At 43.9% G+C, this 284325-nt stretch overlaps 3 protein-coding genes and 2 non-coding genes across 8 annotated transcripts; 2 read left to right on the plus strand and 3 right to left on the minus strand.

The window, feature by feature from the left end:
• Nucleotides 1–397: 397 nt before the first annotated feature.
• On the minus strand, nt 398–50017 carry LOC132353888 (uncharacterized). The gene is made up of 10 exons (XM_059905382.1): nt 49775–50017; nt 46906–47032; nt 42696–42791; nt 29516–31142; nt 19477–19634; nt 19290–19423; nt 16735–16861; nt 8592–8687; nt 4644–4787; nt 398–4104 (listed from the first exon to the last, which is right to left on the minus strand). Exons 1-10 carry the CDS (start codon nt 49805–49807, stop codon nt 2138–2140), a joined length of 4509 nt encoding a protein of 1502 aa, XP_059761365.1. The 5' UTR covers nt 49808–50017; the 3' UTR covers nt 398–2137.
• Nucleotides 50018–51912: 1895 nt separating this feature from the next.
• On the minus strand, nt 51913–92362 carry AURKC (aurora kinase C). Of its 4 annotated transcripts, XM_059904474.1 has the most exons (8): nt 91982–92339; nt 90230–90356; nt 55220–55259; nt 54787–54978; nt 54238–54376; nt 53671–53819; nt 52377–52551; nt 51913–52210 (listed from the first exon to the last, which is right to left on the minus strand). In XM_059904474.1, exons 1-8 carry the CDS (start codon nt 92201–92203, stop codon nt 52040–52042), a joined length of 1215 nt encoding a protein of 404 aa, XP_059760457.1. In that variant the 5' UTR covers nt 92204–92339; the 3' UTR covers nt 51913–52039. The 4 variants fall into 4 exon arrangements, with proteins under 4 accessions (XP_059760457.1, XP_059760459.1, XP_059760458.1 ...); XM_059904476.1 differs by lacking the exons at nt 90230–90356; nt 91982–92339 and adding an exon at nt 55376–55634 and having other exon boundaries at nt 55220–55256; XM_059904475.1 differs by lacking the exons at nt 90230–90356; nt 91982–92339 and adding an exon at nt 55376–55634.
• A 10621-nt stretch (nt 92363–102983) lies between these two features.
• Nucleotides 102984–108997, plus strand: DUXA (double homeobox A). Its single transcript, XM_059905383.1, is given in 6 exon segments — nt 102984–103008; nt 105756–105910; nt 107008–107110; nt 107517–107662; nt 108581–108695; nt 108987–108997. Coding segments are annotated over 6 exon segments (555 nt in total).
• Nucleotides 108998–113236: 4239 nt separating this feature from the next.
• TRNAR-UCU (transfer RNA arginine (anticodon UCU)) lies at nt 113237–113309 on the plus strand. The gene has a single exon. It is a non-coding gene; the product is annotated as a tRNA-Arg (tRNA).
• A 13401-nt stretch (nt 113310–126710) lies between these two features.
• Nucleotides 126711–126783, minus strand: TRNAA-UGC (transfer RNA alanine (anticodon UGC)). Its single transcript has one exon. It is a non-coding gene; the product is annotated as a tRNA-Ala (tRNA).
• Nucleotides 126784–284325: the final 157542 nt, after the last annotated feature.

A 284325-nucleotide genomic window follows, 5' to 3' on the forward strand; every position in this document is an offset into this window, starting at 1 on the left:
GAAGAAAATCCTGATGAATCTACCAAAAAAAAAAAAAAAAAAAAAACCGGCTAGAACTAATAACTGAGTCCAGCAAGGGCACAGGATACAAGGTCAACATATAAAAATTAATTATATTTCCCTATAACAGTAATGATAATGAGCAAACTGAAATGAAAAACTCAATACCACATATAATGACTCCAAGAAAAGGTGCATGGATAAAGATCTAACAAAATATGTTCAGGATCTGTAAGGTGAAAATTATAAAACACTAATGAAATAAGTCAAAGAACCTAAATAAATGGAGAGACATACCACGTTCATGGAATGGAAGACTCAACATAATAAAGATGCCAAATCTCACCAAAATGATCCACAGATTAATGTAACATCCATAAAAAATCCCACAAGATGTTTTTAAAATATAGACAAGCACATGATAAAATTTATACAGAAAACCAAAGGAAAAATTGACATGGAAAACTAAATCAATTTTTAAAAATAAAGAAGATGGAATCACTTTACCCAATTTTAAGATTTAATGATAGCTACAGTATTCAAGATAATGTGGTATTAGCAGAGGTTTAAATACCCAGATCAACAGGATAATATAAAGAACTCAGAAATAGACCAAAATGAATATGCCCAACTGATTCTTTACTAAGTTCATTTCAATAGAGGCAGGACAGTCTTTTCCACAAATGGTACCAGAACAACTAAACATCCTGAGGCAAAAAACACAACCTAAACTTCACATGGTAATACAAAAATTAACTCAACATGAACTAGAGATTTAAATATAAAAGGTAAAACTATAAGACTTTTAGGAGAAAATATTCAGGACCTAGAGCTTGCTGAAGACTTCTTAGACAAGACATGAAAAGCAGGAAGAAGGGGCCTTCACAATAATGCCATGGATTAACGTAACAAAAATGACTTGGCCTACAATGGGAATACAAAACTAGACATGCGGTCATTTGAAAGGCCCTCAGGAGGGTTCAGAGTGAATACATGATTATTTTTATGTCTTTCTGTACAGTATATTTCTTAACATGAAGGAATACTATCACATGTTGCTCAAAAAAAAAACCAAAAAACAAAAAATAAACCAAAACTGCAAAGAAGGAATTTCAAAATACCCTGACAAAAGATACTAGTCATTAGTCATTATACTGGGACTAAGCCAATGGCAACAACTGTGGAACACACATGTACCTGCACCCACACATGCTCATTTCATCTGTTAAAATTCTAGTCACTTTACTTGACAGTGACTCTTCACACAATCTTTTGTAAGATTAAAAATGAGATTACCTCTCTGCATGTATCGTTATCCTTTAGCTTAATTTAGCTATGTGTTTCATTTTGTTCTGGCTCTAATTCGACCTCTAGAAAGTCACTGAGGTGGACCTGAAGAAGCCTCTCTAAGGAGGAATCAGAAGGAAGAACTGGGATTCATCTGGGAAGGTCGCACAGCTACACTGTCATTGTCACCCCACAGAAAAAAAAAAGAATAAATAAACAAGTAGATTAAGTATGAGTGTTAGGTGGTTAAAGACACACGACGCAGTATGTTTTCAAAAAATCAGTCTTAAATATGCAGTAAAATGGGCCCATTCATACATACATCTTTATCTCCTTAAATATGAAAGTATTTCATAAGTCAAGCCTTCATATTTCTCAAAAAAACATATGCTACTCAAGGATAGAGACAATGTTGTAGAACAAAGTTGGCTTTCAGTAAATGTTTTCAGACATACCCTCAACTGTCTAACTCTCCTGACATTGGACAGCAGCGCATGTATATTCAAGACAAATAAAAGGAACAAGGCCCTCTGATCCCTGCAACAACACTCCCCTTACCTCAAATAAACTAAGGAAGGGATGACAAATTGCCACAGGCTCATCACGGAAATCTGAAAGCTGTGTTTGCATTTCTCTCTTTTCTCGTCTCCTCCTCTTTTATTTAAATATCCCTGATATAATTTTGTAGTGTAAACTAAGGAGAAAGATGTGGCTGAGGGTTTTGCTAAGTGCACAATAAAGATTGGATCACTCTCCTGTGTGAATTTTCAGATACAGAATAAGATTCTAGGCTGAGGCCATTTCTAACATGACTCTTTAGATGACAACTGATATCCTGCAATAGCTTTTCTCATGGGGAAGAAAAATGAGAGGTTTCTCTTTGGTATGAATGATCAGATTCTGAGTAAGATGTCTCCTCTGGCAAAAGATTTTCCTCAGTCGTTACATGCAAAAAGTCTTTCCCCAATAGGAGTTCTTGAAGACTGACTGAGGATTGCCCACTTGTGAAGGTTCTTCCCACATCTGTCACACTGACAGGGTTTCTCCCAGTATGAACCCTCTGATGCTGAGTGAGGGATGAGCTGCGACTGAAGGCCTTTCCACACTCACTGCACTCATAGGGCTTCTCTCCAGTGTGGATGACAGAATGTCGAATGAGGCTTGTGCTCCAGCAGAAGGTTTTCCCACACTCCATGCATTCATAGGGCTTCTCTCCACTGTGAATCCGCTGGTGCCTGGTGAGGCCTGACCTGCGGTTAAAGGCCTTCCCACACTCCATGCACTCGTAGGGCTTCTCTCCAGCATGGATGCTGATGTGTCGAATGAGGTCTTTCCTAGTGCTAAAAGCTTTCCCACATTCTTTGCACTCAAAAGGTTTTTCTCCAATATGGGCCCTTTTATGCAAGATGAAAGTATAGCAGTAGGTAAAGGCCTTTCCACATTCAGTGCACACATAGGGCTTCTCTCCAGTGTGGATGACGGCATGTCGAATGAGGTTTGCCCTTTGGCAAAAGGCTTTGCCACATTCCATGCATTCATAGGGCTTCTCTCCACTGTGAATCCGCTGGTGTCTGGTGAGGTATGACCTACGGTTAAAGGCTTTCCCACACTCCATGCACTCATAAGGCTTCTCTTCAGTGTGGATGCTGAAGTGTCGAATGAGGTCTGACCGATTGCTAAAGGCTTTCCCACATTCTTTGCATTCATAGGGTTTTTCTCCAGTGTGGGCTCTTTTATGTAAGATAAAAGTGGAGCAGTGGGTAAAGGCCTTTCCACATTCACCGCACACATAGGGCTTCTCCCCGGTGTGACTCCGCTGGTGCTGCTTGAGGTGTGACCTGCGGTAGAAGGCCTTCCCGCACTCAAGGCACTTGTATGGCTTCTCTCCGGTGTGGATGACATAGTGTTGGATGAGGTCTGTGCTGTCACAAAAGCCTTTCCCACATTCATTGCATTCAAAGGGTCTCACTCCACTATGAATCTGCTGGTGCCAGGTGAGATGTGATCTGCGGTTGAAGGATTTTCCACACTCCACACACTCAAAGGGCTTCTCTCCCGTGTGGATGATGTAGTGTCTAAGGAAACCTGTCTTATCTCGAAAGGCTTTCCCACATTCTTTGCACACAAAGGGTTTTTCCCCAGTGTGGCTTCTGTTATGTAAGACTAAATTGGAGCGGTGGGTGAAGGCCTTTCCACACTCACTGCACTTGTAAGGCTTCTCTCCAGTGTGAATCCGCTGGTGCCTTGTGAGGTGTGACCTGCGGTTGAAGGCCTTCCCGCACTCTGTGCACTCATAGGGCCTCTCCCCGGTGTGGATCATGTGGTGCTGGAGGAGGTGTGTGCTCTTAATAAAGGTTTTCCCACACTCTGTGCACTCATAGGGCTTCACGCCAGAGTGAATCTGCTCATGTCGAATAAGGAAGCAATTCTTGTTAAAAACTTTCCCGCATTCCTCACACTTATAGAGGTGTTTCCCTTCATGTATCAAGGGTCCTTTCACTGGTCCATGTGAGTCACATTCATAAAGAATATCTCCTGGAAAGACTCGCTGCTGAACAATCCTTGAGTGACAACCATCATGTGTCCCTAAACCACCATGTTCAGGGCTCATTTGCCCAGAGAGCTTCTCCCTCTGGGGGTCCATCCCTGGTCTCAAGTGGCCTTCATGCATTTCCAGTGGCCCATCCTGATCCTTGGTTTGTCCCAACAGGGAGTCCCCTGAGGCTCGCTGAGTCGGTTGTTCCTGGGGTGAGACTTCCTCAGACAAGGCCAGGTGAGAAGGGGCAGGCTCTGTAGTGTCAGGTTTTGTGTCGTCATCTGAAGGGAGTACAATACACAAAAAGGCATATAAGTGATGGCAACATAGAAGAAACTAAATCACCATGTCAGTGAGAAGAAGATGAAAATAGTGGGTCTGTACCTGCTGTCTTTTCAAATCTCTGAAACCCAGGTGTGCAATTTCTTTCTTTTTGGTTCTTAGATTCTTGAAAATTTTAGAGGGAAAACCCAAAGGGACAGCACGGGCATGGGACAGAATGTCTGGAGACGAGGGGCAGGTAGACAGAGGAATGATGACACTGCGTGTGGTGAGTTTGCTCGAAGCCAGAACATCTCAAGGTGCTACAGGAAGCCAGCAAAGGGGCACCTAGTGCAGTAGGTGGGAGACAGGAAGAGGTCATGCAGGCTTCCCAGATGCGGCCAGACCTACTGACATATAGAGAAAATGGGAAGGCCCTGTCAGCCTTTGGAAATAGAACGAACAAAGGCACAGAGTCTTCCAGAATCAGGGAACTGCAGTGCATGAGAGGATAAGGTTGGTGAGAGTGGAGCTCCCAAGATGGGATTAGTGTCCTTACCAGAAAAGATACTAAGGAGCTTGCTTCTTTTCTCTGCCATGTGAGGACAGAATGAGAAGGCTGCCATCTGCACACCAAGGAGCAGGTCCTCATCAGACGCCAGATCTGCCAGCATCTTGATCCTGGATTTCCCAGACTCCCGAACTGTGAGAAATAAACGTTACTTGAGTTGCCCACTCCGTGGCATTCTTGTTACAGCAGCCAGACTAAGACAGGAGGGTATGAGTAATGTTCTCATTCTGGAGTTTGGTGATGTTAAGAATATTATTTTCAAAAAGAAACAAATGAGCAAATAATTTAATTAATACATCAATTAATCAAGGTCATTGATGAATCAGTGATGACAATGTCCCCATAAAACCAAGGTTTATGATTAACTGAAACCTGCACCTGAGATCCACTACACAAAAGTTAGAGGTCACATGAGTATTATGGTTAAGAACATGGTCTCTGACCACAAAAACCCTAGGCCCAAATTCCAAAAGAACGCAATATTAGCTTTGTGGTGTCTGGTAAGGCACTCAAAATTCCATAGGCCTTCATTTTCCTCTTCTGAAAAATAAAGCTAAAAATAGAGCCCACCTTGTAGGACTGCTACAAGGATGAAGTGAAACACTGCATATACCATGTTCAGCAGGGTGCCAGACACAGGGCAAAAAGTCAATCAATTAGCTTTAATTTTTTATTATGGGTTAGTCCAATAATGTACACCTGGGACCTAACTAGGCAGCATGTAAATTGGAGGTATGAGAATGAGAATGTGTGGATTAACCTTGGAGAGCATTTAAGAGTAAAGAGAATGAGCCATGAGATGCCCCATGAGCCAACATTCAAGTGATGATCAGAGAGGGAGAATGAAGGTCCAGTGAGAAGAGGGGCAAAGAATCCAAGATGGTCAAATGCTCAAACACGACACAGTCTGAAAAGTCTGTGCTGCGTCCTGAGCTCATATGGCGTGGCGGTCAAGAGTGCTGGCTCTGGAGCAGAACAACTCGACTCAAATTCTGCCTGTACCCAGCCAGCTAATGTTGGACAAATTCTTAGCTGTTTCCTGTCTAAGCTTCCTTGTCTGAAAAACTGAGAGGCTCTCAGTTTCTGCCTCATAGGCTGCTGTGAAGGCTAAATGAGAAAATGTCTGTAAAGCACTGGGCACAGTGCCAGGTGTGTTCAGTAAATTGTGGCCCATCGCTCATGATTGTTTATGGTTGTGCTGTATTTGAAGATTAGGAGCAAAGCAGTGACCGTGTAAGGAAGAGTTTCAGCGCTGTGGTGCAAAGGAACCTCCCTCAGACCTCAAAGAGCAAAGGGAACATTACCAAGAGCTGCCAAGGATAGGGACAGATGGAGTCTTTCATAGATGAATGGTGGGGATGTTAAAGGGGGCGGACACTCTGCAGAACTGTCTGGAGTTTCTATCAAAGCTGAACATACAGCTACTCCAGGACCTGACCTGCACACATACCAGAATGTATTCCTAATGGAAATCAGTGCTTACATGCACCAAAAAACATAACATGAATATTCTCAGCAGCATTAAGCTGAAAACAACAGGAGTGCCCATCAGAAGGGGAATGGATCAATGAAGGGCAATTTTTCATGCAATGAGATATTACCCCATATTAAGAGTAAACAAATTCTAACCACAGGCAACCACATGAAAAGAATCTCAGACATGATGATCAAAAGAAGACATATATGACAAAGAGCATGCTATGGGGTTCAACAGTCCAAACTAATTGATGCCGACAGTCTAAATAGGGGTTACCGAGCACAAGGGGCTATCGAGGGCGTGAGATCCCAATGAGATGCTGGAAATATTCTACATATTGACTGAGGTGGTGCTTACGTGGGTTAAACATACGCAAGCATTCATGAAGTTATTAACCTCTTAAGATTTTTACACAACACAGGGTGTGAGTTACACCTCATTCAAAAAGTGCAAGAAAATTTTAGTAAATGAGATGGACGGAACTCAAGCATAGACATCTCTTGCAAGAATGAGACAGCTTCTCCAAAAAGATGGATTTTACAGGGAAAGTAGAGTCAATGTCAGTGTGAAGCCATTAGAGAGACAGAAGCATTTTCTATTTACTTTCCCCGAGTGTGAGGCAACTGAGCATATCTTTATGTTACAAAAGAGGCAGAAAAGGTGAGAAGCAGCAGTTCCCTGAAAAGGTTTGGCCTAGACTGTGGTACATGAATTGGCCTTGGTCAGGGCTGAGATCTCTAGGGAGGTGAGGAAGGAAGTTACACATATGAGAGAATTAGATGAATGTGTAAGGGTTTAAGGATCAAGCAACACAAGGATATAGGCTCTATTTTCTTTTTTTCTTTTTTAAGATTTTTTTGACATGGACCATTTTTAAAGTCTTCATTGAATGTGTTACAATATCGCTTCTGCTTTATGTTTTGGTTTTTTGGCTGCGAGGCATGCAGGATTTTAGCTCCCCGACCAGGGATCGAACCTGCACCCTCTGCATTGGTAGACGAAGTCCCAACCACTGGACCGCCAGGGAAGTCCCACAGGCTCTACCTTCGACATGAAAACGTGCTGAGGGCTCAGTGGATGGGGTAGTGCTGAAGGTTGGGAACAAGATCTTGGTGGCTGCGGGGGCCACCGTGGGAGACAGGGCTGACTAGAGGCACAGAGGAGATGTGGGGAGACCAGCCAGGAGTGTGCTGGCATCACCCAGGCAAAAGCTGAAAACTTGGACCGAGGGTGTGGGGGGGGCATCTTGTACTGTTGGTGGAGGTGACAGACTCAGGAAGCGTGCATGCAAAACGGACAGCATTTGGAGGGCTTGGTGGAGATGGGGGTGTTGAGGAGTTGTCTGAGGCTGCACCCAGCCTTCTAACATGCACGGGAGGTGGGAGAAACGGGCAAGGTCAAAAGCCCCCTCTTAGGCATGTTGAGCATGAGGTGCCTTGAGGTTAAGCAAACAGGAGGGATAGGAAAACTAGGGCAGGGGAGTGCTTCTGGGTGTCTGACTGACACTCAGAGTGTGGGTGGATGGAGAAGGTGGGAAAGGGTGAGATACAGAGCATAGTTGGAAAGGCCCTGTTTACTTGTAGTTCAGAAGGAAATGTGAGATACTATCATTACTCACTAGCACTAATCCCACGATGTGAATAATACTAATAGGTTACTTTTGCTGAGCCACTCACTATGGGTCAGGCCCAGTGTGAAGCAGTTTCATACATAATCTATTACATCCTCCAACCACCCAACGAGACAGAAACGATTATGACTACAATTTCTCAGGAACAGACTGAGTGTAACTGACCACACTGATCAAACCATTTCATTCCTTTCCTTGAAAACACTTAGCCTCATTTCCCAGCTCCAGGAACCAAATGACAAAGTCGAGTATCTTGTCAGTGGAATGTGAGTGGAAACAATGTGTTGGAAGTGGGTGTGACATTTTCCCTTCTCTGTTTTCCCTCTGCCAGCTGGAGGATGACAGGAACCCTGAAGGTCTCACGCTGATGACAGAAGGTAGCTGAGTCACTGAATAACTGTGTGGTCAGAGCTCCCTACTGATCCACATCGCCCTTGGTTCAAGAAAAACACTTTTCATGTGCTGAGCCATGGAGATTTTGGAATACACCTGTTAGAACAGCTAGATTTACCTTGGCCAAACTTATATACAAAGGCACAACGGGATCATGGAACTTCCCCAGGGCCACAAGTCTGTGTGGTGTGTCACACCTAGTTTTTAAGCCCAAGTACATGGAGCCAAGAGCCTGAACTTACCTGATACGCCCCACACCTCCCCAGGAGCAGTGGAGAGTGTTATGGGGTAGAGGGACCACAGGTTAAAAGGTTCCACAGATCCCACGCCTCCAGAGAGGCCACGACAAGAAAATTCTCACAAATTTTATAGTTAATGGTCCTCTTGCTGTCTGCAACCTGCTGTGATGCCCGCTTGGCCAGCTGTTGGCACTCACCTGGGCAGGAGCTCGGGGAGTGGCCTCTCTTCAACGTCTGTAACTCTGGGCTGTGCTCCAGTGGGTGGATCAGCTCTGGCTTGGGCAAAGGACACCCTGTTCACAGAGAAAAAAAGAGAACATGGGGATTTTGGTGAGAAGAAAGAAACCTCTCAACCCAGACTGGGACTGCAGGATTTGCAAGAGACCTCGGAATGTAGCTGCTCCCATCCATGCAAACAAAATGCTGCAACTGGGAAACAAACTGTAAAAACACCATCCTTTGTCCCCGAAGACTGTAGACATTAGTGCTGGTTGCATAGACAGCACCAACTCCCTTTGATCTCCATCCCACAGAAGCCAGCACCGTTCAGACGTACCTCCTGAAGACGTTTTCTAATTCATTCAAGTCAGGGACCTCAACCTCCTGTGCATCAGCAACACCTGGGGTGCCCAGCTACCACCACACAGCAGTTCAAACAAAATCTCTGGGAAGGGCCTGGGCATCAGATTTTAAACGCTCTCCAGGCAATAGTAGCCAACCTGGCAGGCTAAGAAGCCCTGGTCTCCATCATCCCACAAATGGCATCATCGGTATCTGAGGTAGGCAGGTTACCTACGACAGCCGCTCTGAATAAAAAGAAAGCTTTATTTCAGGAAGGGCTGAGTGACGCCCTCACAGCTCCTGCCATCCAGAAGCATCTTGCGACTCCTGTGAGGGAACCAGCCTGAGCATCAGAACCAATGAAGCAAAGAAACAGATACCTGGGTTGGCACCCCCAACCTGGAAGCCAGCATCACCTCTGAGCTGCTTCTTAGATAATAAATTTCCTTCAGGGTGTAGACTGTTTGAGCTGGTCTGTCATGTATACCCAAACATATATCAACCAATGTGGGGGTAAAGACTGTAGATAAATCAATGGCAGAGGTACCAGGACCCGCACAGAAAGCGCATCTGCAGATCCTGAACCAAAGCTCAGGATTCGTTAGTCATCACTAAGCAAATGTTCACTCCTGTCTGCTACATGCTCAGCACGGGGCTCAGGGACAGGGCAGTGGAAAGTGAAGGAGTCTTTCTTCAGCTGTCAGGAGTCACACTCTCTGCGACTGCAGGGCCTTTGCACGTGCTGTCCCTTCTAACTGGAAGGCTGTTTTTTTCCCTACTTTGCTCGTTCTACATTACTCTAATTCTTTGGGTCTCAGCTCAAATGTCACTTCCTGAGAAGATTTCACTGAACTGTGGCTCCTGAGCCCAGGTGCTTCATCAATCTGCCATGTTGCCATGCAATTTTTAAATCCTAACAGTTAAGTCAAAACTAATATTTAGTCGACTTCTTGTTTCCAGTTCTGCCTGTAAGGAGCTTCCAAGTCGCCACTCCATCCTAACAACAAGTGGCAAGCTGAACAGACTGAAAAATCAACAAGTCGTCTTGGATCAATAACAGAGGGGAGGAAACAAGGTAAACTGCTATCCCCAGGATTGGAGACACAGGGAATACAGTCAGTCACAGCTTACAAGAGCAGAGACTCATGAGCAGAAACTGCCACAGGAACCAGCGCCAGGATAGGAAACCTGAACGGTAATGAATGGATTGGTGGAGGTTCAGTGCAGACAACTCTGAGAGTAAAAAAAACTCCAGGGGACGCAGTCACAGGCAGGCCCTCACAGTATTATGAGATTTCTCTCCAGAAGCTCAATCAAGTTCCCACAAAAAATAGAAGAGAAAAATCCCCTTGGGCTTCTGGCAGGGGGGAAGGAAAAAGAACCAATTCTGAAATATACCAGAGCACTCTGTCTTTAACCAGGCCTGTCCTCAGAAGAAACTAGTTAACCAGAGCCTAAACTGCTGGGGTTTTATCAGAGCCTAAATGGCCTGGAAGAAGGGAAATACCCAACTCCAGTCAACTTTGGCCATCCTGTCCTACCTTAGTGGAGGAGATAAACACTTGTGACATTCACAGTCCAGAGGGATAGGCCCACTAAAAGACTGAGACCAAATCATAGAACTATAGAACACTCTTTCCCTCCTGCCCTGCCACTACATTTCTTTTTTTTTTTTTTTTAAATTTATTTTATTTTTGGCTACATTGGGTCTTTGTTGCTGCATGTGGGCTTTCTCTAGTTGTGGTGAGCAGGGGCTACTCTTTGTTGTGGTGCGCAGGCTTCTCATTGTGGTGGCTTCTCTTGTTGTGGAGCATGGGCTCTAGGTGCACAGGCTTCAGTAGTTGTGGCTTGCAGGTTCTAGAGCACAGGCTCAGTAGTTGTGGCACACGGGCTCAGCAGTTGTGGCTCGTGGGCTCTAGAGCACAGGCTCAGTAGTTGTGGTGCATGGGTTTAGTTGCTCCGCGGCATGTGGGATCTTCCCGGACCAGGGCTCGAACTCGTGTCCCCTGCATTGGCAGGCGGATTCTTAACCGCTGCACCACCAGGGAAGTCCCGTCCACCACATTTCTAAAGGCCTATTTACAGCAGTTACTTTTGCCCAGTATATCATATGCAGCTATCAAAAAAAATTATAAGTCACGCTAAAAGTCAAAGAACACAATTTGAAGAGACAGAGCAAGCATCAGAACCTGACATGTAAGGGATGCTGGAATTATCAGATCAGGGATTTTAAATGACACTGATTAATATGCGAAGGGCTTTAATAAACAAAAGTAGACAGCGTGCAAAAACAGATGGGCATTGTAAGCAGATAGAAGGAAATCCTAATTAAGAACCAAAAAAAATGCTACAGATCAAATAACACTGAAGAATGCCTCTGGTGGACTTATCAGTAGACTGGACACAGCTAAAGAAAGAATCTCTGAGTTTGAGGATATATCAATAGAAACCTTCAAAACTGAAAAGCAAAGAGGACAAAGACTGAAAAAAACAGAACATCCAAGGACCATAGAACTATAAAAGGTGTAATATACAAGTAATGCAAATTTAAAAAGGGGAAAAAATGAGAAAAAGAAACAGAAGAAATACATGAAACAACAATGACTGGGAATTTCCCAAAATTAATGTCAAACACCAAACCACAGATCCAGGAAGCCAAGAGAACACCAAGCATGATAAATGCTCACTACCCCCACCCCTGTCCCCCAGCAAAAACAAACAAACAACCACACCTAGGCATACCATTTAAAAACTACAGAAAATTGAAGCTAAAGAAAAAATCCAGAGAGAAGCCGGAGGTCAAAACAAAACATCTTACCTATACAGGAACAAAGACAAGAATTACATATGATTTCTCCTCAGAAATCACATAAGAAGAGAGTGGAAAGATTTAAAGTGTTCAGAGAAAAACCTCACCAATCTTGAATTCCATACCCTGTGAAATTATCCTTCAAAACTGAAAGAGAAATAAAGAATTTCTCAAAGAAACAAAAATTGAGGGAATCTGTTGCCAGTAGACCTATCTTACAAGAAATGTTAAAATAACTTCTGTAGAGAGAAGGAAAATGATGTAGGTCAGAAACTCAGATCTAAATACAGAAAGGAGGAATACTGCAAGAGGAATAAAAGAAGGTAAAGTTAAAACTTTTAGTTGTCTTAACCAATCTAACAAGTAACAGTCTGTTCAGAATAATAACAGTAATAATGTATTCAATTATGCTTATGTACATAGCTTACACACGCTTATATATATATACATACATACATATAAATGCTTATTTTTATATATGTATAAAATATATGTACCCATTATATATGCACTTACATAGTGAAACAAATGGCAGCAATGATATGAAGGATGGGAGGACAGAATTAAGATTATTTTGTTATAAGGTCTCATGTTACCAGTGAAGTGATATAGTGTTATTTGAAAGCAGACTTAGATTAGTTGCCCTTTGTCACATTATCATTTACATTAGCACTCCTACAAAATGAAATACTTAGGTATAAATCTAAGAAAATATGTACAAGATTTATATGAGGAACTCCACAAAACTCTGATGAATGAAATCAAAGAACAAAATAAATGGAGAGAGATTTTATGTTCATGGATAAGAAGATTCAGTACTGTCAAGATGTCAGTTCTTCCCAATTTGATCTATAGATTCAATGCAATACCAATCAAAATCCCAGCAAATCATTTTGTGGATATCCAAAACTGATTAAGTTTATATTGAGAGGCAAAAGACCCAAAACAGCCAACACAATATTGAAGAAGAACGAAGTGGGAGGACTGATGCTACCCAACCTCAAGACTTACAATAAAGTTACAGTAATGAAGACAGTGTGATGTTGGTGAAAGATCAATGGAACAGAATTGAAAGCCCAGAAATAGACCCACATAATACAGTCAACTAATCTTTGACAAAGATGCAAAAGCAATATAATAGTTAGCAAAGCTAGTCTTTTTAACAAATGGTGCTGGAACAGGACATCCACATATAAAAACAATTACCTAGACAGACCTTATACCCTTCACAAAACTTTACTCAAAATGAATCACAGATCTAAATGTAAAACACAAAACCATAAAATTCCTAGAAGATATTATAGGAGAAAACCTAGATGACTATGGGTATGTGATAACTTTCTAGATACAACACCAAAGGCATAATCCATGAAAGAAATGATTGATAAGCTGGACTTCATAAAAATTAAAAACTTCTGCTCTGCCAAAAGAATGAGAAGACAGGACTTCCCTGGTGGCACAGTGGATAAGAATCCGCCTGCCAATGCAGGGGATGAGGGTTTGAGCCCTGGTCCAGGAAGATTCCACATGCCGCGGAGCAACTAAGCACGTGCACCACAACTACTGAGCCCGCGTGCCACAACTACTGAAGCCCGCGCGCCTACAGCCCGTGCTCCACAACAAAGAGAAGCCACCGCAACGAGAAGCCCGCGCACCGCAATGAAGAGTAGCCCCCGCTCACCGCAGCTAGAGAAAGCTCGCACACGGCAAAGAAGACCCAACACAGACAAAAAAAATAAAATAAATTAAAAAAAAAAAAAAAAAGAATGAGAAGACAAGCCACACAGTAGGAGAAAATATTTGCAAAAGACATATCTGATAAAGGACAGTTATCCAAAATACACAAATATCTCTTAAAATTAGAACGTAAGAAAACAAAAATGACCCAATTTTAAAACGAGCCAAATACCTTAACAGACACCTCACCAAAGACAAGAACAAGGACCTTAAAACACATCTCACCAAAGACAATATACACACAGCAAATAAGCATATGAAAAGATGCTCCACAGAATATATCATCAGGGAAATGCAAATTAAAACAAGATACCACTACACAACTATTAGAATGGTCACGGGACTTCCCTGGTGGCGCAATGGTGAAGAATCCACCTGCCAATGCAGGGGACACTGGTTCGAGCCCTGGTCTGGGAAGATCCCACATGCCGCAGAGCAACTAAGCCCGTGAGCCACAACTACTGAGCCTGCACTCTAGAGCCCGCATGCCACAACTACTGAGCCTGAGTGTCACAGCGACTGAAGCCTGCGGGCCTAGAGCCCATGCTCCGCAACAGGAGAAGCCACCGCAATGAGAAGCCCGCACACCACAACGAGGAGTAACCCACGCACTGCAACAAAGAGGAGCCCTTGCTCGCCGCAACTAGAGACAGCCCAGACGCAGCAACGAAGACTCAAGGCAGCCATAAATAAATAGGAAGGAAGGAAGGTCAAAACGTGGAACACTGACAACACCAAACGCTAGCGAGGATGCAGAGCAGCAGGAACTCTCATTCAATGCTGGTGGGAATGCAAAATGATACCACCGTTGTGAAGACAGTTTGGTGGGTTCTTAAAAAACTAAATATACCTTCACCATAGGATCCATCAACCACAGTTCTCGCTATTTACCCAAAGGTGCTGAAAACTTATGTCCACATAAAAACCTGCACATGGATGTTTACAGCAGCTTTATTCATAATTGCCAAAACTTGGAAGCAACTGAGATGTTCTTCAGTGGGTAAATGGATAAAGGATGGTAAATCTAGACAGTAAAATATTATTCAGCACTAAAAAGAAACATGCTATCAAGCCATGAAACGAGAAACAAATGCATATTACTAAGTGAAAGAAGCCAATCTAAAAAGGTTACATACTCTATGATTCCAGCTATATGACATTCTGGAAAACACAAATGGAGACAGTAAAAAAGATCAGTGGTTGGTGAGGGGGCAGGGATGAATAGAGAGGACTCTTAGGGCAACAAAAAAATTTTGTATGATACTATGATGGATACACGTCATTATACATTTGTCCAAACCCATGGAATGTACAACACCAAGAGTGAACCCTAATGTCAACTATGGACTTTGGGTGATTATGATGTGTCAGTGTAGATGCATCAACTATAACAAATGTACCATTCTGGTGAGAATATTGAGAACGAGGGAGGGTATGCTCGTGTGGGGGGAGGGGGTGTATGGGAAATCTCTATACTTACCTCTCAATTTTGCTGTGAACCTAAAACTGCTCGAAAAAGACAAGTCTTAAAAAAACAATAACTATTTATAGATGTAACCATATTCTAAGGACTGTGCCAAGCAATTTAAATGCATTTAAAAAAACTGAATTAAGTTTATGAACTAATTTAGAAATGAAATGACATAAATATTTAAAATATTGAGTCTTTTCATTCAGGAACAAGGTAAATGTCTTCATGGATCTAAGTCTTTTTTAGGTCCTAAGCAAAGCGTTATATTGACCTTCTTGTGGGCCTTGCATGAAAAATTCTATTTTAGGATTTCCTTATAGCACCCACATGAAGTACATACTGCAATAAGCACCATTTTATAGATGAAGAAACAGAGGCTCAGGCAGATAAAATGATTTGCTGAAACCACGGACATGATGAATGGCTGAGCCAAGATGAAAACCAAAGTCTAGTCATCTCTGGCATCTGGCATCTGTATTTAACTACAAAGCTACACAACACTGTTCCAGAAAATGCTGAGTCCAAGTGTAGGGTGATGACCATGACAACAAGGACGACGATGATATCATTAATAGTAGCGACAGCAGCAGGGGTCACAACTGCTAACCCCGAACACAGCCAGGCGTCAGCACGCACTGTTCTGAGCCACTCACCCTCACGACACACGTGTGAAGTAGGTACTGTATTACTTCATGAGATACTACCTATGAGATGATTGACATACAGAAGCGTTCAGTAGCCTGCCCAGGAACACACAGCTCATAAGCAGCAGAGCAGGGATTAGACACCAGGGGTCTGGCACCAGACCCTGGTCTCCCAAGTGCTACACGAAGAAGGAAGCAGCAAACACTTCCCCGTGGGAGTCAGCAGCCTCAGACCAAGTGGGCTGTGGTGGTGAGAGGGGGGCATGAGCAGAGGAGTCAATCCTCAGGAAACAGGGCCAGAGGAAGGAGCAGACGTGGAGACGCCAGAATTCAGCATTTCATGAACTACTAAAAATAAAAACTTGGGTTCGGAATCCCACACAGTGATTTGGTCAAATAGAGACATTTGCACGAACATCATATATCATTTATTCTTATCAACATTTCACAAAAGGACAGACAAAAAATGCAAAGGAGAGCTGCTGACAACCAAGATGTGCCTTTTAAGTTGGATGGATTAAGCTTTAGGAGGGACTCACAACAACGGCCCTATTTTCCTTACTTGCTGAGGACAGCGTGCTGGGAGAACTAAATGAGTAGAGCATGAACAGAGAAATAAGATAAACATACAGCAAGAAATAGAGATGAGGAGGGAGTGGGCCTCAGAGAGCAAGGACTTGCTGACTACCTCCTTCTGCAAAATAGCTGCAGCAGAAAAAAACCACTGTGAAAACAAAGTGACACGAGCAGGCCCACGAGAGAAGGCAGAACAAGAGACCCAGAAGCCAGGGCATAATCATGCTTCTCTAAGTCGCTATATCAGTCCCTCAAGGAGCCCAGCAGGAATTCCTACCTTTGGGTTCTGTGAGACACCCCCATTTCCTCCCAACACATCCTTCTCCTTTGGTTGTGACCAAAGGCAAACTATGTTTCTTGTCCAACCCTCCCTAAGTGAGATACAAGGAGACCAGGCAGCAAGAGTGAGTCCAGAAAATAACTGAAGCTGTGGGGAGGAGGGTAGATGGGCTACAGAGGGCTTCCCAACCACCAGGCCTGGAGCCAGAGGGCGGAATGAAGCAAGTGACAGGTCCCACATGGGGAAGTTGGGAAGGCCTTACCCAGAGAGACCAGGAGCCCGCAGGTCTCCAGCATCACCTCCTGGTACAGGGTCCTCTGGGCGGGGTCCAGCTGCCCCCACTCCTCCCGGGTAAAAGTCACGGCCACATCCTCATAAGTAACAAGCATCTGGAAAGTCAAGCAGAGGCAGTTGTGTTGGTCTTGGGGCTACTGATGGAATCAGAGCCCATCTCTCTCCATGGCAAAGATGCAGAGACCAAACAGCCCCTGAAGGCTGAGCTCTGTGCTGGACTCCAGGAGGCAGACACTGCTCTAGACTGATCACAGCAGCGTAGCCCACAGAAGCCTCCTAGGCAGGAGCCGACGGAGAATGACACGAGGTCAGGAGCCTCCCACACAGACTGTGAGGCACGGAATGGTGAGGGTGCTGAGATGTCAGACAAATGGGAAAGAATAACAATGACGACAAAAACAATACCAATAATAATTACAGCAACAGCACCCCAGACTCACTGGTCCTCACTGTGTGCCTGCCTCGTGCTGAGGCATTTACATGTCTTGTTAAAGTGTCTGAAAGTCCCCAGCTCTTAAGTCCCACCCACTCCTGAGGTTTGAATCCGAAGTCCTAAAGTCAGCACTTGCCTGCTGTGTGAACTTGGGGGCCTCGCTTAATTCCTCTGAACGTTGATTTCTGAATCAATACAATGATTCTCACCGATAATAGTTATGAGAATTAAAGAAAAAAGAAACACGGGGTGACTGGCCACAGCCGGTGAGGTCAATGCCGTTATCATCTTCATGTCAGTCAGGAGACCTGAGGCCCAGGGAGCTCTACCAGTTCACCCAAAGTTTACATGTGTTGTGATCAGAGGCAGGATTTAAAAGCAGGTTCCTCTGGTCTGAGGTCTAACAGCATAACCATGACCCACTGGCAAAGTAAAACCACAGTTAATGAAGATGTGAAGCATTTTAAATAAATTTCCCAGTTACATTCATTTCAGCCGCCGCTGAAAATAATTCTGCAGACGTGGGCAGAGGCGCAGATTCATCATCACCCACCTCACAGGAGAGTCACCTGAGGTGGTGGTACCTGCTTGGGAAGTGGCAGGGCCTGGACCAGCTCCTGCTGCCATGTGAACCTTGGAGACTCCCAGGGAGAATCCACAACGAGTCATCACTTCTTTTTTCTACCTGAGGCCTCACAGCATGTATCCCGGAGGAAAGAATACTCCAGGGACCAGGGAATAGGAACTGCTGAGGACACTGGAGGCTGTAGCCAGGAGAACAACAGCCTTTGATTGGCCATGATGTCTGTCCTGGCTGAGCAGGATGGAACATTCAGCCAACGGCCACACCGTCTGGCCCTCCCAGGACACGTCTCAGCAGATGGGGGAGTGGGGAGGATTCTGGCAATCGCAAAGACCCTCTGGGGGTTCCTTAAACAACCAATATACCTTTTTTTTGGTCCACACTCTTCCGCCTGCTGAAATGCCATGTCCCTGGTTCATGCCAAGACTGCCTACCGGAAGGAAGCCTGCATGGCTTGCAAAGTTTACTTTAGGTGTCACCTCCAGGCATCCCTCTCCACCGTTCGTAGAGAAGAGGGTAAAAATACAGGCTGTGGCGGCGACATACTGGTTGTTAGTTTCTGCTACTTAAGAACTGCAGTGAACTTGGGCAGGAAACTGAACTTCTCTGAGTCTCAAGTTGTTCTTGTACAAAACAGTGATAATAACAGAACTTAGCTCTGAAAAGGTGAGGATTACATGAGGTGATATATTATGCCTGTCTACCTGCTAACAGCAAAGACTCAATGGAGGCCGGCTGGCTATTATGGTTCTTTTCTCATTGTTTTCTCTTTGCTCCCACAGCATCCTGGACAAATTCAACCAGGAATTTTGCCAGGTTCCCTACACAAAAATGCCAGAACACAGGCAACAGGAAGGGGCCACTTTAAGCTAACTGCTAGAAAAGCCCTCTTCAAATAGGAGACATCTGCGCAGAGGCCAGAAGGATGTGAGAGGGAAGTTCTGCAAAGATAGAGGAACAGTGGGACTTCCTTGGCGGTCCAGTGGTTAGGGCTCCATGCTTCCACTGCAGGGGGCACAGGTTCGATCCCTGGTTGGGGAACTAAGATCCCCCAAGCCCTGCAACACAGCCAAAAAAAAAAAAAAAGATACAGGAACAGTACTCCAGGCAAAGGCCAGTGCAAATATAAAGACTGGGGGCGGGGTGGGGCGGGGCGGGGCGACAGAGAACTTATCATGGTCAGGTTGGTGTGTCTGCAGAACAGTGAGCCAGGGAAGAACGGAAGGTCAGAGGAGGTCGGCCGGGAGGATGGGGAAGCTGGAATTCTAGATTTTAAGTGTGACGGGAAGGAAGGAAGCATCATTCATCCTTCACGCACTGATGAAACACCTGTCGGAGACCCAAATCTGTGGTAAGACCGCGGATAAAATAACGAGTCAGCGCCACTTGTTGTAAGTAAACGACGAGGACAAAGAGAAACCCAATGGCTTACTTAGCCTCCAGCCTGCCCAGGAGCCCTCTCCGAACCAGCGGAGAAGCAGCAATGCCAGCAATATGGTCCACTCACCCGCGCCGGGTCCAACCACGCCGCCGCCATCACGGGACCGTGAGGAGAGAGCGGGGCCGCAGAGGCGGCTCCAGGATTCAGCCGCCCGCCTCCTGCCCAGAGCGGGGGGATGAGGGGGTTGGGGGGGGGGTCACCTCAGCCGACGGTCACACTCCGAGCCTCAGTTTCCCCGGCGCAAAATGCGCACGAGGCCCAGGCCGTCGCGTCAGAGCCGCGGGGACGGGGTCGGGGCCCCGGCGGGCGCTCACGGGACACTCCCGTACGGAGGACCCGGGGCGGGTGTTGGGCTCGTACACCGACGCAGAGGTAAGACACACCCTCCTCACAGGCCTGCCCAGCTCGGGGCTGGGAAACGCACCCGGCCCACCGCCACAGTCCCCACAGCCCCGGAGGACCCAGCCGGCGCAGACAGATGACGCGGCTCTCCAAATGGTCGGACGTCCCGCCCCCGCCGGCGCGGGCCGCATGAAACCCCCCCACCCCGTCCTGGGCCGTCACTGGCCCAGCATCGGCGCAAACACGCGGCGCTCAGCCTTCTGGGTAACGTAGTATTTTCCCCCTGCAAACAACCAGGTGTGTGGAGCAATTTGCCTCAGAGCATCAGTGAAAGCAGTATTTCTGGACTGTCTCCTCAAACACCATGAATGGTCTCTATCGGTGGAAAAAGACTCCCAGACTCCCAGATATTTTCTGGCAAGGAATGTGAAAAATGGGTCCTGACCCTGGAATTCTGTCACCTGCTCCTTCCTGTTCATCCCTAGTGTCACTTTAAAGCTCACTGTGTAGAGCCCTGTAGGCCACTGTAAAGAAGTCGTAATATGTTCCCTGTGTGTTCTAGAATATACCCAGGAATTGTTTAATTTGGTATGTTAATATACACAGAAATGGGAATGATTGTCATGAAGGAAGAAGTTTATGCTCACACATTCCTAGAAACAGGAGACAGGGCACATCACAAAGGGCCACGAGGGGAGACCAGGATGGGTCAGGAGGTAAGAGAGGTGAAGAAAGCATGGTCCAGAGCTTTTATTTTGTTTTCAACAGGAAAGACAAGGCAGGGTAGGATAAACAGTTTGGTATTGGCTGGTTTGAATACTGTCAACAGGCTTTGGAGCATACGGGCTGACCTTATTTGCCCAGCACAGGCCCTTAGATGATGAGAAATATAGTCTCCTAAGTGTAAGAGTCAGAAAGAGGAGGGGTTCCAATTAGGGGCTTTGGGTTGTTTAATTTACACATGAAAGAAATAGCCCCTAAGAGTAGTTTGTTACCTCTAAGAATTGGCTAGTCCTGAAAGGGGCAGTCTCGGGAATTTCCTGGCAGTCCAGTGGTTAGGACTCCATGATCTCACTGCCGAGGGCCCAGGTTCAATCCCTGGTTGGGAAACTAAGAGCCCACAAGCCACGCTGTGTATTTGGGGACCTCAATTAGTTGTCCTTCGCCATTTTCAGAGGTGTGGGTCTATGAGACGGGCATGTGGAACAATCTCTCTAAAATACCAATCCCACGGGAGATAACTGGGACCTTACTAACACCATCATCCCTTGAATACCTGCCTTCTACTTGCTCACCTGGACAGCCCCTCCTTGGAATTGCTCCTTGCTCTGTCCATGACTTTCTACCTTGTTGCAACTTAAAGATCACATCTGGCTTGATGCACTGACACCCTGTTCTTTGGAAGTGACATAAAAATGGCCCATTTGGGGCTTCCCTGATGGCGCAGTGGTTAAGAATCCGCCTGCCAATGCAGGGGACACGGGTTCGAGCCCTGATCCGGGAAGATCCAACATGCCGCGGAGCAACTAAGCCCGTGCGCCACAACTACTGAGCTTGCACTGTAGAGCCCTCGTGCTGCAACTACTGAGCCCGAGTGCCACAACTACTGAAGCGCGTGTGCCTAGAGCCCGTGCTCTGCAACAGAGAAGCCACCGCAATGAGAAGCCCGTGCACCTCAACGAAGAGTAGCCCCCGCTCGCTGCAACTAGAGAGAAAGCCCACGTGCAGCAATGAGGACCCAAAGCAGCCAAAAATAAATAAATAAATTTATAAAAAAAAAAGAAGAGGAAAAAAAAGACTAAAAAGGGGCGTGGGGCACAACAACAACAAAAAATATATGCTTAATACACGGATCTCCAAATTAAAAATCACAGCAGGAACTGAATGAATAAGCATTTCCAGAACTCTAATGAAAAACTGATGAACTCATAAAAGTGCTAACAAAAGATCAAGATGAAAAAAAATTAATTACATGGGACTGAGTGAACTGATGAGGATGAGTATAATTTTTGTGACTTTCTGTTTGAATTAAAAAAAAATCCCACAAGGACTCAGAGGCAAAGAATATACAAATCAATTTTCACTGCAAAGTAAAGGAGCTGCTACAGTGGAGGATTACTGGACTGAATGTCAATATTATGACATAGTATGAGTGTGTTTCATGTTTGGTAACTGCAATCATTGTTGCTTTTGTTGTGGTCATCCATGTACAATGCTTGATGTCAGTCTATTTATCTCTTGTAAAAATAAAATACAGTGTGTGTGTGAAAAAAAAAAAAATCACAGCAGACAGAAATTTCCTTCAAGTCATCCAGCTGGTTAGAACAAGGCCAGGAAGTGTAACCAGGTGGTCTGACTAGAGGGTCCATGCTCTTGACACTGCTCCAAGGAAGGGAAAATAGTGCCCATTTACAATTTAGCTTAGACCATTCAATTGTCAGGTGTGTAACATACCTGTGAACAGATTACAAATCTTTAACCCTCAAAACTCAAGGATGACGTCTTTGAGCATTCCAGAGGCACCTCAGCATCCGATAACTAAGACAGGAAAGGCAGTCTGCGGGCCAGAGTATGAGTACAAAGGGGCGAGGCAAATACTCCCAGAGATCAGATTCCTAGAGATCTCCAGCATCACGTCTCTGTAGAGGGCCCTCCCGGCTGGACCAAATGCTCCCATACCATCTCAGTAAAACTCACAAGACAGGTCCATGAACTTAACTAAGCCTGCAACAACACACCCTTTAATCTCCAGTTATGCACATTTAATGATGTAGGAATTATTATGACCCCATGTTCTTTAATTTTCTCTTTGTTGAAGTCAAAGGCTACAAGTTTCAACAGTGGGAACAAAAAGTAAATGAGAAACTGTTGACATATGTGCAATGGAAATACACAGCATTGACCTGGTCTTTACATCTTTGTACAAATAAAGGGAATATTTGCAAGTCAAACCACTGACGACATATCTAAATAGACACAGATTTATTGAGAGGCAAGATTCTTTCTCACCAGACATTCTCTATATTTTGTCATCACTAAATTAAATCTTGACGACTATGTAAGAATTTCCACTCTGACATAACTGATTGTTTTCGTTACAGTGATTTACATGTATATAAGCCTTCACCTCAAAGCTATGACTTATTTCTTGTTGTAGCAAACTGTATTTAGTATTTGTTAAAGAAATTTGAACTTCCTCAACATTTAGGTATCATTTAAGTCACTGTGAAGAAGAGTTAATATAGCATGCTATCCTTTGAGCTTCGAAGTTTGCCCTTGGCTAAAGTTTGGGGACTTAGATTTCAGGAGGCTTCCTATCATTCTCAGAAATGATGAATGGCTCAGTGCACCTATTGTTTGTGTAAACACGGTGGCTTATGCTGCTAACCTGCTATGCTTCTGGAGGTCTAGAATTTTGTTATGCTCTAGACAGAGTGCCCAATAAAAATCATAGGCACTGAGGTTCTAATAAGTTTCCCTAGTAGACATTTCACACATGCAGTCAAAATTCATTGACAGAACTTAAATTAAGCACTCAGATTTCCTAAAGCTTGTCCCTGGCTTCCTGTGGACTCCAGTCCTTGTATCTTTTCCCTTAACTGAGATTGCTTTGTATTCTTGTGCTGTCATAAACCATCGATGTTGAGTATAATATGCTGAGTCCTTTGATGCTTGCTAGTAAGTCATAAACCTGGGTAGTCTTGAGGACTTTCAACACAGTCATTCATTATGACTTTTAAAGTCTTATAGATCTGTCCATAAAAGCCCATATAGTTTCTCTTTGTGGTCAACATATGTCATATACTGTGCCAACTATACACACAGTTTTGTGTAAACACTGTGAGGGAGGCAAACATAAAAATACACTACTGTGTGTGGCCATTCACTAACACACACATATACTGTCTACTGAGGAAAATAAAAACGTAAAATGAACAGAATCAGACAGTGGCTGGATGTGAGGATGATGAAAGAAAAATGGCTGTGAGGTGTCTGGCTTGGTCAACAAGACAGAAGATAGTGGAATTCACTGAGACTGTTTTTTCAGGCACCTCAAACACAACGTCTAAAACCAAATGCCAACCTTAGCCCTTTTCTACTTCCCTGCTTCCTCAAACTCAGAGATTATCTATATTTCCTACAAAGTTACAAGAGATGATGCGACCATTGAAGACTGAGTTTGGTTTCTCACTCAAACTGAAAGGATGGCCAAGATGTACTATAAAATGAGAAAGATCAAATGAGTATTATTTGATCCGTTTTAGTAAAAATGAATAGTGACCAGGAAAACAAAGATTCATACTACAAGAAGGAATCTAGGAAAGTGATAAGGGCATGGACTCTGCAGCCAGCCTAAATGGCCTCCAATCCCTAATCTCATACTTTGTAACAACTGTACAATTTTGGGCAAACTCCTTAATCTTTCTGTTCCTCAGTTTTCTGATTTGTAAAATGAGGATAATATTACCTACCACATAGTCTTGTTGCAAAGGTTAAGAGTTGATGTGTTAAAACATTCAAAACAATGGCTGATATACAGTAATACCACGTGTTTGCTTGCTCTTAGAATTATTATGGGTGCATCCTCATGGTGATGGTCTTGGCCAAATGACACATGCATTAACTCAGTGTATATGAATACACAGAAGGTGTGGAAGTATGAACAAAGGGTAACAGACATGAGAAACATTCAACCTGGAGACACAGATTTGGGGGAACTCTGTAGATCACTGAGTATAAAATGCATTGAGTGGGAATTAACTCACTCATGGAACACATCACAAGTGAGACAGCAATGGCCTTGGATGGACCCTGGGAAGCACATTGTTTAATACATGGGCTGAAGACACAGACTCTCTGAAGAAGGGTAAGAACTCACAGAAACCAGGAAAGGACCTTCAAGTCAGAGAGGTGGGCAGCAGTCCAACAGTGGTGGGAGGGCGGGAGGAGGAGAGAGGACAAAAGGGAACTTTGTGAGACCTGCTTAAGTCAGGCAACCGTGGTGGAGGTCATTCTTTAGTTGTCAGTGGAGCGAAAGGGACATGAGGGGGTGAGGACAGGCAGTGGACAGAACAGTCACACAGGGTGTATCTGTGAGAGAAAAGAGAAGGGCAGAGCTCAATGCGCATGTAGGGCAGAAAGTGCCTGGGGGTGAGGAACACAGGTATAGATTGTGAGGACAGAAGGGGATTCAGAGGGAGAAGTTAAAGACCAAGAAGTAGAGGCACAAAAGAAAGACACAGGCCCTATACAAGTTGGGGAATATGGGAGAATGTGTTCAACAACAAAGAGGAAGACTGAACTTGGAAGAGGAGTAGCCCATTCTCCTTTGAGGCTATAACAAGCCTTAGAGAGCTCGGAAATTTTACACACAAATCTTCCCTGGAGAACACAACTCTGAACAATCTGCAGGTTGCCCAGTTTTATTTTCTTGAGAAATATTTGTGGATAACAACACAGAAGACGGCAGGTCTTCCATTCCTCCAGATACTTTTGGATTTCTATTCCAGTATCAAGATAAACCACCAGAGAACCACTGACTTTGGACTACACAGTTTTGCTTGTTTTCTCAGAGTCCTTCTTTGGCATCATAAACTAGGCAAAAGAACCAAACGGAAATCAGACAATTGAAAAATTCAAAAACCAAAACGAAAATTCACTGGATGAGCTCAATAGTAGATTATGTATGAGAGAGAAGGAATCAGTGAGCTCAAAGAGAAATCAATGGAAATTAATCAACGTGAGCAACAGAGAAAAACAGACTGGGGGGAACAAAAAGATGGGAGCCTGAGAATCCTATGGAACAACAACAAGAGAACAAAGGGCTGAAAAAACTATTTGAAGAATAACTAAAAATTTCCCAAATTTGCCAAATGGCATACACCACAAAATTTGAAAAGCTGAGCAAACACCAAACAGGATAAGCCCCCCAAATTTTATGGCAGGTTACATCATAATCAAACTTCTGAACTCTATATACAAGGAAAAAACACTTTCAAAGCACTTGACATAAAGGATACATTACAGATAGGGAAATAATGAGTCAAATGGCGGCAGATTTCTCAACTGAAACAGATCAGATTTCCCATCTGGAAGACAGAAGGAAATGACTTACTTGCCTTTCAAGTACTAAAAGAAAAGAACTGCTGACCCTGAATCCTATATCCCACAAAAATATCCTTTGGGAATGAAGGAAACATAAAGACATTTTTAGAAGAAGGAAAACAAAAACATTTGTTACCAGAAAATCTGCAACAAAAGACAGGCTATAGATGTTCATGGGGCAAAAAATTTAAAAAGAAACTGTTAATGGAAGAAACTTGAGATTTCAAGAAGGAAGAAAGAACAATGTAATGAGTAAAAGTAGAAGTAAACAGACTGTGCTTCTTCTGAGTTTTGTAAAAATTGTTTGACAGTTGAAGCAAAAAGAACATCATTCAATATGGTGTTCAGTATATGAAAAGGAAATACTTAAGACAATTATATTAAAAGAATGGGGAATGTAAAGGTACCCAATGGAAGTACGGTTTCTATGTGTCAAAGTGCTAAAGTGTTGATACCGTAGGCTGTGATAAGTTATGTATGTACAATACCTAGAGTAACCACTAAAATACAAGAGATATACTCAAAAACATCACAGATATATCAAGTGGAGCTCCTAACATTAAAGGAACCCATAAGAAGGCAAAACAAACAACAAAAAGTACCCCCTCAAAACCAAACAACAGAGCAACAAAAACATCATAAAATGGTAGTTGTAAGCCCTAAAAATATCAATAATTATTTTAAATTTAAATGGCCTAAATATACCAATTTTAAAACAGAAATCAGTAAGATGGATATAAGAAAATGAGCCAAGTATATGCTATTCACAATATTCACATATTACATTATTTCAAATGTAACAATATAGATAAGGTTGAAAATAAAATTACAGAAAAATATAAACCATGCAAACATTAACCAAAAAACTCAATAGTAGCTATATTAATATCACATAAAGTATACTTCAAAGCAAAAAATTTTAGAGGAGCAAAAAGAAAGCATAATGATAAAAGGGTTATTACACCAAGATGACATAGCAATCCTAAATGTGTATGCACCAAACAACAGAGCTTTGAAATACATGAAGTGAACATTGACAGAACTAAAGGAGGAAGAGACAATTCTAGAATTAAACTGCAGGACTTCAACACCCCTTTCTCAGCTGTTGATAAAAATACGAGGCAGGAAATCAGCAGATATAGAAAATCTGAAAAACACCATCAACGAACAGTATCTGGTACATACATATACAAACTCCACCCAATGACAGTAGGATACACACTCTTTTCAAGCAGCCTTACTGAACATTCATCAAATATCCTGGGTCATAAAACAAACCTCAAAAAATTTAAATAGCCAAATCAAATGTAAAAGAAATTAAAAGAAAGCACAAAATACTCCAAACACTGGGAAATTGAACAACATACTTCTAAATAATCCATGGGTTAGACAGTCTCGAATAAAGAAATATTTAGAACTGAATGAAATGTAATTAGAATGTAAGACAAGAAGCTAAAACAGTACTGTGAGGGAAATTTATAGAACTTAATGCTTACATTAGTAAAGTGGAAAAAAAAAAACCCTCAAATCAATAACCTAAGCACCCACCTCAAGAAACTGCAAAGGAAAATACTATCAAAGCAAGTAGAAGAAAGGATATAAAAAAGACCAGAAAAAAAAATTCAGTGAAATTAGGAAAAGATAGAGGAAAAAATTATATAAAGTGCTGGTTCCTTGAAATAAAAAAATTGATAAATGTCTAAGAAGACTGACAAAGATAAAAGAGAGTTAACACATTTCCAATAATAGGAATAAAACAGAGGCTATAAGTACAGATTCTGCTGCCGTCAAAAGGATAATAAAGGAATACTTTAAACAAATAAGAAAATTTAGATGAAATGGGAAAATTCCTAGAAAAAGATAAACTATAAAAACTTATCCAATATGAAATAGATACTCTGAATAGTTCTATACATATTAAATAAAATAAATACATAATTAAAAAGCATCCAAAAGAAAAATCTCCAGGACTAAATGGTTCACTGGAGAATGCCACCAAACATTAAAAGAACAAATAAAACCAATTCTATACAACACACTGTCTTCCGAATAATAGAACACCTGTTAACACATGTTAGGAGGCCAGAATCACCTAGACACCAAAACCAGAAAATGACAATAGAAAAATATATATATATAGAAAGAAAACTACCTATCATTGTCACTCATGAAATTAGAGGAAAACTTCCTCAACAAAATACTAGCATATTTAGTACTGTAATATAATATATAAAAATAATTATACTCCATGACCAAGTGGGGCTTATTGCAAGGATACAAGGCTGGTTCAACATTCAAATCTCAAATGAATGTAATACATCATATCAACAGGCTACAGAAGAAAAAACACAGGATTCTATCAACTGATAACAAAAAAAGCATTTGACAAAGTTCAACACTCATTCACAATAACAAAAAAAACTCAGTAAATTAGGAATATGGGAAACTTTCTAAACTTGATAAAGAAAACTCTATGAAGAAAACTTTACAACTAACACCATAGTTAATGAAGAAAATTTGAATGTTTTTCCCCTAATATCAGGACCCAGGCAAGAACATGTTTTCTCACTACTAGTATTTAATGTCATATTGGAAATCTTAGCTAGTGTAGTAGGACAAGAAAAGGAAATAACAGGTATACAGATGGGAAGAAGTAAAACTGTCTCTAATTGCAGATGATACTTCTATGTAGAAAATCCCAAGCATTCTATCAAAAGAAACAGCAAGGTTGCAGGATACCAAAATAACATGAAAAATATACATATTTCTGTATACTACCAAAGATTGTATGGAAATTGAAAGTTTAAAAATCAATGCCATTTATAATTACTCAAAAAAAACAATACCTATATATAAATCTTATAAAAATTGTACAGGACCTATTACTGAGACTTATAAAATAGTAATGAAGTAAATCAAGCCATATCAAATAAATGTACAGACATAATGTTTTCATGGATTGGAAGACTCAAAACAGCAAAGATGCCAACTCTCAACAAATAAATCTGCCAATTTAACTCAATTTCTATCAAAATTCAATACAGTTTTTTTCTGGTAAAAACAGAAGCTTATCCAAAACGTTACATGGAAATTCAAAGTAACGAGGAGTGTTAATCAGTTTTAAATAAGAAGACTGAAGACAGAGGACTCACTTTACCTGATTAAAAGATTTACCACATAACTAGAGCAATTAGTAAACCAATAATAGTACAGGACCAAGAAAAAGTCTGAGTATTAGGTCTTTAAAACCACATGAAGAAAAGGTTTGTCTTCAAAGAATCAAAGCCTAAATAGTCTAAAATGGTGCAACAGAACGTGCCCATTCATATGTGTATTCTTATCTCCTTAAATATAAAGGTATTTGATGATTTGGCTCAAATCAAAAAATTAAGGTCCTTAAGAATAGAGACAATGTTTTAGACCAAAGGAGATGTTCAATGAAAGTTTTCAGACCTGTCTAACTCTCTTTAAACTGGATAGCAATGAATGTATATACAAGACACATAGAGTCTAGGTTCTTTACCATGGAAACAAAACTATCCTCCTGCCAATTAACTAAGGAATCAATGACAAAGTGCCATAGCTTGGCAAGGAAGTCTGAAAGAAACATTTTGTAGTTCATTTTCTATTTTAAGTCTCTCCCTTCTTTTTAAAAAAAATTCCTGAGATAACACTGAAGTGTAAACTAAGAAGAAAGATGTAGCTGAAGGTTTTCCTAAGTGCATAATAACCACTGGGTCTCTCTCCTTGATGAATTCTCAGATGTAGAATAAGGCTCTAGGTTGGGTCAATTTCCAATATGACTCTTTAGATGACAACTGATATCCTGCAATAGGTATTCTCACAGGGAAGAAAATTGTGGGGTTTCTCTTTGGTATGAATGATCAGATTCTGAGTAAGATGTTTCCTCTGGCAAAAGATTTTCCTCAGTCGTTACATGCAGAAAGTCTTTCCCCAATAGGAGTTCTTGAAGATTGACTGAGGATTGCCCACTTGTGAAGGTTCTTCCCACATCTGTCACACTGACAGGGTTTCTCCCAGTATGAACCCTCTGATGCTGAGTGAGGGATGAGCTGCGACTGAAAGCCTTTCCACACTCACTGCACTCATAGGGCTTCTCTCCAGTGTGGATGATGGAGTGTCGAATGAGGTTTGTGCTCCAGCAGAAGGTTTTCCCACACTCGAGGCATTCATAGGGCTTCTCTCCACTGTGAATCCGCTGGTGCCTGGTGAGGCCTGACCTGCGGTTGAAGGCCTTCCCACACTCCATGCACTCGTAGGGCTTCTCTCCAGTGTGGATGCTGAAGTGCCGAATGAGGTCTGCCCGATTGCTAAATGCTTTCCCACATTCTTTGCACTCAAAAGGTTTCTCTCCAGTGTGGGCCCGTTTATGCAAGATAAAAGTGGAGCAGTGGGTGAAGGCCTTTCCACATTCAGTGCACACGTAGGGCTTCTCCCCAGTGTGAATCCGCTGGTGCCTCTTGAGGTATGACCTGTGGTTGAAGGCCTTCCCGCACTCGAGGCACTCAAAGGGCTTCTCCCCAGTGTGGATGACATAGTGGTGAATGAGGGCTGCGCTCTCACAGAAGGCTTTCCCACATTCACTGCATTCGTAGGGCTTCTCCCCAGTGTGAGTCTGCTGGTGCCACATGAGGTATGACCTGTGTTTAAAGACCTTGCCACATTCAAAGCACTCATACGGATTCTCACCACTGTGGATGATGTAGTGTCGAATGAAACCTGGCCTATCTCGGAATGCTTTTCCACATTCTTTGCACACAAAGGGTTTTTCTCCAGTGTGGCTCCTGTTATGCAAAACAAAAGTGGAGCGGTGGGTGAAGGCCTTTCCACATTCATTGCATTTATAAGGCTTTTCTCCACTGTGAATCCGCTGGTGTTGTGTAAGGTGTGACTTGCGGTTGAAGGCCTTGCCACACTCCATGCACTTATAGGGCTTCTCCCCGGTGTGGACCATGTGGTGTTGAAGGAGATAAGTGCTCTTACTAAAGGTTTTCCCACACTCTGTGCATTCATAGGGCTTCACTCCAGAGTGAATCCTCTCATGTCGAGCAAGGAGGCGTTTCTTATTAAAAATTTTCCCACATTCGTTGCATTTAAAGATACTTTCCTCTTCCTGAATCATGAGATCATTACCAGATCCACATGAGTTATGGTCATGGACTGCACCTCCTGGAGGGACCGGCTCCTCTACAATCCTTGAACACACACCACCAGGTGTCCCTAAGCTGCCATATTCAGAGCTTGGTTTCCCAGGGAGCTTCCCCTTCTGGGGTTCTATCTCTGGTCTCAAGTGTCCTTCTTGCATTTCCAATGACCGTTCCTTATCGTTGATTTGGCCCAACTGGGAGTCCTCTGAAACTCTTTGTATTAGTTGTTTCTGGAGTGAGACTCCCTCAGACAGGGCTGGCTCACAAGTGGTAGGTTCTGTGGTCTTGGGCTTTCCTTTGTCACCTGAAAGAAATTCAATACACAAAAAGACCTGTTAATAATGCCAACGTGGAAGAAAGAAAATCAATATTTCAGTGAAAGAAATGAAGATGAAAATAGTGTCTCTGTGTCTGCCATGTTTCCTGACCTCTGAATCCCACGATAACAATTTCTTTCTTTCCTGATCCTTGGACTGTTGACACCTTGAAAGGGAGACCCAGAGAACTAGCTGGGTGACGGGACAGGGTGCTGGAAAAAGACACGGTCAATTCCAGACTGGATAGTTATGCAAATAAGTAACTCATCTGGGCTCACAGAGAGTTCATGGTGAAGAGATGACTCAGTGCAAAGCCTGAAAGACCAACTATGTGATCAGAAGGTTGGGGTTTTAAGCCATAAGATAACAACTAGACCTCCAGAAACAGAAGGAGGGCAGGAGACTGAGTCATACAGGCACTAATTTAATCAGTTGTGCTTATATAATGAGACTCGGTGAAATTCTTAGGTTGGCAATATTTCATGCATATATTGCCATACATCAATGCCAGGAGGCTAACGAGTCTGAGAACATAGTAGCTTACGTTTGGAACCGCTCCAAAATCTGTTCCTAAAAAACATCTGATGCAAACCTATTGGACAAAGACTTTACAACAACCATCTTAAAAAAGCTCAAGGAGCTAAAGGAAGATACAGAGAAAGTCAAGAAAACTAGGTAAAAACAAAATAGAACCATCAATACAAAAAAAGAAAACCTAAAAAGAAATGAAAAACAGGGAATTCCCTGGCGGTCCAGTGGTTAGGGCTCCATGCTCTCACTGCAGGGGGCCCAGGTTTGATCCCTGGTCAGGGAATTAAGATCCCGCAAGCCATGTGGCACGGCAAACAAAAAAAAAAAGAAATGAAAAAGAAATTCAGGAGCGACAAGTTCAGTAACTAAAATGAAAAACTCACTAGAGGGATTCAAAAAAATTTTGAGCAGGAAGAAGAAATAATCTGCAAACTTGAAGATAGGACAGTGGAAAATATTGAGTCTGAGGAACAGAAAAAAAGAAAAGATTGAAAAATAGTGAGTAGAGCCCAAGGGACCTGTGATACACCCAATGAATCAACATACTCATTAGGGAAGTCCCAGAAAGAGGAGAGAGAAAGGGTCAGAGAGAATATTTGAAGAAATAGTGGAAAACTTCCCAAATTTGACGAAACATCCAAGAAGCTCAATGAATTCCAAGAAAAATAAAGAGACTCACACTGAGAAAATTACAATCAAATTTTTGAAAGCCAAAGATAGATAAGAGTATAGCAAGTATGAAGCAACTTGTTACATACAAGGGGCACTCAATAAGATTATCAGCAGATTTCCCATCAGAAACTTGGGAGGTCAGAAAGCAGTGGTTCAATATATTCAAGTGTAAAACAAACAAACAAAAAGTGTCAAGTAAGAATCCTGTATCTGGCAAAACTGTCCTTCAAGAGGGAGGAAGAGGGACTTCCCTGGTGGTCAAGTGGTTAAGACTCCATGCTTCCAAGGCAGGGGGTGCAGGTTTGATCCCTTGTCAGGGAACTAAGATCTCACATGCAGGGGGTGCAGGTTTGATCCCTTGTCAGGGAACTAAGATCTCACATGCAGCTCAGCACAGCCAAAAAAAAAAGTGAGGAAGAAATTAAGACATTCCCATATATGAAAGCTAAAGGAGTTTGTTACCACTAGATCTGCTCTGTAAGAAATTCTTAAGGGAAAATTCTTCCAGGGTGAAATGTAAAGACACTAGACAGTAATTCAAAGCTATACCAAGAAATAGAGATCTTGATAAAGGCAAATACACGGGCAATTATAAAAGCTAGTATTACTTTGTAACTCCACTTTTATATATATATATATATATATATATATATATATATATATATATATATATATATGTATGTATATATTTATTTATGGCTGTGTTGGGTCTTTGTTGCTGCACACGGGCTTTCTCTAGTTGTGGCGAGGGGGGGCTACTCTTTGTTGCGGTGCACGGGCTTCTCATTTTAGTGGCTCCTCTTGTTGTAGAGCACGGGCTCTAGGCACGCAGGCTTCAGTAGTTGTGGCACGCGGGCTCAGTAGTTGTGGTGCATGGGCTTAGTGGCTCCGCAGCATGTGGGATCCTCCCAGACCAGGGCTCGAACCCGTGTCCCCTGCATTGGCAGGTGGATTCTTAACCACTGTGCCACCAGGGAAGTCCCGTGTAACTCCACTTTTTGTTTTTACATGATTTAGAAGACTTTTTTAAATTGTTAATCTAAAGGCTACTATTATTGTAACTTTAGTTTATAACTCCATGTGTAGTTTCCTACATAATTTAAGAGACTAATGCATTTAAAAGAATTAGTAGTTTAAGTTTCTAGGCATACAATATATAAAGATGTAACTTTGTGACATGAACAATTGAAAGAAGAGATGACAGCTGTAAAGGATTTTTGTTTGTTACTGAAGTTAAGCTGGTATAAAATCAAATTAGTGTTAAAACTTTAATATGTTAGATGTCATTCCCATGGTAACCACAAATAGCTATAGAATATATGCAAAAGGAAATGAAAAAGGAATTTAAACGTTTCACTACAAAATATCGACTAAACACAAGACTATAACACAGAAAATGAGAAAAAAAAAGCTATAATGCATATAGAAATCAAATATCAAAATGACAGAAGTCTCTCCATATCAGCAATTACTTTAAATGTAAATGGATTAAACTCTTCAATTAAAAGACAGAGATTAGCAGAATTGATAAAAACACATGATCCAGAGACTTCCCTGGTGATCCAGTGGTTAAGAATCTGCCTTCCACCGCGATAGAGAGAGGCCCGCGCACCGCGATGAAGAGCGGCCCCCGCTTGCCGCAACTAGAGAAAGCCCTTGCATAGAAACGAAGACCCAACACAGCTAAAAATAAATAAATAATAAAAATAAAAGAATTCCTTTAAAAAAAAAAAAAAGAATCTGCCTTCCAATGCAGGCGACACGGGTTCGATCCTTGGTCGGGGAACTAAGATCCCACATGCCTTGGGGCAACTAAGCCCTGGCACCGCAACTACTGAGCCTGCACGCCAGAACTAGAGAGCCCACATGCCGCAACTACACAGCCCACGCACTCTGGAGCCCACGCGCTCAACTACAGAGCCCATGTGCTACAACTACTGAGCCCACGAGCTCTGGAACCCATGTACCACAACTAGAGAGAAGCCCACGCATTGCAACAAAGAGCCCACGTGCTGCAGCAAAAGATCCCATGTGCCACAACTAAGACCCCACGCAGCCAAAAATAAATAAATAAATATTTAAAAAAAAAACCCACATGATCCAACTCTATGCTTTCCACAAGAGACTCACTTTAGATCCAAAGACACAAACAGATTGAAAGTCAGAGGATGGAAAATGATACTCCATGCAAATACTAACCAAAAGAGAGCAGAGGTTTCTATATTAAAATCAGACAAAATAGGCTTTAAATCAAAAATGATTACAAGTGACAATGAAGGACATTATATAAATAAAAGGTATAATACAGCAAGAAGATATTACAATTGTAAACATTTACATAATGACAGAAGGTCAAAATACATGAAGCAAAGAATGACAGAATGGAAGGGAGAAAGAGCACTACAACAACAGATGGAGACTTCAACGTCCCATTCTCAATAATGGAGAGAACAACCAGGCAAAAGATAAGTAAAGAAATAGAGGACTTAAATAACATAATAAACCAACTAGATCTAACAGATACATACAGAATATTTTACCCAACAACAATAGCATACACATTCTTCTCAAGTGTACATGGGACATTTTCCAGGGCAGACCATAGGTTAGGCCGCAAATTAAGTCTCAACAGATTTAAAAAGATATCATACAAAGTATGATTTGTGTCTAATGAAAACAAAAACTTAACATACCAAAACTTACAGGATGCAGTGAAAGCAGTGTTAAGAGGAAGAATTGTAGCTATAGATGCTTCCAGTAAAAAAAAAAAAGACCTCAAATCAACAACCTAACAACATAATTAAGTAGGAAAAGAAAAGCAAACTAAACCCATACCTAGCAGTAGGGAATATGAAAGATTAAAGATAAATAATATAGGGGACTTCCCTGGCAGTCCAGTGGTTAAGACTCTGCGCCCCCAATGCAAGGGGCACGGGTTTGATCCCTGGTCAGGGAACTAAGATCCTGCATTCCGTGGCCAAACAGTTAAATAAACAAACAAACAAATAAATAAATATTTTTAAAAAGGTAAATAGTACAGAGAATAAAAAAAGAGAGAGGGCTTCCCTGGTGGCGCAGTGGTTAAGAATCTGCCTGCCAATGCAGGGGACGCGGGTTCGAGCCCTAGTCTGGGAAGATCCCACATGCCGCGGAGCAACTAGGCCCGTGAGCCACAACTACTGAGTCTGCGCGTCTGGAGCCTGTGCTCTGCAACAAGAGAGGCCGCGATAGTGAGAGGCCCGCGCACCGCGATGAAGAGTGGCCCCCACTTGCCGCAACTAGAGAAAGCCCTCGCACAGAAAGGAAGACCCAACACAGCCAAAAATAAATTAATTAATTTAAAAAGAAAAATCAATGAAACAAAAAGTTAGTTATTTGAAAAGATCAACAAAATTGACAAACCTTTAGCTAGATGAACCAAGAAAAAAAAAATATTCAAAATACTAAAATCTGAGATGAAAGTGGGGATATTACTTTTGATTCTATAGAAATCAAAACAGAGTATAAGAGAATACTGTGAAGAACTATACACCAACAAATTGGAAAACCTAGGTGAAATGAACATATTCCTAGAAACACAAAACCTGTGAAGACTAAATCATGGAGAAATAGAAAATCCGAATAGACCTATAACTAGAAAGGGATTGAATTAGTAATCAAAATCTCCCAACAAAGAAAAATCTTGGACTTGATGGCTTCACTGGTGAATTCTAACCAAACATTTTTTAAGAAGAACTAAGACCAATCCTCAAACTCTTCCAGAAAACTAAAGTGGACAAAACACTTTTAAACTCATTCTGAGACAAGCATTACCCTAATAGCAAAGCCAAGTACACTACAAGAAAACTACAGAGCAATATCCTTTATGAACACTGATGCAAAAATCCTGAATAAAATATTAACAAAACGAATTCAGCAACATATCGAAAGGAATATACACCATGACCAAATGCAGTTTATTCCTGTAACGTAAGGACAGTTCAACATATGAAAATTGATCAGCGTAACACATCACATTAACAGAATGAAGGAAAAAGCCCACATGATCATCTCAAATGATGCAGTAACAGCCTTTGACAAAATTCATGATTAAAAAAAAAAACCCACAAACTAGGAATAGAAAGAAACTACCTGAACATAATAAAAGCCATATATGATAAACCACAACAAACATCATACTTAATGATGAAAGTCTGAAAGCTTTTCCTCTAAGATCCAGAACAAGTTAAGGACGTCCATTTTCACCACTTCTATTCAACGTAATACTGGAAGTTCTAGACAGAGCAATTGGCAAGAAAGAGAAATCAAAAGCATCCAAATTGGAAAGGAAGAGGTAAAATTATCTTTGCTTGCAGATGGTAGTTTATTACATGTAAAAACCACAAAAACGTCACAAAATAACTGCTGAATAAATGAGTTCAGCAAAGTAGCAGGATACAAAGTCAACACACAAAAATCAGTTGCATTTATATACATGAATAATGAACAATCTGAAAATGAAATTACAAAACAGTTCTATTTACAATAGCATGAGAAAGAATACTTAGGAATTAATCAACGAAGCGAAACACCTGCAAAATGAAAACTACAAAACATTGCTAAAAGAGTTAAAGATGATGTAAATAAACGGAAACACATACCATGTTCCCAATTTGGAAACCTGACATTGTTAAGATATCAATACCACCCAAAGTGATCTACAGATTCAATGCAATCCCTATCAAAATCCCAACAACATTTTTTTTTTAATCTTTTGGCTGCGCCGCATGGCACGGGGGATCTTAGTTCCCCGACGACTGGGGATCAAACCCGCGCCCCCTGCATTGGAAGCCCAGAGTCTTAACCACTGGACCGCCAGGGAAGTCCTCCAGCAAAATTTTTTGCAGAAATAAAAAAAATCCACCCTAAAATCTATAGTGCACCTGAAGAGACCCTGAATAGCCAAAACACTCTTGCAAAAGAAGAACAAAGCTGGGCTTCCCTGGTGGCGCAGTGGTTGAGAATCTGCCTGCCAATGCAGGGGACACAGTTTCGAGCCCTGGTCTGGGAAGATCCCACATGCCGCGGAGCAACTGGGCCCGTGAGCCACAATTACTGAGCCTGCACGTCTGGAGCCTGTGCTCCGCAACGAGAGAGGCCGCGATAGTGAGAGGCCCGCGCACCGCGATGAAGAGTGGCCCCCGCTTGCCGCAACTAGAGAAAGCCCTCGCACAGAAACGAAGACCCAACACGGCCTAAATAAATAAATAAATACTTTAAAGAAAAAAAAATTATAAAAAATAATAATAATAATAAAGAACTTAATTAAAAAAAAAAAAAAAGAAGAAGAACAAAACTGAAGAACAGAAAATTCCCGATTTCAAAACTTACTACAAAACTACAATAATCAAATACAGTGTGCTACTGGCATAAAATGAGACAAACACACCAAGGGAATAGAATCGAGAGCCCAGAAATAAACCCCCACATATATCATGAAATGATTTTTGACAAGGGCGCCAAAACCATTCAACGGGGGAAAGGACAGTGTTTACAACAAATGGTGCCGGGAAAACTGAATATCTACATGCAAAAGAATGAAATTGGACCCTTATCTAACATCATATACAAAAATTAACTCAAAATGGAGAGAAGGGACTTCCCTGGTGGCACAGTGGTTGGGAGTCCGCCTGCCAGTGCAGGGGACACAGGTTCGAGCCCTGGTCCGGGACGATCCCACATGATGCGGAGCGGCTGGGCTCGTGCACCACAACTGCTGAGCCTGCGTTCTAGAGCCCGTGAGACACAACTACTGAGCCCGCATGCCTAGAGCCCGTGCTCCGCAACGAGGAGTAGCCCCCGCTCACCGCAACTAGAGAAAAGCCCATGCACAGCAACAAAGACCCAACACAGCCAAAAATAAAATAAATAAATTTATTTTTTAAAAAAATGGAGAGAAGAAAACATAGGGCAAATGTGGCATGGCACTGGATTTGGCAAAAATTTCTCAGATATGACACCAAAGGCACAGGCAACAAAAGAAAAAATAGAAAAATTGTAGTTCATGAAAATTAGGAAAATTTGTGCATCAAGACACTATCAATGGAGTAAAAAGATAATCCAAAGGATGTGACAAAATATTTGCAAATCATATATCTGAAAAGGGATTAATAACCAGAATATGCAGAGAACTCAAACTTAACAAATAAAAAAATAGCCTGATACAAAAATGGGCAAAGGACTTGAATAGACATTTCTTCAAAGATATACAAATGGCTAATAAGCACAAGAAAAGATGTTCAACATCACTAATCATTAGGGAAATGAAAATCAAAACTATAATGAGATACCGTCTCACAACCACTAGGACAGCTACTAGCGGAAAAAACAGAGAATAACAAATGTTGGTGAAGATGTGGAGAAACTGAAACTCTTGTACACTGTTGGTAGGAATGCAAATTGGCACAGACTGTGGAAAACAGTATGGCAGTTCCTCAAAAAATTAAAAATGGAAATATTGATACTACATGATCCAGTAATTTCATTTCTTGTTATATGCCCAAAAGAATTGAAATCATGGTCTCAAAGACATTTGTACACCCATGTTCACAGCAGCATCATTCACAATAGCTAAAACATGGAAGCAACCCAAGTTTCCACCAAGGGATGAATGGATAAGCAAAACGTGACACACACACACAAACAAGAATATTACCGAGCCTTAAAAGGGAATGACATTCTAACACATGCTACAACATGGATAAACCTTGAGGACGTTATGTTGAGTGAAATAAGCCAGTCACACAAACAAAATAGTGTGTGACTCTATTTATATGAGGTACTTAGAGTAGTCAAAAATCACAGACACTGAAAGATTGTGGTTGCCAGGGGCAGGGCATGGTAGGGACATAGGGGGGTTATTGTATAATGGGTACAGAGTTTCAAATGATGAAGAGTTATAGAGAAGGCTGGTGGTGATGGCTACACGACATTATGACTCTATTTAATACCATTCAATGTATACTTAAAAATGGCTAAGATGATAAATTTTACACTATCACTATTTTACCACACCCACAAAAAAAGATAACATGAGTAACGCACAAAGAATCCCTACAAATCAAAAAGAAAATGCGGGACTTCCCTGGTGGTGCAGCGGTTAAGAATCCACCTGCCAATGCAGGGAACATGGGTTCAATCCCTGGTCTGGGAAGATCCCACATGCCGTGGAGCAACTCAGCCTGTGTGCCACAACTACTGAGCCTGCGTGCCACAACTACTGAAGCTCACACGCCTAGAGCCCACACTCCACAACAAGAGAAGCCACTGCAATGAGGAGCATGTGCACTGCAACAAAGAGTAGCCCCTGTTCGCCGCAACTAGAGAAAGCCCATGTGCAGCAACGAAAACCCAATGCAGCCAAAAAAATAAAATAAATAAATAAATAAATAAAATTTATAAAAAAAAAAAAAAAAGAAAATGCAGGGCTTCCCTGGTGGCGCAGTGGTTAAGAATCTGCCTGCCGACGCAGGGAACACGGGTTCGAGCCCTGGTCCGGGAAGATCCCACATGCTGCGTAGCCACTAAGCCCGTGTGCCACAACTACTGAGCCTGCACTCTAGAGCCCGCGAGCCGTAACTACTGAGCCCGCGTGCCTCAACTACTGAAGCCCGTGCACCTAGATCCTGTGCTCCACAACAAGAGAAGCCACTGCAATGAGAAGCCCACATACCACAACAAAGAGTAGCCCCTGCTCGCCGCAACTAAAGAAAGCCTGCGCGCAGCAACAAAGACCCAACGCAGCCAAAAACAAATAAATAAATAAATTTATTAAGAAACAAGAAAATGCAAACAAGTCAATAGAATAAAATAGACGTTTATCATGAAACGACATTTCAAAGAAGAAAACTTAATTCATAGATTGACCCACAATCATACGATAAGGTGCTAAAGTTCCTTATGAACGAAGGAAAAGCAAATCAAAGCCATGTGGGATACAATTCTGTATTCATTTGATTGTCAAAAATTGAGGAGACTTATAATACCAGGTATTGGTCAAGGTATGGGTTGAAGAAACCTCCACTCTTTCCTGGTGTAAGTGTAATTGGTATAGACCCTTTAGAACACAACAGGAATTATCTTGTAAAGTTGAGAATTTGCACAGCCTATAATCCAACAATTTCACTCTAAGAAACATTAAAAGACAGCCCTAAACATGAGCAAGATGACTAATATATACAAATGTTCTTGGCAGCACTGTGAGAGTGAAAAAATGTGAACAATTAAATGCTACAGACAATGGATGAATACAGTGTGAGACAGGAACATTTTTAATTTATTTTCTTCACTGTAAGGAACTTCAGCATATTTTTACTTTGAGCAGAGAAAAGGATAAAGTTATAAAACAAGCAGAATATAAGTGATGAAGGCACTTTCATGAAAAGCTGTTTTCTAGATTCTGATGTCGGAACTGGCCATGCCCAGGGGCAAGACCTCTTCAACTAGGTGAAAAGAGAAGCTACAGATATGAGAGTCCAAATGAGTGTGGAAGGGCTGAAGATCAAGCAATGTGAGGAGGCAGACTTTACTTTCAACATGAAAACTTGCTGACACATTAGTGGTCACATGCTGAGACATCTGTGGCTACACCTGGTGTAGCTCATGCAGGACACAGAGCTGACCAGAGGCACAAGGCAGATGTAGAGACCAGTTAGGGGAACTACTAGCATCCCGCAAGGAAAAGATGATGAGAGCTTGGACTCAGAATGCAGGGACAGATCTGATGGGAGGTGGCAGAAGTGACAGATTCAGGAGATGTACACGATGTAAAATGGACGGGATGTGGGAGGTGGCCAGATGTAGGGGCCGCTGGAGGTGGAGGGGTGAGGAAGTCTCTGGGGCTGTATCCAGTTTCCGACCTGCTTGGACGGCAGGACCATGCGCTCTAACTTGGGAGGGGAAGGAGTGAGCATCGTGACGGGTTCCTCGCCAGGCATGTTGACTGGGTGCCTCTGAGATACTCAGGTGGAGAAGGGCAGAGAGCAGCGGGCAGAGGCTCGGAACTGCCCCTCTGAGGGGCTGTCGACGGGCTGCACACAGACACTCGCAGGCTGGTGGGGCCGCCCAAGGGACTAGGAGGGAAAGAGCACGACTCTGCAGGGGCCCCATCACCACACACAGCGGCCCCAGTGCCCTCAGCAGCCCAGATGTGGGGCACAGCAGGACAAATGTCACCGTCAGGTTTTACCAAACAGGAGGAGTAGGGAGACGTGCAACAAGGGAAGGCTTCTTGAGTGTCTGGACAGACAGGGTGGGAAAGGGGAGGCAGAGGAGAGCTGGAGAGGAGCTGGGAGAGGAAGGAAGGCCTTTTTCCTCAGAGGTCAGAGGGAAACGTGAGATGCATTACTCACTACAATACAGGGACATGAATGACACCAACGGCTTACTTCCCACGAGCCACTGACTGCGGCGCAGATGCTGTGCTAAGCGGTGTCATGCTTTAACGTGTTATGTGACCACGTCCCCAACAACCCGGGGACAGAGCAACTATCACGAACAGACTGAGCGCAGCAGACCACACTCGCCAAACCAGCTGCTCTTCTCCTTGGACACACGGCTCAGCCCCATCTCCCAGCCCCGTCCCCCGAGTGTGGCCAAGTGCCTAGTGCCTGTCGGCGGAAGCGCGGGGCTGGTGTTTGTGGGAGTTGGGGTGGCATGTTCCTTGCCCTCTCACTCTCCTCTGCCAGCTGCAGGAGGTCAGGACAACCTTCAAGCCACACACTGACGGCAGAGCGGACCCGGGTCCCTGAACAGCTGTGTGCTGCACAGTCACACGGACCGGGTGTGACTCGGAAAAAGTGCTTCCAGGGACATCCCTGGCGGTCCAGTGGTTAAGACTCCAAGCTTCCACTGCAGGGGTCACGGGTTCGACCCCTGGTCAGGGAACTAAGATCCTGCATGCTGCAAGGCGTGGCAAAAGAAAGAAAGAAAGAAATACAAAAAAAGAACAAGTGCTTCCATATGCTGAGCACCAAGATGCTGGAGTCTGTCTGACATGGCAGCTAAGATTTAACTTGGTCAAACTTATATATACAAAGACACAACGAGATCCCGAAGTTCACTAGGGCCACAGAGCTGGTGATCGGTCAGCACCCAGGCTTGAAGCCCAGGCAGCTGGAGCCCAGGACACATCTCAGCTCATGCACCTCTATCCTCCAGGAGGACAGAGGGACCTGGGGTCAAAGGGCTCCGTGGCTTCCAGACCACCACAGAGGCCCGAACAAGACGCTTCCCCAGGGAACCAGGGCCAGCGGCCTCCCCCTGCAGGGTCTCCCAGCTGCCCACACCTTGGCTCCTACCTGGACAGGTGCTTTGGGAGAGGTCTTTCTTCACCGTCCACAGCTCCTGCCCCTGCTCCAGCTGGTAGATCAGCTCAGGTCTGGGAACAGGACACCCTGTTCATGGAGAAAGGAAGAAGACACTAGGATTTCTGTGAAAACAAAGAAAACCTCTCGATCTAGTGTGGGACTTCAGGATGTGGACAAGACCTCAGAATGAAGCTGCGCCCATGCATATACAAAATGCTGAATTGTGAACTGGAAACCAAAGACATGCCACACTGCCATGGAGTTTTTATTCCTAGGTCAAAAACTAACATATAGTGTATAATCGTAGTAAAAGGACTGTGTTCAAGCAACTTAAATGCATTACATCATTTCAAAATTGAAATAAATTTATGGAGTAATTTAAACAACTAACATATTTAAAATATTGACTCTTGGGAATTCCCTGGCGGTCCTGTGATTAGGACTCTGTGCTTCCACTGCAGGGGGCAATGGGTTCAATCCCTGCTGGGGAACTAAGATCCCGCAAGCTGCATGGTGCAGCCAAAAAAAAAAAAAAAAAAAAAGAAAATTGACTCTTTCCATTCAAAACAAGTTATGTGTCTTCATTGATCTAGTTCTTTCTTTAGAACCCAAGCAAAGTTTTGTATTGTTCTTCCTATAGGCCACAGAGGATTCTATCCTAGGACTTCCTCACAGCATTCCCAGCAAGTACATATTGTGATCAGCACCATTTTTTTAAAAATTATAGTTCATTTACAACGTCATATTAGTTTCAGGTGTACAGCAAAGTGATTCAGTTATATATATGTGTGTGTGTGTGTGTGTGTGTGTGTGTATATTTATATATACACACACACACACACATACATATACATATTCTTTTTCAGATTCTTTTCCATTATAGGTTATTATAACATATTGAATATATATAGTTCCTTGTGCTATACGGTAGAACCTTGTTGTTTATCTATTTTATATATGGTAGTGTGTATCTGTTGATCCCAAACTCCTAATTTATCCCTCACACCCCACCCCCCAACTTTGGTTACCATAAGTTTGTGTTCTATGTCTGTGAGTAGCCCTATTTTATAGATAAAAACCATACAGAAACCAACGCTCAGGCAGATAATGTGATTTGCCAGAGAGGCCAGAATTGGTGAATGGCTGAGCCAATATGGAGGCCAGGTCTGGCCAGCTCTGCTCTGTGCGCTGTTTTACCACAAAGCTACACAACACTGTTCCAGAAGGTGCTGGACCCAGGCACGGGGACGATGTGACTCCTGAGGAGTAACAGCGGTAGTGGCGGCAGCGAGCTTCTCAACCGCTAACCTGCACGTAACCTGGCCACACGAGGCACAGTTCTGACCCCTTCCCGTAAGTTAGCCATGGACCCCTGCTACGGCCCCGGCAAGCAGGTACCATCTTACCCCATGTTACCAACGAGCACCCCCAGGCACAGACAGCTTCAGTAATTTGCCCAGGACCACAAGGTTTTACGGAGCAGAGTGGGGACTGGACGTCTGGCTCCGGACCCTGGGCTCCCCAACACTGCACTAAGGAGGAAACAGCAAACACCCCTGAGTGAGGCCAGCATCCTGAGACCAAGCGCAGGGCAGCTGTGAGGCAGGGGTGTGAGCATGAAGACTCACCCGCTGGGAACAGGGGCCGGGGGAGGGGCAGACTCAGTGACTCTAGACTTCAGCGTTTCATGAACTACTAGAAAATAATAAAATTGAGAATCCTACACAGTGGTGTATGGTCACATTGGACATTTATAGAAACATCAAATAACATCTACTTTCATCAATATTTCATAGAAGGACTGTTGCTTAAAATAAACCCACAGAGGACAGCTTCATCAATGAAGGTGTATGTTCTTTACTGTGTAAGTTCAGCTGTATGAGACTCAGTGCAGTGGCTGAGTTTTCCTGACTTTGCTAAGGCCCAGGAGAGCATGAGAATCAAATGGGTGCCTGGAACAGGCCTGATACGCAGTCAGTCCCCCAATGACCAGAGTGAGCTGTGACTAGTATTAACATTAACATTTTTCTTAAAAGTGACCCACTTTTTATTTTTCTTACATTCGTTCAAAAAGGGAATCCTGTTTAGCTCTGGTAAATGGGAAACAGAAACCCAGAGTCACTTGAGTCGATGGCAGGTCAACCTGAAAAGGCAGCAATAAAATCCGAAGGGTGAGGTTAAGTGCCAGCGAGCTCATGCTGCTGCTCAGGGACGGGGCTCCCTCTGCTGAAAATGGGAAATTAGCAACAGTGGGGGTGGGGGGAGGTGTTCAGTACTGAACCCAGATTTTCACTACATAATCAGGAGGCAGGAAAGACACAGAATAAAGGAATGGCTTCCTCAGGGTGTCTCTCAGTGCCCCTGGTGAAGTGTCCGTGAGCCTTCAGAAACAGGGTCTCTCAGCCTCTGTTCAACTGACATTCAGATCCAGGAAATTCTTTGTTGAGGAGAAGGGGAGGGAGTGTGTGTGTCCTGTGCAGCATAAGGATGTGTAGAAGCGTTCCAGGTCTCCACTCAATAGATGCCTGTAGCATCTACATCCCAGTTGGGACAACCCAAATGTCTCCAGACGTTGTCATGTGTCCCCTGGGGGACAACATCATCCTTGGATGAGAACCACTGGCTTACAAGGATATAAATAGGGTGATAGGGAAAAGCGACTGTGACAGGGGAGGGGCCTCCAAGAGATTTCGTGATCAGGAAACAGCTGGTGAGGAGGTGGTGACTGTGCTGAGAAGGGGCAGCCATGTGAGAGGCCCAAGCACACCCACACCCACCAGGCACAGAGAAGAGCAACTGCAGAGGCCCGAGGCAAGTATGTTAAGTATGTGCACAGGAAATAGCAAGACACCAGCATGCTCAGAGCAGACCGAGCTCGGGGAAAGCATGCGGAGGAGAGTGAAGGGGTCAGCAGGGCCAGATAGTGGACCTTTTTATTTTTAAAATTTTGTTATAAAATATCTAAATATGTCAAACGTTTCCTAATTTTGTGTAACACAGAACACAATCCCAATTCTCTAAAAACAGGCATGTCTTACCCTAAGCCCTGGATTTACAGCTCTCCTTTCCCTCAAACTGCGAGGTCGAAGGTGATTATCCTCAGGCTGCTGTCTCTCCACCTTGGCTCTCTTGCCCTTGTGGGCGGGATCATCCTGTGTTGAATGGGGCTGTCTTGTCCAGCCTCAGGCACTAAGCAACATCTCTGGATTCTAACCTGCTAGATGCCGGGACCACCCACACCCCAGGTGTGACAGTCACATGTGGCTGCAGACTTCCAAGTGTCTCCTGGGGACAAAACCACCAAGTACTGAGAAGCACTACTCTCTCAGCTTCTCTCTCTTGGACTAGCAGAGGATCTTGGCCAGGACTCAGGAAATGAGAGACGATCATGAAGGCACAGGAGAACAGAAAAGCCCTATAACCGAGATCCTGTGGTTTACAACAATACCTGTTGGCACTGAAGGCAAAGACCCGAGGCCCCACCTGCCTCACCCTCTTCCTGGAGACCCTCCCATCACTCACAGCCCTGTGGACTGGCTTGCAGGGGACACTTGAGCCACCAGTCCCACCCAGTCAGCTCCCGGTCTGGAATGTGAAATAAGAACCTCAGACAGAGGCCAGTCTGTGCTGGGCACTGGGGTAGAGGCTCAGGGAAGTATGGGCTCAGGTGGCCACTCCTGCCTCAGGGACAACCCCCTAGAGCCCAGCAGTAGAGAAAGAAAAAGAAACAATGTTAAGTATGCAAAGAAGTAAAAACAAGGCATCTGGGGGCTACAGAGAGCAGGGACTGGGGTGGCCACTCCTGCCACAAACTTGCTGAGACACAAAAGCCATTTTGAAAAGACAGAGACGTGAACAAAGCCAGAGGGAAAACCAGGACAGGAGATCCAGAAGTCAGGGCATAATCCTGGTGGTTCCCATTTCCTACATCAGCCCATCATACGGCCCAACAAGAAATTCTGCCTTTGGGTTCTGCAAAACACCCCTGTTTCCTTCCATCATTTTCTAGGAGCCAAAAAGGAACTTTATTCAAAGAGACACAGGGATAGCAGGCAGGAAGAGATGAATCTCAAACATGACTGAAGCTGTGAGGAAGGGGAAGGGAGGGCTCCCAAGGCCTTCTTGACCAGCCAAGACGGAGCCAGAGTTTGGGATAAAGGAGGTGGCAGGTCCTCTGCATGGCAGAGTCGCAAGGCCTTACCCAGAGACACCAGAAGCCCGCAGTTTTCCAGCATCACCTCCTGGTACAGGGTCCTCTGAGCCGGGTCCAGCTGCCCCCACTCCTCCCGGGTAAAAGTCACGGCCACATCATCGAAGGTCACAGACACCTGGAATGTCAAACAGAGATAGTAGCATTAGCCTTGGGATGGCTGGATGGGATCAGAGCCCGTCTCTGCATCGTTGGTAAAGGTGCAGCAAGATCAAGGCCCTCATCACTGGGCACTTCCTCTGCACTGGGCTGAAGCGGAGGTGGACGATGCTTTGGACATAATACGATACAGCCATACTTTGGAGATACTGGGGGTTTGGTTCCGGACCACTGCAATAAAGCCAGTCACAGGATTTTTTTGGTCTCCAGGAGCATATAAAAGTTATGTTTACACTATACTGCAGTCTATTAAGTGTGCGATAGCATTACGTCTAAAAAAATAATGTAGACACCTTAATTAAAAATTACTTTAGGGACTTCCCTGGTGGCGCAGTGGTTAAGAATCCACCTGCCAGGGGCTTCCCTGGTGGCGCAGTGGTTGAGAATCTGCCTGCCAATGCAGGGGACATGGGTTCGAGCCCTGGTCTGGGAAGATCCCACATGCCGCGGAGCAACTGGGCCTCTGAGCCACAACTACTGAGCCTGAGCGTCTGGAGCCTCTGCTCCGCAACAAGAGAGGCCGCGATAGTGAGAGGCCCGCGCACCGCGATGAAGAGTGGCCCCCACTTGCCGCAACTGGAGAAAGCCCTCACACAGAAACGAAGACCCAACACAGCCAAAAATAAACATAATAAATAAATAATAAAATAAAAATTAAAAAAAAAAAAAAAAAGAATCCACCTGCCAAAGCAGGGCACGCAGGTTTGATCCCTGGTCTGGGAAGATCCCACATGCCGCGGAGCAACTAAGCCCGTGTGCCACAACTACTGAGCCTGCGCTCTAGAGCCTGAGAGCCACAACTACTGAAGCCCGCGCGCCTAGAGCCCGTGCTCCGCAACAAGAGAAGCCACCGCAGTGAGAAGCCCGCGCACTGAAACGAAGAGAAGCCCCCGCTCGCTCTGCAACTAGAGAAAGCCCGTGCGCAGCATCGAAGACCCAACGCAGTCAAAAAATTAAAAATTAAAAAAAAAAAAGTACTTTATTGCCACCTACTGTATAGCACAGGGAACTCTACTCAATGCTCTGTGGTGACCTAAATGAGAAGGAAATCCAAAAAAGAGGGGATATATGTATACGTATAGCTGAATCACTTTGCTGTACAGTATAAACTAACACAATACTGTAAAGCAACTATACTCCAATAAAAATAAAATTTAAAAAAAGGAATAAACTGAAAAGCAAGAAGGAAAAAAAATTTTTTTTAAAAGTACTTTATTGCTAAAAAATGCTACCCATCATCTTCAGCCTTCAATGTGCTGTAATCTTTTTGCGGGTGGAGGGTCTGAACTATTGTGAGAACTACCAAAATGTGACACAGAGACACGAGGTAAGTGAAAGCTGAAACGCTTGCTGGACGCAGGGTTGCCACAAAACTTCAATCCGTAAAAACACAGTATCTATGCAGCACAATAAAGCGAGGTATGCCTACAGTGTAAGAGAGAGGAGCGTCCTATGCAGGAGCCATTGGAAAATGACACAAATCAATGGATATGACATTGGAACTGTGAGATGCAGACAGAAAGGACGCTAGGATGTCAGACGATTGAGTAAGTCATATTAATAATAATATCAATATCGTTAACAACAGCAGTACCTGAGCTTCACTGGTCCTACTACCTGCTGGTCTACTACCAGCTGAGTGCTTTATATTATGTCTAAAAGCAACTAAGTCCCTAGCTCTTAAGCCATCGTTTTCACCAGTATCTCCTGACTAAACACACTCCATATAGAGTTTTCCTTGTTAATGTTACTTCCACCACCATATTCTATACATTCTCCTCAATGTGAAATGTCCAGCAGATGCAGGACCACATCCCTATGTGACCAGAACCACTAACTAAATATAAAAACTCCAGCCACTCCACTCTCAGGTGAACAGCCCCACCAATGCAGAGCTATCATTTAAATGCTCCAAGACATCGCCTCATGGTTTTTCACCTGCACGTTCACTGCTCACATCTCTCTGCTTTCTAGCTTCATCCTATCAGCTTTCTTGAGTTAGTATTTCAATTAAAGACCTGGAAATTCCTAATAAATTGACTGATTCATACATAGGAACCCTGCAATATTACTCATTTCTGGTACTGGATAAACTCATATTACTAGGCACATTTTGGGCAGGTAGATAAGGATAGAAAAATTAACTAGGGCTTCAACATTGACTACCAGATGATATACGTTTAATTAATTAAAACTCCCCGGCAGGTAATCCTACAGCATCCTCTATGATGGTTTAAGGGCGCACATATGGATGGCTTTCTCTGGTTGGTTTTAAGTTGGAAGTGGGGACAAGGATTAGGGAAAGGGTCAATTATTAATCAAGTCCTGGCCATTTGGGGCCGATGTTACAGAAGTCACTGTTTCTCTTCCTGGACTGTCTCTAGAGATAGGAATTTGGCTTCTGGCAAGTCTGACTTAGACCGGGCTGGACTCCTGGGTTGTTGATTGTAGATAAGGGACTGGATTCCGGGGCAGGTTGTTTGTCAAAGTTCTATTTTTATACGCGGTCTATTTTCCATTTGTATATTCGGTCTCGCATGTTCTAAGACTGGAGATAAAGTCAGTGACGAGCCAGCTCCACTGGTCGTACACAAACACAACTGCAAAGAGTAATCTAGCGCCTCTCTTGACTTCCACCCTGCTCAGGAGCCCTCTCCGAACCAGCACAGAAGCAGCAAGGCCAGAAACATGGTCCACTCACCCGCGTCGGGTCCATCCACGCCGCCGCCATCATGGGACCCTGAGGAGAGAGCGGGGCCCGGAGAGGCGGCGACAGAGGCGGGTACCGCGGGCTCAGCCGACCGCCACCCGTTCCCTGCCCTGGGCTGGGTGGCCGATCGCGCGGAGGCTCACCGCTCGCTCAAATGCGCGGAGGGGAGCCCTAGCCTCCTTTCTGCTCATTTGCGAAGAGCCGCACTACAAGCGGCCACAGAACAGCTATCCCCTCCCCACAGCTGGCGTGGACGGAGCAGTCGCGCGCAAATGACATCTGCAGCCAATGGGGTCGGAAGTCCCGCCCCCGCGCAGGAAATGCCCCCGCCCTGGGCCGTCATTGGTCCAGCGCCTACAACAGACGCGCGGTGCACAGCCTTCTGGGTAATGTAGTTTTTTCTTAACAAATAACCGGCCGCGGAGCGCGTTCCAGAGCCGCTATTCCTCCATGTAAACGACTTAGGAGGCCCAGGGGTACTTCCCTGGCGGTCCAGTGATTAGGACTCCGCGCTTCCACTGCCCGGGACCTGGGTTCGATCCCTGGTGGGGGAATTAATATCCCACAAGCTGCAAGGCACGGCAAAAAAAAAAAAAAGACTGGGCTTCCCTGGTGGCGCAGTGGTTGAGAATCTGCCTGCCAATGCAGGGGACGCGGGTTCGAGCCCTGGTCTGGGAAGATCCCACATACCACGGAGCAACTGGGCCCGTGAGCCACAATAACTGAGCCTGCGCGTCTGGAGCCTGTGCTCCGCGACAAGAGAGGCCACGATAGTGAGAGGCCCGCGCACCGCGAATGAAGAGTGGCCCCAACTTGCCACAACTAGAGAAAGCCCTGGCACAGAAACGAAGACCCAACACAGCCATACATACATACATACATACATAAATAAAAAGAATGTAAGCAGACAAGAATAGAATTTAAAAAAAAAAAAAAAAAGACTTAGGAGACCCAGAGCCCCGAATCAGACCCGCCTCTTCACAGGGAACACAACTTGGGGGAACCAAGGAGCACTGACGGTGCAGGTGAAAAAACTATGAGCCAATGTCTTGGAGCATTTTTTTTTTTTTTTTTTTTGGCTGCACACAGTGAAAGCGCGGAGTTTCAACCACTGGCCCGCCAGGGAATTCCCTTGGAGCATTTAAATGATAGATCTGCAATGGTAGGGCTGTTCATCTGAGAGTAGAGTGGCTGAATAGCTTGTATTTACTTAGTGGTTCTGGTCATATAGGAATGTGGTCCTGCATCTGCTGGACATTTCACATGGAGGAGAATGTATAGAATATGGTGGTGGAAGTAACATTAACAGGGTAAACTCTATATGGAGTGTTTTTAGTCAGGAGACACAAAGGTGAAAAAGATGCCCGAAATGATCAGAAAACATGTTTGAGCTCCTCGCTGAGTAGTCTGGATGTTTACTCTGGTGCAGTCAAGCTTATTGTAAATGAAGGGAGCAGCTGCCACATAAAACTGCAACAGAAGGATGTAGGGGAATGTTGGAAGAAAACTCCCAAAATTGCTGCAAGCAGAGCGCATGATTTCAGAAGAGGTTGAAGATACATTTATTATCAGGGATGATTTATCCTGATGCAATAATATGACACACCGCGTAAGTGCTAGTGAATTCATTTGAGAATTGGATGGCATTGATGTGCAGTGAAACATTTTATCTTGAAGATGGCACCATGTTGGATGTCAGTATAAAGAGAATGGACCTCTGGATGGATTAGTGTCCTGTTTTACAAATGACATACTCCTGAAAACATGGGGAAAGTGAGTTGAGTCTAGGAGCCACTGGGATAGGTGGTAGGTTATGCACCACCAGCGTGGTTATTTGCATAAAGTAGTAACTTGTTTTCAAGAAGTGTCGTTAAGTCACAATACCTGCGGCCCAGGAAGGGCATCATTTTGGGCTGCTCGCATGGGAAACAGTTTCTACAAGAAATAAAGATTCTATGGACTTCCCTGGTAAGACTCTGTGCTGCCACTGCAGGGGGCGTGGGTTCAATCCCTCGTCGGGGAACTAAGATCCCACATGCTGTGTGGTGCGACCAAAAATAAATAAATAAATAAATAAAATAAAGATTCTACTCAATCACACACCAACTCATGCAACTATAAAGACCAGGTACAAACTGATTCAGCTTTTATTAATTAGCAAGATGCATCTTAAAAGAGAAGAAACAAAAGACAGAGTAGCTACCAGAGCCAGGGGTGCTCCATGAGCAATCACAAAGGATTAGGGGTATACAGGGCTCAGGAAACCATTTGAGCAGATGGGGGCAGCACCCTCCGAGAGTGGGCCCGGACCCATGGGTGCTCCAAGATCTGGACCAAGGGCAACCGCTCCGAGGGCTGGTATCTGAGAAGCTTGGAGATCAAGTCCTGAGCCCCCAAAGGCATTGATGGGGGAAACCTTACATCTACCTGATGAGGCCAGAGAAGAAAGGGAAGTATGGTTAATTTCCTTGGTCCATTCAAGGCACTGTTCGGGATCTTAGCAGACAATCTTTGTGTGTGCCCTGGGCTCCGCAGGCCCACCAGCCCCCACTGACTAGCGCTCGCATGAATGCCCAGAGTGTGGCCTTCCCACCTTGAGGATGCGTCTGTAGGTCTCATTATGGGAGGGGCTCTCAAAGGGCGGATTTCCCACCAGCAGCTCGTAGCAGAGCACCCCAATGCACCATAGATCCACCTTCTCATTGTATGTTCTCCCCTCAATCATTTCTGGGGGCAAGTAGTCCAGTGTCCCACACATTGTCCTTCTCCTAGAGGGCAGAGAAAGGAGCACTAAGCAGAGGATCAGTACAAGGGAAACTCCTTCCCCAGCTTTCAATGAGACAGGAGACCCTAGGAAGTCCTGGCAGCTCTCTCCCAGGCACAGGAATTTGGAAACACCAAATTTTAATACAGATCAAGCTTTGAAGAAGGCAAGTACTGGGATCCACCAACTCCATATTTTAGAACTTTTTTTTTTTTTTTGGAGGTGCTGCACGTCATGCCAGATCTTAGTTCCCCAACCAGGGATCAAACCCGTGCCCCCTGCAGTGGAAGCACAGAGTCTTAACCACTGGACCACCGGGAAGTCCCTCCATATTTTAGAATTCTTCATACAATTATTTAGCTCACGATCCAGGATATTTTCACAAGGAAGATTTGGAACAAACTGATGGTACAACAAGAGGGACGAAGTAAATTAATTATGGTTTATTCATACAGTAAAATTCCTGGAATTATGGAGCAATGGTTCTTAATTTATTTACATGGAAAGTTATTGGTAAAGTTATATGTTAACAGAGATTAATCTCTGTTAAATGGTTGAACCACATTCTTTCAGTCTACAAATACACATTAAATATAGGCATTTGAAAAAAAGGTAGTATTTAAATACAAACCTAGGCTTGTATCTGGATCTTACGTGTGAAATAAATCAAACTGGGGCTTCCCTGGTGGCGCAGTGGTTGGGAGTCTGCCTGCCAATGCAGGGCATACGGGTTCGAGCCCTGGTCCGGGAAGATCCCACATGCCGCAGAGCAGCTGGGCCCATGAGCCACAATTACTGAGCCTGCGCGTCTGGAGCCTGTGCTCCGCAACAAGAGAGGCTGCGATAGTGAGAGGCCCGTGCACCGCGATGAAGAGTGGCCCCCGCTTGCCGCAACTAGAGAAAGCCCTCGCACAGAAACGAAGACCCAACACAGCCATAAATAAATAAATAAATAAAATTTAAAAGAATAAGGCTTTAAAAAAAAAAAAAAAGAGTAAAAAAAAAAAAAAAGTAAATACCTTGTCACTTAAAAAAATAAATAAATAAATAAATAAATAAATAAATAAATAAATCAAACTGGATCATTCTTAACTGGCACCCAGGGTGCCACCACCTGACCTACCTTAGAGAGGGGGTGTGCACAGACCAGCCAAAGTCTGCAATCTTCACCTCACCCCTGAACCCCAGCAGCAGGTTCTCTGGCTTAATATCCCTATGAATCACCTTCTTTTCATGGCAGTAGGTCAGAGCATCTGCCAACTCCTCCATTACCTGTGTGAGCAAAGAAAAAGCAGTCTGGAAATGGAGCTGGCCATGGGATGATTATTGCTGTGATTTCCCATCTGGAGCCCCCCAAAAATCTCTTGCTTCCTATTTCTAAGTCAGTTCCACTCATTTATTCAGTGAACTCCCGTAGAGCCTTTCATGTTTCTTTCCACTTAGCGCACTTAGATTCTGTTGCTTACAACCAAAGAATCCAAACTTACACACACAATTTATTAATATTCTGGGGGTAATTAGGGTATCCAAATGTGAAGTTGCAGGGTATAAGAGTCATTATATAAAATTTATAGATTGAAATTCAGAAATAAAGAAAAAAGCAATCTGGATATTCATGACCGCCACAAGCAGTGACCCCCATCAGTCCATAGTAAACTCATGAACCCGAGCCCTCAGCCTCCCACCTCACCGTGGCTGTACGCTGTTCGTCTAATGTGTGGCTCTTTTGCAGCTCCTTGTAGAGCTCACCCCTTGGAGCATATTCTAGAATCAGGTACATCCGGCGTGCATCATGGAAGTAGTTGTACAGGCGTAGGATATTGGGGTGTCTGCGCAACAGAAGGAGGAAGTGTCAGGACTCCTCCCTGAGGCCCAATTCATGATGCTATTACAAGTGACTGGTCACACAAGGGGCAAATTGTGCTGGGACCAGAATAGTAACAGCATGATCTGGAAGTTTGTGAGGGGAAAATGAAACAGGCATCAAGAGTCTGATGTCTGACACAGGGAGCTTTACATGGTGTAACTGGAATGAACTGCAGAGAAAAAAAATCTTCGTAAAGCAATTATACTCCAATAAGGATGTTTTAAAAAAAAATCTTCGAGGTGAGAGCAAAGGGCTTATTTGGGGGTAGTATTGGGGGAAATGCTGAGTTCAGATGTCGGAGATGGAAGAGGAAACAGGAACAAGAGAAAAAAAGAACTGGTAACAGGAATCTCATACAGAGACTGTCCTTACTGTAGATGTGCCTGGATTTCAATTTCTCTGCGCAGCTGGTGTTCCAGTCCTTCCTTCTCTATCTGGGACTTGAAGAGGACTTTCAGGGCCACAATGAAATGGCTTTCCTTGAGCCGAGCCAGGTACACATTCCCAAATTTTCCCTTGCCGAGAGGACGCCCGATTTCAAAGTCATCAATTGTGAGGCGCCGCCTGATAGGAGAGAAGGAAAAGAGCCTCCGTTTCGGAGGTGGGTGGAGAGTCAGAGAAACTTCATGCTCGCCTTCCTCTTTCACTTTACCCTCCCTGGGCCCCTTTCCCTTCTCAAGGGCCCTGTCAGAGTGTTTGGTCAATAACTGTCAGTCCCACGAGGCAACCTTCACACGTGGAGCTTGCTCTTCATCCCTCGGTCCCACTCCCCTTCCTTTTTCAGATACAAAACAAAGGCGCTCACATGGTTGGGACGCTGGGCATCGTTTGACCTGCTACAGCTACTGAAAAAAGAAAAGAGACGTCAATACTTTCTTCTGTGCACACCCACCCCCAACAACTGACACCAGGCCTTTCTTCTAAACCCTCTTTCCCTGGTCCTGGTACTTATCCCTTTCACCTGCGGGCTGAACACCGCCCGACTTCATCTCAGCTTTCGGGTGGCTCACTAGACGAGATGGTGGTGAGGAGGACGCCTTCCTGAGCCCTGCGGAGCTGGGTGTCCAGGAAGGAGGTAGCCCTCAGGCTGGGGCTCTTCCAGTCCCGACCTGCTCCCACGCAGCCTCGGGGCAGTCACTGGGCGGACGCCGCCTGCGGGTTGCGCTGAGGCTCACCTGCGCTCGTACCCACCACTGAATTAGAGAAGATCCTGAACAACGCGAGCCAGGCCCTTTATACTAAGTGCTCTGGCCCCATTGGCTGAGTGGGTAGTTCCTGGTTGACTCCCACTGGTTGAAATGTCTGAGGCTTAGGCAGCGTGCCCAATAGAAGAGATAGGAATGAGAGCTTCCGCCCGTGGTTGGGGGGCGGGACTGAAGGCGCTGGGCCAATGAGAGGGCAGGGCGCGGAGACAGGAAGGCGGGAGCCGGGGCAGAAAGACACGAGAGGAGGGAGCGCCAGAAACCGGAAGGGGAGAGAGGGTGGAGGGGTGAGGAGAGCCTGTAATGCAAAAAGCCTGAATGAGTGAGCAAACATATAAATCCGTGACTGAGTGACTGCTTTAACGAACTCAGTGACGTGACGCAGGTGTGACTGAATATAAACCAACCGCAGGAAGCTGCCGGGGTACGTTGTGCAGTTGGCAAACTCCAGAACCACGTGCAGCCCAACTGGCCCCAGCTTGAAGGGCGTGTCCTATTCAGGCCGCTCCCCAGGGTCCTCCTCAGTCACTCGCTTATGTGAGGGTCACCACTGTGGAGCTCCCCGAAATTTGTGCCTCTGTCCCCCAATATCCTGTGGCTTGTGTGCCCTCCCCCAATACACCTGCCTCCCCCAGCCCAGGACTGCCCGGGCCATTTGGAGTGGTGGCACGGACCACAGCTGCATTCCGCCCTCCTGTCTCAGGTACTTACTACAGCACAGCTGATCCTTGAACAAGGGGGCTGGGGGGGGGGTTGGTATTTAAGGGCGCTGACCTTCAGCATATAGCTTATGGTTGGCCCTCAGTGTTACCACCAGGGTTCTTGGACTCCCTAATCAATAGAAATTGATAAGAGGCCTGAGGAGAAATTCAGGTAAGGCTTTATTGGGACTCCTGCAGCAGGAGGGAGAAAACAAGTAGCAGGTTCCCTGGCTCGCTCCCTGAAGGGAGGCAGGCTGGGCCCGTAAATGCGGTGAGCCCAGGGGTGGGGCTGGAGGGGTGGCTTAGGTAATCTGCCCACCCCCTTGGTGGTGCTGTGTGCAGGGGGCATGCACAGTACCCTGTTTTTGCTCCCAGTACCCTGTTTTTGCTCCTGGTACCCTGCTTCTGTTCCCAGCTCCTCAGAAGTGGCAGTTGGGTTTTTGGTCTTTTTGTATCTTGTTGCTCATAATTTGCCCCAAATGCACATGCATGCAGTTATTTTTAGTCCCTTATAGTTTGTATTTTGTTACTGGAGGAGATGTTTGTCCAGGTGCAAGCACTGCAGCAAAGGGTCCCACGTCCCAGCCTGTCTTATCAGTATTTGAGATTCCTCCATATCTGTGGGTCTGCATCCAGGGAGGGGTTCAACCAACCCCAAATGATGCAGTGCTATAGCATTTACTATTGAAAAAAACCTGCCTTAAGTGGACCTAGGCAGTTCAACCCCTGTTGTTCAAGGGTCAAGTGTATTTGTTGGACCCAGTAATCAGTTTGCATTTTGGGTCTCAAATAGTAAAATCATCCCCCATATTTATTTGTTTGGCATACACAGAAATTTCAAAAACATTTGCAATTGAATTCTTTTAGACAGGTAATAGGGTGAATTGGTGGGGAAATTTAAAAAGGAAAAAATCTCCTCCCAACCCAGAAAAACCTCTCCAAAAAGATAGTAGAGAAATAAAATAGTTTAATATTGTATAAGCATTAAACCAGAATGTGATGCACAGCACAGTTGCTAAGAGATTGCAAAGAATAAAACTCACCCTTTCATATAGCCAAACAGACACAACCCATTACATACATTTTCAAACAAACAATAATTAGTTCTCAAGTACTGACAGCACCATTTGTTACACATAGTTCATCCTAAATTTACCTGGTAATTGGGGTGACTATCTGCTGTTACATTGGCTTTCTAGAAGGGAAAACTAACTTCTCAATTCTTTATGACAGGGGAAGTTTTGCTACTTGGAGCAAGGTGCCTGTCAAAGTTAGGCTCCTACCCTCCCACAGAAGCTGGGATGTAGGGATGCTATCTCCTTTGATGTCTTCATTTCAAAGAGATGGATTCCTAGGTCTTTGAGAAAGACATTCCTGGGTTCGGAGTGTATTGGGGTGTTTGTGGAAAAGCAAGGCTAGTGTGGCTAAGAGCTGCATCTTCAGGGGTTAGAGTGGTACGAGGTAAGTTGGAGAGATAAAGGGAGGCAAATTGTGTAGAACTTTGTCAGCCATAGTAATGAGGTTCTAATATGCACCTGAACGTGTTCTAAAATGTACCTGTGGGGGACTTCCCTGGTGGTCCAGTGGTTAGGACTCTGCGCTTTCATTGCTGAGGGCCTGGGTTCAATCCCTGGCTGGGGAACTAAGATCCCACAAGCCATGCAGTGTGGCAAAAAGAAAGAAAAAAATAAGGACTTGCCCTTGACCAGCTCCAGGAAGACCACTTCTGAGTCCTTGGAATATCTTGACTAGTGAGAGTGATTTTTATGCTTACACCTGTAGGTCCCACTGTATTATTATGACCAGATAATTCATGCTAACAATGTGACTCATGATGAAGGGTGGGCTTTGTATTGCCTGAGGCAGCACTACATCTTTGCCTTCTGTGGATCCTGAGTATCCATGGTAGGTCACTTAGGCGCTGCGAGCCTCAGTAAAGGAATCTGTGGACTCTGAAGCTTGGGTGACCTTCCCTTGTTGGCGATAACTGAACATGTTGTCCCACATCTTTGCTGAAAAGTTGAGTCCCTGTGAACTGCACAGGGAGGGATCACCTGGAAGGGGTGCTTGGTTTCTCCCGGACTTTATTACACGTGCCTTTTCCCTTTGGTGATCTTGGTCTGTGTCTTTTTGTTGTAATAAACTGTCATCATGAGTATCACAGCTCTTCTGAGTCTAGTGAATTCTCCTAGCAAACCACCCAGCCTGAAGGTGGTCTTGGGCAGCGAAGAACCATGAAAGTTTCCCTGAAAAAGAAAAGTTATGACCTAGATGGGTATTCTGGTAAAGGCTTCCCTAGGGAAGTGCTATTTGAGGTGAGATGTGAAGGATAAGCACTCACTCACTAGCCAAAGTGGGTAAGGAAGAGCCCTACAGCAGGTGGGGAAATGAAAAGAAACGGAAACAGGAAGTGAAGAGAGAAGAGCAGTCAGACATGTGCAAGAGAAAAGGCAGTAAATTAGGCACATCCCTTACCAGGTAAGGCCCCATGGACGGGCTATGTTAAGGATTCGGTTTTTATCCCAAGAGTTAAGGGAAGTCATGAAACACTTTAAGGGTGTGTGTGTTGGGCAGGTAGCAGGGAGTGAAATGCATCATCTAATCTGAGTTGCATCTCTGGTTTCACTGTGGAGAATGGATTGGAGAGGAAACATGGGTAAAACAAGACCTAATTACTAAACAGAATTAGAGGTGATAGATGATGGTATTATGGTCTAGGAAGGAAGTGGTGGATTACAGAGAAGAGAATAGACTTGAGAGGCATTAAAGAGGCAAAACTGGCAGCTTTGCATGTGGGGGATGAGGAAAACAGAGGTAACCAGGCTGAGTAAGGGAGGTTTTTTTCTTGGCCATGCTGCATGGCATGTGGAATCTTAGTTCCTCAACCAGGGATCAAACCTGTGCCCTCTGCAGTGGAAACCTGGAGTCTTAACCACTGGCCCGCCAGGGAAGTCCCCTGGGATTTCTATCCTCGGTAACCAAACAGTGCCATGTAGTGTAGAGGCAAGACTAAAAGTGGATCAGGAGCTTCCCTGGTGACGCAGTGGTTAAGAATCCGCTTGCCAATGCAGGGGACACGGGTTCGAGCCCTGGTCCGGGAAGATCCCACATGCCACCGAGCAACTAAGCCCGTGTGCCACAACTACTGAGCCTGCGCTCTAGAGCCCGCAAGCCACAACTACTGAAGCCCGCATGCCTAGAGCCTGTGTTCCACAGGAAGAGAAGCCACCGCAATGAGAAGCCCACGCACCGCAACGAAGAGTAGCCCCCGCTCGCTGCAACTAGAGCAAGCCCACGCGCAGCAACAAAGACCCAACGCAGCCAAAAATAAATTTTAAAACTTAATATTTGATAAAAAATTTTAAAAAAGACATGGCCTTATCTCATTCTTTAAAATAAAAGTGGATCAGAATCAGGGAGAAGTGGGAGCCATTTTAGGAATCTTTAAAAAGTGGAGAATGAGACATCTTTGAAACATCCAAGTGGGGACAGTAAGAAGACAATCAGGGGTTCAGGTCTAGAGCTCCAATAAGTCAGGACTGGGAAAATAAATTTCAATTTGTTCAAAGTAAAGAAGATAACTGAAGCCAAGGGTGCAGATGAAGCCTTGGAAGAGACCACAGAGTGAGAAAAAGGCCTGTGAAAAGTATTTAGAAATTTCAAAACTGAACGGGTGACTAGAAGTGGATGAGTTAGCAAGTTAGAAAAAAAGAAAGAGGGAGAGAGAAACCCAGGAGAGTGATGTTACAGAACCAAAGAAAAAGAGTATTTCAAGAATGGAGTGGTCAACGGGGTCAAGTTCGGTCTCAAGAAAGACAAGGGCTTAAATTTTATAAACATGGGAGTCACCACCGACCTTGGCCAGAGTGGGGTAGAGGGTGGGACTGTAGCAAGGAGGTTCACAAGGTAGGGAGGCTTGGGAAGTGGAGAAAAATAGAGGAAGAGGTAATGGTGAAGTGCAATAATCGCAAGGAAAGGAAAATAGGTCCAAGGGGACTCCTCAGTTAAAGGGAGAGGGAGGAATAAAGAAGTGAGATGTGGGACAGAGAGTGGTGCCTGACACTCAAGGCAATGTGTGAGGACAAATCAGAAAGGGTGAAGGACAAAAGAACAGGCAGATGAGAAACAGGCTTTAGGCAGCTGAGATCACAGGCACGGCAAACGTTGGGCAGACTCTATGATGGGGAAAATGTTGACGATTGCTTAAGTGTGATTCCAGGTTTCAAGGAGAGAGAAAGTGAGAAGAGAGCACATCAAATGTGTACGAAGATTTATACCTAAAACCAAGAGCATGAAATGGAACTAGAATGAGCAATAATAAGCAGAGAGGTTGAAAGATGACGTGGCTACAGATGCCATAAGGGACAAGGGAGGAAAGTGGTGAGGATGCCTATTAACCAGAAGGTGATCAAGAAAACAAATGACGTAGCAGGACTCGGGAGACAGCACACAGAAAGGCGTTTCTTCCTCCACGTCTCAGCAAGTTGGAGAAATCATACAGGGAGACTATCTGAATTTGTCATTAATGAATTTGTGGCCCTCAGTTAGTCACGCTTGGTCATTGTCTGAAGTGTGTGACTTTGAGAAGGGAATCTGGAACCATCTTTCTAAAAGACAAACACCAGGGGGGGAGGTAAGTGGCATCTTACTAACACCTTGGCCTGTCGAATACCTGCTTTCTACTTGCTCACCTGGGCAGCCTCTCCTTGGCGTTGTTCTTTCCTCTGTCCATGACTCTCCACACCGTTCCAATTTAAAGACTGCATCCGGCTGGGTGCACTGACACCCTGCTTTCTGGAAATGCCTGATTTGCTTTTATTCCTAGTATTTATCCTCTCATTAACGCTTTCAGGCATTGTTTTAAAATGTAGGATTTAGTATCCTGATATGAGGCCAACAGATGATTACCGTTGAAGAAATACAGTTCTGTAAGATGAGGTCACGCCATGCTCCACAGGGTCACATGGGGATGCACTAGAGTGGAGTCAGAGGCAAAAGGATGGAGGCGGAAGTGTAGGCAAAGATTGTGTTGTCATTTTCACTGGGAGCATTGGGCCAGGTGAAGCCAGCAGGCTAAGTAGGTTTAGGATTAGCTAGTTGGGATAATTTCAGCACAGTTCAGAGTGCAGGGGCTGTCCTTAGTTTCCTGGGATCTAGGGAAGGGTCTTGAAGCATGAGAACTTGATAAAGGCAGTAGTTGTGGGGTCTGGGCTCTGGAATGGTTGGTTTGTATTTGAAAGGCACACCCAGTGGGGAAAATTATCTGGAGGAATCAGCTAGCTCTAGGAGGCAGTCTCTACAGGATCAGCAAGGTCCCAAATGTTAGAACTTCAGAATAAAAGCACATACTTTAACACATGGATATCCGAAACAAAGGGAAGGAGAGTGGCCAGGAATTTTCTAAAAAGTCTTCCAGCAGTTAAGAACCAGGTCAGGAAGTACGAACAAGAAGTCAGACCACAGGGCCCATGGCACTGATACTGCTCTGAGGGAGGCAAAGTTGCCCATTTACCATTTAGACCTTTAACTGTGAGGTGTGTAACCTACCTGTGAGCAGATTACAAATCTTTAACCCTAAACTCTTAAGGATGACGTCATTGAGCACTCCAGAGCCGCTCCCCCCCCACCCCCACCCCATCCCACAACTGAGACAGGAAAGGTCATCTGCAGGCCAGAGTGTGAGTACAAAGGGGAGAGGCACATACTCCCAGAGACCAGATTCCTGTAGGGGTCCAGCAAGGGCCCTCCCCGCTGGAGCCACCGGCTCCCACTCTCCCCAAGTGAAACTCACACATAGATCATGAACGCGACTAAGCCTGAAACGAAGTCTTTAATTAAATCTTGTCAGGTGCATTGAATGATGCACATATTCCTTATTTCTTTGTTGAAGACAGAGGCAAACAGCATCAATAGTAGGAACAGAGAGAGAAGAAATTGACTTACGTGATATAGGAACACACAGCATTGATCTGGCATTTACATCTTTATAGATAAGGGTAAGCAAGCAGTGGGTGTATTTGCAAGTCAGACCACTTGAAGCCATGTATCTGTATATATATATATACACACAGAAATACATATATATTAGGTCTATACACATTTATATACATATATATGGCCTCAAGTGGTGTACATACATACACACACATATACATACATATATTAATATTGGGAAGAGATAAGGTCCTTTGTCACCATACTGCCTCTGTACTTTGTCATCACTAAATTAAATCCTGGCTAGTTTGTTAAGTTCTACTTTGGCTGATTTTTTTTTTTTTTTTTTTTTTAACAATTTCACCTCAGAGTTGACTCACTTTTTGTTGTAGGAAACTGTATTTGCTTAATGTTCGTTACAGAAGTCTGAATTAATCGGCATCTTAGTACCATTTAAGTCACTATGAAGACATAACACAGCAGGCCTGAGACTGCTCGTCTCTTGAGCTTGCAAGGTTCACCTCTGCAAGGGCTGGGGTTTGGGACCTTCGATTTCGGGAGATTTCCCATTATTCCCACAAATGACGAGTGGCTCAGTGTGCCCAAGTTTTTTTGTTTACCTGTGTGGCTTAATGCCGAAGATCGATCTATCCTTCTAGAGGTCTAGAATTTGGTATGTGCTAGAGTGTCCCCAAGAAACCCTGGGCACTGGGTCTCTAAGTAGCTTCCCCAGTAGACATTTCAATCTATTGCTGTTAACTCCTTGATGGAGCTTAAATTAGGCCCATCCTGTTGTGACTTCCCTGAGACAGGACCATTGCAGATTGTCCCTGGTTTCCTCTGGACTTCAGTCCTTGTGCCTTTTCCCTTGGCTGAGTTTGCTTTGCACCGTTTTGGTGTAATAAAGAACAGCTGCTGAGCGTAACAATATGCTGAGTACTGTGAGTCAGCAAATCACTGAAACTGAGGGTGGTCTTTGATGACCCAAAACAATCATTCATCATGACTACGATCTGGCCATAAAAGCTTGTGTAGATTTTCTTCAAGGTCAACGTATGTTCTATACGGTGCCAACTATATACACAGCTTTGTGTAAACACTGTGAGAGAGCCAAACATTATAAATTCCCTGCTGCATGTAGCCATTCACTAGAACACACATATACTGAGTGTCTACTAGGAAAAAAAGAACAGAATGGGACAGTGGCTGCATGTGGGTGATGATGAAAAAATGGCTGCAAAGTGTGTCTGGCTTGGGCAACAAGGCAGAAGACAGTAGGATTCACGGAGAATCCAGGCACCTTAAACACAACTCTGAACAATCTACAGGTCTCAGCTGTAAGATCTGTTCTCAGAAATTCTTGTGGATACCAGGCTTTTCATTTCTCCAGTTAATTTAGGATTTCTATCCCAACATCAAGATAAACCACCAGAGAACCATGACTTTGGACTATACAGTTTGGCCTGTTTTCTCAGAGTCCTTCTTTGGCATTATAAGTTAGGCAAAAATACAGAAGATGTATAAAAGAACCAAATGGAAATCAAACAACTGGAAAATTCAAAAACCAAAATGAAAACTCACTGGGTGAGCTCAATAGTAGATTATATACGAGACAGAAAGAAACCAGTGAGCTCAAAGAGACATCAATGGAAATTAATCAATGTGAGAAACAGAGAAAAACAGACTGGTGGAAACAAAATGATGGGAGCCTGAGGGTCCTATGGAACAAGAATGTGAGAATTATCATTCACGTTACTGGAGTCCCTGAGAGGAGAAAAAGCGTGGGGTTGAAAAAATATTTGAAAAATAACTAAAAATCTCCCAAATTTGGCAAAGGGCATACACCACATGATTCAAAAAGCTGAGAAAACACCAAACAGGATAAACCCTAAAAATTCTATGCCAGGACACATCATAAACTGCTGAATATTATAATAAAAAACACTTTGAAAGCACTTGACGGAAAGGATGCCTTTCAAATAGAGGAACAATGGGTTGAAAGGCAGCTTTCTCATCTGAAACCATGCTGGAAAAAAGGAGATGGACAGAAGAAAAAACAGACATGTTTTCTTTTGTCCTAAAAGAACTGTGGACCCCAAGTCTTATGTCCCACAAAAATATCCTTCAGGAATGGAAGTGAACATGAAGACATTTCTAGATGAAGAAAGAAAAAACATTTGTTAACAGCAGACATACCCTAGAAAAAAGGCCACAGGAAATTTGCCAAACAGAATGGAAATGTTAACAGAAGACTTGGGACTTCAAGAATGGAGAAACGGGCTTCCCTAGTGGCGCAGTGGTTAAGAATCTGCCTGCCAATGCAGGGCACACCGGTTCGAGCCCTGGTCTGGGAAGATCCCACATGCCGCGGAGCAATTAAGCCCGTGAGCCACAGCTACTGAGCCTGCGCGTCTGGAGCCTGTGCTCCGCAACAAGAGAGGCCGCGACGGCGAGAGGCCCGCGCACCGCGATGAGGAGTGGCCCCCGCTTGCCGCAACTGGAGAAAGCCCTCGCACAGAAACGAAGACCCAACACAGCCAAAAATAAATAAATAAATTTATAAAAAAAAAAGAATGGAGAAACAACAATGGAATGGTAAAAGTAGAGGTAAACAGACTATGCTTCTCATGAATTTTGTGGGAAAAAAAAAAAAAACCAACACTTAGTTGAGGCAAAAATTACAATATCCAATATAGTTCTCAGTATACAATGAGAAAATACTTACAACAATTATATTAAGAGTAGGGAATGTAGGTGAACCTAATGGAATCAAGGTTTCTATACATCAAAGTGCTAAAATGCTGGTAACAGTCTGTGATAAGTTATGTATACATAATACGTAAAGAAAATTAAGATATATACTCAAAAACATTACAGACGTATCAAATAGAATTCTAAAAAATGTTAAAATAACCCACAGGAAACAGGGTGGGGGGAACCCAAATAATAAAAACTGGAAAACAAGAGGAATAATACAAAGGGAACACAAAAAAAAGATTAATAAAATGGTACAGTTAAGCTCTAACATATCAATAATTATTTTAAATTTAGATGATCTAAACCTACTAATTAGAAGTGGCAAAATGGATAAAAAAAAAGTATGACCCCAACTACATGCTGTCACAAGAAACTTACATCAAATATAATGATGTAGATGTTAAAAATAAAATTATGGAAAAATATAAACTACAAACATTAATAAAAGAATGCAGTAGTGACTATACTACTATCAGATAAAGTATGCTTCAAAGGCAAGAAAATGAACCCTTTTATTATGATTAAAGGGTCAATACACCAAGATGACATAGCAATCCTATATGTGTATGCACCAAACAACAGAACTTTGAAATACATGAAGCAGAAACTTATAGAACTTGTAAGGAATAGACAATTTCTCAATTATACTTCAGGACTTCATCATCCCTCTCTCTGCAACTGACAGAAATACTACACAGAAAGTCAGCAAGGATGTAAAAAATCTAAGCAATAACCGCAACCAAGGGGATTGTGCAGACATTTATAGAAAGTTCACCTAGTGACAGCAGAATACGCATTCGTTTTGAGAAGCCTTACAGAACAAGATATACCACACCCTGGGTCATAAAACAAACTTCAACAAATTTAAACAGTCAAACCAAACATGAAACAAATAAGAAATCAGTAACAAAAAGATACCAGAAAATGCTCCAAACAGTAGGAAATGAAACAATATACTTCTAAATAATACATGGGTGACAGAGGAAGTCTCTAAGGGAATCAAGGGATATTTAGAACTGAATAAATTGTAATGAAAACTTGTGGGATAAAGCTGGAACAGTCTTGAAGGAACTTTAAAATACTTAATGATCCGTTAGAAAAGAAAAAAAAAGTTTCAGATCAATAATCTCAGCACCCCTCAAAAAATAAAAAGAGCACAATACAACCAAAGCAAAGTAGAAGATACGGTATCATAAAGATCCGAAATCAGTGAAATTAAGAACAGAAAGGTAAAGGGACTTCCCTGGCAGGCCAGTGGTTAAGACTCTGTGCTCTCAATGCAGGGGGCAAAGGTTCAATCCCTGGTCGGGGAACTAAGATCCTACATGCTGCATGGTGCGACCAAAAAAAAAAACCCAACAAACAAAAAAACACCCAGAAAGGCAATAGAGAAAAATCAATAAAGTGCTGGTTCTTCAAAATGATCAGTAAAACTGGTAAATGTCTAAGATTGACAATGATTAAAAAGAGAGGTGACATATTTCCAAAATCAGGAATAAAATGGGATATAAGTACAGACCCTGTTGCCATTAAAAAGATAGTAAGGGAATACTCCCAACAAGTCTCCAAATAAGAAAAGTTAGATAAAACGAAACATTTCCTTGAAGAGGACCAACTATCCAATTTATCCAATATGAAAACAGATACTCTGAATAGTTCCATACTTATCAAATAAAATAATATGTAACTAAAAAGTATCCAGAAAATCTCCAGGCTCAAATGGTTCACTGGAGGATGTTATGAAACATTAAAACAACAATTAAAAACAATTACACAGGGGATTCCCTGGAGGCGCAGTGGTTGAGAATCTGCCTGCTAATGCAGGGGACACAGATTCAAGCCCTGGTCTGGGAAGATCCCACATGCCGCAGAGCAACTGGGCCCGTGAGCCACAGCTAGTGAGCCTGCGCGTCTGGAGCCTGTGCCCTGCAACGGGAGGGGCCACGATAGTGAAAGGCCCGCGCACCGCGATGAAGAGTGGCCCCTGCTTGCCGCAACTAGAGAAAGCCCTCGCACGAAACGAAGACCCAACACAGCCAAAAATAAATAAATAAATAAATAAAGTAGCTATTAAAAAAAAAGGTCAAGCTCTATACATTTTAAACAAAAAAAATCAATTACACACTGTCTTCCTAAAAAATAGAACTTGGGAAGCCACTACCACCTCAACACCAAAACCAGACAATGGCAGTAATTAAAAACAAGCAAACAAAGAATGACAACTACATATCATCAATCAAGAGATTATAGGAAAACCTGCTCAAAAAAATATAATCAAATGGAATGTTTCAATATATATTAAAAAATTTATACTCCACAACCAAGTGGGGTTTATTCCAAAGATGCAAGGCTGGTTCAATATTCAAAACTCAATGTAATACACTATACCAATAGGCTAAAGAAGAAAAACCAGATGATCACATTAACTGATGGAGCTAAAGCATCTGACAAAATCCAACACTCATTCATGACAACAAAAATCTCAGCAAATTAACAGAGGGAAACTTTCTAGACTTGATAGGAAAACTCTATGGAAAAAAAAAACTTACAACTAACATTGTACTTGATGAAAAACTGACCGTTTTCCCCCTAATATCAGAAACCAGTCAAGGATGTCCTCTCTTACTACTCTTACTCAACATCATACTGGGAGTCCTAGCTAAGTGCATAAGAAAAGGAAATAATACGTATACAAATAGGAAGAAAGAAAACTATTTGCAGGGGCTTCCCTGGTGGCGCAGTGGTTCAGAGTCTGCCTGCCAATGCAGGGGACGTGGGTTCGAGCCCTGGTCCGGGAAGATCCCACATGCCACGGAGCAATTGGGCCCGTGAGCCACAACTACTGAGCCTGCGTGTCTGGAGCCTGTGCTCCGCAACAAGAGAGGCCCGCGCACCGCGATGAAGAGTGGCCCCCGCTCGCCGCAACTGGAGAAAGCCCTCGCACAGAAACGAAGACCCAACACAGCCAAAAATAAATAATTAAAAAATTAAAAAAAAAAAAAAAAAAAACTATTTGCAGTTGACAGTTCTATGCAGAAAATACCAAGGATTCTATCCAAAGAAATGTCTAGAAATAACTGAGTTCAGCCAAGGCTGCAAGGTACTAAACTACCACCCCCCAGAACAATTATCTTTCTGTATACTACTAAAGATCATGTGGAAATGAAAGTTTAAAACAATGCCAATAGGGAATTCCCTGGCAGTCCAGTGGTCAGGACTCCTCGCTTTCACTGTAGGGGGCCTGGGTTTGATCCCTGGTGGGAGAACTAAGATCCCACAAGCCCTGAGGCCAAAAAAAAAAAGCCATTTACAAATCACTAAAAAAAAAAAAAAAAACAACAACCTAGACATAAATCCTAACAAAAATGTACAGAACCTATATTGTTCAATATTATAAAATGGTAATGAAATATCAAGAATTACTTAGATACATGAAATGCCATACCATGTACTGTGTTCATGGTGTTGCTTTTAAACAAACTGCTCTACAGGTTTAAATCAATTTCTATAAATACATGAGCAAGGTTTTTTTGCATCCTAAGATTTATATGGAAAGTCCAAGGAACTAGGAAAGCTAAGTTAATTTAAATAATGAAAGAAAGTATTCACTTTACCCAATTTTAAGATTTACCATATAGCTACAGAAATTAAGTAAACAGATTGAATCAATAAAAAGTCTGAACGTCTGGTGTTCAAAACCACCAAAAGAACCATTTGTTTTTTTTAAAAAACCAAAGCCTGAAACAGTCTTAACTGGTGCAATAAAACGTGCCCGTGTGTCATGTGTATCTTTATCTATTTAAATACCTGTCCTCAAGTGTCTAACTCTCCCAATACTGGACAGCAATGAATGTATATATAAGACACATAAAGGGTCAAGGCCCTTTGCCTGTGAAATAACATTCCCCTCACCCCAAGTAAACTAAGGGATCCATGACAAAGTGCCATAACCTTGACAGAGAAGTCTCAAAGAAACTGTGTTTGCATTTCATTTTTTCATCTAAGTTTCCACCTTCTTTTTATAAAAATTCCTGAGATAACACTGCAGTGTAAACTAAGGGAAAAACGTAGCTAAAGTTTTCCTTAGTGCACAATAAACACTGGTCTCTCCCTCACAGATGAACTCTCAGATGTAGAGTAAGGCTCTAGGCTGGGTCAATTTCTACAATGCGTCTTTACACAACTACTGATGATCCGTGACAGGTTTTCTCACAGAGAAGATACTTGTGGGGTTTCTCTTTGGTATGTACGATCAGATGTTATGGTAGGTGTTTTCTCCTGCAAAAGATTTTCCTCGGTGTTTACATTCAAAAAGTCTTTCCCCAACAGGAGTTCTCGGAGGGTGACTGAGGTTTGCCCACTGGTGAAGGTTCTTCCCACATCTGTCACACTGACAGGGTTTCTCCCAGTATGAATCCTTTGATGCTGAGTGAGGGATGAGCTACGACTGAAGGCCTTTCCACATTCACTGCACTTATAAGGCTTCTCTCCAGTGTGGATGATGGCATGTCGAATGAGGTTTGTGCTCCAGCAAAAGGACTTCCCACACTCCAAGCATTCATAGGGCTTCTCTCCACTGTGAATCCGCTGGTGCCTCGTGAGGCCTGACCTGCGGTTGAAGGCCTTCCCACACTCTGTGCACTCAAAGGGCTTCTCCCCAGTGTGGATGCTGAAGTGCCGAATGAGGTCTTTCCTAGTGCTAAAAGCTTTCCCACATTCTTTGCACTCAAAAGGTTTCTCTCCAGTGTGGGCCCGTTTATGCAAGATAAAAGTGGAGCAGTGGGTGAAGGCCCTTCCACATTCAGTGCACACAAAAGGCTTCTCCCCAGTGTGAATCCGCTGGTGCCTCTTGAGGTATGACCTGTGGTTGAAGGCCTTCCCGCACTCGAGGCATTCAAAGGGCTTCTCCCCAGTGTGGATGACGTAGTGGTGAATGAGGGCTGCGCTCTCACAGAAGGCTTTCCCACATTCACTGCACTCATAGGGCTTCTCCCCAGTGTGAGTCTGCTGGTGCCACACGAGGTATGACTTGTGTTTAAAGACCTTGCCACATTCAAAGCACTCATACGGATTCTCACCACTGTGGACAATGTGATGTCGAAGGAATCCTGGCCTATGTCGGAAGACTTGCCCACATTCTTTGCACACGAAGGGTTTTTCCCCAGTGTGTCTCCTCTTATGTAAGACAAAATTGGAGCGGTGGGTGAAGGCCTTTCCACATTCACTGCACTTGTAAGGCTTCTCCCCAGTGTGAATCCGCTGGTGTTGTGTAAGGTATGACCTGCGGTTGAAGGCCTTCCCGCACTCTGTGCACTCATAGGGCCTCTCCCCGGTGTGGATCATGTGGTGCTGGAGGAGGTGTGTGCTCTTAATAAAGGTTTTCCCACACTCTGTGCATTCATAGGGCTTCACGCCAGAGTGAATCTTTTCATGTCCAGCAAGAAGGTGTTTCTTGTTAAAAACTTTCCCACATTCGTTGCATTTAAAGATACTTTCCTCTTCTTGAATAATGGGATCATTACCAGATCCACATGAGTCATGGTCATAGACAGCACCTCCTGGAGGGACCAGCTCCTCTACAATTCTTGAACACACACCACCAGCTGTCCCCAAACTGCCATGTTCAGGACTCATTTTCTCAGGAAGCTTCTCCCTCTGGGGGTCCATCCCTGGTCCCAAGTGTCCTTCCTGCATTTCCAACGGCCCATCCTGATCCTTGGTTTGTCCCAACTGGAAGTCCGCTGGGCCTCCTTGTATTAGTTCCTGGATAGAGGCTCCCTCAAAGAGGGTTGGCTCACAAGTGGTAGGTTCTGTGGTCTTGGGTTTTCCTTTGTCAACTGAAAGAAACCCAATAAACAAGGCCCATTAGTAATACCAACAAGGATGAAACAAAATTAGCATTTCAGTGAAAAAGATAAAGATGAAAACAGTGCCTCTGTGTCTGTTTTGCTACCTCTGAATCTCAAGATCGTAACTTCTTTCTTTCTTGGTCATTAGACTGCCGACACCTTGCAAGCCAGACCCAGTAAGAGAGTCTGCAATGGACATAACACCACAATTTCACAGGCTTGGCTGGACAGAGTAATAATGCCTCTGTGGGCTTTCAGTTTCCTTTAATCAAAGACATCCCACGTTGCTGTAAGAACACTAGGAAAAGGGAATTCCATAATGGTACAGTGGTTAGGACTCCGTGCTTTCACTGCCAGGCCCAGGTTCAATCCCTGGTAGGGGAACTACAATCCCGCAAACCAAGTGGCACGGCCCAAAAAAAAAAAGAACACTAGGAAAAGGCATCTAATGCAGCCCTGGTAAAAGACAGGAAGTGTATTAACGCAAATTCAACTATCTCCAAAGAGAAGTATGGTCCTTGCCCCAGCTCTAAGGAAGTAACCTGTAAACTGGGTATCTCCAGAGAGACAGGTGTGTCTTTGTTGTTCATGGTGAGTCCCTAGGGATGCACATGATACTTTATGACAACACATGACTCACTATGGGCCCCTAGATAGTTTATGCTAAAGAGATGACATTAGGTCTGGGTAAGGTCTGGCCACAGCAGAAAGACCAAACATGTAATTAGAAAGCTGGGGCTTTGAAACACGAGTTATCAGCTGGATCTCTGGAAAGGGAAGAAGGGTGGAGACTGAGTCCCATGTACAATGACTCAATCAATCATGCTTCTATAATGAAGACTCAATAAAAATCTGGATACCGAGGCTCTGGTGAGTTTCCTGGGTTGGTAACACTCCGTGCACATACTGCCAAATATCAATTCCAGGAGGTAACAAGACGCTGAAGACACGGAAGCTTCGTGTCTGTAACACCTCCGGCTCCTCTTCTAATCTGTATCTTTTCCCTGTAACAAACATGATTTGTGAGCATAACAGGTTTTAGGGAGTTTTGTGAGTCTTCCTAGCAAATCACTGAACCTGAGGGTGGACTGGGAAACCCCTCGACATGCAGATGGTTCACAAGACCTGGGCAGACTTGGCAGTCCTGGAGTTCTGTATTTCTAACCTTGAGTTTGGCTAACTGTGTGCAGGAAGAGACCAGGGGAGTCCTACTGGCACCGCTGGTGTTGCCACAGAGAGGAGGTGGGAAGGACACTATAGCCTTGGGACACAGAATGTACAAAGGTCCCCCAGACCATAAGAACGGTATTGACAAGAATCCAGGGAAGCTGATTCCCATGGTTTTGACTTGGGTTACAGTGAGGACTCCCAGGACAGGGCTCATAAGGCAGGAGGTGAGCAGGACTGGGATGGAAACATTGGGTCTGTTATGCCCGAACAGTGTGGCGAAAAGACTAGCAAAATACACATGACCTAGATGGAGAAAATGTTAATAGTTTACTTGAAGACATTAAAGAGAACCTATACCAATGAAGAATTTAACGTGGGGGGAGGTGAAATTGGAGAACGATGGTCAAAAGGTACAAAATTCCAGTTGTAAGATAAACAAGTCCTAGGGATGCAGTGTACAACTCGATAACTGTAGCTAACACTGCTGTATGCTATAAAGAAGCACTGTTAAGACAGTAATCCTAAGAATCCTCATCACAAGGAGAACATTTTTTTCCTTTTGTCTTTTCTTTATTTTTTATTCTATTTATATGGGTGTCAGCTGAACCTACTGTGGTAATCATTTCACAATATATGTAAGTCAAACCATCACGCTGTATGACTTAAAACTTATACAGAGGGGCTTCCCTGGTGGCGCAGTGGTTGAGAGTCTGCTTGCCAATGCAGGGGACACGGGTTCGGGCCCTGGTCTGGGAGGATCCCACGTGCCGTGGAGCGACTGGGCCTGTGAGCCACAATTACTGAGCCTGCGCGTCTGGAGCCTGTGCTCTGCAGCAGGAGAGGCCGCGATAGTGAGAAACCCGCACACTGCGATGAAGGGTGGCCCCTGCTTGCCACAGCTAGAGAAAGCCCTCGCACAGAAACGAAGACCTAACAAAGCCATAAAATAAAAAAATAAATAAAATAAAAATTAAAAAAAAAAAAAGATTAGAGGTGCTTTCATTTAAAAAAAAACAAACAACAACAACAACAAAAAAACTTATACAGAGGACTTCCCTGGTGGCACAGTGGTTAAGAATCCACCTGTGAATGCAGGGGACATGGGTTCGATCCCTGGTCCAGGAAAATCCCACATGCTGTGGAGCAACTAAGCCCATGCGCCACAACTACTGAGCCCATGTGCCACAACTACTGAAGCCCGCGTACCTAGAGCCCGTGCTCTGCAACGAGAAGCCACCGCAATGAGAAACCCGCACACTGCAACAAAGAGTAGCCCCCCACTCGTCACAACTAGAGAAAGCCCATGCGCAGCCAAAAATAAATAAATAAATTTATTTTAAAAAATTAGTAAATAAAGTAAATGGAGCTAGAAAAATGGGAGACGTGCTGGGAATAAAAATACTGTATTCCGGGCTTCCCTCATGGTGCAGTGGTTAAGAATCTGCCTGCCAATGCAGGGGACAAGGGTTCGAGCCCTGGTCCAGGAAGATCCCACATGCCGCAGAGCAACTAAGTCCATGCGCCACAACTACTGAGCCCGTGTGCTGCAACTACTGAAGCCCACGTGCTGCAACAACTGAAGGCATGCATCTAGAGCCTGTGCTCCACAACAAGAGAGGCCACTGCAATGAGAAGCCTGCACACCACAACGAAGAGCAGCCTCTGCTCGCCACAACTAGAGAAAACCCGCACGCAGCAACAAAGACCCAACACAGTCAAAAAAATAAAATAAACAAAAATAAATAAATTAGACAAGCCTCTTAGATATAGCCTCATCCACCAGAGGGCAGACAGCAGAAGCAAGAACTACAATCCTGCAGCCTGTGGAGCAAAAACCACATTCACAGAAAGATAGACAAGATGAAAAGGCAGAGGGCTATGTACCAGATGAAGGAACAAGATAAAACCCCAGAAAAACAACAAAATGAAGTGGAGATAGGCAACCTTCCAGAAAAAGAATTCGGAATACTGACAGTGAAGATAATCCAGGACCTTGGAAAAAGAATGGAGGCAAAGATCGAGAAGATGCAAGAAATGTTTAACAAAGACCTAGAGAATTAAAGAACAAACAAACAGAGATGAACAATACAGTAACTGAAATGAAAACTCCACTAGAAGGAATCAACAGCAGAATAACTGAGGCAGAAGAAAGGGTAAGTGACCTGGAAGACAAAATGGTGGAATTCACTAATGCGAAACAGAATAAAAGAAAAAGAATGAAAAGAAATGATCGCTTCTTGGCCTCTTGGCTAAGATCAAGTGTAGAATGAAAAGAAATAAACACAGCCTAAGAGACCTCTGGGACAACATTAAACGCAACAACATTTGCATTATAGCGGTCCCAGAAGGAGACGAGAGAGAAAAAAGACCCGAGAAAATATCTCAATAGATTATAGTCGAAAACTTCCCTAACATGGGAAAGGAAATAGCCACCCAAGTCCAGGAAGCGCAGAGAGTCCCATACAGGATAAACCCAAGGAGAACCACGCCAAGACACATAGTAATCAAATTGGCAAAAATTAAAGACAAAAAAAATTACTGAAAGCAGCAAGGGAAAAACGACAAATAACATACAAGGGAACTCCCATAAGGTTAACAGCTGATTTCTCAGCAGAAACTCTGCAAGCCAGAAGGGAGTGGCATGATATACTTAAAGTGATGAAAGGGAAGAACCTACAACTAAGATTACTCTACCTGGCAAGGATCTCATTCAGATTCGATGGAGAAATCAAAAGCTTTACAGACAAGCAAAGGCTAAGAAAATTCAGCACCACCAAACCAGCTCTACAACAAATGCTAAAGGAACTTCTCTAAGTAGGAAACACAAGAGAAGAAAAGGAACTACAAAAACAAACCCAAAACAATTAACAAAATGGTCATAGGAACATACATATCAATAATTACCTTAAACGTGAATGGATTAAATGCTCCAACCAAAAAACACAAGCTTGCTGAATGGATACAAAAACACGACCCATATATATGCTGTCTACAAGAGACCCACTTTAGACCTAGGGACACATACAGACTGAAAGTGAGGGGATGGAAAAAGATATTCCATGCAAATGGAAATCAAAAGAAAGCTGGAGTAGCTATACTCATATCAGATAAAATAGACTTTAAAATAAAGAATGTTACAAGAGACAAGGAAGGACACTACATAATGATCAAGGGATCAATCCAAGAAGAAGATATGACAATTAGAAATACATATGCACCCAACATAGGAGCACTTCAATACATAAGGCAACTGCTAACAGCTATAAAAGAAGAAACTGACAGTAACACAGTAATAGTGGGGGACTTTAACACCTCACTTACACCAATGGACAGATCATCCAAAATGAAAATAAATAAGGAAACAGAAGCTTTAAATGACACAATAGAACAGATAGATTTAATTGATATTTATAGGACATTCCATCCAAAAATAGCAAATTACACTTTCTTCTCAAGTGCACATGGAACATTCTCCAGGATAGATCACATCTTGGGTCACAAATCAAGCCTCAGTAAATTCAAGAAAACTGAAATCATATCAAGCATCTTTTCTGACCACAATGCTATGAGATTAGAAATCAGTTACAGAGAAAAAAACGTAAAAAACACGAACACATGGAGGCTTAACAGTATGTTACTAGATAACCAAGAGATCACTGAAGAAATCAAAGAGAAAATCAAAAAATACCTAGAGACAAATGACAATGAAAACACGAAGATCCAAAACCTATGGGATGCAGCAAAAGCAGTAAACTTCCCTTCTAAGAGGGAAGTTTATAGCAATACAAGCCTACCTCAAGAAACAAGAAAAATCTCAAATAAACAATCTAACCTTACACCTAAAGGAACTAGAGAAAGAAGAACAAACAAAACCCAAAGTTAGCAGAAGGAAAAAAATCATAAAGATCAGAGCAGAAATAATGAAATAGAAACAAAGAAAACAATAGCAAAGATCAATGAAACTAAAAGCTGGTTCTTTGAGAAGATAAACAAAATTGATTAGCCATTAGTCAGACTCATCAAAAAGAGGGAAGAGGGGCTTCCCTGGTGGCGCAGTGGTTGAGAATCTGCCTGCTAATGCAGGGGACACGGGTTCGAGCCCTGGTCTGGGAAGATCCCACATGCCGCGGAGCGGCTGGGCCCGTGAGACACAACTGCTGAGCCTGCGCGTCTGGAGCCTGTGCCCCGCAACGGGAGGGGCCGCGATGGTGAAAGGCCCGCGCAACGCGATGAAGAGCGGTCCCCGCACCGCGATGAAGAGCAGTCCCCGCACCGTGATGAAGAGCGGTCCCTGCACCGCGATGAAGAGTGGCCCCCACTTGCCGTAACTGGAGAAAGCCCTCGCACGAACCGAAGACCCAACACAGCCAAAAATAAATAAATAAATAAATAAAGTAGCTATAAAATTAAAAAAAAAAAAAAAAAAGCACAATGTGAGAGTTGCAAGTTTAAAAAAAAAAAAAAAGAGGGAAGAGGACTCAAATCAATAAAATTAGAAATGAAAAAGAAGTTAAAACAGACACCGCAGAAATACAAAGCATCCTAAGAGACTACCTACAAGCAACTGTATGCCAATAAAATGGAACAACCTGGAAGAAATGGACAAACTCTTAGAAAGTTATAACCTTCCAAGACTGAACCAAGAAGAAATAGAAAATATGAACAGACCAATCACAAGTAATGAAATAGAAACTGTGATTTAAAATCTTCCAACGAACAAAAGTCCAGGACCACATGGCTTCACAGGTGAATTCTATCAAACATTTAGAGAATAGCTAACACCCATCCTTCTCAAACTCTGCCAAAAAATTGCAGAGGAAGGAACACTCCCAAACTCATTCTACGAGGCCACCATCACCCTGCTACCAAAACCAGACAAAGATACTACAAAAAAAGAAAATTACAGACCAGTATCACTGATGAATATAGATGCAAAAACCCTCAAAAAAATACTAGCAAACAGAATCCAACAACACATTAAAAGGATCATAAAAAAAATTAATTTAAAAAAGTAAAAAGAAAACAACTGTATTCCTATCTCACACTATACTCAAATTCTACCTCAGACCAAAAAGAGTTAAATGTCAAGTGCCAAGCTTAGAACATCTTAGAATAAAACAAGAATATCTTTTTGATATTGGGGATAGAGCAGCATCTGTAACTGATAAAAGTATCAGGAATGTACAAAAAAAAATCCCTACAAACAAAAGGGAAACAAGGTAACAGAAACACAGGCATTTTCCATGAAATGACATTTCAAAGAAGAAAATACAGTTGTTTCTCAGTATCCACAGCTGATTAACTGGTTCCAGAAACCCCCTGCTCAATACTAAAATCTGCAGATGCTCAAGTCCTTTATAGAAAATGGTGGAGTATTTGCATATAACCTACACACATCCTCCTGTGTACCTTAAATCATCTCTAGATTGCTTATAATATCTAATACAATGTAAATGCTATATATTGATAAACAGTTGCCAGCACTAGGCAAATTCAAGTTTGTTTATTTTTAATTTATTTTTTTGGCTGCATTGGGCCTTTGTTGCTGCACGCGGGCTTTCTCTAGGTACGGTGTGCAGGCTTCTCACTGCGGTGGCTTCTCTTGTTGCATCATGCAGATCCTGCATGCTGCGAGGCGTGGCAAAAGAAAGAAAGAAAGAAAGAAATACAAAAAAAGAACAAGTGCTTCCATATGCTGAGCACGAAGATGCTGGAGTCTGTCTGACATGGCAGCTAAGATTTAACTTGGTCAAACTTATATATACAAAGACACAACGAGATCCCGAAGTTCACTAGGGCCACAGAGCTGGTGATCGGTCGGCACCCAGGCTTCAAGCCCAGGCAGCTGAAGCCCAAGACACATCTCAGCTCATGCACGTCTATCCTCCAGGAGGACAGAGGGACCTGGGGTCAAAGGGCTCCGTGGCTTCCAGACCACCACAGAGACCCGAACAAGATGCTTCCCCAGGGAACCAGGGCCAGCGGCCTCCCCCTGCAGGGTTTCCCAGCTGCCCACACCTTGGCTCCTACCTGGACAGGTGCTGCGGGAGAGGTCTTCCTTCACCGTCCACAGCTTCTGCCCCTGCTCCAGCTGGAAGATCAGCTCAAGTCTGGGAACAGGACACCCTGTTCATGGAGAAAGGAAGAAGACACTAGGATTTCTGTGAAAACAAAGAAAAGCCCTCGATCAACTGTGGGACTTCAAGATGTGGACAAGACCTCAGAATGAAGCTGATTCCATCCACAGAAATCCTGACCTGTAACCTGGAAACCAAGGTCAAAAACACCAATGTTGCGGGCTTCCCTGGTGGCGCAGTGGTTAAAAATCCACCTGCCAATGCAGGAGACACGGGTTCAAGCCCTGGCCCGGGAAGATCCCACATGCCGCGGAGCAACTAAGCCCCTGCACCACAACTACTGAGCCTGCGAGCCACAACTACTGAGCCCATGTGCTGCAACTACTGAAGCCCACGCACCTAGAACCCATGCTCCCAACAAGAGAAGCCCACAATGAGAAGCCTGGACACCACAACGAAGAGTAGCCCCCGCTCGCCACAACCAGAGAAAAGCCCGCATGCAACAACAAAGACCCACTGAAGCCAAAAATAAAATAAATAAATTAAAAAAAAAAAAACCAAACACCAATGTTGGGATCCAAAGACTTTAAACTGTAGTGCTGGTTGTGTAGACAACACCTATTCCCTTTGACCTCCATTGCAGAGTTCCAACTCTATTCAGTTGCAGCCAAGAGACACAGAGAATATGACCCCCCCCTTCCAGAAGGTGTTTACTAATTAACCCAAGTGAATTTCAACCACCTGTGCATTAAAACCTCCTGAGACGTCTGGTTCACATCCAACTGAAACCAAATAGGGACTTCCCTGGTGGCACAGTGGTTAAGAATCCGCCTGCCAATGCAGGGGACACAGGCTCAAGCCCTGGTCTGGGAAGATGCCACATGCCGTGGAGCAACTAAGCCCATGCACCACAACTACCGAGCCCGTGTGCCACAACTACTGAAGCCCACACACCTAGAGCCCGTGCTCCGCAACAAGGGAAGCCACCGCAGTGAGAAGCCTGCGCACCACAACGAAGAGTAGCCGCCACTTGCTGCAACTAAAAAAAAGCCTGCGAGCAACAATGACCCAACGCAGCCAAAAATAAATAAATAAATTTATTTATTTTTTTAAAAAAAGAAGAAACCAAATCTCTGCAGATGAGGCCCGGATAACTACAGATTTATAAAAACCACCCCAGGTTCTGGCATCAAGGGAGGGCTGAAAACTCTGGTTTCCACCAACTTGCAGGTGACCTACACCAGCCCTCTGGGGTAGAGAGCTCTAGTCCAGGATGGCTGAGTGAGGGGACCGGCCGGTGCTGGAGTCCTGCAGCAGCCTGGGTCGCCTGTGAGGGAACCTGCCCGAGGCCCTAGACCAGGAAGAAGCAGACAACTGGGCTGGCACCCACCAACCCGGTAGCCAGCCCCACCTCTGAGCTTTGTACTGGTGAGGTAATAAATTTCCTCTGGGGTGAAGACTGAGCCGGTCTGTCACATGCAGCCAAACACAGACGCAGGGGAAAGACACACGGACTCGGGAGGAAGTCGATGGCAGAGGTGCGAGGACTCGCCGACAGCTTCTCTGGCAGGTCCAGGGTTCATCAGTCATCACTAAGCAATGTGCTCTCCTGTGTGCTCCGTGCCCAGCAGGGGGCTCAGCGACAGCGACGACACCTCCCTTCAGCTGTCAGGAGTTACGCTCCCTGCGACCTCAGGGCCTTTGCACATGCTGGCCCTTCTCCCTGCAAGGCTGTTCTCTCCCCACCTTGCTCCTTCCAGCTACCTCTCTTTGGGTCTCAGCTCAAATGTCATTCCCTGAAAAGACTCTGCTGAACAGTGGCTGAGTCCAGGTGCTTAACCAATCCACCACATCACTATGAACTTTTAACCTTAATAATAATTGAAAAGTTAACGTTTATAGGGTGTAACCATATCCCAGAGACTGTACCAAGTAATTTAAATGCATTATGTTGTTTAAAATGGATGGAATAATTTAAAGAACTCACATATTTAAAATATTGACTCTTTTCAGTCAAAGTAAGGTATGCCTCCATTGATCTAAGTATTTTTTTAGATACCAAGCAAAATTCTGAAGAGCGCTCCTCCTGTCTAGGTCTGCAAGGGCTGTGAGTCCCTAGCTGCCACCTGATCTGGGAAGAGACGGAGCACTTAGTCTGTCTCTCCATGGTAAACACACCAAGTTTCTGGGCTGGTGACCCCGGGGCAACCAGGTAACTGGCTACTGCCTAACGCCGAGGCCCCCCCATAGACGGTTGGGATTCAAGTGTGATCAACTGAGCCAACAACACTGAAGTCCGCGGGGGGCCGCTCAACTGAGTTGCCCACCACCCTGTGAGAGACTGACGGCACTGCCTGCCCTCTGAGGGCACACCTGGCCAGAGTCCAGGCAGTGGTCCCTGGAGCAATACAGGGATCCGAGTGGCATAGGGCACCCCCCCTCACACATGCCATGGCACAGAAGAGGCTTAGACTGCTTCACAGGCAAACCTTGCCATGGCTGCTTGCCTAACTGTTGTTGCAGTTTGCCCCAACCGTGTAGTAAATAAGAGATCCCATCTCTGGAGACTGCTAGTTCAACGTATAATGGGGGGAGAAACAAAGGAATAAGGAATATTGTTCTTGCTGCCCTCTGAGACACCTGAGGATGTTTCTCAACCTACTCCAGATTGTGTAAGCCCGGCCAGTGTGTCCGGCACTCGTGAGTGCTGCTGCAGACCAGCACGTGGAGAGCTCTTCCTCAACACCAAACTGTCACCCTGTCAGGACACTGCCACCACCACTGCTGTCCTGAGGCATGAGCCCCAGCCCCTCCCTAGAAAGGCAGGCTGCCACTCACAGTGGTTGCCACTTGGGACTGCTAAGAGCCTAACAGGTAAATACCCAAATAAAAGAAAGAAAAACGGTGGGGGGGGGGGAGCAGAAAGGTGACCCTTCCCCCCTACCCCCCCCAAAAAGATTTTGTTTGGAGGCAGAAAAAAAATGAGTGGGGAGGAAGGGGCTCGTTATGCTGTGGACCAGGGCCATCCAGGGGAGAGGCTGCATCTTGGAAGCCCCAGGCCCCTCCCCTCTTTCCTCTCCTCAGCAGGAGACAAACTAAAACTAAAAACCAGGGCTTTAAATGGCTGAAAAGCTCAAAAAGAAGAAAGAAGGGGAGGGGTGCCACTATTAACCTTACATATCAAGCAAATGCCAGGTCTAGCAAACATAATACTGGTTCTAGACTACTTATTGATTTAAAAGCAGTAACAACAACAAAAAACCCTAGATAACAGGGAGGATAAAAGTTTAAATAACATACAACATATAACTAAGTTAGAACTCTGTCTATACTCTGACCCAATTGGAAATCCACAATTTATACACTAAAATTTATATATTATTATGTAATAATAACATATGGCATAACAAAATTTATATATTAAAAAAAAAAATTATCACCAAAACAAAACAGGGCACTGATTGGTTTGTCTGACTCCACAACACAGGTTCTAAATTATCTTTAGAATTTGCTAAAATGCACCAACTGACAAAACTTCATGAATTTAATACTGGGGCTCAAATCACAGTTATACCTGGGGATCTCACTAAATTGAAACACTCTACTCCACCACTGTAAAAAGTACCTAAATATTAAAGACAAAAAATAGGTATATCTCACTTTGACTGTAGCTTTGCCTGAACTTCCTATAGCCCTAGTACCCACTGTCCTAAAGTATCCCATATTGGGCATAGATGCTCTGACACAATACACAATTAAAATAAATTTTTGGCACTTACAAATTAATTGGCTTGATAAAAATGGGACCCTACAGACCCGAGTTAAAATAATTATTCAGCCCAATGTAAGTTGAAAAGGGGTCTTTGGGGAGTAAAACTTTTATGTAAGACCTAATTAATCAAGGGGTGATGATCCCCGCTGCTTCTCCATGTGACAGCCCAGCTGTGCGTGTTCTTAAACCTAAAAAAACACAGGGCACCTCGCTGTGAGTTACTGCAATCTTAATGCCGTGGTCCCATCTGTTAGGGTCCTTGTTACTGACTGAATTGTGTCTCCCTAAACTGCATGTGTTAAACCCTAATCCCCAGTGTGATCCTATATGGACTTAGGGCCTTTAAGGAGGTAGTTAAGGTTAAATGAGGTCACGGGGTGGGGCCCTGATCTGGGAGGACCGGTATCCTTTTAAGAGGAAGAGAAGGCCTCTCCAAGCCAGATGAAGTCAGGTAAGGACACAGCAAGAAGGTGGCCAGCAAGAGATCCTTATCAGCAACGGAACTGGGACTTCCAGCCTCCAGAACTGTGCGAAAATAAAGCTGCTGTTTAACCACACAGTAATGGCAGCCTGAGCTGACTAACAAGATCCACACACCCAATACCCAATATTATTAGAACCTGGTAATTACTCTTCAGTTACAGATGTGGCTAACGTGTTCTGCTGGTGTGTATTTTGACAGCCTCTCAACCACGGTTTGCCTTCGCTCTGAAGGCAAATAGGACTCCTCTCCCAGGCTGCCCCGTGGGGTGGCTCAACAGCTCTGCCAACACCCACACCCTCTGCAGCCAAGACCTAAGCTGCACCCACCCACCTCTCTCCAGGAGCACAGGTGATGTTACATCAATGACAACCTCGTCTAAGGAGATTCATTTGACACACTTGTGACAGTGAATCCAACACCTTTTAATCCTTTGGGGACTAGTTTTAGATAAAAATACTATTTACTATTACTTTGGGTCTGGTGGCCACATATTCCTCATTTATAAATTTTATTTACTCTCCCTGATGCTGACACTTGCAAATCAGCCCACCTTAAATGGGACTCCCTCCAACAAAAGCTCTAAAATCTGCTCAAAATACTGTTAAATAGCCAGTCCCATCAGTATCCTCAGAGACTCCTTCACCAAAGAGGCTTTGACAACCTCTTCTCACACCTCCTTGAGTTTCTGAATCACCTACCGGGGCCACAAGATGCCCAAGGGCTTCTGATGTAACAGACTGCCCCCTCAGCCTGGCACTATATGCTACTAAAACAACAACTAACTACACACAAGGCTCTCCAGATAATGAAGGCTGTTGCAGACCCCAAGCCACTGACCGCCAAACCCAGCTGCCCATCAAGCTTTGGTTCATGGCAACAACACATCACAAGTTCAGCACAGCTCCTGAGGCCCCAGGACAGGATGGAACACAACCTGGGCCCTCTGACATATTCCTCTTGTAGGACAAGGTGGGTCCTTGCCAGATGCCGTGGTGCTGGAGGAGGGCACCCCTCCCCACAGCCCTTGGCGACCTGGGGAGCACCTTGGGATTAAGTGAGTGAACAGTTGTGGGAGTTTGCGGATCTCTTACATCCACAGCACATGATGGAGCTCAGTAGAATGCTGCTGCTTTCTATCCCGTAGCCAGACTGTCCAAATAAAAAATGGGACCTAAGAAACATTTCTTGGCCTATTCAGGAAGTCATCTTCGTACTAGATGCCCTGATCAACAAACGGCCTCCTCTTCACATTCATTATAAACTGTTAGGCCATTGCTTAAAAACTGCCTCCTTCAGGGTAAAGAAACTGTCTCACAAACACCCCAAACAAAAGTAAGTCAAAATCACATGTCCTTACATTTATAAAGGCCACAATGCTAGGCCTTGCCAGGAAGCTCCTTACTCCCTTTGGAATTACAGACATTACTGACAATAACCAAGATACACATTTCACTTCTCAAATTACACAGTGCTGGGCTCTGGAGAGAGGTAGTCAATAGAGCTTCACGGCCCCAGTGGGCCCCAAATAGCTGGTTTAACTGAAAAACATAACGATTTCCTTAAACAGCTCCTTTTCAAACTCCAGTCTGACTAACAAACCCCTCAATGGGCCTCTATCTCACCCCTTAGCCTTAATTCAAGGCTCCCTGAATCACATACCTTTAAAAATGTCCCACTGCCCTTTCCTACTCTGGAAGGGAATGTGCCTCACCTCTATGTACACAAAGACTCGTTCTACAGGAGGCCATTCACACTGTCTCCCCTGCAGTTACACACAGAGCTTCCCATCATCCCATGAGGCTGGAGACCAGAAGGAGGGAGCACACGCTCCCGGAACCCATTAACCACAGACTGCCCCACAGGCCAGGCAGCTGGTCACCTGATATGGGATCCATTTGCCCTGAACTTCAAAACAAAACAAAACAAACAAACCAAACCTTGAAGAACACCCATATGCCATTCTGGTAACTGTTGCTCTTACTATAACTGGTCTGGGTACTTTCATTGGTTTATAACTCAGAGGCCTGAACCCTCTGAGGAAGCCATTGTTTCAACCAAACACGGCAAATACTGAGGCCCACATCAAGTCAAGTGTGTACCCACTTGCAAAGGATACCCTGCCCCACGTCCCAGACCAAGACCTCACTGATGAAGATGACTTCACCTGGGGACACGAAAACCTTCACCCAGCAGATACCCATGGACTTCCTCTCCTAAGACAGAAATCAGACCTGGGACCTTTTTGCTTTCTTCTATTAGAGACTCTATCATGTTCCTGAGCTGCTGTCTGTGATCCTGGTATATGCCTCAATCTGCCAAAAGGGAAATCTCCAATTTATAGCTGGTTGGTCAGGACAGGTTGTGAGGACTTGTGACTGACATCTGAAGTGGGTGGGTGGGAGATGGAGGGGCTGTCTTATGGGACTGAATCCTTATTAACCTTTGGAGTCTGTGCTAACTCCAGGTAGTTATTAGGGTCAGAAGTGCCTGGTAGGGAAAACCCAGACGTTTGGTATCACAAGTGTTATGAGGAAAAGGATTTTGTTTGTTTTTTAAATTAATTTATTTATTTTTGGCTGCGTTGGGTCTTCATTGCGCATGGGCTTTCTCTAGTTGCAGTGAGTGGGGGCTACTCTCCGTTGCGGTGTGCAGGCTTCTCATTGTGGTGGCTTCTCTTGTTGCAAAGCATGGGCGCTAGGCACACACGTTTCAGTAGTTGTGGCACACAGGCTCAGTAGTTGTGGCACACAGGCTCAGTAGTTGTGGCTCACGGGCTCTAGAGCACAGGCTCAGTAGTTGTGGTGCATGGGCTTAGCTGCTCCTCAGCATGTGGGATCTTCCCGGACCAGGCTCGAACTGATGTCCCCTGCACTGGCAGGCAGATTCTTAACCACTGCGCCACCAGGGAAGTCCCATGTTTATTTTTTACAAATACCACACTAACATGCACACACATGTATACATACAAAGCCATACTTTTAGCACACCTTATAACTCCTGAAAGATACTCTTAGACACTCCCCAAATTACATATCGATTTTCTTGGCTAATACTACATAAATGGGAAACTTAGTTATGAGCCTGCCTGCAAGGACTTCCTATATCTCTACTTACGTTCTTCTTTTTCATTCTCAAAATGGTTTTTGGGCTTCCCTGGTGGCGCAGTGGTTGAGAGTCTGCCTGCCAATGCAGGGGACATGGGTTCGAGCCCTGGTCTGGGAAGATTCCACATGCCGCGGAGCAACTAGGCCCGTGAGCCACAACTACTGAGCCTGCGCGTCTAGAGCCTGTGCTCCGCAACAAGAGAGGCCGCGATAGTGAGATGCCTGCGCAGAGCGATGAAGAGTGGCTCCCGCTTGCCGCAACTGGAGAAAGCCCTTGCACAGAAACGAAGACCCAACACAGCCATAAATAAATAAATAAATAAATAAAATTTTTAAAAAAAATCTTCCAACAAACAAAAGTCCAGGACCACATGGCTTCACAGGTGAATTCCATCAAACATTTAGAGAAGAGCTAACACCCATCCTTCTCAAACTCTTCCAAAAAATTGCAGAGGAAGGACCACTCCCAAACTCATTCTATGAGGCCACCATCACCCTGATACCAAAACCAGACAAAGACACCACAATAAAAGAAAATTACAGACCAATATCACTGATGAATATAGATGCAAAAATCCTCAACAAAATACTAGCAAAAAGAATCCGACAATACAGTAAAAGGATCATACACCATGATCAAGTGGGATTTATCCCAGGGATGCAAAGATTCTTCAACATATGCAAAACAATCAATGTGATACACCATGTTAACAAATTGAAGAATAAAAACTGTATGATCATCTCAACAGATGCAGAAAAAGCTTCTGACAAAATTCAACACCCATTTATGATAAAAACTCTCCAGAAAGTGGGTATAGAGGGAATCTACCTCAATAAAATCCATATACAACAAACCCACAGCAAACATTATTCTCAACAGTGAAAAACTGAAAGCGTTTCCTCTAAGATCAGGAACAAGACAAGGATGTCCACTCTTACCACTATTATTCAATATAATTTTGGAAGTCCTAGCCATGGCAATCAGAGAAGAAAAAGAAAGAAAACGAATACAAATTGGAAAAAAAGAAGTAAAACTGTCACTGTCTGCAGATAACATGATACTACACATAGAGAATCCTAAAGATGCCACCAGAAAACTACTAGAGCTAATCAGTGAATTTGGTAAAGCTGCAGGATACAAAATTAATGCACAGAAAACTCTTGCATTCCTATACATTAATGATGAAAAATCTGAAAGAGAAATTAAGGGAACACTCCCATTTACCACTGCAACAAAGAGAATAAAATACCTAGGAATAAACCTACCTAGGGAGACAAAAGACCTGTATGCAGAAAACTGTAAGACACTGATTAAGGAAATTAAAGATTATACAAACAGATGCAGAGATATACCATGTTCTTAGATTGGAAAAATCAATACTGTAAAAATGACTATACTACCCAAAGCAATCTACAGATTAAATGCAATCCCTGGGACTTCCCTGGCGGCGCAGTGGTTAAGAATCCGCCTGCCAATGCAGGGGACACAGGTTCGAGCCCTGGTCTGGGAAGATCCCACATGCCGCGGAGCAACTAGGCCCATGAGCCACAACTACTGAGCCTGTGCTCTACAGTCCACAAGCCACAGCTACTAAAGCCCACGTGCCTAGAGCCTGTGCTCTGCAACAAGAGAAGCCACCGCAGTCAGAAGCCTGTGCACAGCAATGAAGAGCAGCCTCCGCTCATCGCAACTAGAGAAAGCCCGTGCGCAGCAACGAAGAAGACCTGACGCAGTCATGAATAAATAAATTAATTTAAAAAAAAATTGCAATCCCTATCAAATTACCAATGGCATTTTTTACAGAACTAGAACAAAAAAATCTTAAAACTTGTACGGAGACACAAAAGACCCTGAATAGCCAAAGCAGTCTTGAGGGAAAAAAACGGAGCTGGAGGAATCAGACTCCAGACTATACTGCACTTCAGACTATACTACAAAGCTACAGTAATCAAGACAATATGGTACTGGCACAAAAACAGAATAGATCAATGGAACAGGATAGAAAGCCCAGATATATACCCACCTATGGTCAACTAATCTATGACAAAGGAGGCAAATATATACAATGGAGAAAAGACAGAGTCTTCAATAAGTGGTGCTGGGAAAACTGAACAGCTACATGTAAAAGAATGAAATTAGAACACTCCCTAACACCACACACAAAAATAAACTCAAAATGGATTAGAGACCTAAATGTAAGACTGGACACTATAAAACTCTTAGAGGAAAACATACGAAGAACACTCTTTGACATAAATCACAGCAAGATCTTTTTTGATCCACCTTCTAGAGTAATGGAAATAAAAACAAAAATAAACAAATGGGACCTAACGAAACTTAAAAGCTTTTGCAAAGCAAAGGCAACTACAAACAAGACGAAAAGACAACCCTCAGAATGTGAAAAAATACTTGCAAACAAATCAATGGACAAAGGATTAATCTCCAAAATATATAAACGGTTCATGCAGTTCAATATTAAAAAACAAACAATGCAAACAAAAAATGGGCAAAAGACCTAAACAGACATTTCTCCAAAGAAGACATACAGATGGCCAAGTAGCACATAAAAAGCTACTCAACTTCACTGATTATTACAGAAACGCAAATCAAAACTACAAGGAGGTATCACCTCACACCAGTTAGAATGCTCATCGTAAGAAAATCTTCAAACGACAAGTGCTGGAGAGGGTGTGGAGAAAAGGGAACCCTCTTGCACTGTTGGTGGGAATGTAAATTGATACAGCCACTATGGAGAAGAGTATGGAGGTTCCTTAAAAAACTAAAAACAGAATTACTCTATGACCCAGCAATCCCACCACTGGGCATATACCCAGAGAAAACCATAATTCAGAAAGACACATGCACCCCAATGTTCACTGCAGCACTATTTACAATAGCCAGGTCATGGAAGCAACCTAAATGCCCATCGACAGACTAATGGGTAAAGAAAATGTGGTACATATATACAATGGAATATTACTCAGCCATAAAAAGGAACGAAATTGGATCATTTGTAGAGACATGGATGGATCTAGAGACTGTCATACCGAATGAAGTCAGAAAGAGAAAAACAAATATCGTATATTAACGCATATATGTGGAACCTAGAAAAATGGTACAGATGAACCGGTTTGCAGGGCAGAAATTGAGACACAGATGTAGAGAACAAACGTATGGACACCAAGGGGGAAAAGCGGCGGGGGGGTGGTGGTGGTGGTGTGATGAATTGGGAGATTGGGATTGACATATACACACTAATATGTATAAAACGAATAACTAATAAGAACCTGCAGTATAAATAAATATATAGAATTAAATTTAAAAATTCAGAAAAAAAAGAAAGGAAAAAAAGAAAAGCCAAAATGCCCAAGCACACCCACCAGGCACAGAGAACAGCAACTGCAGAGGCCCAAAGCAAGTATGTTAAGTACGTGCACAGGAAATAGCAAGATGCTGGCATGACCACAGCAGACTGAGCTCAGGGAAAGTGTGGCGAGGTGAGTGAAGGGTCAGCAGGGCCAAATAGTGGACCTTTTTATTTTTTTAATTTTGTTATAAAATATCTAAATATGTCAAACGTTTCCTAATTTTGTGTAACACAGAACACAATCCCAATTCTCTAAGAACAGGCATGTCTTACCCTAAGCCCTGGATTTACAGCTCTCCTTTCCCTCAAACTGCGAGGTCGAAGGTAATTATCCTCAGGCTGCTGTCTCTCCACCTTGGCTCTCTTGCCCTTGTGGGCGGGATCATCCTGTGTTGAATGGGGCTGTCTTGTCCAGTCTCAGGCACTAAGCAGCGTCTCTGGACTCTAGCCTGCTAGATGCCGGGACCACCCACACCCCAGGTGTGACAGTCACATGTGGCTGCAGACGTCCAAGTGTCTCCTGGGGACAAAACCGCCAAGTACTGAGAAGCACTACTCTCTCAGCTTCTCTCTCTTGGACTAGCAGAGGATCTTGGCCAGGACTCAGGGAACGAGAGACGATCATGAAGGCACAGGAGAACAGAAAAGCCCTATAACCGAGATCCTGTGGTTTACAACAATACCTGTTGGCACCGAAGGCAAAGACCTCCGGAGGCCCCACCTGCCTCACCCTCTTCCTGGAGACCCTCCCATCACTCACAGCCCTGTGGACTGGCTTGCAGGGGACACTTGAGCCACCAGTCCCACCCAGTCAGCTCCCGGTCTGGAATGTGAAATAAGAACCTCAGACAGAGGCCAGTCTGTGCTGGGCACTGGGGTAGAGGCTCAGGTGGCCACTCCTGCCTCAGGGACAACCCCCTAGAGCCCAGCAGTACAGAAAGAAAAAGAAACAATGTTAAGTATGCAAAGAAGTAAAAACAAGGCATCTGGGGGCTACAGAGAGCAAGGACTGGGGTGGCCACTCCTGCCACAAACTTGCTGAAACACAAAAGCCATTCTGAAAAGACAGACATGAACAAAGCCAGAGAGAGAAGTCAGGACAAGAGACCCAGAAGCCGGCATAATCCTGGTGGTTCCCATGTGGCCCAACTGGAAATTCTGCCTTTGGGTTCTGCAGAACATCCCCATTTCCTTCCACCACCTTCTGGGAGCAAAAGGGGAACTGTTTCTTGCTCCAAGAAACACAGACATAGCAGGCAGGAAAAGATGAATCTCAAAAATGACTTAAACTGTAGGGAAGAGAGAGGGTAAGCGTCTCGATCAGCCGGGCATGGAGCCAGAGCATGTCTGACGAGGAGATGGCAGGTCCTCTGCATGGCAGAGTGGCAAGGCCTTACCCAGAGACACCAAGAGCCTGCAGTTTTCCAGCATCACCTCCTGGTACAGGGTCCTCTGAGCCGGGTCCAGCTGCCTCCACTCCTCCCGGGTAAAAGTCACGGCCACATCATCGAAAGTCACAGACACCTGTCAAATAGAGGTAGTAGTGTTGACCCTGGGGCTGGTGGATGGGATCGGAGCTTGTTTCTGGAAGGCTGTTAAAGGTGCAGAGAGATCAAGACCCTAACCACTTAGCACCTCCTGAGGGCCAAGCTCTAGGCTGGGCTGAAGTGGACAATGTTTTGGACATAATACAGTAGTGTAAGGAAGAAGTCTCCTGTGCGGGAGCCACTGGAAAGTCACACAAGACAATGGAAGTGATGTGTGGGCTGTCAGATGCAGACAGGAGGGGCTGTAGGACCTCAGAGGAATGAGTAAATAATGATAATAACAGTATCAATAACGGTCACAACAACAGTACCTGAGCCTCCCTGGTCCTGCGAGCTGCCTGCCCCTTGCTGAGGGCTTCACATCCTGGTTAAAGTGACTAAAAGTCCCCAGTTCTTTCGTCACTCTCTTGTTTACATCCAAACTCTTGAAACCCAACACTTACCAGCTGTGTTACCTTGGAGACATCACTTCATCTCTCTGAGCCTTGGTTTCTGGATCAATACAACAATAGTTCCCACTTCACCAATAACAGTTGTGAGATTCAGACAGAAATTATTCAATGTTCGGTGTGCTTGGGGATTTTCATTAATTGTCCCACAGCCCCTGAGGTAAACATCTCCATGCCAGCCGATGACCCGAGACTAAGGGAGCTCCACCAATCCACCAAGAGTCTTGTGTCTTACAAACGAGGGGCAAGACTTTAACACAGCTTACCCTAATACAGGGTCTAATAAAGTAACCCGACACGCTTCCATCATCAAAGTGAATACCTAATGACGAGGTTGTGAAGCATTTACACCAATTTCTGCTGTTAAGCCCCTTTCATCACACCTGAAAATATTCCTGTGAACATGCACAGAGAAGCAGAGCCTTCATCACTGACTTCCCTGGAGACACCCCTGAAGGGGTGGAACTACCTGGGTAATGGCAGGACCTGGACCAGCTCCTCACACCCTCCTGGGTCTCCCAGACTCCGGGGAGGTTCCACAGTGAACCAGTAGCCGCTTCCTTCCTGAACCCTGACAGCACTTAGCCCTACGCCAGGAATACTTCAGGACCAGAGAGCACAAATGGCTAAAGATAACACAGGCTTTGGTCATGAGACTGGTCACAACGTCTGACCTGGCTGAAGGTGAGTGGAACATTCGGCAACAGACTACAGGACCTCGCCCTCCCAAGACACGTCTTAGCATCTAGGAGGCACCGTGGCAACCTCACAGGCCCTCAGGGGCCTTGTGAAACAACCAACATACCTTGGCTTTGTCCATGCGCTTATCTCTCCCTCCATTTCCCAAGGCCACCGGTTGGAGAAAGGCGGGAGTGGGGGGGGGGGGTGAGGGCAGGGTACATCCCTGCAGCACATGGCGGAGTTCGGGATTTACTATGACGGAAGCCCCTGAAGGATGCATCACTCATTTTTCCACAACTTACTGAGCATGTGTCAGAGACCCAACAGCTTTTAGGACCGAGAATAAATTAAGTAGCAAAGCAGTTCCACACGCCAGAGAACACGACCACGAAGACAAACCCAGGGGATGCCTTCCTTCCGGAACCGTCTCCGCCCTCGGAGAGAAGCAGCTCCGCAACCAGCATCCACTCACCTGCGTCTGGTGGGTCGGCGCCGCCGCCATGATGGGGTCCTGCGTTCCAGCCACGCTGAGAGAAGCGAACGCCGGGCGGCCTGCTGCTCCTCGCCTCCGCCCCGCCTTGGCCGGGCGACCTCGGCTGACCGCCGCTCTCCGAGAAAAAAGCAGACCAGACCGGGCGCCGCCCTCGGGAACTGCGGGGACGAAGGGCGGGTGCTGAAGGCCCGGAGAGGCCATGGCCCGGCGGGCGACCAGTGCACACGCCCGTTTAGGGAGTCACGGCCCGTTCCAAGGCACGAAAGGGAGTCCCATCCCCCTTCCCTGCTCAGTCCCCACGAAAGGCCTAAGTAGCCGCGCAGCCGAGCTCTCGGCACCTAAATGCCAGCCAGGAGCGAAACGCTGAGGCAAATGGCGTCCTCTGAGAGAAACCGGAAGTCCCGCCCACGTACGTGCGCCGCAGGAAACGCCCCTACGACTGGCCGTCATTGGCCAGCGCCCTCCTCGGCCGCACAATGCACGCCTCTGGGTAATGTAGTCTCCCCTAGATACGCAGACGTGAGCAGCGCCTTAACTGGGGGGAGGGGAGGGAGTGGGGCGGAGGGGGGGAGGGGGAGGGTCTTCCTCCACCTAAGAGCCACAGGAGGAACTGAGCGCCGGTCCAGATCTGTTTCTTAACAGTGGGTTCAAGTGGGGAGGACCAGGCAGTGGGGGCGAGAGCGTCCATGCTGTGCCCCAGGGAAACTGAGGCTTGGAATGCTGGGACAGTCGCCAAGGGCGGTGCAAAGGGTGTAGGGCTGTGACGTAGGCTTGCAGCCCGCAGAGTGATTTCCCCCCTTCCCCCCCTTATGCCTTCCCAGATCCTCTTCTTTTTTTTAGGTCCCCAAACAGGGACCCAACCGGGATCCACAGAAGTGAAAGCACGGAGTCCTAACCACTGGACTGCCAGGGAATCCCCAAGAGCCTCTTCTTGAAACCTAGCAGGACCCTGTGGAGCCTCCTCCCACCCACCCCCAAGCCTCTCTGCGTCCCCCCCTTCTTGTCTGTGGAAAAACCTTTAGCGGACTAGGCCTCCCTCAGTTCCAAAGAGTGGGCTCAAACAGTTAATCATTTAAGGGGCAGCAATGGGAACAAAGAAGAGGCATTCAAGGAGAAAAGGGTATAATAACTAAAGCAATAAGTCAACCTGTGGGATGGGGTCACAAGACCATAGTTCTCCTTAAGGAAAACAGTTAACAATGTCTGATGCATGTTCTTAAGTTGTTTTTACAGAACCCAGACTCCCACCAGGTGGAAACTGCTGACCTCAAACACATCAGAAGCCAGGCTGGTTGGAATCAGAAGACTGATGGTGAGATTCCTGAATCACCACCCTGCTACCTCACCACCAACCGATCAGAAAATTGTCCATGAGCTGATCTTGCATCCTAAGACCCTCTCCCCTAACAGTCTTTAAAAACCCTTTCCTGAAGCCATTAGGGTGTTCAGGTCTTTTGAGCATGAACTGCCTGTTCTCCTTGCTTGGCACCCTGCAATAAACGCTATACTTTCCTTCACCACAACCCAGTGACAGAATGGCTTTGCTGTTCATGGAGTAAATAAACCCGAGTTTGATTTGGTAGCATTCTAGGGGAACAGATTTTTAAAAAGTAGCTTAGGGACTTCCCTGGTGGTCCAGTGAGTAAGACTGGACCCACTTACCCAGTGGGTAAGACTCCATGCTCCCAATGCAGGGGGCCAGGGTTCAGTCCCTGGTCAGGGAACTAGATCTTGCATGCATGCTGCAACTAAGAGTCTACATGCCGCAACTAAGACCTGGCGCAGCCAAAATAAAATAAAATAAATAAATAAATAAATATTTTTTAAAGTCTTTAAAAAAAAAAAAAGGTAGCTTAAAAATTCTCCTGGGCTTCCCTGGTGGCGCAGTGGTTGAGAATCTGCCTGCCAATGCAGGGGACATGGGTTCGAGCCCTGCTCTGGGAAGATCCCACATGCTGCGGAGCAACTGGGCCCTTGAGCCACAACTACTGAGCCTGCGCGTCTGGAGCCCTTGCTCCACAACAAGAGAGACCGCGATAGTGAGAGGCCCGTGCACCGCGATGAAGAGTGGCCCCCGCTCGCCGCAACTAGAGAAAGCCCTCACACAGAAACGAAGACCCAACACAGCCCCCCCCCAAAAAAAAATAGAATCTGTAATTAAAAAAAAAAAAATTCTCCTGAGGAGGAAACCAGAAGTCCCATCTTGATACACAGCACACTTGTCTACTGCACCCTCCTGAGTCTTCTTTGGCCCAGAGCCTCCTTCATATGTAGTTGGCCTAGATCACCTGAAGAATGGATTTTCCATCCCCTGGGATGGGGAAGCCACATGTGGAGGAGACTTGGAGGGAAACTCAAGACTCCAGTTTTAAGCATGGTCAATTTGAAATGTTTATGAGACCACAAAACAAAGTATGTGTCACTTAATCATTTCAACCTATGACTGAACATTAGGACAGAGTTCAAGCCTGGATATATAAATTTGAGAGTTGTTAGTTTACACTGTTATTTCAAGTCATGACTAGATGAGACTGTCAAGGGAATGAGTGTAGACTGGAGAAGAAAATGATCAGAGCATGAACACTGGACCAGCCTGACTTCATTAAGTGGTTGATGACAGGAAACCAACAAACTCATGTTAGAGCTTCTAATGTCCACCCAGAGGTATATTAGGGAATCTTAGAAGTCACCATTGATGATTTTTTTTCATAACTGTGGAGCTGAAAGAGTAAAATGCACTTTTCATGATTTGAGTGTGCATACACATTGAGAAATGGAATCAGAGAGTGCAGGAAATGCCCTTAAGGGATTTAATTTTTTTTAAGATGAGAGAGAAGAATAGTGACAAGATGTTAATTAGGTCAAAGGAATGAAGAGTGTATGATATGAGTCAGTTCTGCAGAGAGCTAGTAGAATATACATATTTATAAATATTTATGTGTGTATATATATGTACATGCAATATATAAATAAAATACATTATGTATATATGAGATTTATTTCAAGGAATTGATTTATGCAATTGTGGGGACTGGCAAGTCCAAAATCCATAGGGTAGAGGACAGGCTGGAAACTCTGTAGCCAGAACTAATGCTGCTGTCTTGAGGCTGAACTTCTTCCTCAGGGAAACCTTACTTTTCCTCTTAAGGCCTTTCAACTGATTGGATAAGGCCCAACCACTTAATCAAAATAGAATCCTTTGCTTAAAGTCAACTGATTGTAGATGTTGAGCACATCTACAAAATACCTTCACAGCAACACCCTAGATTAATGTTTGATCCAATAACTGAATAGTATAGCCTAGTCCAGTTTACACATAAAACAAGCCATCACATTCCACTCCTTGTCAACTTGGCACCCATACATACTACCTAAAACCAGACTTAATCTCCAGATGAAGACATGCTTCTGCCTGATCAGATCAAATCCAGTATTGATCCATTGTTATGATGGATCCTATTACATATGGTGGATTACATATGATGAATGTAATGTGAATCATATGTATCTATTGATTTAATGCTAAATTCTCTGATATTGGAAATTTCTTCTGGTTGTGTAAGATAATGTCTTTCTTCTCAGAAAATACAAACAAATATTTAGGAAGAAAGAGACATTAAGTGTAAAGCTCTCAAAAGGTTCAGAAAAATATAAATTGATGGATAATGGGAGGGAGAAAGAGAATGAGAACGATAAAGCAAATGTGACAAAATGTTAGTTAATAAATCTATTTTAAGGGCATACAGAGTTTCTTTGTGCTATTCTTAAAATTTTCCTGTAATTTTGAAATCATTTACAAACAAAAAGTATGGGGGGGTGTGGCAGAGCGAGATGAGGTGGGAGTTTTCTCCACCTTCTCACTCCACTATGGTCTGTTCTTGCAGTAACCTGAGTGAGCCTCTTAAAAATGTGTGGAAGATAGACTCTAGGATGACCAGTGTGGGCCTCATAATTGCTGCCTATTGGTGTTCTAGCCTTTGTATGACCTCTCTCCTTGATTGTGGGCCAGACCTGTAACTTGCTTCTAGACATATAGAATATACCAAAGGTGATAGGTTATGCGTGATTATGTGTACCGGGTAAGGCCCATCTTGCTGGACTCTCTCTATCCCTTGCAGTCTTGATGAAGCAAGCAACCATGTTGGCAGGCTCACATAATAAGGAACTGCAGGCAGTTTTTAGAAGCTGAGGGTGACCTTCATCGACAGACAACAAGAAACTAAAGCCTTCGGTCCTACAACCACAAGAAAATAAATTCTAGCAATAAACTGAATGAGTTTTGAAGCATTTTGTTCCTCAGTCGAGTCTCTGTTGAGACTTCAGTCCTGACTGACAACTGGAGCACAACTTTGTAAGATCTTGAGGCAGGCAACTCAGTTAAGCCATGACCAAACTCCTAATCCACTAAAAATGTGAAATACTTGGTGTGTGTTGTTTTAAGCCATACATTTATGATAGCGTCTACATAGCAATAGAAAAGTAATACGCAACATAAGTTTGGAGTATGTCTTCTTCTATACAAAATCCAAATGCAATGGCCTCATCGTCCCAGAGTCAAAGTCAAAGTCCTCACAGTCTTTTACACCTTTCTGCTTTACTCCACATTAGTTTCCTGCTCCATGCACTGGCTGGATACACGCTTGCTTTAAATCCTATGCCAGGACATTCCCTGCCCCCTCCCATCTCCGCAGGGCTCACACTTTCACCTTCTTATTGACTTTGGTCATGTATCACCTTCTCCATAAGCTCTTCCCTGATTATCCTAATAAAAATTGCAAACCGATACCCCCAACTCTGGCACCCACGTCCACCTTACTGTTCTCTTCCTTATCATTTTCTTTGTCATAGCACCAATTAACTTCTGATATATACTTTGCTTGTTTATTATAATTATTGTTTATTTTCTGTCTCCCTCTCTTGACGTTCAGGAGGTCAAGGCTCTTTGTTTTGTTCACTACTGTATACCAAAAATTTAAAACAATGTCTAGTACAAAGCAGACACACTATAGACGTTTCAATAAGGTATAGTGGAACCCTGGTTCACAATCTTGAAAAATTATATGTATAATTTTAAGCACTGCAATTGAGTTTTTGAACTGAAAAAAATTTTTTTTGTGCTTATGGCACAAAACCAAAATGATGGGACTTCCGTGGTGGCGCAGTGGTTGAGAATCCACCTGCCAATGCAGGGGACACGGGTTCGAGCCCTGGTCCGGGAAGATCCCACATGCCGCGGAGCAACTAGGCTCGTGCGCCACAACTACTGAGCCTGCACTCTAGAGCCCGCGAGCCACAACTACTGAGCCCACGTGCCACAACTACTGAAGCCCACGCGCCTAGAGCCCGTGCTCCCAACAAGAGAAGCCACCTCAATGAGAAGCACACGCACCAAAATGAAGAGTAGCCCCTGCTCGCTGCAACTAGAGAAAGCCCGTGCACAGCAACGAAGACCCAACGCAGCCAAAAATAAATTTAAAAAACCACAAAAACCAAAATGATATGACTCATTTATTTTGTAACTGGAAGTTTATACCTCTTAACCTCTCTCACCTATTTCACTCATTTCCCCCACCCCATCCCTCTATGTTCTGGCAACCAAGTGTTTATTCTCTGTATCTATGACTTTGTTTCTGTTTAGTTATGTTTGTTCACTTGGTTGGTTTTTTTTAAAAATAAATAAATTTATTTATTTATTTTTGGCTGCGTTGGGTCTTTGTGGCTGCGTTGGGTCTTTGTTGCTGCGTGTGGGCTTTCTCTAGTTGCAGAGAGCGAGGACTACTCTCCGTTGCGGTGTGCGGGTTTCTCATTGCGGTGGCTTCTCTTGTTGCGGAGCACGGGCTGTAGGCGTGCGGGCTTCAGCAGTTGTGGCTCGCGGGCTCTAGAGCACAGGTTCAGTAGTTGTGGCTCACGGGCTTCCTTGCTCTGCGGCATGTGGGATCTTCCCGGACCAGGGCTTGAACCCATGTCCCCTGCATTGGCAGGCAGATTCCCAACCACTGTGCCACCAGGGAAGTCCCTTGTTTTGTTTTTTAGATTCCACATATAGGGGATACGTACATTTGTTCAAGCAATGAAACCATATCTGGTACAGCAGGTTCAGTTGGAGTCACCACCTGGTGAAGCTTATGCTAATCCACTGACATTTTCCAAGATCCATCTGTCTTCTTCACAGGCTAAATAGGATAGCTGAATAGGGATGTGGTGGGAATCACCACCCCTGTATCTTTCAAGTCCTTGATGGTGGCACTCTCTGAAATCTCTCCAGGAAAGTAGTACGTCTTTTAATTATTTTCCTAGGTAGAGGTAGTCCTAATGGCTTCCACTTGGCCTTTCCCACCATAAAAGCCCTTACTCCACAGGTCAGGAATGTAGGAATTCTACCATCTGCTAAGTACGTCTGTTCTAATTATGCATTCTGGAACTGTGGGAATAACCACAGGATATGTTTGAGGATCCGCTGGACCCCACTATAAGATGGATCTGAGATAATACTCCCTGGATCACCTGAACTCCATAACTAGTAGATTAGGGACATTTTGGGTCTCCTGGAATTAGTGTCAGTTCAGAGCCAGAGTCCAGTAGTCCCTAAAAGGTCTGGTTCTATCCTTTTCCATAATGGACATTTACCCTAGTAAAAGGTCGCTTTGGAGAAGACCAGGAGAAAGAGTAACAATATAAATTTTCTGTAGTGTACTGTGGTGCTTCCTCAAGGGGACCCTCCCTCCCCTTCATCCAAGATGTTCTGAGCTTATAAACTGGCTCAAGTCTTGGAATTGATTGAGGGGCACTTCTTGATTGGACTATTCCATAACCTCTAGGAAAATATATCTTCTCATAGCATAATTTCTTTCCTCAATGTGGTACAAGACATGTCTAATAAATTCAAACATCTTTAGTTTCCCTCATGTAAGGAGACAAAAATAGGTAAATTTACACCTGTTTAGCAATTAATGTTCCAGTATTTTATCTTATTTGAAATGACCTGGATATTCATTGAAATCCCATCATTTAACTTAACGTATCAAAACTCAAGCTACCAAAAATCTGGAGAAACTATTTTAGATAGACATACCCAAAGCATAATTATTCCTAAAAAGTTCACCTGAAAACACTTATCTCACTTACCTTTATTTTATAACTTGTGAAAGTATCACCGTACCAAGTTAACTTTTTCTTGCTGACAAACTGCAACAGAAATAACATGAACTTATTGACCTTTAGTTAACCTAGGTACAGTAAAAGTAAGACATCTATATTGATTAAACCAACAAGCTTAAGTTAGATTTGATACCAGGTATTAATTTAATATTGAATATTTCCTAGATCACACGAACCTGAAATTTATTCTGGCCAGTTTCTTTTACATTTAGAAATATTGAATTTGTAAGCATTTACCATTAAGTCAATTAAATAGAGCTTTTTAAAAATTTTAATTTTGGTAACATTATCCAGAGGTAGAGACATATCAAATGTATGGTGTGTACACAGACATACAAACAGGCAAAATTAGAGTTCTCATAGCTTCACTTTAACACTTAGCTATGAATCAGGTATTACAATGTAAACTTACTAGTTTATAAATAACAGTTGGAATAAGTTAAATTTGCTTGCTCAGATGACTAAGGACTTATTATTTGTGGAAAAGACTTTTAAGATTTGTATTTTTCCTTGATAAACCCTTAAAGAGATGATGAATTAGATTTTAGGTTAGGGAGACTTTCCAGCAAATTCTTCCCAGCCTTTCAACTTAAGATAACCTACTCAGTGTCTAAACTGAACAAAATCATCCCAGCCTTTCAACTTAGGATAACCCACTCAATGTCTACACTGAGCAAAAATCTTCCCAGTCTTTCAACTTAGGATAACCCAGGTACCTCTTTTTGAAACTAAGCTTCAAGGATAATCTATGCCTCCAGAGAGGAGTTTAACACAACCCAACAAAACTTAGCTTCATCAGTCAAGAAGGGGAGACCTGAGAACCAGGAAAGATGTCTGCTCTGGGTCACTTCATTGGTAGTCAAAACTGTCGACTGAAAAAAAAAGTACAACTTAAAAGTTGGGAATTGCAAAAAGACACATGCACCCCAATGTTCATTGCAGCACTATTTACAATAGCCAGGTCATGAAAGCAACCTAAATGCTCATCGACAGATGAATGGATAAAGAAGATGTGGTATATATATACAATGGAATATTACTCAGCCATAAAAAGGAACGAAATTGGGTCATTTGTAGAGACGTGGATGGATCTAGAGGCTGTCATACTGAATGAAGTAAGTCAGAAAGAGAAAAACAAATATCGTATATTAACGCATATATGTGGAACCTAGAAAAATGGTACAGATGAACCGGTTTGCAGGGCAGAAATTGAGACACAGATGTAGAGAACAAACGTATGGACACCAAAGTGGGAAAGTGGCAGGGGGTGGGGTGGTGGTGTGATGAATTGGGCGATTGGGATTGACATGTATACATGGATGTGTATAAAATGGATGACTAATAAGAACCTGCTGTATAAAAAAATAAATAAAATAAAATTCAAAAATTAAAAAAAATGTTGGGAATTGTATTTTATTCTGAGAATTTACTGAGGACTTATGTCAGGGATACAGCCTCTCAGCGCTGAGGTGTTCTGAGAGGTAACAGAGGAGACAGGATATGTAGAATTTTTTGCGAAAAACAAAACAAAACAAAAATCCAGGTAGTTGAAGCTCAAAAGATTACTGCTAATTAAAGAATACCAGTGGGGGGCTTCCCTGGTGGTGCAGTGGTTAAGAATCCGCCTGCCAGTGCAGGGGACACAGGTTTGAGCCCTGGTTCGGGAAGATCCCACATGCGGCAGAGCACCGAAGCCTGCACGCTCTGGAGCCCTCACCACAACTAGAGAAGAGCCTGAGCGCTGCAACTAACACCCGATGCAGCCAAATAAATAAATAAGTAAATAATTTTTAAAAAATACCAGACATCTCAAGTTAATGAACTTAGTGCATTTCTACGTATGGGAAGACACAGGAGTCTGGGCTTATTGAAATTATTCCTTTGATATACACCTTAACTATCTAGGGCCAGTATCCTGTTCTCCTCTATCCTGAATCCCCTCAGAGATATTTTGTGTATCTCTATAAACAACCCACACCATGTATTTACTATCTGTGCTCTCTTTACTACTAGAAAGAGAGCCATCATCATCTTTAAATCTAATGTGATTAGAGAGCCAATTCTAGAAACCCAAGAACCAATTCAGAAAACTCATCCTTAAATTCTCTTCCTGTAGAACCACTCTTGGTTCCCAAATCTGTGTTAATCAGGGGTCTTCAGAGAAACAGAACAAACAGGAAAGATATATAGATAGAAAGAGATTTATTATGAGGGATTGGCTTACATTCTTATGGAGGCATCTCGAGGAGGGGTTTGTGCCTGAGTGGGTTCTCAATGTTGCACACTTGTAAACGACAGTTAGTTAAGAGGAAATTTATGAGAAAATATTCATGGCAGAGGCTCATGCCTAGAAGCAGTTATTAGCTTACACCTCTCAAGGAGATTGCTTTAGCTCTCTAAGTGGTTTTCTCTACTTACTAGATGGCTTAGGTGGCTCTATAAGGGACTCAGTTTTTGGGTTTTTTTCCCTTGGCCACACCGCTGAGGCTTGCTGAGGATCTTAGTTCCCTGACCAGGGATCAAACCCAGGTCCTGGCAGTGAAAGCGCAGAGTCCTAACCACTGGACCGCCAGGGAATTCTCATCAGCTTCTTTACATTAGTTTCCATGGTCATGTTTTCATCTCTTAAGTGCATCATCGCCCTTGTGGAACAAAGGTGCTGCTTAAAGTATTGGGCCTCCTTGGTAGTGTCACCTGACACTTTGACGTCTCCTGAATCACACAAACTTATATGGCAATAAATTAAAATTTCTCTTTTATCCTGCAGTGCTGTGGAAGACAGCTATAAACAATTGAACAATCTTGTCAACTTCCCTCAGGACTGATCAATGACCTTGAGAAGATTGCAAAGGAAAGCAATTGCACGTATGCCCTCACATGCATAATTCCTGCCAGTGCAGGATGGGATCCTGTTTTTATTTATAATTTTTATATTTTGTAAACATGGGCTTTTTGCAATTAATTTTTTTTAAGTATTGCATTCAAATATTATTTATCTTTTTTTGCTTTTTCCTTTTCCTGTTTTTCTTTTCATACAATTGATTTTATTTTTTTGTACTTAGTTTTTTTAATTGAAGTAGAGTTGACTTACAAGGTTGTGCCAATCTCTGCTGAACAACAAAGTGACTCAGTTTTACACATAAATCCATTCTTTTCTTTATATTCTTTTCCATGATGGTTTAACACAGGCTATTCAATATAGTTCCCTGTGCTACACATTAGGACCTTGTTGTTTATCCATTCTAACTGTAACAGTTTGCATCTACCAACCCCAAACTCTCAGTCCATCCCTCCCCCACCCCCCTCCCCCTTGGCAACCACAAGTCTGTTCTCTATGCCTGTGAGTCTGTTTCTGTTTTGTAGATAGGTTCATTAGTGCCACAAGTATTATCTACCTTCATCACAGAATTTTTAGCACCTCCCTTAAACATTGCTCCCTGGAAATGAGAGCCTCACTTGCCTCATCCTAATCCTGGTACCAGTTATTAATTTAATAAGAAAAGGCTACCACTTCAAAAGATAAGTGAAGACCATGAAAAAGCAATTTCAAAAAGAATATGTATGTATATAATAAACATTGGAAAAAAAGACGTGTAAATGCAATGGTACTCAAAAGTGTGCTTGTTCAGGTGTAGAGGTTGGTATAAATGATTAAATCTCTATCAAGGGAAGAAAAGAAAATCCTATCTAGTCCTCCCTAGATTAAGTGGGTGTATGCTTAAGTAAGTGGGAGGGGCCAGCCCAGCTGATCATATAAAGCCAGCCTCGCCAGGGCTGTTTATCTCTCTTTTGGTGGAACCAGGCTTCGGAGCTCCCTTCCAAGATGGCCGAAAACAATTCTCCATACAGTAAGTTCCTCACACATCAGACTGCAGTTGTGGTTTCCTTGGTTTGGGGGGGGGGGGGGCGTGGGTTGGGCTGAAAACATAATGGGCTTGTTAGAAGTTGTGGGAGTCCCATTTTTCAAACTTTTAAATAACTGCTAGGGTAAGGGAAAATCAGTTTCTCTCGTGTAATATGAAAATATGCTGTTTTCTGTGCATCTAAGCATTGGGAATTTCAGAAAGATGCAGGCATGTAAGAACTAAACAATACAAATTATTGTTTAGGGGAGGGAGATGGGAGGAAAAAATAGATGGGAAGAAGGAAAAGGAGAGAGACGCACTAAAAGAAACTAAGGGAGGCATCAAAAAGTCCTGAGACCAGAATGTCTTTGGAATCCAAGTAGCTTCCTGATTTCTCTCTCCAGACTGAACTTTTCTCCTGAACTTCCAGCTTTGTCTACCTAACTGCTTACTCGTCTGTAACAGGCATCTCAAACTCAACATGTCCCAAACTGAACTCCCGATGTTCAAATCCAAACTCTTCCTCCTATTGTTTTCTTTGCACAAGAAATGTCAATTGTTCATGCCAAAAACCTAGGAAACATCCTTGACCTTGTCTTTCTCTCATAACCTATATCTAATCAGGCTGAAAATTCTATTGGCTTTAACGAAATATTTTAGGGATCTTCTGACCATTTCTTGGACTGTTTCCACCATCGTCATTGGATTATATTTTTTATAAATCTATTTATTTTATTTACCTTTTTATTTTGTTTTTTTAATTTTCGGCTGCGTTGGGTCTTTGTTGCTGCACGCGGGCTTTCTCTAGTTGCGGCGAGTGGGGGCTACTCTTAGGTGCGGTGCACAGGCTTCTCATTGCGGTGGCTTCTCTTGTTGCAGAGCACAGGCTCTAGGCGCGTGGGCTTCAGTAGTTGTGGCACGTGGGCTCAGTAGTTGTGGCTTGTGGGCTCTAGAGCTCAGGCTCAGTAGTTGTGGTGCAGGGGCTTAGTTGCTCCGCGGCATGTGGGATCTTCCCAGACCAGGGCTCGAACCCGTGTCCCCTGCATTGGCAGGCGGATTCTTAACCATTGCGCCACCAGGGAAGCCCTCGTCACTGGATTATTGCAAGAATTGATCTCTCTGCTTCCATTCTGACCCTGATTTAATCTGTTCTCAACCCTGTAGCCCGTGTGATCTTATCAAACTGTCAGATCAAGTCTTTTATCTACTCCAAACCCCTCGGTGACTTCCCACCATACTAAGAGTCAAAGGCACATGGTCGGAAGAGGTCCTATATAATCTGCCCTGCCTGGGAGGTTTAGGACCTCATCTGTTTCTGTTTTGTTTCCTCTTCTCCAGACTTATGGCCTTCTTGCTCTTCCTATCTATCTTATTTCTCTGTCATTTTTTCCTCATTACTTTGGTCTTATGCATAAAATTCTATCACGGGAATATACCATATTTTACTTATCCATTCTCCTAGCAATGGGCATTCAGTTGCTTCAGCTGTTACTACAAACAGCATTCTGAAAAATGTCATGTAGATGTAGGCAAGAAATGGATTGCAGGGTTACAATTACTTACTATACATAATTTAAACAATCATACCCTGATTGCCCTACAGATAATCTTAAATAAATTACATTCCACCCAGCTCTCAAGAAGGGTTCTGATCTCCCCACCTTACCCCCATCATTGCAAGCTGCTGACTTTTATCTGGTTTTCTACCTTTTTGAACTGAAGGTTTCAATTACGATATCTTTAGTTCCAGCAATTTTTCCCATTATGCATTTTGGTATCTTATTTAGTATATAACTTTTTCTATCTCAATATAACATAGGTTTTCTTGTACATTATCTTTCTATTTTTAGCTTTCATACGTATTTAATTTTTTGGCATTTATTTTTATATACTGTATATTGTGTGACCCAACTTAATTTTTCTTCATATAGTAAGTCATTTTCTGTATCCAACACTACCCTTTCACATTGATTTTGGAGGCTATAGCTATCCCAATTCTAAGTGTGGACTTTAGTTACTAATAATGTATCAATATTGATTCATTAGTTGTGACAAATGTACAGTACTGATATAAGATGTTAATAATAGGGGAAACTGGGGGTACAATATATGGGAACTCCCCATACTATGTTTTATTTTTTAAATGATATTTATTTATTTATTTAAATTAATTAATTCATTTATTATTTTATTTTTGGCTGCGTTGGGTCTTCGTTGCTGTGCGCGGGCTTTCTCTAGTTGCGGCGAGCGGGGACTACTCTTCTTTTTGGTGTGCAGGCTTCTCATTGCAGTGGTTTCTCTCGTTGTGGAGCATGGGCTCTAGGCACGCAGGCTTCAGTAGTTGTGGCACGCGGGCTTAGTTGCTCCGTGGCATGTGGGATCTTCCCGGACCAGGGCTCAAACCTGTGTCCCCTGCATTGGCAGGTGGGTTCCTAACCACTGAGCCACCAGGGAAGCCCCTCGCCTGCATTTTCTTGACTCATATTGCTCTTGATCCATATGAACAGAACACATCAATTTTTCATGTTGTTTCAAAACAGAAGACCTTGACTCCCTAGTCATGGCATTCAGATCAGCTGAAGAAGTTCAAGAATCACCTTTGTGTGCTTAAGGGCTTTATAATTGAGAGTTCTTTCCTTCTGGGTTCTCGTGGATCCAAAATGAAAAGAGGAAATGAGAGACAAGCTCGAACCTGAAGTTTGAATACATAAAACGGCCTATTTAATGCCTCTCTCCTAATCTTTCCACAGAGGCCGTGGCCACAAAGTGTAGACGCAGCCGCACCAAATTCACAGAAGAGCAATTGAAAATCCTCATCGATGCATTCAACAAAAAACCTTACCCGGGTTATGCTGCCAAACAAAGACTTGCTTTGGAAGTCAACACTGAAGAGTCTAGGATCCAGGTAAGTTACAAGTTCTGTATCTCCAAGATGAGAAATAGAAAGGGAGGGGGGAACCATTCAGTGAGCACATATCATGTGCCAGTGTGACAAGGGCTTTTTTTTAAAAAAAATATTTATTATTTATTAATTTGGTTGCACCGGGTCTTAGTTGTGGCACATGGGCTCCTTAGTTGCAGCAGGCGGGCTCCTTAATTGTGGCTCACGGGCTCCTTAGTTGTGGCGTGTGAACACTTAGTTGCAGCATGCATGTGGGATCTAGTTCCCTGACCAGGGATTGAACCTGGGCCCCTTGCATTGGGAGTGCGGAGTCCTAACCACTGTGCCACCAGAGAAGTCCCGTGAAAAGGGCTTTGAGTGGCGTGTCCTACTTGACACTCAGAATGAACTCCCAAGGATGTTGCTCTTAATCTCACTTCACGAATGTGGATACTGAGGGTGAAGGAGCTCCCAGGAGTGGGCAAGAAATATGTAGGTACACCTCCAGAAAAGAGGAGGTATGTGGTGTGGTGGCACACTTATTCCAGGGTGTAAATCCAAGTAAGTCATTATAAGCGATGTGGTCACAGATAGGCAAGTGTCTGACGACATGGTAAGATTCCAGAGGAATTGTGGGTGATGTGAGGGTTAACCTTCCCCTTTCAATGAAATACAATAGACCAGGGAGTAGTGGACTGGTGTGCCATTGCAGATTTAGGCTGGAGGGGGTTCTTAAATACATAATAATTGCAGCATCTATTTATTAACTTAAAAAGATTATTATAGCAAGTCATGTTGGGACCAGGTCATGAAGATGCTAAATGCCAAGCCTTGATCTAAGACTTAGTCAAATGTGACAGGGATCAGTAATAATAATCCTGAGCTTAGGGCTCATAAGAATCACTCACACCCCCCCCCCTTTTTTTTTGGCCACGTCGAGGCATATGGGATCTTAGTTCCCCAACCAGGGATTGAACCCATGCCCCCTGCAGTGGAAGCACAGAGTTCTAACCACTGGACTGCCAGGGAATTCCGAGAATCACTCCCTTTGGAGAAAGGCAGCAATGGGGCTGAGATGAGATAAACATGCTTAGTTCTCTCATTTTCTTTTCCTCTTGTAGATCTGGTTTCAGAATCGAAGAGCTAGGCACAGGTTCCTGAAAAGACCTGAGAAGAACTTAGACTTAAGACAAGACCGAGTTTACCCTGAAGAGAATATTCAAGGTAAATAGCCTGCTCCAGTCCTGCTACCCAGCAGAGCCTCTTGGGTACCCAAGTGCCTTTTTATAGTGAAGCCAACTACTGCTCTGAGTGGGAAAAGAATGTTTTCTCCTACAGGGCCTCCTGTTCAGGGTCTTTGGTAGCAAAGGGCTCAACATGGCCCCTGGAAATTCTTCCCCACAAGGTCCAGGGACCTTCTGGGGCTTACCTGATTTGCACTGGAGTCCAGCAACTCAGCCAAATATTGCCTCTCCTCTAGAACCTTCCGTCTTGAATAGGCTGGGACAAGGCCCTCCCAAGGAGAGGCAACATGTTCCAAGTTAGATGGTGGGATGTGTTTGGGTTCCTTGTTTTAATATGTAAAGTGATCTCAAATGTTCCTCTGCCTTCAATCTTTCACCTCCTCCAGGTATGAGAGACAGACGATGTCGTACCAGCTACACTTCTTCCCAATTACAAACTCTCATGAATGCGTTCATGGAAAACCCTTATCCTGGGATTGATTCCAGAGAGCAACTTGCTGAAGATATTGGGGTTCCAGAGTCTAGAGTCCAGGCAAGTGATAAGGAATTTGATATTGGTAGGAACATATATAATGAGACATCTCGGAATGACTTCTCCAACAGGGATTAATTCTCATAGATATCATAAGCAGGACAGATGGGAAAATGGGATTTCTGGTTTGGATACAGGGCTACATAGGTGCAGCTCTTCCAAAACAATCAATCATTCATCTGTAGAGTGGTATCAATATATGCCTTCAGGAAGGAGGTCAAAGTTCAGTGCTATTAGGTGACTTTTCTAAAGTCTGGTTTTGGGGCTCCTACAATAGACCTGTGTTTATTCTACTTGGAACCTCTGAAAACCAAAAGTAGTAGCTGTGAAACTACTACAGCAATTAATTACGTCTTATGGAAAGAAAAATGTCTTCCTTGGGACATCCCTGGCGGTTCAGTGGTTAAGTGTCTGTGCTTCCACTGCAGGGGGCACAGGTTCGATCCCTGGTCGGGGAACTAAGATCCTGCATGCCACGCGGTGCAGACACAAAAAAAAAGAGAAAAAAGAAAAATGTCTTCCTAGAAGATATTACTCTATCCTGCATCATGGAATAAAAATAGGTGTTTTAGAGAGGAAGGAAAGAAGTGGAAAGAGAATTCCAGGCAGAGGAAAGAGTTGCAATATAGGCATGGCACTTTAGGGAAAGACTAATACTTGTAATGAGGGGATCGTGGGGACTTTCAGGATATGAAACCCATCACTAGATCATAAAGGGACTCGGTACAAGATTCAGAATCTTGAGCTTTATCTTGAGATATGATAGACTTTCCCAGACATCGTATGGAATGTCAATGATTTGGGAATTAGGCCTAAAGGAAGCCACCTCTTCCTCCCCTTTGCCTTATGAGAAGAGCAATGGTGAGGCTTGCATGACATCAATTGTTTTCATTAAATCTCTTTGTTTTACCCACTTAGACTTGGTTTCAAAACCGAAGATCTAGACTCCATATCCAGAAAAAAAGAGAACCTGAAGAAGCTTCAGCCCAAAGACAAAACCAGGGACAAGATCTCTGAGATGGGAGCATTCAAGGTAGCAGCCTGTTGTTCCCAATTTGGCTCACAAGTGGAGTCTCCTGAGTGCTCAGTCCTTCCACATGGTGTAGTCAACTCCAGCTTCCACTGTAGCAAATTAATCAGACCCAAGGAGAGGGGTTCGTGGGAAACTCTGATTTATAGCCTGGTGGTCAGAAGTACAGCTAACAACCTGAACTTGAGATTGGCCTCTGAAGTCGGAGGAGTTGTAACGGAGCAGGACCTTATGGTGATTTCCCAGGACAGATTCCCCCCACCCCCATATCCTCTGCCTGCTTTTTATCTGTAGAAAAACTTTAGCTGAATAATAAATTTAAATCAGAGAAATGAGAAAAATGCAGAAATGAAGGAAAACAGTCAAACAAGATGAAATAATACTTCAGCTATTAAACGAAGTCAAGGATCTTCAGTTCCTTCTCAAGGCTATAGATCATATTCTGAGCCATATCCTTTAAGCTGTTTTGTAGATACTGAAACCCCCCCAGAAGGAAGAAGTTAACTACATGATGACCAGACTGTAGCCACAACATAAGCTTCTCCATCTTACACAATTCTGAGAACTCACCTCAAGGAAGTGGAAACAAACTGACCGTGGAATTGAAGATTAACTGTACTTAAAACAATCAAGATGATGTTGATCAGACCACCACGTGAACAATTTCAAGATGATTGTCAGAGATGACTGTGCTACTCTTCACACAGCCACCCCCGCAGACCTGTGCATTCCTGAAATTCCCCTTTAAAATCTCTTGCCCTTGATCAGCAGTGGGGATTTGTTTTTTTGGAACATGAGTCTAGCTTCTCCCCAGGATGGTCGGCTTCCTCAATAAAGCTATCTTTGTTTTTACTCAACGCTAGTCTCTCTGTATTGGATTCCTGAGTGACAAGCAGCAGAACCTGAGTTCAGTAACAGAGTCTTAGGACTGAGCCCCTAACCTGTGGAATATGATACTATCTCCAAGTAGATAAGAGTCAGAATTGGGTTGAATTGTAGGATACCCAGCTGGTGTCCCCAGCATTGCTTGGTAGTGTCAGGGGAACCCCCCCACCACCTCCACACATTGGAATTGGGTCCAGAAGCCAAATAGGATGCCCAATATAGTAGCCACACAAAAAAATCAAAAACAATATAGTAGCCACAAGCCACAATGGACTTCTGGGCACTAGAAATGTGGTAATGTGACAGGAACTGAATTTTTAATTCAATTAATTTTTAATTAAAATTTATATAGCTACATGTGGCTAGTGGCTATCCTATTGATCAGTGCAGATCTGGAAAGCGTTTTAGTAACCATTTCATTCAAGAATACATGAACAGAGGGCTTCCCTGGTGGCACAGTGGTTAAGAATCCGCCTGCCAATGCAGGGGACATGGGTTCGAGCCCTGCTCTGGGAAGATCCCACATGCCACGGAGCAACTAAGCCCGTGCACCACAGCTACTGAAGCACACGTGCCTAGAGCCCATGCTCCACAACAAGAGAAGCCACCCCAATGAGAAGCCCATGCACCACAACGAAGAATAGCCCCTGCGCGCAGCAACGAAGACCCAACGCAGCCAAAAATAAGTAAATTAAAAAAAAAAAAAACATGAACAGAGTCTTTCTGATTTAATAAATGTGCTCCTCAAAACACTGGTACCTATTTATCTGATGGCAGTAATAAGTTAGAACGTATAATGCAAACCTATATCTTTATCACAACAGAACCAAACTATAAGGATAAATTTCAAGAGAATATACATGGCCCAAATGAAGAAACTTAAAATGTTACACTAAGGCACCTAAAAGAAAACATGAATATTGATAAGAGTCCTCAGGTAGGAAAGAAAGAAAATATCCAAGGACCAGAAGAAAGACTGTCTGATATGACGCTGGTGAGGAGGTTAAAGCTAAGCAAGGTGGGGGCGGGTGGGGTGGCAGGAGAGGTAGCCCTTTGTGGGAATTTGAGATTTAACAGAAAGGGAAAACGATGGGCCATTGAACGGTTTATAATCTGTTTAAGCTTAAAAGGGCATCCATTTGGAGAATAAGCAGGGCAAGTAAGAGAGGAGGCTCACGGAAGAGAAGTTGGGGTTGTGAGTTAGAGGATAACATCAGTTCTAGATACTTCAGGGTTAAGATGCATGTGAAATGTCCCCTCCACCTCATCTGCTGGGAAACCCCTGAATCTGCCTGTGGGATGGCAACTCTCAAGGTAAAGATAATAATGAACATATCCAATCACTTTGTGCTGGGCACCCTTCTTTTTTTTTAAAATTTATTTATTTATTTATTTATTTAGGCCGTGTTGGGTCTTCGTTTCTGTGCGAGGGCTTTCTCTAGTTGCGGCAAGCGGGGGCCACTCTTCATCGCGGTGCGCGGGCCTCTCACTATCGTGGCCTCTCTTGTTGCAGAGCACAGGCTCCAGACGCGCAGGCTCAGTAGCTGTGGCTCACGGGCCTAGTTGCTCCGCGGCATGTGGAATCTTCCCAGACCAGGGCTCGAACCCGTGTCCCCTGCATTAGCAGGCAGATTCTCAACCACTGCGCCACCAGGGAAGCCCCTGCAGCTTTTATTGGCGTTCATGAGATCTTATGGAAATTGTAGTTGAAGAGGTCTGATAAGATTAGAATAGGTGGGGCTTGCTGCTTCTGATGGGATATGAGTGCTGTCTTTGTTTTCTGACTGGATTAAGATGTTGGCATGAGGTAGGTGGGGCTGATTAAATTTATTATGATGGTTCATTTACACCATCAAAAGTACTCAGGTCTTTTCATTTCCAGTACAGCCAAGGAGAAGAAGAGGTCATAGGCACTGGGAATCAGCCTAGACAGTTTATACCAGATTCCACTGGAGGTAGGCTGTTCTTTTTGCTGCCTTAGAAGTCAAACGTTTTATATTTGTATGTTGGAGTTTTGAATTTTCATGTTAGAAAGTGCTGCACCCAGGACGCCCCCAATACTTTCAATGGCCTCGAATCCTCGGCATCATGGGACCATGGTTACATTCTGACCTTATCATTTTCCGTTCTCAGCTTTCTTCTCTGTGCTCTAGCTGAGCCCATCTTTGCCTCATGGTCTTGGTACAGACTCATTTCAAAGGTGCAGTCGAACTTCTGCTTCTTTTTTTCTCAGTTTATCTCTATGGTATATACCAACATCTTATCTGTACCCATGTATTAGGTTCCTCTTACCCTCTTCAATATTTATTCTATCAACTTTGTGTGCCTTCCTGGAGACATTCCCCCTGGAGGCCTCCATGACCCGGTGGACCCCTTGCTATCACGGCTTGCTCACAGCTTCACGCTGGGGTGTCGTCTCCCCTTGTTGAGTGTCCTTGTTTCTGGTATCCTCTCTCTTGGTTTACTGCCTCATTTTGTGTGTTCGCTCCTCCAGTAGTTTCCAGACAAACAGTACGTGAAAAGCTTTAAAAAATACTATGTGCACTTTGCTTTACAATTATTTGTCATTTAAGTCATTGATTGTCTTTTTGACCCAAGATTGTTTTTGATAATTCTGTTTTTAAATTTCTGGGGCGTAGGAGGGTCTTCTGTTTTTTTAAGATAATTTCTTTTTCTTTTTTTTTTTTTTGGCAGAGAGGCCTGTGGGATCTTAGTTCCCCCACCAGGGATTGAACTCTGGCTCCCTGCAATGGAAGCACAGAGTCCTAACCACTGGACCACCAGGGAATTCCCAAAGGTTTTATTTTTTTAGAGCAGTTTTAGTTTTACAATAAAACTGAGAGGAAAGTACTGAAATTTCCCACATGCTCCCTGTCCCACCCATGTATAGCCCCCCACCCCCATCAACATACATTAACCAATCATTATCAACCAAAGTCCATAGTTTTCCTAAGGTCTCACTCTTGGTGTTGTACATTCTTTGGGTTTGGACGAATGTATAATGACATATATCCATCAATAGAGTATCATAGAGTATTTTCACTGCCCTAAAGATCCCTTGTGCTCTGCCTATTATCTCTCCCTCCCCCAACCCCCTGGCAACTAATCTTTTTATTGTCCCCATAATTTTGCTTTTTTCCAGAGTGTCATATAGTTGGAATCATGCAGTAGGTAGCCTTTTCAGATTGGCTTCTTTCACTTAGTCATATGCCTTTAATTTTCCTCCATGCCTTTTTATGACTTGATAGCTCATTTCTTTTTAGTGCTGAATAATATGCCAGTGTCTGGATATATCACAGTTTATTTATCCACTTACCTACTGAAGGACATCTCGGTTGCTTCCAAGTTTTCCAGTTATGAATAAAACTGCTATAAACATCTGATCCAAATGCTGATAGTGCTGAGGTTGAGAAATCCTTTTTTATATGAATAGATAACATGTACTCTCTGTATCCTAAAATTATGAATTTGTCTTCTCTTTTGTTCTGTTTAAAAAAAATGCATAAGAATGTAGAGTTTTAGTTCTTTATACATTTTGAAATAACATTCACAGCTACTTTAGCAAAAAAGTCAGTCTTTTAGCAAAAAAATTTTAAAAATATCTTGCAAGACTTTTGCCTACTATGAAAGAATTTTTAAAAACACATGCATTAGGGAATTCCCTGGTGGTCCAGTGGTTAGGACTCTGAGCTTCTACCACCGGGATCCTGGGTTCAATCCCCGGTCGGGGAACTAAGATTCTGTAAGCCGGGCGGCGTGGCCCCCCAAAATTTCTTTTTCTTTGTTCCTCACTTTGTTCTGTGTGCATTGGAAATAGGTTTCGTGAATCTGCACAATAAGCTGAAGAATTATGAACTGATAATAATCAGAATCAAGGTAAATTACAGATACAGGTTGTATGCAGCTATGCAGATAGTAGTTTATTCACAATTTTGAAAGTTAAGCTTGATGTTGGAATCTGATCAGAACAGCAGGCTGGAACACAAATGCCACTACACATTTTTTCTGTCCAAGAGGACACATGCCAGCTCTTAGAGGCAAAGAGATTTTCAGTTGCCAGCAAAAAAAAAAAAAAAGCTGGTTCTACAAGTGTGATTTCCAGCACTTTGACAGGAATAAAATGATGATTTAAGCCCAATGTGGCTGGAGCAAAGAGATCGAGGGGAGCATGGAGTGACTCAGGCTTTGAGTGGAAATCTGTCAGATGATGCCGGACACCACGATCCATGTGTCCACTAAAAAAATATTCACAACCTAAAAGTTGAGAGCTGTGTTTTTTGTTTTAATAAATTTATTTATTATTTATTTATTTTTGGCTGCGTTGGGTCTTTGTTGCTGTGGCCGGGCTTTCTCTAGTTGCAGCGAGTAGGGCTACTCTTCGTTGCTGTGCGCGGGCTTCTCATTGCGGTGGCTTCTCTTGTTGCGGAGCACGGGGCTCTAGGCATGCGGGCTCAGTAGTTGTGGCTCGCGGGCTATAGAGCGCAGGCTCAGTACTTCTGGCACGGGGGCTTAGTTGCTCCACGGCATGTGGGATCTTCCCGGACCAGGGCTCGAACCCGTGTCCTCTGCATTGGCAGGTGGATTCTCAACCTCTGTGCCACCAGGGAAGCCCCCCTAGATCATATTTCTAACATGTTAGGTTATAATGACTTTTCAAATTATTTTTTATTTAAGAAAGATGCTCTTGTCACTGGATTCCATTTCTGAGTTTTGAGACAGTACCTACAATTTGAAACTTCATGGTCATTTTTTTTTTTTTTTTTTTTTTTTGGCCATGCCGTGGCTTGTGGCATCTCAGTTTCCCAACCAGGGGTTCTAACCACTAGCCCACCAGGGAACTCCCTAGGGAGTAGATTGGAGTTAGCAAAAGATTCAAGTGAATTTCCACACAGTAAACCAGCATGTGATGCTTCTACAGTGCTGGGGGCAAACCCAATGCTATCACCTTTTTTTACCATTTACACTACTCTGAAATTCTTGTTCTTACTATGTGGAGATAAGAGTGATGATGTCAGGTTAGATCATGAAACAGTAAACTCCAGATTGTAATATCCCTACAGGCTCTACCACCATTTATTTTTCAAACTGAGAAGCTGGGACCTGGGACCCTGTACTGGAGTGCTTGCACCTGGACGAATGCCTCCTGGGGCAAAAGATACAAAGAAACTAACATGCACGCAGCGGGGGCAATTATGAACAGTAAGATACAAAAAGGCCACAAACCAAGTGCCAATTCTGAGACCCCAGGAGCAAAAGCAGGGAGCTGTGCATGATTCCTGCACATGGCACCACCAAGGGGTGGGCAGAGCACCTAAGCCTCCCCTCTGTCAGACCTACAGACCCGCCCCTACCCTCACCCCACTTAAGGAACGAGCCCACCCCACCTCAGGGATGGAACCAGGGCACCTGTTACTTGCTTTTGCTTATAAAGCCTTACCCGAATTTCTCATCTGGCCTCTTATCAGTTTCTATTGATTAACAAATCCAAGGATCTGGGTCGGTAACAAAACAATCTTAAGAAACCCTCTCCACCAACACTAAATCTGCACCCTAACACTTTTGAAGGATAATAAAGCAACTTTCTCATAGATATTTTGGCCTTTGCCACCGTTGGGGGAAAAGAAAGAATGATGTAAAACGTTTCTTTCTAACCCGCCCCCGCCCCCGCCCCAGGGGCTGACTGGTAGCATCGGGTCATTTTTTTCAAAAAGACTTTTTTTTTTTTTTTTTTTTTAGTGAAAGGTTGTAGGTTCACAGCAAAATTGAGAGGAAGGTTCCGGATCCCCATATGCCCCCTGCCCCCACACATGCACACCCTTCCCCCATTATTAACATTCCTCCAGTAGAGAAGTACATTTGTTACAATTGCACTAAAAATCCTTTGTGTTTTGCCTCTTCATCCCTCCCCTTTCCAGTCAAGTCATTTAAAAAATATCCATCTTCAGATATGTTTGGGGAGACCAAGTCTCTTGCAGGCTACCTCATGAAGTCTGGCGTAATCTTTCAGAACTCATGCGGACACTCCATTTTGGAAAGTCGCTATGTCTAGGCAGGAGGTATGTAACAAGTATTTAAATTCAAGACCCTGACAATGGTGGGACCTACTTGGCATGTTGGTCTCATTTTGAGTATCAGGACCGCTGAAAAGCCATTGCTATTGGAGCACACACACCCCTAAGGGCAGAGGGCACGTCTTCCTCTCTGAGCCAAATTTCATAGCAGTGTTGTAAACTGATTAAAGCAATTCAAGTAAGCCATTTTCAGTTTGCTAGTTGTTTGCAACCAGAAGCATTTTATGAAGGTAAAAAGGCATTTTTAATTTTTATTTTTACATCAAAGATTTTGATAGTTTAATCCAAAAATATTTCAACTTTCTGACTTTTTTTTAAACATTGGAAACCAGCGTGGGGACTTCCCTGGCAGTCCAGTGGTTAAGACTCCATGCTTCCACTGCAGGGGGCATGGGTTTGATCTCTGGTTGGGGAACTAAGGTCCCACATGCAGTGCAGCCAAAACAAAACAAAACAAAACAAAACAAATGAACAAACAAAAACAAAAACAAAAAACAATATTGAGGAGGTCAAAGAATAAATTTCTTGTAAGTAAAATTTTCTTGTTTTAATTTATTTCACTGGGCTTTCAGTCATTTGGATAAAGATTGCCTTTTTTAAAAAATAAATTTATTTATTTTATTTATTTTTATTTTTGGCTGCATTGGGTCTTCGTTGCTGCGCGCGGGCTGTCTCTAGTTGTGGCGAGCGGGGGCTACTCTTGGTTAACTGGCGAGGGCTTCTTATTGCAGTGGCTGCTCTTGTTGAGGAGCACAGGCTCTAAGTGTGTGGGCTTCAGTAGTTGTGGCACGCAGGCTCTTGAGCACAGTCTCAGTAGTTGTGGCCCACGGGCTTAGTTGCTCCACGGCATGTGGGATCTTCCCAGACCAGGGCTCGAACCCGTGTCCCCTGCATTGGCAGGTGGATTTTTTTTTTTTTTTAACATCTTTATTGGAGAATAATTGCTTTACAATGGTGTGTTAGTTTCTGCTTTATAACAAAGTGAATGAGCTATACGTATACATATATCCCCATATCCCCTCCTTCTTGTGTCTCCCTCCCACCCCCCCATCCCACCCCTCTAGCTGGTCACAAAGCACCAAGCTGATCTCCCTGTGCTATGCGGCTGCTTCCCACTAGCTATCTATTTTACAGTTAGTAGTGTATATATGTCCATGCCACTCTCTCACATTGTCCCAGCTTACCCTACCCCTCCCTGTGTCCTCAAGTCCATTCTCTATGTCTGCGTCTCTAACCTGCCCCTAGGTTCTTCAGAACCTTTTTTTTTTTTTTTAGATTCCATATATATGTGCTAGCATACGGTACTTGTTTTTCTCTTTCTGACCCACTGCACTCTGCATGACAGACCCCAGGTCCATCCACCTCACCACAAATAACTCAATTTCATTTCTTTTTATGGATGAGCAACATTCCATTGTATATGTGTGCCACATCTTCTCCATCCATTCATCTGTCGATGGACACCTAGGTTGCTTCCAAGTCCTGGCCATTGCAAACAGTGCTGCAGTGAACATTGTGGCACATGACTCCTTCTGAACTATGGTCTTCTCAGGGTACATGCCCAGCAGTGGGACCGCTGGGCCACATGGCAGTTCCATTTTTAGTCTTCTAAGGAACCTCCATACTCTTCTCCACAGTGGCCGCATCAATCTACATTCCCACCAACAGTGCAAGAGGCTCCCCCCCTCTCCACACCGTCTCCAGTATTCATTGTGTGTAGACTTTTTTTTTTAAATTTACATTTATTTATTTATATTTATTTTTGGCTGTGTTGGGTCTTTGTTTCTGTGCGAGGGCTTTCTCTAGTTGCGGCGAGCGGGGGCCACTCTTCATCGCGGTGCGCGGGCTTTTCACTGTCGCGGCCTCTTTTGTTGCGGAGCACAGATTCCAGACGCGCAGGCTCAGTAGTTGTGGCTCACAGGCCTAGTTGCTCCGCGACATGTGGGATCTTCCCAGACCAGGGCTCGAGCCCGTGTCCCCTACATTGGCAGGCAGATTCTCAACCACTGCGCCACCAGGGAAGCCCCCATTGTTTGTAGACTTTTTGATGATGGCCATTCTGACCGGTGTGAGGTGATACCTCATTGTGGTTGGATTTGCACTTCTCTAATAATAAATAATGTTGAGCATCTTTTCATGCATTTGTTGGCCATCTGTATGTTTTCTTTGGAGGAATGTCTATTGAGGTCTTCCACCCATTTTTGGATTGGGTTGTTTGTTTTTGTGATATTGAGCTGCATGAACTTCTTGTATATTTTGGAGATTAATCCTTTGTCAGTTGCTTCGTTTGCAAATATTTTCTCCCATTCTGAGGGTTGTCTTTTCGTTTTGTTTATGGTTTCCCTTGCTGTGCAAAAGCTTTTAAGTTTCATTATGTCCCATTTGTTTATTTTTGTTTTTATTTCCCTTACTCTAGGAGGTGGCTCCAAAAGGATCTTGCTGTGATTTATGTCATAGAGTGTTCTGCCTATGTTTTCCTCTAAGAGTTTTATAGTGTCTGGCCTTACATTTAGGTCTTTAATCCATTTTGAGTTTATTTTTGTGTACGGTGTTAGGGTATGTTCTATAATTTCATTCTTTTACATGTAGCTGTCCAGTTTTCCCAGCACCACTTATTGAAGAGACTGTCTTTTCTCCATTGTATATTCTTGCGTCCTTTATCAAAGATAAGGTGACCGTATGTGCGTGGGTTTATCTCTGGCCTTTCTATCTTGTTCCATTGATCTATATTTCTGTTTTTGTGCCAGTACCATACTGTCTTGATTACTGTAGCTTTGTAGTATAGTCTGAAGTCAGGGAGCCTGATTCCTCCAGCTCCATTTTTCTTTCTCAAGATTGCTTTGGCTATTCGGGCTCTTTTGTGTTTCCATACAAATTGTAAAATTTCTTGTTCTAGTTCTGTGAAAAATGCCATTGGTAATTTGATAGGGATTGCATTGAACCTGTAGATTGCTTTGGGTAGTATAGTCATTTTCACAATATTGATTCTTCCAATGCAGGAACATGGTATATCTCTCCATCTGTTTATGTTATCTTTGATTTCTTTCATCAGTGTTTTATAGTTTTCTGAGTACAGGTCTTTTGCCTCCTTAGATCGGTTTATTCCTAGGTATTTTATTCTTTTTGTTGTGATGGTAAATGGGATTGTCTCCTTAATTTCTCTTTCTGATCTTTCGTTGTTAGTATATAGGAATGCAAGGCATTTCTGTGCACTAATTTTGTATCCTGCAACCTTACCAAATTCATTGATTAGTTCTAGTAGTTTTCTGGTGGCATCTTTAGGATTTTCTGTGTATAGTATCATGTCATCGGCAAACAGTGACAGTTTTACTTCTTTTCCAATTTGTATTCCTTTTATTTATTTTTCTTCTCTGATGGCTGTGGCTAGGACTTCCAATACTATGTTGAATAATAGTGGTGACAGTGGACATCCTTGTCTTGTTCCTGATCTTAGAGGAAATCCTTTCAGTTTTTCACCATTGAGAATGATGTTTGCTGTGGGTTTGTCATAGATGGCTTTTATTATGTCGAGGTAGGTTCCCTCTATGCCCATTTTTTGGAGAGTTTTTATCATAACTGGGTGTTGAATTTTGTCAAAAGCTTTTTCTGCATCTATTGAGATGATCATATGGTTTTTATTCTTCAATTTGTTAATATGGTGTATCATTTTGAATGATTTGCGTATACTGAAGAATCCTTGCATCCCTGAGATAAATCCAACTTGATCATGGTGTATGATCCTTTTAATGTGTTGTTGGATTCTGTTTGCTAGTATTTTGTTGAGGATTTTTACGTCTATGTTTATCAGTGATATTGGTCTATAATTTTCTTTTTTTGTGATATCTTTGTCTGGTTTTGGTATCAGGGTGATGGTGGGCTCGTAGAATGAGTTTGGGAGTGTTCCTCCTTCCACAATTTTTTGGAAGAGTTTGAGAAGGATAGGTGTTAACTCTTCTCTAAATGTTTGATAGAATTCGCCTGTGAAGACATCTGGTCCTGGACTTTTGTTTGTTGGAAGATTTTTAATTACAGTTTCAATTTCATTACCTGTGATTGGTCTGTTTATATTTTCTAATTCTTCCTGGTTCAATCTTGGAAGGTTGTACTTTTCCAAGAATATGTCCATTTCTTCCAAGTTGTCCATTTTATTGGCATATAGTTGCTTGTAGTAGTCTCTTATGATCTTTTGTATTTCTGCGGTGTCAGCTGTAATCTCTCCTTTTTCATTTCTAATTTTATTGATTTGCGTCCTCTCCCTTTTTTTCTTGATGAGTGCGGCTAAAGGTTTATCAATTTTGTTTATCTTCTCAAAGAACCAGCGTTTAGTTTTATTGATCTTTGCTATTGTTTTCTTTGTTTCTATTTCTTTTATTGCTGCTCTGATCTTTATGATTTCTTTCCTTCTATTAATTTTGGGTTTTCTTTGTTATTCTGTTTCTAGTTGCTTTAGGTGTAAAGTTAGATTGTTTATTTGAGACTTTTCTTGTTTCTTGAGGTGAACTTGAATTGCTATGAACTTCCCTCTTAGAACTGCTTTTGCTGCATCCCATAGGTTTTGGATTGTCATGTTTTCATTATCATTTGTTTCTAGGTATTTTTTGATTTCCTCTTTGATTTCTTCAGTGATCTCTTGGTTATTTAGCAGTGCACTGTTTAGCCTCCATGTATTTGTGTTTTTTACTGTTTTTTTCCTGTAATTGATTTCTAATCTCATAGCATTGTGGTTGGAAAAGATGCTTGATACAATTTCAATGTTCTTAAATTTTCCAAGGTTTGATTTGTGACCCAAAATGTGATCTATTCTGGAGAACGTTTCATGTGCACTTGAGAAGAAAGTGTATTTTCCCGCTTTCAGGTGGAATGTCCTAAAAATATCAATTAAGTCTATCTGGTCTATTGTGTCATTTAAAGCTTGTGTTTCCTTATTTATTTTCTGTCTGGATGATCTGTCTATTGGTGCAAGTGGGTTGTTAAAGTCTCCCACTATTATTGTGTTACTGTCGATTTCTCCTTTTATGGGTGTTAGCATTTGCCTTATGTATCGAGCTGTTCCTATGTTGGGTGGATACATATTTATAATTGTTATGTTTTCTTCTTGGATCGATCCCTTGATCATTATGTAGTGTCCTTCCTTACCTCTTGTAACAGTCTTTATTTTAAAGTCTATTTTATCTGATATGAGTATTGCTACTCCAGCTGTCTTTTGATTTCCATTTGCACAGAATATCTTTTTCCATCCCCTCACTTTCGGTCTTTATGTGTCGCTAGGTCTGAAGTGGGTCTCTTGTAGACAGCATATATAAGGGTCTTGTTTTGTATCCATTCAGCCAGTCTGTATCTTTTGGTTGGAGCATTTAATCCATTTACATTCAAGGTGATTATCAATATGTATGTTCCTATTAGCATTTTCTTAATTGATTTGGGTTTGTTTTTGTGGGTCTTTTTCTTCTCTTGTGTTTCCCGCTTAGAGAAGTTCCTTTAGCGTTTGTTGTAAAGGTGGTTTGGTGGTGCTGAATTCTCTTAACTTTTGCTTGTCTGTAAAGCTTTTGATTTCTCTATCGAATCTGAATGAGATCCTTGCTTGGTAGAGTAATCTTGGTTGTAGGTTCTTCCCTTTCATCACTTTAAATATGTCCTGCCACTCCTTTCTGGCTTGCAGTTTCTGCTGAAAGATCAGCTGTTAACCTTATGGGGATTCCCTTGCATGTTATTTGTTGCTTTTCCCTTGCTGCTTTTAGTATTTTTTTCTTTGTATTGAATTTTTGATAGTTTAATATGTGTCTTGGCTTGTTTCTCTTTGGGTTTATCCTGAATGGGACTCTCTGTGGTTCCTAGACTTGATTGACTATTTCCTTTCCCATGTTAGGGAAGTTTTTGGCTATAATCTCTTCAAATATTTTCTCAGACCCTTTCTTTTTGTCTTCTTCTTCTGGGACCCCTATAATTCGAATGTTGGTGCTTTTAATGTTGTCCCAGAGGTCTCTGAGACTGTCCTCAATTCTTTTCATTCTTTTTCTTTATTCTGCTCCCTGGCAGTTATTGCCACCATTTTATCTTCCAGCTCACTTATCCGTTCTTCTGCCTCAGTTATTGTGCTATTGATTCCTTCTAGAGTATTTTTAATTTCAGTTATTTTGTTGTTCATCACTGTTTGTTTGCTCTTTAGTTCTTCTAGATCCTTGTTGAATGTTTCTTGTTTTTTCTCCATTCTGTTTCCAAGATTTTGGATCATCTTTACTATCATTACTCTGAATTCTTTTTCAGGTAGGTTGCCTATTGCGTCTTCTTCATTTATTTGGTCTTGTAGGTTTTTACCTTGCTCCTTCGTCTGTAACATATTTTTTTGTCATTTCTTTTTTTTTGGGTGGGGCTGTATTCCTGTCTTATTGGTTGTTTGGCCTGAGGCGTCCAGCACTGGAATTTGCAGGCAGTTGGATTGAGCTGGTCAGGTCTTGGTGCTGAGATGAGGACATCTGGGAGGCCTCACTCCAATTAATATTCCCTGGGCTCTGAGATTCTCTGTTAGTCCAGTGGTTTGGACTCAGAGCTCCCACCACAGGAGCTCAGGCCTGACCTTCAGCCTGGGAACCAAGATCCCACAAGCTGTGTGGCATGGCAAAAAAAAAAAAAAAAAAAAAAAGTGCAATACAATAACAAAGAATAAAAAACAAAGTAAAATTAGAAAGATAAAAAATATATTAGGAAAAATAAAAATATAATTGAAACAACTGCAACAAGGTAAAATAAAACCACACACACACACACACACACACACACACACACACACACAAAAGGCCTTGGCTATGGGGGTGGAACTTAGGTGGAGGGGTTTGGGTGGGGCGGGACCTAGGCAAGTGGGGGGTGACGTTTGCGCATGTAGCGGGGCCTCTGCTTAGGACCTGCATGGAAGGGGAGCGTCGCACATGGAAAGGAGGGCCTCTGGAGTATGGAGTTCTGGAGTTTGGGGGTAGGACCCTGAGTGAGGGTGTGTGGGTGGGGTTTAGGCCCAGCGTGTTGGAGGGGGACTCAGAGGGGGTCTCCGAGTGTAGAGGTGGGGCCCTGGGTGGGGGTGTGGGGGCGGGGCCTGGGCTCTGCACGGCAGGAGGGAGGCTCCGAGGGCAGAGGATTAGGCCCAGGAGCCCAACAGGCTCCCCGGTGCCTAAGTGGACAGGGAAAGCACTGGCCGTGTTCCCTTCCGTTCCTTTGCACCCCTCCCCCACTGTCTCTCCCAGGGTCTCCCCCGTCCCTGCTGGACCCCGAACCATGGGTGGGTCCCGCTGGGTGTAGGAACACCTCCCCTCCCCTAACTGCCCCTCAGGGGTGCCCATCCTGGAGGTCTGGCCTTTACCTTTGCTCCCCCTTCCCTCCCTTCCACTCCCTCAGGACCCGCGCAGCTGGAGGGGGCCTCGGTGGGCAGAGGATCAGGCCCGGGATCTCAGCAGGCTCCTGGGGGCCCAAGAGGGCAGGGGAAACCTGGCCATGCTCCCTTTTGATCCTCTGCCCTCCCAATGGTCCCCCAATTTCCCCCTTCAGGTGTGGGATCCCTTCCCCTCCCCCAGCCGCCTCTCAGGGGTGCCAGTCTCGCCCCACCTCCACTTCTCCTCCCCTCTCACTCCCCCCACGGTCCCACCGGGTCACTGGGGGTTCCTCTTGTCCCCTTAGGTGTCCATGGTCCCCCACCAGTGCCTGGTAGGTGCTCTAGTTGTGACAGTCTTTGTTTTGAAGTCTACTTGAGACAATTGAGTTCTTGATTATGAGGTTAAAGGACCAGGTTTGTGCCAGAGGTATAAATGTTAAGAGTCAGCAAAAGGGAAGTATTTATGTGATGGACTGATGGCACCTAGGGGGTGAATATAGAAGAATTCAGAGATGTCTGAGGCATGGGAATAGGGGGCATCCCACATGAAATAAGTTCGTTAATTAAATCAGTAGTTCTCAAATGCTTTGTTCTCAATTCTCCTTTACAATCTTAACAATTGTTGAGGACTCCTAAAGGCTATTATTTATGTGGATTATTCTATCTATATTTACCATATTAAACTTCTGATACAGTTTAAAAATATATATTGATTCTTTGAAAAATGACAATCACAAACCCATTATATGCTAACATAAGTAACATGATTTTTTGAAAATAATTATCTTTTTGTAAAACCAAAAATTATTTTAAGTGAGAAGAGTTACATTGTTTTACATTTCTGCAAATCTATTTAATGTCTGAGTTAATAGAAGACAGCTGAAATCTTGTATCTGATTCTGCATTCAATCTGTTGTGATATCACTTATCACATAGCTGCTAGAAAATGCCATTGTTCAATTATGAGAGAATGAAATAAAAGCGACATAAAACATCTTAGTGTTATTAATCAAATAATTTTGGCCTTACAGATGTGAATTCTGTCAGAGAAGATAGTGGATAGCACTCTGGTTTAAATGCTTATTCTGACAAGAGATTTTAAAATTACATATGATAAATGTTATTTATAAAAATTAAACTAAGATGAATAGACATGTATATAAATACATTGCCTATAATCCCATCAACTTTAAAGTTTTAAAGTATAGTTGTACGTTCTCCAAGTAAGTTTTCTATGAACTCTGGCTCTCATGCAACCCATCTTAGCAAGAAACTTTCATTCATCCATTTGAAAAACAGCTATTGGGTACTCACCATGTACCAGGCACTGTTCCAGGTATAGGGGACACTGTGGTGAGTAAGGCAGCAAATTCCTTTCCCTCAGGGGGTTCACATTTTGTGGAAGAGGCACATCATAGTCTAGTAATCAAGGAACTAAGTATCTCACACAATTTCGTGTGCAGTGATAAGAACTATAGAGGGGATAAAAGTGACCAGGCAGGGACAAGGTTCTGTACAATGAAATAGCCAACGAAGTCCTCACTGAGCAAAATCCTTGATGTGGTGAGGAGGTGAGTTAGGTAAAGATCCTGGGGAAGAGTGTTAGAGACAGAAAGAATAACAGGGGAAAGACCTTCAGATGAGAAGAGCAGGGAGGCCTGAGGGGCTAGAATGGAGTTGAGGAAAAAGTGACCCAGGATAAGGGTGAAGAGGTAAACAGGGCTAAACCTTGGAAGGCAGTGGTTCTCAGCTAGGGGTGGTTTTGCTTCCAGGGGACGTTTGGCAATGTCTGGAGACATCTGTGGTTCTCACAAGTGGGAGTAGGTTATACTGGTGTTTAGTAAGTAGAGGCAAGCATGTTGCTAGATATTCTACAATGCACAGGACAGCTCCCCACATCAAAAAATTTTCTGGCCCCAAATGTTCACAGTGCTAAGGACTTCCATTATAAAGATGCCCCTGTATTCTCTCCTACCTTTATTAGAACCCTCAGTCTCTTACAACATATTTCTGCAATGTTCAAAGATTCTTTTTCTTTTTTACTTTAACATGTGTAGATCTGCCTTATTTCAATGCATTTTAAAAAAATTCTTCTCCTAGATACCTCCTTTTCCCCTTCTTCCTTTCGTCATAAAAGTTTTGCAAATTCAATAACATTTCATGTCTTAGTTCCTTTTCCCTCCATTGACTTCAGTCTCATATCCCCCTGCATCTACCAAAATATTCATTTGAAAGTCACCATGTTCGGGACTTCCCTGGTGGTCCAGTGGTAAAGAATCCACCTTGCAATGCAGGGGACACTGGTTTGATCCCTAGTTGGGGAACTAAGAGCCCACACGCCGCAGGGCAACTAAGCCTGCGTGCTACAACTACTGAGCCGCGTGAAGCAAACTACAGAGCCCATGTGCCCTGGAGCCCCGCGCGCCACAACTAGAGAGAAGCCCACATGCCGCAACTAAGAGCCAGCACAGTCAAAAAATTAATTAATTAATTAATTAATTATTTAAAAAGACACCATTTTCTTTCTCCTGGCTAAGTTGTTCTTGACTTTATCAAACCCAGGGGTCACTTTTTTAATATATATATATTTTTTAACAGATTATTTTTTACATTTATTTATTTTATTATTTATTTTTGGCTGTGTTGGGTCTTCGTTTCTGTGCGAGGGCTTTCTCTAGCTGTGGCAAGTGGGGGCCACTCTTCATCACGGTGCACGGGCCTCTCACTATCGCGGCCTCTCTTGTTGCGGAGCACAGGCTCCAGATGCGCAGGCTCAGTAATCGTGGTTCACGGGCCTAGTTGCTCTGCGGCACGTGGGATCTTCCCAGACCAGGGCTCGAACCCGTGTCCCCTGCATTGGCAGGCAGATTCTCAATCACTGCGCCACCAGGGAAGCCCAAGGGGTCACTTTTTATAACGGATGTTTTATACCTCTCCATGTACCATACTGAGAGAAACTGCTATTTAATATTACTTTTCTAGGGAATTCCCTGGCGGTCCAGTGGTTAGGACTCCGTGCTTTCACTGGTGGGACCCCAGGGACAATCCCTGGTCGGGGAACTAAGATCCCACAAGCAAAGAAAAAACAAAACAAAAACAAACAAACAATAAGAACTGCCTTTCTAGATGCATAATATTAAAACATCAACATAATGTTCTGACTATTGATGGAAAAATAAAAACAAAGTCATTTATAATAAAAAAGAATGTGTATTGCATTGTGTAAGTGTTCTGGCATGATTTTGCTTGAAGTCAAACACAAGTAGCCAAATTACCTGCTCACCTGTAGATTCACCTTGACACAACAACAGATGCAGCGTATGTATTGGCAACTCAGATGACCTGAGTGGCATTGCTTGGAGGTGTTATGATTTTTGAAATGATGTCCCCCACTTGGCAACATCTCAACTAAAGTAATGTTCCCTCATATCTTGATCATCACATCTCTTAGGAGTTTCAGCATAAATTAAAACATGGAAAAATGCTCAGTGTTTATATGTAAAATAAGGTTCGGTTTCAGTTACTTATCAACAGGATTTCCACCCATCCTGTTTACCTGCATGAATGTCCAACAGAACATTCAAAGGTTATGTGTTTGTTCCTTCATTTTCTCTTCACCTTCATCTTTATCCCATCACCTTCTCTGCCTCCACAACTTTTTTGGGGGGGAGGGGGGGCCGTGCCGAGCGGCTTGCAGGATCTTAGTTCCCCGATCAGGGATTGAACCCGTGCCCCCTGCAGTGCAAGTGCAGAGTCTTAACCACTGGACCACCAGGGAAGTCCCAACACAACTTTTCTCCATTGATTAGTTCCTCTTCCTTTTGACTGTTTTCCTCTCTCCCCTCTTCCCTCAGCCTTAAGTCTCAGCTCCTCAAGCAACAACAGAAAATTCTCTCTACCTCTCCACTTTCTGAGACCTGGCTGCTCCCACCCCATTCTGCTGTCTTGCGTTTCTCCTTCCCAGGCAAGCACTGCCTCTGTTCTTTCTGTACCCCCTCACCTCCCACGATCCACTGCCATCAGACCTCTACCACCACCTCCCCACTGAAACTGTTCCCAAAACATCACCAGTGTTCCTCCCTTCGACCAAATCTAAGGGAAGTTTTCAGCCCTTAGTTTACTGGATTTCTGCTATGTTTTATAGGGCTGACTACTGCTTCTTTCTTAAACTGCTCCTGTCCTTCTCATTCATCTGGTCCTCAGAATTTTCTGGCTGATCCATCTTTTTTTTTTTTTTAATTGGGGTATAGTTGTTTTACAATGTTGTGTTAGTTTCTACTGTACAACGAAGTGGAGTTCCCTGTGCTATACAGCAGGTTCTTATTAGTTATCTATTTTATACATAGTAGTGTGTATATGTCAATCCCAATCTCCCAATTCATCCCACCTGCCATCTGGCTGTTCCATCTTGATTATTTCAAGCATGTGTCTTCCTCTCTGAAAGCACTGTGAGTTCCTGGGGCTTCATCTTTGCAGTAGTCTGATTTCCTCTCTGCAGGCTCTCCCAGAGAGAGTTTATCCATTCCCTTCTTTTCCTAACTACTGCTTTTTGTAGATAGATAGATAGACAGATAGTTACAGATAGATCTCTCTCTCTCCGTCTTTTTATTAGAATGATTTCGAGCAACACAGGATTTGCTCCCTCTTAATATATTGGGGAAACTTTCTATAGCAACAAATACTTCTATCCCTTATCCTTAGTTGTGGATACACATCATTCCCTTGTACTTTGTACAAAAAGAATTTATTGAGTCAGTTTCTTAAAGACGGATAAACTGTTTCTGATGTTTTTAACCATGAGAAACAGTGCTGTGATATGTATTTGTGTTAATGTATTTTGCATACTCTCTAACATATAAATTGCTAAAAGGGTAACTTGACCGGTAAGAGTATGCTTTACTGGAAGATTCTCAATAGATATTGCCAAGTTGCCCTCAAAAAAAGATGATAACACATTACAGCCCACCACCTCTGTTTTCACAAGGACAGTTTCAGGAAGCCCTGAAAAGGTCATCCAGCATCTTTACTCTTCCTGTTTATGATGATAAAGTGTGTATGGTGTGAATACTTTCTTTCATTTTTTTTACTCCTAGTGAATGCAAACTTTCTTTAATGTTTATCTACCCTTCCCCTCCCTTTTTTGGGGGAAGGGGCGTACTGCATGGCTTGTGGGATCTTAGTTCCCCAACCAGGGATTGAACCTGGGCCCATGGCAGTGACAGCGACAAGTCTTAACCACTTAACAAGCCAGGGAATTCCTTCCCCTCCCTTTTTTGTGAACTGTGTTTATATCCATTGTCAACTCTCCCACTGGAGTGCTTAGGGTTTTTTTTTTTTTTTTTTAATGAGCACTCTTTCAGTGTGACTGTATTTGGAGATGAGGCCTTTATGGAGGGAAATAAGGTTAAATGAGATTATAAGGGTGGGGCTCTGATAGGATTAGTTTCCATATAAGAGACACTTGAGGCCCTCTCACTCTCCTCCTCCCTTTTTCTCTGTCCATTTCTCTCTCGCTCTCTTTTGCTATTATCTTGTATTTACTGCACGTGCTGCAGTTTTCTGTTGAAAGTGACGTACCTTTTAAAATGTGTTTTTGATACAAGTAGATATTATCATACTAAGTGAAGTAAGTCAGAAAGAGAAAGATAAATACCATATGATATCACTCATATGTGGAATCTAAAATATGACACAAATGAACCTATCTATGAAACAGAATCACGGACATAGAAAACAGACTGGTGGTTGCCAAGGGGGAGGGGTTGGGGGAGGGATGGACTGGGAGTTTGGGATGAGCAGATGTAAGCTATTATACATAGGATGGATAAACAACAAGGTCCTACTGTGTAGCACCGGGAATTATATTCAATATCCAGTGATAAACAATAATGGAAAAGAATATAAAAAAAGAATGTATATCTATGTATAGCTGAATCACTTCACTGTACAGCAGAAATTAACACATTGTAAATCAACTATACATCAATAAAAAAATAAAAATAAAAAAATAAAATGCGTTTGTAAAGTGCACCTATTTAAAGAAAAACTGTTAGGCAGAATCGGATGATATGGAAAACTGTGATGATGGTGCTGAAGTGTCTAACTTGTGGGGCTTCATGATTTAACGAGGGGGGTGAACAGACCCCCCCAAACAAGAGTAAATTTCTTGCTGGAGACAAAACTAAAAGATCACTTTATTACTGGTCTTCTATCACCACCTAGTGGTAACACATAGCAACTGCCACAGAAATTCACGGACCCAGGTTCACACATGTAGACAAATAAAATAAAATGAAATGAAATAAAATAAAATAAAAGTAGATAAAATAAAAGGAAATAAGGTAAATCGAAGGAGGCATTTGTGTGCTCAGGAATGCAGAGTTATTGCTCTCTCACAAACTGCATGCACATTAAAGGCTTAGCAAAATGCAAACGTCCCACTGGGCTCTTAACTAGCCCCATATGTTGATGATTTAAATACTTCCCTGCACAATGAAAGAAACTTTTATTTTAAAAAAAGAAGAAAAAGAAAAAGAAGAAGAAGAAAAGGAAAGAAATCCAGATTGTTTAGAGTAGGGACTTCTCAAGGTAAGGTTCCCAGACTTCCTGAACCAGAATCTCTAGTTTTGGGGCTCAGCCCTGTGTTTAGTCTCCCCACCCTGTGGGATGCACTGATTTAGAGCAGTGGTCCTCAACCAGGGGCGATTCTGCCTCCTAGTGGACATTCGGGGATGTCTGGAGACATTTCGGTTGTCACAAGAGGCATGAGTTGGGGGTTGGAGGGCAGGGCACAGGACGTCCTCCTGGGACAAAGAATCATCTGACTCCAAATGTCGATAGTGCCAGGTTGAGAAAGCCCACCGATAGTACGGAATTTCCTCCACGCCCCACCCACTGCCCCACCCTACTTTCTTACCTCTGCCAACTTCACTCAGCCACCTGATGCTCATCTTTGTGCTCGACCCTGATAGGCAAGGAAGATATTCAAAATGTATAACGACTGTGTGAGCATTAACCCACCCTCGTGGGGCCCTGACTAACTGTACGAGCCCCTGCTACTCTGTTCATCAGTCCTGCCTGCGGGCATTTGCCTTTTTAACCTTTGTTTAATCGTAAGCATGTTTCAGATTTACAATTTAGAAGAACCAGGGGGCTTCCCTTTTGGCGCAGTGGTTGAGAATCCGCCTGCCAAGGCAGGGGACACGGGTTCGAGCCCTGGTCAGGGAAGATCCCGCATGCCACGGAGCAACTAAGCCCGTGCGCCACAACTACTGAGCCTGCGCTCTAGAGCCCATGAGCCACAACTACTGAAGCCCGCGCGCCTAGAACCTATGCTCCACAACAAGAGAAGCCACTGCAAAGAGAAGCCTGCGCACCGCAACGAAGACCCAACGCAGCCATAAATAAATAAATAAATAAGTTTAAAAAAATAAAATAAAAGAACCAGGAGCACAGCATAACGACAGCTGAGGGGAACACATGTACATGATGGGGAGGAAGCCGAGACGGTGAGAAATTTTCTCATATTCAGGTATGGGGAAGTCATTCTGGCTTACACATGATTTAATTTACCACCAGCCGTTCTCAAAACAATATCTGCTAATAGCTGCCAGCTGCAACCTTATCGTCTCAAGGTCTCCCCTTGTAACTATGCAACCATTTCAGACCCCAGCCAATCCTTGTTTCACAAGCACACGTTCTTCTTGCCAGATCCAATGATAATTCTGGACAAACAACTTGTAACATTGTGGTTTTTGCCTTTATAAGGCTCTCCCATTTTGTAGTCCAGTGGAATACAAGTCAAGTGCTTCCTGAATCTGTGTCTCCTGGGCTATAGTCTTCAGTTTGGCTCGAATAAAACTCTTTTCTATTCCTACTATAGATTTTTTTTTTTAAATTTTTTTTTGGTGGCCTGCGGGCATGCGGGATCTTAATTTCCCGAACAGGGATCGAACGGTGGCCCCTGCAGTGGAAGCCTGGAGTCTTAACCACTGGACCGCCAGGAAAGTCCCTTCAGTTCTTTTTTGTTTGTTTGTTCCCTCGACAATGGTAACATCCACACCTGTGCACACTCAGCATCGCCCCTTAATGAGACTGGAGAAGATGCCTCTGTTTTCCTTACCTGTTAAATGCCAGTAATGATGGTATCTGCCTGCTAGAAAACAAAAGTGAGCAAGATGACTTACAATTGTGATAAATGCTCTGAAGGCTAGACAATGATTGGGTGAGAGAGATAGTGCGCACCTGGCAAGGTTACTCTGCTTGGGGTGTCCACGGAAGGCTTCTCGGAGGAGGTGACATTTGACATGAGGCTTGAGTGATGTAAGGGAATCAGGTCTGTGAGAACCTGGGGTAAGAACCTGTGTCACGAAAGAGTGACCCCAGCCCTAGTTAAGGAATAAATTCTGATGGGTCTAATCCAGTCATGGAGGCCCCCATCTCCTTGCTAAGGATTGGATTGGGGTGATTACCATGACCCAGATCTGGCCAACGGGACAGGAGATTGTGTCTGCTGAGAGGTGTTCGGAGAAAGTTTTCCTTACTCCTGAAATGGCTTCCTTTAGACTTTGGATGTTTCTGTGGCTGGAGAGGGTCCTTGAAACCACAGCTGCCATCGTGCAACCACCCTGAGCGTGTGGCTTCCTCTGAGGTCCGTGAGTTGCCTGCAGTTCACGGAAAAGACCACGTTTTCCTCAGACCTCTGCATTCTGCTGCTTCTGGGGTTTCTGCTAGAAAGAATGAGGCAGAGAGGGAGAGAGAGAGGGCGGAGACAGAGAGAGCAAGATACACGCAGAGAGGAGAGAGGCAGACATGGAGAAAAACATAAATGGGAAGAAAAAGAAAGTTCATTTTTTGTTTTTGTTTTGGTCTAATTTTCCCTTAAGGGGGAGTGGAGGGAAACAAATAGAGGCCAGAGGAAAATAATTTGAAGAAAGGGAAAGGGCAGAGCAGGGCAGGTGAGATTGAAATGCTAAGCTGAGCCCTCCCCCAACTACACACACCTACACACACACACACACGCACACACACATACATGCACTGAGGCATCCCACGCCATGTCTGTGTATTATACGGACATAAAAAATGAGCAAGAGTATATCACAGCGTACCAAATTTTACTTATGCAGATGTGGGACCACCACTAGCAATTACATTGGAAAAACAAAAGGACCTTTCCACAGCCCAGCCCCTGCCTCGGGAATGCAGTGCCTTTGTTTGTTTGCATTTACTTATCCATTTATCTCATAAATATTTATTTTATTTTTAAAATTGGTGTCCAGGGACTTCCTTGGCAGTCCAGTGGTTAAGACTCCGTGCTTCCAATGCAGGGGGCACCGGTTCCATCCCTGACTGGGGAACTAAGATCCCACAAGCAGTACGGTGTGGGGGAAAAAAAAAAAGTTGGTGTCCAGTTTGGTTTTATCTGAGTAATTGTGTGTGTGTGTGTGTGTGAACTCTCTTAGCAAATCTCAAGTATATGACACAGTATTAACTACAGTCACCATGCTGTACATTACTGTACGTTAGAGCCCCAGAACTTATTCACCTTGTAACTGAAGGCTTCTACACCTCAGCCAGCATCTCCCATTCCCCCCACCCCCACCCCAGCCCCTGGCAACCACCCTTCTACTCTTTCCATGAGTTCGATTCCTTTTTTTTTTTAAATAAGATTCCACATATGTATAAGTGAGATCATACAGCATTTGTCTTTTCTGTCTGGTTAATTTCACTTAGCATAATGCCCTGACGTTTCATCCATGTTGTCACAAATTGCAGGACTTTCTTCTCAGGGCTGAATAATATCCCATTGTATGCTTTATGTTTAATTGTTTAAATAAGTATACTTTAAGCCACTGGCACTTTCAGCCTCTGCCGACTAGAACCTGGGATTTCTTTAGCATCTGCAAAAGACTACAAAGCCATTTTATTTTATTTTTGGCTGTGCCAGGCAGCTTGCGGGATCTTAGTTCCCCGACCAGGGACTGAACCCAGGCCCCAGCAGTGAAAGCGTGGAGTCCTAACCACTGGACTGCTAGGAAATTCCCAAAGCCATTTTATTTTCTATCCTTTTGTAAAGACTGTAAGTTTTCATTTTAATAGCGGCAAAAGCATACATGACATACTTCTTAGGGCAACTGGAGGTTTGAGCCTTTGCTCAGCCCTTCCTTTTCCAGCCATGCTGGTCTGGCGTCCACCTCTGCTATGGACTCAGTGTTTGTGTCCCCCAAATTCATATGCTGAATCCTAACCGCCAGTGTGGTGGTGTCAGGAGGTGGAGCCTTTGGTGAGTGATTAGGTCACGAGGGTGGAGCCCTCATGATGGGATTAGTGCCCCTGAGAGCTCCCTCTGGAGGACACAGCAAGAAGATGGCCATTCATGAACTAGGAAGTCGGTTCCTCACCAGACGTGGAATCTGCTGGAGCCTTGATCTTGGACTTCCAGCCTCCGGAACTGTGAGAAATAAACGTCTGTCGTTCATGAACCACCTAATCTATGGGTATTCTGTTATAACGGCCCGAAGGGACTAAGACAGCCCCTCTACCCTCTTCACGTCACAGAAGCTCCCTCCCACCTGGAGTGAGGCGAGAGGCTGTTGCCATGGAAACCAAGGCTGGCGGCCCAGGAGGAGGGGTCGGGGAAGGGACAGAAGGAGCCCTAGAGACTGAGATTTCCCGGGCTTTGCAGACTGTGTGGGATTCCAATCACAGCCTATCCACGCAGGAGGTGCACAAGCTATGAATACAAAATAAAGAAACTCCGCAAGCGGCTTTGCCTCTCCAAGCCCCAGCTTCCTCTTCTAGAGCACAAACTACTAGCGTTCCTTGATCATGAGGTTGGTGTGAGCATAAAACAAATCATCTTATACAGTGCTCAGCACCAGATCTGACTCCTTTTAGCCTGCGTTCCTCCAAGTGGAGCCCAGAGACCACGTGACTCAAGGCACTTGGCTGGAGGGGGGCTGTTGTTAAAAATGGAGAATCCTGGGGTCCCTAAAACTAAGGAGGCAAAAGCTTTTCCTCTTCATATTCACTTGTTTAAATGTTTTTAAAAGTTAATTTATTTTATTTATTCATTTTTTTTGGCTGCGTTGGGTCTTCGTTGCTGTGCGCAGGCTTTCTCTAGTTGCCGGGAGTGGGGGCTACTCATTGCGGTGGCTTCTAGGCGCACGGGCTCAGTAGTTGTGGCACGCGGGCTCAGTAGTTGTGGCTCGTGGGCTCTAGAGTGCAGGCTCAGTAGTTGTGGTGAATGGGCTTAGTTGTTCTGCAGCATGTGGGATCTTCCCGGACCAGGGCTGGAACCCATGTTCCCTGAATTGGCAGGTGGATTCTTAACCACTGCGCCACCAGGGAAGCCCTGTATTCATTTTTAAAATATCACCCTGCCTCATTTTCTTCAGAGCATGTGCCCATATCCAGAATGAGTTTTGAAAATTGGTTCATCTGCTAATGATCTGTCTTCCTGCACTATGGTGTGAGCTCCAATACAACATAGAGCCTGTCCTGTTCCCCAGGGTACCCCCCCACCCCCGATCCTCCCACCTAGAGTGGGTCTTACAGCTTAGCTAATCTTCAGTGTATTCTTTTTTTTTTTCAGTGTCCATAATTAAAGTTTTATTGGAACACAGCCACACCAATTAATTTCCATATTGTCTGTGCCTGCTTTCCCCTTACAATAGTGAGAGGACTATGGGCCACAAAGCCTAAAAAATGTACTACCTGGCCCTTTTCAGAAAGTGTTTGCTGATCCCTAAAAACAGAGAATAACAGAGTCAGACATGCTTTACAGGGGGTAATCTGGGAGGACTTCTCAGCGGAGGTGTGGTTGAAGTGGCAAAGAGTCAGGAGGCATTTGGGACAGTCTGAATGTGGGTGCACTGATCAAACCAATGTTAAATATCCTGAGTGTAAATTTAACTACTCTAGGTACCCCATATAGGTGGACTCCTACAGTATTTGTCCTTTTGTGACTGGTTTATTCCATTTAGCATAACGACCTCAAGGTTCAGTCATGTTGTACATATGTCAAAACCTCCTTCCTTTTTAAGACTGAATAATATCTTATTATATGGATACATTACATTTTGTTTACCCATTTATTAGTCGATGGACACTTGGATCACTTCCATGGGTCAGCTTTTGTGAATAATGATGCTATGAGTATGGGTGTACAAATCTTCAATGTATTCTTGTTGAAAGGGTGGAAATACCAGAAACTTATTTTGAAAGAGGGCAGATCTATGGGATCCTAAAGTCATAGAGAAGAGTCCCTGCCCAGGGTGGTAAGGGAGAGGGGCAGAGGGGGCTGGCGAACTGCAGAGGAGCCAGGAGTGAGGTGGTCACGGCTGGGATGGAGACATCAGGTGAGAGAACGCCTCCATCCAAACCTGGACCAGCCAGAAGAACGACCGGTGGGTCGAGGGGCAGTCGGAGGTGCCCCTCCCCCGGTGGAATCAGCTCACATATTCTCAGCTACTTCTGACCTGAGAGACAGGGCAGGGACTACATCTCAAACGAGCCAGGACCAGGCCAGAAACGCAAGAACAAAACTCCCCCCATTCCCGCCCCTTGGTTCAGTCACTTCCGGTTAAGGCATTGCGCTTTGGCGCAAAACATCCACCAGTGATTGAGGTCAACTGTCAAAAGAGGGCGCAGATTTATTTCCACATTTATTTCAATCCTTTTTTTTTTTTCCGCAAAGAGGGAAATCAGTCCCCAGAGGGGAAACACATGAACTTAGAGAAGAAGGCAGGGGAGCGAATTCCACCCACTGCCTACGTGTCATGGCGCCAACACAGCAGCAGGGCCCAGGAGCAAGAGCTCCCAAGGTTGCGTTTACAACCTGGCTCCGCTACTTAAGGACTGTGGGCCGTTGCCCAAATGCACTGCTGCCTCTGGACTTCAATTTCCTCACGGATATTTCTTTCAAAAATTCGTGGAGCCCTTGCTCTGCCTCAAGGAGCTTATGTTCTAATGAGGAGACAGACAGTAAATATGGTAAAATGAAATGTACAGGCTGTTAGTGTTGGATGTTAAGGAGTGTCAGTGCCCCAAGCCAAAGACCACCAGGAAGACACCTATAGTTGAATACGTTGGTTATTGTTAAAATGAGGGAAAAAGCACACAATAGGAAACTATGAGTAAGATGGTGTTAAAAAACCTATTATAGGATTTGGATTTGAGTTGGGGATTTTGAGGAGAGCTTACGGAAGCTGGGCTTTGTTCTAGATTGTATGCCATCAGGAAGCGAGGTTATTTCTATGACTGAGTTTCTTAATAAATCTTCTGGAGAAGAGGGGTCAACCAGAGCAAGGCTAAAGTTGTAATTGGTTAAGAAGCAGCATCAGCCAGGAGAGGACTGTTTGGTCATTTTCGTGGCTTGGATGATGTTCACGTCTTGTCTGTGTTCACACATGATTACAGAGTGGCTGTGTTCTGTCTTGATCTATAACGATTACTGAGTGGCCTTTTCTGAGGTTGATGTTCCGTGAGAACACTTCTTTTTTTTTAATTTATTTATTTTTAAAAAATTTTTGGCTGCACTGGGTCTCCGTTGCTGCACCCGGGCTTTTCTCTAGTTGTGGTGAGCGGGGGCTACTCTTTGCTGCGGTGCACTGGCTTCTCATTGCGGTGGCCTCCCTTGTTGCAGAGCGCCGGCTCTAGAGCGCAGGCTCAGTAGTTGTGGCGCACGGACTTAGTTGTTCTGCCGCATGTGGGATCTTCCCGGACCAGGGGTCGAACCCATGTCCCCTGCATTGGCAGGCGGATTCCTAACCACTGCGCCACCAGGGAAGACCCACTTTTTTTTTTTTTTAATTGAAGTATAGTTTTGTTTGTTTTGTTTTTGTTTTTGCTGTGTTGAGAATAGACTCAGGAGGACAGGATAGAGGTTGGGAAAACAGGTTGGGGGTGGAGGGTTCTTGAAATCATTCAGCCAAGAGCTGTTGGTGTCGTGGACCAGGGCAGTGACACTGGTCATGGTGAGGAGTTGTTGAATTTTTAGATATATTTTTGGATGAGGATTGGACCTGATTTTTCTGATGGACTGGCTATGGGATGTGAGAGAAGGAATTGAAGATGGATCCGAGGTTCTAGGGCCTGGGCAACTGGAGAAATGAAATACCATTATAGGAACAATGCAGGAGTTGCTGGTTGAGTGGGTGAGGGTGGACATCAGTGGTTTAGATTTGAATTTATTATTTATTTATTTATAAATTTATTTATTTTATTTATTTATTCTCAACCACTGCGCCACCAGGGAAGCCCAGGATTTGTTATTTATTTATTTTTCTTTTTTTGGCTGCACCCTGTGGCTTGTGGGATCTCAGTTCCCCGACTAGGGATCGAACCCGGGCCCTCAGCAGTGAGAGCACCGAGTCCTAACCACTGGACCACTGGGGAATTCCCTGGATTTGTTATTTTGAGATGCCTGTTAGATGCTCAAGTGAAGATGTAAAAAATGCAGATAGAGGGCTCCCCTGGTGTTGCAGTGGTTGAGAATCTGCCGGCCAATGCAGGGGACACAGGTTTGAGCCCTGGTCCGGGAAGATCCCACATGCTGCAGAGCAACTAAGCCCGTGTGCCACAACTACTGAGCCTGCGCTCTAGAGCCCGTGAGCCACAACTACTGAGCCCGCATGCCACAACTACTGAGCCCGCTTGCCTAGAGCCCGCGCTCGGCAACAAGAGAAGCCACCGCAATGAGAAGGACACGCACTGCAATGAAGAGTAGCCCCCGCTCGCTGCAACTAGAGAAAGCCCGCACACAGCAACAAAGACCCAATGCAGCCAAAAATAAATAAGTTTTAAGTATAAGTATGTGTCAATATTGCATGAGACATACACTGAAAAAAATTACTTTTTGTGGGGAGAACAAATTTCTTGTACATAAAAATTCCAAATAATTTATGTAGATACTCCACCCGCAAGGAGGTGGAGCATGGCTCTTTACTTTTTAAGAGCAGGTGACTTCCTTTGAAAGAGTATAATATGGAAAGGGAGAGAAAAAGAATAACTTTACAGTAGAGAAACCTGACACACCTCATCCTGGTAGTAACCAAGGTTACCAAGAGTAAACTTGATCACAGTATGTACTCGTTATACAGTGTGATAAAAGTGGTACTTTTCCTCTGGTCTTCTTCCACAAAACCCATAACCCTAGTCTAATCATGAGAAAAATATCAGACAGTCCTAAATGAAGAACATTCTACAAAATACCTGACCAGTCCTGAAAACTGTCGAGGTCATCAAATACAAGGAGAGTTTGAGAAACTGTCACAGCCGAGAAGAGCCCAAGGAAACATGATGACAAAAGGCAGGGACTTCCCTGGCAGTCCACTGGTTAAGACTCCACGCTCCCAACGTAGGGGGCAAGGGTTCGATCCCTGGTCGGGGAACTAAGATCCTACATGCCGCGTGGCATGGCCAAAAAAAAAAAAAAAAAAAAAAAAATGTACTGTAGGGTCCTGGATGGGACCTTAGAACAGAAAAAGGACATTAGGTAAAAACAAAGGAAATCTGCATAAAGCATGGACTTTTGTTGATAATATTAGTTCATTAATTATGATAAGCCATATTAGTGTAAGATGTTAATCAGGGGGGAAACCAGGTGCAGCCTCTACGGGAGCTCTGTCTACTGTCTTTGCAGCTTTCCTCCAAAGTGAAATCTATCTTAAAATTAAAAGTTTATTCAAAATTAGTAGTTGTTTATCTGAAATTCATATTTAACTGGGCACCCTGTATTTTCACAACTCTATTCTGAGTTACCTAACTCAGTTATGCATTTTGGAGCCATCAGTGTGTTTGTGATCAAAGCCAGGAGCCTGCATGTGGGTCACCAAGGGAGTGAGTGTGATTAAAGGATACAATGTCAGATGTTGGTGGGAATGTAAACGGGTGCAGCCACTGTGGAAAACAGTATGGAGGGTCCTCAGAAAACTAAAGATAGAGCTGCCATAGGACCCAGCAATCCCAGTCTGGGGCATATATCCAGACAAAAGTATAGTTCAAAAAGATACATGCATACACCCCTATGTTCATTGCAGCACTAGTCAAAATAGCCAAGACATGGAAACAACCTAAACGTCCATCAACAGATGAATGGATAAAGAAGATGTGGTACATATATACAATGGAATATTACTCAGCCATAGAAAAAGAATGAAATAATGCCATTTGCAGCAACATGGATGGAACTAGAGATGATCATACTAAGTCTAGTAAGTCAGAAAGAGAAAGACAAATACCATATGATGTCACTTATATGTGGAATCTGAAAAAAATAGTACAAATGAACTTATCTGTGAAACAGACTCGCAGACATAGAGATCAGACTTGTAGTTGCCAAGGGGGAGGAGAGTGGGCGAGGGAAGGAGTGGGAGTTTGGGATTAGCAGTTGCAAACTATTATATATAGGATGGATAAACAACAAGGTCCTACTGTATAGCATAGGGAACTATAGTCAACATCCTGGGATAAACCATAATGGAAGAAAATATGAAAAATAATATATATATATATGTATAACTGAATCACTTTGCTGTACAGCAGAAATTAACCCAACATTGTAAATCAACTATACTTCAAAAAAATAAATTTTTTAAAAATTGAAAAAAAAAATAGTGCCAGGAGGTGGAAACACAGCTAGAGGAGGTGTTAGGTGTTTGAGCGAAGTGTTTAAGGGCGTCCATTCACTGCTGTGTGACTCAGTCTCTCTAAGCCTCAGTTTCCTCACCTGTAACATGCAGTATAGAATCGTGCCTGCCTCTTGGGCTCTTCTGGAGGAGAAAAGGAGATGACCTTGATAAAACATTTAGCATCCCATCCGGTGCACAAAACCCAAACAATGAAAGTTAATGTTTACCCTCATTTATCAACCCAATCTTCTTTACGGATATGCCTCTACATATGCACATGCACACATGTACTTAGGTAATATGTAATAGATGTTTATTTATTTTAAACATTTTACTAGTCCTATTTAATTAATTAATTTATTTATTTTTGGCTGCACTTTTGGTCTTTGTTGCTGTACGCGGGCTTTCTCTAGTTGTGGCGAGGAGGGGCTACTCTTCGTTGTGGAGCATAGGCTCTAGGCGCCCGGGCTTCAGTAGTTGTGGCACGCGGGCTCTAGAGCGCAGGCTCAGTAGTTGTGGAGCACGGGCTTAGTTGCTCCGCAACATGTGGGATCTTCCCAGACCAGGGATCGAACCTGTGTCCCTTGCATTGGCAGGCAGATTCTTAACCACTGCACCACCAGGGAAGTACTGAAATAGATGTTTATATTTTCAAAAACAGGGTACACATTAGGAAACGTGAAATGTTTCACTCCTTTTTACTACATTAGGGAAATTGATTCCAGAAGCATTCCATTGTGCATTTATTGTGTGCCAGACACCATGATTAACACTTCCAAATAAATAAAGCCTGCAGGTTATAAAATTCAATGTTGTCAGTTCCCAAAATTTGGATGAAAACTGGTGGAGGATTGAATCCAGGGATAATTTGCTAAACAGGTGGGCATTCAGACAAATGAATGATTTTAAACAGATGTCTGCAGAATACTGTCCGCATTGTTTTGTGTCTTAGAGAAACCTTCCCTATTCTTAATTACACCGGTATGTATATCATTCTTGGAATCCGGCCTGGCCTTTAGCTCAGTGGAAAATTCCGCTGGTGATTTATGAGCTGTTTCATCTGGCCATTGGAGAGTCAGTAAACATCCTCGCTGCTTTTCCCCACTGAGTACATGCTCTCTGTGCTTTTATTCTTTTCACGTTGTCTCTCAGTAATATCCCTCCAATTCTTTCTCCATTTCCACCGCCCCTGGCCTAACCACACCGCCTACATATATTTCCTGGGTAATTCTCGTAGCCACCTCCACCTCTCCCTCTTGTGTCCCAGGCTGGCCCATGTCAGTAAATGTCGTGATCTACCAGGTTGCTCGAAATGAAAACCCAGAAGTGATGCCTTATTTATCCTCTTCTTTGGAACCCCTGCATCCAATCCATCTGCAGGTCCCACTGAATCAACTTCATCTTCTCCCACTGTCTACGTACGTCTCAAAGATATTGTGTACAGAAAAAAAAATTAACCAAAAAAAAAAAAGGAAAAGACTATTGTGTACATATTTCTCTCCTCTAGACCAGATCACCATCAACTTAGGCCTGTGTATTAGTCTGGGTTCTCCAGAGAGACAGAACCAACAGGAATGATAAATAATTATAAAAATGTAAATGTATGGGAATTCCCTGGCGGTCCAGTGGTTAGGACTCGGCTGGGGCCCTGGGTTCGATCCCTGGTCAGGGAACTAAGATCCCACAAGCTGCAGGGTGCGGTTGAAAAAAAAAGTAAATTTATATTATAATATAAATAATATAATATAGGTATATAGTTCTATGTAATATGTCATAGATAATATGTTTCTGTGTAATATATTATAAAATATAATGTATTTTATTTACAATATGTTGTAGGTGTGATTAACTAATCAATTGACTTAAAGCCAGCTACCTTCCACCATGTGGGTGGATCTCATCTAATCGGTTGAAGGACTTTTATTCTGCATTATCATGTTTATAAACTTACATTGGTAATGAAGCAAAGGGGGCAAAACGTTAATAAGTAGCCAATTTGGGTAAAGGTGTGTAGCAATTTTTTGTTCTGCTTTTACGACTTTTCTGTAAGTTTGAAATTATGTTAAAATTTTAAAGTTATATAAATTGCATTGACAACTTGGAAAAAAAAATAATGAGAGTGCAAGATTGGTCAGCCCCTCCCTCTTGGCTTCCAACTTAGGGAAAAGCAGGTTTGTAAGATAATCTAGGGATAATAATTTTGCAAAAACAATTACCATTACTTGGGTGTGGAAATGGGCACCTGCACACTCTTATTCCATTTTTTTAGGATATTGATGGATATGCTGCCTGGAATCAGGCCTGGTATTTAGCTCAATGGAAATTCCATGGAATTCTGGGGAGCTGAATGTCCATCAGCCACTGGACCAAAATTCTAATGGCTTCTTCTTCCTGGCCGGTCACGCTCACTCAGAAGTGCATTTCTTTTTTATTTTTGATCTGTCAGAGGTTTTTTAGAGTGGAAAATGGCAGGCCCGTCTCATGGTAAATAGACATGTAAAAATTCTAAACAGAACGTTGCCACATTTATAACCAATGGTATATAAAAGAGTAACACATCATAACCTAGTTGACTCATCAGGAATGCAAAAAAAAAAAAAAAAAGAGTTTGATAAATCTGTCATCCATTATTGACGAGGACATTTAGGAAACTAGCAATAAATTACAGCAAACACAGAAGCACAATGAATATTGAAAATATTTCTTAGGAGGTTGGGAGTAAGATAATGATGCTTCCCTAACCGCTTCTGCTAAATGTTGAACTTGTCCCTCAATCTTGCCAACTTGTCTGATTATTGTATTGTATTGTATTGTATTTAGGTCGTGCCACACAGCTTGTGGGATCTCAGTTCCCCAACCAGGGACTGAACCTGGGCCACGGCAGTGAAAGCCCAGAATCCTAACCACTAGGCAACCAGGGAACTCCGTGATCAATTTTAATAATTTTTATGTAGATCTTTTGCGTTCAGAAGTGGAGTTCTTTATTTTATTTATTTATTTATTTATTTATTTATTTATTTAATAAATACGCCGGGTCTTAGTTGCAGCTCACGGGCTCCTTAGTTGTGGCATGCAAACTCTTAGTTGCGGCATGCATGTGGGATCTAGTTCCCTGACCAGGGATCGAACGCAGGCCTCCAGGCCCCCTGCATTGGGAGCACAGAGTCTTAACCACTGTGCCACCAGGGAAGTCCCCAGAAGTGGATTTCTAATTGTTCTCCCTTTACCAACCTCGCTTCACCCCGTATTATCTCCCTCTGCTAAAAAAAAACCCCTACTCAGTCCATTCTCCAAGCCCTCTGCTTTCATCTTGGTCCAGCCCACCATTAAATCCCCCTGGTGACAATGACAAACTCCCAGGAGCCCACCTCCAGCTCCCCCATCTTGCCTATCTCTAATGGTCACCACCGGTCACCACCACCCACCATGTGACTCAAGGCCCACACCTCCTGACTCAGCCCCTTTCCCTAAATTCCCAATCCCAAATCCTGCTGACTCAGCCACTCTCTGCAGCTCTCTCCCAAAGCTCCAGTTTTCTTTTCTCTCACAGTCGACTGAAATACTGCTCAGGATTTGTAACTCATCTCCTCACCTCTTTTCAATCCCCTGACCGATGTTTGCCTGGCATGTGACATGCCCCCACTGATGTTCTCTAGAGATTAAATAAAATGCTAGAGAGTTCCTTGGCGGTCCAGTGGTTAGGACTCGGTGCTTTCTCTGCCAGGGCCCGGGTTCAATCCATGATCGGGGAACTAAGATCCTGCAAGCCATGTGGTGTGGCCAAACCCCCCCGCAAAAAAACCACCCCAAAACCCCAAAACAAAACAAAACAAAAACAAAGCTAGACACATGACATTAAATAATGTTTGAATCAGAAGAAGAAAAAAATTCCCTTTGCAGTATCCTTGGGGCCATCATATCACATAAAGGATAGTGTCTTAGTTTGGTTTGAATGTCTTTAACAATATTATTCACCAACATCTCCTTTGAACAAACAGGCAAACAAAAACAGGTCTTAGGCTCAAAACCCTGGCTGGCAATTGCGTATACTAATGTTAAACAACATTCTTTGTGTGTGTGTTTCCTTGTATATCTATTTTTATTTTCCACAGTAAGAGAAAATGGTGTTTCCATTCACAGTCATGATTTAAAATTTCCTTTAAAGGGAATTTACAGTTCAAGTATAACAGAGAGCAATTTAAAAGGAAAAAAAGTATTAAGTGTCTAATAATACAGCAAAGACACCCATATGGCAAAATTCATGAAGGTGGTACATAAAGGGCTATATTTTTGTAAACACTGTACTCACCAATCCATTTTCCACACGCATAGCTGAAGTGGCCTCTCTGGAATGTAAATCTGACCATATCACTCCTCAGGATAAAACCTACTTTCCCCAGGGAATCCTCCTACACTGTTGGTGGGAATGTAAATTGGTGCCGCCACTATGGAAAACAGTATGAAGTTTCCTTAAAAAACTAAAAATAGAGCTACCATAGGATCTTGCAATCTAACTCCTGGGCATATATGTGGATGAAACTATAATTTGAAAAGATACATGCATCCCTGTGTCATTGCAGCGCTATTTACAATAGCCAGGTCATGGAAGCAACTTAAATGCCCAACGACAGACAAATGGATAAAGAAGATGTGGTACATATATACAATGGAATACTACTCAGCCATAAAAAAGAAGGAAATAATGCAATTTACAGCAACATGGATGGAACCTAGAGATTATCATACTAAGTGAAGTAAATCAGAAAGAGAAAGACAAATACCACATGATATCACTTATATGCGGAATCTAAAATATGACACAAATGAACTTATCTACGAAACAGAAACAGACTCACAGACATAGAGATCAGACTTGTGGTTGCCAAGGGGGAGGGGGGTGTGGGAGGGATGGATTGAGAGTTTGGGATTGGCAGATGCAATCTATTATCTATAGGATGGATAAACAACAAGGTCCTACTGTACAGCACAGGGAACTATATTCAATACCCTGTGATAAACCACAATGGAAAAGAAAATTAAAAAGAACATTATATATATATATATATATATATATATATATATACACACACACATATAAAACTGAATCACTTTGCTGTACACCAGAAACTAACACAACATTGCAAATCAACTATACCTCAATAAAAAAAAAAACCAAAAAACCTCCTTTCTCAAACATAACTTATGTTTGCCCTCACATCCTGGTTTCCAAATACCATTCTCCACTCAAGGGGAGCCAGGGCTCCTTGAAGAAATGGCTGATTCCAGAGCTGGGCAAGAAAAAACACAAGATGAGCCTGGAATATCCTGTGTCTGAAAGTAAGGAAAGACTAAAAAAAAAAAGGCAAAATGACCCAGATGCCAGCTTGAAGGGATTCTCACTATCAAAACTGGAATAATTCCAGGAAAAAATAAATACAAATGATAACTCATAAGCCGAAGTTAGAATCCGTAAATCAACACTGAGTCAGGGACTTCTCTGGTGGTACAGTGGTTAAGACTCCGTGCTCCCAATGCAGGGGGACTGGGTTCGATCCCTGGTCAGGGAACTAGATCCCACATGCCTGCCACAACTAAGAATTCACATGCCTGCCACAACTAAGAATTCACATGCCACAACTAAGGAGCCCACGAGCCACAATTAAGGAGCCTGCCTGCCACAACTATGACCCAGCGCAACCAAATAAATAATAAAATAAATAAAATTAAAGAAGAAAGATAATTGGAGAATATTAGAAACAATTTTAAAAGAAACACTGAATCAGTAAATATGGGAGAAAGGAAAGCACAGTGTTGGTGGCTGGTGAGGGTCCACTTCCTGGTTCATTGATGTCCATTTTCTTGCTATAACCTCACATGGCAGAAGGGGTGGGGGAGCTCTCTGGGGCCTCTTTTATAAGGACACTAAATCCATCATGAAGGCTCCACCCTCATGACCTAATCACCTCCCAAAGGCCCCACCTCCTAATACCATCACACTGAGGACTGGGTCTTAACATACGAATTTTGGGGAGACACAAACAGTCTGTAGCATTGACCTGAGACATCACCCCAGTCCACCAGTCACCCAACACCCTCCCCATGATGTGACAGAGGTAGCCTATGTATACACATATTATTTGTATATTTTGTATATTGTATATCTTATAATTATTGTATAATGTAATATATTGCATTAAATTATATATATTTATATATATATATATAAAATATGTTCCTTCCCCCGTCTTTTACACAATGGTAGCAACCCTTCATATCGTTATACACCTTGCTTTCACTTCACTGTATATTTTGCTTTTTCAGTTCCTAAAGGACTTCCCAAGAATTTTGCACAGCAGCCTCAAATTCCATCGAATGCACTCAGCAGAATTTATTTAGCCAGCCCCCTCTTGAAGACTATTGAGTTTGCTTCGAGCTATGGTACAATAAGAACTAGAGTTGGTAAAAATTTAAGTTTTCGTATGACCAGGCAGAGGGATGCCAGCAGGAATAATCCATGTGTTTCAATGTCCCTGGCTGATTACGACTCGCCAGCACTCTGGGTATTTCAAAATATTTACCTGCGTGGGTGTTTGTCATAATCCCTGAATCCTTTATTGTCTGTCCATTCTGTTTAGGATTGTGGCATAAATTCTGTCTGAGGATAAGCACTTCAAGTTCATTACCCACCAAAACCTCTACACAAACTCTCCTCTGTAAACTGCCATCGGGGCTTCCCTGGCAGTCCAGCGGTTAGGACTGTGCACTTTCACTGCTGAGGGCTCGGGTTCAATCCCTGGTCTGGGAACTAAGATCTTGCAAGGTGCAGGGCCAAAAAACCCCCCCAAAAACAAAAAACTGCTACCATCTATTTAGGACCATATTTTAGAGCCAGAATGGCCATGCTTTTGAAAAAAAACAAAAACCAAAAAACAACAAACCCCAATCTGTGAAAAGGCCCATAGTCATTAGAAGAAAACACTGACAGTTTATACAGTTTCATGGAAAAAAAAAAAACAGAACAACAACAACAACAAAAAAACAAGCAAACATTTGCTCAAGCAGATGTTCAACCCTTTGTCCCCCACACCATCTGCTTCCCTTCCTGAGGCACTGCGTTACAGTGAATTTCCCCAGTCATCAAAAGTTCCACCGGGAGGCACCTGTCCTGAGATTCTGAATTGTGATGAATAACTGCAGAGTCTCAAAATAAACAGCAATCACTTTCTGAAGGCACCGACAAAGACCATCTCCCTTTGACCCCCCCCAACCCCGATCCTGTAAATAATGAAATTTCGGTCATGAGATGTGGTTGAGTCTTGGTTTCATTCAAATTATTGTTAGCTTTGTGGGGGTACTTGGGTGATGATGGGGACCAGAAAACATGTGCCCAGCACCTTCTGGAAGAAGGCTGAATGGAACCCTCCCACTTGTGTTTGTTGGGGGGAAAGGTGCTTGAAGCTTTTGAAGCCCAGCTTGCCTTCCTTATAGTCAGGGGTGTCTCACAATTACATTCAGGTGCCCACAATGTCCCAGGCACTCAATCATCTTGTGTCGGAGGAAGAATGGGATACGGTTGAATGGTCAGGATAGACGAGGGCTCTGTCACCAACACCTACAGCAGCTGCTTAATGGTGAACCTGAGATTTCTTTAAGTCAGCAGCAGCTTGCACGGCCAATTTCATGTTTGTCCTTCTGTGAAAACCCCATTCGAGGAGACCTTTTAACGAGCACGAAGGCTGGAGTGACCGGTAACGTGGGTCTGGGTCGGGGAGGGATTGCAGGATAACCAACCCTCCTGCCCCATCACACCATCCCCAAGTCCAGGCTACTCTGATGTTGACTAGACTATCCCTCGGTCCCGTCAAGGGTACTTAACTGACATTAGCGACTGAAACTGTTGCCGTGGAAACTACAGCTGGAGCGGGAGACAGGGGTGAGGACGGTGCAGCCGGAGGCCTGGAGACTGGAATTTTCCAGGCCCTCGCGTCATACAAAGTGTGGGTGCAAAATCCCAGTCTAGACACAGAGCAGCTGGTCAATACATACCTGTATCTATTATTTGCGAATGAGTGAAAACACGGGGTCTTTGGTGCTCGGTGTCAGCTCTCTGAAACCTCACCTTACTTTTCTCAAATGGGTCTAATCATCACTCCTGGCTAATAGGGCTGCTGGGAGGATTAAATTACTCTGGGTCTACCCAGGCCTTACTACCCAGGTGTACGTTGGGGATCAACTGGGCAGTTGGAGGCTTGTTAAAAGGCACATTCCAAGGCTACTCTCTAGACTTTCTGAAGCAAAACACCTTGTCCAAGCATTCATGCACCTTCCCGATCGTCATTCGTTTCCTCTTACCCTGATAATTTTCTTCGCAGCAGTTTTTAGAGCTGTGCTTTCCAGTATGGTAGCTGCAAGCCATTTTGTGGCTATCTGAGTGCCTGGAATGCAGCTAGTGCCTGTTGAGATACGCTGTAATTGTGAACTACACACCAGCTTTCAAAAACCTAGAAACAAACACACAAAAAATTAAAATATTTCATTGATTTTTTTTTAAAACATGGGTATCATTGGTTTGAATGGCAATATTTTGCATATCTTGGATTCAATAAAACCTATTGTTAAGATGAATTCCACCTGTGTCTTTTTATCTTTTTAAACGTGGCACCTGGAAAATTTGACACATGTGGCATGCATTTGTGGCTTGCATTGTATTTCTACTGCTTGGTTTTATTTTATTTTATTTTTTAAACCAAATATTTCTCTCTCTCTCTTTTTGTTTTTTTGCTGTCTCGATTCTTCTATTGATTTTATTTATTTGGCCATGCCGTGAGGCACGTGGGATTTAATTCCCTGACCAGGGATGGAACTCGTGCCCCCTGTATTGGGAGCATCGAGCCCCAACCACTGAACCGCCAGGGAAGTCCCCATTGCTCGGTTTTAGAGTCTGAAATAATCGTGTTAATTTCTTATTTGCTTTCTGCGTCCCTGCATGCCGGTGAACATTCAATGAAAATACAGACCTTCTCTGTCTTGTTTATCCTGTATTAAATACACACATCTGGCCCTTAGTATATATATTTTTAATGACTACTTGAAATATTAAGTAGATATTTGGGAAGAGGGCAGATCCTTGAAAGTCAGAAAGCCACAGAGCAAAATTCTGTCATTAATCAATTGGGGAGTGTCATCCTCTATCGCAAGAAGCCTCTTGTCTTCCATCTTTCACTGGTCCTGTCCTCTTTTCAGCTAAACCTGGATCTCAACTGATTTGTTAACTTTGGGTACTGGAGAAACTAGAAATTTTTTTTTTCTTTTTGGCTACGTTGGGTCTTCGTTGCTGCGTGCCGGGGTTTCTCTAGCAGCTGCGAGCCGGGGCTACTCTTCGATGCGGTGCACGGGCTTCTCATTGCGGTGGCTTCTCTAGTTGCGGAGCACAGGCTCTAGGCGCGCGGGCGTCAGTAGTTGTGGCGCGCAGGCTCAGTAGTTGTGGCTCACGGGCTCTAGAGCGCAGGCTCAGTAGTTGTGGTGCACGGGCTTAGTTGCTCTGCAGCATGTTGGATCTTCCCAGACCAGCATTGGAACCCGTGTCCCCTGCATTGACAGGTGGATTCTTAACCACTGTGCCACCAGGGAAGTCCCAGGAATTTTTAATATTAGGAAGGCGGGTGGGGGGGGGGGAAATGGTCCAAAATTGTCCCAGAAGAATAGTTTGGATTTGGGGTTTGGAGGAAAATGCAGGTGCAGAATCTATCAGCTTCTGCACAGAGGTATCTGATCTACCTTTTCTTGTAAATTCCCCGATCCCACCCCCACCTAAAATAGTCCCTGACCTGTCACTCTCTGTGCCTTATCCCAATATTTTATTCTCCAGAGAATGTAATACTATCATAGATTTTAGTATGTGTGTGTCATATATATGTATATATACTTTAGTATTTTAGTGTGTCATATATATGTATATATACTTATTATATATTATACTTACATATATTATTTATATATAAATATGTGCTTGTATTTACATATATATTTGTATTTACTATGTCTTCAAATAGGATGCCAACTCTCATGAGAACGAAGACTATATCTGTTTTAGATGCCCACCACTTAGGACAGTGTTTGGCAAACAGTAATCACTCTATAAACATCTGTTGAATGAATGAATCAGTCAAATAACTGATTATTGGCGAGAACAAAGGCTGTTTACGTCATCGGTGCCGGAGGCTGTTGCGGAACAGACACCTCTGATTTCTGCTGGTGTCGGCAGGTTCCCCCACCCCTTTTGCAAAGACATCATTTAAAAGGCGCTCATTTAAAACTGTGATGTTACCAAAAGATGTGCCCAAATCCCACGTAGGGATTCAGAAGACCTGTGCCCTCCCCCAGACCTCGCCCTTCTCCAGCTCGACAGTTCTGGTATCCATTACTCTGCCCTGGTCCTTAAGAGCATTCACGGGGTGTCAGTGATGCAAGCAGGCCCTGTTGCCATGGAAACTGCAGCCGGCGAGGCGATGCGGAGGACGCTGAGAGCCCCTTAGAGGATGGAACTTTCCAGACTGTGTGTATGTTACAATCTCAGCCTGCCATGAGAATTTGTTCTCAATAAATATTTGGGGGGAGGGTTTGAATAAAAATATGGGATCATGGGAAAGTGACGTCACCTTTCTGAGATAGTTTTCTCCTCTGAAGTGGGAAAATATATATATTTTTTCTGGATCCTTGGATTGTGGTGTGGATTAGAATAGGTGCTGCTTGTAAATCGCTTGGCACCGTGCCTGTCATGGTGTAGCCAGGATTTTTAAAAACTCTGTTCCAGAATTCACCTGCATCAGAAAGGGGAGGGGGGGGTGGGTGGAGAGAAATAATTAAATATACAGAGTTCTGGGCTGCCCTCCAGACCAACGAAAGCAAAAGAACTCACCCCCTTCTCCTTACACTCACCTTCTAGTCACTATTCTGCTTTATTTCATGCAGGTCATCTCAGCACCCAAAATTACCTTCTTCATTTCTTCCCCCCCCACCAGCTTTATTGAGGTATAATTACATTACGTGATGTTTTGATATATGTATACATTGGGAAATGATTACCACAATCAAGTTGTTGACACATCCATTACCTCACAGTTACAACTCTGTGTGTGTCTGTGGTGAGAACATTTAGGATCACTCTTAGCAAAAGTCAAGTATACAATTTGCACACTTATATGGTAGTATTAACTATAGTCTCCATGCTGTACATTAGATCTCCAGAACTTAACTCATCCTGCATAACTGAAACTTTCAACCCTTTGACCAACATCTCCCCATTCTCCCCCAACCCTTCTTTCTTTTTTTTATTATCTTTCCCTGCTCACTACAGAGTGAGTTCCATTCTGTGGGAATGGAGACTGTCTTTCTTGGTCTCCTCCTGCACCCCCAGCCCATCACAGTGCCTGCACGTAGAAGGTGCTTCATGTATCAATATTTGTGAATGTATGGAAGCATCAATGCATTGTGTGGAGGGAGGAAAGATTTCTGAAAGGCAGAAGGACCTAGGAAGTGGAGGGGAAGACAAAGGATGCTTTTGTGGAGGGGTAAACCGTTAAGGAAGGTGGGCTGGGGGACACTGGCAAGGCTGGCATTAGTGTTCAGGCAGGAGGAGACCTCGCTGTCTGATCCTAGAACTGAAAGAAGGGAGAGGTGGAATGGCAGAGCAGCCTTTGGGGGCATCACTTATCAGGAAGAGGAGCCCACTCCCAAGCCCCCAGACACTTCTGAAATCCAAAGGTCCCCAACTTGAACTCTCACGAGGGGGACACAGGTCATGGAAGGGAAGAAGATGGGCTGGGCCTTGTGCATATTATACAATTCAGACTGTTTTTCATTTCTGTAAAGATACATCCTCCCCTCTTCCACTCCTTTATTTTATTTTTTTATTTTTAAAATATATTTTATTTATTTATTTTTGGCTGCATTGGGTCTTGGTTGCGGCCCGTGGGCTTCTCTCTAGTTGTGGCACGCAGGCTCCAGAGTGCGTGGGCTCTGCAGTTTGCGGCATACAGGCTCTCTAGTTGAGGTGAGCGGGCTCAGTTGCCCTGCGGCATGTGGGATCTTAGTTCCCCGACCAGGGATGGAACCTGCGTCCCCTGCACTGGAAGGCAGATTCTTAACCACTGAGCCACCAGGGAAGTCCCTCCTTTATTTTAAAATAAGTGATTATCCTATTGATACTATGTATAAAATAGGTAACTAATGAGAACATACTGTATAGCATAGGGAACTCTACTTAATGCACTGTGGTGACCTGAATGGGAAGGAAATCCAAAAGGGAGGGGATATATGTATATGTATGGCGGATTCATTTTGCTGTACAGTAGAAACTAATGCAACATTGTAAAGCAACTATATTAGAATAAAAATTAATTTAAAAAAATAAAATAAGTTATTATCTGAAATAATGCCATTTGCGGCAACATGGATGGTGAAGTAAATCAGACAGAGAAAGACAAATATCATATGATATCACTTATATGTGGAATCTAAAAAAAATATACAAATGAACTTATTTACAAAACAGAAACACTCACAGACTTAGAGAACGAACTTGTGGTTACCAGGGGGTAAGGATGGTGGGGGAGGGATTGTTAGGGAGTTTCGGATCGACATGTGCATGCTGCTATATTTAAAATGGATAACCAACAAGGACCCACTGTATGGCATTTTCTTAAAATAAGTGAGTTTCTCAGTCTGGCCTCGGTGTTCGCAAGGGGGCAGAGTAATACCTCCTACGAAAAGTGAACTATCACCACAAGCACAGTACAAACCGGACACTGACATAGAGTCTGGACATACAGGGGGTGGTGAGGAGTGTGGCAAAGGGGAGAAAGTGTGCTTGGTTGAGGCGGGCAGCTGCTACCAGACACCATCCAATGGCTTGTACGGGTGACATCGAGCCCAGTCTCGATGCTAGATCTTCTGAATTTTCAAGAGAAATTGGAAAACCATGTTTTTGTGTTGAATTCTCCCAGGATTTCAGTGCCGCTTCAATACTTATACATTGTTGGTGGGCTGGTAAACGGGCACGATCTTTATGGTGGGCGATTTGGCATTATCAGTGCAAAATCTGAAGGCTTGTATCCTTTGACCCAGCGATTCCGCTTCCAGAAGTATATTGCACAGATGCACTTGTACACGCATGTAATAGCACGGGTGTATGGGAATTCTCCACAGCATTGTTAGTTATAATAGAGGAGTGGACACAACCTCAAAACCCATGGTTAGATATTGTGGGACAGCCATACAGTGGGATACTTTGTATGAAAAATGAGTAATCTGCTGAAGTCCTGGTATAGAAAGGTCTCCAAGAGTTATCTATTTTATTTAATGTGTGTATGGATATTGCAGGCACCACTCCGGCTGCTTTTCTTTCAACCCTCACCGCAATCCCTGTTTTAGAACTGGGGAAACGGAGGCCCCAAGAGCTGAAGCCCAGAGTCCCACGGTAACAAGTGAAGAAGCTGGGAGTCAAACGTAGACAGCTGGGTTCAATCCATGCTTTTAGCCACCAAGCTTTGCTGTCTTCACATTAAGCAGGAAATAGCAAGTTGCAGAAAAATGGGTGCAAAAGTTACTATTCTGTTTTTAAAGGGGGGGGGCTGCCAATGTGATGTGCTTACAATGACTCATTAAAGATGATGTTCCACATCCCACGAAGGGTACAGGGTGGCTTGGGACTGGCGGGAAGGTCGAATTTTCACTACATAATATTTCCCGTAAGATTATTAAGTCCACAGAGTTAACATGTAACCACCATTTAAAATGTACTACCATTGAAGCAACCTAAATGTCCATCGAAGATGAATGGATAAAGAAGATGTGGTCCATATATACAATGGAATACTACTTAGCCATAAAAAAGAATGACATAATGCCATTTGCAGCAACATGGATGCAACTAGAGATTATCATACTAAGTGAAGTAAGTCAGAGACAAATATCATATGCTATCACTTATGCAGAACCTTAAAAAATGATACAAATGAACTTATTTACAAAACAGAAGATTCACAGACATACAAAACAAATTTATGGTTACCAAAGGGGAAAGTGGGGGAGGGATAAATTAGGAGTTTGGGACTATCAGATACACACTACTCTATATATAAAATAGATAACCAATAAGGACCTACTGTATAGCACAGGGAACTATATTCAATTCTGTAATGGAAAAGAATCTGAAAAAGAATATATATATCTGAATCACTGTGCTGTACACCGGAAACTAACACAACATTGTAAATCAACTATGCTTCAATTAAAAATTTAAGAAATAATAAAATGTGCTACCATTAAAAAGAAAAAAAAACTAACTTGAAAATAATACTGGTAGCTTTGTCGTCCTGGAACTTAATGCCTGCCATCGTACGATACGTTATTTCCACGTTCGTACCACCGCATCTAAGATGCAGACCTAAACATCATTAAAGGAGGCACTGGGGCTTTTTCTTTGTCCTCCACCGTATCCCTAGAACAAAACCTGGAGCTTAAACTAGGTATAGAATTAATGTGTCAAAAGAATTATCTATGTTCATCATCTATTTAATCCAATCAATATTTGTGGAATAAATAAGAGGTTTAACGAATGAATGAACACGTTGGAGAGCAGCTGGGGTTGATGGTATCGCTGGCTTTCAGGCGGCTTGGGATTTCTAACAGCGGCAAAAACTCCCCCCACCTCTCTTCTGCAAAGACCCCCCTGTCTGAAGATGCACTTTAGTTGCATCAAAGTCGTGAGCAGACTACCAATGGGGAGCCCTTGCCCCATCCTCCCCATCCCCCCGCCCCCCACCAGGTGGCACGTTCATCAGCCTCAAGAGCTGTCGGCTGGCGACATCCGTTGTTATGGAAACCGCAGCCAGCCAGGGACTACGAGGGGGCTGCGACGGGAGCAGGTGGGGCCACGGAGCCTGGAATTTTCCAGGCGCAGCAGTCAGACGGTGTGTACATGCGTATTCAAACCCTCCCCTGGACTCCAAGAGGGGGGGTCCATGGGGGGAGGGATACTGAGAAGGGGGTTCTGAGCAAGTGGCTTCTCCCCCACCCCCCACTCTGGACCCCTCTTCCACAGTGGAGACAAACGTCACAGTTCATGGGGTTCTAGCTTAGAAAAAAATGTTTCTAGAATCTTCCAGAATCACACCCCAATCATTTTCCTCCCGTCGTATTTTCTCCAAATGAGCTGTGTCTGCGGTCTTGTTTTGTCTGAGCTTGTGCAGTACTGTCCTCTCTCCTGTGCAGGGTCACAGGATCTCTGCGAGCAGAGCCGTGCTACCCTAGTGACCTGGGGACCCTCAGAGCCTTGGGCAGCGCCTGGCCCACAGTAGGTCCGCAGTGCAGATAACCAGACTTGGGCGGACAAATGGATGGATGACTCTGTGCTTTCCTGTTACACCACAGTCTCATAGGAGGTGACTGGAATGGAGCATCGTTTCTGGATTCTTCTGGCCCCCAAGGGGGTAAAAGTTGTAATCCTGGCTCCTCCTCCTTCACACTCCTTCCCACCAAGAGGGCTCAGATCCCAGGACAGCGATGGGTGGGCTCGTTTACCCCCGATGGAGATCCTGGGGTCTTTTTGTTTGTTTGAGCTTTACTGCAGTATAATTGACAAATTAAAAATGTATACATTTAAGTTGTACAACATGATGATTTGATGCAAGTATATATTGGGAAATAACCATCACAATCAAGTTAATTAACATATCCACCACCTCACAGTTACTGTTTTTTTTCTTTTCCTTTCCTTCGTTTCTCTTTCTTCCTTGCTTTCTCTTTCTTTCTTTCTCCTTCCTTCCTTAGCCTTCTCTTCCCCCTCCCCCTTGCCCTCCCCTCCTTCTTCTCCTCCTTCTCCTTCTCCTTCTTCTTCTTCTTCGTGTGTGTGTGTGTGTGTGGTGAGAATACTTACGATTTACCCTCTTAGGGTAAAATTTCAAGTGTACCATATAGTGTTCTAACTATAGTCACATTGCTGTACGATTCTTGGAGATCTTGGATTCTTAGAGGTCAGCCCATAGGTGTGGGGCACACTCTCACCAATGGTATGCCTGAATTTGAATCCAGGTCAGTTAGCTGTGCACCCCAGGGCCAGTCACTTAACCTCTCTGTGCCTCACTTTCCTCATCTGCAATATGTCAATAATAATACTGCCCATCCTCTGGGGTCCTTGTGAGGATTGAAAGGGAAAATCACATAAGCACTGAACACAGAGCTTGCACGTAATGGGGGCTCAGGAAGTGTCATGTGTAGTTGCATTTCATATATATTTTTTCATTTCATAAATATATGTACATATTTCAATATATATAATAAATAATTAATAATCAAAATACAGTTGGCCCTTGAACAATGCAGGGGGTTAGAGGTGCTGCTGCTCTATGCAGTCAAAAATCTGCATATAAGGCTTCCCTGGTGGCGCAGTGGTTGAGAGTCTGCCTGCCAATGCAGGGGACACGGGTTCGAGCCCTGGTCTGGGAAGATCCCACATGCCGCGGAGCAACTGGGCCCGTGAGCCACAACTACTGAGCCTGCGCGTCTGGAGCCTGTGCTCCACAACAAGAGAGGCCGCGATAGTGAGAGGCCCGCGCACCGCGATGAAGAGTGGCCCCCGCTTGCCACAACTAGAGAAAGCCCTCGCACGAAACGAAGACCCAACACAGCCAAAAATAAATAAATAACTAAATAAAAAAGAAAACATGCCTACCCTTGCTAATTCAATACAGCTGCAGAGCAATCACCATTAAAAAAAAATCTGCATATAACTTAGAGTCAGCCCTCCATATATGTGGTTCCTCGGTATCCACAGATCCAACTGACCACGGATCATGTAGTACTGTAGTAATTACCACTGAAAAAAATCCAGGGAGAAATGGACCCACGCAGTTCAAACCCGTGTTGTTCAAGGGTCAGCTGTGTTTTATGTATTTTATGTATATAAACTCAATTATAGTATAGATAAATTTATATATAAAAATATATATTTATAAATTAAAAATATATAAATCAATGGTTCTTAACTGAGGGTGATTTTGCTCCTCAGGGGACAACTTGTCAATGTCTGGAGGCATTTTTGGTTGTCACAACTGAAGGGGTGAGGCTGCTGGCATCTAAGGACACTGCTCAACATCCTACAGCACACGTGGACGGCCCCCACGGCAAAGAACGATTTGGCCCCGAATGCCAGAAGTACCAAGGCTGAGAGACCCTGGTAGATACACATACATTTATAATGGTCCAGACCAATGAGAAATAAAGAAATATAACGTGAGCCACATACATAACTTAAAGTTTCCTAGCATCCTCATGAAAAAAAATAGAAAAGGAACAGGTGAAATCAATTTTAAGGCCAGATCTTATTTAACCCAGTACAGCTGACGTGCACACAGATTTTTTTTCAAGAGTAAATAGGACAGTACTACACCTCTGCAGATGCAGAACCACAGATGTGGAGGAACTCCGGCTTTGGAGGGCTGACTATTCGCTATACTCAAATTTTCCACTGCTCGGAGGGTCAGCACTCCTAACCCCTGTGTTGTTCAAGGGTCAACTACGTATTCAAAATATTACATGTAATCAGTATAAAGCGTTGTTGGGAATTCCCTGGCGGTCCAGTGGTTAGCACTCAGGGCTTTCACAGCCGAGGCCCGGGTTCAATCCCTGGTCCGGGAACTAAGATCCCGCAAGTTGCGTGGTGTGGCCAAAAAAAAAAAAAAAAAAATGTTAATACAATATAGTCCATGTTTCTGAATATATAGAAAATTATGGATGCTTAAAAAAACCCACCATTGTTAACAAGCTATCTCACATTCTTTTTCTCGTGCAGTGTTGGAAATCCAGTGTGTGTTATACGTTATGGCACAGGTCAATTCGCACCAGCCACATTTCAAGGGCTTAAGAGATCCAGGAGGCTGGTGCCGGCCCCCCGGGGCCTGGATGGCTCGGGAGAAACCATTATCACACGATGAACAGAATGGCCAGCAGAGGGCGTCATGAGAATAGCACGGATTTACTGAAATAAGACAAACACTGTATGATATCACTCATATGTGGGATCTGAAATATAAAACAAACGTATGAATATAACAAAAAAAGAAACAGGCTCACAGATAGAGAGAACAAACTAGCGGAGTGGGGAGAAGGAAGTGGAGAGGGGCAAGATGGGGTAGGGGATTAACAGGTACGAACTACCACTACTATGTACAAACCAAAAAACTAGGAGGACATATCGTACAACACGGGGAATATAGCCAATATTTTATAATAACTGGAAATGGAGTAAAACCTTTAAAAATTGTGAATCACTACATTGTACACCTGAAACTTATATAATATGGTAAATCAATTGTATCTGAATTTAAAAAAAGCAGGGAGAGGTGGTTGGGAAGGAGCAAAAACAAACAAAAACAAAACAGAAAAATAAGGACTGGAAACAGATTCTGTGCCTGCTGGGGATTATAGGTAGTTTTTATTTCTTTATTTTCATCTGCATTTTCTAAAGTTTCTACGACAAACACGATTTTTTAAAGTACAAAAAAAAAAAAAAAAAAAAAAAAAAGAACCTCACGGAGTTACTTGAAAACCTATCCAACTGGAGAGAAACACATCCAATGGGCAGGGCCTGAGGAAGGAAAAGGCTTTTGGCCACAGATGGTCAAGAGCAGGGCTGCAGTCTTACGTGCTGTGTTTCATCTCGCTAGGGGGACAGATGCGTTGACAGCATGTACTTCCAAGCCTGGTAACTTGGGTCCAAATCTCAGTCCTCTCTGCACAGGCCCGCCCACCCTGCTGACCCCAGCCATGTCCAGTTTCCGTGCCTGGATTCCCCCGTGGTCACCTGTGGCCTCCAGTCTAGCCCCGGTGCCCCACCGGCAGCTGGAGCCATGGTGCTTAGACACAAGTCTGACCATGGCCCTCCCTTGCCTGATGTCCTGGGGGGCTCCCTACCGCACTCAGGGTGAAATCCAAGACACTGGCCGTGGCCTAAAATATCTCTCCAGGTGTGGCCTTACCAAGCCCTCCAGCCTCATCTTACAACTACCCGCCCACCTTGGTTCTGGGCTGTTGTAGCTCCAGTTTAGGGGAGCTCCATCTCCCCTAAATTCAGATGCTGAAGCCCTAACCCCAGGACCTCAGAATGTGACTGCATTTGGAGATGGGGTCTTTACAGAGGGAATTAAAGTAAAATGAGGTCACGGGGCCCTAATCCAATATGACTAGTGTCCTTATAAGAAGAGGAGATTTGGACACAGACACACACAGAGGGATGACCATGTGAGGACACAGGGAGAAGATAATTGTCTACAATCTAAAGAGAGAGGTCTCAGGAGACCAACCATGTTGAAACCTTGATCTCAGTCTTCTGGCATCCAGAACTGCGAGGGAATAAATTTCTATTGTTGAAGCCACCCTTTGGTGCTTTGTTATGGCAGCCCTTGCAAACTAATATAGCCACTCCTTAAAAAAAAAAGTTGTGCTTAAAAAGCAAAAAACGTTCTGGAATCATGTGCATATAATTGATACTAAAACAAATAATTATGCAATATATTAGAAATTATAAAAAAAACCCGGGTATCTCAAGTGAAATCTAGACTATGGAGACCAACAGGTGAATCCTGACAGAAATGTAAACCTATAAAATACATGCGTCATTCTTCGTATTTAGTGAAAATCGCACACAACACCTGCGACATCCAGTTGTCCTGATAGCGTGAGCAAAGGGTCAGGAGGATGAAAATATTGGGTGGGTCAGCGAAACCCACCTACTGTGGGACTGTCTGTCAGGATGGTATTTCTGGCTGGCGATTTGACAATATGTGTTCACCTCAGTCCTAAGACACCAGCTCACTGAACCTCCCACTCTGTGCTCTGAATCCCCGAAGCTGTGTTTCTCCTTCCATTTCACGCTTGTATGTACCTGCCTCGTCCTTACCCTGTCTTCAAAGTCTAGCTCATTAACAACAACAACAAAAATAATAATAGCTAACGCGTGTTGTGTGCTTTAGATGTCCTACTGAACTTGGATCTTTTTGTTTTTTTGAATTTTATGACGAATTTTACTCCAAAATGGCTCTAGTAGTACCAGAGACATTGATGTAGAGTTTAAATATTGTTTCAGGCAATGTGAAAATGGATAAAAGCAATATTTCTAGTTCATATATTTTTAGATAATGTTATTTTAAACGTGTGAGTTAAAATGTAATAAATATTAATGAACTTATTTACAAAACAGAAACAGACTCACAGACCTAGAAAACAAACCCATGGTGCCAAAGGGGAAAGGAGGTAGGTGATAAATTAGGTAAACAATAAGGTCTTACTGTATAATGCAGGGAACTATATTCAGTATCTTGTAATAAACTACAATGGAAAAGAAAACAATGTATAAATATTAAAAATAGATGTTTCACTATTTTATCTATTTTGAAAGGTTTATATATTCAGAATTACAAGGGAGTTTTTGTTTTTTTTTAAGGAGAACCACTTTATTTTGAGTAGTAAACAAAATTCCATTTACAACATAATAAACAAACCTTCCATCAGTTTCTTCACAGTTAGTCCAAAGAATGAAACCTCTAGGGACTTCCCTGGCGGTCCAGTGGTTAAGAATCCACCTGACAATGCAGGGGACACGGCTTTGATCCCTGGTCCGGGAAGATCCCACATGCCGTGGAGCAGCTAGGCCCGTGAGCCATAGCTACTGAGCCTGTGCTCTAGAGCCTGCGTGCCACAACTACTGAAGCCCGCGAGCCACAACTACTGAGCCCGTGTGCTGCAACTACTGAAGCCCGAGTGCCTAGATCCTATGCTCTGCAACAAGAGAAGCCACCTCAATGAGAAGCCTGTGCATGGCAACCAAGAGTAGCCCACGCTCACCGCAACTAGAGAAAGTCCCCATGCAGCAACGAAGACCCAACGCAGCCAATAAATAAATTAAAAAAAGACCCCTCACTTCCAATGCAGGGGATGCGGGTTCCATCCCTGGTTGGGGAACTAAGATCTCACAGGCTGCGTGGCCAAAAAATAAATTAAATTAAATTTTAAAAACCCCTCTGACTTAAAGTTTACATTTAACTTTAAATATTCATGTCAACTTTGGAATTTTATTCCTGCCTGATACTATGAAATATGAAACTTTAATTGATGGCAAGTTCCTAATTTTTGCTGTTCAGCCACTTTTCTTGATCTTGCTCTCTGATTCCATACATTCCAGAGTGTTCAGTGGATTTGTAATAAACTTCCAAGATGAAGGGGAATTTCTTGCTCATGTTTTGCCTGAAATCTTACCTGGTGTTCATCTTTTAAAAAAAAATATGCTCCAAAAAACGTCCACAAGTTCAGCTACTAAAACTCCTTTAGGGGCTTCCCTGGTGGCGCAGTGGTTGAGAATCTGCCTGCCAGTGCAGGGAACACGGGTTCGAGCCCTGGTCTGGGAAGATCCCACATGCCGTGGAGCAACTAGGCCCGTGAGCCACAATTACTGAGCCAGCGCGTCTGGAGCCTGTGCTCCGCAACAAGAGAGGCCGCGATAGTGAGAGGCCCGCGCACCGCGATGAAGAGTGGCCCCCACTTGCTGCAGCTAGAGAAAGCCCGCGCACAGAAGCGAAGACAGCACAGCCATAAATAAATAAATAAAATTAAAAAAAAAAAACAACTCCTTTAAAGATCTTCTTTGCCAGTGGGTCCACCCTGAGGCCCAAGGGCTGGCAGACCCCACCCCTCCCACTCACTTTGATTTTTTAAAAAAATATTTATTTATTTATTTGGCTGCGCTGGGTTTTCATTGTGGCATGCAGGACCTAGTTCCCTAACCAGGGGTCGAACCCAGGCCCCCTGCACTGGGACCTCAGAATCTTAACCACTAGACCACCAGGGAAGTCCCTCACTTTGATCTTTACAGCAGCTCTAGCGGGTTGATACTAGGATAGGCCTTCATTCCCCATGGGGAAACTGAGGCACGGAGGAATTAGCTTGTTATTGGAGGTCCAAACGCCAGGGTGGAGCAGAACCAGGATTTAAGATAGAAGCGCTAATTCCTGAGCCGCAGCTGTTGACTGCCGTGCCCTCCCTAAACTACATGTCATATGACCCATCTTCCCAGTAGGGTCAGGATCCCCCCACCCCCATGGTGGTCTGGCCGCAAGTCCTCCCCCTAGTGGGACGCATGGCTGCCCCTGTCCTACCAAGTAGGACACTACAAGATCCCCAGCATCCTTAGAGCCAGGCTAGTAACACCGATCTCCTGACTAGATCAATACTGAGAAAAGTGATGGTAATTAATGATTGCCACTTGTTGAATACCCTCTCTGGGCCAGGCCCTGTTTACAAGCACTTTCCATATTAACTACACTTCCCAACAACCATGTGAGGCAGGTAATTTGATGATCCTTGATTTAAAAATGCAGCGACCCAGGCCCAGAGAGGTTAAGTAACTGGCCTGAGGGCACACAGCCAGTTGGTGGAGCTGGGATGCAGACATGCCATGTAAGGTATATATGGACAATGTCATTACACGCACTCACACAGAGGCACACATGCACACACACGAACCTCAAATAAAGGGCAAGAAGACCCTCGGCCTGGGCACTATTGCCATTTCGAACGGAATCGTCCTCTGCTGTGGCAGCCCGTCCCATGCACTGTAGGATGTTGAACAGCATCCCTGGTTTCTACCCACCAGACGCCAGCAGAAATCCTCTCCCCGCCCCCATCATGACAACCAAAAGTCTCTCCAGAAGTTGCCAAATGTTTCCTGGGAGCACAACCACCCTGGTTGAGGACCATGGTGCAGCCTCATGGAAACCTGTTTCTTCTGAGGGCTGAGCTGACGCTTTAGTTCAAACGTGTACCTTCTTCGGAGACCAAGGGAAGTTACATGTGAGAAGGATGCTGGTGAGGTGGGAGGCGGGGGAGGGGCGGTGCGGTGACCCCACAAGTCTTCTGGCTTCTGCTCTGCAGCTTCACCTCCATGACATAGCCAGGGGGCTCCTGTGTAAATGCAAAACTGATGTTATTCCCCTGCTAGAAAGCCACCCAAATTTCTTATTTCACGAAGGGCAGCGGCCCCTCTCCTCGCCGTGGCCCACGTCCATGCCCTCCCCATCTCCCACCACTCTCTTCACCTCCTTGACTCCACCTGCACCGGCCTTCCTGCTGCTCCCTGGACAGACCACATGTGTTCCTACCCCAGGGCCTTTGCACGTGCTGCTCCCTCAATCTAGAGGGAGCATCGAATCCCGTCAGAACACTCTCTCACTGATCATTTCCACGGATGAATATAAAATTACCTTTATTTTTTAAAAATTTATTTTATTGGACTATAGTTGATTTACAATGTTGTGTTAGTTTCAGGTGTACAGCTAACTGATTCTGTTATACTTATATATATATTCTTTTTCATATTTTTTTCCGTGATGGTTTATCCCAGGATATTGAATATAGTTCTCTCTGCTGTACAGTAGGACCTTGTTGTTTATCCATCCTATACATAATAGTTTGCATCTGCTAATCTCAAACTCCAAATCCTTCCCTCCTCCACCTCCCTTCCCCCTTGGCAACCACAAGTCTGTTCTCTATGTCTGTGAATCTCTTTCTGTTTCATAGATAAGTTCATTTGTATCATTTTTTAAGATCCCACATATAAGTGATATCATATGATATTTATCTTTGTCTGTCTTACTTCACTTAATATGATAATCTCTAGGTCCATCCATGTTGTTGCAGATGGCATTATTTCATTCTTTTTTATGGCTGAATAGTAAAATTATCTTTATTTATTATTATTATTTTAAATTATTTTTTTCAGGTGTATTGAGAAATAATGGACATACATCACTGTATAAAAACTATTGGGGGGGAGGGATAAACACCTCCTAGAGAAATGGAAATAAAAACAAAAATAAACAAATGGGACCTAATGAAACTTAAAAGCTTTTGCAAAGCAAAGGAAACTATAAACAAGATGAAAAGACAACCCTCAGAATGGGAGAAAATATTTGCAAACGAATCAATGGACAAAGGATTAATCTCCAAAATATATAAACAGCCCATGCAGCTCAATATTAAAAAAACAAGCAACCCAATCAAAAAATGGGCAGAAGATCTAAATAGACATTTCTCCAAAGAAGACATATTGATGGCCAAGAGTCACATGAAAAGCTGCTCAACATCACTAATTATAAGAGAAATGCAAATCAAAACTAGAATGAGGTATCACCTCACATCGGTTAGAATGGGCATCATCAGAAAATCTAAAAACAATAAATGCTGGAGAGGGTGTAGAGAAAAGGGAACCCTCCTGCACTGTTGGTGGGAATGTAAATTGATACAGCCACTATGGAGAACAGTATGGAGGTTCCTTAAAAAACTAAAAATAGAATTACCATATGACCCAGCAATCCCACTACTGGGCATATACCGTGAGAAAACCATAATTCAAAAAGATACATGCACCCCAATGTTCATTGCAGCACTATTTACAATAGCCAAGTCATGGAAGCAACCTAAATGCCCATCAACAGACAAATGGATAAAGAAGATGTGGTACATATATACAATGGAATATTCCTCAGCCATTAAAAGGAATGAGTCATTTGTAGAGATGCCGATGGACCTAGAGACTGTCATACAGAGTGAAGTAAGTCAGAAAGAGAAAAACAAATATCGTATATTAATGCATATATGTGGAATCTAGAAAAATGGTACAGATGAACCGGTTTGCAAGGCAGAAATAGAGACACAGATGTAGAAGAAAAAAGTATGGACACCAAAGGGGGAAAGTGGGAGGGGGGTGGTGGTGAGATGAATTGAGAGATTGGGATTGACATATATACACTAATATGTATAAAATAGATAACTAATAAGAGCCTGCTGTATTAAAAAATAAAATAACATTAAAAAGGAACTATTGGGGGAGAGGGATAAATTAGGAGTTTGGGATTAACATATACACAGTACATATATAAAACAGATAAACAACAAGGATTTACTGAATAGCACAGGGAACTATATTCAATATCTTGTAATAAACTATAATGGAAAGAAATAAAAAAGAGTATAGATATATACATATACATGTATAACCAAATCACTTTGCTGCACACCTGAAACTAGCACAATATTGTAAATCAACTATACTTCAATTTAAAAAGTCATCTTCAATAAGACTATTTCAATTTAAAGAAGCAGGGAGTCCATTAAAATTAAAAAAAAAAAGTTAAGGAGGGAATCACATAGACAATAAGGTTAATATGTGGGGAAATATAGAAGTGGTATGGGAAGGACAGAAATCTGGGGACTATCACCTCAGCCAATCCATTGGGGCAGCCCAAATAATCTTCCTAAAAGGCAGGTCTGAGATGGAGCTTTCCTGTTTAGAATCCTACTCTCCTCGGAGGAGGAATAGATTGTTCACAGTGCTTATATACGATGCACAGTCTGACCCCAGGTCCCCTCTGAAGCCTTCTTCAGTTTTTTTTTTTTTTTTTTTGGCTGTGCCATTAGGCATGTGGGATCCTAGTGCCCCGACCAGGGATCGAACCCGGGTCCCCTGTTTTGGGAGCGCGGAGTCTTAACCACTGGACCAGCAGGGAAGTCCCTCTGAAGACTTCTTGCCCATTCTCCTCCCCTTCTCATTCTGTAAATGCACCAGACATGGATGCCCACCCTTCACCTGTCCCACTGGTCCTCTCCACGACCTGTACAGGATGTGGGAGGCCTTGGAGGTGATGCATGGGACAGTTGTCTCACCGGGAACTCGCCCCTGGATTCTCTTGGTCCCAGGCTGACGGTCTCTTCCTTGAAGCCGATAACACACCTGGGAGGGGGAAGAAAGGGCACTCGTTAAACGAGGGTAGTTCTCGTTCTGCTGACCGTGTCAAAGTTGGGCCAAATGGAGGGTCAGAAAGTGCCACTGGGCTCCCATGGTGAACCATCAACATGATGAAGATGGTAGGGGCTGCTGGGGAAAAAGGGCCGGCGTCTCCATTTTAACTTATTTTTAATATTACTTATTTTAATTTAAAATCGAATTTCATTCATGTTTTTGAATAGATAACACATTCAAAGATTCAAAAAGATAGGTCGTGAAAAGACTTTCCTCTGGAGGGTGTGGAGAAAAATGAACCCTCCTACACTGTTGGTGGGAATGTAAATTGGTCCAGACATTGTGGAAAACAGTATGGAAGTTCCTTAAAAAACTAAAAATAGAGCTACCATATGATCATGTAATCCCACTCCTGGGCATATATCTGGAAAAGATGAAAACTGTAATTCGAAAAGATACATGCACCCCAATGTTCATTGCAGCACTGTTTACAATAACCAAGACATGGAAACAACCTAAATGTCCATTGACAGATGAATGGATAAAGAAGATGTGGTACATATATACAATGGAATACTACTCAGCCATAAGAAAGAATGAAATAATGCCATTTGCAACAACATGAATGGACCTAGAGATGATCATACTAAGTGAAGTAAGTCAAAGACAAATATCATATGATATCACTTATATGTGGAATCTAAAATGTGACACAAATGAATTTATTTACAAAACAGAAACAGACTCACAGACATAGAAAACAAACTCATGGTTACCAAAGGGGAAAGGGGAGGGGAGGGATAAATTAGGAGTTTGAGATTAACAGATACACACTACTATATATAAAATAGATAACCAACAAGGACCTACTGTATAGCACAGGGAACTACACTCAATATCTTGTAATAACCTATAAGGGAAAAGAATAGTGTAGTATTCCATTTTACGGACTAAACCAGAAATAATTAAAACATAATGTTATTATGAATTATTATTATCCCCCATGGATGCATGCCTGGGTTGTTTCTAGTCTTTGACAAGTAAAAATCTTGATGAAATAAATAAGCTTTTTGGCGAATGACCCTGAAGACAGCTGTGTGTAGGATGGTCTTGGGAGAGGGGAGAAGCAGTCATTCTAGAAACAAGGGTCGATTGGCAGCCTCAGGAGAACCCTGCTTGTCTCCCATAGAACTTTCTGCGAATGAAATAGCCCAGCTGGTTCCCAAGGAATCTTTGTAATTTTTGCATTGCTCTCTATCTAAGGAAAGGAACGGTTAGTTATTCTTGGGTTCAGACCAGCGCGGTCAAGATTCTAGAATCGCCCTATCCAAACCATGAAAACACCTGAAAGCTAGCCATTGTTCTCCAAAGTGCACCCCTAGATCCCATTTCTCACCCACTTTTCTCTAATTTTCCTGCTTTGTTTTTGCTCTGCATTCTGGGTGCTTGAGGTCGTGAGGTCTCAATGAAACCCAGCTGTTCCCGCTGCCGCCGCTGATTCTTATTTTATTATTGTTCAGCCGTGCAGAGCATGGAATGCATAACACGTTTGCCCCACATCCCATGTGTTGCATTCAGTGTTTATCAATCAGATTGTGAGCATCTCAAGGGCAGGGAGTATGTCCTATATTTTCCCCTGAATGCTCAGCACAGCTCCTGGCACACAGGGAATGATCACGCTTGTAGAACCAGGCTGTACTATATCTAGTGTGTAATTCCCAAGCAATGCAGAATTTTGCTTGTGTGTAATATAGCTTTGATCTAAATAATGCTCACATACGCCATTCTTTCCCCCTTGTTCTTTGCAACAGACAATATCAGGTGACTTCGAGGGGTAGGCTCTGTGTGGGTTCAAAAGTCAGCTCTCTATGAAAAATAAAATAAATCAGCTCTATACAAGAGGCTTTCTCTTTAGGAAACAGATACTGAACTCTGTATGGATGAAATGGTATCATGTCTGGAATTTGCTTTGAAAATAACTCTGGTGGTTACAGCATGCTGGGGGTATGAGTTGGTCATTGTTGAAACGATGAGCGTAACAGAAAAAATTTTGCTATTTTGTCTACTTTTGTCTATTTTCAAACCTTTCGATGACACTGCCCCCCACCCATCACTTCTCGCACTCAAAGCCAAAGCAATCTTTTTTCTTTATAAGTTTTTGTTTTTCAAATAAATTTATTTGTTTTTGGCCGCATTGGGTCTTCGTTGCTGTGCGCGGGCTTTTCTCTAGTTGCGGCGAGTGGGGGCTACTCTTCGCTGCGGTGCGCGGGCTTCTCATTGCGGTGGCTTCTCTTGTTGTGCAGCATGGGCTCTAGGCGCGCGGGCTTCAGTAGTTGTGGCTTGCGGGCTCAGTAGATGTGGCTCGCGGGCTCTAGAGCGCAGGCTCAGTAGTTGTGGCACACAGGCTTAGTTGCTCTGCAGCACGTGGGATCTTCCCCGACCAGGGCTGGAACCGGTGTCCCCTGCATTGGCAGGCGGATTCTCAACCACTGCACCACCAGGGAAGTCCCGCCAAAGCAATCTTTCTGCGTTGTGTATCTGACCACATCCTCCTCCTATTTCAAACCCCACTGACCCCCTCTCTCTGGAAAAAAGTCAGAAAGAGGTGATCTTTTTTTTTTTTTTTAACTTGTCATTTTATATTGGAGTATAGTTGATTAACAGTGTTGTGTTAGTTTCAAGTGTACAGCAAAGTGATTCAGTTATACATATACATGTATCTATTCTTTTTCAAATTCTTTTCCCATTTAGGTTGTTACATAATACTGAGCAGAGTTCCTTGTGCTCTACAGTAGGTCCTTGTTGGTTCTCTGTTTTATATATAGTAGTGTGTGTATGTCAGTCCCATATTCCTAATTTATCCCTCCCCCAGAAAGAGGTGATCTTTAATTTTAAAGGTAATAATCTTTAATCTTAATCTTGTTCAATTCCCACTACATCCAGGGCTGCAGATGCCTATCAGTTTCAAGGGGAGAAAATGAAATATTGATTGAGCCTGTGGTTACCTCTCTGGCCCCTCTGGCTACAGGGTTTCCTCGCTGGGGAGCACATTCACAGACACCCCCCTATCCCCCCAACCCCCCCCACCCCGCCCCGCAGTCGTTCCACTGCAAAGCACCCCTCCTTGGGATTGTGAGTGAGAAATACATCTCAGAAACCATGGGAACACACTCTGAGCAAAGCGCCCAAGGGAACCTTGGCACCCGAATTCCACAACCAACAGATTTCTACCCTGTAGGCAGCCTACATGGAATCTGCATTTTGCGTCCTGTTTCTCTGGATACGTTCAACGTTGTCCTCTGAGCAATTCCTCCAAGGACTCAGAAAAGAAACAAGTTCTCCATTTTTGCAAGCCAACAAGTTTTCTATAATGCAGCCCTTCAAGCTCACGCTTCCCAGGGACGGACATACCTGACCCATTTGTTACAGGATTGGCTTTCCTCACAGCTAATACCCCCACCCCTTGCCCCCACCAGCGGCTCGGCCCCTGTGGCCTCTCAGGCTGGTTCCGACCAGCGCGTGGAGGCGGCAGAGGCCGGTGTCTCTGCCTTGATCACCTGCAGCTGCTGCCAGGCCGTTGATAAGGGGCCTGCTGTTTATAACCATGAGCTACGAGAAATTGGTCACAGATGGAAGCAGCATCCAGATACCCCCGTCGTGTGATTCTGGAAGGCACTCCAGTGGAAAGGCAGGACGGTTTGTGACACCCCTGGTCGTCCTCCAGCTTGCCCTGTTGCAAACTATTCCACCCACCATGATGGTTTTGCAACACACACTCAGGTTTTCCTAAAACCAGGGCCGTGTTCAGCTGGCTTTTTCTGAATGGAGAAACCTAGGAGTCTGGAGGAAGCCCCTAGGTGTCCCTTTTCTGGGACGGAAAGGGCAGAGCACAAGGACAGAATGGGTTTTAACAAAACGCAACAAAACCCCAAATCCAAAGTCCACAAGACTACGGCAATTGAGAAAGGCTCAGGGGGCTTTAAGAACAGACTTCTGCCTTCTGCGTGTTCTTCCGGACCCTCCCCAATCCTTTGCCACTGGTCACCTTAACGCCCCGCCCAGGTCCAGATCGCTCTGTGCCATGTCAGAAACACGCATGAAGAATTCACCTGCACAGACTCATACTTGCTGGCCTGCGGGACTTCCATTTCCTCACTTCAGACAGCATGAGAATGGTCCCCACCTCCCAGGGGTCAAGGAGGAACCGGGGGTGTGGTGCTTAGCATACAGCTAAGAGCTGCAGGTCTGCAAGTGTGGGACTGTGTGTGTGTGTGTGTGTGTGTGTGTGTGTGTGTGTGTGTGTGGTTGCCAAAGGCTGGGGCGGAGGGAGGAACAGGTAGAGCACAGAGGAATTTTAGGGCCGTGAACATACCGTGTGTGATGCTATAATGGTGGGTATATGTCAATATACATTTGTCCAAACCCACACAACGTACAATGATACAATGAATGGTGATACAAACTATAGACTCTGGGTGATAACAATGTGTCAGTGCAAGTTCTTCTCTTGTAACCAATGGCCCATTTTGGTGGGGAATGTCGACAATGGGGGGAGTAGGCATGTATGGGTCAGGGGGTGTATGGGAACTCTTTGCAATTTTGCTCAATTTTGCTGTGACCCTAAGACTGCTCTAAAAAATTAAAATTTTTTTTAAAGGAAATACACTGAAAACAAAACAGTGTGAATAAGTGTGGCTAAACCAGTGGTTCTCAATCAGGGGTTGAGACACTGGGGGACACCTGGCAATGCCTGGAGACGTTTTTGGTTGTCACAACATGAGGGGGACACACTGCTGGCATCCGGTGGGTAGAGACCAGGAATGCTGCTCAACATCCTACAATGCACGAAGACGGCTCCCACCACAGATAATCGTCCAGCCCCAAATGCCTGCAGTGCCAGGCTGAGGAGCCCCCTGCCAGATGCTGATGCTTGCCAAGGATCTGAGTGAAGCTGTCCTTTTTTTTTTTTTTTTTAACATCTTTATTGGAGTATAATTGCTCTACAATGGTGTGTTAGTTTCTGCTGTATAACAAAGTGAATCAGCTATACATATACATATATCCCCATATCTCCTCCCTCTTGCGTCTCCCTCCCACCCTCCCTATCCCTCCCCTCTAGGTGGTCACAAAGCACCGAGCTGATCTCCCTGTGCTATGTGGCTGCTTCCCACTAGCTATATATCTTACATTTGGTAGTGTATATATGTCCATGTCACTCTCTCACTTCGTCCCAGCTTACCCTTCCCCCTCCCCACATCCTCAAGTCCATTCTCTAGTAGGTCTGCGTCTTTATTCCCGTCCTGCCCCTAGGTTCTTCATGACCGCTTTTTTTTTTTTTTTTTTTTTTAGATTCCTGCATTCCGTACCCCTCCCTCTCCCCGGCCTGAGTGTCCTTTGTTTTATTTTTATTTTTAAAATTTTATTGACATATAGTTGATTTACAATGTTGTGCTAATTTCTGCTGTACAGCAAAGTGACTCAGTTATACACATATAGACATTCTTTTTCATATTCTTTCCCACTATGGTTTATCCCAGGATGTTGAATATAGTTCCTTGTGCTATACAGTAGGACCTTGTTGTTTATCCATCCTATATATACTAGAGTGCATCTGCTAATCCCAAACTCCCAATCCAGCCCTCCCCCGCTCTCCTCCCCCTTGGCAACCACAAGTCTGTTCTCTATGTCTGTGAGTCTGTTTCTGCTCTGTAGATAGGTTCATTTGTGTCATATTTTAGATTCCACATATAAGTGATATCATATGATATTTGTCTTTCCCTTTCTGGTTTACTTCACTTAGTATGATAATCTCTAGGTCCATTCATGTTGCTGCAAATGGTATTATTTCATTCTTTTTTATGGCTGAGTAATATTCCATTGTGTATATGTACCACATCATCTTTATCCATTCATCTGTTGATGGACATTTAGGTTGTTTCCATGTTTTGGCTATTCTGAACAGTGCTGCTATCAACATAGGGATGCATGTATCCTTTCAAATTACAGTTTTTGTCCTTTTTAAGAAAGTAATTAGCAAGTGCTCTGGAGAGGCTGAAGGCACACCAGCACCTAAGAAAACTTCCTCTGCAATGGAATGGAAAGGGTTGACAAGGGTATATAGCATTTTCTGATGGAATTTAATTGTTTTTAAAGCCGAACCATCTGAAATGACATCACACCAGTGCAATTGGTCCCCTATTCTTGGAAACACAGGACTCGTGGATGGGTGGGATGCAGGCTTTGGGGAAAAGGGATGGAAGAGGAATTAATCCTGAATTGTAGCTTGGGCAGCTTGGTAAGTGGCATCGACATTTCAAGAGATGGACAAGACTGGGACACAGAGGGGGTGGTTAGGAGTTTGTTGTACTTGTGCAAACCACATACGATGAGAGAAAGAACTAGGGTGTTTGCGGTGTGGACGGAGAAAAGATCTGAGATGTTGAAAGAGTGATTACGGTGAGGCAAGTGAGGCATTCACCTCAGGTGTAAAATTTAAGAGAAAGCAGAAAACCTCAATATTCAAGGTTATATTTTATATATATATATATTAATTTTATTGAAGTATAGTTGATTTACAATGTTGTGTTAATTTCTGCTGTGCAGCAAAGCGATTTAGTTATACATATATATATTCTTTTTCATATTTTTTCCCATTATGGTTTATCACAGAATATTGAATATAGTTCCCTGTGCCATACGGTAGGATCAGGGTAATATTTTGATGCAATATTTTTAAAAATAAAAAATAATGCCAGAAATCCATGATGCATACAAAATATTTACCAAAATATTTACTCCAGACAGGATAGGACCCTGAGCTTTGCAGGACTCACCTCACCCTAGTCTCGACCCTGTGAGATCCTGTCTTGAGTGAAAATGTTGATATTTTGTTCATCATTGATTTTTTTTCCGATTAATTTTGAAATTTTATTTTATTTATTTTATTTTATTTTATTTTTAAAAATAAGTTTTAGGGGATATTTTAATTAATTAATTAATTAATTTACTTTTGGTTGTGTTGGGTCTTTGTTTCTGTGCGAGGGCTTTCTCTAGTTGCGGCAAGCGGGGGCCACTCTTCATCGCGGTGCGTGGGCCTCTCACTATCGCGGCCTCTCTTGTTGCGGAGCACAGGCTCCAGACGCGCAGGCTCAGTAGTTGTGGCTCACGGGCCTAGTTGCTCCGCAGCATGTGGGATCTTCCCAGACCAGGGCTCGAACCCGTGTCCCCTGCATTGTCAGGCGGATTCTTAACCACTGTGCCACCAGGGAAGTCCAATTTTGAAATTTTAAGGACACGTTGCATTAAAGTATTACGTCTCTTGATCACTGAGATGTTTGCACCCTTGTTACCCCCACACTTAAATTTTATACCCAAGCTGAGAGCCTCAGTCGCTTCTCTCAGGAACTGGCCCCCATGAATGCAGACAGATGGGAAGGAGCTGTTAGCATTTGCACATGCAGCCAAGCGGCCAGGGTGGACCCTCAGCTCTCCAGAATCCCATGGACTTTCCACTGAGCTCAAGGCCAGGCTGAGTTCCAAGCAGGATATACATCCGTGGAACTAAGGACGGGAACGGCTCTCTTGGACCCAGCCCGGTACAGACGGCATGGTGGAGACAGCCCTTTCCAAAACACGAAAGAAAGCTTTAATACTAACCATCTGTTTGGCAAATCATTCTCACCACATTCTGTTTCTAAGCAGTTTTTCCTCTATGATTTTAGAATTGGTCATTTCGCGACTTTATTTTGCAAAGGAAGTCGTTTTTCTGCCCTATGGACCCTTCATGGTGTCTTGAAGCCAGTGGGTGTCTGTTAAATGCTTACTGAACAAATTCCACTGATATATGAATTAGAACGAGGAGCGTTTCCGTTTGTTTGGGAGTCTTGCTGTGCATGTGTGTGTGTGTGTGTGTGTGTGTGTGTGTGTGTGTGACATTTAACAATACGTTGCATGTGCCCTTATATACACGTTTATAGACACATGAATGCAGGGTTTGGATACGGTGAATTCAGGTGATATGCTTGTGGCATGTGCACAAGTGCTTTGGAAGTGGATCTAGTCATTTAATTCCAAGAATCCATAGGGAAAGCACCGAATTTACCCCCACTTTACGAAGGAATAGCTTGAGGTCAGAGAGGTTCTCACACCAGCCAGAAGGAGCACAGCTTGGCTGTGGACCAGGTGTGTGTGACCCCAGGCTGGTCCCCACACTAACCGCTTTGCTCAATGGCCCCAGAATGTTCGTTCTAACTCACAAACTAGAGCCTCCGTCATGAGGGTCTAGGGGTGAGGGGACTATGGTCCCAGACCCACTGGACCACCCATCTCCATCCTGGTGCATGGTCCTTGGGCCCAGCATGTGCCAGCAGCCAAGAAGCATTTGCGGAATGGCCAGTAGAAGGTAGTTTTCTGTTGCTGTGTCACAAATCACCACAAACTCAGCAGCTTAAAATCCCCTGGCCAGGGATTCAGGTAAAGGTTAGCTGGGTCTTCTGCTTAGGGTCTCACCAGGCTGAAGTCAAGGTATTATCCAGGGCTGTGGTCTTGTCTGGGGCTCAGGGCCCTCTTCCAAGCATGCACACACACACAGACACACACACACAGACACACACACAGACACAAAGACACACACACAGGTGCATACAGACACACACAGACACATACAGACATACACACAGACAGACACACACACACAGATACACACAGACACACACACACAGACACATACAGACATACACACAGACACACAGACACAAAGACACACACACAGCGAGACTGCCTGTTGGCAGAATTCGCTCCCTGCAGTCGTGCGGCTGAGACCCCAGCTTTCTCTCTGGCTGTCAGTGGAGGACAGCCCTGAGCTCCCAGGGGCTACACCCAGCTCCCTCCCACGTGCCTCCTGTAGGGAATAACACCATGGCAGCTGCTTCTTTCTCTTCTAGGCCACCAGGAGTGTGTCTCTCTGATTTCCTCTGCGACCAGGTGACCAGCCAGAGGAAACACTCTGCTCGGAAAGGGCTCACCTGATTAGGTCAGGCCGCCCAGGGTCATCTCCCTTCTGCTGCAGAACATAACGTGATCAGGAGTGAGGTGTCACTGTATTCACAAGTCCCACCTCCACCCAGGGGGGATTTCAGGGAAAGACAGGAGTGGTTGCAGTATTGTCAGTTTTACTCCACAGGGCCATGGACCGCCGCTGGCCAGGGTTACAGGGCCCCGCCCTGGGGGCTGGTTCCTGCCCCCTGTCTCGTTGCTGGGGTCTGGAGGGACCCTTCTCAATAACGTGATGTCAAACGGGGGATTTCTCCTGAAACCAGAGAAGGAGCAGACCTCGAGCAAAAACAGCATGTGTTTTCTCTGGAGAAGACAGTTTCCGTGATGCTAATCTGTTGGTTACCAATTTGTTAAAAACAGTTCATTCCCAGATTTCACATTTGCTATTTTCGTTACTTCATTCAACAAGTACGTGTCACTTGTCCCTTCTGCTAGGTAGAATCTCGAGCGAATGCGGTACATTTGAAGAAGTGAAAAATGTTCCGGGGCACAGAAAGGATTGCTGAGAAATGAGGCAGAAGCCTGACTCAGCACAGAGAAGCCACCTGGCCTCATGGAACTTAAACCCTCCTAGAAGGAGGAGACAGTAAGAAAATGAACAAACCAACACCACAGTTTCAGAGAGCAACTCTGGAAATGGCCCTCTGAGGCAATGATGTGGGAGCTGAGACCTGAATGACGAGAAGGAGAATGTCTGCGGAAGGACTTCCCTGGTTGAGGGCACAGCAGGTGCAAAGGCCCTGAGGTGGGTACAAGCCAGGTCACTTGGAGATCCTCGAACAATCCTATTCCAGGATATTGCCTGGAGCTGTTTCTCAGAACACAGAATGACCGTATGTTTGAAAAGATCAGTCCAGAGGCGTGAGGGCCTCTCTGCTGTCCTTTCCACCAATCAGGTGGCCTGGGTTCCTGTTTTCTGGCTCTTTCAGTGATCAGCTGTGCATTCTTGGGCAAGTCACTTAACTTCTCTGTGCTTCCATTTCATTACTCATAAAATTGATGAGGGGATAGGAACTAAAACATCTCTGGATAAAGACAAATGATCCAGTCAGAAAACAGGTAAAAGACCTGAACAGCCTATGTGTCTATTGAAAGATGAATGGATAAAGAAATCGTGGGATATAGATATGATGCAATATGACTCACCCTTAAAAAAGGAAAGAGATCCTTCCATTTGAAACAACATGGGTGAACCCAGAGAACATTATGCTAGGTGACATAAGCGAGACACAGAAAGAAAAAAATGCACCATCTCACATATGCGGAATCTGAAAAACTCAAATCCATAGAAGCAGAGAGTAGAATGGTGGTTACCAAGGTGGGGAGGTGGGGAAATGGGGAGATGATGGTCAAAGGGGACAAATTGCAGTTATGAGGGATGAGGGAGCTTGGAGATCTAGTGTCCAGCACGGTGACTGTGGTTATAATACTGTATTGAGATATGGAAGCAACCTAAGTGTCCATCGACAGAGGAATTGATAAACGAGATGTGGTACATATATACAATGGAATACGATTCAGCCATGAAAAAGAATGAAATAATGCCATTTGCAGCAACATGGATGGATCTAGAGATTGTCATACTGAGTGAAGTAAGCCAGGCAGAGAAAGACAAATATCATATGATATCACTTACACGAGGAATCTAAAAAAAATGATACAAATGAACTTATTTACAAAACAGAAAGACTCACAGACATAGAGAACCAACTTATGGTTACCAAAGCGGAAAGATGGGGCGAGGGATAAATTAGGAATTTGGGAGTAACATACACACACTACTATATATAAAATAAACAACAAGGACACATGGTATAGCACAGGGAACTATATTCAACATTTTTTTAATAACCTATATGGGAAAAGAATCTGAAAAAGAATATATATATGTGTGTGTGTGTGTGTATGTGTGTATATATATATATATATATATATATATATATATATATATATATATATAACTGAATCACTCTGCTGGATACCTGAAACTAACACAACATTGCGAATCAACTATATTTCAATAAAAAAAAATAAAACATAAGTACTGTACTGAATACTGGACATTTTCTGAGAGAGTAGATTTCAGGAGCTCTCATCACACAAACAATGGTAACTATGTGAGAAGGTATGTTATTTAGTTTGACTGCAGTAATCATTTCACTATGAATGTGTGCATCAAATCACGTTGTACAAATATACAGTTTTTTTGGTGGCCATGCCAAGTGGCTTGTGGAATCTTAGTTCCCCGACCAGGGATCGAACCTGGGCCCCCTGCAGTGGAAGCACCAAGTCTTAACCACTGGACCGCCAGGGAAGTCCCTAAATATATACAATTTTTCTTAAAAAAATAAAAATTTAAAAAGGAGACTTGTCAGACCCCAGAACGTCTGTTCCTTTTTGTAGTAAAAGGAATCTTCGCAAGGTTTTCTAAACCACTTTTCACGAACCAGTGAATATTCAAAGGAGACCTAAATTTGAAGCCTGTACCAAAGCCTATCTCTACAACACCTGCCACACTATACAAACTTTTATGTACTTCTGTCAGTCCTCAACATCTACCTCTCTGAATTTTCATGAACTTCTGTTTCACACGGGTAATTATTTTATATACACTGGCAGTAGCATACAATAAAATAACTAGTATTAAAAAAAAAAGGAGACTTGAACAGATAGTTCACCGAGGAGGATCTAGGGAAGCACTCTTGAAACGGGTTTGAATCACTACTCTGGGGAGGATTGAAATTCAATGCACTGAGACACCCCACAGCCACTGGAAGCTACAGGAGGACCCCTGACCATACCAAGGGCCGCAGGGATGTGGGGCAGCTGCGACTCTCACCACTGCTGGGGGGACGCAGAACGGCACATCTAGTAGGAGAACGGTTTGTCCGTCTCTTTTAGAATTAAATGCACACTTACCTTTCCACCCAGCTTTCCCACTCTGAGCTATTTGATCTACAGAAAAGGACTTACATTGAGAAAAACATGAATGCAAAGGTTTAGAGCAGCCCTACACCCAGAATCACCAAAAGCTGGATGGGACTCCAGTGTCCTTCACGTACAACCGGTGGCCCATCCCCAGCGTGACATGGCCCATCCCCACCATGAGATGCAGCTCGGCAACACACAGGACGGGACTTCTGCATTCGGTTCATTTTAACGAGCGTACCTTCAATTCTGAAACCGGAGAAGGTTTCAAGGTGCGTGTGGACAATGCGGCTGCTCGAAACCTCTCTCCCAACCGTAGATCGTATGGAATCTTGATACACGTCAAGTGTATCTGGTCAGATTTAACTTTCAAACGGAGCAGTGCCATAACTGTGAAACACACACGAGACAAACGCAGAAGAAGTCAGAGGATATAACATGTTATCTATCACTGTAAAGTGGATTACGTTTTGAAGTGGTAATATTTGGATTCCTTGGGTTAGGTGAACATGTAGGAAGATTTTTACAAAGAAAATAGCTTAGGGGTGGCATGGGAGCAGAGTGACCAACCAGGAGCTGCTCTGCTCGTCAGACGGAGAGGTGGTGGCCCTGCCACACAGAGAGATGGACTTGAGGTGATCGGGAGCAGTGCCCACAGGGTGTGGTGATGGAGAGGATGAAGACAGGGAAGGACAGAAAGAAGTCAGAGGTGGTGAGGCCTTTGTAGTCCGGTGGCCTCTTTTTTTTTAAAAAATAAATTTATTTATTTAGTTTTGGCTGTGTTGGGTCTTCGTTGCTATGCACGGGCTTTCTCTAGTTGCGGCGAGCGGGGGCTACTCTTCATCGCGGTGCGTGGGCTTCTCATTGCGGTGGCTTCTCTTGTTGTGGAGCACGGGCTCTAGGCATGTGGCTTTAGTAGTTGCGGCATGCAGCCTCAGTAGTTGTGGCTCGTGGGCTCTAGAGCACAGGCTCAGTAGTTATGGCTGATGGGCTTCGTTGCTCCGTGGCATATGGGATCTTCCCGGGCCAGGGCTCAAACCCGTGTCCCCTGCATTGGCAGGCGGATTCTCAACCACTGCGCCACCCAGGGAAGCCCCCAGTGGCCTCTTTATAACTCTGGGATGGTGCTGAACGGATGGAGTGAGCCTGCGTTTGTCCAGCCCCAGCTGCACATTGGTGGAAGGACTGAGGAGGGGAGGGTCAGTGGAGCTGGGGGATCAGGAGACACTCAAGACACCTGAGGATATAAATAGACCTTGTCTGTCGACATAAATGGGTTTTAAAGTGAGACCTGAGCTGTGCATCCAGGAGAAGCTTACTCAACCTCTCTGTGCTTCGGTTCCCTCCGAAATGCATCAAAGAGGGAAGAAACACAGTGCCTCCCTCAAGGTGATGGGACAACACCTGAAACATTGACCAGCTTCAGCTGGTTTTGCTCCCTTAAAACAGGCTGTCGACTGATCAAACCTGGAGTTACTTTACAGACAGCCCTGCACATGTGCAAGACGGGAACCCGCGTCCTCAGGTTTACCCCAGAACCAAGAATCTTCAGTCTACAGAACTCGAAGAATAGAACCATTGCAACCAGAGCCCTTTCCAAAGTGAGAGGTCCTTCAATAAGGAAAACCTGACTTCCAGCTGCTTGAGTAGCTTGTATGGACTGATTTGAGACGAAGCCAATCATCTTCCAAGTTTGAAATTCCCCGAACCCCTTAAATTTCACTCCAACCCTGGACTGGGGAGACAGAAGGGGAGACTTGCCTCCTGTCTCCTGGCTGGTGGACCTCGCAATAAAGCTCTTTCTCTTCTCAAAAGCTGGTGCCATAGTGCTGGCTTCCGTGGGCCTCAGGCAGCCAGCCCCTGCTGGGTAGCGGTGGGGTAGTAACACGTGGCTGCATCAGGCTGTGGAGTAACGGTGTGGGTGTGCGTTTTGGCTCTTCCACTTCCCAGCTGGGTTCTTGTGCAATTTTCTTAATAGTGGTTTCCAACGCTGTGTATTGAGGATAAAAACAGTTCCTCTCCCGTAGGCGTTGTTGGAGGATTCGATGAATTGCATGGAAGGGAACAGGGCTGATGAGTTTCTCTTTCTGTCCTGATGCTCGTGCCCCAGTTTTCATGCTCTCGACCAGGGATCAGAAAACCACCCTACAGAACCGTCCTACACTGTTGGTGGGGATGTAAATTGGTGCAGCCACTATGGAGAACAGTAGGGAGGTTCCTCAAAAAACTAAAAATAGAGTTGCCATATGATCCAGCAATCCCACTCCCAGGCATATATTCGGAGAAAACTCTAATTCGAAAAGATGCACCCAAATGTTCACTGCAGCACTATTTAGAATAGGCAAGACATGGAAGCAACCTACGTGTCCACTGTCAGAGGAATGGATAAAGAAGATGTGGTACCTACATACAATGGAATATTACTCAGCCATAAAAAAGAAGGAAATAATGCCATTTGCAGCAACATGGATGGACCTAGAGATGATCATACTAAGTGAAATAAGTCAGACAGAGAAAGACAAATATCATATGATATCACTTATATGTGGAATCTAAAAAAATGGATACAAATGAACTTATATACAAAGCAGAAACAGACCCACAGACATAGAGAATAGGCTTGTGGTTGCCAAGGCAGTGGGGGGTAGGGGGAAGGATGGAGCGGGAAGCTGGGATTAGCAGATGCAAACTATTATATACAGGATGGATAAACAACAAGATCCTACTGTATAGCACAGGGAACTATACTCAATATCCTGTTATTACCATAATGGAATAGAATATGAAAAATAATGTGTGTGTATATATATATATATATATATATGTGTGTGGGTGTATATATATATATATATATATATATATATATATATATATATATATATATATATAACTGAGTCACTTTGCTGTACACCAGAAACTAACACAACATTGTAAATCAACTCTACTTCAATACCATAAATTAAAAAAAAAGAAGAAAACAACCCTCCATCTTCTCACATCTGTCTCTGCCTATGTTTGTAAATAAAGTATTATTGGAACACAGCTGTGCCCATTCCTTACAACTGTCTGTGGCTGCTTTCCCCCTGTCAATGGCAGAGTTGAGCGGTCGCCCTTTAGAGGAAAAGTTTGCCATCCCTTACTCTCAAGACAAATCCTATTGCAAGTTCCTAGGTCTCCCTGCAGAGTGTTCTGTACATACATCAGCGTCAACATATATGCTTATGTTCACACCCTTCTCTTTTCACAGACACAGAGTGTGGCTGGCATTGCATTGCTTGCCATTTTGCTTTTATCACTTAACACCGTGTCTTGGTGACGACCCTGCATTGATGCACAAAGACGTTCTGCATTCTTTTTTTTTTTTTTAAATTTATTTATTATTATTATTATTTTTGGCTGCATTGGTTCTTCATTGCTGCACGCGGGCTTTCTCTAGTTGCGGCGAGCGGGGGCTACTCTTTGTTGCGGTGCGCAGGCTTTTTCATTGCGGTGGCTTCTCTTGTTGCGGAGCACGGGCTCTAGGTGCGCGGGCTTCAGTAGCTGTGGCACGTAGGCTCAGTGCTTGTGGCTCACGGGCCTTAGAGCGCAGGCTCGGTAGTTGTGGCGCACGGGCTTAGTTGCTCCACAGCATGTGGGATCTTCCTGGACCAGGACTCGAACCCGTGTCCCCTGCATTGGCAGGCAGATTGTCAACCACTGCGCCACCAGGGAAGTCCCTCTTTTTTTTTTTTTTTTAAATTAATCAATCAATTTATTTATTTTTGGCTGTGTTGGGTCTTCATTGCTGCATACAGGCTTTAGTTGCAGAGAGCGGGGGCTACTCTTCGTTGCGGTGCGCGGGCTTCTCATTGCAGTGGCTTCTCTTGTTGCGGAGCAGGGGCTCTAGGCACGAGGGATTCAGTAGTTGTGACTCGCTGGCTCTAGAGCGCAGGCTCAGTAGTTGTGGCGCACGGGCTTAGTTGCTCCGTGGCATGTGGGATCTTCCAGGACCAGGGCTCAAACCCGTGTCCCCTGCATTGGCAGGCGGATTCTTAACCACTGCACCACCAGGGAAGCCCCGTTCTGCATTCTTAACGGCCCTACAACGTTCCATTTGTGGATTCTCCATAATTTCATGAGCCGATTTCCTGACACACTTCTGTTGCGTGTCTGCTACAGAAGTAATAAGGATAACGCCCTGGTGCAGGGAACAATCTAATCACACAGATGTTATTTCACCCGAATTTTGCTCTGACTCTTGGATGAACTCAGGGAGTCGTTGCAGATTCAAGGTTGTGTGTGTTTGTGGTTTGGATTAAGTACTGATCAATGGCCTCCGGGCTGGAGGGAAAATATGCATGTGAATTTTGTAGATGTTTGCAAATTCCTTCTCCAGGGTGTTGTCAGGGTGAGGACTTGGGATTTCATTCTCAGCCCATTGTAGGCCACGGGAAAGATGTAAGTCCGGGTAGCATGGTCTGATTGAGGACTCAGAACTCTCCCTCTGGCTCCTCTGGGGAGCGTGGAATGCCCAGGGGCTGCAGGGGAAGTGGGGGGCCCAGTGAGGAGGAGGATGGTGCCACAGATTTCCTCCTGACCTGCTGCCCACACTATCAGGGGACAACTGGATGGGATTCTCACTAAATACCAAGAGCGACAGATGCATTTTATAGGTTTGCATTTCTGTCGAAATTCACCTGTTGGTCTCCAAAGTCCAGATTTCATTTTGAGGTCTCTGATTTTTTTGTTTAAAGAGTTTCTAATATATATTTTTTCATCTTTTATTTATTTTTTATTGAGGTATAGTTGGTTTACAATGTTTTAGGTGCACAGCAAAGTGATTCAGTGATACATATATACACCTATATATACCTAATCTTTTTCAGATTCTTTTCCATTAGAGGTTATTACAAGATATTGAGTAGAGTTCCCTGTGCTATACAGTAGGTCCTTATGTTTTATATATAGTAGTGGGTATCTGTTAATCCCAAATTCCTAATTTATCACTCCCCGCCACCTTTCCCCTTCGGTAACCATATGTTTGTTCTCTAAGTCTGTGAGCCTGTTTCTTCTTTGTAAATAAGTTCATTTGAATCATGTTTTTTTAGAGTCCACATATAAGCAATATCATATAATATTTGTCTTTTTCGGTCTGCCTTACTTCACTTAGTATTATCATCTCTAGGTCCATCCATGTTGCTGCAAATGGCATTATTTAATTCTTTTTTAGGCTGAGTAATATTCCATTGTATATACATGCATGACATCTTCTTTATCCATTCATTTGTCCATGGATATTTAGGTTGTTTCCATGTCTTGGCCATCATAAATAGTGCTGCTATGAACATAGGGGTGCGTGTATCTTTTCAAATTAGAGTTTTGTCTGCGTATATGCCCAGGAGTGGGATTGCTGGATCATATGGTAGCTCTATTTTTAGTTTTTTAAGGAACCTCCATACTGTTTTCCATAGTGGCTGTACCAATTTACATTCCTACCAACAGTGTAGGAGGGTTCCCTTTTCTCCACATCCTCTCCAGCATTTATTATTTGTAGAATTTTTGATGGTTCTAATATGTTAAGCAATTGTTTTCCAATCGATTATATGCACTTTTTTTTTCAGATTGTTTCTTGCTTTTAAAACACAACTTAAAAAAAAAAGGGTGATTGTGTTAGGTTTCTGGGGCTGCCATAACAAAGGACCAAACACTGGGGGTCTTAACGAACAGAAATTTATTTTATCATAATTCTGGCAGCTCAAGATCAAGGTGTCAGCGTGACTCCCCTGGTGGTCCAGTGGCTAAGACCCCTCACTCCTGATGCAGGCGGGCCGGGTTCAATCCCTTGTCAGGGATCCCACATTATGCAACTAAGAGTTTGAATGCCGCAACTAAAGATCCCACACGCAGCAATGAAGATCCGGAGTGCTGCAACTAAGACCCAGCGCTGCCAAATAAATAAATAAATATTAAAAAAAAAAAAGATCAAGGTGTCAGTAGCCTTGGTTTCTTCTGAAGCCTCTCTGCTTGTAGATGGCCATGGTCGTCCCTCTGTGTGTCTGTGTCCTAATCTCTTTTTATAAGGACACGAGTCGGACTGGACTAAGACCCATCCTAATGACCCCATTTTAACTTAATCACCTCTTTGAAAACCCTGTCTCCAAACACAGTCACATTCTGAGGTACTTGGGGTTAGGACTTCAATATATGAATCTTGGGGAGACCCCATTCAATCCATAACAATGGTTTTCCATGAATTAAAGGAAGGAAGAAGATGGAAAGACTTCTGCTTTCATGGGACACATTGGGGTGGGTAGACAATGACAGTCAACAGGAGAATAATTTAAAAAGATAATTCAGCTAGTAATAAACAGTGAAACAAATCATATGTATTCATATAGATAGATGGATGGATAGATAACCGACAGAAGGCTAAGTAAGAGAGAGTCCTGTTATATTGTGAGAGGATGTGCAGTTTCCTAACCAAGAGATTTTCTTCGTTGGACTGAGGTGAGCCTCAGGAATCTGCATTTTTACCAAGTCCACTCCCCACACAGGTGATTCTCTTGCTGTGTGTCTGCCTGTCGCCATGGAAACCCCAGAAATGCGCACAGGCTTTATAAATATTGTCAGATATTTGCAACAAGCCAATGAGCTAGAAAAGATTATTCCCCCAATTTGAGCTGCTGCAGTAAAGGATGCCGCTAACCACTGACCCTGCATTGCATTAGTCACTCTGCAAACACATCTGGGGTACCCGGTCCCCGCTGTGAACCCCGTTCCCTGTCTGACCACAGAGCCCAGAACATCCTGCTCCCTGGGGCCCTCTCTGCCCCTTCCTCAGCCCCTCCTTTCCCCTTCTAGTTGTGGTTTCCATGGCAACTGCTGAGCCTGCCTACTCCACCCCCACCCCCACCACTTAATGAGGTTTAAAAAAAAGATAATTACTAGACCTCCATATATAACCTACTTATTTCAATAGCAGTTTTCATAATTATACTGCATATAATGGTCTGTTACCTACAGGTTTCCATGTTAGCAAATATACATCTAAAACATTTAAACATTTAAAACTAAATTTAAAATTGAATTTATTTATTTTGTGTATAGCAGTGTGTATCTGTTAATCCCCAACTCCTAATTTATCCCTCCCCCCTCCCCCCCTTTCCCCTTTGGTAACCATAAGTTTGTTTTCTAAGTCTGTGGGTCTATTTCTGTTTTGTAAATAAGTTCATTCATATCATTTTTTTTAGATTCCACATATAAATGATATCATATGATATTTGTGTTTCTCTGTCTGACTTACTTCACTTAGTACAATAATAATCTCTAGGCCCATCCATGGTGCTGCAAATGGCATTATTTCATTCTGTTTTATGGCTGAGTAATATTCCATTCTTCTTTTTGCATTTCCCTTATGTTCACTTGTTAATTGTTGTAGTTTATTTTTCACTTGAGATAGTTACCTTTTTCTTCATTGATTTTTTAAAAAAATATTTATTTATTTATTTATTTGGCTGTGCTGGGTCCTAGTTGCGGTATGTGGGACCTTCGTTGCGTGCGGGATCTTTAGCTGTGGCAAGCGGGATCTAGTTCCCCGACCAGGAATCAAATCTGGGCCCCCTCCCCTGCATTGGGAATTCGGAGTCTTAACTGCTGGACCACCAGGGAAGTCCCACCTTTTTCTTTTATTGCTTCTTTCGGGTTCTTTATATATTAAGGCAATTCGTCGTTTGTTTCCAGTATGGCTTACAATGGATATTTCGATTATGTTCATTACTTTAAGTCACTCCTTGGTTTATTTTTTCCAAGGAGTAACACTTTGTTGTTGTTTTTGTTTGTTTCTTTGTTTACTTTAGTAATCATAGCATCTGCCTTTATTTCAAATTATTTTGGTGTACACTGAAACTCTGGCCTCTAACTGAACTTTATATCAGTGGCTAAAATTTTCTGGATGCTCTTGCTTAGGTTATTTTTAACTTTTAAGAAAGGTGACCATTTGCATGCTAATAGGAGAGAAAGATTAGAGACAAATATACCTCCCACACCTGCTCACTTTTTCTTCCTCTCTCTCTCTCTCTTCCCACCCCCTCCCATTAACAATTTTCTTGTGTGTCCTTCCAGAGCTATTCTTTGAGTATGTGTGTTTATTGCTAACCTCAATTCTTTTTTCTTGTTGCAGCAAATAATAGCACTTTCACGGGTAATAGTTCAGGCCTGGATTTTACACTTAATTTCGGAGATCATTCATCAGGTCAGGAGAATGCTGGTTTCCGTGACAACGACCTGAGCCTGCCTTTATCAGCTGCAGCTGTGAGAGCTCTAGGAGGGACTATGGACGCTGGGATAAGGGACCCCAAAATTGGCCCAACTAGGGGTCCAAAGGGGAGGAACGGACTTGAGACTTCAATCAGTGTCTCAGGACTGTGTTATTCTCATGCAGGTTAAACCGTGCCTTTGGAGAACAGCTTTACAGGAGGATAAAACCAGAGTGTGTTTGGCCTCTCCTAGCAGCTGTACCAGCATCTGGGGCATGATAACCAACTCTTCTCACCGGTCACTAATCTACTCCTTCATTCTCTCACTCATTATACAAATCTTGATTAATATCTTCTTTTTTTAAAATAAATTTATTTTATTTATTTATTTTTGGGGGCATTGGGTCTTTGTTGCTGCACGCGGGCTTTCTCTAGTTGTGGCGAGTGGGGACTACTCTTCGTTGCAATGCGTGGGCTTCTCGCTGCGGTGGCTTCTCTTGTTGCAAGGCACAGGCTCTAGGCACACGGGCTTCAGTAGTTGTGGCACACAGGCTTAGTTGCTCCACAGCATGTGGGATCTTCCCGGACCAGGGCTCAAACCCGTGTCCCCTGCATTGGCAGGCGGATTCTTAACCACTGCACCACCAGAGAAGCCCCTGATTAATATTTTCTTAATATTAATTAATTATGGGCTATTCACTCTTCTGTGTCCCAGGAACAAAACTGTGAGTGACCCCTTATTCGCAGTAGCCAAAAGGTAGAAGGAACACCAGTGTCCATCAAGGGACGAACAGATAAACAAAATACGTATATACACATCGTGGAACATTATTGGGCCTTAACAAGGAAGGAAATTCTGACACATGCAACAGCGTGGATGAACCTTGAGGACATTATGCTCAGTGAAATAAGCCAGTCACAAAAGGACAGATATTGTATGATTCTACTTTTATGAGGTCCCTAGAAGAGTCAAATTCATAGAGACAGAAAATAGCATGATGATTGCCAGGGGCTGGTGGAGGGAGAAAGGGGAGTTAGCGTTTAATGGGGACAGAATATCAGTTTGGGAAGATGAAAAGAGTTATGGAGACGGATGGTGCTGATGTTTGCACAACAACGTGAATGTACTTACTGCCACTGAACCGTACACTTAAAACGGTTGAGGGCAAATTTTACTTCATGTGTATTTCACCACAGTTAAGTTTTTTTAGGAAGAGAGAGGCAGAGCAAGAAACTTGAATCCCTACAATGATGGAGAAAAACAACCCCAACAGTTTCATTCGCCATAAATGGGAGGGAAGAGGGAGGTGTGGAGGAGTGGGGGAAAAAAGAAAGAAAACAAAACAAGGATTACCAAAATTTTAACAAATAAAAGGATTGTTGTTTTACAAATCAAAGTCAACAATGGCTTACTCAGGCAGTGAAACTAAGAAGAACAGCAAAGAAACTATTATTATAAAAGCCGGGATGGTGTTTTGTCTCTGGAGGGGGGATTGGGGGGGGTGGATCCTGGGGAGCCAGGGCTCCTTTATTACCTGGGAAATAGTTACGATCCTGTGTTAACCTGTGCAAATGAGCTCCAGGCGCCTTTTTTCTGTATTTTATACCTCGCAGTGAAAAGCATTATGGAAACTTTTAAAAATGTGTGAGCAATCGCTTGCTGTAAGAAAATATAATCCCATGACACACGAAAGAAAAAGAAAAAGGTGAATATTTGTCTTGTTTAAAAGCTGGAGAGAGCTTGCTTCGTGGCACCTTTCGAGGCTGTGCCCTGCAGAGAATCACGACTCAGAAATGATGACTCATTTTACAAATTATATGAATAATGCAAAAACGCGGAGATGGGCTGAGGTTGGAAATTTGCAAGTGAAAAGGGCTCTTAGCAGTTCTGTAGAAATGTCTTTTTGTGCTGGGTTTTGAGACGTGACATTTATCGCTTAAATGTCAACCTCTTAGCCCAGAATGGAGCAGTTAAAACAGCCATTAGCGGGATGGAAAATTCGTGCCACCTCCGCAATCCGGGAGAAAGGCTGACGGGAACAGCACACGAGGTTTTCAACATCTGCTTTATCAAATATTATATTTTCTTCTCAGTATACTGACTAACTCTCCTTTTTTTAAATTTAATTTTTATTTTATATTGGATTAGAGTTGACTTACAATGCTGTGTTTGTTTCAGGTGTCCAGCAAAGTCATGCAGTTATACATATATATGTATCTATTCTTTTACACATTCTTTTTCCATATAGGTTATTACAAAATATTGAGTATAGTTCCTTGTGCGATACAGTAGGTCCTTGTTGGTTATCTATTTTATATACAGTAGTGTGTATATGTTAATCCCAACCTCCTAATTTATCCCTCCGCACCCTTTCCTCTTTGGTAACCATAAGTTTGTTTTCGAAGTCTGTGAGTCTGTTTCTGTTTTGTAAATAAGTTCATTCATACCATTTTTCTTTAGATTCCACATATAAGTGATATCATATAATATTTGTCTTTGTCTGACTTACTTCACTTAGTATGATAATCTCTAGGTCCATCCATGTTGCTGCAAATGGCATTATTTCGCTCCTTTTTATGGCTGAGTAATATCCCATTGTACATATGTACCACATCTTCTTTAACCGTTCCTCTGTTGATGGACACTCAGGTTGCTTCCATCTCATTTATTTATTTATTTATTTTCATTTACTTTTTAAAAACAGATCAGAATCAGGGTGACATAGGCCATATTATTATTATTATTATTATTATTAACAGTTTGGAGATGGGCTATAAGCAGGAAGCAGTGATCCAGACACATTTGGGAATTCCTGAGACGACTCAGGCTGATGTTGTCAAATGCACAGAGCGTGGGGGTTCTGCACTGTCCATACTCTGAGGCACTGAGACCTGGATGCCTCAGGCAAGCATCTCCCTGCACAGCCAAGCCCAGCCCTAGATGGTCACCGACAAGTGTATTCACATCAGTAGAATTTGTAACAAGAGAATGGACACACTCTAAATGCCCACCCACTTAAATTAATTGTTGTGTATTAATCTGTGGAATACTATACAACCATGAAAAAGGATGAAGCACCTCTCTGTGCACTGCTGTAGACCAATCATTAAGATGTATCACTGTGTGGAAAAAAAAGTATAACACAAAACTTGACAGAGCATCACATTTTGTGTTAATATGCGAAAAACAGAAAACATACTTGTTCTGCATACATAGAATCTTTGTGACGACACACCAAAAATCTGGTAACCTTGGTTGCCTCAAAAGAAGGGGATTCGGTAGTTGGGGAATGGAGGATGGAAGGGAACTTTGCAATAATTATCCTTTTACATCATTTGAGTTTCCTATTTTGTGAATGTATTAACGAAGTTTTGAAATCAGATAGTTTAAATCCCCCGCCTTTGTTCCTTTTTGTTTTTCTTAAGGATTTTTTTGCCAATTCTAGATCCTTTGTTATTCCATATAAAATTTATTTATTTTTAAATGAAGTGTAGTTGATTTACAATGTTGTGTTCGTTTCAGGTGTACAGCAAAGTAATTCAGTTATATATATATGTGTATACATATATATACATATATATACATATATATATATATACACACATATATATGTGTATTCTTTTTCAGATCCTTTTCCATTATAGGTTATTACAATACATTGAATATAGTTCCCTGTGCTATACAGTGGGTCCTTGTTGTTTATCTATTTTCTATATAGTCGTGTATGTCTATTAATCCCAAACTACTAATTTATCCCTCCCCCTGACACCATAATCTCATATAAACTTTAGAATCAATGTGTCAGTTCTTACAAAAAATGGCACTGGGATTGTTAGACCAGCTCTGAGGAAACAGCCAACATTACTAAGAGTTTTGATCTCTGAGCATCATACATTTCTTCATTTATTTGAGTCTTATTTAATCTCTCTTAGCAATGTTATCTTCTGTTACATTTACCCTCGGTAGTGCATATTTTTGGATCTTAATGAAATCGTTATTTAAAAATTTTAATTTTCCAATTGTTTCTTGACCGCCTTCTAAATTTTGTTTACATTTTTCCATGACTTAAAACTTTAAGTAATTTTATCGTATTTGTTAATCTTTTTCTTTCCTTCCTGACTCTGTTATAATAGTTTGGAAAGCCTTAGTGCACACATCAAATACATGTTAACCTCTAGCCCACCTCGTAAAATAGACCTCTTATTTAATATCATGCAAATCGTTGTCTCTAGTTATGCTTGCTTCTTGAATGATTCATTTCGAAGAGAACACAAAAGCACTCATCAGACAGAACAAAAAGAAATCTCTCTTCCGCCTCTCACTGTTTTTCCTTTCACCTCTCCCTTCTCCGGTGGCAATTTCCATAACACCAACTTCTTCTGTATCATCCAGTGCCAAGTTTTACATACACTTTTTTTTACAGAATTATTATGCATCTGTTACTACGCATCATTATATCCTCACGTGTTGTTATGCATACATTTATCTGCACATCACACAAAATGACAGTGTATACTCTGAGGCATGTGTCCCTCGTGTGACAATACACCTTGGGCATGGTTCCCTGTCCGTAGGCTCAGAGCTTCTTTATTTTCTTTTGATTGTAGCAGGATCGTTCACAGTGTGAAGACACCAAGGTTGATTTAAGCTGCTCTCCTCCCACGGACAGTGAGTTGTTTCTGTTCTTTTCCCTGGCTCCCGAAAAGCCACAGAAAAGAAACTTGTCTGTCTGTATTGTATTTGGCATATGTTCAGGTTTGCCTGTAGGATATATTCTAGAAGTAACCTCGTTGGTTCAAAGGACATGTGCACATTTGAGATAACCTTTGACACATCTTATATTCACTCGAAACACGTATGCTGAGCATCAGCAATGATCCGGCATCGTTAGGGTCCTGGGAAGGCAGAGGTGAACCAGAGAGGCAAGAATCTCAGGACTCAGGGGCTGATGCTGTCACCCAGACACCGATGATAAACCAGTGAGCAAACGAATAAACCGGATGAGCTCAGTCACGGATGACGGTGACAAAAACAACAAACTGCGGTAAAGAGGAGAGCAGAGAGGGGAGGGTTAGGAGGTCACTTGAGCCACAGACCTTCTGTTTCCCTGGGTCTCCTGCATTTTGAACCAGCCCGCACGCTGATTCTGATGGGGATGGTCTCCAGGAAAACTACTGAAAATAGTCTTTTAAAAATTATTTTTTTATTGGAGTATAGTTGATTTACAATGTTGTGTTAATTCCTGCTGTACAGCAAAGTGATTCAGTTATACATATACATATATCCACTCTTTATTAGATTCTTTTCCCATATAGGTCCTTACGGAGTATTGAGTAGAGTTCCCTGTGTTATACAGTAGGTCCTTGTTAGTTATCTATTTTATGTATAGTAGTGTGTATATGTCAATCCCAATCTCTCAATTTATCCCTCCCCTCCTTCCCCCCACACCCCATGACCATAAGTTTGTTTTCTACATCTGTGACTCTATTTCTGTTTTGTAGATGAGTTGAGTTCATTTGTACCATTTTTTAGATTCCACCTATAGGTGATATCATCTGATATTTGTCTTTCTCTGTCTGACTAACTTTACTCAGCATGACAATCTCTAGGTCCATCCGTGTCTGAAAATAGTCTTTAAAATACCGGTTGCACTCTGCCACAATGAAAGATTCCCCCCTTTTCCCTTGTTTACTTCACATACGCACAGATCAATGTTATTTGATTCAGAAAATGAATGATGTGTTTGAATTCATTTGCGATGAAAATTAAGGGGAAAAATTAAAGGGATGAGCTGGCTAGCTTCAAGGATGTGGCGTTATGGTGAAGGGGGAAGGAAAGCTTCAATTTCAGGACACAGAAGGACTCAAGAGAGGAGATAGAATAACCAAGAAGGGGACTTCCCAGTGGCGCAGTGGGTAAGACTCCGTGCTCCCAATGCAGGGGGCCCGGGTTCGATCCCTGGTCAAGGAACTAGATCCCGCATGCATGCTGCCACTAAGGAGCCCGTGAGCCACAACTAAAACCTGGCACAACCAAATAAATAATAAAATAAATAAATATTTAAAAAAAGAACAACCAAGAAGTAAGATCAATTCAGCAAACCACAGAAGAAAACCAATAGCTTTCTGAACCCAGAAGGAACAGAAATCTGGCAGGTTGCACATTGACTGACTTAGAGCCCAATCTCACACAAATACCGTGGAAAGTTCAAGGCAGTGGGTCAGAGTGGGGGCAGGTTATTTAACCAGAAAAACCTCGTGCTTAGGTTATGAGGTAACTGAAGCAAGATTCCTACTCGAGAGATGTCCTTCAAAGGTGTTTATCTCCTAAGAGCAGCGATTCCAACAGAGGCAAATTTCTGGCAGAGAAAACTCTCCACTTCTGAGTAATCTAGTGAAACCACGGATGTTAGGTAAATGTGCCGGCTGAGGGCAGAGTTTCGAGGATGGCGACAGAGTGGGGACGGCATAAAGGCTGCTCTGTGCATGGACAGGGTGGGACGCGTCTGGATTTCAAGCCGGGAGATGCTATGGAGATAGGGAAGTCTAGGGAGAGAGGATGCACCTGGGACTAAAGGGGGTTGCCATGGAGACAGAGAGCCTCCGCTGATGGATGTCAATGAACTATACATGATCTGGGATGGCAAAGGTTCCAAATAAGGCCAGACTTTTGGGGCTGAAATTCCTTCCTTGAGTACAAGCCACACCAAGTGTGTACCCAGGGGACCTTGGCCCATGCTGTGACGTAAAACTCCCCAAATTCACAATCAATGCCTATTGGGGGCCCAGTCCGTACATGTATATAACTTGCCATTTAATGAACAGGAAAAGGAGATGGGTTTCTCAGAAACGGCACAATATGCTCATTATTCAGGAGATGCCCTTTTCCAAACGGTGGGGGGGGGAAAAAAAAAAAAAGGTGTTTGAGTCCATTAAGATTGTTTTGCTGATTGTTTCCATGGATACTGCTGGCTACAATTATTCCTGGATTTTTCAAAGGCTGAAAATCTGTTCTTTCATTTTCTAATGTAACGGTTTTGAGTATCTGATGTGAATGACAATACCTGGCACATAATTAGTGATCCATAAACCCCCTTCACTCTGATTTCCTGAAAAATAGCCCCTAGCTAAATGAAAAGTATAAAACAACGGGGGGGGGGGGGAGCGGGGAGTCTCGTTTTTCTTATTTTGTAACTTCATGTAGAAATATATATAAACACACGGTAATAATAATATCATCTGGGTTTTTTTTTTGGCCGCACTGCACAGCTTGCGGGATCTTAGTTCCCCAACCAGGGACAGAACCCGGCCCCCCGGAGTGAAGGTGCTGAGTCCTAACCACTGGACCGCCGGGGAAGTCCCTCTGTTTTCTTTTCTTGCAACAGCGTGGCATGAAAGTCAAGAAGGTAAAGCAAATGAAGCCTCAAGATATATTCCTTTTTTCAAAAATTTTTAATTAATTTTTTTATTGGAGTATAGTGGATGTACAATGTTGTGATAGTTTCAGGTGTACAGCAAAGTGAATTTATTATATGTATACATATATCCACTCTTTTTTAGATTCTTTTCCCATATAGGTTATTATAGAGTATTGAGTAGAGTTACCTGTGCTATACAGTAGGTCCTTATTAGTTATCTATTTTATGTATAGTACTGTGTGTATGTCAACCCAATCTCCCAATTTATCCCTCCGCCCCCCTTTCCCCCTTGGTAACCACAAGTTTGTTTTCTACATCTGTGACTCTGTTTCTGTTTCATAAATAGGTTCATTTGTACCATTTTATTTTTAGATTTCACATATAAGCAATATCACATATTTGTCTTTCTCTGTCTGACTTCACTCAGTATGACAATCTCTAGGTTCAACCATGTCACTGCAAAATCAAGATATATTCTTAACCTCCTACTTCTTGCAAAATGTTGCCTCCCGCAAGTTCCCCTAAAAAGGAAATTCTGTGGCCCACACTGCCCATAGGACCCCACCTTCCCCTTTGTCACATGAACTTTGGGATCTGTGGGGGCTGTGGCCTGGATACTGTCATGATCAGGTGGCCCTTGAGAAAGACTCATCACCAACCTTGTTTATGGTGGGTCCCTCCCTGCCCTTACCGCACCTGGCACTTACATTTTCAAATCGTATGTGGCATATTCATTAATCTACTTTTTATGCCGATGGTTTTGGGTCATGTTTGACATGACCTCTTGCACCCTTTGATTATAAAGACATTCATCATCTTTTCCTGGGGTGAATGCATTAGTTTTCAATTATTGGGTCACAATAACTTCAAACTTAGTGGCTGAAAACAACCACCATTTCTGTGGGTCAGGGATGCAGGCATGGATAAACTGGGTCCTCTGCTCAGAGTTTCAAGAGGCTGTGATTGGGACTTCCCTGGTGGTCCAGTGGGAAAAAATCCGCCTTCCAATGCAGGGGACGCGGGTTTGATCCATGGTCGGGGAACTAAGATCCCACATGCTGGGCTTCCCTGGTGGTGCAGTGGTTAAGAATCCGCCTGCCAATGCAGGGGACAAGGGTTCGAGCCCTGGTTTGGGAAGATCTCATCACATGCCACAGAGCAACTAAGCCCCTGCGCCACAACTACTGAGCCTGCGCTCTAGAGCCCTTGAGCCACAACTACTGAAGCCCGTGTGCCACAACTACTGAAGCCCGCGCGCCTAGAGCCCGTGCTCGCAACAAGAGGAGCCACCACAATGAGAAGCCTGCGCACCTCAACGAAGAGTAGCCTCCGCTCGCTGCAACTAGAGAAAGCCCACGCGCAGCAATGAAGACCCAACACAACCAAAAATAAATAAATAAAATAAATAAATTTATTAAAAAAATAAGATCCCACATGCCGGGGGGCAACTAAGCCTGCATGCTACAACTACTGAGCTCTCGTGCCTCAACGAGAGAGCCTGAGTGATGCAAACTACAGAGCCCTCGCGCCACAACTAGAGAAGAGAAAACCCGCACGCCACAACTAGAGAGAAGCCCACACGCTGCAATGAAGAGCCTGTGCACTGCAACGAAAGATCCCTCATGCCTCAGCTAAAACCCAATGCAGCCATAAAAATCAAGTAAATAAATAAATGAAATAAATATTAAAAAAATTAAAAATTAAGCTATAATACAATAAAATTAAAAATAAAAAAAGAGGCTGTGCTCAAGGTGGCAGCTGCACAGTTTTCATCAGAACTGGGGGCTCTGATGGGGTAGGATTTGATTCTAAACTCACTCAGGTTGTTGGTGGAGTCTGTTTCCCTGGGACTGTAGGACTGAGGGTCCAGCTTCTCACTGGCTGTCAACTGGAGACCACCTGTGGATCCATTTGAGTTTCTCCCAACATGGCCAGTTTGTGAGCAGTAAAGAGAATCTAGAGCCAGTGTGCTGGCCAGATAGAGTCTTACCTAATGTGACATAATCATGGGAGTGACATCTTGTCATCTTTGCCATGTCCCACTGGTTAGAAGCAGATCACAGGTCCCATCTGCACTCATCGGGAAGGGACGTGAACACCAGGAGGTGGAGACCTTGGGGGTCCTTAGAATCTATTCAGTAAAAGAAGCCAGGGCCCTCTCTCCCACCCTAAACACTGTTCTTCTACACACCTCACAAGAGTGGGGAATAGGGGGTTTCATCCAGTCCTGAATGGGAAAGAAGATTTAGATGGAAGAAACATTCTGACATCAGTCCGTGGTGCCCAAGGAGATGCAGTCAGAATGTCCTGTTGCCAAACAGCTCATGCAGCTTAATATAAAAAAAACCCGAACAACCCAATCGAAAAATGAGCAGAAGACCCAAATAGACATTTCTGCAAAGAAGACATACAGATGGCCAATAGGCACATGAAAAGCTGCTCAACACAACTAATTATTAGAGAAACACAAATCAAAACTACAATGAGGTATCATCTCACACCAGTCAGAATGGCCACCATCAAAAAGTCTACAAATAGTAAATGCTGGAGAGGGTGTGGAGAAAAGGGAACCCGCCTACACGGTTGGTGGGAATGTAAATTGGTGCAGCCATTATGGAAAACAGTATGGGGGTTCCTCACAAAAGTAAAAATAGAATTACCATATGATCCAGCAATTCCACTACTGGGCATATACCCAGAGAAAACCATAATTCAAAAAGACACATGCACCCCAATGTTCATTGCAGCACTATTTACAATAGCCAGGTCATGGAAGCAACCTAAATACCCATTGACAGATGAATGGATAAAGAAGATGTGGCACATATATACAATGGAATATTACTCAGCCATAAAAAGGAACGAAATTGAGCCACTTGCTGAGATGTGGATGGATCTAGAGACTGTCATACAGAGTGATGTAAGTCAGAAAGAGAAAAACAAATATCGCATATTAACGCATGTATGTGGAACCTAGAAAAATGGTACAGAGGAACTGGTTTGCAGGGCAGAAGTTGAGACACAGATGTAGAGAACAAACATATGGACACCAAAGGGGGAAAGCCGCAGGGGAGTGGGGATGGTGGTGTGATGAATTGGGCGATTGGGATTGACATGTATACACTGATGTGTATAAAATTGATGACTAATAAGAACCTGCTGTATAAAAAAATACATGAAGTTCAAAAATTAAAAAAAAAAAAAAAGAATCTGCTTTCCAGTGCAGGTGACGTGGGTTTGATCCCTGGTCAGGGAACTAAGATCCCACATGCCACAGGGCAACTAAGCCCATGAGCCACAACTGGAAAGAAGCCCACGCACCACAACGAAAGATCCTGCGTGCCTCAACTAAGACCCGACACAGCCAAATAAATAAATAAATAAATATATAAAAAAAGAAGCAGACACTTTTCTCATAATCCACACAAAACATCCAGTGGTCAGGAGACACCCACTTCTAAGTCATGCACATGTCTAAAGTACACGTCAGCTACTTGGAAGTTCATATCCCTGGACCTTATTTTCCTCACTTTTTCTTATTTTCTAGGCTGAAGGTCCCTCATGTATACCTTCCTATGTGTGGGTGTCTTGTCCTGGGTGCCTACCAGGGGCATGAAGCAGAGTCAGTGTTAAAAAGCTATACATTCAACTGAATTTTATTTTATTATTATTATTTTTTTATTTTTTATTTTTTTGCTGTACTTATGATTACCATTTTATTATAGAGCATAACAATGAACAGCCAGATGAACAGGTATATAGGGCAAGTTTGTAAGGACAAGAACTTCTATCCTTGTGGAATCAGGGATTCCACCACCTTCTCAGTACATCAGTATTTTCACCAACCAGGAAGCTCCCTGAGCCTTGTTGTTCAGAGTTTTTAATATCAAGATTTCTTTACAAAGACATGTGTGATGAAATCATTGGCCATGTAATTGAGCTCACATTTCCAGCCCCACTATCCCTGGAGGTTGGAGATTGGGAGGTTGGGCTGAAAGTTCAAACCCTCTAGTCACATGTTTGGTCTTTCTGGTGACTAGCCCCCATCTGAATTGATCTAGGAATCCCGCCAGGAGTCACTTCATCAGCATAACAGACATTCCCGTCACTCAGGAAATGCCAAGCTCTGTCAGGAGCTGGAGATAAAGATTTATAGACCAAATATAAAGACTCAATATATTTTTTATTATACCATAGTAGTCGTTCAACTGAATTTTACAATACACCCCATTCAGTCTGGTTCAGGGTCCCTCAGCCTCAGTATAACGGGCAGTTGGGGCTGGATAACTCTTGTAGGGGCCGTCCTGTGCATTGCAGGATGTTGAACAGCATCCTTAGCCTCTACTCATTAATCCCCTTTCCCCGACTTGTGATTAAAAAAATGCTGCCAGACTCCTTCTGAGGACAACATTCATTCCCAGCTGAGAATCGCGGTCTAGAGCAATGTGAAGAATGTGTTTTCTTACAGTGTGATCTTATACTGCATATATTTGAACATTTACACACACACACACACATCTGTAGGGCTGTGAGCCTAGTGATTAAGAATGTCGTGTGGGGACTTCCCTGGTGACACAGCGGTTAAAAATCCGCCTGCCAAGGCAGGGGACACAGGTTCGAGCCCTGGTTTGGGAAGATCTCATCACATGCCGTGGAGCAACCAAACCCGTGCGCCACAACTACTGAGCCTGCACTCTAGAGCCCGTGAGCCACAGCTACTGAGCCCATGTGCTGCAACTGTGGAAGCCCATGCTCCTAGAGCCCGTGCTCTGCAACAAGAGAAGCCACTGCAATGAGAAGCCTGCGCACTGCAACGAAGAGTAGCCCCCGCTCACCACAACTAGAGAAAGCCCATGCACAGCAACGAAGCCCCAGTGCAGCCAAAAATAAATAAATAAAATAAATTAAAAAAAAAAAAAAAGAATGTTGTGCAGCTGAAAGACCATCAGCCTAACCTCTGGGGAGGAGAGAGAGGAGCAGGATACTGAATTCAATCATAGGGCAAATGATTAAATCAACTATGCCTGCATAACGAAATCCTAATAAAAACTCTGGACCCCGAGGCTCGGATGAGCCTCCCTGGTGACACACACGGATGGGCAGGAAGGTGAGACACCCTGAGGACCAAGAAGCTTCATGTCACGCCCTGTGCATCCCTTCATTTGGAGGCTGCTGGTCTGTATCCTTTACAATAATATCACGTTGTGAGCACAGCGCTTTCCTGAGTTCTGTGAGCCTTTCTAGTGAAGTATAGAACTTGAGGGGGTGACTGCAGGAATTGTGGATCCCCGAATTGGTAGCCAGAAGTGTGGGGGTGGCCTGGGAACCACCAAAACATTTGGCTGATGTCTAAAGAGAGGGCAGTCTTGTGCCCCCCACCTGTGAGGTGAGTGCAAACTCTTGGTAATTAGCACAGGAGTGCGTGGCAGCCCCCCATCCTCACAAGACAGTGGGAGAAGGGGCCCAGAGGCCACCCCATCCCCTCCCCAGGTCTCAGAGAGGCAGACACCTGCAGAGCCTGGCTCAGCCACGACCAAAACGAACCCCCTCATCTCAGAAAATGGCACCACCGTCTAAAATAAGTCCCCATTGTGCCATCTGCAGAGACGTGGATGGACCTAGATACTGTCATACAGAGTGAAGTAAGTCAGAAAGAGAAAAACAAACATCGTATATTCACACATATATGTGGAATCCAGAAAAACGGTGCAGGTGAATCTATCTGCAAAGCAGAAGTAGAGACACAGACGTAGAGATAAAAACGTGTGGACACCAAGGGGGGGAAGGGGGGCGATGAATTGGGAGATTGGGACTGACATATACACACTACTGACACTATGTATAAAATAGATAACTAATGAGAACCTACTGTAGAGCACAGGGAACTCTACTCAGTGCTCTGTGGTGACCTAAATGAGAAGGAAATCCAAAAAAGAGGAGATATATGTATTCGTATAGCTGATTCACTTGGCGGTACAGTAGAAACTGACACAATATTGTAAAGCAACTACACCCCAATAAAAAAATAAATAAAATAAAATAGGTCCCCAGACCTCCCCGCCTCTGTCCTTCTCTACGTTCACTGCCGCCCAATCTGCGCGGCCGCCGTCTCACCCGCGTCGACATCACTTTGGTGACCTCTGTCTGTGGCGGGCACGTTCCTTGGCAGGTAGCGGGTGTGGAAAAAATACATTTTTGTTCTGGAAGCGCACACTTGTGCGAGCTCCTGAGGAACGTCTGTCTCTCCCAACAGTCCAGAAGCCGGGAAGTAGAGACCCTGTTCCCTGGCGTAACTTGGGCGCCAAGCACTGAGCCTGGCACCCAGCAGGTGCTCAATCAAATGCCTGTTCAAGGGCACCAGGATACGCCACCCCAAAGACGGCACTTTGGCACACGAATTATTCCGAGCTGAAGGCATTTGAGTTCCTGAAATCCCTTATCTGCCTAAAAGCAGAGTCTCAAGTGTCATTAATCCCCTCCTGGGAGCAACTCCCTCTTCTGGGAGACGTAGAGCAGAAACCACATCCAGACAGACGTCCAGACAATTCACCCATATTCTTCCTCCCATCTATTCCCCAAAGGGGGTCCATGTATCTTCCCAAAGATACATCAGAAAGCTAACGTCCTTTCTCCCACGCCCCTCCCCCACTAAGTTAGGTATATAGACCCCAAATTCTGACCCACGCTTTGAGTCACTCATCTCTGGGTGCTCCCGTGTGTCACACACACAACTCACGTGTTAATACGTTTCTGTTGGCTTTGCTCTTGTCCACCTGCTTTGGTAATTGCCTTTCACTCACAGGGCCCCTGCCAGAGTAACTGAGACTCACTGAAAAGAGATTTTTTCCCTCCCCTATGATTTCAACGTTATCAACACTAGCAATTTATTTTTATTTTTATTTTGCATTTTATCATACAGTTAAACAGCTATAAAAAATAAGCATAATCAACTACTCAATAATAATAGTATGGAAAACTTATTCAGAACATCGTTTTTTGTTTTTGTTTCTGTTTTTTTCTTTGTGTGTTTTGAATTTGCTTGGATTTTATATTTTCCACTCTCACATTAAGATGCAAGGTTCAGGGTTCCCCTGGTGGCGCAGTGGTTGAGAGTCTGCCTGCCGGTGCAGGGGACACAGGTTTGAGCCCTGGTCTGGGAAGATCCCACGTGCCGCGGAGCGGCTGGGCCCGTGAGCCACAATTACTGAGCCTGCGCGTCTGGAGCCTGTGCTCCGCAACAGGAGAGGCCGCGATAGTGAGAGGCCCGCGCACCGCGATGAAGAGTGGCCCCCGCTTGCCACAACTAGAGAAAGCCCTCGCACAGAAACGAAGACCCAACACAGCCATAAATAAATAAATAAAAATTAAAAAAAAAAAAGATGCAAGTTTCAAATATCTGGATATTTGGGACCAAAACTTTCCTCAGCCTTGGCTATTCAGTACTTTGCATTGGCCCATGTGTTCCATGACAGGCTAATCCGTAATAGGTTAACATATTTTCATCAGCTTTGGTACTACAGCCAAGGTGCAGTGTGTTTAACACTAGCAATTTATTAATGACGAATTAACAAAACCCGAGGCTCTTACCAGAGCCAGCGGGCTCTGCACAGTCTGGCAGTGGTAATTCTCAGGCTTCATCTCCCTCCCCCGCTCCCTCTCCCCACAGCGGTCTGGCCTCTCTTCCTTGTTGTCCCCTGCCCACACAGCTGAAGCGCTAAGTGCTCACCTCTCGCCTGTTCCTGCGGTTTGCCGAGCCCTTCATTCACGTCCACGTCCAAATACCACCACCTCCAACCCCACCCCTGACCTAGCCTTTTTACTCTCCACAGCCCTTAGCATCCTCCAAAACAGAAATGTATTTTATTATATGTCTCCCATGACCATAAGGTCCATAAAGAAAGGGGCTGTAAAAAAATTATTTTATTTTATATTTTTAAAATTATTTTTATTGCAGTATAGTTGATTTACAATGTTGTGTTAGTTTCGGGTGAATCAGGTGAATCAGCAAAGTGAATCAGTTATACACATACATATATCCACTCTTTTTTAGATTTTTTTTTCCCATATAGGTCATTACAGAGTATTGTGTAGAGTTCCCTGTGCTACACGGTACGTTCTTATTATTTATCTGTTTTATGTAAAAAAAATTATTATGCCACTTGTTAAAACACAGTAAGGCAGACTTTATTCAGGACCATCGAGATAGGTGCAGGGACCACCACAGTGGTGGCGGTGAGAGGGGAGATGGGGTTCAACTCTGAATACAAGGAAAAGTGGGGATTTATAGCCAAGGAGCAGAGTGGGGTGGGTATCAGTGGATGGAAAGTTACTAAACCTCAGGGGGAAGGGGAGATTCTGGCTAAACTGACCTTGTGGGATTTCTCCCGCCCCAGCTTTATTGAGATGTAATTGACACATAGTTTAAGATGTACAAGTGTTGATTGGATACATTGATATATTGCAATGTGATTCCCACCTTAGCATTAGCTAGCACCTCCATGCCATCACATAATGCTCGTTCCTTTTTTTTTTCCTACTTTTTAAAAACTTTTAATTTTATATTGGAGTATAGTTGATTAATGATGTGACAGTTTCAGGTGTACAGCAAAGTGACTGAGTTATACGTATACATGTGTGTATTCATTTTCAAATTATTTTCCCATTTAGATTGTTACATGATATTGATCAGGAACTCTGCTCATTTCTTTTTGGTGGTGAGAGCATTTAAGATCTAGTCTCTTTCAAGTATATAATAGGATACTGTTAACTCTAGCCACCATGTTGTACATTAGACCCCCAGAACTTCTTCATCTTCTAACTGGAAGTTTGTGCCCTTTGACGGGCATCTCCCAGTTCTTGCTGAAGCCAGGGCAGGGTGATCAGGCGTCACCCAGGGGATGACGGGGTGGGGTGGTGAGAAACCTGATCAGATATCGAGGGCCACCAGACAAGCAGGGTGGGAGATTCTAGCTAAACGAATTGAAGCAAGATTCTTGCTCAAATTGAACAATGCAGAAATAGACGCAGAAGTCCGGAAGTTGGGACCTGGTTGAAAAGTCAGAGGGTCAGAAGAGCCTGGCCAGAGTTTGGCCAAAGAGAGAGCCTTTGTCAGGGATCTGTCTGTTGGTTTCCCTCTCTACCCCAGGCAGTACTCACCACAACGTAGCCACTCGGCAAACTTGTGGGGGATCAATCAATGACTAAAGCCCGTGAAGAATGAATGCCTCATCCATCACACCCTGTCTCCAGACGGGCAGGACCTCATCTCTGTTTATTGTACACTCTTGTTTTCCCCACCCGGGGAACAGGGCTGGGTGCACAGCAGAGGCTCAGGCAACATTTGTTGGATTAGTGAGTAAACGAATGAATGAATTCATGCTGGGAAGAGATCTGCTTATGTTACCAATCCTTGTGGGAGATGTGTGATTTCTAGAACCACCTTTTTGCCCCTCTGCAAAGATTTCATCCCCAAATGCATTTCACTGTGCGCAAAAATCACGTGGGTGGGGTGGGGGATGCTACCTGAGCCCCCGCAGGCCTTGGCCTCTTCAGCCGGGCTGTTATGACATCCATGCCTCTGCCTTGTCCCGCCCCCCACCCTACAGGGACTCCCCCCTGCTGGTGGGAACGAGGTGGGCTCAGACTGTTGCCATGGAAACGACTGCTGGAGTCGGGGATGGAGGGGAGAGGGGTCGAGGAAGGTTGCTAAGAGAGTCCTGTGCAGTTAACACATTTGGAGCTCTCCATACATTTCCTTCCCATCTGTCGGACAGAAAAAGACTCCCAGGGCCACTGTGGCCTCCAGTCTGTTTTCCACAAAGTAGCCAAAGAGGTGTTTCACACCTATAACTCAGAGGTAATCAATTGTTCCTAAAACCACTGTGTTACCTCCTGAGGGCCCTGCTGACCACCCCGCCCCACCCTGTCCTGATTCCCGAACCCACTTCCTTCCTTTATTACTGACCTTTGTCCTGCTCTCTGAAGAGAACAGAGTTCATCTGCCCTGGGCCTTTGCACTTGCTGTCCCTGGCTCCTGAAATGGTCTCCCCGAACATATTCCTGCGGCTGGCTCTGTCCATTCCCAATATGTCCTAAACTCTCTGGGCCACAGTTTACTCATTAGCAAACAAGAATAATAATAACACCCGTAAGGATGTTCTGAGGATTCCTACAGATACGCCTACAAAACCTGCGAGAGAGATTCCTAGCTCAAGATCCTGCTACAAACAAACAAACAAACAAACAAATGTATGTGTGTTTAGCTGCCGTCCGACTTGTACCTACAGAATTCTTCTGACAAATAGAAATAAGGATGCTTCTGGGATGAGCATACAAGACCTTACAAATTTCTGTCCCCAAACAGAGGCAAATTCTCTCAGTTTGGATAACGTTGTCTGGTAGAGATTCCTCAGGGTCATTTTTGGAGGCGCAGTCGTTAAGTCTGCATATGAAGGGCCTACTATGTGCTGGGCCCTGATTTTAAGCCCCCCACCCAGGTTGACTCCAATGCCCGTGGAATCTCCCTGCCCCACCCCCCTCCAGCCTTTCCCATCCCCCACTCCAGCTGCAGTTTCCATGGCAACACTGTGGTCTCCCAGGGAGGATGGGGCAGAGGGACAGACATTAGACTAGGCTGGTTGGGGAGGGCGAGGTCCCCCACCCACCCCCTGCTCAATCTGGGCGTCGGGGGTTCATATGGTATTTTGTGCACATAATGCGACACAGGCTGAGTCTCTCCGCAGCAGGGAACACGGGGCCTCTGCAGATGTGGACAGAATCACCAGTCTCCTCTGAGCACCAGCATTCCTCCTTGAATTCCGTCAGAAACATTGACGGGGCCCCTCCTGTGTGCCAGAATAAAATGGGGTGCAGGAAGGGCCTGGTCTGTGCCCCGACTAGAGTCCAGGGACTATCAGAGGAGATACCTTCACCCCCAAATCCATTTATGTCCAGAGTATGGAATAGTATTCAGCACTAAAAAAAAAAAAGAACCATCAAACCACGAAATGACATGGAGGAAGCTTAAACGCACGTGACTCCGTGAGAGAAGTCAACCTGAAAGAGCCCCATGCTGTATGATTCCAACTACGTGACATGGAAAAGGCAAAACTACGGAGACAGAAAAACGATCAGTGGTCGCCAGGGGTGGGGAGGAGGGGAGGATGAATGGAGCAGGTCACAGAGGAGTTTCAGGGCAGTGAAAATACTCTGCATGATGCCACATGATGGATACATGTCATTATACATTTGTTCCCAACCCACAGAGTGTACAACAGCAAGAGTGAGCCCACAGCCGCACAGACACTGGTACTTAACCCACAACCACGGTTAGGAGATGGGCACCTCCGGATCTCTGAACGAGGCTTGTGGTTGCAACGAGAACCACCCTCTTCCCTGGCTGGAGGCTGTGTCTCTGGTGGGGCCCCCAGCTGGGCCTTGGGTGCAGGACCGGGGCTCGCTCCAGGGGGACTGCTGCCTTGGGGAGGGGGCTCAGAGGTCCTGGGGCCGAGGTCAGACTCCACATCTGCTTCCCCTCAGGCAGCAGGAGATGCAGCAGGGAGGCCCCTCCCTCTGTCTCTTCTTGACCACTTCCACCCCTGCCTTCCGTCTCTCTGAGTCCACCGCTGGCCCTGCCCTCTGCCACCTCCCAGCCCAGCCGCCACCTCCTCCTAATGGTCTACTCCTTCCCTTCCCTCAAAGGCTCCTCTCCCCTTGAAAGCGAATACAACATGTTAAATAGCATCTTCCCCCGTGTACGTGATAATTCCCACAATTAAATGCTCTCCCCTCGCACGGCCCACACGGGGTCTCGGCCACCTGGCCTGGGCTGACCCCTCCAGCCAGGACCGGCGGCATAACTTGCAGGGTCCAGTGCAAAAGGAAAATGCAGGCCTCTGGTTCAAATAAGCAGGAAAAGGCGCTTTCCTTTCTTCCGCAGTCTTACCCTCAACCCGTCAATGGTGTTTTTTGTTTGCCATTCAGTGTCATGCCCCCTCGGCCACATGGGGTTGCTGGGGGGCGAGCGCAGACCCTCACGGGGGCTGGGGCCCACCTGACCCAAACCCTCCCCAGGCTTGTGCCCTGAACCCCCCTCCTGGGGGGCAGAGGGCAGCAAGGGTTCCTGGAGGGGAGGGTTTCTGAACTGCCCAGAACCTGCCCCAGGGATGCAGGACTAAGTGGAGGGCAGGACGCCCAGCACCGGACACAGCTCCCTGTCCTGTGGGACTTCACTTCCAAAACTCAACTTCAAAGATAAAGTTAACAATTTCATCAAAAGAAAAAGAAAAGGAATTCCCTGGTGGTCCAGTGGTTAGGACTCTGTGCTCTCACTGCCGTGGGCCTGGGTTCAATCCCTGGTCGGGGAACTATGACCCCACAAGCCATGTGGCCAAAAACACACAAACAAAACCAAAACAAACGAACAAAAAGGAATTTCATGATGGTGACCTCAGAGCATTGAACCCCCAGCACAGGGACCCCTGAGGTGGGCCTGGTTGCAGGGTCTTCAGCCCCCTGCCCTCCCCTCCCTCCCTCAGTCTGGCCTCTCTGTGATCTTACAAAGAGGAAGCTGGCTCTGCTTCGCACTGGCTGTTCCCTCTGCCTGGAACAGCCTCGCCCAGGTCCTCTCTGACTGTTTCCCCGGCTCCTGAAGAGCTCAGCTGCCTGTGCCCCACCCCCTGGGCCTGGGGTCCCTCCTCAGTCAGCCGGAGGGTGGGGGGGGGAAGAGCTCTTTGTCACCGCGGCGCTGTGGTGGGGCCGCTCTGGCGTGGTCCGCGCTGCTTCCCGGGAGCTAGTGCTGGACCCTATTTCAGTTGCTTGTACAGAATTCGTGAGGGAAGGGACTAAACGCATGCCACCATTCCTAGATCCGAAGACTTGGGATATAAATTCTTGCCAGAAATGGAGCCAAAAAAGAATAGATTCCAGGATGATGGATGGAATCCCTGGGGTTTCTGGGGGCACAGACATTGGCCTTGCCGACCTGCCTTGAGGGCCTACTGTGTACCAGGCTGGGATTTGGATTCTTTGCACGCACACTCCCTGCAGAGGCAGAGACATTCAGGGCCCCTTCTACAGTCCCGCATCCTCCCTCCACACTGTGGCTACGGTTTCCATGGCAACTGCCTGAGCCCACCTGCGTCACCGCAGACGTGGGGGCTCCTGCGCTGGGAGTGGAGAAGAGGGGCGCGCATCAGACTCGCACCACCTGGGAGGGCCAGGCCCCCTGCGCCGTCTCCACGTCAGCAGCACGTCTGCACATTTTGCGCGCGTTGCAATGCGTCAGTGGTACCATCTTCGCAGAAAGAGAAAAAAAGAAGGAAAAAAAAAAAAAGCGTCTGCCGGAGCCTCCACCGACTCCGAGTGAAGTTTTGAATCTGTTCTGAGCAGCCGTGACACAGCAGTTTATGTTTTCACCATTCATTTATTTAGGACATATTCGTATTGCATGTGAACTGAGATAATTAGATATACACACCTATGTGTATTCATGGAGCTACTGCTTTATTCTAGATCTGGAAAATGAAACGGAGAGACATAAGGCCCAGTTTCTGACTGCTGGTAGACCATTCATTCTTTCCTTCACCCCCCAAATTATGTGTTTACTATGCAAGTATTTATTGAGGTCCCACTATGGGTCAGCACTGAGTTAAACCTGATGCATGAAGTAGAAACCAAGACAGATTCCCCCCCCTTAAGAATCTTTCATGTATGTGAAAATACCAGTCAATAAATGTAACTTAAATACCAGATGATGGTAAGTTCTATAAAGGGTAAACAGGGTGAGGAGATGGAGAGTGAAGGAAGGGGATCTTTTAGCTGATCAAGGAGGACTTCCTGGAGGTGGAGGTATTTGAGCAGACCTGAATGAAGGGAGGGCACAAACCTTTGGATCGTTAGAGAAACAACCATTCTGGGCAGAGAGAATGGCACCTGGAAACATTGGAAGATGGGGCATGTTTCTCATGCTTGAAGAACAGCGGGGAAGCCAGGGTGTATGATGGGAGTGAGTGAGGAAGAAAGCGGATGGGGGTGGATTCAGATGGGGAGCTGGGAAGAGTCATGCAGTGCCTTCTGGCTTACATTTAGTGAATAAACACGTAGCTAAATTTATCATTAAGGTGTTCATATTTTTGTTTCTTAGAGATATATTTCCTCTGTTGGATGGATGGATGATTGATGGTTGGATGGATGGATGAATGATGGTTAGATGGATGGATGGATGATGGTTGGATGGATGGATGATGGATGGATGGATGGATGGATGGATGGGTGGGTGATGGTTGGATGGATGGATGGATGGATGGATGATGGTTAGATGGATGGATGGATGGATGGATGATGGATTGATGGATGGATGGGTGATGGATGGATGGATGATGGTTGGATGGATGGATGGATGATGGTTAGATGGATGGATGAATGGGTGATGGTTAGATGGATGGATGGATGGGTGATGGTTGGATGGACGGATGGATATTTAAATGAACAAATGGTTGGAGAGATCGATGGATGGATTAATGGTTGGATGGATGGATGATGGCTAGAATAATGCATAAATGAATGGTTGGATAGACTGAAGGATGGATTAATGGGTGGGTGAGTGTAAGGACTGATGAGTGGATGGATGGATGGATGATGGATGGATAATGGATGGATGGATGGATGGATGGGTAGGCGGATGGATGGATATTTAGATGAATGAATGTTTGGTTGGGTGGATGCTACAAGTAAAATAGACAATTTTTTCCTTCTCCAAGGGTCAATTCTGAATTCTAGAAGTCTCCCTTGCTGTCTACACCACTCATCAGTGAAGATCATGACTTTGGGGTATATATTCATAAAAATATATATTTGGAAGTAAAGCAGTGGTGAATGAATAAGTGTAATTGAAAGATGGCCTCCGCTTTGTGTGCAAACACCTGTGGGAGTGGGTAATATTTTCATCATCATGTCCCATCTTTCTGATCAGTCGGTAGAGGTTTGAAAGCCCCTCTCTTGCCCCACTCTCCTTGGGTGATGCGGATGAAATTCCCACTCATAGTGTTATCTACATAGATGGCACCCCCTGGAGTTGTGCAGTGTACAACCCTATGATCTCCAGTGACTCTGTGCATTTGGCAGGATCTCCAAATCTGCATCCCCAGCCCAGACCTCCCTCAGGAGCTTCAGAAACAGATATCCACCCAGCAACTGGATGTTCCCCTTGGATGACATTCAGTACGAACGGTGCAAGTTCAGTTCTGATCTAAACAGCAACAAATCCAGCCCACCGGCAACAGGTCAAGAACTCCCAAGATATAGCTCCACCCAGGCCACTTCTCCTCTGCGTATCTTTCGAGTCCTCCCAGATTTCCCAACTTCCAGAGCCACCACCCTATTCTAAGCTACCTCCTCTCTTGCCAATGGACCAATGGTGTCCAAAATGGAGCACCGTGAAAAAAGGTTTAAGATGTTTTATTTCTTTTTTTTTTTTACTTTCACCTTTGGAAATGATCTATTTCTTTTGAGTGCTTTATTATCTATACACCGCCTTGCTGCAGTAGCATATAATCTGTCAACAGCTAGCTAAGGCTCCTTGGTGGCTCTGTGTGGAAAATCCTACTACTGAAACAGGTGAGGGAAATTGAGTCAGAGGGTGGTCAGCCCACTTTGAAAATCCTAGGTTGGTGCCTTAGTTGCCTCAGCTCTAAAATGGGCATCAGAGCATAGGCAACCCTTAGAAATCTACCAAGCAAAGACATAACCCCTGGGGCGAAGAGCCCAGATGGCATACTCTGGCTGCCTGGGTTCGAATCCTGGCTTTGCCACTTGCTAGTTGTGTGAACCTCCAGAACGTATTGCCTGCCCCGAGCCGCCCGCCATATCCTTGTATGTAATAGTGGGATAATATTAGAACATATCTCAGACGAGCCTTTCTGAAGCAAGAATTCGGAGGACTGAATGGCATAGCATAAGTGCTATTGTATTGGTTATTAAGCCGAGCATAATGCATAATTTCTGTGATTATTGAGAGGTTTCAACATTGGGAACTGTGGGAACACTGCCAGGCCTGCAATAAAGTTTCCCTCAAAAGTCACCAAAAGGGACTTCCCTGGTGGTCCTGTGGTTAAAAATCCATCTTCCACTGCAGGGGACGAGGGTGCGATCCCTGGTCGGGGAACTAAGATCCCACAGGCCACGGAGCAACTAAGCCCGCGCCCCATAGCTACTGAGCCCGCGTGCCGCAATGAAGACCCAACTCGGCCATAAATAAATAAATAAATAAATAAATAAATAAATAAGTCACCCAAAGTACTGCTATGACAAATGGCAGAGCTGGAAACCCATCCCAGTCAAGTTGGTTATTGTGGTTAAAATCGGGGACCTGAGGAGGACAGCCATTGGGGAAAAGAGTACGGTCATACCTCAAAAAATTAAAAATAGAATTACCATTTGATCCAGCAATTCCATTTCTGGGTATCTACCCAAGAGAATTAAAAGGAAGGTCCCAAAATGATACCTGTACACCCATGTTCATAGCAGCCTTGATCACAATAGCTAAAAGGTGGAAGCAACCCAAGTTGTCTACCGATGAATGAGTGGGTAAACAAAGTGTGGTGTATGCATACAATGGAATATGACTCAGCCTTAAAAGGGAAGGAAATTGTGACACGTGCTACCACATGGGTGAACCCTGAGGACGTTATGCTAAGTAAGTCCACCGCAAAAGACTAATGACTACTCTATGATGCCACTTCCATGAGGTACCTACGACATCAAATTCATACAGACAGAAAGTAAGATGGTGATTGCTGGGGCTGGGACAGGGAGGAATGGGGAGTTATTGTTTAAGGGGTGCAGAATTTCAGTTTTACAAGATGAAAAGAGTTCTGGACATGGATAACGGTGATGGTTGCACAACAATGTGAATGTATTTATCACTACTTTACTGTACACTTGAAAATGTACTTAGGAGGGTGAGGGACTTCCCTGGTGGTCCATTGGTTAAGACTCTGTGCTTCCACTGCAGGGGGTACAGGTTCGATCCCTAGTCAGGGAACTAAGATCCCACACGTCCCGCTGTGCCAAAAAAAAAAAAAAAAAAAAAACAGACAAACAAAAAGGACTAAAAATGTCCCTAGGAGGGCGAAGTGTGTGTTATGTGTATTTTACACATTGGGGGAAAACTGAGGGGGCTGGCGGATTGGGAGGTGGAATCGTCCAGGGTTGATGTTTTGCCTAAAGAGTAGGAAAGAGAAGGGGCAGAGTATTTCCAAGGGAGACCATAACTCTAGAAGGCTAAAGAGAAAGGAAAAGGGGTGGTGGACCCTGCGAGAGACTTGGGTTCAGCAGAAATGTAGATGAGGTCGTTGGACTGAACCGACAATCTTACTGCAGAGCCTGGAAAATTCCACTCTGCGGCTCTCTCCTCACCTTCCCCAGCCCCTCGCCTCCCTGACTCTGGCTGCAGTTTCCACAGCAACAGCCCGAACTCCCGCATCCTTCAGGGGAAAGTGGGCGCCCTTGTGAGGGGAACCAAGTGAGGAGAGGGATGAGGCCGGCAGGGGAGGGCCTGGTCTGTCCGACAGGGTCTTTGCATCCGGGGTGTATGTGCGCTTTTTGCGCACGATGAAATGCGTCACCATCCGCAGCAGCTCTGCAGAGGGGAAGACTGGCGTCAGGAAGTTCTATGGACGTGGCTAGAAATCCTGAGTATCTTCTCTGCAGTGCACCAGCACTTCATGTTTTCAGAATATTGATTGGTCAGAAATACTGATTGAGTTCCCATTGTGTACTGTGCGCTAGGGGCATGGAGAATAAAATGGTGACTGAAAAAGAGTCTCGTCTCTGCCTACCAGGAGTGGAGAGACCGTTAGCAGAGAGAGCTTTCCACACCCTCGTTTATTTCATCACCCATCCTTTCCTTCAGACAATATTTACTGAGAGCAGAGCTTGAACTAAGCCTGGTGGAGACAGCAAAGAACCAACAGACAGATCTCTGCTCTTGTGATCTGGCAAGAGCTGGCTCCAGCGTACCTCTGACATACCACAGAATACTGTTCTGCGTCTCGTCTAAACTCTGCTGATAAGCCCAGTATGGGAAGGAGTTAGACCCAGTCCGCAGCACACTGAATCTCAGGTCTTAGAGAGAACTCTTTGGTCACAAAGAACCTCAGTCTGCACAGAGCAGAATTCACCGCCCCTCTGATCTGGGCCTCCTGAGAGGCTCTGGCCCCCTGATCTGGGCCAGGTGGCAGCAGCTGGCTGGGAGGAAGAGGGGTCTTTGTGCCTTGGAATGTCTGGCCTGAATCCCTCTCTCTGCAGAAGGGGCTGGGCAGGTGGGGGAGGGGTCAGGGATGGGACAGAGGGGAGGGAAGAATGGTCTCCAGATTTGGGCAGCTCTTCTTCTTTATTTTTTTTTTAACTTTTTATTTTATCTTGGAGCATAGTTGATTAACAATGTTGTGATAGTTTCAGGGGAAAAGAAAAGTGATTCAGTTATACATATACATGTATCTATTCTTTTTCAAATTCTTTTCCCATTTAGGTTGTTACAGAGTATTGAGGAGAGTTCCCTATGCTATGCAGTAGGTCCTTGTTGGTTATCCATTTTAGATATAGCAGCATGTACATGTCAATCCCAAACTCCCTAACTAGGAAGCTCTTTTGAAAGCACATGTGAATGCTGGTGCAAATGGGACTTTCTAAGAACTTTCTGACATGACACAGTAATACATATGTGTCGTCACAATTTTAAGCATTTTCCTGCACATAAATTCATTGCCTGTTTCCGACAACCGGGTAACATGGGACACTCAGCATCCTTGTCTGCATCTGAGGTGGAAACAAGCGTAGAGAGGTGAGGTCGTGTGGGAGGAGGTGGCAGGTGAGGGGCGCTGCAGGAGACCTGCCTGCTTTTGTCACTTGTGTGCTTTTTTTTCTTTTTTTTGACATGTAAAGAGCAACACTTAGTGTACACAACTCAGTGAGTTTGGGGTTAAGTATATGGCCATGAAAGCAGCACCACCATCAAGGTCGTAAACACATCCATCACCTCCCCAGTGTTCCTCCTGCCCCTTTAGTATCTTTATTATTTGTGTGCGTGTGTGTGAAGAGCACCTCGCTGGAGAGCTGCCCTCTGGGTAGGTGTTAAGTACAACGCGCAGTGCTGTGGCCACAGGCGCGATGCCCGATGGCAGATCTCCTGGGTTCTTAACTCATCCGTCCACCACTCCCTGCTTACAGTTTCCAGAAGCTTCCCCTGCAGCTACACAGGACACACCCATGGCTGTTGTGGGAACGGATGGAACACATGCACGCAGTCTTAAACAGCTGCCTGGCACCTAGTCAATGCTGAAACTGCTTAGTTCTGAGATTTTCAAGTCCTGGTTTCGCCAAGAAATTCCCACGGACAGAGAGGACGTGAGAAGACGGTTCTCCCTGCATCTGCGCTCAGCTAATCCCCGAGTCCTCTGCTTCACTGGCTCCCTCGGGATGGGAAATGCCTGGAGAGACGCGCATTTCTTCTCTCCACAAGCGTTTCTCAAGTACCCCGTGTGTGCCGGGCGGGCTGACGGTTGGAACCCTCAGATTCTGGAAAATTCCAGTCTCGGTCTCCCTCTGTTCCCTCCTCATCCTGCTGCGGTTTCCATGGCGACAGCCTGAGCTGCCTCCGTGGTCCTCGAGAAGTGGGAGCTCGCGTGGGGATGGAAGAGGAGGACTAGGGGGCCGACTCAAGCCCGCTGGCCCTCCAAGGGGTGCGGGGGTGGGGACACGCGCCCCTCAGGGAACATTGAAACACGTCCTTGAACCAAGACCTGCAGAAGGGCGTCACTGAGCCTGGGCAGGTGTCTGCAAATGGTTAGAAATCACACTTCGGTCCAGCGCCAGTGATACCAGCACTGTCTGTTCTCACCACTCACCCACTCACTCCACATGCCCCTTGAGGCCCTACTTGTTGTGCCAGGAACAGTTGGAGGTACCAACAACACCCTGATTATGGAAGGCAAGTCGGCTCCCCTTCCCCCCATCTGTATGTCGAAATCCTAACCCCCAGTACATCCAAATGGGGCTGTACTAGAAGCCAGGTTTTTAAAGAGGTGATTCACTTAGAACAAGGTCCTATGGGTGGGCCCTAATCCAATGGGTGTGTGTCCTTATAAGAATAAGAGGAGATTAGGACACAGACACGCACGGAGGGAAGACCAGATGAACAAGCCAAGCAGAGAGGCCTCAGGAGAAACCAAGACCTTGATCTCAGACATCCAGCCTCCAGAGCCATGAGAGAATAGATTTCTGTTGTTTAAGCCACGCCATCTCTGGTGACTTGTTATGGAAGCCCTAGAAAATTAGTACAGTGCTTGCATCTGTGTTACGGGAGAGATCTTTATTAAAAAAAAATTTTTTTTAAACTAATGCATCCAATAAATATCCAGAGTGCCTCTGTTCCAGCCAATCTCTCGTGGTAAGACTCCTCTGTTACACTCGGCTGTCCATGTGCAGCGGCCATCTTCTTGTCCTTTAGACGTGCAAAGCCCCTTCCTACCTCTGGGCCTTTGCTCTCCCCATTTCTTCCTATACTTGTTCTCTCTGGTGCTTCCCGTGGCTGGATTCTTCCTGACATTAGAGTCTAATCAACACCACATCAGCTTGGAACTTCCCTGGCGGTCTAGTGGTTGAGACTCCACCGCTTCCACTGCAGGGGGGGTGGGTTCCATCCCTGGTTGGGGAACTCAGATCCCACATGCTGCGTGGTGCGGCCAAAAAACAAAAACAAACACCACATCAGCTTGCTTTTTGTTCTCTGTGGCATGGGCTCCTCCTAGAAACTCCTCTTTTTTGTATTTGCTCCTATGCGGATGGGCTTCTGGTCTGCTGGAGTATAAATCCCATGAAAGCAGGGCATTTTTCCTGTCTTGGTCACCACTGTCCTCCCAGTACCCGGCTCCATAAATATCAGTTGCATGAGTGAATGAATGAACGGAGGAGTGAAGTGTGAGCATCCCAGAGCACTCCCTGAGTCCCTGGCTCTTACGGGCAGGGTCTCTCTGAATTCCTCTAGGCTCACTGTAGGGGGAATTCGAGGGTATCTCTTGAATCAGGGAAGACTCAGACCAGCCCCCTCTCTCACTCCTCCCATCCAATGTGCGCTCACCTGACAGGTGAAGGATAGGTGTGGGCCCAGGTCCACTCCCTGATGTTTAGTCCCCCCGAGGATTCCTCCCCACTTTCTCAGGCCTCGTAGCTGCAGGAAACCTTCGTTGGGGAGGGGGCAGGGTGGTTTATGCTCTTGTTCCAAGTTTCAGCAGAGGGTGATGGGGCTGTGTCTCAGCTGAATCTCCCCCATACAGGAGGGCCTGAGGTCTGCAGTCAGACAGTAGGATGCAAAGGAACTTTGCAGAGACAGGAGGAGGATGGGGAGGGGGAGTGCTGGGGCTTGGGCTGAGGCTTCTGGCCTGTGTAAGAAGCATATTCTGACATTTATAAAGTGAATGTGTAGTATTTTCAGTCCGAAAAGAAAATAACGCACCTCATTTTTTCAAAAGAAAAAAAAATTTTTTTGAATCTTGAAGAATTGCTTATAAAGACACATCTTGGGGGCATACCGACCTCCAGACTGGTTCAACATAGCCGTTCCTGTTCATCTTTACACTTTCAACTAAAAACTAGCCAGCGTAGTAATTTCCCCTAAGTGTTTCCAGCTGTGAGATGTCAGTTTCTAGTTTGGTTTCCAGATGCACTATTAGAGTTAATAAACTTTAAACTTGACAGTGTAAAACCTTGAAACACTGCATTGCGTTTATGAAGAAAGAAACTAAGACCATCTTTCCCTTCTGCAGCTTTTCTGACGTTTTCTGAAATGGACACACATCTTTCATTATTCTGAGGCTAAAAGTTCTTGTTCAGATTGCTTGGGGCCTGAAAAAGAGCCCTGCTGACTTTGCTTAGGGTATTTCCTATGTGGGGTAACACAGAACATCAGTCTCTGTGAAATCATTCGTATTTTGTGTTTATCCAAGTGCAGAGATAGTTTCCTGTATGAAGGTGCAAGATAACCAGTGACAGAATGCAGTAAGGTTTGCACTATAACTTAAAATTATAAAAGTAAAAATATAATACAAGTTTTCAGATTTTTTCCCCCTAAATTACTCAGATTTGATTCATAGCATATATTCTTAGGGTTTTTTGGTTTGTTTTAATGGGTTCATTACAAGGTGTATTAATTGCCAGTGGTGGGGAAATGTAAAGAAATTTCTTTATACTTAAAAGCCCTCGGTTTTCAGAAAATATTTATAAATGAATTTATTACAGAATTATCTAAATCATAGATTACTAGTTAGGCCAATCTTTTGAAAAATGATATATATTTTTACTGTTATTACTCCATAAAAGAAAATTGCCTGATATATTTACATCTCTTGCAGTAAAGCTTTCATCCTTAAATAGTTGTATGTCTATACTCTGAAGACATTTAAAATACATTTTTATCTCTGCAGCAGAGATTGCAGAAGTGAATTCACTTGGTTTTGTTTGTTTGTTTTGAGGCCATGGATTTTAAGAGGTAAATTATTTTGGGCACCATCATAAAAGAAAACTACCATTTGCTACATTATGGCAAAGATGTTAACATATGAAAAAGAGATACGTTTTAGAATAAATGAAAGAACATCACTGTGATTCTGGGCACTGATCTTTTGATGAAATTTTTTTTGTTTTTTTGACAAAATTCTTGTGTAAGTTTTGATACTGTAAAGTTCTGCATTGTGTATGTGTTCATCGTAGCAAAGTAATCAATTATGCAATCTCAAAAAGTATTTGTTGTTTATCTGACATTCAAATTTAACTAGCATCCTGTAGTTTTATTTGCTAAATCTGGCAACCTTAAATATTGGTAACAGCAACAATAATGATAATAATAACCACAAATGTTTGTTAAATGCTTACTGAGTGCCCGGCCACCTAACGATCTGCGACATGTTTATGCTATAATTAAGTTTAAAAAAAGAGATAGAAAGAGAGAGAGAGAGAGACAGATAGGAAGGCAAACAATATAAAAACATTATGACCCCAGTTTTTCGGAGGCAAAATTTATTCCTTCATTCATCTACTCATTCAGCCATTATCTATTGATGCTCTAGTAAGCATCAGGTGGTAGAGTGAACTTTGACCACATAGCACCCAAAATCACACAGCAATGCCCTAGACAAGAAAAAAAGAAGTAGAAAATGTTCAGAAAAGAAAAAAAGAGGAGGAGGAGGAGGAAGAAGAAGAAAGAGGAGGAGGAGGAGATGGAGAAGAAGGAGGAGGATGAGGAGAGGAGAAGGAGGAGAAGGAGGAAAAGAAGGAGAAGAAGGAGAAGGAGAAGGAGGAGATGGAGAAGAAGGAGGAGGATGAGGAGGACAGGAGAAGGAGGAGGAGGAGATGGAGAAGGAGGAGAAGGAGAAGGAGGAGAAGGAGAAGAAGGAGGAGGAGAAGGAGATGGAGAAGGAGGAGAAGGAGAAGGAGGAGATGGAGAAGAAGGAGGAGGAGAAGGAGATGGAGAAGGAGGAGGAGGAGAATAAGGAGGAGGATGAGGAGGAGAAGGAGAAGGAGGAGATGGAGAAGAAGGAGGAGGATGAGAAGGAGAAGGAGGAGATGGAGAAGAAGGAGGAGGATGAGGAGGAGATGGAGAAGGAGGAGAAGGAGAAGGAGGAGGAGGAGAAGAAGGAGGAGGATGAGGAGGAGAAGGAGAAGGAGGAGATGGAGAAGAAGGAGGAGGAGGAGAAGGAGGAGATGGAGAAGAAGGAGGAGGATGAGGAAGAGATGGAGAAGGAGAAGGAGGAGAAGGAGAAGGAGGAGAAGGAGAAGGAGGAGAAGGAGAAGGAGGAGATGGAGAAGAAGGAGGAGGATGAGGAGGAGATGGAGAAGGAGGAGGAGAAGAAGGAGGAGGAGAAGGAGATGGAGAAGGAGGAGAAGGAGAAGGAGGAGAAGGAGGAGGAGAAGAAGAAGGTCTCATTTATTCTAAGGTATATTTTTCAGATTTTAACATTTTTGCCATAATTTAGTAGACAGTATTTTTCTTTTATAATGGCGCCTGTGATAATTTGCACCTTAAAATCCATAGCCTCAAAAAAATAAAAACAACAGTTGAATGAGATCTTTAATATAAACATTTGATTAATTCAAATAGATATCTTACTGTTAGGATGACAAAAGCCAGGGCATTTTAGATTGGATTTTTTTCAAGGTAAAAGGCGGCAAAAATAAAGACTACACAGAAAGACCTGATCAGGGTGACCAGAGGGAGGCCTCTCAGAGAAAGAAAGCTAGAGAAACACTGGTGAAAAATGCAATCCCAGGAAACAATTTGCAAAACAGATGGCTAGCATTTAAATAGCCTATGGTTTGCAAATAGATGGGTCTCCAGGACACTGACCACCTTGTGCTGTGTCCATGGCAACCATTCTCTTCCTCAGTTACAAGGTAACAAGTATGGAATTCGGAATTCGGCTTGGCTTTAGCGGGGCGGCGTGGGGATTGTAGGAAAGAGCCATGGGCTGAGGGTCTGCAGAGCTGAGTTTGGGCTCTCATCACAAAATGCCATGGGCTGGGTGACATTTATTTCTCACAGTTCTGGAGGCTGGGAAGTCCTGGGTCAGGTACCAGCCTGGTTGGGTTCTGGGAAAACTCTATTTTACTCCCCTCTCCCAGTGTCCTCACGTGATGGAGAGAGAAATCATCTCTCCAGTGTCTCTTCTTAGAAGGGCACTAATCCCATCATGAGGGCTCCACCCACATGACCTCATCACCTCCACGAAGCCCACCTCCAAACACCATCCCACTGGGAATTAGGGTTTCAACATGTGGATTTGGGGGAACACAAGCATTCAGTCCACAGCAAGCCCTTAGCCTGCTTGATAAATGTTAACACTTGACTGTGATGGTTTTGAGTTTCACTAAGATGGAAACTGAACCAAGAAAAGACTCAATAAATGCAGATCTCACTGATTCCAACTTTCAGTTTACTGCAAAGGGGCTTAAATGGGCAGTGGGAATGTGGGGAACTCCCCACCATATGCTTTGTGGCTCAGCCATTCATTATTTCAACAAATATTTAAGGAAGGCACACTGTGTGCCACATCAGGGTTCACAACGGACTCCAAAGACTGGAAAATTCCGGTTCGCTGGGCTCCCCGGGCCCCTTCCTCAGCCCCTCCCCTTCTCCTCGTGGCTGCAGTTTCCATGGTGATGGTCTGAGCCTCTCTCTGTTGCTAAGGGCAGATCAGCAATCTTGGGAGGGAGTGGGCCACACCGGTGGATTAATCTCATTGAGAGATGGCGGTGGGCATCAGGGGAGTGGGGCGGGGCATTCAGAACAGTCTGCTGCAACCACCTTTAGGTGCTTTTGAATGGGGGTCTGCGGAAGAACAAAAACACTCATGTGAGGGGGTCTGCGGTAGAACAAAAACGCGCATGTGAGAGTTTCTGCAGAGTCGGTTAGAACGCATGCGTCTCCCTCAGTCCTCCAGCCATAACAGCATTATCCGCCCTCAGAATTCATCAGGTGGTTCAATAAATATCCATCGAGCTCTTTTGCATGCCAAGCCCTTGTCTTTGGGCAGATAATAAATGTCAGACCAACAGGCTGCTACCCTGTGCTTTGTCCCAGCAGGAGAAATGTTCACTCATCCCCAACGTCAGGTCCTTTATTGAACAAGGATGATGTGCATCTTGCAGGAGACAGGTAGCATCCTAGACTTTGGGGAAACGGCAGGGAGGAAGAGGGGCCAAACCTCTGCATTGTGAGGGCTGCACTGGTGCAAGGGAGACACACAATGAACAGAAGTATTAATATAACATCAAAGGTTGACGAGAGCTACCATATGACCCAGCAATCCCACTCCTGGGCATATACCCGGAGAAAACCATAATTCGAAAAGATACATGCACCCTGGTGTTCATTGCAGCACTATTTACAATAGCCAGGACGTGGAAGCAACCTAAGTGTCCATCGACAGATGAATGAGTAAAGAAGATGTGGTACATACATACAATGGAATATTACTCAGCCATAAACAAGAACAAAATAATGCCATTTGCAGCAACATGGATGGACCTAGAGATTGTCATACTGAGTGAAGTAAGTCAGACAAAGAAAGACAAATATCATATGATATTGCTTATATGTGGAATCTAAAAAAAAGGGTACAAATGAACTTATTTACATAATAGAAGTAGAGTCATGGATGTAGAAAACAAACTTATGCTTACCAGGGGGTGGGGGGAGAGGGATAAATTGGGAGATTGGGATTGACATATATGCACTACTATATATAATAGATAACTAATAAGAACCTACTGTATAGCACAGGGAACTCTACTCAATACTGTGTAATGACCTATATGGGAAAGAATCTAAAAAAGAGTGGATATATGTATATGTGTAACTGAGTCACTTTGCTGTACACCTGAAACTAACACAACTTTGTAAATCAACTATACTCCCATAAAAATTAAAAGAAAAAAAGCTGACGAGATCTCTGAAGGGAAGAGCTGTTTTAGATGCATGCTAAGGAAGTGGTAACATCTGAGCAGAAAGCTGAATGAGGTCAAGGAAACATGGGACGCTTTAGAAGTAGAGAGATCTAGGCAGAGGGAATGATAAGTGCAAAGGTCCTGTGGCAGGAACATGCAAGGTGTGTGCAAGGAACTCCATGGCAGCCAGCAAGGGACATAGAGTGTTAGGAGGCGAGGTCCACACGGCAGCCAGCTTATGCAAAGCCTCATGAAACACTGGGCTTTCTTAATCAATGATGACTATTGATTCTAATTGGGTTCCTACTAGGAGTCAGGCCCTGAGCTAGGTGCACCAAAACAGACAAGCTCCCTGCTTTCACGGAGCTCATGGTTATTAGGAGATTATGGATATCAATCAGATCATCAAAAGATAAATGCCTTTCTTTTTTTTAAATTAATTTTTATTGGAGTATAGTTGCTTTATAATATTGTGTTAGTTCCTGCTATACAGCTAAGTGAATCAGCCATACGTATACATATATCCACTCTTTTTTGGATTTCCTTCCCATTTAGGTCACCACAGTGTATTGAGTAGAGTTGCCTGTGCTACACAGTAGGTTCTCATTAGTTATCTATTTTATACATAGTATCAATAGTGTATATATGTCAATCCCAATCTCCCAATTCATCCCACCACCACCCCCCTTTCCCCCCTTGGTGTCCATACGTTTGTTCTCTAGTCTATGTCTCTATTTCTGCTTTGCAAATAAGTTCATTTGCACCATTTTTCTAGATTCCACATATATGCGTTAATATACGATATTTGTTTTTCTCTTCCTGACTCACTTCACCTTGTATGACAGACTCTAGGTCCATCCACATCTCTGCAAATGACACAATTTCGTTCCTTGATAAATGCTTTTCAGGAACATCAAATAAGCATTCAGTGCCTTCTCCCTGCTTGTGGTCTCCGTCCAGGGTGGGCATCCCCGGATAAATAAGCCAGTCATGGATGATGGGTGATGGGGGTGGAAGCAGACACAGTGAATATACTTTGTGGGGGGACGGTGTTGCCATCTCCTGAGCTGAAGGAGTCTCCATGGCTTCAGAGCAACGAGTGAACAGAAATGGACAATTATAGTATCTAAAATCAGCTGGGTCCTTATGATGTACCAGGTACTGTTGAAAATTCTTTACAAGAAATTCAACAAGCCTATAGGGTGGATAACATTATTATCCCTCATTTGGACATGCAGAAACTGAGGCACAGAGAGGCTGAGCAGTCTGTCCAACATTATGCCACTAGAAGGGGCAGGGTTTTTTTTTTTTTTTTTAGTTTTATTGAAGTATAGTTGATTTACAATGTTGTGTTAATTTCTGCTGTACAGCAAAGTGACTCATTTATACATATATATGTTCTTTTCCATTATGGTTTATCCCAGGATACTGAATATAGTTCCCTGTGCTATACAATAGGCCCTTGCTGTTTATCCATCCTATATGTAATAGCTTGAATCTGCTAACCCCAAACTCCCAATCCTTCCCTCCTCCAACCCCCTTCTCCCTTGGCAACCACAAGTCTGTTCTCTCTGTCTGTGAGTCTGTTTCTGTTTCATAGATAGGGTCTTTGGGTCGTATTTTAGATTCCACATGTAAATGATATCATATGGTATTTGTTTTTCTCTTTCCGACCTTCTTCACTTAGTATGACAATCTCTAGGTTCATCCAGGTTGTTGCAAATGCCATTATTTCCTTCTTTTTACGGCTGAGTACTATTTCACTGTGTGTATATGTCTATATATATATATAACACATCTAGAACGGGCAGGGTTTAACGGAAGTCATCTGGCCTCCATGGCCCATGCTTTTCACCTCGTCAGGATGCTCCCGTCAACCACGTTTTAGTCCAGAACTAGAAAGCTGTGTCTACAGGGCCTGCACACAAGTTGGCACAGACCCCAGTGTTAGAAGTCTATGTGCTAAGATGATGAGTGGTTTCTTCTCCAAAGAAAGCAACTGGGGTGTGTGGGGGAGGAATACATGGTGTTGGAGGAAAAATAACCTTGATAAGTGGAACCTTCATTTTTATTTTTAAAAAATATTTTATTTATTTCTTTGGTTGCACCGGTCTTAGTGGCAGCAGACAGGCTCCTTAGTTACAGCATGCGTGTGGGATCTAGTTCCCTGACCAGGGGTCGAACCCGGGCCCGCTGCATTGGGGAGCGTGGAGTCTTAACCACTGCCCCACCAGGGAAGTCCCGGAACCTTCGTTTTTAGGGAAAGTTCTCCAAAGTCACCCCATAACCTCCTATTTACCAAATTCTAGTTTATCAGATGCTGGGCTGTGTGTTTGATGCCGTGTTTTCATTATCCTACAAGGTAGGACTGATTAACATTCTGACTTTACAAATAAGAAGTTTGACTCGGAAAGGCTCAGAGAGAAGGAAAAACCTGCCGAGGACGCACATTTTTATAGTCGTTTTTAAAATTATGGAAAATGCATATAACATACAATTTACCATCTTATCCACTTTCAAGTGTGCAGTTCAGTGGCATTAAGTACATTAATGTTGTGCATCCAGCAGCACCATCCATCCACAGAACTCTTTTCATCTTCCCAAACTGAAACTCTGTCTGCGTTAGACAAAAACTCCCCCACCCCCTCCCCCAGCCCCTGGCACCCACCATTCTACTTTCTGTCTGTGAATTTGACTATAGCAGGGACCTCATGTAAGTGGAATCATGCAGTATTTGCCCTTTTGTGACTGGCTTATTTCATGCAGCATAATGTCCTCAAGGTTCACCTTTAATGTAGCACGTGTGAGAATTTCCTTCCTTTTTGATCTGAATAAATATTCTATTGCATGTATATACCATACTTTGTGTATCCATCCATCTACTGATGGACACTTGGGTTGCCTACACCTTTTGGATACTGTGACTAGTGCTGCTATGAACATGGATGCCCACATATCTCTTTGAGTCCCTGCTTTCAATTCTTTTGGGTACATATACCCAGAGGTGGAATTGCTGGATCATATGGTCATTCTATGTTTAATTTTTTGAGGATTCTCTGCACTGTTTTCCACGGAAGCTACACCATTTTACATTCCCATCGGCAGTGCTCAAGAGAAGAACACACATTTTTATTTATTCACAAATAATGAATGTGAAACTAGAGAACTCCAGGCTGGGATTTTAAACGTAAATTCGGTCTGATACAAGATTCTGGACTATTCCATCCTCTGCTGATTATCAGCTACCTCCACTTCCACCTTTTAACAGTAGTTTCCATGGCAACAGATTGAGTTTGCCAGCCCCGAGGAGGAAACAGGCTGGTGTGACTCTTGTGCAACCAGTCTGAGTGAGGGATGGCAGGGGGGGGTGGGGGGGGTAGTGGGGGTGGGGAGAGGGTGCCAGGGGAGGCTCTCAGCCTGCAGTCCACCCCCATCACTGGTGCTCCCCACATCTCTGTGCTTGTCCTTTGACACTTTGTGCAAAGGCAAGAAGGCGGTCCTGAGCCTCACAGAGTCTAGAAAACCCCACATTTTCATATTGGCTGTGGCCAGTGACATAAACATTCAGTGTCCTCGCTATATTTTTATCCGTTCTTTCACTTATTCGTTCAACAAATATTTATTGGATATCTGCTCTGGTAAGTCAATGTGCCAGGCCCTGGTGAGAAAAACTGACATGATGTTGGAGGACAGTAGAACAGGCCACCCCAAAATATGACCGTAGGAGTTCAGGACATGCCACCCCCAATAATGGGACTTTGGTGTATTAGTTCACTGAGTTGCAAGCACTTGAAAACAGCAAATGCAGAGACAGGCTTTCTCTGAACTCCCTTATCTGCCTAAAGACAGATCCTCCAAAGGTAACTCACTTGTTAGAAATCCCCTCCCGGACGTTTCATCAACCAGGAAAGACTACTTCTTATCACAAAGAGGAGATTCGACACAGACACCACACCCAGACAAACGTCGTCACAAACTATCTTGTCATACTGCTTGTCTACTCTTCTAAGGGCCCATTCATCTTTCCTGAAAATCATTCACTCCATCCAGCCCCACTTCTCCGATTAAGATGGTATTTAAGTCCCAATTCTAGGCCACCTCAGGGAGTTATTCATTTTCCCCTGGGTATCACCCATGTTAATAAACTTCTGTTTTTCTGTTGTTAATCTTTTATTTCAGGGGTCTTTAAGTCAAAAACTTAAAGGGTGGAGAGAAAATTATTTTCCTCCCTTATTTTTTTTTTTCTTGTAGAGATTAGGGTCTGCTTGGAGAGGCTTCCATCTGATAATTCATCTTACAAATATTCACTGTGGGTCCACCCTGAGCAGGACACTATGTTAGAAGAGAGAGAGAGACACAGTCCCTCCAGGAGATGATGGGGTGGGTGGCGGTCAATCCTCATCAGATAACCAGTGCCTCACCAGTGACACATGGACTGTTTATTCTTCATAAAAATGCATCTGTGGAATGTCCTACATCTTTTTTTTAAAATAAATTTATTTTTTTAAATTTATTTTTATTTTTGGCTGTGTTGGATCTTCGTTGCTGCGCGCGGGCTTTCTCTAGTTGCAGCGAGTGGGGGCTACTCTTTGTCGCAGTGTGCAGGCTTCTCATAGCGGTGGCTTCTCTTGTTGCGGAGCACAGGCTCTAGGAGTGCAGGCTTCAGTAGTTGTGGCATGGGGGCTCAGTAGTTGTGGCTCCCAGGCTCTAGAGCACAGGCTCAGTTGTTGTCGCACACAGGCTTAGTTGCTCTGTGGCATGTGGGATCTTCCCGGACCAGGGCTCAAACCCGTGTCCCCTGCATTGGCAGGTGGATTCTTAACCTCTGTGCCACTAGGGAAGCCCCTGGAATGTCATACCTCTTGATTGTGGGGTTGATTACACACTTGCGTACATTTGTCAAAACCCATTGGTTGTACGCTAGCAACAGCTGCATTTTGTTGTATGTAACTAATACAACAGTTAAGTTGTCTTTTTTTTTAATGCATTTTGGGGGGACTTCCCTGGCGGTCCAGTGGTTAAGACTCTGCACTTCCACTGCAGGGGGCACGGGTTGGATCCCTGGTCCGGGAAATAAGATTATTTTGGCGTGGCGAAAAATAAATAAGTAAATAAATATTTAAAAAATAATAACTAAAGTTTAAAAAAATAAAGTAAATGCATTTTGGGACAGTGTTAAAATTTTACTATTTGGGTCTCTGTGGACTCCGAAAGAAATCACACGTTTCAGAAAGCTGCTGATGTAAGCACTGTCTTCTGGCGACGAGGGTCTGTGTGCCCCGCAGCCAGAAGCAGACGGATATTGCCACAGAGGATGGGTTACCGTGTGACATAAATAGTAATATTATGATGTCAGGGGAAGCAAGGCTTTGGGGTGAAAAAAAATAGAGAGGGAAAGGGAGGGGCTGTTCTGGTTTAGCTCTGGTGGTCATAGGCAGTGATGTTGGAGCAAAGACCCGCATGAAGGGGGGACCAAATTATGGGAGAATCTCAGGAAGACCAGAGTAAAGGTCTCAGCAGGTGAGGGGGTGGGTGAGTGTTGGGGGCTGTTCTCACTGGTACCCAGGGGAGGTTTGATTTATGTGGGTCGCTGAGTGACTACAGAGAGCATAATGCCATTGAAAGGTTTTTATCACTTACATTCCCTAAAGGAAGGGGCGAGCCACGCAGGGCCACAGGGGAGGCCCCAGGGGCCAGGAGACAGAAGGCAGGAAGGAGGGGAAAGTCTAGCCAGATCCTTCACTGGGGTTTCCACGGGAAAGGCAAAGCAGGAGAGGATGAACAGCTTACGGTCGGCTAGTTTGAATAATTCCTCAGGCTTTGGGCTGTAGGGGGTGGTCTCTAGTGCCTGGTACCCAGCCCTGGGATGATTCAGGGCAGGAAACAGGGGCTTGATGTGTGAGGGTCAGGTGAAGAAGATGGTTGGGGCTATAGGCTTTGGATTTGTTGGTCTGCCTATGAAAGATGCTTGTAGGCGAGATGTTATTATCTTTAGGGCTTAGGCAGCCCTTCAAGGGGCAATCTCCCCCGGGTCTGTGAGCAGCTCCCCCCGCCCCCCCCCCCGAGATGTCAAAGCATCATAAGATACAGAAAATAAAAAATATATTCAATATGGGGGGGGGGCAGATGGGTCAGTGGATGGATGGATGAATTCAAACGCTGACTATATAGATTTCCACCCCTACGATGAGAAGATTTTCGAAGTACAAGTAGAAATGAGGTACGTGACGCCCCCCCTCCACCACCCACTAGGTGACCCCTCGAGATACAGTTATCTCTTCATTCACAAACATTTATTAAGTTCCTATTATTTGCTGGACCACCACCATTATTAAACCACACAGAATCTTCAGACAAATCATGGAAACTTCCAGTCTCTGAGGCTCCCCAGCTCCAGCTGCAGTTTCCATGGCAACAGCCTCAGGCAGCCACTGTCCAAGAAGCACAGGCTTGATGATCAAACTTCCAGCCAGGGCTGGGGGCAGGGGGGGACGGGAGAATTGTCATAAACTCTCCAGGCTGCTGGCTGGACAGCAGTGGTTCAGTTAAGTCCTTCATGCGCATTAAAATGAAAAAGAGTGCTGCAGAACAGTGGGGGAAACGGGGGTGGGGGGGGCGGAGGAGGAATGGCCACTCAGTCTGGCTCAGCAGACCTTTTTTTTTTTAAAGATTTTTCTGATGTGGACCATTTTTAAAGTCTTTATTGAATTTGTTAACAATATTGCTTCTATTTTATGTTTTGGTTTTTTTGGCCGCAAGGCATGTGGGATCTTAGTTCCCCAACCAGGGGTTGCACCTGAACCCCCTGTACTGGAAGGCGAAGTCTTAACCACTGGACCGCCAGGGAACTCCCTCTTCAGACTTTTTAAAGGAACCGCTAATCTACCGCAAGCCCCGGCAGTATGAACGTTACCTGTCCTCATCACTCACTCATTGAGTCAGTCAACAAACACCACCCGAGTCCCACTGTGGGCCAGGCACTGTCCTAGGCATAGGGACCAAAAAGGGAAGTAAAAACAGGCACCAAATGGACTCCCCCCTGGGCCTTGGGCAATCAGAAGATTCATTCATTCAATTGCTTCCCAAAATTCATTTGTTCCTTCAACAAGTATTGAGGTTATCCACAATGGGCTAGACACGGGATTCGGGTGAGAACAGGACAAAGACCATGCCCTTCCAGAGGCTTCACTCCAGTGGGGGAAACAGGGAAAAAGTCGGTGGGTGGGAAAGATTAGGAACCAAACGAAGGTGGGAGAATTGGGATGGGGAATAACATGGCAGGGGAGCAGGCTGTCTGCAGTTAAGGGATGAGGGAGGATCTAATACCTGAGCAGACGTGAAATAAGAGGGTGAGCCACATCACCCTCCGAGGTGGTGTGATTGCATTTACCTGACAATACGCAGAAGGCAAAATTATAGGGACAGGAGATGGGTCAGCAGTGGTGAGAGGAGGGTGTTTAGCTGCCGAGGGGCACGAGGGAATTTCTGAAGGTGGTGAATTAATTGCGGGGGTGGTTAGAGGACTGTGTGCGTTTGTCAAAACTTGTAGAACTCTACACGGAGAAGAGTGAATTCGACTGTACGTAATGTGAAGTGAGTATAATTTTTTAAAATGTCTCTGAATGTGAAGGATCTTTGCTGGAGGAAAATAATTAGTTGCCTGAGTCTCGGCAGACTGTGCTGGAAACCACACTTCTCCTGGAAACATCGGTGCTTGTAATCTGTTCCCACCGTTCATTTTTCCAGCACACACTGAAGGAGCCCTACTGTGTGCCAAGCTCCCATCTCCACGTGAGCAGGACATGGTGGGCGAGAGTCACAGACTCTGCCTGCAAGGAACTCGGAGTCTATCCAATTCATCGTTCTTCATTCAAATATTTCCTAAGTGCCTAACAGGGGCCAGGCACGGTGATAGGCATTAGTGAAAGAATAGAGAACAAGAAAGACTGTCTCCCTACTCCCATAGGTCTTACATTCTAGTGGGTGAGATGGACAACACACAAAAACACACTGCAATGTTGGTTGGTGCCACAAAGACTGTTAACTTGATGCCTTTTTATATAGTGGAAATGGGTGTCTCCAAATCATTAGCCATGTTGAGCTGCTTCCAAGAAAACCATTAAATCCTTTTATTTATATATTTATTTACTTGAATTTTATTTTATTTATTTTTTATACAGCAGGTTCTTATTAGTTATCAGTTTTATACATATTAGTGTATATATGTCAATCCCAATCTCCCAGTTCATCCCACCCCCCCCGCCACTTTCCCCCCTTTGTGTCCATACGTTTGTTCTCTACATCTGTGTCTCTATTTCTGCCCTGCAAACCAGTTCATCTGTACCATTTTTCTAGGTTCCACATATATGCATTAATATATGATATTTGTTTTTCTCTTTCTGACTTACTTCACTCTGTAGGACAGTCTCTAGATCCATCCACATCCCTACAAATGACCCAATTTCGTTCCTTTCTATGGCTGAGTAGTATTCCATTGTATATATGTATCACATCTTCTTTATCCATTCATCTGTCATTGGGCATTTAGGTTGCTTCCATGACCTGGCTATTGTAAATGGTGCTGCGATGCACATTGGGGTACATGACTCTTTTTGAATTATGGTTTTCTCTGGGTATATGCCCAGCAGTGGGATTGCTGGGTCATATGGTAGTTCTATTTTTAGTTTTTTAAGGAAGCTGTTCTCCATAGTGGCTGTATCACCATTAAATCCTTTTGACTGATGGCAAAGTGTGTAGAGCTCAGGCTCCATCGGGCATTTAGCTCATGAATTAGGAGAACATTTGGAGGTGGAGGTTGACCAGCTGACCCCTTGACTGCAGCTGATGAGACCCACAGAAGCTGAGATAATAAGTGTAGTTACCAGTCTCTCCGTTTGTGACAATTTGTTACACAGCAAAAGATAACCGATACATCAGTTGACTGAGTGGATGAACAATTCCTTTAAAAAGAGGCACTTTTTTGGTCCACAGTTGGGGTCACCGTTAGATAAGTGAACTGAAACAATTTGCCAAAAACTGCACTTGACTCGAATTTCAGTGGCACAAAATCTGTTTTTAGAAGCCAACGTGCTCAGCAGGAGAGGGGTGATTTCATGATTTCATTCCTTTTCCAAAGACTTTTCTCAAAGAAAATGAACTCCAGAGACTGTCTTAAATGAGAATCTATTTCACAAGCTCCCTAGGCAAGGGGCGCTCTGAGGAGAACCCACGGAGAAAACCACCTCATACAGCGTCGAGGCCTGGGCTGAACACTGCCGTGTGCATTACCTCTGCAAGCCCTTCTCTTCTGAGGAAGGAAGCGCAACTGTTTTATTGGGGACAAAGACCCATATTTTAATTCATTCGTTTATTGCAAAGCAAGCATACAGTGTGAGTTCAGAGCCTGGAAAATCCCAGCCTCCAAGGCTCTCTCTGCTCCTTCACAGCCCCCTCCCCTTCTCCATGCTAGGCGCAGTTTCCATGGCAACAGCCTAAAGGTGGGGGAGCCGCTTCTGATGCAGAAACTCCATAAAGGCTTCAGAGGGGAAATACAGCTACTGACGTCAAATCGTCAAACCGACCAGGATGGGGTGTGGAGAAGACTCTTAAAGCTGCAGACATCTCACCAGCAGTTCAAGCACATTTAAAAGGAAAAAAAATTATTGTGGTAAATATGCATACAAAATTTATTGTTTTAACCATTTTTATGTATATGGACCTGTACGATTGAGTGTACATTCACATTGTTGTGAAACCATCACCACCATCCATCTCCAGGACTCTTCCATCTTCCCAAACAGAAATTCTGCACTCATTCCATATTAACTCCCTACTCTCCCCTTCCCCAGCCCTGGACAACCACTGTTCTGTCCCTATAACTTTCACTCATCTAGGTACATCATATAAATGGAATTATATGATGTTTGCCCTTCTGTGACTGGCTTATTTCACTTAGCATAAGCCTTCAGTGTTTGTAGCATGCCTCAGGATTCCCTCCCGTTTTAAGGCTGAATGATGTTCCATCATATGGACACACTGTATGTCACTTATCCATTTATCCTCAATAAATACATGGGTTGCTTCCATGTCTTGGCTATTGTGAATAGTCCTGCTGTGAACATGGGTGTACAAATATCTCTTTGAGACCCTGCTTTCAATTCTTTGGGCATATATCCTGAACGGGCATTGCTGGATCATACGGTAATTCTATGCTTAATTTTTTCGAGGAACCTCCACAATGTTTTCTACAGCAGCTGCGCCATTTTACATTCCCGCCAGTAATCGTGCATCTTTTATGCCCTTCGAATTGCTTCCTAAGTCTTTGCAGATGGGCAAAAGGATGGCTCTGGGGTTTCTGCAGACTTTCAGTTTTTAGTCGAGCAGCAGCTGCAGGTGCCAGTGGTATAAATATCATCTGTCTCCCACCATCCATTCTTCATTTGTTTAATCATTTGTTTATACGCTCATCCCCTCACGTTCTTACTGAGTGTCTACAATCTGCTAGGCACTGGAAGTAAAACGATGAGAAAAAAAGGACCCAGTCTCCATGTTCACGGAACTTAGAACACACTAATTCAGTCATTTATTCCATAAGTTCCTTCCAAGGGTCCACTCTGTGCCTGGCGCTGTGCTGAGGGCCGGAGGGTTGGGTGGTAAACAAACCACACCATCTCTCAAGGTGATTACAGGCGTGTTGTGGGTTAGACATTAATTACACAAACCACGTCCCAACAGCAGCAAACATGGCCTCTCCTTAGTGATGCCAGACCCTGGGGAAATGGTGTAAAAGAATAACCAAGCACCAGTTCCTGGTTTCATGGAGCTTACCTTCAATAAGGGGGGAACTTAAAATAGAGAAACAATTCTGTCAGGATGCATCTGGTTCCAAGAGACAAGAAATGCAATTCAGTTTGGCTTAAACAGTGAAAGAAATGTATCAGATGTACAGACTGAGAGTGTCAGCAAGACAGCAGGCTTTGTGCAGTTTTGCATTGATGGTCACTATTTTTTAAAAAATGTTTATTGGTGTATAGTTGATTTACAATGTTGTGTTAGTTCCTGCTGTAGAGCAAAGTGAGTCAGTTATACATATACATATATCCACTCTTTTTTAGATTCTTTTACCATATAGCTCACTACAGAGTATTGAGTAGGGTTCCCTGTGCTATACCCTTATTATATATTAATATAATATACATATTATATATATATATATATACATAATAAGGGATATTATAAGGGATAATATTATATTATATTATATTATAATATAATATAATATTATATATCCCTTATTAGCTGTTTATTTTATATATAGTAGGGTGTATACATCAATCCCAATCTCCCAATTGATGGTCACTGTTTATTAAGGTTTGTAATAACCATGTTTTCTAGTTTTTAAATTTGATCCTTTACCACTATTTACAGTAGCCAAGACATGGAAACAACCTAAATGTCCATCAACAGATGAATGGATAAAGAAGATGTGGTTTATATATACAATGGAATATTACTCAGCCATAAAAAAGAATGAAATAATGTCATTTGCATCAACATGGATGGACCTAGAGATTATCATACCAAGTGAAGTAAGTCAGAAAGAGAAAGACAAATACCCATACGGTATCACTTATATGTGGAGTCTAAAATATGACACAGATGAACCTATGTATGAAACAGAAACAGAATCATGGACACAGAGAACAGACTGGTGGTTGCCAAGGGGAAGTCGGGGGAGGGGAGGGAAGGACTGGGAGTTTGGGATTAGCAGATGTAAAGTATTACATATAGGATGGATAAACAACAAGGTCTTACTGTGTGGCACAGGGAACTATATTCAATATCCTGTAATAAACCATAATGAGAAAGAATAAAAAAACTTTATATTTAGCTAATAGGCATATCTAATATTTTAATTTTTCTAAGACTTTCCATTAATTATGAAAGCGGGGAATCCCAGTACACACTACATTTAAAAATAAGTTAACTCTATATTGGTGAAAAACAGGTTATTTAAAATAATAGGGGGCTTCCCTGGTGGTGCAGTGGTTGAGAATCTGCCTGCCAATGCAGGGGACACGGGTTCAAGCCCTGGTCTGGGAAGATCCCACATGCCGCGGAGCAGCTGGGCCCGTGAGCCACAATTACTGAGCCTGCGCATCTGGAGCCTGTGCTCTGCAACAAGAGAGGCCGCAATAATGAGAGGCCCGTGCACCGCGATGAAGAGTGGCCCCCACTTGCCACAACTAGAGAAAGCCCTCGCACAGAAACGAAGACCCAACACAGCCAAAAATAAATAAATAAAATAAAGAATTATAAAAAAAAATAGGTACTACTTCAATAAAAAGCAACTTCTTTAAAGTTTTTTAAAAAAAATAATAAATTTGATGCTTTGACATCTTGAGACCCTGCTGATCCTGGAGAAACTGCCCCTCCCAGGGCTGGTCATTGGCTTAAGATAGGAAATAACTGACCTGGGAGTGTGGTCTTCACATGTAAACCAAATCATCCTGAGCACCTCCAAGCACCTCCTCTATGGGGCTCTTACACTCTGGACCACTCTCCACCTGCCTAATCCCTCAGGACAGGTATCAGACAACCAGAGACAGCATCTGTCTCTAGATCCCACTGAAATTATTCACACTAGCCTATTCCAAGCCTTCTTTCCCTGCCTCACCCATTCCTTCCCCAGGGAAAGCACCATAAAGGCTCTTGCCCACATCTGTGCACCCTCTTCACCTCCTGATTGAGCATGGTGCTTCCCCATGTGGCCCTGCATGGTGTGGCACGCCCATTTCTCTTGAGATCTGTGAACTATAAACTGTCTTTTCAACGATATGTGTCTCCTGATCTGTTGACACTCCCATTTCTGAATAATAATAAAACCTATATTTTAAAAACAGATTTCTGCTCTGGTCTCTTTCCCCTGGGACCCCAATCCTGTCTTCTTCCCAGCTTTGTCTTCTCAGGACTGTAGAGCTTCTTTAAAAGGGAACTTAGGGGAAAAAAAGGGAACTTGGGGTTCAGAGAGGGAGAGATGTTTGGGCATTGCTCCCAGACCCGTCTGCTGGGACTTTGTTATTCTTCCCTTCTTCCAGCCACAGAGCAGTTATACTTGGCTTCCCCTCCTTCTAAAACACGTCTGCTCATCCAAATAATTTTAAATATAATCCTGATCTCAAGGAAGGGACCAGCCCGTTCCCTGACTCTCTGCTTTCCACAGCATCAGCCTGGAACGTCGCTATACCTCAGCTCCCCATCTATTCAACCTTCTCATGTTTCTTAGCTGAATTCAAAAGAACTTGTTCCTTATCGCCTCACACTGATCAGAATGGCCATCTCCAAAAAGTCTACAAATAATAAATGCTGGAGAGGGTGTGGAGAAAAAGGACCCTCCTACACTGTTGGTGGGAATGTAAATTGGTGCAGCCACTATGGAGAACAGTGTGGAGGTTCCTTAAAAAACTAAAAATAGAGCTACCATTTGATCCAGCAATCCCACTCCTGGGAGTATATCCAGAGAAAACCATAATCCGAAAGGAAACATGCACCCCGATGTTCACAGCAGCACTATTTACAATAGCCAGGATGTGGAAGCAACCTAAATGTCCATCGAGAGATGAATGGATAAAGAAGATGTGATACATATATACAATGGAATACTACTCAGCCATAAAAAAGAATGAAATAATGCCGTTTGCAGCAACATGGATGGACCTAGAAATGCTCATACTAAGTGAAGTAAACCGTACAGAGAAAGACAAATATCATATGATATCGCTTATATGTGTAATCTAAAACATGACAGATGAACATATTTACAAAACAGAAACAGACTCACAGACATAGAAGACAAACTTATGGTTACCAAAGGGGAAAGGTGGGGGGGGGATAAATTAGGAGTTTGGGACTAGCAGATACACACTCCTGTACTGTATATAAAATAGGTAAACAACAAGGTCCTACTGTATAGCACAGGGAATTATATTCACTATCTTGTAACAAACCATAATGGAAAGGAATTTGAAAAAGAATAGATACATGTATATGTATAACTGAATCACTTTGTTGCACATCTGAATCTAGCACAACATTGTAGGTCAACTATACTTCAATTTTTAAAATATTTATTTATTTATTTTTGGCTGCGTTTGGTCTTTGTTGCTGCGCATGGGCTTTCTGTAGTTGCGGTGAGCGGGGGCTACTCTTCGTTGCGGTGCGCGGGCTCTAGGCACGTGTGCTTCAGTAGTTGTGGCACACGGGCTTAGTTGCTCCGTGGCATGTGGGATCTTCCTAGATCAGGGCTCGAACCCGTGTCCCCTGCCTTGGCAGGCGGATTCTTAACCATTGTGCCACCAGGGAAGTCCCTTCAATTTGAAAAAAACCCCTTCAGGTCCCATATTTGAAAAAAAATCTCAATGAACAGACACATCCTTGATGTTTCACTCCCTTGAACCTACTTCCTCACTCTTTTTAGATGTTCAGTGTCACTCTCACTTTTGGCCCCACAGAAAAAGACTTCCAAAACTATGTTGAATAATAGTGGTGAGAGTGGACATCCTTGTCTCGTTCCTGATCTTAGAGGAAATGCTTTCAGTTTTTCACCATTGAGAATGATGTTTGCTGTGGGTTTGTCATATATGGCCTTTATTATGTTGAGGTAGGTTCCCTCTATGCCCACTTTCTGGAGAGTTTTTATCAGAAATGGGTGTTGAATTTTGTCAAAAGCTTTTTCTGCATCTATTGAGATGATCATATGGTTTTTATTCTTCAATTTGTTAATATGGTGTATCACATTGATTGATTTGCGTATATTGAAGAATCCTTGCATCCCTGGGATAAATCCCACTTGATCGTGGTGTATGATCCTTTTAATGTGTTGTTGGATTCTGTTTGCTAGTATTTTGTTGAGGATTTTTGCATCTATATTCATCAGTGCTATTGGTCTGTAATTTTCTTTTTTTGTAGTGTCTTTGTCTGGTTTGGGTATCAGGGTGATGGTGGCCTCATAGAATGAGTTTGGGAGTGTTCCTTCCTCTGCAATTTTTTGGAAGAGTTTGAGAAGGATGGGTGTTAGCTCTTCTCTAAATGTTTGATAGAATTCACCTGTGAAGCCATCTGGTCCTGGACTTTTGTTTGTTGGAAGATTTTTAATCACAGTTTCAATTTCATTACTTGTGATTGGTCTGTTCATATTTTCTATTTCTTCCTGGTTCAGTCTTGGAAGGTTATACCTTTCTAAGAATTTGTCCATTTCTTCCAGGTTGTCCATTTTATTGGCATAAAGTTGCTTGTAGTAGTCTCTTAGGATGCTTTGTATTTCTGCGGTGTCTGTTGTAACTTCTCCTTTTTCATTTCTGATTTTATTGATTTGAGTCCTCTCCCTCTTTTTCTTGATGAGTCTGGCTAATGGCTTATCAATTTTGTTTATCTTCTCAAAGAACCAACTTTTAGTTTTATTGATCTTTGCTATTGTTTTCTTTGTTTCTATTTCATTTATTTCTGCTCTGATCTTTATGATTTCTTTCCTTCTGCTAACTTTGGGTTTTGTTTGTTCTTCTTTCTCTAGTTTCTTTAGGTGTAAGGTTAGATTGTTTACTTGAGCTTTTTCTTGTTTCTTTAGGTAGGCTTGTATAGCTATAAACTTCCCTCTTAGAACTGCTTTTGCTGCATCCCATAGGTTTTGGGTCGTCGTGTTTTCATTGTCATTTGTCTCTAGGTATTTTTTGATTTCCTCTTTGATTTCTTCAGTGATCTCTTGGTTATTTAGTAACGTATTGTTTAGCCTCCATGTGTTTGTCCTTTTTACGTTTTTTTCCCTGTAATTCATTTCTAATCTCATAGCGTTGTGGTCAGAAAAGATGCTTGATATGATTTCAATTTTCTTAAATTTACTGAGGCTTGATTTGTGACCCAAGATGTGATCTATCTTGGAGAATGTTCCGTGCGCACTTGAGAAGAACGTGTAATCTGCTGTTTTTGGATGGAATGTCCGATATATATCAATTAAATCTATCTGGTCTATTGTGTCATTTAAAGCTTCTGTTTCCTTATTTATTTTCATTTTGGATGATCTGTCCATTGGTGTAAGTGAGGTGTTAAAGTCCCCCACTATTATTGTGTTACTGTCGATTTCCTCTTTTATAGCTGTTAGCAGTTGCCTTATGTATTGAGGTGCTCCTATGTTGGGTGCATATATATTTATAATTGTTATATCTTCTTCTTGGATTGATCCCTGGATCATTATGTAGTGTCCTTCCTTGTCTCTTGTAACATTCTTTATTTTAAAGTCTATTTTATCTGATATGAGTATAGCTACTCCAGCTTTCTTTTGATTTCCATTTGCATGGAATATCTTTTTCCATCCCCTCACTTTCAGTCTGTATGTGTCCCTAGGTCTAAAGTGGGTCTCTTGTAGACAGCATATAGAAGGGTCTTGTTTTTGTATCCATTCAGCCAGTCTATGTCTTTTGGTTGGGGCATTTAATCCATTCACGTTTAAGGTAATAATCGATATGTATGTTCCTATGACCATTTTCTTAATTGTTTTGGGTTTGTTTTTGTAGGTCCTTTTCTTCTCTTGTGTTTCCCACTTAGAGAAGTTCCTTTAGCATTTGTTGTAGAGCTGGTTTGGTGGTGCTGAATTCTCTTAGCTTTTGCTTGTCTGTAAAGCTTTTGATTTCTCCATCAAATCTAAATGAGATCCTTGCCGGGTAGAGTAATCTTGGTTGTAGGTTCTTCCCTTTCATCACTTTAAGTATATCATGCCACTCCCTTCTGGCTTGCAGAGTTTCTGCTGAGAAATCAGCTGTTAACCTTATGGGAGTTCCCTTGTATGTTATTTGTCGTTTTTCCCTTGCTGCTTTCAATAATTTTTCTTTGTCTTTAATTTTTGCCACTTTGATTACTATGTGTCTCGGCGTGTTTCTCCTTGGGTTTATCCTGTATGGGACTCTCTGCGCTTCCTGGACTTGGGTGGCTATTTCCTTTCCCATGTTAGGGAAGTTTTCGACTATAATCTCTTCAAATATTTTCTCTGGTCCTTTCTCTCTCTCTTCTCCTTCTGGGACCCCTATAATGCGAATGTTGTTGCGTTTAATGTTGTCCCAGAGGTCTCTTAGGCTGTCTTCATTTCTTTTCATTCTTTTTTCTTTAGTCTGTTCCGCAGCAGTGAATTCCATCATTCTGTCTTCCAGGTCACTTATCCGTTCTTCTGCCTCAGTTATTCTGCTATTGATTCCTTCTAGTGTAGTTTTCATTTCAGTTATTGTATTGTTCATCTCTGTTTGTTTGTTCTTTAATTCTTCTAGGTCTTTGTTAATCATTTCTTGCATCTTCTCAATCTTTGCCTCCATTCTTATTCCAAGGTCCTGGATCATCTTCACTATCATTATTCTGAATTCTTTTTCTGGAAGGTTGCCTATCTCCACTTCATTTAGTTGTTTTTCTGGGGTTTTTTCTTGTTCCTTCATCTGGTACATAGCCCTCTGCCTTTTCATCTTCTCTATCTTTCTGTAACTGTCAGAAAAAGACATACTGTGCCTTGTGCCTTCTCTTGTTTCCAAACATACATTGGGCCTCTTCTCGAGTGTACATTTTCAGTTTACACTTTCGGAGTCCGTTGATTTGCCCTCTCTGCCCTGCGGAGAGCACAGCAGTTCCTGGAACTGGTGTGTGTGTGTGTGTGTGTGTGTGTGTGTGTGTGTCGGGGACTCTGAGTGCCGGGGCCCAGGAGAAAGCCTCTCATTCTGATGCATTCGAGGCGTCGGGTGTGGGGTTTCCAGCCTCTGGTCCTCCCAGCCCTCTCCTTCCTTCCCGCGCTGAACTTCTTACAAACAGCCAAGTCTTGTTTTTAAGGTTTGAGTCTGTCACCTCCTCCGCAACAGATTCTCGCTGAACGGAATTCCCCAAATGTGTCCAACGTGTAACTGGAAAGTATTTAGAAGACTTTGAATGCTGTGCTTTGTAACCTGATGTACATGCATGTGTACGTTCTGAGTCCTCGGCTACACTCACTCTGGCCGCTGCCTGAGCCCTCGTTTCCCCGTAATGTAGTTTTCGCCACATTGCTCCAAGAAGTTGCTCTGTCAATGTGCCAGTGACCTCCTTGCTCCTACTACATCCGAGGCCTGCTTCCCTGTCCTGCTCTCAGATCTGAGCTGCTCAATCCTTCCTTCTGTTACCCTTGAGGGGCACTAAACTCCCTCTGGCCTTTGTCTTACTTCCCCAGGTGCTCCTAGGTGTTTGGCTCCTCTACTCCACCCCTAAGTATCAGAGGGCTCCAGGGCTGGGTCCACGCCCACCTTCCCCATCTGCATTAGTCACCTACGGCTGCATAGCAAGTTACCCCAAGATGTAAAGCAACAAGCATTTATTATGTCACCCAGTGCCAGAGTGGTTCTGGCTCAGAGCCTCTCGTGAGGTTGCTGTTAAGACGTTGAGCGTGGTTGTGGTCATTTGATGGCTTGACTGGGACTGGACAATCCACTTTCAAGGTGCTTTACGCATACTCCTGGCAGGAGGTGTGAGTTCCTCACCACGTGGGGCTCTTCAGAGGGCTCCTTGAGTGCCCGTATGACAGGGCAATGGGTTTCCCCCAGGGCCAAGACAGAGCAAGAAGGCAGCGAGATGCCTTTTACACCCCGACATCGGAAACCACACGTTGACACTTCTGTAATCTGCTGCTGGCTGCACAGGTCAGCCCCAAGCATCCTTGGGGTGGGGACCACACAGGGGAGTGAGTATTGAGAGGCTGGGGACCACCTCAGGGGTTGGCTTCCACACCCCCTCTACTCTCTCATCCAGAGCTGCCTTTCAAAAACCGCCTCCAAGCTAATTTGTATCTCCAGCCTTGATTTTGCATCTGAACTCCTGCCTCCTGGACACTGCTCCGGGAATGTCAAATTGACGTCTTAAGCTAACGTGTCCCAGGACAAATCTTCAATCTCCCTTATAATCTACTCCTCACCCCCAGTCTTCCCAGCCTCTATGAAAGGTATCACTCTCCACCCCAAAGCCCAAACTCAAAACAGAAAAACACAAAATAGAAGCCGTTCTTTTTTTTTTTTTTAATATTCTTTCCCACTATGGTTTATCATGTGATACTGAATATAGTTTCCTGTGCTATACAGTAAGACCTTGTTGTTTATCCATTCTCCATACATAATCGTTTGCATCTGCTAACCCCAAACTCCCAATCCTTCCCTCCCCCTTGGCAACCACAAGTCTGTTCTCTATGTCTGTGAGTCTGTTTCTGTTTCATAGATAAGCTCATTTGTGTCGTATTTTAGATTCCACATATAAGTGATATCATATGATGTTTGTCTTTCTCTGTCTGGCTTACTTCACTTAGTATGATCATCTCTAGGTCCATCCGTGTTGCTTTAAATGGCATTATTTCCTTCTTTTTTATGGCTGAGTAGTATTCCATTGTATATATGTACCACATCTTCTTTATCCATTCATCTGTCGATGGACATTTAGGTTGTTTCCATGTCTTGGTTATTGTAAATGGTGCTGTTATGAACATAGGGATGCATGTGTCTTTTTGAATTATGGTTTTCTCAGGATATATCCCCAGGAGTGGGGTTGCTGGATCATATGGCAGCTCTATTTTTAGTTTTCTGAGGAACCTCCGTACTGTTCTCCATAGTGGCTGCACCAACTCACACATCCACCAGCAGTGTAGGAGGCGTCCCTTTGCTGTACAGCAGAGATTGGCACGTTGTAAACCAACTGTACTTCAATTAAAAAAAAATAGAAGCCATTTCCCATTCTTCTCCTTCTGTCCACACCACATATCCCCGCCAACACAAACCCTGCCGCAGCTCAACCTTCAAGACACAACAGGATTCATTCTGCTTGCATCCACCTTGAGCTGGGCGCCACCATTTCTCCCTGGATAACCGTGACATCCTGATGGCTCTGGTCCTTCCAGCTCCAGCGTAGTCTATCCTCCGTGAAGCAAGCCCCAGACCTTCTGCAGACAAGTCACGTCATGTCACCCCTCCCAACTCAGCCTCGGTCAGTGGGCCCACAACACACATAGACTGAGAAGTGCCCGCAAGGTCACTGGCATCCTGGTCCCCAACAGCTGCTCATGGCACAGCCCTCATTCCTTGGTCACCACACTCTCACCACCCTGCCTTCCTGCTGTCCCTGAAAATTTCCTCTGCCCCCTGACCTAGACTTTTGCATTTCCTCTCATAATAATTCCCTTTCCTCATAATTCCCATGGCTGGTTCCTCCTCAATCTTTACATCTCAGCTCAAAGGTCACATTCGCAAAGGCAGAGCTGGGACTAGGATGAGGTGAGCTTGAAGGAGGCACCAAAAAAGATCAACGTGAATGCCAACAAAAGGAAGGAAAAAATATCAAAAATTTAAAGTCCAGTGTGTGCTGAGCCATATTGAAGCTTGAAGCAAAAGAAAATGGAAGCCCCTATACATGTGTTTTAATGTAATTTTTTAAGGATTAATTTTTCCAGAATATTGAGAAGTAGGCACGTTAAAATTGAAAAGTAGGCACGTTAAAACTCACAACATTATCTTATGTTTAAATATTTTAATTATACAAAAGAGAAAAAACTCCAGCATTTATTATAATTCTACTTTCCTGGCTTTAACAGAAGCAAACTGATCAATAATATTTTCTTATTTTTAAAGGATGGTCTTTTATTATTATTATTATTATTATTATTTTGGCCACACCGTGTGGCATGCGGGATCTTAGTTCCCTGACCAGGGATCAAACCCGTGCCCCCTGCTTTGGAAGTGCGGAGTCTTAACCACTGGACCTCCAGGGAAGTCCCCAATAATATTTTCAAAATCTATTTCTGGAAAACAGTTTACCTTTAAAAAATATATAAAAGCATGGATAGAACAGTGTATGTTTCCTTTTGCCTCAGACTCCGATACGGCATGGCACAAAATACGGTCAGATGGTTTCTGTATTTAAAATTTTATTATTTCATTCATCATGGATATTTTTGCATTAATGTTTTTTCAAATATTTTTTTTCCAAATTTTCAAAATTTTTTTCAAATGTTAAAATACTACTTATCTTGAAGACTATGCGTTTTGTGCTGTTACGTATTGAGTTTGCTGTGTGCCCATCATTCTTTCCTTCACTCAATCCTCACACCAACCCCGAGAGTTGTGATGTGATGGATTTCCCCCACCCCAGGAGGGGGGGCGGAAGGGGTGTCTAACTCTGCAATTAGAATGAGAGCTGACCACCCATTCTCCGCTGTGCCTCAGGGGTCTCATCTGTAAAGTGGGGAGTTAATATCACCCACCTTTGGGATATGTCATGGGAATTTAACAGGAAGCACTTAGTACGGTGCCTGGCACATGATAAGCATAAGAAATGCTCGTTACTGTATAAGGATAGTGACCATGGTGTAACAGCAGCCATTGGCTCCATCCAAATCTAAAAATGCTGATTCTAAAGATACAAGGATTCTTCTTCTCTGTGAATAGCTCCACCATCCAAAATATGTCCACTTCTGCCTCTCCCTTGGCCGTCACGCTGATCGAGGCCCCCTGTCCTGTGCATGGTCCAGCCCCTGGCCTGGTGAAGTCACTGAGTAAACATTTGTTCTACTTTTGTGCGACTGTTTGATCTCTTTCTCCCTCTCCCAGTGGCCTCTGAGTCTAGGAGGCAGCAGTCACGTCCCCTTCTGGGCCCCGGAGAAAGCCTGCCTGAGGGTAAGTGTTCCAAACTGACGACACCAACAATATTAATAATTTTAGTAGCTAAAGGATAAATCCCAAAGCTCTTATCATCTACAAGGCTCTTCTTGATCCAACCCTTGGCCCCCACCACCTAATAGCTCTTCAGCCGCTCTGCTCTCCTGGTCCTGCCTTGAATGCACGCAACGGGCCTTTGCACGTGCTGTGCCCGCTCTCTGGAATGTTCCTTTCCCGTGACTAGCTCCCTGCCTTTATCCATCTCTGTCCTCAGTCATCACAACCACTCAACACTTTCACCCCGCTCTCTTTCTCGCCTACTAACTCTCCCCCCCCGCACCCCCGAGTTCTTTATCACAGCACACAAATCGCGTTTCGTTGATGGGTCTGTGTGCTCCCTTGGATTGTTAAGTGCTGGGAGGATTTTCCAGGCAGGTTGTAACACGTCGTTGTTCCCCAGGGTTTCTCAACTTTCCCTCTGCTGACATTAGGGGCTGGATAATTCTCTGTGTGTGTGTGTGTGTGTGTGTGTGTGCGCGTGTGTGCGTGCGCGTGCGTGCGCAAGCGCACGTGTGTGTGTGCCTGTGTGCGCGCGCGCGTGCGTGTGCGTGTGGCTGTCCTGTGCACTGTAGGATGCTTATTTAGCAGCATCCCAGGCCTCTATGCACTAGATGCTAATAGCACCCACCCTCCTTAAGTTGTGGTAACCAAAATATGTCCAAAGGCCCCTGTGGGAAGGAAAATCTCCCCCTGCCCCCGGTTGAAAACCACTGCTGGATCGCCATCTCCTGGAAGAGGGTCTGCCATGGCTGTTGGGGTAAAATGCATAGTTTGTGAATGAATGGATGGATGGATGGATGAACGAATGAATGAATGATTAAAGTAGATAATGCGTCATGGGCTTGTAGTTGACTTGGGACATCTAACACTCCACAAACGTCCAAGAGTGCCATTCAGTTGTGGTGAAAGAACACATCCGGGCCTCTTGGGGACGTCCCTCAGGCCTGAGCCCTCCCCACACCGGTTGGTTTTGTTGTCCACTGTTGCAGGCTGTTCTCACCTGGTGTGCAGGACAAAGGCCAGCTCACCCTGTTGCCATGGGAACTGCACTGGGCAGGGGAGAGGAGGGGCTGCAGAATTGCCGGTACAGAGAGAGAGAGAGAGACAGAGAGAGAGAGAGAGCCTCGGGGCGTGGAAATGTCTGGTCTCTCCAGGGAAGGGTGTGTGGGTTCAAGAACATCTTAGCGCCCTTGCCATGCAACACGAGCGTGTGGAAAGAACAAAATACGTTTGACACCTACATGCACACCCACTCTCCCTGTGCCGTGAGACAGGTTTCCTCCTTACAAGGCCATCTGCGTTTGATTCTGGGGAGACCTATGCTGCCTAGTACTCCTTGCTAAATGGATTTTGGTGAGTGTTATTCAAAGCATGGACATCTAATGGAGAAAGGAACTAATGTCATCTCCTGGTATGATGATGAAAATAAAACAGGGTGTGATAGTTAAGGACTGACTTGTGAGCACAACTGTACACTGAGGTCTCCCAGTGAAACGTGGAACCCAGAGGGGGGCGGGGCTTGGGGACCCCAACACACAGGGCACTGAGAATTCTTCAAAGATGCAAATTGTATATAGGAAAGGGCTTTCTTCTTTGGACTGCAAGCCCCCACATCACTTATTTTACTTTATTTTTCACAGAAAGCTTTTATACTTGCAGTTGTGGTTTCTTACAATGTAAGGGTACAGATTGTACATCACTTATTTTAATTAATTGCCTCGTTAACATCTCCGCGATGACCACAAGGTAGGCATGCGTGCTCTGGTGAGTTCCAGAAGCGGAATTGCTCGGTCAAAGGGCGAACATGTTTTATGGGCAGAAGACCTTAATAGACGTTTCTCCAAAGAAGACATACAGATGGCCAGTAGGCCCGTGAAAAGGTGCTCAACATCACTAATTATTAGAGAAATGCAAATCAAAACTACAATGAGGTACCACCTCACACCAGTCAGAATGGCCACCATTAAAAAATCTACAAACAGTAAGTGCTGGAGAGGGTGTGGAGAAAAGGGAACCTTCCTACACTGTCAGTGGGAATGTAAATTGGTGCAGCCACTCTGGAGAACAGTATGGAGGTTCCTCAGAAAACTAAAAATAGAATTACCATATGATCCAGCAATCCCACTGCTGGGAATATACCCGGACAATACTATAATTCAAAAAGATACATGCACCCCTATGTTCATAGCAGCACTAGTCACAATAGCCAAGATATGGAAACAACCTAAATGTCCATCGACAGATAAACGGATAAAGAAGATGTGGTACATACATACAATGGAATATTACGCAGCCATAAAATAGAATGAAATAATGCCATTTGCAGCAACATGGATGCAACTAGAGATTATCAGCATAAGTGAAGTAAGTCAAATAGAGAAAGACAAGTACCATATGATATCACATATGTGGAATCTAAAATATGGCACAAATGAACCTATCTATGAAACACAAACAGACTCACAGACATAGAGATCAGACTTGTGGTTGCCAAGGGGGAGGAGGGAAGGATTACGAGTTTGGGGTTGGTAGATACAAACTATTATCTATAGGATGGATAAACAACAAGGTCCTATTGTATACAAGGAACTATATTCAATATCCTGAGATAAATCATTTAACGGAAAAGAATATTAAAAAAAGAATGTCTATGTGTGTAAAACTGAGTCACTTTGCTGTACAGCAGAGATTGGCACAACCTTGTAAATCAACTCTACTTCAATTAAAAAAATTCTTAAAAAAGGGGTGAGGGACTTCCCTGGTGCTGCAGTGGTTAAGAATCGCCTGCCAATGCAGGGGACACGGGTTCGAGCTCTGGTCTGGGAAGATCTCACATGCCGCAGAGCAGCTAAGCCCGTGAGCCACAACTACTGAGCCCGCGTGCCACACCTACTGAAGCCTGCGCGCCTAGAGCCCGTGCTCCGCAACAAGAGAAGCCACCGCAATGAGAAGCCCATGCACTGCAACGAAGAGTAGCCCCCGCTCACCGCAACTAGAGAAAGCCCATGTGCAGCAACGAAGAGCCAATACAGCCAAAAATAAATTAATTAATTAGTTAATTTAAAAAAAGAAAAGGGTGGGGGCGAACCTATTTTAGACTTTGACACATTGCCAAAAACGCTTGCCAGGGCAGATGTGTCTACCGCCCGCACGTAAAAAGGAGCCTGCTTCCCCAGCCCAGTGTCAACCTCACACTCCCAACTTTCATCTTTGCCCACCTGGTGTGGTGGAACCGTCTCAGTTTGTCCATGGCCTCCAATTTTTGGATCACAAGTCAGGTGAGATTTTCACTAACTAACGTAAGTCCAACGTTGCAATTTTTTGCTTTGTGAACACCCTTTCAGATCCTTTGTCCTGTTTTTCTATTTTCATGTTCAACTCTTACTCACCGAAACAGAATTTATATAGGAGTGATATACATTCCCCGGACTACCACGTCTGCAGCAGTGAATTTAACCTGTTGATTCCCCCCCCCCCCAATCTTTGTTAACTGTGGCGTTCCTTTGTACATAGCCATACACACTATTTAAAAATTTTTTAAAGTTGTGCCAAAATACACATAAAATAAAATTTACCATCTTAACCAGTTTTAAGCACACAGTTCAGTGGCATTAAGTTCATTCACATTGCTGTGCTACCATCACCACCATCCATCTCCAGAACTCTCTTCATCTTGCAAAACTGAAACTCTGTCCCCATTAAACACTAACTCCCCATTCTTTCCTTCCTCAACCCCTTGGAATCACCATCCTATTTTCTGTCTTTATGAATTTGATTATTCTAGTACCTCATATAATTGGAATCATACAGGATTTGTCTTTTTTCAGCTGGCTTATTTCACTGAGCATAATGTCCTCAAGGTTTGTCCATGTTGCAGCTTGTGTCAGAATTTCTTTCCTTTTTAAGGCTGAATAATATTCCACCATATGGATGGACCACATTTTGTTCATCTATTCGTCCACTGATGGACACTTGGGTTGCTTCTACCTTTTGGCTACTGTGAATAATGCTGCTATGAACACAGGTGTACAAATATCTCTTTAAGACCCTGCTTTCAATTCTTTTGGGTGTATACCCAGCGGTGGAATTCTGGGATCATATGGTTTTTCTGTCTGTAATTTTTTTTGAGGAATCTCCGTACTGTTTTCCATAGTGGCTGCACAGTTTTACATCTCCACCAACAGTGTGCAAGGGTTCCAATCTCTCCACTTCCTCCCCAATACTTGTCATGGTCGCTCAGTATCCGCGGGGCATTGGTTCCAGGACCTTCGCAGATACCAAACTCCAAGGATGCTAAAGTCCCCTACATTTGGCCCTCCGGTATCCATGGACTTAACCAACCGGGGATTGAATCCATCTGTGGTTGGTTAAATCTGCAGATGCCGTACCTGCGGATACAGAGGGCCAGCTGTGTTTTCTGTATTTTTTAAAGAAATATATAGTAGTGTGTATATGTCAGTCCCAATCTCCCAATTTATCCCTCCTCCCCCTTATGCCCTGGTAACCATAAGTTTGTTTTCTACATCTGTGACTACTTCTGTTTTGTAAATAAGTTCATTTGTACCCTTTTCTTAAGATTCCATATATAAGTGATATCGTATGATACTTGTCTTTCTGTGTCTGACTTACTTCACTCAGTATGACAATCTCTAGGTCTATTGATGTTGCTGCAAATGGCATTATTTTGTTCTTTTTATGGCTGAGTAGCACAGGGAACTCTACTCAATACTCTGTAATGGCCTATATGGGAAAAGAATCTAAAAAAAAAAAGAGTGGATATATGTATAACTGTTTCAGTTTGCTGTACACCTGAAATGAATACAACATTGTAAATCAACTATACTCCAATAAAAATTTAAAAAAAAAGAAAGAGTTACCCTCCTAATGGGTATGAGGTGGCATCTCATTGTTTTTATGTGGTCAGATTTACGTATCTCTCTTCTTTCATGCTTGTGTGCTTTTGTGACCGGTTAACAAGTCCTTCCCTGTCCATGATGATAAGAACATTTACACAGTCTCATGTGGAGCTGAAAAGAGGAGACCATTGGTGTACACTCTGCCCACATAGAGAAAACTCTGTTCTTCCACATGGTCCTGGCTGCAGTTGCTCATAGAGGAATCTGAGCCAGAATTAAACTGAAAAGACGGTTCATATGGGAGAGACGTTTCTCCCGGAAACCCAGGGCCCTTTGGACGGAGCTCTGAGAATGTCAGCATTCAGCCTGAGTGCCAGTTAAATCAACCCACCTCAGAATTTTCCCTGATTAATGAGCTAAATGCCAGACTGGAGTCCAAGCTCTGTATATATTGCCTTCTAACTCAGGAAGGGAACGGCTTTCTCGGAAACAGTAAAACGTAGCCAGTATTCTGGAGACATTCATTCCCAAACCATAAACATATTTAAGACTAGTTGTCTGTTCTGTAGATTACATCCCTGGAGCCAGTTACAAATGAGTTTCTCTCTACTTTCCTGGAGTTAAAAAAATCTTGATTCTAATATTCTGATGGTTTCAATTCCTGTGCCCAGTGACTTTACTGGGACCTTGCAGGCATTGAGCATTTATGGCCCACTTCCAAAATTCGGTATTACGTTGAATTAACGTAAAACATCAACAAGAATAATTATAGTGACTGGGATATAGATGTATACTACTCGCATATAATAAATGAGAAAATTCTTTACGATTTTGTAAACTTGCTTTTTGTGTATGTATTTGTAAATTCATCCACAGAAACATAGTGAAATGAATTCCTGTTCTTTCTTTCGTTCTCATTTTTTCTTTCTTTCTTTCCTTCTTTCTTCCTTTCTTCCTCCCTTCCTCCCTTCCTTCCTTCCTCCCTCTCTCCCTCCCTTCCTTCCTTCCTTCCTTTCTTTCTTTCATCTCTCTCTTTCTTTCCCTCCCTGCTTGTCTTCCTTCCTTTATTTTTTTTAAACATCTTTATTGGAGTATAATTGCTTTACAATGGTGTGTTAGTTTCTGCTGTATAGCAAAGTGAATTAGCTCTACATATACATATATCCCCACATCCCTTCCCTCTTGTGTCCCTCTCTCCCTCCTTATCCCACCCCTTTAGGTGGTCACAAAGCACAGAGCTGATCTCCCTATGCTATGTGGCTGCTTCCCACTAGCTATCTATTTTACATTTGGTAGTATATATAAGTCCATGTCACTCTCTCACTTCATCCCCCAGCTTACCCTTCCCCCTCCCCGTGTCCTCAAGTCCATTCTCTATGTCTGCATCTTTATTCCTGTCCTGCCCCTAGGTTCTTCAGAACCTTTTTTTTTTTTCAAGATTCCATACATATGTGTTAGCATATGGTATTTGTTTTTCTCTTTCTGACTTACTTTACTCTGTATGACAGACTCTAGGTCCATCCACCTCACTACAAATAACTCAGTTTTGTTTCTTTTTATGGCTGAGTAATATTCCATTGTATATATGTGCCACATCTTCTTTATCCATTCGTCTGTCAATGGACACTTAGGTTGCTTCCATGTCCTGGCTATTGTAAATAGAGCTGCGACGAACATTGTGGTACATGTGTCTTTTTGAATTATGGTTTTCTCAGGGTATATGTCCAGTAGTGGTATTGCTGGGTCATATGGTAGTTCTATTTTTAGTTTTTTAAGGAACCTCCATATTTCCTTTCTTTCTTTCTCCCTCACTCTCTCTCCTCCTCCTCCTCCTCCTTCTTGTAAAGACATGCCCATTAGTGGAACAGCAGAGGATGCCTTCTAGATCATGGGAGCTCATTCCCAGAGGCAGCAGAAGCAGCAGTGAATTCCTGAGTCCGGGAGTGGCGGCATCTGTGTCCTCCCTGGGCCAGTCCTGAGGCCAGTCGTCTGAAGATGAGTCTGGCTCCAGAAACTCACCTAGGAATCTAAAGCTTCCCTGGCTTCTCTAAGATCTACCCGCTATCCCCTCAGCATCTCTCCGAACAGCTGGAGTCCATCATAGTGGTTTCTATTGCTCACTGCCAAGAATGCTGGCTGTCAAACACCGGCATCTCTTTGATCTGCTGTCCCAAGTTCCTGGGAGGCTCGCCCGGATCTTGGTCTCTGTGGGAAGTAGCAAAAGATGCTGCTTCTCTGGGAGGGTACAGCCTTGTGCCACAAGGCACAGCTTGGATTCCAAACCTCTCACTTGTCCCCTTGTGCAGTGAACAGCCTGCCCAGCCGTACGCTGAAGCCCTGTGGCCACACTTTCCAATCTTTAGCAAGGCAAGTAAAAGCTTCTGACTTGCCCTGCTGCAAACACCTAGCTTGCGTGTACTGAGCGCTTCCTGTATGCTAGCCATAAACTCGCACGTGAAACTTAGTCTCAGGTCCCTCTGGGGGTCAGGAGTTCCTGTTGCCTCTGTTTCTGTTATAACCCCTGTTCACATAGATCAATGATATTATCTATATTGATACTTACAGTGGCTCATTAATAAAACCCAATGGGCTTTCCATGGCTTCAAGGGCCCTCTTGACCAGATGAGGAAACGGAGGCTCCAGCGATGACACAGGGAGGACATGATGGGTGAGCACTAAGCAAATCTGAGTCCAGCGCCCCCATATCTGACCAGACGCCAGACGACCTCCTGTCTTCCTCTCTGAGCCTCAGGGACCTCAACTGTCAACTGGGAGGGGAAGTCCCACCCACCTTTGTGGAGTGCTAAGGGGAGTGAATGGAGGGCATACAGCAGGTGCCTAGCATAGCACAGCCAGCCAATCGGGTTAAGTATTTTGTTACCACTATTACCATCACGGTCACCACCTTTGGTCCCTTCCCAACTGTGGTACAGACAGCTCTACACGATGCACTTGTCCTGTCCCATCCCAAATCCATCCCTGATGCCTCTCTCTGTGACCATCTCCACGCCACAGTCTTTGTTTTTTGTTATTCTTTGGGGTTTTTTTTGGGGTGCGCCCTGCAGCTTTCGGGATCTTCCCTGACCAGGGATCGAACCCAGGGCCCTGGAAGTGAGAGCGCTGAGTCCTAACCACTGGACCTCCAGGGAATTCCCTCCACACCGCCGTCTTGCTCTTGTCCTGTTCACCTCCAGGTGTCTGGCATCCTGTGCTGCGGCCACGCAGCACAGAACGGTCACCGAGTAAACGATCCGTCCTTCTGAGGTTCCTCTGTGCGTTCATCCGTGTGGTCCCCCTCCCTCCCAGGGGACCCTGAGCCATGCGGACGCCTCCATCTCTGCGTCATGGATGGACACCATGGATGCAAATAACACCGTCTACACCAAAACATACCGTCCAAAGCGCTTTCCATCTCTTGACACACCCACACTACTATATAGAAAATAGATAACTAATAAGGACCTACTTACTAGGCACAGGGAACTCTACTCAGTACTCTGTAATGACCTATATGGGAAAAGAATCTGAAAAAGAATGGATATATGTATATGTATAACTGACTCACTTTGCTGTACAGCAGAAACTAACACAACAGTGTAAAGCAACTATACTCCAATAAAAATTTTTAAAAAATAGAGAAATAAGTTGAGATGAAGGATAGGTTTACTTAATTTCTTTTTTTTTTTTTAATTTTTATTTATTTATTTATTTATTTATGGCTGTGTTGGGTCTTCGTTTCTGTGCGAGGGCTTTCTCTAGTTGCGGCAAGCGGGGGCCACTCTTCATCGCGGTGCGCGGGCCTCTTCACTATCGCGGCCTCTCTTGTTGCGGAGCACAGGCTCCAGACGCGCTGGCTCAGTAATTGTGGCTCACGAGCCTAGTTGCTCCGCGGCATGTGGGATCTTCCCAGACCAGGGCTCAAACCCGTGTCCCCTGCATTGGTAGGCAGACTCTCAACCACTGCGCCACCAGGGAAGCCCTACTTAATTTCTTATAAAATTTCCAGTACCAATTAAATTGTAAGAACATATGTATTAAGTTAATGTAAGTGGAATCAAAGTTTTATGAACGGACTTTCAAGAAGAAAAAAAGCAAAAAAACCCAAAGCGCTTTCCATCTCGACCTGAGCTTGCCCCACCCGTGTCTTCCCCTCTCGTGCTCTGTCCTCTCACACGGCTCAGGGGCTCCCGGATTCCCCTGCAAAGTCCCTGTAAGGCCTGCCTCCAGGCCCCTGCTCTAGCTGCTCTGCCCTCACACTTTGTCTGCTCCCTCCGCTTATACGTCTGCAACATGCCCACCCCCTCCTGGGTCCTCTTGCTAAAACAGCTGCCTCCAGTCACCCCCTATCCAACCACCCCTTTACTTCTTCTTCATGCTCTTGTCACAACGTGATCTTAAGTGCCCTACTCTTCACCGCTGGTAACCCAACTACAACAAAAGCCCAAGAAAGATTTGTTGTTGTTGTTAAAAGGCACTGAATGCATTTTTTATTTTATTTTTATTTTTGTAAATTAAATTTTATTGGAGTAGAGTTGCTTTACAATGTTGCGTTAGTGTCAGGTGTACAGCAAAGTGAGTCACTTATACGTATACATATATCCACTCTTTATTAGATTCTTTTCCCATATAGGTCATTACAGAGTATTGAGTAGAGTTCCCTGTGCTGTACAGTAGGTCCTTATTCATTATCTATTTTATGTATAGTGTGTATCTGTCAATCCCAAGGAAGAGATTTTTGACTGTTTCTGTTGCATCCACACCCCTGGTCTGTTACCCAGCACAGAGCGAGCCCTCGGTACCTATTTGTCAGATGATTAAATGCATGTGTCGGATGAATGGGTGCCTCAGACATTAGGGTCTTGGGCAGACACCGCTTGTTTTTTCCTACCACTGCATCCCCGGCTTCAGGGAAAGCGGCCGCCATAGTGGGCTTCGACCAATATGTTGAATGTTGAAAAGCTAAGAACAATATCCCCGGCGCTTGCAGGACGTTTGTGAGTCATATAAGGACTGCAGAGACCCAAAGAGCCAGCTTCCTTTTCTTCCGCCGTGACCCCCCGTCTAAGGATGCGGGTAAATGTACACAAAAGACGGGCCTGACCCGGAGGCGAAGGGGAGGAGGGGCTGCAGGTGTCAGTCCTCCCCTGCCCCGTACCCCCCTCTCCCAACCGGGGCTTCGTCTTTGTCATCTGTTTTCCCTCAAGAGCTGTCACCTGATGTGTGGGGCAGAGGCAGGCTCAGGGCGTTGCCATGGAAACTGTAGCCTGATCCGGCGGTGGAAGAGAGGGGAGGGGGCCGGGGAGACGCAGCTGGAAATTTCCAGTTCTGAAGTTAGCCGGTGTGGGGATCCAAAAGCCCGGCTAGCACGAGGCAGGTGCTTCTTTTTCCTTTTTCTTTTTTAAAAAATTTATATTGGAGTAGAGTTGATTTACATTGTTGTATTAGTGTCAGGTTACATCACAGAGGATTGAGCAGAGTTCTCTGTGCTAGACAGTAGGTCCTTGTTAGTTATCTGTTTTATATAGAGTAGTGTGTGTGTGTGTCATGCTTCTTCAAAGTCTGCTGTGGCAGTGATGGTCTCTGCACCCCCTCCCCAAGTCTATCAGAACCAGGATTTGCTCCTTGTTGCCCTCTGTTCTGAGCACAACCACACACGTGCGGCCCACCTTCCAAGAGGACTCCTGTCCTCAAAGTAACGCCAGCTAAAAGCGGCGAACAAAGAGAGAGGAGAGAAAACATTTTGGAGGATGTGAGGGCAGTAAAGAAGTGGAACAGGGAGGAGGAGAGACCAGGTGGGGGGGGGGGTCTTACATCAGCGAATCATTCAGCCGCATGTGCCCATTTTCTCTTGCTTGCTTTCCAACTGCTCATTATACTCGATGGGGTCAACGGACCTCAGTCAATGCGCCCATTCTCCTGCTGGTGGACATTTAGGTCGTATTCGTTTTTCCTTTTTTCCCCTTGCTATGACAAGCACCGCTGGAGGTCTCCAGGGCCCACAGCAGTGCCTGGTACGTGGTTTCTGCTCGATAAACGTTTGTCAGATGAGCGAGTGTCACAGTGAACTGGTCTCCTTCTGCACATGTGAGAGTCCTAGGGCACAGACCTCAAAGTGGATTTTCTGAGTGGTAGGAGAACGCACATCACCAGCTCTTCTAGATATTGTCAAACTGCTCTCCAAGATGGCCTTGGACTTATGTAGAAAAAAATTTTTTTAATTGAAGTATAGTTGATTTACAGTGTTGTGTTAGTTTCTGCTGTACAGCAAAGGGATTCAGTTATACATATATATACATTGTTTTTCATATTCTTTTCCATGATGGTTTATCCCAGGAAATTGACTATATAGTTCCCTGTGCTATACAGTAGGACCTTATTGTTTATTCATTCTACGTGTAATAGTTTGCACCTGCTAATCCCAGACTTTCCGACAATAGACACATTTTCCGCTGTCCATCATTCCCTGATGGAGTGTCTGGCACACCGCAGGTATTCAAGAGATGTTTCTAGGAGGTGAATATCTGGGCAAGTGGGTTATATTGGCTCACATTTAGATAATGATGCGTATACAGGTATTTAATCCAGCTCTTGTTTACGTAACATGGAATGGTAACATTCAATAGCCTTCAAAACACAGTTTCTTCATCACGCAAAAAATTTGTCTTTGGGCTCTTAAGATTCTGCTGCTATGGCACTTTTTACATGCCACACATACTATGACTTTTCCATCAGTCACTCCCCCAGCAAGATTGCCCTGAGCACCGTGTGGGTGTGTGTACTTCTGTGAGTGTCTGCAAGGGGGAGATTCCCAGGGGTGGATTTGCTGGGTCAAAGGGCATACACATACTAAACCTGGATGCCTTCTGCCAAAAGAACTTGCCAGAAAGTTTATAACAAATTGCATTCTCCCCACTAGCCTGGGAAGGCATCCATTTTTCATACAATCACCAACTCTCCTTGTCTATATTTTCATCTTCGTCCACCTTACAAATGGAAAAAGGACTTGCCAGTTTGGTTTTCATGTCCTTTTTTGGGTTTTTTTCCTTGGAGTACAAAGATTGGAATGCCATTTTGTAATTTTTTTTTTTTTTTTAACATTTCTATTTTCTCCTTTAAAGCCTTTCTGTCCATTTTGAAGTCCTGTATTTTGAAGTTCATTTTCTCCCATGTTTTTAATTCATTTCTTGTAAATACAATTGGCATGTGAAAGATGTAATTTCTTTAATTCTCATTGGGTTGCAAGTAGTTTTACCCACTTTGTCGCTTTATTTTGGCTTATATTATTTTTGATTTCTTCTGTACCTACTTTTTCAGCTCGTATGGAGTCAGATTAATTTATCCTTTTCTTTCTGTGGTTGTAAGCTCTAGCATTGTGTTTACCGAGCCTTTTCTCCACTCAAATTATAAAAAATATTCACTCAAGCTTTCTGCTGGTGAGCAGAAAATTGAAGGCCACCAGCTCTCTCCCTGCCCAAATGTTGCCCTCCTGCTTCCTACTCAGACAAATTCTAGGGTGTTCAGCATCCAACCAACTGCCCCTCATCCAAGAAAGTGAACTTAATGCTATGCCATCATGTTAAATGAATACAGGCACCAGAATCCAATTTTTGAGCTGAACAGAATCCATTCATTTGTTCATTTGTTCATATTCTAAAAATGTTTGAAGGTCCTGCTAAGTGCCGGGCATTCTGGGTAAGGATTTTGGCGTTCTTTCTTTATGATGTATTCCCTACGCCTCCCACGACCCCTGCCTGGCATGCGGTGGTCCTTCCGTAAACTTTTGCTAAATGAACCTAAAAAAGTCTTGTTTGAAGGAACGAATGTCGCTGGCAGCTCGGCTCTCAGACCAAAGAGCGTGCCTTTCCCAGTGTTCGTTTGTTTTTTTGTTTCTTCTCATCCCACCAGCTCCCAGAACAGTTGATCCATATTTGTTGAATAAATGAATACATAAATGAGCAAAGAAGAAACGATAGCTGATGTCACTGGTGCTTAAACGACGTGTGTGATTTCTCACCGGGTCCACGGGCAGGCCCTCACAGGCAAATTGGTGATCTTTTTGCAAAGCTCCCATTCAAGGATGTATTTTAAGGGGCGCAGAGGTCCTGCACAGGCCACTGCAGGAGGCCTGCGGGTTGAGCCTTCCCATCCCCCAAGCTGCCCCTTCCCTTCGAGAGCAATTACCTGTTGGAGAAGGAGGCAGGCTCAGGCTGTTGCCATGGAAACTGCAGCTGGAACAGGGGAAGGAGGGGGCTGGGGACCGCACCACCACCGAGACTGGAATTTTCCAGGGTCTGATGTCAGAGTGTGTGTGTGGTGGTGATGGTGGGGGTGTTCAAAATGCCAGGCGAGCATACCTTAGGTGCATAATAAATGTTTGTCAAAAGAATGAATGATGTGCCCCTCCTGCCCCTACCTGAGTCCACAGATGTCTGGGGAAAGTTGTCTCCCCTCTGCAGGGTAGAAATCTGTGTGTTTATGTGTGATTGCCCTGTGGTCTGTTCACTGAATGGTGATGGGAACTCAAAATGCTAACTCAAAGCTGTAAACCACTGGGGACTTCCCTGGTGGCCCAGTGGTTAAGACTCTGCTCTCCCCAATGCAGGGGGCATGGGTTCGAGCCCTGGTCAGGGAACTAGATCCCACAGGGTGCGGTCAAAAAAAAAGAAAAAAAAGTTGTAACCCCCCCCCACCCCCCGGGAAAGAAGGGCTTTGGGGCAGCTGTAGGATCAAACACATGTGGCTGGGAGGTGTGGCTGGCTGAAGGGTGGGCTGTCGGATTAGTGTAACTTGCTTTCACCGGCTGAGATGTATCAATATCTAGATGGATACACTACCTCATTCTTCAATCTGCTACATCGTATTCTGCTGTAGGGATGAACCACAATTTATTGATCCACACTCCTATCGGTAGACATTTAATTTTCACTACAAAGACTATAAATAGCCCCCTTCCTAGGACAGTGCTTGGTACACAAATGGCATTGAATAAATATTGCAATGGGTACTCTTGTACTTGAGCGGGGGACAGGGGCAAGTTCCCCCCTTCCTTGGAGCATCTATCCAGAAGCCGAATGGCTGGGCTATAGAGTGGCTTCCTCAACCTCAACACAGTTTACATTTTGGGCAAGTTACTCTTTTTTGGGGGTGGGGGGTGGGAGGCTGTCCTGTGTATTGTAGGATGTTTAGCAGCAACCCTGGTCTCTATTCACTGTATACCATAGCACCCCTTCCCCCCGGTTGTGATAATCAAAAATGTCTCTAAGCCTTGCCGAATACCCCCTTGGGTGGAAGAGGCAAAAATCACCCCCCCCCCCAGAGAACAAATGGCTACAGAGAAAACACATTTCCAGCTTTTCCAGACACTGACAAATCGCTCTTCTACCTCTTTTGTACTTTTTTCTATCTGTTCTCCTACTTAACTGAAATTCTTTGTGGGAAGGGACCTTGCCTGGGTTTGTTCTGCTGGAGCAGACCCTGCTGGTGTATTCTTTTTCAGTTTTGATGAAGACCCAGTTCCCAGATGGGGAATTGCTCCATCAGAGGGCATTTAAACATTTTTTAAAAATTTATATTATTGAAGAATAGTTGATTTACAATGTTGTGTTAATTTCTGCTGTACAGCAAAGTGACTCAGTTATACATACATACATATATATTCTTTTTCATATTCTTTTCCATTATGGTTTATCACAAGATATTGAATATAGGTCCCTGAGCTATACAGTAGGACCTTGTTGTTTATCAATTCTACATATAATAGTTTACATCTGCTAATCCCAAACTCCCAATCCTTCCCTCCTCCTCCCCACTCCCCCTTGGCAACCACAAGTCTGTTCTCTAAGTCTGTGCGTCCGTTTGTGTTTCATAGATAGGTTCATTTGTGTCATATTTTTAGATTCCACATATAAGTGATATCATATGGTATTTGTTTTTCTCTGTCTGACTTATTTCACTAAGCATAATATCCTCTAGGTCCATCCATGTTGCTGCAAATGGCATTATTTCATTCTTTATGGCTGAGTAATATTCCATTGTATATATATATGTATCATTTTTTAAAAAAACTTTATTTATTTATTTTTGGCTGCATGGGGTCTTCATTGTGGCATGCAGGCTTCTCATTGCGGTGGCTTCTCTTGCTGCGGAGCACGAGCTCTAGGTACGTGGGCTTCAGTAGTTGTGGCTCACGGGCTTAGTTGCTCTGTGGCATGTGGGATCTTCCCGGACCAGGGCTCAAACCCGTGTCCCCTGCATTGGCAGGAGAATTCTTAACCACTGCACCACCAGGGAAGTTCCACCACTTCTTCTTTATCCATTCCTCTGTTGATGGACATTTAGGTTGTTTCCACATCCTGGCTATTGTAAATAGTGCTGCAATGAACATTGGGGTGCGTGCATCTTTTCAAATTACAGTTTTCTCCGGATATATGAAAGTGCATTCAAACTTATTGCTAAAATATGGATCAGAAATGTAGCACCAACCTACACTTTCACACCAGCCTGTGAATGCACCCGTTTCCCCATGCCATGCCCTTACCCTCCCCACATACTAATTTTTTCCATCTGTTTCTGTCTGAATTGTGGAAAGTGACATGTTTTGATTTTTTGTCAGACTTTTAAGTGGAATATCTTTTCACAGCTCTTCATAATCTGAATTTTCTCTTGTACTAAGCAGCTTCTTCCTAATCTTTTTATTTTTTTGCTCCATGAGGCTTGTGGGATTTTAGTTCCCCAACCAGGGATCGAACCTGGGGCCTCAGCAGTGAGAGTACGGAGTCCTAACCATTGGACTGCCAAGGAATTCGACTCTTCCCAACCTCTTTTGGTCTTCATTTTTGTCTTCTGGACCTGTCTGTAGTCTTTGTATATTCATCGCATAATTTTTGACTATGTTGCATCTGTTTCTGGCAGCTTCTCTGTTCAATTTTTGTGTGTGTGTAGTATGTTCTCCCCAGTTACCTATATGTTTGTTCAATATATACAGAGTCATATTTACCCATCTCTTCTTTTATGTGTACTGGTTGTTGCCCTGTTCCTTAGGGAGCTGTTTCATACCACACGCTTATTAAAATATTCTCCCTGTTTGCCTTGTGGTGAGCAGACAGTTCCGGGCTCTGGTGGCTGCAGAAGAGTTTGGGGCTCAACACGAATAGAAAAGAGGATTCAGGTGGTTAATGTTTAGCTGTTGTACAGGGTGTGGACCGAAAGCAGCCGAAGACTGTGCCTTGGGGCAGTTGGAAAACAGCAAATGAGTCTACATGTTTACAGATGGTGAGTCCTGACCCTGAGATGGGTCACGCTGAAATGTGTCTGGATGGGTAGGAACTGTCCAGCAGGATAAAACCCAAGTGTGTCCACACTCTAGGAGGAGAAGATGCAGTGCCCACCAGGAGGAAAGGTCAACCCAGAGAGAACTGGGCTGAGAGCGAGTGGACAATGTCACCTCCCCGTCATCTCTGAGCAACTGTCTTGGGAAGGAAGGCGAGTTCAGACAGGATTTCGCTGCTCAAACAAGGGCCCAGGTACCAGTGCCACTGGGCCATTGCCATCACCGGTGAGGCGACCAACCACCCCGGTTTGCCTGGGGCCAGCGGGTTCCCTGGGATCCAGCCAAGACTGAGGGCCCCAGCCAACCAGTAAGGTTGAGCACTTTTTAATTTTTTTTGTTTATTTATTTATTTATTGGCTGTGCCGCGAGGCTTGTGGGATCATAGTTCCCCAACCAGGTGTCGAACCGGGGCTCTCCACAGTGAAAGTGCAGAGTCTTAACCACTGGACCCCAGGGAAGTCCCCAAGCACTTTTTTTTAAACTTAATTTTTTATTTTATATTGGAGTATAGTTGATGTACAATGTTGTGTTAGTTTCAGGTGTACAGCAAAGTGATTCAGTTATATATATATATATATATATATTCTTTCTCAGATTCTTTTCCCATATAGGTCATTAGAGAGCACTGAGTAGAGCTCCCTGTGCTATCTATTTTCTATATAGTAGTGTGTGTATGTTCATTCCAAGCTCCTAATTTATCGCTCCCACCCCACCCACGTTTCCCCTTTGGTAACCCTAAATTTGTTTTCAAAGTAAGGTCAAGCACTCTTAACCCCCAGGAACTTGTTAGAAATGCATAATAATGGGCACCCATCCAAGACTTACTCAATCAGCTCCCCCCCGGGGATTTGAATGCACCTTGAAATTTGAGAAGCTCTGCTTTGGGTTAGGCAGAGCTGAGAAGGAGCGAGCAGGCTGGTGGGACCAAGCCTCACCGGGCAGCATCCTGCCTCACCCTCAGCTCTGTCCATCCCCGACCCCCCACCCTCACCACCCAGTAGGAGGACGGAGGGATCTGGGGCTGCCTCGGCCCTCTCCCGGGTGTACTAACCGTGCCTCTTCTTTCTACATTCTGATGCTTGGGCATCTTGGGGTCCTTCTGACCCCAAAGAGATGGCCTCTGTCAGGGCTGGCCAGTTCCTAGAGAGTGCAAACTACTGGCCTGGGAGCGTGCCTTTTATATGCAAAGCGACCCACCCAGAGCCCTCACCCACCACCTCCTGTCAGGCTTACACACCCCGGCCACCATCCACCTGCCCCATCACCCCAGGGCACGTACCCAACAACCAGGAGGAGCGCCTACGCTCCAGAACCCGCTGAAATGATGCAAACCAGCCCATCCGGAGTCATCTCACCCTGCCTTGTCCATTCCTCCCCATGAAGCCACACTCAAGGCTTTGCCCACCATCGCCCCTCACTCCCTCTGCCTCCTGCTGGACCCTGGTGCTTCCCGTGTGGCCCTGCGTCGTGTGCGGGCTGTGCCCCCTCCTCTTGGGAATTGTAACAGATAATCTTATTTATTTATTTATTTTTTTGCCACACCGAGAGGCTTGCAGGATCTTAGTTCCCCAACCAGGGATTGAACCTGGGGCCACGGCAGTGAAAGCGCCGAGTCCTAACCACTAGACCACCAGGGAAGTCCCCAGTTATCTTTTCGATGGCAGTCATCTCCTGGTCTGCTGGCTTGGCCATACCTGAATAATAATAAATCTGTATTTTAAGACAGTGGGTCACTGCAGAGCTGGGCTGGCTCACTTATCCTGCAGGGTCTGGCGTGGCTCAGGGACACCCAGGAAGCAAAAGATCAGCCTAAGTACAGATGAGGATGAGAAGCGTGGAGACTGGGAGAACAGTGGGGACGTGGGTCTTGTCCACAGAAGAGATGATGGGGGTGCTGATGAGGGTGGAAAGGAGACCACCTGGTGAGGGCAGTGGGAGGGAGGTGCTCAGGCCATATGAGTCTTTTTTTCCTACTAACAGGTCCCTGCCCCTTCGTTTACATGTACTTGTAATTCTTATCTCACACGCAGGACCTGTGAGAACCATGAACACCTCTATCTATTCTGTCTCTCATTCTTCTTCTTTTTTTAAAATATTTATTTATTTGGCTGTGACGGGTCTTAGTTGTGGCTCTCGGGATCTTTGTTGCGGCATGCAGGATCTAGTTCCCTGACCAGGGATTGAACCCGTGCCCCCCGCATTGGGAGTGCGGAGTCTTAGCCACTGGACCACCAGGGATGTCCCCTGTCTCTCATTCGGAGCATGAGGCCTTGGGGGCCTCCTTCCCAGACATGGAAACCCCGTCAATCCCTATGTCTCGCCGTGTCCGCCTGCAGAACACTCCGTGTAACCTTGCTGACCATCTCTTTCTCGTCTCCTGCAATAACCTCCTTGTGGTCCTGCTTCCTTCCCCAAGTTAAAAACGGCCTGGCCCCTCTCTGAGTCGTGCTGCTGGTGCTTTTAGGATGAGCCCCCACCCCATAGCGAGGCCTACAGCAAGTGAGAGCTTCAGAAGTTTCCTAGAGGAGGGGCCCGCGGGAGGCGGGCTTGCTGGGAGAAGGTTAGCAGGATTTCTCTGGCAGGCTCGTTCACAAAGAGTTCTAAACCCTAAAACGCCAGGCGCTGCCATGCCCACGGATGTGTGTGTGCGTGTGGAGATGTGGCGGTGCGTGTGCGCTGACATGTACGCTGTGTCAGGGCACAAATTGACAGACGGACACGCTTCACGTTGCTTGAGCGTGCTTGGGACGCACTGCAGAATCCAGGTAGTATTTATTTATTTATTGAGCATTTACTGTGCACCAGATCTGTGACAGCCCTTCAGGATAAAACACCCATATATTTACTTAGCTTTGTGCATGTAGGATTATCAGCCTTTCCTACAAATTGAGAAAAACTTGGTAAACACAGGATTTAAGCCTGCTGTCTCCCAAAGAGCTGGTTGATATATAACCTGTGTTTGCACAGAGGGACGTTGTTAATTTTGTTTAGTGGAGCTAATGGCATTGTATTTATACAAGAGATGGTTCCTGTTATCTGAGGGTGCATGCTGACGTGTCCAGGGATAAAGGGCCTGGAAGTCTGAAATTTACTTGAAAATAGGTCTGTCCGCCCCAGCCCCCCACAAATGAGACATAAACAGACAGGCAGACGAACATAACAAGTGAAGCAATTATTGAACGCATGGTGGATATCTTGCTCTTCACGGTAGTGTTCTTTCCTTTTCTCTATGATTAAAACTTTGGAACAGTTACAAGAGGAGTGATTATAAAAAAAAAAACAACTATGTATGCTTTAGAAATGGATATCTCCAGAGTAGCGTCTACAGTGTGCTTCTTTGGGGAAAGAAATTCTCTCCTTCCTTATATAGATGAGAAAAAACTATATTTATGTCATATGTATATTTATATATATTTTATATATAAGATATATGTGTTTATATAGAAATATATATGTATAAGAGATATATGTTTATAAAGAAATAGCAATAGAGGACTTCCCTGGAGGTCCAGTGGTTAAGACTCTGTGCTTCCACCGCAGGGGCCGTGGGTTCGATCCCTGGTCGGGGAACTAAGATCTCACATGCTGCGTGGCGCGGCCAAACCCCCCCCCCCCCCCGGCAAAAAACAAAAAAAAAACCCCAAAAACCAAAACATAGAAATGGAAATATATATATATATTTGGCACTACAGCCAGGAATTAATCTCACAGATCAGGGACCATTCCAAGATTGCTGTGTGAGGTTTCATCTGGTCCCTGGACACTCTAAAACCTTCTCCCCAGTGGTAAAGATTCCCATTTTCCATTCCCACTTTTTTTTGTTTTTTTGGCTGCATAGAGCAGCATGTGGGATCTTAGTTCCCCGACCAGGGATCGAAAGCGCAGAGTCTTAACCACTGGACCACCAGGGAAGTCCCTCCATTCTTGCTTTCCATGTCAGCCCCCTCTCTGCTCTCCTGACCACATCCCTGCCACCATGCTGGCCCAAGCGTCCATGGCCAGACTCCTGGGTGGCTGTCACAGCCTCCCCCTCCTCCCTCCCGGGGTGAATCATGCAGCATTTCTCTGTTCCCCGGCCTCCACACTCCCTCCTCCACCGATCAGCCAGAGAGTGACCTTTCTGACAGATGGCTCATCAATACTGTACACATCAAGGCCATAATATGTCTGCTTTGGTCTTCCCACTAATCCAGTTCAAAGGATTGATTCTTCATTACTGCAGCCCAAGTGCACAAAGATGTAGACAGAAGGGGATGGTCACAGCATGTTGGTGAGATAGAATAATTAGAAACAAGACCTTAACATACAAAAACGGCATATCAGATGAGAACTTAGCACTGTGGTGATCAAGAGAAAATAACGAATCCCTTTCCTTCTGAAAATGCCATCAAAATCCTGAAGAAATATTTCACATCATGCAGACATACTCATCAGTGAAAAAAAACGGATGATAAACTGCAAAACTATAGATAGCCTCAATTTCTATTTTTTTTTGGTCGTGCTGTGTGGCCTGTGGGACCTTAGTTCCCCGACCAGGGATCAAACCTGTGCCCCTTGCATTGGGAGCTCGGAGTCTTAACCACTGGACTGCCAGGGAAGTCCCAACAGCCTCAATTTCAAGCAAAATACTATGCCCGTCTGTGCATGGAACATGAGTAAACAGAAACACAAAACAACAAATAAACAGGGATTATGGCTGAGCCACCCGGCTGGGAATAAAATTCAGGAATACAAGCAAATCACGAGGACCTTGCATCCCCTTTGACCCAGTAACTGGACTTGCAGAAGTTCTTTCTAGGGAATTAATGAGGCACACAGAGACAGATCTGAATGGAGGTTGGGCATTCGGTTTTTGTTTTTTTTTTCCGCAAGAGTGAAATGTTAGAAAAACATTTTCCCATCACAGAGGCAGACCAAGCTCTTTCCTCTTCCTAGGAGGTCTCTACCCTTTATACTTCCAAATCCTTCCCTTTCTCAGAGGGGGAGGCTGCCAGCCCAGTTCCCTAAAGCAGAAATGGTGTATATTCCGGTATCAGTCAGAGTTCTGCCAGAGAAACAGAACCAGTGGTGTCCTGGGCTGAGCTGTGTCCCCCACCCCAATTCATACATTGAAGTCCTAACACCCAGGACCTCCGAAGGTGACTGTGTTTGGAGACGGGGCCTTCCAAGAGGTGATTAAAAGTTAAATGAAGTCATACGGTTGGGCCCTCATGCAATCTGACTGGTGTCCTTATAAGAGGAGCAGATTATGACACAGACACACACAGAGGGATGACCCTGTGAGGACACAGTGGGAAGATCATTATCTCCGAGCCAAGGAGAGAGGCCTCAGGAGGAACAGACCATGCCCACACCTTCATCTTGAAACTCCAGCTTCCACAACTGGGAGAAAATACATTTCTGTTGTTTAAGCCTCCCAGCCTGCGGTACTTCATTATGGCAGCCCTAATAAAGGGCTACATAATACTACACCCTAATAAAGGGTGAACTAGTACTATATAGATAGATAGATAGGTGAGACTGATAGCTACAGCTATCTATATCTATATTGATAGATAGGTAAATAGGTAGATAGATAAATGTGTACATATATGTATATACATACACAGATTTATAGCTATAGCTATCTATATCTATATTGATAGAGAGATAGATAAATAGGTAGATATGTTTTGGAGGGTTTTTAAAATTAAATATTAGTATTCTCTTTTTTTAAAATTAATTTTTATTAGAGAATAGTTGCTTTACAACGTTGTGTTAGTTTCTTGTTTTGGAGTTTTTTAAGGGACTCATTTCAAGGAACTGGCTCCCATGATTTTGGGTTTGGCAAGTCTGGAGTTTGCAGGGCTGGCCAGCAGGCTGGAAATTCAGGCAGGAGCCGTTGCGGAAGACCTGAGACAGAATTTCTTCTTCCTCAAGGAAACGTCAGTGTTTGCTCTTCAGGCCTTTCAGCTGGGCAGAAAGGTCCCACCCATATTCTCGAGGAAAATCTCCTTATTTAAAGCCAACTGACTGTCGCCGCTACTCACAGCTACAAAACACTTTTAGAGCAAGGTTTTCATGGGAGTTTGACTGAATACTGGGGAGTGGAGGCTGGCCAAGCGGCCGCATAAACCATCACAGTTCCTGGCCCCGGGCTCCCCACGCCCCACAGCCCATCGGTTACCGGGCCCTGTTAAATCTGCCTCTGCCCACCACCAGGTCAGACCCGTCTCCCACCTTCCCTCTACCCACCCCCACCATCCAGGCCTCCATCCCCTTCCTCCTGTGACCTGTAATCAGTCTTCTCTTCGTGGGGGTCCTCCGTCTACCAATCCTTGGAGCCAACGTGGACTTTCTTAAAAGAAAAGACACCCGTGTCCTCTTCTAGGGTTCAAACACATCGACGGATTCATGTTGCTCTTTAGATAAAGATTCAGCTCCTTACCATCATCTGCAAGCAATCTAAGTTCCAGGATTCCTACATGGGAGGGGGCTGGGGACACTCTGATTGGGGAAGCGTAGTAATTTGCGAGGACTGCCACAGCAAAGTACCACAGATGGGGCAGCTTCAGCCACAGAAATGCATTGTCTCCCAGGTCTGGAGGGTCCATAACCGAAATCAAGCCGGCAGCAGGGTTGGTTTCTTGTGAGGACCATGAGAGAAGATTTGTTCCAAGCTTCTCTCCTTGTTTGTAAGCTGTCAAGGCGTCTTCCCCCTGTGTCTTCATGGGGTCTTCCCTCGGTACCAGGATGGAACCCGAGCCCCCTGCAGCGGAAGCGCCAAGTCTTAACCACTGGACTGCCAGGGAAGTCCCAATTTTCCTCTTCTTATAAGGACACTGGCCCTATTGGACTAGGACCCACCCTAATCACCTCATTTTAACATGATTCTCTCTGTAAAGATGCTCTGTCCAAGTAAGATTCCATTCTGGGGTGCTGCAGCTGAAACTTCGACATATGAATTTGTGGGGAGACAATTCAGCCCATAACAGGAAGCAATGGGTCATTTGCTGTGAGGCTGTGTTTGCACAAAGTTACTATTATGCAAAATAGGCATCATAGTTAGAATAGAACGCATAATAGTTATGTAAAAGGCAGACAAACCCTGGGAGAGAAGTATGTGTGTGTGAACTTAATTTACACATACACAGGGAGGTGAAGTAATAAAAGTAAGTTCTTATTGATCTGGTTTTGAATTGAACCAATTATTGAAATTTAGTTCCACGAGTGTATTCAGGATTACACTGGAATCGTAGCTGAACGTCATGGAACCAGAAAATAAGGAAGGGGGAAAAAGCTGCCCCCAAATGATTACTGACAGGACCAGGGGACACAATCTGTAAAATGACAGCCAGAATGAAGTATTTTTACGGTTTGGAAATAGAGGTCTCCAAAACAGTGGCCAGGTCTGTGCTGTCTCTGAGGAAACCGTTCTGTTCCTGATTTTGGATGGCAACATCTCCGTTGCTTGGATTCCAGCTGGGCATTTAGCTTATGAATCAAGGAGAAAATTCTATGGTGGGTCATTGAACTGAAGTTTCATCTGGCAGTTGACTTTCTAACTGCATCTTCTCAGGGACTGTAGGCATCGAGTCAGAAATGTCATTCCCTTCTGACCCACTTTTCTATTCAGGTTTGGCCCAAATTCCTCCTGGAGCGCTGGGAGTCTGGAGTGTCCCTGGAGGGCTAGAGCTTCTATCTGAGCAGGGTAGGAGGGCAGTGCTGGGATGGAGAAGGGCCAGTGGTCTCCTTTCTCACGCATCACAAGACCGCATGGGGGAATATTTCTATAACCTTGGGGTGGATGGGGCAACACAACCTATAATGCTAAAACCAAAACCCGTAAACAAAAATGTTGATAAATGTGGCTCCAGAACAGTTGAAAATTTACACACGGAGTGGAGAAAAACGTAAACCAGTCAGAAGAAAATGGGGGAAATCGCTGCAATATACAAGACCGTCAAAGGCATCATATGCTACTTTACAATTTGTAATTACACATCAATGAGAAAAAGTCAAACGTCAAAATAGAAAAAATGGGTAAGGACCCGAACATAAAACAGAAAGTCCGATGCAAAGAACAGTGAAAGGTGGCCCATCTCATTCGTGATCCAAAAACCGGACAGCAAAATCAAAAGGAGAGATCGTTTTTCTCTCTATGCAACTGGCAAGAATGAAAGAAAAGTACAGTATTTTAGGTTTGCAAATACCTGGGAGAAATCTTGAAATGCTGATAGAAAGGCTGCATGTTGACAGCAGCATTATTCATAATAGCCAAAAATTGGAAGCAACCTATCGATATCCATCAGCAGGAAAATAGATAAATAAATTGTGGTATAGCCATATCATGGAAAACTACTGGGCAATAAGAAGGAATAAAACATTAATTATTTAATAATTAATGTAACTAAACAAAACGTTAATCTGTAACAGCATGGATGCCTCTCAAAAACATCATGCTGGGTAAAGAAAGTCGGAGTCCTAACCACTGGGCCGCCAAGGAAGTCCTTTAAGTTCTCTGTCTTGATTGTGATGGCTGTTCCATGACTGGCTAACATCCCTAAGACACATCAAACTATACAGTAAAAGTGGGCAAATCGTCGTATATGTAAATCATACCTCAACAACCTGAAGGATTTTTTTTAAAATTTCAGCTTCCCAAATATTTGTTTCATGACGAGAAGATCATTCTTACCGCATAGAATGTTGGGGGTGGAGGAGACAAAGATTCGTTCCCGCTACAGACATTGCTTAACTGCCTGCTGTACGCGAGGCTGGGATCTTAATTTTTTTTTTTTTTAATTTATTTTATTTTATTGATTTATTTTTGGCTGCGTTGGGTCTTCGTTGCTGCATGTGGGCTTTCTCTGGTTGCGGCGAGTGGGGGTTACTCTTCGTTGCGGTGCGGGGGCTTCTCATTGCAGTGGCCTCTCTTGTTGTGGAGCACAGGCTCTAGGCGTGAGGGCTTCAGTAGGTGTGGCTCGTGGGCTCAGTAGTTGTGGCTCGCAGGCTCTAGAGCGCAGGCTCAGTAGTTGTGGCGCACGGGCTTAGTTGCTCCGTGGCATGTGGGATCTTCTGGGACCAGGGCTCGAACCCGTGTCCTCTGCATTGGCAGGCGGATTCTTAACCACTGTGCCACCAGGGAAGCCCAAGGCTGGGGTGTTAAACCCGCAGAGAGCTGACTCCAGAGCCCTAGCAAATGTCATTCTCTGCAGCCTTGGTTTCCACAGCTATGGCTGGAGCTTGAACCTGCCAATCACAGCAGATTAAAGTTCTTGAAACGGATGGTGGAGGGGGCTCAAGCCTGCAGTGTTCTCCACCAGTGCTCACATCATGGTTTTTGTATACTTTAAAATATGTTCTTGGATGAGTTCTTTCTTTCTTTTTTTTTTTTGAAGATCATTTAAATGCGATTTCATAAAATACACAAAGCTTAACAAAAATGAGAGACCCACATATAACTTATAATGAAATTTTTACAAATGAAAACTTAAAATCTTCAAAATTAAAAACACACCTGGGGGGACTTCCCTGGTGGCACAGTGGACGAGACTCCACGCTCGCAATGCAGGGGTCCCGGGTTCGATCCCTGGTCAGGGAACTAGATCACACATGCCTGCCGCAACTAAGGAGCCTGCCTGCCGCAACTAAGACCTGGTGCAACCAAATTAATTAATTAATTTTAAAAAACCCCACACACCTGGGAAAATAACATGGTATCCTGTCAATAAGTCCCTCAGATGTTTCCAAAGGAAAAATACATAAATTTATCCATGATTTCTAAGTTGTCATCTACCATTGATGAAACAGCCTTATACTCACTGGATGAGTTCTTTAGAGAGGAGGTTGCCATAGGGCGTGTGAGCTACTGCTTTTTGAGTAAGAATCCTTGCCTCAACAGGAATGAACTGTGTCTTGCCTCCATGGGAAAGGGAGGTCCTGAAAGGGTCCGGGTAGATCCCAGACTCTCAAGGAAGGCTAGAGACTGAGATGCATATCTCCAGGTTGAGTTTTCAGGACTTTGCGTTGGCTCTTGCGCTGGTTCTTTCTCCTCACTGCCATCTCCTCCTCTCCCCTGGTTACACCTAACAGTTTGTTTCTCCACGATGCCCAGCCCAGTGACCCCACAGCCCAGACCTCCCTCTGGAGCTGCAGATAAATTGCAAATCAGATGAGGTTTGACATTTCCATCTCGGTCCGTTCACAATGGATCACGTGAGAAATGAGAAACCGAGTCCATCCGCACATCAGATCAAATCGCCCTCCAAAATGTATCTTCAGCCATTCCACTCACCCCTAAATAATTCCCCAATCCTCCTCATCCTCTCCTAAAACTCTGATGTTACCCTGGGCTCGCTCCACAGTGTGGTGCTTAGATCAGTGGTCTAAGATGTGGTCATGTGCAGAAATAAATGACTGGAACTCCCATTTTTATTTTACCTTATACTCTGGAAATTTTCTAAGTTTTATTTTGCACATAACATTTTTCTGTGTATACTCTTTACAAATAAATTCATATTATAAAAGTACTTTAGAAGAATTGACTACTTCCTTTATTTCCTGGCATGCATGTGGCCCTGGCCAGCTCCCCTGGTATCTCCCTGCCCCCTTTTTTTCTCCTCCTCCCGCCTCCTTCCCTGAGGCCAGAGTGACCTTTCAACATTGCAGCCTTAACTGGGAGCCTTTCCGAGCTCTATTGGTTTGGGAGGTTCAGCCTCAACAAAATTCAAAATTGACCTCATCTTGTACAACAAAACTCATCCATCAACAGATCCGGTTAAGGCAGTCTCTAAACAATTTCTCTGGTTACTGCCTAAATCATTCTTGTACCCTTTCTGTTTTCTCCAATTACACTGCAGCCACAGAAATTCAAAGTTTTAACCTGTCATGGGTAGACCAGTTGTTCCAAAACTGGATGGGTGTAGGGTGACCAAGGAGCAAAGGTTCTCAATGGACATTTGTGCCAAGAAGTTATACAAATGGCCAATAAGCACATGAAAAGATGTTCGATATCATTAGCCATCAAGGAAATTCAAATCACAACCACAATGAGTAAAATGGTGCAGCTGCTTTGGACAACAGTGGCAGTTCCTTGAAAGGTTAAGGACTGAATTACCATATGACCCAGGTTTTCCACTCCTGGATGTATACCTAAGAGAAATGAAAACATCATAACTCCCTACAAAAACCTGTACCTAAATGTTCACAGCAGCATTATCCCTAATAGCCAAAAAGTGAAAACAACTGAAATGTCCATCAACTTATGAGCAGATAAATAAAATATGGTCTATCCATACAATGGAATATATTTAGTCATGAAGAGGAATTAAGTGCTGATACATGTTACAACATGGATGAACTAAAAAAATATTAAGCTAAGTGAAAGCTATACACAAAAAGTCATATATTGTATGATTCAGAATAGGAAATCTATAGAGACAGAAAGCACAATAGTGTGTTGCCTAGGGCTGGGGGAAGTTAGGAGGAAATGGAGAGTGACCCCCAATGAGCCCAGGATTTCTTTTTGGAGTGAACGTTCTAAAATTCATTGTGATGGTGGTTGTACAACTCTGTGAATATTCCGGAAACCCTTTGAATAATACCATTTGAATGGGTGAATTGTAGAGCATGTGAAGGATATCTCAATAAAGCTGTTATGAAAACATAAAAAAAAGTGTATTCTTACGTATTTAGTTTTGTTCTGAATGCATTACAGAGTTTTATTCAGTTGGGGGTAGGCTGGCATTTTGCACCACAAGGTAAAATATCCACACACAACCACTCTCTGCACACCAGGACCCCTGACAGACCCTCACAACGGGAACCCAGAAAATGAGAGGGCAGGATATTCACCCCCAGAAAATGAAGAGTGGGTTGGGGGAAGGAAACCAAGGAAGGATGAAAATCAGGGACACAGTCTGCAAAACAGATGGCTAGCATTTCATATTTTTATGGTTTGGAAATAGAGGTCTTCAGAACACTGGCTGGGTTGTACTCTTTCCGAGAAAGCCAGTCCCTTCCTGAGTTGGATGGCAACATATATATTGCTTGGATTCCAGTCCAGCATTGAGGTCATTAATCAAGGAAAAACTCCACGGTGGGCTGTTGAACTGAGGTTTTATCTGGCAACTGGGTCAGATGTTGACATTCAAACGACTTCTCATGGACTAAGAGTCTCCACTCAGAAAGGCTTCTGCCATCGAAACCTCTTTTCTATTTATTTAGGTTGGGCACAGATCTTTCCTGCGGCAACAGACGCTGTCTTGAAGGACCCTAGAGCGATGCCATAGGATTGCGATTCGAGCTGCCCTGAAACTTTTAAGTTTTCTATTAGCCATTACCATTCACCATCTTTGTTTTCTATTCCCTGTTTAAAATGGGTGGGATTGATTTTACTAATACATTGCATTTAGCCCAGTATATCAAAACATGCTATTGTTTCAACACGTAATGGATGTAAAAATTGTTGGTGAGATATATTACATCCTTTTTTTCATACCAAGTCTTGAAACCCACCGTGTGGCATATATCTCAGTTCAGTCCAGCCACGTTTAAAATGCTTAGTAGGGACTTCCCTGGGGGTCCAGTGGTTAAGACTCCGCATTTCCACTGCTGTGGCCCGGAGTTCGATCCTTGGTCAGGGAACTAAGATCCCGCATGCCGTGTGTTGTGGCCAAAAAGAAAAATAAAATGATAATAAAATAAAATGCTTAATAGCCACAAGTGACCGGTGGCTATTCCCCTGAACAGTTCGGCCCTAGAGTTTTGTCTGACTCGGGAAAGCAGTGTTTGGGGCAGAGGAGAGGACTCATAGCTTCCATTTCATAGTCATGGCAAGGAAACAGAAGGGAATGTTTTTGAAACTATGGGATGAAGGAGGATTTACTAAACATGGCAAAAAGTCAATGAGCATACAATAACAACAATCCTATAAATCTGACTCCAAGAGAATTGAAAACGTACGTATGAGGGGACCCTCCACCATAAATAAGACCGAAATGGTCATCCCAGGTCAAATATGTAGAGATAGAGATCACAGTCAAGGACTTTATTTCACTAATACATGAAGAGTCAAGTCAGAGGAAAAGCTGAACACCAAAATAGAAAAATGGGCAAAGGATGTGAATCAACTATTTACAGGAGGAAATTTGCATGTGCAATAAACACAAAAAAGATATGCCATTACACTTTTAATATCAGAACAGACATCTGAATCAAAAAGTTTAGGGAAGGTGATATTTTGAAGTGACAAAGCTGAAAAAAGAATAATAAAGTTAGGAAGGTTGCAGGGAAATGGACATTCTCAAATGCTGGTGGCTGAGTATGTGTGTGGTGATAGGTACCACAGTCTAAAGAGTGTGTGTGCTTTGACCTAGCAAGTCTACTTCTGGGAACCTAATGTCCGCGAACATTCACAAATATTCAGAAATCTACAGAGCGGTTATCAGCTTTGTCTTTGTCTGTGACAGCAAGAAGCTGTCAACAAGTGTATACGACGCACGCACAAAGGTATTAATCTGCAATCATGATACAACACGTGATCATTGAAATGAAATAAACTCTTTCCTCCTAAAAGAGATCTTGTTTCTTGAAGAACATTTAAGGTCATGATAACATGTTCAATGAAATGGTAGGATAAATAGATGTCTAGACACTTCGATGCCAATTTTAAGGAAAATAATCCATTCATTTACTCACCCATATTTGAGATACACAAACTGAGGATTTACTTTGCACCACTTGCTGGGGCTACTTTGAAGAACAAAAGCAAGGCAGGTCCTTGCTTATGGAGCTGCGAAGAGAAAACAAAGAAAATACCTCATTAGACAGAAATTTGGCACTATTTAAAAACAGAATTTGTGTTTTCCCTATGGCTCCACCCGTATCTATTTGACCTGGAGAAATTCTCCACCACGTGGGCAAGGCAACGATAAAAGTATATTCCTTGCAACATTCTTTCATTCAATATATGTTTGCATCAGGCATTGTGCAAGATATTAGGAATGACTGTGATTTGTGGATACTGCAAATAAAAAATTAAAAAATCAGGATGGGGAGCAGCCCAAACACCCATCAAGAGGAGAATAAATAAATGAATGATGATGTAGTCACACGGTGATTACCACACTGCAGCAAACGTTACCTGAATCGACGTGGATAAGTCTCAAGAATAGGATACTGATCAAGGGCAGCAAATTGTAGGATGTTGCCGTAGATCTCATGCCCATGACACCATTGGTATAACACCCCACAGGCCGTCAGGAGGCCGCCATAGACCTCATACCCATGACACTATTGGTATAACACCCCAAAGACGGTCACTGTTATGGCATGGCTTGGTTTAATTTCTTCATTGCTCTACCATCATCTGAGAGTACCATCTTTCCTTTCTCCTTCCCATTTTTTTGTTATCCACTCACTGAGTTGAAATAACCAGAACTAAATGAGCAGTTGCTTAGAATCCGACGCTTAACTGATGCCTGCTCTGGAATGAGAACTTTCTATTATGTACAGATAGACTTATGGTGGGGGGCTGGGTGGGATACACTTATCCGTCCTTCAAAAAGGCGTAGATGATGCCACAACTCTGTGCCCGGATGTTTTTTTTTGATCCTGCAGGTATTTGTTTTTGCAGGGCTTGGAAAATTCCAGTGTCAGAAGCTCTTTCCTCAGCCCCCCAGCCCCACCTTGGAGCTGTGGTTTCCATGACAACAGCCTGAGCCTGCTTCTCTCACCTGCTGCAGGTAAAGGGGAAGAACAGAGCAGAGCTCCTGCCCATGAAATACTCCAGTGGGAAAAAGCTGAGGACTTCAGGATGGGCTGGAACCCACTGTACCCCCAGCAGGGGTGGGTGCCAAAATCCCTTGTTCAGAATTGACTTCATCTGAAACCATGTCTCTGCATCCTCATTTTCAGCTTCTCGATGGCTGGAAACACCATTCACAAGGAAAAAGTCATGACTTGGGGGAATTTGATTCTCTGAGGTTAAGGTGGGAAATGAAGGGCGGGGTTGAGAGATAAGTGGCTTAATCGTGCATCAGAATCACCTGGAGTTCCCAATGCAGTTAAATCTGGGTGGAGCCTGAGAATTTGCATTTCTAACAGGCTCCCAGAGGATGCTTCAAGTGGTCCGTATCTAACATTTCGAGAATGACCAATCTTAACCCTGACTACTTTACCTTATGGACCTTACTGCTCAGTTGTGGTCCACAGACCAGCAGCTTGGGCATCCCCTGGGGGCTTTATAGAAATGCAGGGTCTTGGGTCCCTGCCCCAGACCTTCTGTTATGGACTGAGTTGTGTCCTCCAAAATTCATGTGTTGAAGGAGGTAATTAAGTTTAAATAAGGTCATAAAGGTGGGGCCCTAATGCAAAAGGATGGTGGCCTTATAAGAAGAGACCAGAGACGTCTCTCTCTCTCTCCCCCCGATGAAACACACACAGAGGAAGGGCCATGAGGACACAGCAAGAAGACAACCTCTTTAAGCCAAGGAGAGAGTCTTCACCAGAAACCAAGCCTGCTGGCACCATGGTCTTGGACTTCCAGCTTCCAGAACTGGGAGAAAATAAGTCTGTTGTGTCAGCACCCCATCTGTGGTGTATTGTTACAGCAGCCTGATCTGACTAATACACACACTGAGTCAGAATCCGAATTTTTGCAAGGTCTCCCAGGTGACTGATGGGCACCATAAGGGTGGTGAAGCACTAACGTACTTCACTGGGGAACGACTCTGGGTTTATAATGTTCCCCGATCATGTCACACCTTCCTATTGGGTAGGGAAGACGTTCATGTTGAGTTCCACCAAACTTCGACCAAAGTCCTTGGCCCTTCCCTCTCTCTTTACTCTCACCGAACAAGGTCATCCTCTCCCCACCCGATGTCTCTCTTCCCAACCCAGACCTCTCTCTTGAATTCCATCCACATTCCACACTACATGTGTGTTTGGACTTCCAGCTCCATGGATTTCAAAATCCATCTCTTTGTGGACAACAAAATGAGTCTTGTCTCTAGAACACATCTTATGTCACGGATGACTCTCTTTCACTTTCTTTTTCTTTAATTTTTTTCTTCCAGTTTTATTGAGATATAACTGACATCCAGCACTGTACAAGTTTAAGCTGGACAGCATCATGATTTGACTCACAAACATCATGGAGTGATTATCACAATAAGTTTAGTGAACATCCATCATCTCATATAGACATAAAATAAAAGAAAAAGAAAAAATATATTTTCCTTGTGATAAGAACTCTTAGGATTTACTTTTCTTTTTTAAAAAATTTAATTTAATTAATTTTTTTTTTTTTGGCTGCACCGCACGGCTTGTGGGACCTTAGTTCCCCGACCAGGGATTGAACCCACGTCCTCGGCAGTGAAAGCGCGGAGTCCTAACCACTGGACGGCCAGGGAATTCCCAGGATTTACTTTTCTTAACTTTCATATATAACATACAGCAGTGTTAATTATATTGATCATGTGTACACTACATCCCTAGTACTTATTTATCTTATAACTGGGATTTATACCTTTTGACCACCTTCATCCAATTCCTCCTCTGCACTCCCCACCTCCAATAACCACAAATCTGATCTCTTTTTCTGTGAAACTGTCCTTTACTTTCTTCTCCTCTGATTTTCTATCCATTGGATATAACCAATGGGCTTTTCTTTCTGCACCTAGAATGCTTTTAGGCAAGTAGCATCCTTGGGAGAATTGAGAAATAGTGATTGAAATACCATTTTCAGAATTCTATGGCTCACATGAGGAACCCAGTAGAGAAAGGCTATTGTCTAGACCAGCAGTTCTCAAACCTGAGGGCATCAGGACCCCCTAGAGGGGCTTGTTCATGCTCAGAGTGGTGGGTCCCACCCCAGAATTTCTGAATCAGTAGGTTGGGGTAAGGCCAATAGAACGTGCATTTCTAACGAGTTCCCAGGTGATACCCATGCAGCTGGCCTAAGGAACACACTTTGAGAACCACAACTTTAGAGTCACTGATGATAGAAAGAATCTAAAAGAAAATAGGTCATTGAGTAATAACTGTGAATCAGCCCTGAGGCAGACACTCAAGCTTATACCCTTTAGGAAATAGGCATAAGGGGAAAAATGGGTTAAAAAACCATGCCACACGCAAACACGCCCAATTGATTTTTTTTATAGACTTTATTTTTTATAGCAGTTTTAGGTTCACAGAAAAATTGAGCAGAAGATACAAAGATGCCCCACACCCCCTGTCCTCACGTACCCAAAAGCCCCCTCCAGTGTTCACATCCCCCACCAGAGGGTTACATTTGTTGCAATCAATGAACCTACAGGGACACCGTCATTATCACCTGAAGTCCATGGGTTACATTGTGGTTCATTCTTGGTGTTGTACTTTATATGGGTTTGGACAAATTCATAACAACTTGAATCCATCATTATAGTGTCATGCACAACAGTTTCACCTGTTCATCCCTCCCTCCCCCCAACCCCTGGCAACCACTGATTTGTTTATGGTCCCCATAGTTTGGCCTTTTCCAGAATATCAAGTAGTGGGAATCCTACAGCACGTAACCTTGTCCGATTGGCTTCTCTCATTAGGAATATGCATTTTTTTAAGGTTTCTCCATGTCTTTGCACGGCTGGATAGCTCATTTCTTTTTAGTGCTGAATAATATTCCATTGTCCGGATCCCAACTGATTTTTGACAAAGGCACAAGAATGATCCAGTACAAGAAGTGAAGTATTTTCAACAAATGGTGCAGAAGCAATCGGACATCCACAGGCAGAGAAATTAACTTTGACCCACATCTTACATGGGGCGACAGATGTAGGAGACTGCGTGTATGATAAATCGCATACACCTAAATACACACACACACACAAGAAGTGGGAAAATATGAATTAGACGGCTGGATCGTATCTGTGTCAGTATTCTGGTTGTGATATTGCATTATGGTTTGGCAAGATGTCACCATTGGGAGAATCTGGGTAAAGTGTACATGGGCTTTTAAAACTGCTTGTGAATATAACTGCTGTATTTAAAATAGATAACCAACAAGGACCTACTGGACAGCACAGGGAACTCTACTAAATATTCTGTAATCACTTAAATGTGAAAAGAACTCAAACAAGAATAGACACTTGTATATGTATAACTGAATCACTTTGCTGTACACCTGAAACTAGCACAACATTGTTAATCAACTATGCTCCAATATAAAATAAAAATTTTTTAAAAACTGCTTGTGAATCTATGATCATGTCAAACTAAAAACTTTAAGTAAAGAGCCAGCATCCAGGCATGTCCTCTTCTAAATGATGGAGCAGAATATTACATGTGTTCATTTCATTCATTCATATAGGGCATGACTTAATTTCTGCAACATTGTACCTGCAGTCAACAACACTGTATTGTGCACTTAAAAATGTGTGCAGAGGGCTGATCTCAAGTGTCCTAACCACAGTAAAATAAGGTAATGAAATTTCCAAGGGGGGAGAGGGAAGAAACAAAGAATCAAGCTCTTTTTCTCTCTCAAAATAAAGTCATATTTTCTCTGTTGTTTTTTGTTTCTTTGTTTATGGCTGTACTGCGCAGCTAGCTGGATCTTAGTTGCCCGACCAGGGACTGAACCCTGGCCCAGCAGTGAAGGTGCCAAGTCCTAATCACTGGGCCGCCAGGGAATTCCCCTAAAGTCATACTTTAAAGTAGATTTCATGGCATGAGAAAATGCTCATGCGTTAAACAAGAGAGATGTTAGACTGAAAATAAAGAACCACGTCAATTTCATGTAAAACTTCATGTGGAGATGCGCGTGCGCGTAGAAAAAAGACTGGAAAATGCAGCAAATTATAACCGATGTTTTTCACTGGGCTGTCTTGTTTATGGAAGAAAATTTGGTCACTGAAGTCCAGAGACGAAAATATATTCATTCTCTTTGACCAGTTATTGGACACACACACACACACACACACACACGCATAAATATAAATGTTTCCTCTCCCTTTCCCACTCCAAGACATAACATGTCCCAAAGGAAAGTATGACTGTATCTCTGCTTAAATCACTTTGGTGGAATCCCTTTGCTCGGTAAGCAAACACTCAGCTCCTTACCACGATATGCAAGCAGTTGGCACTCCTCCAGAAATTCTACCGAAGCAGAGCTGGAGAAGGGGCGGGGGAATGCACTCTCTCACAGGATGCTTTTAGGAAAATGCAAGCGCTTTCTTTGAATATATGTGCATACATTTATGTGTGTGTTCACAAAGGAACAGAAGTGAAATTCTTCTCATTGACCCAGCCATGACTGCCAGGCATTGTGTAATTTGGTTTAACCAAGCATATCTGGAACCAGATGGCTATTGTGTATAAAAATCTGTAGTGTGTGCCCACAAGCACCAGGTGTGTTGGGGTCAGGACCCAACAAGGCCCCCCGTCCATCAGAAAATGAGGAGGCTGGGGTTTCGCCCCAGAAAACTAAGGGAAAAGTGAAGAAAGAAGAACATGAAAGGATATTGTCTGGAAAGGAGATGGCTAGTGTTAAATATTTTCATGATTTGGAAACCCATGTCTTTAGAACAGAGGTCAGCGTTGAGTTGTTTCCAAGAAATCCAACCACTTCCTGCTAAGGACGCAATGTATATATTTTTTGGTTTCTAGCCGAGCGCTGAGCTAATGAACCACGGTGAGTCTTTGAACTAAAATATAATGAGGATTGGGCCAGGAAGCAACATCCAAACTCCTTCTTTTCCAGAGTTTATTGGTAACTATAAGTTACCAATTAGACATGTGTCTCCCAACTGAATTCAGATCTGGCCCAAATCCCTCCTGTAACATTGAGATCCAGGATCCTTAATAAGGGCTAGAGTTTCTGGGTGTTGGGGGGGGGGCAGGGAGAGGGTTCTTTTCTGAGCCCAACACAATACAGTACAGGAGAGGGACTTCCCTGGCGGTCCAGTGGTTAGGACTCCGAGCTTCCACTGTAGGGGTCATGGGTTCAATCCCTAGTCAGGCAAAAACAAAACAAACAACAAACAGGAGGATATTTTTTTGTAATCGTGGGGTGGGAGACAACTTATTCAAGAAAATCCAAACTTCAACAAACACAAAAAGAAAGTATTTAACCTGATTCCATAAACACCAAAAATGCAAGAACACGAAAACCCCTATCACAAATAAGGTTTAATGACTGATGAAATAAAAACTCACATTTTGAGTAAGGCAAGGCAAGAAAGATGTAAACATGAAGCTTTTTCTCTGACCTTTGGCCTCCTCCCTTCCCACTAAGGTGCATTGTGCATCTTCATTATGTGTTAACCTGACCTCCCCAAAGGCAGAAATACCTGCTCAACCATGAGGATCAATTTTTCTCCTTGTGGAGCCAGCCATGTGACTCCTTAGACGATAACATTCCTTTCTCAGCCCTGTAAGGGGTCAAGATGAGCCACCACTTGCCTTGTACGTGCAGACATTGGCGAACATTATGTACAAGGCCAATATATCATTTCCCTTAAAGATAGCGATTGGTACAGAACAGACTGGTCAGACGACCTGGGGAGATACTGAGCCACATCTTACAGAAGATCTGAGCTCAAATACTTACTCGTGACCTTATTAGTGTCACTAGCTATATTACTTGTGTTCTGCCTATTTTACAGAATTATTCTTTCTTGCGTTACCAAATGTGTGACTGAGCCTCTGATAAAATTAATGATGATTAGGCAACTTGAAACGATGGACCAAATACATAGTTCTGTAGGATCAAGGATTGTAATATATAGTAACTCTAGATATGGGAGGAAGCAACAAGAGGGAACCTGGACCAGATAAGACAGATGGTCCAGAGGCTTTTGTCTACTGTTAACAGGGCCCAGTCCAGTAACAGCACGTTGAGTGGCCTATCATCGAAATCCTCTCTAGACCTGGGAATGAGCATTCCTACCACCGTGGGGACAAACTGGTCACAAAATGCCTTCTAAACCTTGGTTGAAATTAAGACCGAAAGGGAAGTGACTGTAAAATGAAGAATGATGCCCACCACTGAGTTCTAGAAAAATCAAGTCATGAGCCACGGCAGTCGCTGACCTACAGCACACCCTGCAAGGAATCCAGGATGAAGATCAGCATGAGGTACTCTGTGCTCCAAGAAAACTGATCGCACAGCCCCTCAGTTAGATGTTTTCAGGAGAAGATTTTATGAACCCAAATTCTTGCATCTTCTCATAATACTTAGAAAAGCACTAAAATTGTTAGCTGAGATATCTGTTCCTCGTGACTAGCTGCAACCTTCTCCTGAGATGTGTGCTTGGTTGCACATACCCGTTTTCCAAAATCCCATAAGCACTGGCCTCCCCCTATTACCTCTTTGGAACAGTTCTCAGAGCTTCCTGAGAGGCTGTCTCCTGGGTTATAATCCTCAGGTTGGCTCGAATAAAATTTTTCATTTCTTCCTTAGATTGACTACTGATTAATTTTTCATCAACATAGCCAGCTGGGTGAAATCACTGCATCACATAAAATTGAAGGGATTCTACCGCTAATACCCAAAGAGTGCTAATGGGTCAAGATGGAAAAGTTGAACATCAAAATAGGAAAGCAGGAAAGGGACCTGAATGGGCAGCTCTTGAAAGAGAAGACGCAAACATTTCGAGAGAAACATGAAAAGGTGTTCCAATTTCCTTGTAATGCAAAACTGGGAGTCAATATTTACAACAGCCAAAAAGGGCGAAGTAATCCAAGTGTCTATCAACGGATGAAGGGATAAACAAAATGTACTATATACGTGAAATATTATTTAGCCTTAAAAAAGGAAGGAAATTCTGACACATACCACATTGTACAGGACCTCTGGAGACATTATGCTCAGTGAAATAAGCCAGTCAAAAAAAAAGACAAATACTGTAGCATTCCATTTATATGAGGTATCTAGAGTAGTTGAATTCACATAGAGACAGAAAGTAGAATGGTGGTTGCCAGGGGCTGGGGGAGGGGAGATGGGGAGTTATTGTTTAATAAGCACAGAGTTTCCATTTAGCAAGATGAAGAGAGTTCTGGAGATGGATGGTGGTGATGGCAGCAGAGCAATGTGAATGTACTTAATGCCATCAAACTGTACACTTAAAAATGGTTAAGAGGGTAAATGTTACATTATGGTTATTCTACCACAATTAGTTATGTAATATCTTTGTATGGTGACAAATGGTAACTAGGCTTGGCATGGTGATCATTTTGAAATATATAGAGTTATCGAATCACTATGTTGTGTAACAGGAACTAACATGGTGTTGTTGTAGGTCAGTTATGCTTCAAAAGCACACAAACAAACTCAAGAGAAAAAGAGATCAGATTTGTGGTTACCAGAGGTGCAGGGTGGGTGGAGGGGGAATTGGACACAGGTTGTCGAAAGGTACAGACTTCCAGTTATAAGATAAATAAGTACTAGGGATGTAATGTGCAACATAATAAATATAATTAACACTGCTGTGTGTTGTGTTTCTCATCACAAGGGAAAATTTTTTTTTTCGGCTGCTTTAATTTTGTATCTATATTGGATGATGGATGTTCACTAAATTTACTGTGGTCATCATTTCATGAGGTATGCTAGTTTAATCATTGTCCTGTACACCTTAAACTTATACAGTGCTGTATGTCAATTATATCTCAATAAAACGGGAAGAAATAAAAAAGTGAAAAAAAGTAAAAGAAAACTAGAAGTCAAAACCAAAATGAAATGTCATTGCTCTGACAAAGATGAACAAAGCAATGACACCCAGACCTGGCAAGAGTGGAGGGTAAATGGACCCCTTTAGATCAGGCCAGTGGGAATAGGTGCTGGTGGGCACAGCCTTTGTGGGAGCATTTCAGCAACAGGTCTCAAAGCGTCAGGTGTTTGGGGATGCCCTTTGACTCAGCAACCCTGTTTCTGGGAATCTGGTCAACACGGAAATCGGGAAGGTCTGCCTGGCTATGCGGGGGCTATTACGACATTAGAAGCCGGTGCGTAGGATGAACCCAGAAGGGTGTCAACTGCCGCAACAATAGAGAGTTTTACAGTCGCGGGCAGGTGGCTCCTTTTTAAAAATATAAATGGTATTTTAATGCCAGAGTTGGAAAATTGTAATTAATTCCCACTTTAATTCACTACTGAAAATTATATCTATAAACTCTTCCACTAAGATATTTAATTACCTATTTAAGAAATAAATTGTTTGAGAAAGAAAGCAAGATGGAAAACAGTATATGATAATTCCAGTTTTGACCAAAGATATTTTATTCATTCATTCATTCACTTACATATACTCCAAAAGAGCTCTGTCCAACAGAAACATAACAGCCCCCAATTCAAGCCATATATGTAACTACATTTTCTACTGACCGCTTTCACCAAAAATAAAAAAAGATAAAATAGGTGAGATTGACCAATACAAAGTATTGAACAAGGTATTAAAAAAATTTTTTTGCACTAATTTCTTGAAATCCATTGAGTGTTTTGCAATGACAGTACATCTCAATTTGGCCCAGACACATTTCTTTTTTTTTAAAAAAGAATTTTATTTGAGTATAGTTGATTTACAATGTTGTATTAGTTTCTGTTGTACAGCAAAGTGGATCTGTTATACATATATATATATCCACTCTTTTTTAGATTCTTTTCCCATATAGGTCATTACACAGTATTGAGTAGACTTCCCTGTGCTTTACAGTAGGTCCTTATTGGTTATCCATTTAAATATAGTAGTGTGTATAGGTCAATCCCAATCTCCCAATTTATCCCTTCCCCCCTTTCCCCCCGGGTAACCATAAGTTTGCTTTTTACTTCTATGACTCTATTTCTGGTTTGTAAATAATTTCATTTGTACCGTTTTTTTAGATTCCACATGTAAGTGATATCATATGATATTTGGGACCAGACACATTTCGAGTGTCTGGTTAGCCGTGCAGATGGCTAGCGGCTACCATGGTGGACACCCCAGGTCTAGAGTGTGTGGAGACGTTTTTGAAGCCACATGTGTTCACCTTTAGAGCCCAGAAAAATCCCAGACTCTGTGGCTCTATCTCCATTTCCACAGCCCTGCTCCTCTGCCCACGCCCAGCTACAGTTTCCATGGTGACAGCTGGAGCCAGCCCTTGCGGCGACAGTGAGAAAGCTCTTGAGGGATGAACAGAGCAAAGCAACCAAAACAACATAGCCTGGCTGGGGGAAGGGGTGGCCGGGGGGAAGGGTCCAGCAGACAGTCCCCCAGTGATGTCTCAAGCACAGCATATGTGTATGAAAAAAACTGCATCATCAGACAGGGTCTTTGCAAAAGGAAACAAAACTGGCTTCTGTGGGGTCTCGGCACACCCCGTTAGAGATCACAAACCTCCCACAAGTTCCAGTGATAACTAGCATCATCTATCCTCACCTCCAGGACCTCAGAATGTGACCCTATTTGGAGAGGGGGGTCTTTGCAGAGGTAATCGAGTTAAAATAAGGTCATAGGGTGGACCCTAGTCCAATATGACTGGAGTCCTGATAAGAAGAGATTTGGAGACAGACAGGTACAGCAAAATTCCTGCCCCGACAAGGGAAAAAAACAGAGAGATCTGAAGAGGAGATCTGCAGATAGACAGGTACAGAAAAAAGGCCATGAGAAGACACAGGAAGATGACAGCCATCGATAAGCCAAGGGCAAAGCCCTGGAAGGAATCTTCCCTCAGGGCATCAGAAGGAACCAGCCCTGCCGACACCTTGATCTCGGACTTGCAGCCTCCAGAACCGGGAGATAAAACGTTTCTGGAGTTTAAGACACCTGGTCTGTGGTGCTTTGTTAGGGCAGCTCTGGGAAACCTACACAATCACCATGAGAAGTGTTTAAATGGCTCACTAGGTAAAACTTTTCCCAGCACGTCTGACAATCGAATCCCTAGCACTAATTGCTAGTTATATACATTTCAGTGACAGATCAATAAGAAACAGGTACTTTGTCTTAGTTTTGCAAGGCTGCCGTAACAAATGACCACCGACTGTGTTGCTTAAAAATAACAGAAGTTGATCTCTCACAGCTCTGGAGGCCACAAGTCCAAAATCAAGGGACCAGCAGGACCACGCTCCCTCCAGAGGCTCCAGGGGAGAAGCCTTCCAGCGCTCCTTGTCCTACACACGTGTCTTTCCAATCTCTGCCCCCATCTTCATGCCATCTTCTCCTCTGGGTCTCTGTGTCTCCAAACCTCCTTCTCTTTTCTATCCTAAGGACCCCAGTCTCTGGATCCAGGGCAGATCATAAATCCAGGATTATTTCATCTCGAGACACTTAGTTAACGACATTTGCAAAAACCCTATTTCCAAATAAGGTCACGTTCCAAGGTTCTAGGTGGACGTGAATTTTGTGGAGGACACCATTTGACCCACTACAAACACCAAAACAGGCAAAAGGTGGGGTCATTTGAAATGTCTGTTCACAGTATGTAGATTTCCAATGAAGGTTAAGCTTCAAGCTTCCTCTTTTGCCCCTTCCAAAAGCCTAGCAAGGTGTTTCTGTAAAGGTGGCAGAAGTGAGATATTTTAACTGTAATTGGTTGAAATCACCATTTGTTTCTAGTTTGATGTCTCCTTCCTGAAAAGAACCCTCAGACTGGATGGAATTGAGGTGGTCCTGGGCATTTTTGAGACTAAAGGCAAGTTGAGTGGGGGCAGATTTAGTGGAATATATGTATGTGCAGGGCTGCAAGATTTAGCAAATAAAAATACAGGATATAGAGTTAAATTTGGATTTCAGATAAACAACGGATAACTTTTAGTACAAGTATGTCTCATGCAATAGTTGAGACATATAGTATAGTATACACTTATACTAAAAAAGGATTTATTGCTTATCTGAAATTCAAATTTTATCCAGCAACCCTATTTCTGTGTTATTTGTTGTTATAAGGTTATATATACACATACATATAAGGCTATAGATAAGGTTATATCTATATAACTGCATATGTTTATATATATCATATATAATAATATATAGTTATAGATAAATAACTATAGAGTTATTAGTTACCATCCTGGTGTAAGAATAGCTCCAGGAGAATTGCTAACCCTACATCATCAGTTTGTGAAGATGTTTCTCATGCTACAAACGTGTCTTGTGGTGCAGGGCGCCAGAAATTTGAGAACTGTGGGGAAGAAATAAGGTTTGAAATGTACAAAGTGGAAGCCGGTCTGTGGAAAATTCTTCTAAACATGAGAAATGTAAATTTGTAAGTGGAGGATTCAGTTGTCACTAACGCCTAGCCAAGACAAAAATCATTCCCTGTCAGCAATTAACTCCTTAGGGGCAGTGTTTATGGTGATAACATTTTGGGAAATTGTGACATAGATTTTAGCAGAATCCCTGTTTTCCTTGGGTCAAACCTGATGGACAGACAGCAAGTAAGACCGTTTGTGAAGATGTATAGATGTGTGTCTGACGCATCTGGTCCTGAGGAAACCTGGTGGTTCCAGCCAAAATGTCACATAAAATTCCCTCCGATGCAGAGAAGTGAACTGAGGAAGGAAATGCTTCAATGACCCAATTCCTGTACACATTCATTCATCAGTCCATCAATTACTCTAGTGAAAAAGTAATCTGATTGCACAGTTTTTCAGCACCACCCAATACAACATAATGGCAATTTAAAAAAGCATTTGAACTGCTCTTGGGTATGATTTAATTTCAGATCAAATTTGTGTATATATATATATATTTTTTTTTCAGAATTATCAATCACATCAGAATTCAAATACACCAGAAAATGAAGTATGTTCATGGAAGCCAAGTTTCAGTCTGAAAGA

This window comes from Balaenoptera ricei, chromosome 19 (genome assembly GCF_028023285.1).
Source record: "Balaenoptera ricei isolate mBalRic1 chromosome 19, mBalRic1.hap2, whole genome shotgun sequence".
Taxonomy (NCBI): Eukaryota; Metazoa; Chordata; class Mammalia; order Artiodactyla; family Balaenopteridae; genus Balaenoptera; species Balaenoptera ricei.

Bases quoted from the DNA above. Each gene is read 5' to 3' on its own strand.
- LOC132353888 (XM_059905382.1), bottom strand. From the start codon at position 49,807: ATGATGGCGGCGGCGTGGATGGACCCGACGCGG. The intron at 47,033-49,774 runs GTGAGTGGACCA...TTGACATTCCAG, and splicing joins CGTGGATGGACCCGACGCGG to GTGTCTGTGACCTTCGATGA. The intron at 4,788-8,591 runs GTGAGTGCCAAC...TATTTCTCACAG, and splicing joins CTCCCCGAGCTCCTGCCCAG to TTCGGGAGTCTGGGAAATCC.
- AURKC (XM_059904473.1), bottom strand. From the start codon at position 92,203: ATGGCCTCTCCGGGCCTTCAGCACCCGCCCTTCGTCCCCGCAGTTCCC. The intron at 78,154-90,229 runs GTAAGGCCTTGC...CTCCATGAACAG, and splicing joins CAGGCTCTTGGTGTCTCTGG to GGTGTCCTGTTCCCAGACTT. The intron at 70,846-71,717 runs GTATCCAGATTT...GGTTTCTTTCAG, and splicing joins GGAAACTCACCAGAGCCTCG to TTGACAAAGGAAAACCCAAG.